At 45.5% G+C, this 243,793-nt stretch overlaps 5 protein-coding genes, 1 long non-coding RNA gene and 1 other non-coding gene across 9 annotated transcripts; 2 read left to right on the forward strand and 5 right to left on the reverse strand.

Annotated features, from left to right (window-relative positions):
- Positions 1–14,018: 14,018 nt before the first annotated feature.
- ift27 (intraflagellar transport 27 homolog (Chlamydomonas)) lies at positions 14,019–39,984 on the reverse strand. Its single transcript, XM_072271603.1, has 7 exons — positions 39,691–39,984; positions 30,404–30,483; positions 25,397–25,456; positions 24,024–24,083; positions 16,443–16,560; positions 15,686–15,795; positions 14,019–14,651 (listed from the first exon to the last, which is right to left on the reverse strand). The coding sequence occupies exons 1-7, from the start codon at positions 39,722–39,724 to the stop codon at positions 14,553–14,555; spliced, it is 561 nt and encodes a 186-aa protein (XP_072127704.1). The 5' UTR covers positions 39,725–39,984; the 3' UTR covers positions 14,019–14,552.
- A 137-nt stretch (positions 39,985–40,121) lies between these two features.
- LOC140204802 (uncharacterized) lies at positions 40,122–53,877 on the forward strand. The gene is made up of 3 exons (XR_011887710.1): positions 40,122–40,282; positions 43,366–43,449; positions 53,444–53,877. It is a non-coding gene; the product is annotated as an uncharacterized lncRNA (long non-coding RNA).
- On the reverse strand, positions 47,769–56,665 carry rpl3 (ribosomal protein L3). The gene is made up of 10 exons (XM_072271608.1): positions 56,572–56,665; positions 55,839–56,031; positions 53,228–53,396; positions 52,837–52,972; positions 51,169–51,355; positions 50,725–50,885; positions 50,167–50,268; positions 49,981–50,076; positions 49,262–49,381; positions 47,769–47,876 (listed from the first exon to the last, which is right to left on the reverse strand). The coding sequence occupies exons 1-10, from the start codon at positions 56,572–56,574 to the stop codon at positions 47,832–47,834; spliced, it is 1,212 nt and encodes a 403-aa protein (XP_072127709.1). The 5' UTR covers positions 56,575–56,665; the 3' UTR covers positions 47,769–47,831.
- Positions 50,951–51,045, reverse strand: LOC140205644 (small nucleolar RNA U83B). Its single transcript, XR_011887912.1, has one exon. It is a non-coding gene; the product is annotated as a small nucleolar RNA U83B (small nucleolar RNA).
- Positions 56,666–107,869: 51,204 nt separating the features above from the next.
- LOC140204797 (synaptogyrin-1-like) lies at positions 107,870–163,939 on the forward strand. 2 transcript variants are annotated; one of them, XM_072271604.1, is made up of 4 exons: positions 107,870–108,018; positions 149,634–149,871; positions 149,987–150,135; positions 159,036–163,939. In XM_072271604.1, exons 1-4 carry the CDS (start codon positions 107,917–107,919, stop codon positions 159,249–159,251), a joined length of 705 nt encoding a protein of 234 aa, XP_072127705.1. In that variant the 5' UTR covers positions 107,870–107,916; the 3' UTR covers positions 159,252–163,939. The 2 variants fall into 2 exon arrangements, with proteins under 2 accessions (XP_072127705.1, XP_072127706.1); XM_072271605.1 differs by having other exon boundaries at positions 157,109–159,129.
- A 2,988-nt stretch (positions 163,940–166,927) lies between these two features.
- On the reverse strand, positions 166,928–198,703 carry eif3d (eukaryotic translation initiation factor 3, subunit D). 2 transcript variants are annotated; one of them, XM_072271606.1, is made up of 15 exons: positions 198,594–198,703; positions 193,658–193,794; positions 190,767–190,812; positions 189,496–189,632; positions 188,893–188,981; positions 187,562–187,634; positions 186,064–186,179; positions 185,388–185,520; positions 183,821–183,968; positions 182,859–182,989; positions 177,239–177,324; positions 175,931–176,060; positions 172,402–172,544; positions 168,149–168,341; positions 166,928–167,156 (listed from the first exon to the last, which is right to left on the reverse strand). In XM_072271606.1, exons 2-15 carry the CDS (start codon positions 193,778–193,780, stop codon positions 167,049–167,051), a joined length of 1,656 nt encoding a protein of 551 aa, XP_072127707.1. In that variant the 5' UTR covers positions 193,781–193,794; positions 198,594–198,703; the 3' UTR covers positions 166,928–167,048. The 2 variants fall into 2 exon arrangements, with proteins under 2 accessions (XP_072127707.1, XP_072127708.1); XM_072271607.1 differs by having other exon boundaries at positions 193,658–193,791; positions 198,594–198,699.
- Positions 198,704–204,535: 5,832 nt separating this feature from the next.
- Positions 204,536–243,543, reverse strand: LOC140205401 (protein FAM83F-like). Its single transcript, XM_072272993.1, has 5 exons — positions 243,076–243,543; positions 223,120–223,287; positions 219,813–219,934; positions 212,665–213,368; positions 204,536–208,375 (listed from the first exon to the last, which is right to left on the reverse strand). The coding sequence occupies exons 1-5, from the start codon at positions 243,523–243,525 to the stop codon at positions 208,293–208,295; spliced, it is 1,527 nt and encodes a 508-aa protein (XP_072129094.1). The 5' UTR covers positions 243,526–243,543; the 3' UTR covers positions 204,536–208,292.
- Between the last annotated feature and the right edge of the window lie 250 nt (positions 243,544–243,793).

The following is a 243,793-nucleotide window of genomic DNA, read 5'->3' on the forward strand; positions in this document are numbered from 1 at the left end:
GAAGTGCAACCAATATTGTGCTGTAGGATATGTGGCAGCCAATTTTCACACAGGATGCTTCCACAAACAGCTCACTTGATAATGGGTTGGATGCTTTCATCAGCTCCTTGTGGGAGTGGGCCAAATTGAGCCAATCACAAAATGCCTGGTATGTGCACCAATGAAGATCCTTCCCCTCGGTAACAGGAGAGAGCTGCCATCTTTCATTGGGCAGACATGGTTGGTATTGAACCCCATGTGAGTAGCCACCAGTCCACTCTCCTCGGAGAGGTTGAGCCCCTCTGCTCCCTGGTCCTTGGTCTGGGAAACACACTTAAGACTGTAGGACACAGGAGCAGAATTTAGGCCACTCAGCTCATCAAGTCTGCAACACACACAAAAGTTGCTGGTGAACGCAGCAGACCAGGCAGCATCTCTAGGAAGAGGTACAGTCGACGTTTCGGGCCGAGACCCTTTGTCAGGACTAACTCAAAGAAGAGCTAGTAAGAGACTGCTCCCACTATTAATTGTAACTGATTTATTTTCCCTCTCAGCATAGAAAGTGGAACCAATTGAACAAGTCTTTCAAAGGGTCAGTGCGGGCACGATGTGCTGGATGGCACCCTTCTGCTGCTGCATCATCTGCCACCTGTAACACAGCCTGGTTACGAGCTGGGACCTGCCAACTGTAGCTCGATTGTTTGCACTCTGAGTCAGTAGGCTGTGGGAGAAAATAAAAACAACCACAGATGCTGGAAACCTAACATTTTTTTAAAAAAAATAGAAAATGGTGGAAATTCTCAGCAGGTCGTGCTGCATCTGTGGAAGAGAAGCAGAGCTATGATTCAGGTCAGAGAGCCCTCAATGGACCCTTCATGTGAAGGGGCTTCAACGTGAGCCATTCACTGGGAAGGGTGCGAGTTCACTCGAGAGGCTTGGGCACAAAATGATACGCCTGTTGTGGCAACATGAGAGAAACGTTACTGAACTAGTATTGTACTTGAGGACTGTTGCCAGTTTCCATGGCAACAAAGCTTTGGAAGCTCTTGCTGTCCTTTGCTCTTTCGTGAGCTGTGTGGTTTGTGATGTGAAGGCAACATGAGATGGGGGGTGGGTGGGGTGGAGGCTAATGAACAAGGGGGCTGGAGCCTAGAGCTAGGCCACGGCCTGGGAGAGATGGCAAGGCCAGGCACACAGGCTGAGAAAGAGCAGTGGGTAAGGGCTTCGGGTCAGAGCCTGGCAAAGGATGGATGGGAAAAGTACGGGACATGGCAATAAAACAGTGCTATAGATTATGAAAAATGGGTTGGGACAAAAAGCACACAGAGAACGTTATGCTCAAACAAGAGAGAAATATAAAGATAAAAAGACTGTCTAGTAATATACAACAAAAAATAATAAACTGCTTGGGAAACTCTGCAGGTCATCATTTCCTGTCACTCACCTAGTGTACGGACAGACACTCCTGTGCCTAGTGTCACTCGATGGGCATATAATTAATCTTTATATAGAAGGTGCTAGGGCATATTCTGGAATTAGGGTATATAGCTAATATTAATTCCTCCAGCAACCTATCTTCAGATTTGAATGAGGATTGCAGATTGAATTTAAAACAAAGCCCAGAACAATTAGCTTCAGATGCCTGCGTATGTATAAATGCAGTCAAGAGTCAGTGGGGATTAATGTTCATTTTGGGTGTCTGGAGTCTGGGTGCGAAGGGGGCTGGTGTTTGAAAATTACATGTAATTCAAAGGAAGCATTGTAGACATATTGTAACTATAGAATCGCCCTGCTGTTACCTTTTATCTTTAGCATATAAAAATCGTCAATGTAAGATTGAGTTGAGCAGGCCTCTTCTTCCAAGAGCATCTTGAATTACGATGCCTGCTGCTTGTTTTTGTTGAATAAACACTTGCATATCCACTAGCTCTGATGAATTTGTTCACATCACAACTTAAAGTATCGTATGTATTTATGTTTATTGTGTTTTTATTATTATTGTGTTTTTTTTGGGTTGCATCAGTAACAATTATTTCATTTCCCTTTACACTTGTGTACTGGAAATAACATTAACCGATCTTGAATCTTGAGGAAACATCTGTGGGGAAGGGAGAAGGACGGTGTGGTGAGAAGGAATTGTTGATGCTTTGTGTCGGGTGTCTGCCTCAGGATTGGGGGGGGGGAGATAGATGGCATAAAAAGGATATGGGGGGTGGATTTGAGACTAGGGGCAGGTAGCTGATTGGAGGAGTGAAGCACGATGGGCAAAAGGAACAAGGTGGGTGAGGGGGGAGGAGTGAGGAATGGAGTTGGGAGTCAGAAGCAGCTGGGTTAAGAGGCATCCATCATTATGGACCCCCATCGCCCAGGATGTGCTCTTTTCTTATTACTACCATTAGCGGGAAGGTACGGGAGCCTGAAGACACACACTCAATGTTTTAGGAACAGCTTCTTCCCCTCTGTTGGCAGCTTTCTGAACCGACAATGAACCCATGAACGCCATCTCAATGTTTTTGCTCTTTTTGCACACGCACACACACACACATACACTGATCCCCGCACTGAACTCCAGCTCGCTGTTCCGCGAGCTCTACTCGTCTCCGAACTGAACAGAGGTTGTGGCCTGCAACTAACTCACTTTCGTTAACTTCAGTTCCGAGTGCTATTTGCTCACTGTTACTGTTTGCATGATTGATATTTTTTTCTCCACTCTGCGCGTGGGTGGTCATGATCTTCTTTTGTTTTAATGGGTTCGACTGGGTTCCTTTGCTTTTTGAGGCATCGCCTTTGAAGATGTCCTCAATGCCTGGAAGGCTAGGACCTATGACGGATTTGTCCGATTCTGTGCATCGGCTCCACACCGGGCCAGTTAGAATGCTCTCCAAGGTAGATCACGTTGTAGTTATATTAGCAGTACAGGGTTAGCAAGGGGTTCGTATCCCAAATCGTTCGTGAGTCAGGAATGAACGAAACCTGTGCATGGGGGAGAACCGCAGAAACCACGGTGACGGGAGAGCAGCCGCCAGCCAGCCTCCAGGATTCAGCGAGCGAGTCTGCTCATGCTCCCGGTTCTGCTCTGCTCCAGCCAGCCTTCAATTTTTGCAGCTTGCTCCTTCGTATGAGTGTAAGTCAGGCGTTCGTACCTCAGCAAGGCTCTAGAAGTAGCATTATCAAAATCATTAGTGCTGGAACCTGCAGCAAAATAAAGAGTTACTGGAGGGGCTCAAGGGGTCAGGCGGGAAATGGCCGGTCGATGTGTCCGGTCCATCCTGAAATCCGGAGGAGGCGGCCAGTATAACGAGGGGGTAGAAACTCCGCAGATCAGGAAGCATCCGTGGAGGGAAATGGACTGCCGATATTTTGGAATCTGGACTGATAAAGGAGAGATATAGTAAAGCCCGCCTCTTAATAATGACAATCTTCCCTCTACTCTGATAAGAAATAATTTGTAAATTTTGGGGGACTCGTAAGAGGTGGGCTTTACTTTATTTCCCTTTTATCTGTCCGGATGAAGGGTCTCCTTCTGAAATGTCTTGTCCTATGACGTGGGCAATCATGGTCTTTCCATGACCTTGACCGTTCTGGGCAATTTTTTTCTACAGAAGTGGTTTGCCATCGCTGCCTTCTGGGCAGTACCTTTACAAGATGGGTGACCCCAGCCATTATCAATACTCTTCAGAGACAGTCTGCCTGGCGGTAGTGATCACATAACCAGGACTTGTGATATGCACGGGCTGCTCATACGACCGTCCACCACCTGCTCCCTTGGCTTCATGTGACCCTGGTCGGGAAGCTAAGCAGGTTCCACACCTTGCCCAAGGGTGACCTCAGGCCAGCGGAGGGAAGGAGCGTCTTACACCTCCTTTGGTGGAGGCGTATCTCCACTCTTTTGGGAGACTATTCTAATGACCACAGAGGGCGGGGGGTGGGGGAGAACGAACAAGTATGATCATTGTCATAAAGTGCGGCATTTCAGTGGGTCATCGCAGAAGCTCCTCGCAGATTGGAGGGCTGTTTGTAAAAATAACTCCCGTCAAATACATTCTTGAGAGAAACCGGGACACGGTGGGGCGAAGCCAAGGAGCTTGGAGAAAGACACAAATCTGATTGAAATATTTGTGCCAAATGTTTATCAATTAATTGTCCCGTTGACCTTCCAGGCTGGTTCAGTCAGTGTGGAAATCGAGCCGCGTTTTATCCACGCCCACTGCTGAATTTCCCCCTTTCTACCTTCGCCTAAAGAATTCGCCTTTCTGCGTGCGGAGTCGAGACGAGGGACTCCGTTCTCTTGGTGGAAGGCAACGCAAATAGTCTTGCGCTGCAATTAATTTGCGAGTCCCAAGAGCACATCATGAAGTGGCAAGTAAGCTGTCAATCGAGTTCAGGCGCCACAGCCAGCGGACCCCTGCTACATCCGAGTGAGGGACCCGGGGAAGAAGCAGTTTTCGTGTGACCACGTAGAGGGAGTTTTATTTTGCTTCGCCTGCCCCTGTACACGACCTGGAAGTGTTTGATGAACTTGTGTAAAGAGGGTATTCTGTATTTAACCCGTGAAGCCCCTGATGTGGGACAGGTAGAGTGATTTTATACCTGTACCCGCCCAGTGAGTGTTTCATGCGAAAGCTCCTGCATCATGTAGAAACGTGAAACAGCAAATAATGTCGGCAAATAATAATGTCGAAGTCTGTGTTTAGCGCAGCGTGTGTGTGTGTGTGTGTTTGTGTGTGTGTGTGTGTGTTGTGTGTGTGTGTATACATTAAACACAGACTTCGACATTATTTGCTGTTTCATGTTTCTACATGCTTATATATATATATATATATATATATATATATATATATGACCATAAAACATAGGGGCAGAATTAGGCTAATCGGCCCATCCAGTCTGTTCCACCATTCCATCATAACAGATTTATTATCCCTCTCAACCCCCATTCTCCTGCCTTCCCCCCGTAACCTTTGACGTCCCTACTAATCAAGAACCTATCAATCTCCTCTTTAAATATACCCAATGACCTGGCCTCCCACAGCCGTCCGCGGCAATAAATTTCACCACCCTCTGGCTGAACAAATTCCTCCTCATCTCTGTTCTAAAGGGACGTCCCTCTATTCTGGGGCTATGCTCTCTAGTCCTAGACTCCCCCACTGTAAGAAACATCCTCCCCACGTCCACTCAATCTTACCTTTCAATATTGATTAAAACATTACCCTTGCGGTCACCCGCAACTGAAACCCACTCTTTGCTGCCATCTAGGGGCAGCTTAGTTTAAAAGCAATTCATGATTAGAATCCGTGATTTGCACGCTCCCCTGAAATAACTTTTAACACCGAACCTAATAAGCACATTAGTGGGGCACAACCCAACAGAATACTGCAACCCCACGGGCAACCAGACTTCATGTTCCATAGGAATCTGTTTCATAGGAATCTAAGGCAATTTAACATGTAATATGTGGAAGGAGAACTAACAACCAGATATCACCTCCCCCCAGCATGTGAAGGAGGGCTTGCCGATTTAACCATCCCTGTTTCCAAAACTACGGTAGCAGGAAGAGGATCGCTCAGTGTCTGAGCATACTCACTCACAGCTAAGGGAAATCAAAATTGCAGAGATTGGTACAAACCTGAACTTGACGTACAGGATTGACCGTGATCTTGCTGAACTGATCTTGGTGAGGGACTGAATGTCCTAGTTTTGTTTCTATTTCTTGCTAATTCCATCGCCACACCTACTGAATGTCCCAGCAAGTTTTAGCAATGTAGGAAATGCAATTATAACATAGCAGCTTGTTCAAATCTACAACGCTTCGAGTATGTAAGCAGTCCCCAGGTTAAGAATGCCTGACTTAGTGGGCACTCCTACTTATTATGAGGGGTATAGATAGGGTAAATGCAAGCAGGCTGTTTCCACTGAGGTTGGGTGGGACTACACCCAGAGGTCATGGCTTAGGGGCAAAAGGTGAAAAGTTTAAGGTGAACATGAGGGGAAACCTCTTCACTCGGAGGGTCGTGAGAGTGTGAAATGAGCTGCCAGCACAATGGCCAGTGGTATTGTGGGGATGGAACTGGACTCTCCGACGGTGGTGTCTGAAAAGAGGATGCTGTCCAAGTTGCATGCCATCTTGGTCAATGTCTCCCATCCACTACATAATGTACTGGGTGGGCACAGGAGTACATTCAGCCAGAGACTCATTCCACCGAGATGCAACACAGAGCGTCATAGGAAGTCATTCCTGCCTGTGGCCATCAAACTTTACAACTCCTCCCTTGGAGGGTCAGACAACCTGAGCCAATAGGCTGGTCCTGGACTTATTTCCTGGCATAATTTACATATTACTATTTAACTATTTATGGTTTTATTACTATTTAATTATTTATGGTGCAACTGTAATGAAAACCAATTTCCCCTGGGATCAATAAAGTATGACAATAACTACTACATGGATGGTAGGGGTATGGAAGGCTATGATCCCGGTGCAAGTGGATGGGAGTTGGTAGTTTAAATGGTTCAGCACGGACTAGATGGGCCAAATGGCTGTTTGTGTGTTGTATTTTTATGTGACTCTATATGTAGGAGCTCCTATAATATTATTAGATTTAAAGCTCCAAGGTATATAACATACGTTCATTTCTACAACGGCAGAAATGCTTTTCCCTTTCTCTCACTTACAGTAATCGTTCTTCCTTAACATTCTTAAGAGCTGTTGATGGCATCCGTTACAGATATGTTTACCATATCCAGTCATTTTGGACATGGTCAAATTCACCTTATGGATAGCTGTAAAAACAGAACCCATTCATAACCCAGGAAGGGCCTCGATATGGGGAGCAGTTTTGGGCCCTTCATCTAAGAAAGGATGTGCTGACTTTGGAAAGAGTTCACAAAAATGATTCCAGAACTGAAAGGCTTGTCATATGAGAGTGTTTGATGGCTCTGGGCCTCTCCTCACTGAATTCAGAAGAATGAGGGGGGTGGGGGGACCTCATTGAAACCTATCGGATGTTGAAAGGACTTGATAGAGTGGATGTGGAGAGGATGTTTCCTCTCGTGGGGGAGCCTAAAACCAGAGGACACAATCTCAGAATAGAGGGGCATCCTTTTAGAACAGAGATGAGGAGGAATTTCTTTAGCCAGAGAGTGGTGAATCTGTGGAATTCTTTGCCACAGGCAGCAGTAGAAGCCCGGTCATTGGGTACATTTAAGCTAGAGGTTGATAGATTCTTGATTAGTCAGGGCATGAAGGGATATGGGGAGAAGACAGGAGATTGGGGCTGAGAGGGAAAATGGATCAGCCATGATGAAATGGCAGAGCAGATTCAATGGGCCAAATGGCCTAATTCTGCTCCTATATCTTATGGTCTTACAACTTCTTTTGATTTTAAGATCAGCAGTTTAGGATTCTCCCAAACATGACAGAATCCCTCCATATGCCTCCAAGTCGAAACCAATATGAGCGTTAAAGATCTTTATAGCTCCCTTGTCTTCTAAGAACTTTATTCCCTGCAGAGGTAGTCTTCCCCATCATTTCCAACATTTTCAGCTTTTAATTGAGAAGTCTAACATCTAAATTTTCTTTTGTTCTTTTTCCTTTGTTGTGAGGAGAAAAACGTTCTCTAGTTGGAACAAAAATCTGCAGATTTTGAAAACTTAGAACAAAACTAAGAATGCTGGAAGTGCTAAGCAGATCAGGCAGTATCACTGCTGTCTGTCTTGGTGGGTGTGGTCTTTCATTGATTGTATTGTGTTTGTTGTATTTACTGTGATTGCCCACAAGAAAATGAATCTCAGTGTTGTCGATAGTGACATATATGTACTTTGATAATAAATTTACTTTGAACTTTGGGGACAGAAATAGGGGCAATACTTTGGATCAAAATTCTTCATCAGAACCAGCAAAGTGAGAAGCTATTTTTAACTGAATTGAGGGGGAGGTGTCGAGAATGTCTGTGATAGGATGCAGAGCAACATTGTCAAGGTAACAAATAGTTGAAAACTGGCAGATAGAATAAGGCAAAGCAAGTTGAATCTAAGACACTGCTGCATCTGTGGGACAAAGCTGGGTTTCTCTATAAATTGGGTTGTGACACGCCAAGCAGAAAGATGAGGCTCCTCAAGCTTATGCTGGGTATCGCCACAGCAACATAGTTGGTGAAGGACAGAGAGGTCAGAAGTGAGATGGGGGATGAAGAAGTAAAGTTACAGATGACCAGGAGCTCAGGATCACTCTTATGGACTAAACAAGTTGTTGGACAGAGCATTGGCCCAATCTCCAATACAGATGAGACTACACTGTGAACGCCAAATCCAATATATGAAAGTGAAGGCAGTAAAAGTGCTGCTTCACCTGGAAGGGATGCTTTGGTCCCTGTATGGTGAGAAGAGAGGAGGCAAAGCACAGCCATTGCAACTGCCACAGTTGCAAGAGGAAGTGCAGTGAGGAATAACTGGTGGACCATGGAGGCCTGGTGGAGGTGCTGGAAATTTAGACAATCTACTGAATGTGAATGGTTGAAGGGGTGGTGAGGACAAGGAGAATTCTAGTCCTTTTTCTATCTGGGAGGAGAGGGGAAAGAATAGATGTGCAGAAAATAGGGAAGAGGCAACTGAAAAGCATGATAAATATGGTAAAGGGAAAGTTAGTTTTAAAAAAAAGGGAGACGTCCCAAAGGCACTGATTTGGAAAGTCTTGTCAACTGAGCAGATAGGACTGAGAAAGTAGGAGAATGGAATGAAGTCCTCACTGGAAACAGAATAAGAGGAGATGTAGAGATACCTGTGAGCACTCACAATGTGTTGACTAATAAGTTTTTTCCACATCAGTGCCTTTTAGATGCCTTACTTTTTCCTTAACTGTGGTATACACAATAACTAACAAGTACTTGACAACATCTCCTCTATTTCACTCTCACCCTCTGTCCTGCCAGAACAAGGTTAGGACTTCCCTTGCCCCCACTAGTCTCAACATTCAATAGTGGGGAAGGAAGCATTCATTTCAAGAGGACTAAGGTATAAAAGCAAGGATGTTTCGCGGAGGCTTTGTAAGGCGTTAGTCAGACCACACTTGGAGTATTGCGAACAGTTTTAGGGCCCTTGTCTAAGAAAGAATGTGTTGGCATGAGAATGATGCAGGGAATGAAAGGGTTAACGTATGGAGAGCATTTAATGGCTCTGGGCCTGTACTCGCTGGAGTTTGGAAGAATGAGAAGAGATCCCATTGAAACCTAACGAATATTGAAAGGCCTAGAATAGAGTCGATGTTTCTGATGGTGGGGGAGTCTAGGACCAGAGGGCACAGCCTCAGAATTGAGGCACGCCCACTTAGAACAGAGATGAGGAGGAATTTCTTTAGCCAGAGAGTGGTGAATCAGCTGAATTCATTGCCAAGTCATTGAGAATATTTAAAGCGGAGGTTGATAGATTATCAAAAGTAATGGGGAGAAGGCAGGAGAATGGGGCTGAGAGGGATAGTATATTAGCCATGATGGAATGGCAGAGTACATGTGATGGGCCGAATAGCTTAATTCTGCTCCTAAGTCTTATGGTCTAAAACCTACTGCCATTCCTCATCTTCAAGAAGGTTCTTAAATAAAGTTCAAAGTAAAGTTATTTTCAAAGTATGTACTGTATATGTCACCGTGCACTACCAAGTTTGATTTTGAAATACAATGGATTGTGATTAATTGGGCTGTTGGTTAATTGGGACAACTCTTAAAAAACAAAAGACAATTGAAAAAATAGCTGGGATTCCCTTTGTTTATTAGGGACACAATGCTGCTTAATTGGGACAGGAGATTGTTGTCGAACAGCTTCTAACTAGCGTTAGACGCATGCACTCATGCAGCTCTTAGACACTACCCAGTGTGTAGAGCAAATGGTTTTTAAATAGCGTTAGACGTACATATTACTATTCAAAATGCAGTTATTTTTGTCACCAAAGGTAGGGGAGAAATAAACAGTAAGACAATTCAGAACTGTTCTGCTCACTGCAGCTTCAAGCATTTCAGGCCTGGAGAAGCTTAAAATGAATGGGAGTGAAGACGTAGCAACTTCACTACTTCAACAAGTTAGGAACTATGGAATATCTGAAGGTATCGACAATCATTTTGAATGTTACAATGAAAATGAAGATTAGGAGGATGCAATCATCAATATAATTATATAAAGGCAGTCCATTTCCTGCACTAGATGTCTGCACTGATTTTGTTCATTTACACTCAATCAAAAGAACGCAACAGATGAATTTCTGTTGATAATTATCAGGAATTAATACACAGCTTTATAGTACTGTAATAGTATTGATTGTGTTCTAATTTGTTCTGTATTTCACTTACATACATAATTTGTTACTCGGTTAGAAGGTAGTTTGTCTTTTTATACCTTTCTTTCCATGAAACATCAGCTAATTGGAGCAGCCGCATAATTGGGCCAGAATATACTGATTCCAATGTGCCCCAATTAACCGGAATCCACGGTACCTTCCCTCTGACCAGGCCTCCAACTGCCTGTCCTAATCACTGTCAGCATTTATCTGATAGGGTTCTTGTGATTGCTTTGGCAGATAAGAGAGCAGGAACTCAGGAGTAAAACAAGCAGGCTTAATGGCCAAGTGACCTACATATTTTTCCATGAATCTGTACACAAATTGGGTTCTTTAGCAAAAAATAAACTGCTGGAGGAACTCAGCAGGTCATGCGGCATCCGTAAGGAAAATTGTCGATGTTTCAGATTAAAATCCTGCAATCAGTGCTGGATTCTTTGATTTGACATCAGTGATAAAAAAAAGTCTTGTTTAAACTAGCTAGCTAATCCATTACACAATATTACTTTCAATATGTACATCATCATGAACAGTGAGATATCCTGATACCAGAGGTTCGTAATTAAATTCCCCTAAAAGTGATAATCATTCAGCTAATGCAGAGAACAGTATGTTCCAATTGAGTATAAAAGCTGGGAAGTGGGAAGTCACGTTACAGCTCTATGAAACTTCAGGTAGACTACATTTGGATAATGTGTAGTTCTGGTTGCCACACAAGAAGAAGAACGTGGAGGCTTTGGAGAGGGTGTAGAAGAGATTTACCAGAATGTCACTCAAATTGGAAGGTATTAACTAATAGAAAAGTTTGGACAACTTGGATTATTTTTTCTTGAGCATAACGAGCTGAGGGGTGACCTGATAGAAATACATAAAATGACAGTACTCTGCAAAAGTCTTAGGCACATTTATATAGCAAGGGTGCCTAAGATCTTTGCACGGTACTGTTCTAATTTTATGTATTACACTGCACTGCTGCCATGAAAAAAAAATTTCATGATATATGTGAATAACGATAAACCTGATTCTGATACAGGTCTCTATTGTGGACTGAGAGTGGGAAGGGGGCAGGGAGAGGGGAATCATGGTTGGGAAAAGGGGAAGGGAGGGGGGGGGGGAGTGGGAAGCACCAGAGAGACATTCTGTAATGATCAATAAACCAGTTGTTTGGAATAAAATGACCTTGCCTAATGTCTCAGGGCTGGGTGTGTCTGCACTCACACCACCCCCTGCCACTGACTCTCCTTCTGCCACCTGTCCCTCACCCCTCCTACGGCGCTCCACCCTCACCATTCCCAACATCCTTTGCTCCCGCCAGATTTACTAACTCACTCTTCGCTTCACATTGACAAATACAGTATTATGCAAAAGTCTTAGACAACATAGCTATATAATAAGTGCCTAAACCTTTAGCACAGTACTGTAGGTGAGGCATAGACAAGATGGACAAATAGAGTAATTTTACCCCAGGGTGAGAATATCAAGTGCTAGAGGTCAAGGGTTAATACTAAAAGTTTCTGAGAGAGGCAAAGTTTAAAGTAGTTTTGTGAAGCAAGATCTTTTTCTTACACAGAATACTAGGTGCCTGGAACATGCTACCAGGGGAGGTGGCAGAGGCAGATATAACGCCAATGCTTGGGCCATAAGATACAAGAGGGGAATTAGGTCATTTGGCCCATCAAGTCTGCTCTGCCATTTCAACAGGGCTGATCCATTTTCCCTCTCATCCCTAATCTCCTGCCTTCTCCCCATATCCGTTGATGTCCTGACTAATCAAGAATCTATCTTTCTCTGCCTTAAATATACTCAGATGACTTGACCTACACAGCTGCCTATGGCAACAAATTCTACAGATTCATCACTCTCTGGCTAAAGAGATTCGTCCTTATCGCTTTCAAAAAGGACACCGTTCTATTCCAAGACTGTGTCCTCTGATCTTAGACTCCACCACCACAGGAAACATCCTCTCCACAACCACTCTATCGAGGCCTCTCAACACTCAATAGGTTGCAATGAGGTCATTCTTCTGGATTCCAGTGAGTTCAAGAGGTATTAGGCAGACACATCAACAAGCAAGGAGTAGAGGCATTAATGTGAAAGCAGATGGGATTAGCTGGATTAACGTCATGGTCAGTACAGACATGGTGGGCCAAAGGGCCTGTTTTTGAACTGTACCGTTCTATATTCAACAAAAGCACCACACTTTCTTCTAAACTAAAGAGCATATACTGTAGACCCAAGTTGACTTATTCTTTTCTCATAGGACAAACACACACCTTCATCATGTCTAGAATCAATCTGGAAAACCTTCATTGCATTCCCTCAATAGTTAGTTAATCCTTTCGTAGGTAGGGAGACCAGGCCTGTACATGATATTCCAGATGCAGCCTCACCAGTGTCCTACATAATCACAGCAAGATATCTTTAGTGTTAACTCTCACAGCACCATTGCCATTCTTCCCCAGATTCACCTAACATTCAATAAACCACAGTTGATGAGCATGTGAGACAAAAATAGGTACAGGGAAGTAAGTGGGGGATTGGGGCTGAGAACCAGCATAGATGTGACAACAAAGACCTCTTCCCTCAAAATAAAATGAGAAATAAATACAGAAAATGTGGAAACACTCGGCAGATCGGGAGAGAGAAAAGGGGGTTCACATCTGAGGTTTTAAACCATAGGATATGAAAAAATTGGTAGTATTTAAGGTAAAATATCCTACAACATTACCTTGAGGAAGAGTCAAAGAAAGATATTTCCTTCAACCCACACGAAACAACTTCAATGGCTACGAATCAAAATGTCCTCAGATTGGAACAAGCTTTCTCATTCCTAAAAGCAAATCATTTCAAAAAAAGTTTTATCCAGTCAAATATTGCAAAACCAATTATTCTTTTAAAAAATGCATCACAAAAGTAACCTTGGACCAGGGATTTTAAACCAATAGCATGGCTCTGTCTCATGAAGGCAGATCTTTCCAGTCAGGGTAATGGAAAGCAGAAAGCATTGTCTGCTAACCAGAATGTTTGCATTGGGCAATGGAATGCTGGGTGGAAAAACAGACACACGTATCTTAATCCCAACTTCACTGCGTGAACTGATGCAGTTTTCAGTGGCCTTTCCTGATCCTTTATATATAGCAACTGGTCTTGACACAGTGGCTCTTGGTGCTTCTTTCAGGCATCGCCTGATTGGCCTGTTGTATACAGGCATGTGTGAGTGTGAAAGCGAGAGACATAAACAGGCAGACAGATGTGTAGAGTAAGAGAGATGGAGTTCACATCAGGAACAGGATGCACTACAGGTGCACATTCCTTTATCCGAAATTCCAAAATCCAAAAAGCTCCGAAAACCAAAGTTTTATTTTCACCAACAGTTGACGTCACTCCGGTGTGACACGACAGCACTAGCAGAGGCCGCCAGACATCAGTTGTGGCTCAGCGCTCGTACTGGTTACACGTGCATTTGCTGTTCGCTGATATTTTGTGTTCACTGTTGACTTTGTGTTTAATTTCACTGTGAAAGTGTCAAAAAGAGCTGCAGATACCCCTATGGGTAACAATGAGAAAAAGAGAAGGAAGCATCTATCATTATCAATAACGCAGAAAGTGGGAGTTATTGCAGAAGCTTGATCATAGTGTGTCTGTGCGGCGTCTTACTGAAAAAAAAGTGTCAGAAGTACCACTATATATGATTTAAATAAACAGAAAGACAAGTTACTGAAGCTTTATAGTGACAGTGACGTTCTACATTTATTCCAATAAGTCATTTACCATGTGCTTGATTCGGTTCATTTGAAGCTGTGTATTTTTGTTTCATTGAATGTTTTTGTTAGAAATAAATTTTTTTCTTGTCATTATTCCCTAAACAATACAGTATAAGAACTATTTACATAGCATTTTCATTGTATTAGGTATTATAAGTAATCTAGAGATGATTTAAAGTATACAGGAGGATGTGCATAGGTTTGGTGCACCGCTGGGTCCTAAAGTCCACCGCACTGAGCCAGGTTAAATAAGGGACTTGAGCATACGTGTTTTTGGTATGGTGGTCTGAAATCCGACAAATTCTGAATGCTGAAATGCACCCGGCCCCAAGGGTTTCGGATAGGGGATTGTGGACCTGTACAGTGAAACAGGGTGTGAGAGATAGGGGGGTGGGTAAGAGCCAGACAGGGTGCCATTTTGCAGGGGAGTCAGTTGATCAGGAAGCAGTCATTCTACTGGGCAGACAGAGACAGCAACAAGGACTGCCTCACACAATAGATCGGATGTGTTCCAGCTTCTCCTCGTACATACGATGGAATGCTTTGGCCAGGCTCAAGAATGGAGCGTTGCAGTTCTCCATCTCTTTCTGGGAAAAAAAAGAGTGAAAGATGCTCAAAGGCAAAATGCAACTTCAAAAATCACCCCCAACCCTTCCGTTTACACCAACGTGTAACATTCCCAGCTAATCTCTGGAAAGAGCTTTAAGGGTACTTGCTGTCACTCGCCTTTCTCTCCTTGAAAACATCATTATTTTGTCTTCACTTTGTGCACCCTTCCACACAGTTAAGCAGTTTCTCCTCCAGCTCATGCACGGGAGCATCAGCAGCAGCTGCACGCTCATGCGGTAAAGCAGAGTAAAGTTGCCGGCTGGGTTAAGGTAATGAGTACAAACACTCACTGAGAACGACTGCAGCTCCCTTAACAGCCTGGACAGAACAGTTCAGCTCACTAGCTGGAAACTAATGCAGCTGCCCTCCCTAACCAATCCAAATTACCTTGTTCAACAGCATTCAAATGAGAGCTTTTCAACTAGTCTGCTCTCATCTCACTCAACATATGTCAATCCTTGCTCTGAATTCCCACTTTCACTTCCTACATCAGAAGCCAAGGACTCAAGTCACTCATCAGAATCAAAAGTTTAGGTTAATATCTCCAGCCTGGAACTGATAAAAGCTAATTATCCATTAGAAAATCCAAATAACCCATTAAACCAAGAGTTAACATAAAAGATGTTCTGAAGACAAGATTATCTCCTGTGTTCTGAATCATAATTATCCCCAAATCAATATTATTTAAATCAACATCATTAAAGTTAATTATTCCTTCAATACCTCACTGCTGCTTGTTGGAACTTGCAATATGCAAAATAGCTACCACCTTTTCTAAATTACAGTACTGTCCACACCTCACAAGTAACTAGTTGCTACTAAAGTTATTTACAAGAGATAATGAAAGATGACCCAAGGCCTCGTTATAAGTCTCAGCCTGACCTGTAGGATGGCCATGTGGTGAGATGTAGCTCGTTGGTTGGCGTGCTCCAACCCAGGTCCCAGCAAATAACTCCCTGGGGAGAAAGGGGACAGAAGAGGGAAACAGAGTGGCATTGTTCCCTGTACTTACTGCAGAGGTCTCAAAGTATTCCAGACCCTGGCTGGCTGCCCATTCCTGCGCCTGTGCATACTCCACCATTCGCCTGCTTGCTAAATCCATCTTGTTGCCCACAAGCACTCCTGTAAATCAATAAAACAATCAACGTGACTATGGTACCAGATTTACAGCGAAACACTTCCCCTTAATTACACACAAATTCCTACGTTCCCAGAGCTCTTATCAGTATGAACTTGGAAATTTTGAAAATATTGTAGTATTTGACTTGTAAATCGTGCACAAGTACAAGTTGTGGGGAGATTTGGCATAGTGATAACCGTCTCTGGATCAGTAATCCAGAGACCCAGTTATACGCTGGGGACATGAGTTCAAATCCTACCATGGCAGATGGCGAATTTGAATTCAATAAAAAAAATCTGATTACCCTGAAACCATGTTGATTATCGTAAAAACCCACCTTTAGGAGAGGAATTCTGTTGTCCTTACCTGGTCTGGCTGATATGTAACTCCAGACCCACAGCAATGTGATTGACTCTTAAAAAAAAAATAGGGATGGGCAATAAATGCCAGCATAGCTGGCGACGTCCACATCATATAAGTGAATAAATTTTTTTAACGTACATCATATTTTTAAGGTAACTTTTTTTTTTATTCTTTCTTACTTCTCTTCTAATATTTGTATATCTGCACACTTGTAATGCTACTGTGAGACTGTAATTTCCTTTTGGATCAATAAAGTACTTACCTGTCTCGCTATAAAGGCACTGACCTGGTAGCTGGCCGTTGGGAGCCTGAGCCCGGGCCCTTTCCAGCCACTTTGTACAGCTGTTGAAGGATGCTGCATTGGTGATGTCACACACGAGGCAGATGACCCCTGCAAACTCCCACTGATTAAATTAAGCAAATACAGAGCAACTTAAAATTCACATTCTTTCTTCATTAATGGATTTAAACACTGCAACTCTCTATTATTTATGGACAGCACAGTGGCACAGTTAATAGAAGCACTGCCTCACAGCACCACAGACCTGGGTTCAATCCCAACCCCTGGTGCAGTCTATACAGAGATTATCTCTCCCTTTGACCCTGTGCTTTCCACCCACATCCAGTGTGTATCACCCCTGCTGTGCGGGTGAGTGGTAGAATCTCAGAGGAGTTGATGAGATTACTGGGGAGGAAGCAAGGATGTAATGTATAAAAGCAAGGGTGTAACACTGAGGCTTTATAAAGCTCTGGCGAGGCCTCATTTAGAGTATTGTGAGCAGTTTTGGGCCCCTTATCTAAGAAAGGATGTGCTGACATTGGAGAGGGTTTATAGGAGGTTTACAAAAATTACTCTGGGATTGAAGGGCTTGTCATATGAGGAGCGTTTAAGGGCTATGAGCTTGTACTCATTGGAATTCAGAGGAACGAGGGGTGACCTCATTGACACCTATTGGATGTTGAAAGGCCTTGATAGAATGGATGTGGAGAGAATGTTTCCTATGGTGGGGCAGTCTAAGACCAGAGGACACAGCCTCAGAATAGAGGGGCATCCTTTTAGAACAGAGATGAGGAAGAATTTTTTTTCACCAGAGAGTAGTGAATCTATGGAATTCATTGCCACAGGCAGCTGTGGAGGCCATGTCATTGGCTATATTTAAGGGAGTTGATAGATTATTGATTAGTCAGGGCACAAAGGGATACAGAAAGATGATAGGAAATTGGGGCCGAGAGGGAAAATGGATCAGAAATAGCAGAACAGATTACATGGGCCAAATGGCCTAATTCTGCTCCTGTATCTTATGGTATTATCAAAGATAGCATCATTAGATGGAGTTAGTATAAGTGGGTGCTTGGTAGTCAGTATAGTTGATGTGCTGTCTCTGTCTCTCTGTGAGTACAATGATAGCACTGTGGAAGTGTTTAAATGTGAATGACTGCGGTGATTAAAGGTCACTGTCCACTGCCTTCATGAGGATAATATGCCCATATCCAGTGAACAAGTAAAACAAGAATATCTATCAAATTACACACAGTGGCCACTTTATTAGATATCCCTGTACATCAGCCAACCATGTGGCAGCAAATCAATGCAGACGTGGTCAAGAAGTTCATTTGTTGTTCAGACCAAACATCAGAATGGGGAAGAAATGTCATCTAAGTGACTTTGACTGTGGAATGATTGTTGGTGCCAGACAGGGTGGTTTGAGTATCTCAGAAACTGCTGATTACTTATTACGGCTTCTCTCCCCTTTCTTTTCAGTCCTGATGAAGAGTCTCAGCCCAAAACATAAATTGTTTATTCCCTGCCATAGATGCTTTTAACTGCTCATGCATTTTTTTTTTGCATTTCTCTTTACTGGCATTTGGTGCAAAAATGAATTCTGATGTCATGGCTCCACTTTATTGCAGCTCCCTGACTTTGCTATTTTGGTGCAGACTAGTTTTTGTTTAAAGTGATTTTTATGAGAATTCAGCAGCTTTGCTTATTGATTCCCTCATCACCATGGAGGTGTTGTGCTGTTGTTTTGTCTGGATTGTTTAGATCTCAAGTTGAGCGCTCTGCTGGGGTTTCCCTGGGGTCGCCATACTGTCTTTTCTTCTGGAAGTTGCCTATCTGATGTGAATACTGCACTGAAATGGAGCCTACGGCTATCCAGTGCAGACTGCAGTTTTATACACCATATGACCATAAGATAGAGGAGCAGATAAGGCCATTTGGTCCATTGAGTCTGCTCTGTCATTTCATCATGACTGATCCAATTTTCCCCCAAGCCTAAATCTCCTGCCTTCTCCCCATATCTGTTCATGCCCTGACCAATCAAGAATCTATTAACCTCTGCCTTAAATATACATAAAGACTTGGCCTTCACAGCTGCCTGTGGCAAAGAAATCCACAAATACACCACCCTCTGCCGAAAGGAATTTATCCACATCTCCATTCTAAAAGGATACTCCTCTATTCTGAGGCTCTGGTCTTAGACTCTCCCACCACAGGAAACATCCTCTCCACATCCACTCCATCATGGCCTTTCCCCATTTGATAGGTTTCAATGAGGTCACCACTCATTCTTCTGAATTCTAGTGAATACAGGCCCAGAACAATCAGATGCTCTTCATGTGACAAGCCATTCAATCCGGGAATCATTTTCATGAACCTCCTTTGAACCCTCTCTAGTTTCAGCATATCCTTTCTAAGATAAAGGACCCACAACCACTCAAAATACTCCAAATGAGGCCTCACTAGTGCTTTATAAAGTATCGACATTGCCTCCTTGCTTTTATATTCTAGTTGTCTTGAAATGAATGCTAATATTGTATTTGCATTCCTCACCACAGACTCAACCTGCAAATTAACCTTTTGGGGATCCTGCACAAGGACTCCCAAGTCCCCTTGCACCTCAGATTTTGCACTTTCTCTCCATTTAGAAAATAGTCAACCCTTTCATTTCTTCTATCAAAGTGCATGACCATTCATTTCTCGACATTGTATTCCATCTGCCACTTCTTTGCCGATTCTCCTAATCTGTTTTAAGGCCCTCAAAACTGCCTGCCCCCACCCCCCCAGCTATCTTCTGTAAACTTTGCAACAAAGCCATCAATTCCATCACGCAAATCATTGATATATAATGTAAGAAGAATCGGTCTCAACACAGGCCCCTATGGAACACCACTAGTCACCGGCAGCCAGTTTAGCAAAGGCTCCCTATATTCCCACTCTTTGCCTCCTGCCAATCAGCTACTGCTTTATCCATGCTAGAATCTTTCCTCTAATATAGTGGGCTCATTTTTTTTTAAACCAACAAAGCAACGCCATCCCCTGTCCAGAATAGCCGATCCCCTAGTGGGCTAAACCTTGAGCATCTCTAAAAAGCCATTCTGTAAACACTCTAGAAATTCTCCCTTCTGGAATCCTGCACCAGCCTGATTTTCCCCAGCTACCTGCATATTGAAGTCCCTCATGACTAATGTAACATTGCCCTTTGGGCAGCATCCTCTACCTCCTGTTGTGATTTGTAGGCCACATCCCCACACACTACTGTTTGGGGATCTGTATACAATTCCCATCAGGTTCTTTTTACCCTTGCATTTCCTCGGGTCTATCCACAACAATTAAACACCTTCCAACCCTATGTCACCTCTTTTTAAATATTTGATTTCAATGTTTATCAACAGAGTGATGCAGCCCTGTGCCTTTCTGCCTATCCTACCGATACAATGTATTGCCTTGGACATTAAGCTCCCAGCTACAATCTTCTTTCAGCCATGACTCCATGATGCCTACAACATCATACTTACCAATCTACAACCGTGCTGCAAGTTCATCTACCTTATTCCATTTACTGTGCACATTCAGATACAACACCTACAGTCCTGTATTCACCCTTTTTGATTTTGGTGCACCATGCTCAACCTTTTGATTCCAGACTTGGTCTGAGGTCTTACCAACATCTGCCTCCACAACCTCTCCACTAATTGTTCCAGCAGTCTGGTACCCATCCCCCTGCAACTCTAGTTTAAACCCCACCATGCAGCATTAACAAACTTCCCGCCAGGAAACTAGTTCCCCTCCAGTTCAGGTGCAAACCATCCTTTCTGTACAGGTCCCACCTTCCCTGGAAGACAGACCAATGATCCAAAAATCTTATGACCCCCCCCCCCCCCCACACCATCTTCTTAGCCAAATATTAAACTGTATAATCTTCCTAGTACTAGCCTCACTAGCACGAGGCATAGGTAGCAATCCCAAAAATCACAACCCTGGAGGGTTAACTTAGCACCCAACTCCCTGAACTCCCTACGCAAAATCTCGTCACGCATCCTAACCATATCATTGGTATCTACATGGACCACGACTTCTGCCTGTTCACCCTCCCACTTAAGAATGCTGAGGACTCAATCCAAGATATCCTGGACCCTAGCATCTGGGAAGTAACATACCATCCAGGAATCTCATTCTCACCCACAGAACCTCCTGTCTGTTCCCTAACAGATCCCCTACCATCACAGCATGCTTCTTCCTCCTCCTTCCCATCAGTCACATAGGCAGCGGTCATGCCAGAGACCCGGCCACTGTGACTTTCCACTGTTAGCTCATCTCCCCTGACAGTATCCAAAGTGGTATACTTACTGTTGAGAGGGATGGCCAGAGGGGTACTCTGCATTGACTCCTTAACCTCTTTTCCCATCCTGTCACCCAGTTTCCTATGTCCTGCACCTTGGGTATAACTACCTCTCTATATGTCCTATCACCCCTTCAGCCTCCCAAATGATCCAGAGTTCAGTTCCAGCTCCAAATCCTTAATGCCATTTGCTAGAAGCTGCAGCTGGATGCATCTCTCAGTTATAGTGGTCAGGGACACTGGAGGTCTCCCTGCCTTCCCACATCCTGCAAGAGGAGCACTGCACTACCCTGTCATAGCTACCTAGCTGAACAGATATAAAGAGAAGAGAAAAAAAACTTGAGACTTGCTTTCTCTGAGCAAAGCCTGTCTCTGCTGAAGCCTGAAGATCACCACTCTGAATACATCCACTCCGATGATGGCCACTGTGCTTGCCCCAGCCTTCTCATAATTTGCTCTTACTAATTAATCCCAAACGCCAAATAGCCACTGGTCAAAGCTCTATAACGCTGCTGCGAACTGCTCCAGCTTTTTATCCTCGAGCAGTGGACCTGATTGAAGTCCCCTCCTCTCCAAACTTCTGATGTCCAGACTGACCACTGGTCAAAGTTCTATTACGCTGCCACGAACTGCTCCTGCTTTTTATCCTCAGGCATCATAATTATACCGCATGGAAACAGGCCTCCTTGGCCCAACTGGTCCAAACCAATATGTCCTATCCAAGTCAGTCCCATTTGCCAATGTTTGACTCATAACCCTTATAAATCTTTCCAGTCTATCTGCCCAGTGTCTTTTAAAATGTCATTCTTATACCTGACTCAACCACTTCTTCCGGCAGCTGATTGCATCTAGATACCATCCTTTGTGTCAAAAAAAAAAATTGCCCCTCAAGTTCCTCCTATATGTTTCTTCAGCACCATAAGACATGGTCACCACTGACATGGTCGGCCGAAGGCCTGATACTAAGCAGTATAACTCTATGACTCTATCTGATTTGGAGTCATCAAGTTATACCACATGGAAACCGGCCCTTCGGCCGACCATGTCTAATGGTCTTGAAGAAAGATCTAGGAGGAACTTGAGGGGCGACATTTCCAGCTTAAAGGATGATATCCATGAGGAATCAGCTGCCAGAAGAAGTGGTTGAGGCAAGTATAATAACAACATGTAAAAGACACTAGACAGGTACAGACACTGGAAAGTTTTATAAGGTTATGGTGAAAAATGGGATTAACTTGGATGGGACATCCTGGTTTGCATGGACCAGTGGGCCGAAGAGCCTGTTTTCATGTGGTATAACCTTTTTGACTGTAAAACTGCACTCTGCCATGGATAGCCTTAGGCTCCATTTCAGTGCAATACTCAAATCAGATAAGTCAACTTCCAGAACAAAAGACAACACAGTGACCCCAGGGAGACCAATTCAGCAGAGCTCTCAACCAGAGATCTAAACAATGCAGATAAAACATCACAATACCTCCACATGATGATGACGGAATCAAGAAAGCAAGTTTGCTGAATTCTTGTAAAAATCGCTTTAGAGACTAGACTGCACCAAAATAGCAAAGTCAAAAGAAACACAATAAAGTGGAGTCTTCACATCAGAAATTCATTTTGCACCCAATGCCAATAAAGAGAAATGCAAAAAAAAAAGCATGAGCAAGTAAAAGCATCTAAAGAGGGGAATAAACAGTCGCTGTTTCGGCCTAGGACCCTTCATCAGGACTGGAAAGGAAGGGGGCAGTAGCCAGATTAAGTAGGTGGGGGGGGAGGGGAAGGAGTACAAACTGGCAAGTGATAGGTGATATACACAAAATGCTAGAACTCAGCAGGTCAGGCAGTATCTCTGAAAACAAATAAACAGTTGATGTTTCGGATTAAGACCCTTCTTCAGGATCTCGGCCCAAAATATCCAACTGTTTATTCATTTCCATAGATGGTGCCTGACCTGCTGAGCTCCCCCAACGGTTTGTGTGTGTGTTGCTCTGGATCTCCGGCATCGGCAGAACCTCTTGTGTGTAAGCGATAGGTGAGAGCAGGTGAGGGGGAGTTGGGTGGGTAGGGATGAAGTAAGAAGCAGGGAGGTGATAGGTGGGTGGGGGGAAAGGCTGAAGAAAAAGGAATCTAATAGAAGACAGTGGACCTCGAAAGAAAGGAAGGGAGGAGGGGAACTGGAAAGTAGTAATGGGCAGGTGTGGAGAAAAGGTGAGAGGGTAATGAGAATGATGAATGGAAAAACAGAGGAGGGTCGGGGGTCGTAATTAAAAGTTAGAAAAATCAATGCTCATGCAATCACGTTAGAGACTATGCAAACGGAGTATAAGGAATTGCTTCTCCAACCTGAGTATGAAAAGATGCCATGAACAGATATGTCAGAATGGAAATGAGAAGTCAAGCTGAAATCAGTAGCTACCGGGAGATTCCTTCCTCTTCAGCCCTTTACCTCTTCCACCTACCACCTCTCCTTTCCCACCCATCCATCCATCTTCCCCCTCACCTGGTCTCACCTATTACCTCTTCCACCTATCCCTTCTCCTCTCCCACCCACCCACCTTCCCCTCATCTGGTCTCACCCATCATCTGCCAGCTTGTACTCCTCCCCTCCCCCATCTTCTTATTCAGGTTTCTGCCCCTTCCTTTCCAGTCCTGATGAAACATTGATTGTTTATTCATTCCGATAGATACTGCCTGACTTGCTGAATCCCTCCAGCATTTTGTGAGTGTTGCTCAAGATTTCCATCCTCGGAAGAATCCCGTGACTACGTCAGGCAGTTAAGAATCAACCCATTTACACTGGACAATCAAAGACGTATGAGCCGGGAAAAACGTTGGCACTTGCACTCATTCAATTGCCAGTTACCTGGCACAGCCAAAGTAGCATATAACGAGGAGAGTCAGCCCAGAAATTTAAAAAAAACTACAGATGATGGAAATCTGACATAAAAACAGAATCCTGGGAACATTCAGCAGGTCAGGCAGCACCAATGGAATGAAAAACAGAGTGAACATTTCAGGTTGAAGACTCCTCTTCATTTTCTTTTTCCCCACAGATGCTGCTTGATCTACTGAGTGTTTCCTGCATTTTGTGTAGTTATCTAAATTAAAGCTCTGATCCATAGTCAATGTACTGCTTCAGAGTGAAGTTGGAAGTAGCCTAATGGTAAATGACCCCGCCTCCTGCCCTATCTGGCACAAGTAGCACAAATGCTCCGTTGAGAGTTAAATCCACTAATTGATCACCATACTTGATTTTCCACCATGTCGTAGAAGATCTCTTTCCCTGAAGAGTCAAATAGGAAAAGCTCCTGGGAACAGAAATACAAGAATAAAATAAATCAACATCCAATCACAGATAGCCACACTAAATAGAAGTAAATTATTTTTTAAACTGCATATATGCTGGACATATTTTTAAAGATTAGCTTTATTTATCGCATGTACAGTACTCTGCAAAAGTCAGGTGTATATATATATATATCTAGGGTACCTAAGACTTTTGCACAGTACTGCAGCAATTTTATGTGTTGCACTGTACTGCTACCACAAAAAAAAACAAATTTAATGACATACATGAGTGATAATCAACCCGATTCTGATCTGGGTCTCTATTGTGGACTGAGAGTGGAAAGGGGTCAAGGAGTGAGGAATCATGGTTGGAAAAAGGGGGAGGGAGAGGGGAGGGGATGGAAAGCATCACAGAGACATTCTGTAATGATCAGTAAACCAATTATTTGGAATCAAACAACTTTGTCTGTTGTCTCAGGGCTGGATGTGTCCGCCCCAGCACTCTTCCTCTACCTCCTGTTCCACACCCCTCCCGGGGCGCTCCACCCTCGTCATTTCCAACGTCCTTTGCTCCCGCCAGGCTTACTAGCTCACTCCCTGCTCCACTGTATCTAAGACTTTTGCACAGTACTGTACATTGAAACGTACAGTGAAATGCAGTGTTTGTGTCAACAACCAACAGAGTTCAAGTATCCTGCTGGGGGCAAACCGCAAGTGTCATCATGCTTCTGGAACCCACAAAGCATGCCCACACAATTTACAAACCCCAACCCATACATCCTTGGAATGTGGGAGGAAATTTACAAGGACACGGGGAGAATGTACTCCTTACAGACAGTGATGGGAATTAAACCCCAATTGTCATCAGTGGTGCAGTGAAACATTACACTAACCGCCACACCACCCTGCCACCCTTAAAGCAAAATCTAAAAAGGAGTTTGTACATTCTCCCCATGGGTTTCCTCCCACAGTCCAAAGACGTACTGGTTGGTAGGTTAACTGATCTTTGTAAATTGTCCCATGATTAAGCTAGGCAGTGCGGCTCGAAAGACCAGAAGAGCCTATTCCGTGTTGTGTATGTGTCTGTGTGTCTGTGTATGTATGATAGCTAGATAGACAGATAGAATGAAACAAAAGATAATCACAGTAGAACAGGCAGCATCTGTGGAACGAGAAACAGAGTTTCAGAAGGGTCGCAAACCCAAAACATTGATTGTTTCTCTTTCCACAAATGGCCTGACTTCCTAAGTTTTGCCACATTTTCTGTTCTTGTACTCAACAAAAGCAGTTGTACATTTCAGATAGAATGGTCGCCTGTTTCTTAAATACTCACCACACTGTCTGAAGTTTCTGGGATAGAGACTGGATTTACAAAGACATCCACTCCAGTTGTCTAAACAGAAAAAGGGCTGTTAGCACATCCACACTTCAATTTCTGTGCCATTCTGTAACCTCACTAACTAGACCTCAATAATTCAATCACTTTTACAAAATTCAAACCCAAATAAATTACTAGAAGGTGTATCCACAATCAGAATGACGATGACTTAGTCAACTAGAGGTCAGGAGTAAGGATCTAGAGACCAGAGTTCAAGTCCCTTCACGGCAACTGTGGAACTTAAATTCCATTAATAATCTGCAATTTAAAAAGCGAATTAATCTTGGTCATGGCATTGCCTGGAAGGAGTTTGTTCATTCTCCCTTTGACCACTTGGTTTTTCCCCTGGGTGCTCAAGTTTCCTCCCACAGTCCAAAAACGTACCGGTTGGTAGGTTAATTGGTCATTGTTATTATCCTGTGATTAGGCAAGGGTTAAAAATCGGGGGATTGCTGAGCAGCGCAGCTCAAAGGGCCAGAACAGCCTATTCCATTAGATAGATAAGATAGATTAGATAACCACAAATGTCATAATGCATGTCAGAAAATCTCCCATCATCACCCAATCTGGCCAACAATGCCTCTCCAAAACAGCCAATGTACTTGACTCTTAAATGGTCTGGGAAGTCACTTAGTTTAGTCTTGTCAACGACAGCAAGAAGAATAAATACATGAATAAAAGAAGTATGAAACCAAGAGAAGTCAGCAATGGAATCCAGTAGTTATACTGAAATATTGCATCCCAACAGTATGCTCTTTCTCTAGACTGTAACCTGGATACATCATCCATGCTGTGTACTGGCAGCTGAGTAAGGATCAACGAGGGAGTTGTTGTCGCATCTCACCAACTTTTGGAAAAGTTACAAAGTTCCTAGAAGACCTGTACAATATAATTTTCCCATATCTTCAATGGCCTTATTGGTAAAAATCTATAAATCTCAATCATAAAGTTCCAAATTGACAGGGAAAGTATCCACAACCCATTGACAGGGAAAATCTAAGACTTCCGCTACTTTGTGGATGAAAATATTCACCTGATTTCCTCCTAAAAGCCTGGTTTGATTTTAAGACTTGTAACACGGAGCAGCAGTCAACCAAAACGCAACAGAAGCCTGCTCGTGCATGCAGTGAGTTAATGGCTGATGTTCTGACATAACTCCATTTTCCACCAAAATTTTTTTAACAGTCTAAAACATACGGATTGCGAGTTTAAGTTACCAGTGAGCTCCTGATGCCCTTTTTGAGGTGAAGAATTCTAAACAGTTACCATTCATTGGAAGAAGGTGGCGCCAGCGAACAACACAACAGTTTACGAAACTACTTCTTTTACTTCTTCTTCTTTCAAATATGATTCTGCTTCTATCAGAACCTGTGATTTACATTTTGATGGTGTGTTTGAGCCCTTTGTGCAATTTGGCACTTTGTCTCTGAGGGAGTTCAGCGAGGTTTTGAGCAGAGTGTGCAGCCTCCAGGCCAAGATGGGACGTGATTAAAGTATAAAGCAAGATTGATTCTGCCGGAGTCTTGGGTCTTGGGCAAGGTTTAATCAAGCAACACACACAAAATGCTGGAGAAACCCAACAGGCCAACATTTTGCGTGTGTTGCTTGGACTTCCAGCGTCTGCAGATTTTCTCATGTTCAAGGTTTAATCAATGTGGTTCGTGGATTGGACTCTATAGTTCATGTTATGATGTGTTTCTGGTTTCTGGTTACTCCTTCGTTATTGCTATTTTGTGTAATTTTGATCGAGACAGATTGGCTCTGCAGCTTACAGTCAATGAACAACACCGCGCTAAACTGAACTGAACTACACTGATGTTTTATCTTCTGTGTTTTTCAGTTAGTTTTTGCTGTTTGCATGATTTATTCTTATTTTTAAACACGTTGGGTGTTTGATATTTTCTTTGAACAGGTTCCATGATGTTTCTTTGTTTTGTGACTGTCTGTGGGAAGATGAATCTCAGGGTTGTATATTGCATACATCAGATAGTAAATGTACTTTGAATCTTGAACTCTGAACTCTCTGTGAAGGAATTTCAAATGTCAATGCTAACATGACCAATCCCTCATCATGAGTCTATCCTCCCTAGTTTTAGGAAACATCTTTCTGGCATACTCTAAAGTCCTCTCAGAAATCTCAGCACATACTATCCTCCTTCTGAAGTTTAAAGGATCCTGCTCAATCCCTCCTTGCAACCCAACATAATGCAACCTGCCCGCACAAAGTAATATTGGTTCCTGTCAAGATGGTTCCACCCAAAGTGAAACTACCTCAGAGCTGGGTTCACTCATTTTTGTTTCATTAAAACTTAAATTTGGGGAATCATCTGGAAAATCAGTAACTTTAAATAATTTATAAACACAAGAAAGACTGCAGATGCTGTAAATCCAAAGCAACACACACACTAAAATGCTGGAGGAACTCAGCAGTTTAGGCAGCATCTATGGAAATGAATAAACAGTCAACGTTTTGGGCCAAGACCCTTCTTCAGGACTGGAAAGGGCAGTGAACTTCTTTGAGGACACCGAGCAAAAGTGAATGGTAAAAACTCAGCACTAACGAGGATACACCCTGACGCTCCTCATTACAAGACTGATACAAATGAACACAAGCCTTCCCTTAATTTCCGTTTTGAGACTTTTGGCTTCTTTCAACCAGTAAGAATAGCCTAGAGTTTTGGCCTTCACCGCTCCACCCCATCTCCAGTCAACAAGTAATGGTATAAGTTTTCCTATGCCAGTTTGACTCTAGATTCCTCTTGTCTGACTCAGCCTGCTTTATGATAGATGAACATTGCTTTTTCACAGAACACAAAATCAGCCTTCCTGTGGACTCAGTCCAATACATCACTGGCACATCCCTCCCTACCACCCGTAGATAGTATCTGCATCACCAAAGATTCCACTATTCAGGCCTTGCCTCCTTCTCACAGCTGCCATCAGGCAGCGGGTTCTGAAGCCAGAATCTCCACACCACAAGGTTCAAGAACAGCTACTTCAATCAACTGGCACAACCCTAATCACTACAGTTTAGCAACACTATGACAACTTTGCACTAAAGTGGACTTGTGTATTTTTTTGTTATAGTTATGTTTATTTATTTTTGTTTATACAGCGGAGAACAGACCCTTGGTGCCCAGCAACGCACCTACACTAGCTTAATCACAGGACAATCTACAGTGATCAATTAACTTACTAACCAGTATATCTTTGGACTGTGGGAGGAAACCGGAGTACCCAGAGGTAACCCACACGGTTCATGGGGAGAACATACAAACGCCATACAGACAGTGCCGGAATTGAACTCCGACCTCTGGAACACCCTGAGCTGTAATAGCATCACACTAACTGCTGTGCTACCAATGTGTTCTTTCATGTAAAAATTGTTTAATTTATGTTTTTCTTATGAATGCTACTTGTATCATGCTACTGCACTTATGCATACATGTACTTGAGCCTCTGACAATAAACTTGACTTTGACTTGTTATTGCACCACCTCCATGCTTTGATTAAAACCTCTCTCAGCAAATGGGGAGGGTAACAGCTTCTCCAGGCAAGTTTCTACCATCTTGTAGCTCCACTCAGCATCTTTCTGAGACAACAGGCTAGATGTGCTTCTTGCGCAGGGGGAGCAATTAAGCCACCTTGCAAATGTCCTCATTGCCTAAAAAATTAGATTCTTGCAATTTCACAATTAACAATGTCCTAAAGCTGCTCAGGTCTTTACCCTGAAAAGCAAAAATCTGCAGACTATGAAAACCCAAAATATAAACAGAATATGGTGTACTCAGTAGGTGAGGCACTCTGTGGAGGGAATTTTCCCCACAGGTGCTGCGTGACCCACTGAGTATTTTTTTTTGGTATTTTCTGTTTCTCATTTTAAATATTTATCAATACCATCTTAAAACCACACCCAACCAAGCTTTGGGCAACATGCACTAAACAAGTGTTGGTGTCAAGTTTCTTTCCAAGTTCATTCCTATCTTGCACCAAGCCCTGTTTACCCATCAGACCAATGGAAATTACTAGAATCCTGTTATAAAATCCCTCTGTTATCAACTTTACAGGACTGAGGTACCCACACATCTCCACTTCTGCCAATATGCACATTCCCAATTTTTATGGCTCCACCTTTAGCCATCTTCAGCCTAAATTCTAAAATGTCTACCCAAAAACTATGCCTCTCACTTTTTCCTTAAGCTCCCAAATACCCTGACAAAACCTCTGCCTGCTTGTTCCAGTATTTTTCTCAATGTCAAATGGCCCAGAAGTCCCTTCACTTTATTACAAGGCACTATTGATTTTAAAAAGAGTTATTCTCAGCATCACTGGCAATACTGTATCTCCCAGTTAAGTCAAGTTTATTGTCAATTCACTATGCATATGTATACCGCCAAATGAAATGTTTCTATAGACAAGGGTTTAAAGCACAGTAGTACATATATATATATACACACACACAATAACTTAGGAAAGCAGGAATTACAAATCCACATAGATTATGCATAGATAAACAAAGTAAAGTGCATAAATTAAATATAGTAGGGTACAGTACAAATTATCCAGTGACACTTCAAATGCGATGTGGCAGGGAGTTGAGAAGCCTAACGGCCTGAGGGAAGAAAACGTTTCCCATCGTGACCGTACTTGTCTTTATGCATCGGAGTCTCCTTCCTGATGGTAAAATGTCAAAGAGGATGCTGGATGGATGGATACCTGTTTGATTATTGTCTCCTACCTTAGTTACTTCCAGGACACAAAAGGGGTCATCGGAGACAGAATTGAATAGTATTGAGGTACAGGGCCAGCCATGATCAAACTGAATGGGAGAGCAGACTTGAAGGGCTGAATATCCTGGTCTTGCTTCTACTTTTCTTGATTTTCTATCTTACTACTGCTATAAATTCACAAACATTATGTCTGGACATTTTTAAGACTGAAGCACAGATCAACTGACCTACCATGGTATAATTTTTCAGAAAATGGGCACTTTCACTGCGAAATACTTGCACCAATGCACTCTTCCCAACAGTGGAGTCACCTAAAAGACAGAGTTAAATGACAACATTAAAATCACCATCGGCACACAGTTTTAGTGAAATTTGGCATAAAAACAGAAAATTCTGGAAATATGCAGCAAGTCATACAGCATCCATGGAGAAAAAGTGTTAACAACTCATGGCCGGAATCTGTCATCAGTACCCTTGACAAAAGGTCCTGGATCGGAACCATTAACTATTGATTGATGCTGCCTGACCTGAATGCTTCCAGGATTTACATCACGTGTAGTTCTTTGTTAACGAGATTGCAGAAACTACAACCTGGATTAACAGGTGAGCTCAACAAATTGGGATTATCTGTGGGAGATGGGAAGTAATTGTTGGCATTTTGGGTGGAAATCCAGACTTTTTTTTTAAGTTATTTTTACTTAAATATGATCAAAGTGTGACTGGACTAGTAATCCTGAAATTTCTGCAAACATCCCTTTGCCGGCACCATCAAGGACCAAGGTGCCGGAGAAAGGTCAGCAATAGCCAGAGAGTGGTGATCTATGGAATTCGTTGCCACGGGCGGCTGTGAAGGCCAAGCCATTCGGTATATTTAAGGCAGAGGTTGATAGGTTCTAGATCAGTCAGGGAACGAAGGGATACGGGAGACGGCAGGAGATTGAGGCTGAGAGGGAAAATGGATCAGCCATGATGAAATGGTGGAGCAGTCTTGATGGGCCAAACGGCCTAATTCAGCTCCTATATCTTATGGTCTAATATCATGAAGGATCCCACACACCTTGCTCATGGACTGTCTTTCCCACTCTCATCAGGGAAGAAGCTGCACAGAATCAACAGCAGGACCACTAGACTCAAAAAGCAGTTACATCCCCCAAGAAGTCAGGCTCATCAACACCTCTGCCCATTAAAGCTCAAACAAAATTTATTATCAAAGTACATAAACAACCCTGAGATTCCTTACCACCACTACAAACACAACTCCTCGTGTCACTTTACATACACACATACAATCAACGTATATAAGAGTTACTTGTACATTGGGTTCTATAGAATTGCTTTTATATTTACATTTGTGTTCTTTATGCTTATTGTATTTTTTATGCTGAATCAGATCCAGAGTAACAATATTTTGTTCTCCTTTATCCTTGAGTGCTGAAGAACGACAATAAGCAATCTTGAATCTTGAAATCTGAATGAGCTGGACCTTCCTCTCAGCAGTTTCCTACATGCACCATCACTACACAACAATCTGCTACAGGATCTTAGCTTCTGTCAATTACAAAATAATCCTCTCACAAAGGAGGACAGGTAACAGCTATGAACAGCTGAGAAAATCTCTGACAACTGGTACAGCTATATTCCAAGGCAAATCCAGCTGATAACAATTTTGAATGCTTCTTGACATTTAGAAAGTCAAAACCTATAAATAAAATTAAATGTTGCACATATATTTTAAAATAAATCCAATAAAAGATAATAAAGATAACTTCTGTAACAATTGGCAGTTTAACACAGGGAAAGCTCTTGAAGCAATGATCAGGAACAGAATTAGGAGTCACTCGGGCAAGCAATTAAGAGAAAGCCAGAATGGATGTGTTAAAGGCAAACTATACCTAACCAAATTTACAGAGATTACTGAAGTGAAGAGAATTGAGGCATTATCTTTGACATAATATATACAGACTTCCAAAAGGCTTTGGCTGAAGTGCCTCATAATATCAAGAATAAACATTATATAATAATAGGGGCTATAGCAGCATGGATAGAAAATTGGCTAACCAAAAATAACAATGGAAAGTAATGATGGAAAATTTTCTGACTGAAGATCACAGGATATAGGAGCAGAATTAGGCCATTTGGCCCATCGAGACTGCTCCACCATTTCATCATGCCGGATCCATTTCCCTCTCAGCCCCAATCTCCTGCCTTCTCCCACTATCCCTTCATGCCCTGACTAATCAAGAATCTATCAACCTCTGCCGTAAATATACCCAATGTCTTGGCCTCCACAGCCACCTGTGGCAACCAATTCCACAAATTCACCACTCTTTGGCTAAAGAAATTCCTCCTCATCTCCATTCTGAATGGACGTCCCTCGATTCTGAGGCTGTGTCCTATAGTCTTAGACTCCCCCACCAAAGGAAACATCCTCTTCACATCCACTCAATCAAGGCCTTTCAATGCTTGATAGGTTTCAATGAGATTTCCTCCTCATTCTTCTGAATTCCAGTGAGTACAGCCCCTGGGCCATCAAATGCTCTGAATGTGATATGTCTTTCAATCCCAGAATCATTTTTGTGAACTTCCATTGAGCCCTATCCAATGCCAGCACATCCTTTTTTAGATAAGGGGCCCAAAACTGTTCACAATACTCCAAGTGAAGCCTCACCAGTGCCTTATAAAGTCTCAACATTACACCCTTGCTTTGATATTCTAGTCCTCTCGAAATGAATGCTAACATTACATTTGGCTTCCTCAGACATCCCACCCTGCAAAAACTCATTTCAGGGAGGTAGCACCCTGCCCCCAGCCCCCCTTGACTTCCAAGGGTGTATGTAATACTTTGTTTAGTGATTTTGTCTAATCTGTAAACCAAGTTGGGTATATGCAGAAAATGATATTAAAATATGTACTTACATTATAATATATTATCATGTTTATCCTATTACAACTTATGCAAGTCTACAGGGAGTTTGGCCTCATCACGTTGGACATCAATAGCATAGCTCCTTGGCAGCTAGCCAGCTAGTTTAAATCCGGGGTCCCCAACCTCTTTTGCACCGCAGACCGGTTAAATATTGACAATATTCTTGCAGACCGGCTGACCCCAGGTGGGGGGGGGGGTCATATTGTTTCCTCGCGGCCCTGTAGTAGTTGGGGACCACTCTTAGCATGAAGAGAGACCAATCAGGATGTTCGCTCTCCCTCTCAAAAAAAAATCAATTTCCGGGATATTGTATATAATTTCCGGGCGTCAGGGAACCACTTTCGATATGCGGGAGACTCCCAGAACTTCCGGGAGAGGTGGGATGTCTGTTTCCTCACCACAGGCTCAACCTGCAAATTAACCTTTAGGGAATCCTGCATGAGGACTCCCAAGTCCCTTTGCACCTCAGATTTTTTAATTTTCTCTCCACTTAGAAAAATAATCTACGCTTTTATTTCAAAGTTCAAAGTATATTTATATTAATGTAGGTATACATTATACAACCTTGAAATTTGTCTCCTTTCAGGCAGCCACAAAACAAGGTAACTCCAAATGAACCCATTAAAAAAAGCTATGTACCCAATGGACAGAAAGGGAAAAAAAATTGTGCAAACAATGAAAGTAAGCAAAAAGCATTTAGAACTGAAGTTTTACAAAAGACATGAAGCCAGGCATCACTGCAGCCGAAGTAGGCCACAGCCTCATTTCAGCGCATTGCTGAGTAAACATCACGGAGTAGAAAGCAGAACAGGCCCGTCCCTCACCTCTGGTCCTGACATCCTGACCTGGTGCTTAAATCATCCAAATATCGGGGCGTTCCTCACTCTCAGACAGCTCTAGGGCCTGGACCCTGCTGCCACGATTCAGCTCCTACCCAACCTTTCCAATTCGATCAGACATCAGGACTTCCCTCACTCCCATCTCCCTTTGCCTTTGTCATGCCTCGCCTTTGCCTCTCTTATTTAATAAGGTGTTTCGTTGATTTTCATTGTTTTGTATTTTGCCACTGGTAAGTAGTTGCTAGGCATCAGCAATGCCATCTTAAACACTTCCCGACACTGTATTCGATCTGCCACTTTGCCCATTCTTCTAACCTGTCCAAGCCCTTCGGTAGCCTCAGAAGGGAAGTGTGCAGCTGGAATTTCCCAGGTTTGTTACTAAGACTGCTTTTTTAAAAAAAACATATTAATTATTTGGACTTCGCTGTACAAGACACAGCTTCCAACTCTGCAGATGATACACAGCTTTGAGATATAGCAATATGTAATAAACTTCAAAAATATAAACACACGAGTGGTGAACACAGCAAGTAGGTAGCAAACAGAAGTTTATGCTGAGAAATGCAAAAGGTTGCATTTTGAGATGATGAATTAGAACAATACAAATTTGAGTAGAAATCTAAAAGAAAAAGAAAGATCTGGAGGCCCATGTAAACAGTTGGTTGAAAATAGTGAAGCAGATTGAAAAAGTGGTTGAATGAAGCACAAGGATCCTGGGAATTATAATTAGAGACAAAAGCAAAGAAGTGCGATGAATCTATATAATACACTACACCTAAAGTATTACATCAATTTCCAGGCCCTACATTTAGCAAATATTTAAAAGCTTTAAACAGAATGTAAAAGAGACTTACTAAAACTATTCCAGGATGAGGGTCTTGTTAATATGCATAGACAGGCGAAGCTGTGATGTTTTTCCTTAGAATGAGATATCTAATTTTTTAAAAAAGATAAACAAATCCCAGTGGCAGAAGGGTCAAAAACTAGGTTACAAAGTAAAGAAGGAGACTGACAGGAAACAAAACTCAATGTGAAGTAAAACTCTTTATGAATGAATATTTAGGGCCAGGATTGCTCTAACAAGCATAGTAGAGGAGGCAGATTCAATTGCAGGGTTCAAAAGCAGTTTGGAGAAGTAGCAAGGCTATGGAAGAAGACAGGGGAAGTGGGAACATCAGGATTTCTCTAAAGTGTGAAAATCGTTAAAAATCCTATTTTTTTAAATATGTATTGCTATAGCCCTTTTGATTTTGTGGGTTTATTCTTGATGATAAGACACTATTTTTCTTATTTTAAATATTATATTCTCTCATTCTACGCAGAACCATCACAGCTCTCCAGACTATACATACGAGGGGTGATTGATAAGTTTGTGGCCCAGGGTAGAAGGAGTCAATATTAGAAAACCTCGCACATTTATTTTTCAACGTAGCCCCCTCCTACATTTACACACTTAGTCCAGCGGTCGTGGAGCATATGGATCCCTTCTTTGTAGAAGTCGGCATCTTGGACCTCCAGAAAGTGGTCCACAGCAGGGGTGATTGATAAGCTCGTGGACTAAGGTAGAAGGAGATGACTGATACAGCTCTCGTTACGTGCACGTGCCGTTCAATTCTTTGAGTGATCATACAGAAAGTTTGAAGTTAATAACTCATCTTCTACCTTAGGTAGAAGGCCACAAACTTATCAATCACCCCTTGTATTACTAAGGAAGGAACATCGACTCAGACCATGAGAGGCTTACGTCGGGCATTTTCATGCCTTACAAGGCACAGATTGGAAGTCTGTGTGGGGCGCCACTTCTCGCACAGACACTAGAGCAATATGTGGTTAAGTGCCTTGCTCAAGGACACAAACACGGTGGCACAGCTGAGGCTCGAACCAGCGACCTTCAGATCACTAGATGAATGCCTTAACCACTCGGCCACGTGCCCAACACAAAGTCGTTCATATCTGGAATCAGTTTGGTAGGCAAAAAAAAAGACAGCAAATACAGGGCTGATGTGATAATATTCAAGCAAGGTAAAGGCAGACAAAAGCATTCAATGGTCAAAAAAACATTCACATCACATGCTCTGTCCAAAACCTTAACCATTTTGCCAAGAAAGGTTCAAGGTTAAAATTCACATACAAATAAGCATTGAGATAATTAAAGCAACACACATTAAAGTTGCTGGTGAACGCAGCAGGCCAGGCAGCATCTCTAGGAAGAGGTACAGTCGACGTTTCAGGCCGAGACCCTTCGTCAGGACTAACTGAAGGAAGAGTGAGTAAGAGATTTGAAAGTTGGAGGGGGAGGGGGAGATCCAAAATGATAGGAGAAGACAGGAGAGGGAGGGATGGAGCCAAGAGCTGGACAGGTGATTGGATAGCGAGTCTGAGTCAAAATGTGGTCGAAAAGTTGAAGAGCCGAAGAAATTACAGATGGGGAGCAGTGACAGATGGTTTCACTGAACTCCCGTCGAAGAGAGGATCTAAACTTCTTCGGTGTAGGCATCACCAGAAGAGGCTTCGCAGTAGTGAATTTAAAAACGCAAACAACAGGAATTCTGCAGATGCTGGAAATTCAAGCAACACACATCAAAGTTGCTGGTGAACGCAGCAGGCCAGGCAGCAGCTCTAGGAAGAGGTACAGTCGACGTTTCAGGCCGAGACCCTTCGTCAGGACTAACTGAAGGAAGAGTGAGTAAGAGATTTGAATTATGCAACTTATATCTACTAATCAGAGAATGAAAATAAATAGTGCAATAATCTATTTGCGAATTTCCACTAATCACTCCATCATCCAAGAAAACCCATATCATCCAAGCCATCCCTTTTCTCACTGCCACCTTCAAGTACAGAAGCCTGAAGATACACACTCAACATTTTACAAACAGCTTCTACCATCAGATTTCTGAATGGACATTGAATCCAAATACACTATTCTTTTTTATCAATACTTGATTTATATATATTTCTTAGTGTAATTTATAGTTGTTTTAATATGTATTGCATTGTACTGCTGCCACAAAACAGTGTAAAAGGAACAATCCTGAGAGGTAGCTGCACTGCCAGAGGTGTAGTACTAAGGAAACACATGGGCTGGAGGGAACCCACTGTAAACGGAGAATCTACAATAAAAGCAGAAGAAATTGCAAATTCTCAGCAGGTCAGGCAGCGTCTGTGGGAAGACAATTAACATTACAGGTTGAAGATCCTTTATCAGTGATAGGAAGGAGACAAGAGAAGTTGCACTGATGGAAATGCTATCAATGGAACAAAAAGCTACTCTGGCTTCTGTTCCAGAATCCTCTCTGATGTGGCATGGTCCCACTGCAACCAATGGTTCCATCTTATATCAGAGAATGTACACAGTATACAACCCGAAATTCTTATTCTCCGCAGACATCTACAAAACAGAAGAAAAAGCACGTATTCAGCATGGAATAACAGCCAATGGGAGTTTGGAGTGGAAAAGTAAAGGTGACTTCACCCAGGTCGAGCAGAGAGCAAAAAAACAAAGTTTTGTAGCTGATTTTTCAGAGTTTGAGCAGGAGCTTGTATATAACTGTCATCAGGGCTATGTTAGTCATGGTGGATTTTCAATATGCAGATAGATTTGGAAAATCAAGTTGATGCTGGATCCCAAGACAGAGAATTAGTGGAATGCCTCTAAGATAGCTTTTTGGAGCAGCTTGTGACTGAGCCCACATGGGAACCAGCAATTCTGGACTGGATACAATTAGGCAGCCTAAGGTAAAGGAACCCTTGGTCACAATAATGATTCCATTTACCCTGCAGTTTGAGAGGGAGAAGCTAAAGTTAGATGTATCAGTACTACAGTGGAGAAAAGGGAATTACAGAGGCATGAGAGAGGAGGAGTTATATACTTGAGGAGGAGTTGTAGAAAGGATCTCCTGTGGACATGAGTTGAGAGTAAAAGAGGACAAGAGTAGAGAGTTTAAACGCAAACAGGAATTCTGCAGATGCTGGAAATTCAAGCAACACACATCAAAGTTGCTGGTGAACGCAGTAGGCCAGGCAGCATCTCTAGGAAGAGGTGCAGTCGATGTTTCAGGCCGAGACCCTTCGTCAGGACTAACTGAAGGAAGAGTGAGTAAGGGATTTGAAAGTTGGAGGGGGAGGGGGAGATCCAAAATGATAGGAGAAGACAGGAGGGGGAGGGATGGAGCCAAGAGCTGGATGGGTGATAGGCAAAAGGGATACGAGAGGATCATGGGACAGGAGGTCCGGGAAGAAAGACAAGTGGGGGGGGGGGGACCCAGAGGATGGGCAAGGGGTATATTCAGAGGGACAGAGGGAGAAAAAGGAGAGTGAGAAAGAATGTGTGTATAAAAATAAGTAACAGATGGGCTACGAGGTCCCCCCCTCTCTCTGCATTCCGCAGGGAATGCTCCCTACGCAACTCCCTTGTCCATTCGTCCCCCCCATCACTCCCCACTGATCTCCCTCCTGGCACTTATCCATGTAAGCGGAACAAGTGCTACACGTGCCCTTACACTTCCTCCCTTATCCCCATTCAGGGCCCCAAACAGTCCTTCCAGGTGAGGCAACACTTCACCTGTGAGTCGGCTGGGGTGATATACTGCGTCCGGTGCTCCCGATGTGGCCTCTTATATATTGGCGAGACCCGACGCAGACTGGGAGACCGCTTTGCTGAACATCTACGCTCTGTCCGCCAGAGAAAGCAGGATCTCCCAGTGGCCACACATTTTAATTCCACATCCCATTCCCATTCTGACATGTCTATCCACAGCCTCCTCTACTGTAAAGATGAAGCCACACTCAGGTTGGAAGAACAACACCTTATATTCCGTCTGGGTAGCCTCCAACCTGATGGCATGAACATCGACTTCTCTAACTTCCGCTAATGCCCCACCTCCCCCTCGTACCCCATCTGTTACTTATTTTTATACACACATTCTTTCTCTCTCTCTCCTTTTTCTCCCTCTGTCCCTCTGACTATACCCCTTGCCCATCCTCTGGGTTTTCCCCCCTCCCCCTTTTCCTTCTCCCTAGGCCTCCTGTCCCATGATCCTCTCGTATCCCTTTTGCCAATCACCTGTCCAGCTCTTGGCTCCATCCCTCCCCCTCCTGTCTTCTCCTATCATTTTGGATCTCCCCCTCCCTCTCCCCCTTTCAAATCTCTTACTAGCTCTTCCTTCAGTTAGTCCTGACGAAGGGTCTCGGCCTGAATCGTCGACTGTACCTCTTCCTAGAGATGCTGCCTGGCCTGCTGCGTTCACCAGCAACTTTTAAGAGTAGAGAGTTGAAGGGCAAAAGTTTAGGGGTAACATGAGGGGGAAATTCTTTACTCAGAGAGTGGTAGCTGTGTGGAACGAGCTTCCAGCAGAAGTGGTTGAGGCAGGTTCGATATTGTCATTTAAAGTTAAATTGGATAGATATATGGACAGGAAAGGAATGGAGGGTTATGGGCTGAGAGCAGGTCAGTGGGACGAGGTGAGAGTAAGAGTTCGGCACGGACTAGAAGGGCCGAGATGGCCTGTTTCCGTGCTGTAATTGTTATATGGTAAAAATCCCAAAGAATGAACGACAGGAAAACGTTAGAACCCCAGAGTATCACTAAAGCATTCGATGGGCCTGCCACTATCACGTCTGCCAGACCCTGCTGTGTGTGGCTTCAGGAGGTGGTCAGCTGTGAGGCACCTGGGTGTGTCTTGGTAAGGCTGGAGGCGCCACACAAAGGCAGCTCCTCCTCCTCCTGCCAGGTTTTTTTTTACTCGACTTACCAGCCAGAAGGCATTTGGCCCTCAGTTTCACCATGGTTGGTTCTGGAAACGGACTATTGGTCTGGCTCCTGATCCTCCATGGAATTTAAACCGGAGGTGGGCTTAAGAAGGAGATTTTTGAAGAAGAAAAGCTGCCTTAAAATTAGTGACTAACAGCTCATTAATCCGTTGATTAGTTCAATACAAGACTAATTCAGTAAATTCGTGTTACTACTGATCGGTAACCCGCTCTCCACACCCTCACACCGCTTCAGGCCTTCAGTGCGGCCTCCTTGGTTACCGCTCCCCAGCAACGCATCTCACGGTCGCTAGACCGCCGTCTTCCTCCTTTCATTGGCCATCGGCCTGTCGATCAAATTCTTTGCCACGTAAGTGGCTTACTGCTGCCAATCGCACAATTCCCACCTCTTTTCCTTCCTCTGGTCCCAGACGGAAGGACTATACAGATGCCTGAAATGATGGCAATAATTAGATTTTTTAAAGGAAGTTTAATTTTCATGTAATTATATTTTAAAATCAGATAAAAAGTTCTAGAAAGGATGTAAGAATAAGCCTGGAAATTATCGGTTGATGAGCCTGATGTCAGTAGAGGGTAAGTTATTGGAAGGTATTCTAAGGGACAGTATATGTAAGTATTTGGATAGACACAGTCTGATTGCATGCGACCTTGATTTCAACATTTAAGAGAAGTTTGGATAGGTACATGGATGGTAGGGGTATGGTCCCGGTGCAGGTCGATGGCAGTAGGCAGTTTAAATAGTTCGGCAGGGACTAGATGGGCCAAATGGCCTGTGTCTGAACCGTATTTTTCTATGACTAGCGATTGTCAGTGTGGCTGTGTGTGTCTGTGGTAGATCGTGTCTAAACAATCTTAATTTTTCGAGGAAGTTACCGGAAAAGTTATGGAGAAAAGGCAGTGAACGTTGTCTACGTGGACTTTAGTAAGGCTTTCGACAAAGTCATGCATAGGAGGCTACTCCAGAACATAGAACATAGAAAACCTACAGCACAATATAGGCCATTCGGCCCACAGAGTTGTGCCGAACATGTCCGTACCTTAGAAATTACTAGGCTTACCTATAGCCCTCTATTTTACTAAGCTTCATGTACCTATCTAAAAGTCTCTTAAAAGACCCTATCGTATCCACCACTGTTGCCGGCAGCTCATTCCATGCACTCACCACTCTCTGAGTAAAAAAACTTACCCCTGACATCTCCTCTGTACCTACTCCCCAGCACCTTAAACCTGTGTGCTCTTGTGGCAACCATTTCAGCCCTGGGAAAAAGCCTCTGACTATCCGCACGATCAATGCCTCTCATCATCTTATACACCTCTATCAGGTCACCTCTCATCCTCCGTCGCTCCAATGGGAAAAGGCCGAGTTCACTCGACCTATTCTCATAAGGCATGCTCCCCAATCCAGGCCTTGTAAATCTCCTCTGCACCCTTTCTATGACTTCCACATCCTTCCTGTAGTTAGGCGACCAGAACTGAGGACAGTACTCCATGTGTGGTCTAACATTACCTTTCAGCTCCTAAATTCAATTCCACGATTGATGAAGGCCAATACACTGTACGCCTTCTTAACCACAAAGTCAACCTACACAGCTGCTTTGAGTGTCCTACGGACTCAGACCCCAAGATCCTTCTGATCCTCCACACTGCCAAGAGTCTTACCATTAATACTACATTCTGCCATCATATTTGACCTACCAAAATGAACAACCTCACTCTTATCTGGGTTGAACTCCATCTGCCACTTCTCAGCCCAGTTTTGCATCCTATCAATGTCCTGCTGTAACTTCTGACAGCCCCCCACACTATCCACAACACCTCCAACCTTTGTGTCATCAGCAAACTTACTAACCCATCCCTCCACTTCCTCGTCCAGGTCATTTATAAAAATCACGAAGATTCGGTCGCTTGACATTCAGAATGAAGCAGTTAATTAGATTCAGCATTGGCTTAATAGGAAAAGCCAGAGAGTGGTAGTAGATGGTTGTCTTTCAGACTGGGGGCCTGTGTCTAATGGTGTGCTGCAGGGATTGTTGCTGGATCTGGTGTTGTTTGTCATCTATATTAGTAATTTAGATGATAATGTTGAAAACAAGATCAGCAAATTTGAGGATGATACCAAGATTGAGGGTGAAGTGGTCAGCATGTAGCAGGATCTGAACCAGCTAAAAAAAAATGGTAGATGGAATTTAATACAGTGGGATGTTGCACTTTGGGAGGGCAAACCAGTGTAAGAAAAATAACAGAGAACGTTAGGTCACAGAGGAGTGCAATGGAACAAAAGGATACTTTATTAGGAGTTTGAAGAGATTTGGCACGTCGACAAATACACTCAAAAACTTATATGGTTGTACCGTGGAGAGCATCCTGAAAGGCTGCAACACTGTCTGGTATGGAGGGGCTACTGCACAGGACCAAAAGAAGCTGCAGAAGATTGTAAATCTAGTCAGCTCCACCTTGGGCACTAGCCTACAAAGTACCCAGGACATTTTTCAGGAGCTGCCTCAGAAAGGCAGCGTCCACTATTAAGGACCTCCAGCACCCAGGGCATGCCCTTTTCTCACTGTTACCATCAGGTAGGAGGTACAGAAGCCTGAAGGCACACACTCAACGATTCAGGAACAGCTTCTTCCCCTCTGCCATCTGATTCCTAAATGGACATTGAAGCTTTGGACACTACCTCACTTTTTAATATACAGTATTTCTGTTTTTGCACATTAAAAAAAATCTATTCAATATACGTATACTGTAATTGATTTACTTATTTATTATGTTTTATTTTATCTATTATTTTTTCTTTCTCTCTGCTAGATTATGTACTGCATTGAACTGCTGCTGCTAAGTTAACAAATTTCACGTCACATGCCGGTGATAATAAACCTGATTCTGATTATTGAGCAGTTTTCTTGACCAAGCTGCGCACATCTTAAATTCAAAGTAAATTTATTGCCAAAGTACACGTATACAACCCTGAAATTCATTTTCTTGTGGGCATACTCAATAAATAATAACCAGAACAGAATCAGTGAAAGACTGCACCAACTTGGGCATTCAAGCAGAACAGTCTGCAAAAGATGACAAACTGTGCACATACAAAAACTAATTAATAAATAAGTAATAAATATCAAGAACATGAGATGAAGAGTTCTTGAAAGTGAATCCATAGGTTGTTGAGACATTTCAACAATGAGGCGAGTGAAGTTATCCCAACTGGTTCAAGAGCCTGATGGTTGAGGAGTAATAACTGTTCCTGAACCTGGTGATGTGAGTCCTGAGGCTCCTGTACCACCTTCAGCAGCACATCACACAAACCAATCTTCCATCCTTGGACTCACTTTACACCGCATGCTGTCGGACCAGTGCTGCCAGGATAATCAAGGACACGACCCACCGAGCCAACAGACTTTTTGTCCCTCTTCCCTCCTGGAGAAGGCTCAGGAGTTTGAAGACTCGTACGGCCAGATTTGGGAACAGCTTCTTTCCAACTGTGATAAGACTGCTGAACAGATCCTGACCGGATCTGGACTGTACCCCCCAAATATCCGGACCTGCCTCTCGGTTTTTTTGCACTACCTTACTTAACACTTTTCTATTTATGATTTATAATTTAATTTTTTAATATTTACTAATTTTTACTATTTTTAATATTTGTAATCCAGGGAGCGGGAAGAGCAGAATCAAATATCGCTGTGGTGATTGTACGTTCTAGTATCAATTATTTGGCGACAATAAAGTAAAATAAGGTAAAGTAAAGAGAAGAGAGCATGACCTGGGTGGTGGGGGTCCCCGATGATGGATGCTGCTTTCCTGCGACAATGTTTTGGGTAGATGTGCTCAATGGCGGGGAGGGCTTTGCCTGTCCCGCATCCACTGCCTTTTGTAGGATCTTCCGTTCTAGGACATTGGTGGCTCCATATCAGGCTATGATCCAGCTAGTCAATATACACTCCACTACACAGCTGTGTAAGTTTGTTAAAGTTTTAGATGTCATGCTGAATCTTTGCAAACTCCTAAGGAAGTAGAGGCACTGTTGTGCATATTTCATAATTGTACTTATTATTGACCTACAGTGTGGAGTAGGCCCTTTTGGCCCTTCGAGCCGCGTCGTCCACTGTTCTGGACCCAGGACAAGTCATCCAAAATAATAACACCAAGGAATTTAAAGTTGCTGACCCTCTCCACCTCTGATGAGGACTGGCTGAAGGACCTCAGGTTTCCTCTTCTTGAAGTCAATAATCAGCTCCTTGGTTTTGCTGACATTGAGTGGGAGGTTGTTATGGCACCACTCAGCCCGATTTTCAGTCTTCCTCCTACATGCTGATTCACACCACCTTTGATTTGGCCAGTGGTATTGTCAGCAAACTTAAATATGCCATTGAAACTATCATAAATGTAAAGCAAGTAGAGCGGGCTTGATCTCCATTTTTATAGATCCATTTGGGACACCTAATCTCTCAAAGCATTTTTTTTGGATTTCTTCTCCATCCTCATTAAGTCTAACTCAAAGTAAATTTATTATCAGAGTACACATATATTACCAAGCACTACCTCCAGAACCAGTCTCTTGCAGGTAGTTACAGTGAAAAACAAATAGAATTTTCAAAAAATTATACATAAACAAAGACTGACATCTAGGGGGGCAAAACGGTGTAGTGGTTAGCTTTAGCAGCAGCTGTCAGACCAGGGTTCAATTCCCACCATCTCCTTTAATAAGTTTGTATGTTCTTCATGTGACCATGTGGGTTTCCTTTCACATTCCAAATAGATGTACTGGTTAGGGTTAATAAACTGTGAGCATGCCATGTTGACACTGGAATCAGAAGGGGATGCCCCAAGAACATCAAGACTTAGTTTCACTGAATGTTTCGATGTACTTGTGACAAAATAGTGCTAATCTCAAGCAACTAATGTGAAAGGCAAATTGCAAGTAGAAAATACTGAAAACATCAAGTTGTAGAGCCCTCGAAATTGTGTTTGTAGTTCGTAGAATCAGTTTGTAGTGGGTTTCAGTAAATTATTACACCTCAGCATTCAGGCTTTTGAACTAGAGATAACTTCACTTGCCCAGTCACTGAACTGTTCCCACAAGCTATACTCTTCAACTCCCTTTCAATATTTAGAGCTAATTTATATTATTGTGTTCTTTTGCATTTGGAGTTTGTCATCCTTTGCACTTCAGTTGTTGGCCCATCCGGTTGGGTGCAGCCTTTCAATCATTTTGTGCTTCTTGGATTTACTGTGTACGTGCGTAAGGAAACAAATCTCAGGATTGTCTTGAACATTCTATTATAAATTTACCTTGAAATTATCCGTGTCCATGCAGGAGCCCAATGGTTGTTGGAGTTCTTGAATCTGGTGTGGGACCTAAGGTGGGGTCATGGCCTATATTGGACAGGGTGATGGGCACTGTTTTCTTGTGGTAGCACACCATACAATGTATTCAAATCGTAAAGATCCACAAACCTGACTGTCCAGGCCCAGGTAAGCCTATTCTCAGCCTGCTCCTGCCCCACTGAACTCATGTCCTCGTACATCGACTTCATTCTATCCCCCTTGGTTCAATCCCTTCCGAGATCTGCAACACTTCTCCAGCAATTGGGTGTTCAAATGCATTCAATGGTGGGGAGGGCTTTTCCTGTGATAGACTAGGCTGTGGTCACCACTTCCTGAGGTTGTGTTTCTATAACAGCCTGTGTCCAAAGCAGTGAGGACACTCTCCACTGTGCATGGATAGAAGTTTTCAAAGTTTTTGGTGACATTTCTATTAAGTTCAAGTTCAAAGTAAAATTTATTGTCAAGAGTACAACCCTGAGATTCTTCTTCCTGTGGGCATACTCTGCAGACATATAGGATAATAACTGTAAACAGGATCAATGAACAGCACTGTGCAAATGAAAATATAAATAACAAGGTTTCAAAGGTAACTTTTGATGGCAGACAAATGCATATAATATACATCCTGAATTTTTTTTTCGCAACCATCCACAAAATCAGGAGTGCTCCCAAAGAATGAATGAGTTAAATCTTAGAACCCCAAAGCTTCCCCTCCCATGCGTAAGCAGCAGTATGATCCCCCTCCCTGACCAGCAAAAAAAAAGCATCAGTACCCACCAGCAAGCATCCAGAAAAGCAACTGACTTGCAGTACCCCAAAGACTACCTATTTACCTGGTATTTGACATACCACAGGCTCTCTCCTGTGGGAAAGGTGCCTCCATTTCACAGCAAGAGGGGAGACATAATTTGCTGTTTTACGATCCATTACTTTGCTTTTTCTGAGCTGTACTCAGGTCTCTGGGAACATAGCTAGCTCGTTGCGTTCAATCTTCCATCTGCCAACACACCGGATTCCTGCAGACACCTACCTTTGGTCCACCCATCTCCAGAGCCACAAAATCTCAGACCTCCCCTCCCCACCCGAAGGAGAGCAAAGCTCTTAGGCCGCATCCTTGTCATGTCAAATAACAGCCAGTCATGAAACCCTGAGAGCAGGTCCCATTCCTGCAAAGAACCCAAGTCAGTGTGTAATCCCCTTTTGTTCAAGAGCATTGACAGTTGAGGGATAGTAACTGTTATTGAACCTGGTGGTGAGTCTCGAGTCACCTGTACTTTCTACCTGGAGGGCAGCAGCAACTGTACAGCCTGGGTGATGTGGATCTTTGATAATTGATGCTGCTTTTCTACAGCAATGTTTCACGCAGATGTGCTCAATGGCTGGGAGTTTTACCCATGATATACTGGGCCTTTTGCAGGATTTTCCACTCTATGGTATTGGTGTTCCCATACCAGGCCAAAATGCAGCCAGTCACTTTCCACCACATATCAATATTAGTCTGCTAAGTGACTATGCTTATGCTGGAGATCATACAGGTTATTTTGATGTTGGCCTACAGACAAAACAAAGGGAACTGGATCTTTTGACCTTTGGACTAAAACTTGATAGATTGTTGTTGTTCGTCCATCCATCGTACGTCAATAAGGACCTCGACACCATTATTGGTGGTGTCGAGACTAGCGCGTGACTTGGATTTAAGTGAGGGAGAGTTGCGCAGCGTCAGCCTCACTCTCTCTTCCCAATTCCCATCTGGATCCAGTGGCAAGACAGAGTCGAGACGGCTGGAGATGGGACTAGGCGCAGTGGATGACCAGGATGTCTTCTGGGTCTTGTCCTGCTCTACACGTTCCACAACGCTTGCAGAGATCGCCTTCTTGACCGTTGGACCTTCCATTGGTCTCGTCCGCTCAATCCGCCGGAGTCTGTCTTCACATGCTGGGATAGACAACTCCCTATCTCACCGAGGGAGGGTTTGAGACCCGTCAGCTACCCTCACCTGGTTTAGCCAGCTTGTCTGAGCCGTTGCCCGGGGTGTGGCCGCTGTCGCATGCAAACAGCTACAGGGAGCCACAGATGAAAGCTGAGTGCCAGGTGGAGACCAAAGGTGGACTAACCGCCTTGAAAAGGACGCGACATCAAAAGATAGAAGGGTTCAAGATCACAAAAGCTGTTAAGCATTTGTAAACACCAGTCCTCCCTGATGTAGCTCTCAATCCAAAACTACACCAACTAATGTAAATGTGTCAATTATACTAGATCCAATTCTATGTAGAATTGTACAATATACAACATAGCTAATGTTTTTTTTAAAGCTAGGCATCATCTCCATCAGACATTAAAACAGGTGTTAATGGATTCGCAAATTTGACGGCAATTTTAAGGAAAATTCCAGTCAAAAATCAAAGTGTTAGGTTTGGGTTTGATAAGAAAACTACAAGAAAATGCTTCACAGTAATCTTGCTAGTAGTTCACATCTAGTAATTGTTGACCCACATTTTTGATTGGTATTGTTATCCCTATAGCTAAATCCAATTATGCTACAAACCCAGATGGCAAAGCAACAGGGAGAATATAGTTCTAGATGACACCATGCTAAGCCAAGAATGGGACAACTGCTATAATTACCCCAAAAGGAATGCTATACACTTTGGGAACTGTGGTGAATTAATAGCAAAGGAAATGGAAAAGCAGTTTGGAAACAAATAACTGAACACATAAAGACCAAAAATTTAATATAATTTGCTTTTTAAAAGCAGTATTTATTGACCAATTAGAATCATTGGCTCAAAATTTATCCACTTTCTTCCTTTGCAATCCGATCCTTCTTCAGTGGTCCCTGAAAGGAGAAAGACAATAGTGATCAGCAAATCACAAGACCTAGTCAGAACAAAGCCAATCAATCCTGAGAACAGTAATTCAACAGGGTAAAACAAATCTAATGACCCAAGTATCATGTGCTGTGGACAAAGGGAAACCTGTGAATTTACATTTATTTGAGATACAACGCAGAATAGGCCCTTCGAGCCACACCACCCAGCAATCGCCCAATTTAATCCCAGCCTAATCATGGGACAATTTACAATGACCAATTAACCTACCAACCAGGACTACAGGAAAAAGAATCTTATAGACAGTGGCAGAAAGAGAACCCGGGCCACCCATAAAGCATGGTAACTGCTACGCTACTGGACCAGTCTCCAGAAGACATTTAACATGCTATGCTAAGCTTACTGGAGGATGCAATACAGATAGAAGATCAGTCAGCTAACAGGAAAGAGTAGATATAAATGGATTTTTTGCTGGTTAGTAAGATGTATGAGTTGGTGCACTTTACCTGAGGTACCAAAGGAGCAGCTACAAGAATACAGTGGACAGATCTGTTCAATGGAGCTTAATGTTAAAATTGGCAGGAAAAATATAAAAGCATTTGGATGGAGATGGCAGAATCGAGAGCAAGGGGATCAATATCAGGCATACACTTTACCAAAGAGTACAGATGTAACAGCAGATGTCATTGCTCAAGCAATGGAGTGGAATACACAAGCACAATGTGCATAAACTACATTGATGAGGCCGTGCACCGTACCAACTGCATCCTTAAATAAGGCAAATGCATTAGAATGCAGTTCAAAGGTTCACAAACTAATATCTGGAGGGATTATCATAAATGGACAGGCAAAGTTCATGTCTGCTGGAGTGGGGAAATGGAGGGCTATGGTTCAAGAGCAGGTTAAGACTACTTAGAATTCAGTACTGACTATATGGGCCAAAGGACCTATTCTTGTGCTGTAGTGCTCTATGACCATCCTAGATGGGTTTGGAGATCTGATCTGAAAGGAATCCCCTGTGGGAGGATACCAAATTATGGATAGACGTTTGCCACCTAAGCAATTTGGGCCCAACAAAACTTTCTGCACACGTCATGATTCATTGAAACTCCAAGGAAAAGCAGAATCTTTAAAGTAAATTCTTGATACACAATGAAAAGTTGCTAGGATACGTAGGAATATGAAGTTCACTCTAACCAGATTAGTACTATCTCAAAACGAAGTATATAGCAAGTTTGAGGAGTAAGCAGCCTAATGAAAAATCACCTTCCCGTTAACAGCCCAAGCACATTCAGCAGATGAAAGATCACACAGGCTTTTTGCTCTCTGCCCCGTTTGCAATTCAGTAAAGACTGGTTATAAAAAAAAACAAACAATTCTAAGAGCCACTCACCATGAATGCCTTCTTCTCTTCAATAGTCTGGAAGCGACCGTGACCAAACTTGGAAGAGGTGTCGATGAATTTCAGGTCTATCTTCTCCAAAGCACGACGGCTTGTTTGAACCAACAGTGACTGCAGAATTCAGAGTGAACAGTAAGCAATCTGCAGAAGGAACTGCTGGCCAAACTTGAACAGATCGATCCCAATCAAACAGTCAACATATTCACAAACTTGAAATACAGATATTAAGACTACACTTCCACTAATTAAGTGGGCTTTATAATCCTAGCAATTCTACTGTCCAAGAATACAAGTCTTCCACACTGACTGCAACCAGTCAAGATAATCATGTTCCAACAATGCCAATGCACCCAAATCCCATGAATAAACCTGCTATTAATCTCTTCTGCCTCACCCTAACTAAAGGAAGCTCCATTAATGGCAGACTTCAGAGCAAACTATCATAACTCAGCAGGATTAGCATACCATAGAAATAAACTACCTACCCTGCATTGGAGGTATCCAATCATGACCAAAGTCCAAACATTTAACCCAGTATTCTTTATGATTCTCATCTGGCAGTCCAGTACAATAACTAGTCCTAAAACTTTCAGACCGACTTACAAGTCACACGTTTATTTAACAGCCTGGCTCCAGGGATTCCTTCCAAATTGCCCACCTGTAAAAATAGTGGAAACCAACAAGATACAATAAAACAAAGAGGCAGTCACCTTGCGCAGAGTGAGCACACGCTTCTTGGTACCAACTACACAGCCTTTCACCATCAGGAAGTCATTGGTCACCTCACCATAGTGGGGAAATCCTCCCTGTTGGAACAATGAGAGTAACCGTTAGAACCTAAGGCTTAAGTTGACGGCCCACATAAGTGGAATGCCACTGACATTCTGTTCACTCACCAGAGGATTGATGCTCTTGTCTGTCAGATCATATTCAGTAGAAGCATTGTTCTTTACTAATTTGCCATCCTTTTTCTGGAAGCCCGCTCCAATCCGGTAGATCTGCAAAGGGGTTATTTCTATTAGACTGCAGCTCTAAAGGGATTTGGCACAATAGGAATGCCAAGATACTAATCTGCACTGAGCTGTAGACAGTATCATGCCAGCTGTACTAACCCAAGGTGCAGAAATCAAAACCTAGTCACAGGAGATAATACTACTTCATCAATTGCCACCTGAAAGGATTTCACCAGTTATATAAAAAAATTCAGTTGTCTGCATATAGATTAAAATCAACAATCTGGTCTTTTTTTAAAAAATGGACATTTGAGAAATTCACTTAGGTGAGCAAGCAATGTCAGATCACATTGTAGCAAAAAACGAACTGCTTCAGAAATGTCAGCATCTGAAATCCTCCCCACAGTTTAGCCAGTTTCAAAGCTCAATGACTGAGCAAAGACATTTGCTTTAGAGCATCCTCTTAACACTAAATCCTGCCATTTCGATCACAATACTTGCCTTCTTGTTGATCTCAGTGCGGTGGTGGTAACCCTTCTGACCAGCACGAGCAACAGAGAAAGCCACACGGGCAGGATGCCAGGCTCCAATACAGGCAACCTTGCGTAGACCTTTGTGAGTTTTCCTCGGCAGTTTCTTTGTGTGCCATCGGCTTGTCACACCTTGGGAAAAGAAAGGACAATCATTAAAGATGTGCAGTCTATAAGATACAACTCTTCATCTCATGGGAGATCTCAGAAGGAAGGCAGCATGGAATGGTTCCTCATCAGAATCAGGTGCCATTACCAACACTTATTCCATGTTATCATCATAGTATACTCCCAATGAAGACAGAGCATTGTATTATACTGAAGACCAATTCCGTACTTGATAAAGCCTTGGATAAGTTAACTTCCTGGCGACTTAAGAATTAAGCATCTTAAATTAAGTGAGTATGCTGCCTACCCTTGAAGCCATGGCCCTTGGTTACACCAATGACGTCGATCATCTCATCTTGACCAAATATGGAATTGATAGAAACCTGCTGTTCCAGCTTCTCTCTTGCCCAGTCAACTTTATCAGCAATTGTTCCACCATTCAACTGGATCTCCATCATGTGGGATTTCTTCTGGCGCAAAGGAAGCAAGCGCATCTGTAGAAAGTAGAAATCAAAGATTAGAGCTGAGCTCTGAAGGACAACAGTACACCAATTACCCATTTCTTATATCATCCTCCTCAAACCTCCAGTGGCAGTCTACACTTGCCCTACATTTCCAAATGAGATAGGTTACACCGGCCTACACCTGCTTAGAGCAATTCCATATTCAGCACTAATCTGACCTGCAACCTATTCTCTCCACATTCCCAGCAGGGGTTCCCAACCCTTTTATGCTATGGACAACTACGATATCACCCACATTTCTCAAATATTCATTTATTATTTCTTTTTGTATTTGCAGTTCGTTGGTTTTTATCTGCACATTGGCTGTTGTCCATCCTGTTGGGTGCAGTCTTTAACCTATTCTATTGTGTTTCTTGTATTTATTGTGATTGCCTATCAGAAAATCTCAGCATTATATATGGTAACATATATGTACTCAGATAATTTGAACTTCCATTACCCTCCAAGCTACCCCGATTGTAAATTAAAATGCTATTAAATTCTTCCAGTAATACTCAAATATCACTAATGCAGCTGAAGATTGAGATTATGAAAAGTTCTTGATTTGAAAAGTTAAATATAATGATACTGTTATCCACCTATGAGTCCACATGTTCAACCACCTTAAATGCATGGCAACAGGTAACAAAAGCCCATGTGCACAACCCCAATTACTATTTCTCCATTGTTTCCAAATATTCCACAGCCCAAAGTTGGACAGAAGTTCTCATATACACATCTATAGCCAAATATCCCATCAGCAGTCAACTGACAACACAGCATTAAAATGAAGTGAACCAAACTGTACATTCCTAGACTGTTTCAAGGCTTCACACATAAAAAATGTTGGTGAACGCAGCAGGCCAAGCAGCATCTATAGTTAGAGGTACAGTTGACGTTTCGGGCCGAGACCCTTCGTCAGCCCTGCTGCGTTCACCTGCATTTTTTGTGTGTTGCTTGAACTTACAGCATCTGCAGATTTCCTCATGTTTGTTGTTTCAAGGCTTTGCAGTTTGATGTTTAATATGTGAGTTCTGCTCAATTTTTGTCATGTACCTAATTTGTTTTTGCATGATATTCGTTTTTTTTTTGTTTTGTGACTGTCTGCAGAAAAGAATCTCATGGTAATCTGCATACACACTTTGATAATGCGTACTTTGAATCTTTGGCCAACTATCACATGTAAGTATTATGAAGTTGTCACCACCTATAACCCTTAAAGACCCCATGACCAGGCCTTACAATCACAGAACAGTGAACAAAAAGCTGGGGTGGTGCCCCATCTAAAATGTAGAAATGAAAAGCAATAAAAATCCACTATTGTGAAGATTTCACTGACTTTTTAGGCTATGTATGGCATCGTACAAATACAATCGCTTCATGAAAAGCAATTACAGAGACAGTACAAGCCAAAAGCAAGATGTTTTATACTAGATACCAGATAGTTAATTAGGTCAAGTCCCAAAGCTTACCTGTGTGTGAGCAATGATGCGAATTACTTGACAGTACTTCTTCATGCTGTTCAAATCCTTCTCCAGCTGTTTCTTGCCATCCTCATCTTGCCATTTCTTGCAATACTTTGTGAAAGCCTTCTTTTTAGATTTGTACCTTCATGAAGAGACAAAAGAACATTGGCGCGACCCCTCATCACACGTAGTGCGAGCGGAAGGAATCAGCACCACCAAGAAGGTGCGGCTCATTGTTGGTTTCAAAGGACATTTTCCTCCCAACAAGCAGAGCCAGAGCTCATCGAACTGTGTTTCCACAGTCGAGCGGAGCTGCTGATAATCAAATGCAAATTTTAGCACCATTCCGCTTAGAATAATTTACAGAAGTGACGCTAGAATTGTTTGGCATAGTTACCAGTTCTTGTAGAAACGCCTCTTGCATTCATCACTCATGTGCTCCGCAAATATAGTTTTAAAAGTACGAAGACCACGTGGAGTTTCAACATAGCCGACAAGGCCAATGATTACCATCGGAGGAGTTTCAATCACTGTAACTGCCTCTACCACCTCCTTCTTGTTCACCTCTGCAAGAAATTATCAGAAATATTAACAACTTGTATTTTTCCCCTAGCAATATCACATCTGGTTGACCCAGTCATGGGAACAGCTCTGATTCAGCTGGAAGAATAGACAACCCCACCCGTCAAACGACACAATGCCTCTACCACTGCAGCTAAGCCACATGGTGCTGGCGAAGAACAAAGAAAAAAAAGTTACCAATGGCAAAATCATACAAGCCCATTTTTACCACACTGGTCAGGAAACTCGACATTCAGCAAAAGCCACTACTAGTGACTGTTTTATGTCCGCCCGTCGAGTTTATCATCATGTGTAGTTACACAAGCCATCACTTTAAGCCAAGGGTTCCCAATCTGGGATCTGCTGACCCCTTGTTTAATGATAACAGTCATGGCATTAAAAAGGTTGGGAACCCCTGCTCTAATCCAGTTGTACAAACAGTGCCATTTTCAACCACATATTTTAAGTGTTATTAATAAATTATAATAAATGTACTTTGTAATTCATTGTTCACGCCAACAAATTATATCTGCCTCTTACCCTCATCATTCAGATTAACACAACTGGGAAGTTACACAATTTGAAGTTCAACAGGTCCATAAATCAAGTGAACTAATGTGAAGTAGCAGCTTTATAACAATTGTTGCACAGAGCAGACTAGAATAAGCCCATTGTATGACCAAGTCTTACCTCACTGCCCAAGACCCTAAACTATACGTCGGTGCATGAATGAACAGCACCTCATAATGCTGTTCATTAGACCTCAAAATTAAAAGTTCAAAGTAAATGTTATCAAAGTACCATATACAACTGTGAGATTCATTTAAAAGAAGATTTAAAAAGTAATTTTTAAACCATTTTCTGCAGCCCACAGAAAGTCACTGAAGATCAGCTGTGCCAGTTTCAATTACATTCTAAGTAGACACTGGCTGTGGATATGTACCTAGCATGTCCTTCAATGCCTACCTTCCAAGTTCAATTGTTGATGTGCACTCGCTCAGTACACATGGGTCAACTGTATTCAGTGGAAAACACATCAAAGTTGCTGGTGAACGCAGCAGGCCAGGCAGCATCTCTACGAAGAGGTGCTGCCTGGCCTGCTGCGTTCACCAGCAACTTTTATGTGTGTTGCTTGAATTTCCAGCATCTGCAGAATTCCTGTTGTTTCAGTGGAAAACGATGGCTTGAGTGGGAATCTGGCTGCCACTGTTTTTGATCAACTTATCTTTACTGTAATCTGGGGTATACTTCCGTAGGAAATCAGCATCCATCATCAGCGATACCCACCACCCAGGTCGTGCTCTCTTCCCACTGCTGCCATCCAGTACAGCCTCAGGATTCTCACCACCAGGCTCAAGTCGAGCCTCGGGATTCACACCACCAGGCTCAAGAACAGTTACTACCCAACCATCATGCTCTTTCTTGAACAAAAGGGGATAAATATCACTCACCTGCCCCATCATTGAGATGCTTCCCACAAAGGCCTCTACAACTTCATCTCATGTTCTCATTATTTATTGCCATATTTATATTTGCATTTGCACAGTTTGTTGTATTTGGCACACTGATTGACCTTGCATTGATCCTGTTAGTTACTACTCTATGAATTTGTTGAGTATGCCCACAAGACGATGAATCTCAGGGTTGTATACGGTGATATACATGTACTTTGATAATGAAATTTACTTTGTACTCACAAGGATACAAGTAACAGACAGTATAGGAGATGGGACAAGCGTAAAGGTCTGGAACTCAATGCACTCCTGGGCGGTGGAAACAAATTGGAGCTTTTCAACTGGGAATGGTGCAGGAAGGCAAGAGAAAACCATTTACTTTCCAAATAGAATATAGGGTAATGTGACCAGATTCAATTCCTTGAAGAGCCAGGTCAACAAGCAACATGTCTACATCTTGTCAGTTTCAAGAAAACAGGCCCTTCAGCCCAACTCTTCCATGCTGACTAAGGAGATACTCGCAAAATTTCCACAACCAAACTATTGTAGGAACTCAGCAGGTCAGGTGGCATCCATGGAAACCAATGAACAGTCAATATTTGGGACCGGACCCCTTCTTCAAGACTGTCTGGCTGCACTTGGCCCACTGCTGTAAAATTTTAAGCACACAGCAAACAACGATTGCATGCAACCTGCTTGGTATTGATTCTTCCATAGACTAAGAGTGCAATATGGTACAAGCAGGCACTAAAATGCAGGCATAGAGCTTACTCAGATAGTAAGAATCAAAAGCAATGGGTCCTCACAGCATGAATGCTTACAAGACATCGTGGGGGAAATTTAGGTCACTGGTTTAAGACATGAGACTTGGAACATTATTAGAAGAGGCCAAAGAGATAACACATAGCAGGGGAGGAACAAAGATGCGCATGGCCTACTGCTGAGTTCCCTCTGTTCTTAAACCACACACGTGAATATTAAACCATTACTCACTGGATCCAGGCCTGTCGACATCTCGCACGATGTGGGTCATGCCGGCTTTGTACCCCAGGAAGGCCGTCAAATGGACAGGCTTGCTAGGGTCATCCTTGGGGAAGCTCTTCACCTTCCCCCTGTGCCTGCTGCTCCTTTTGCGGGGCAGGAAGCCCAGGGAGCCATGCCTGGGAGCCGAGAACTTACGGTGAGACTGAAAGATGGGCAAAGACAAAAAGAAAAGTTAACTAGATACGTGTTGCTGCATACAAAACTACACCCCTTGGAGGTGCAGAACTATCTCAATACAGGAGTTGGTGAACAATCAACCAACTCGACAGACTGAAATCCCCGATATTCCGCCCTCCCCGCCTACTACAGAACCGCCTTTGCAGACCCAGTTTATACGAGTCCATTTTAGAGTAGACCAATTCACCCTTCAACTAGTTTTAACACGAGAAATATCAGCTCCGAACAAGAATGGGATGCGCGTAACAGCCCTGTATTCAAACCGCAGAGGATGAACAAAGAGGATGGCTCCGATTTTAATCGGATTTGCTGTCAGCGAGTGATCGCCATTTTGTACCCCTCACAAGAGGGTAAAGCTGTCATCGAGCACCTTTAACTTTAAAACATCCGATCAATATAACGTTAATATGTTTAATAAAGGCGGCTGAAATAATTTGGCAGCAGCAGAAAAGCGCTAGGTACGCGGATGGCAGTGATTCACATCAGCTTATTTTACACAACTCACCATTCCTCAACCAGGCCTGGCAGAAAGAGAAAACTGCGCCCCGCGTTCGCCCTTTTATACCGGGGCGTGACGTCACTTCCGTGAACTACTCCGCCTGCGTCATATTATACTTATTCGCGCTTAAAACTTTAAACTTGGAATTATTTCCAATATATTAAAGTATTTTTCCATACTTTAGTATTTATCCCGCATTCCCTACAATGTTCTTTGCCTCCTACGTGCAAAGGGATGGTTGTAATTTTTGGATATATTTTTCACCTCTGCAAACGTTTTTGAAGGAAAAAATACTGCTTTTTTTTGACAGAGCAAAGTTCTCATAGTCAGCAACGCGGAACAATAACAGCTCTGTAAAGCTCCTTGCAACTGGAGTTCTCAACCTTTTTTATGCCATCGACCCCGACTATTAGCCGAGGGGTCCGTGGACCCCAGGTTGGAAACCCCTGCCTTGCCTGCAAACACTATTATGATTTATTTCACATCCACTGTTTAATGTCTTATCTGAAGGATGGCAACTCCAATTAAAAAAATAGCATTCTCCCAGTAGCAGCGCATTTTGCCTAGACTCGTGACGCTGGAGTCAGAAGCAACGCACACAAAATGCTGGAGGAACACAGCAGGTTAGGCAGAATCAATGGAAATGAATAAACTGATGTGGTTTACTGGACTAATGAAAGATTTTGGCCCGAAACTTGGACTGTTTATTCATTTCCATTTGTCTGGATCAGGGGTTTCCAACCTGGGGTGCAGACTCCTTGCCTAATGCTATTAGTCCATGGCATAAAAAGGTTAGGAACCCCTGGCCTAGACTATTGTGCTCAACTCCAATAAGCTATGAATCTACTACACTCTGATTCACGAGTGAGGGTACTGTCTACTGACCCTACCAGATAGTAGTTCTGTTGTCTATGTTTAATTGTAGAAAAATAATTCCTTAATGTTCCCTTATCATTGAAATTACACTATAATTTTTGGGTGGCTCTTTACCATTGCATATTTAATGTTTCAGTAATATTTGAAGATTAATTGGCTGCTGTATTTGAGTATGTGGGCACGTAAGACATTCGACTAGTGACCTGAAGGTCATGAGTTGGAGCCCCAGCTGAGGCGGCATATTGTGTCCTTGAGTAAGGCACTTAATCACATATTGCTCTGCGACGACACTGGTGCCAAGCTGTATGGGTCCTAATGCCTTTCCCTTGGACAACATCAGTGTCGTGGAGAGGGGAGACTTGCAGCATGGGCAACTGCCTGTCTTCCATACAACCTTGCTCAGGCCTGTGCCCTGGGAACGTAAGCACTGTTGTAACAAGTTTATTGTTGCCTTCCTGTCAGCTTGAACTGGTCTGGCCATTGTCCTCTAACCTCTCCCATTAACAAGGCATTTCCACCCACAGAACTGCTCCTCGCTGGATTTTAATTTTGTTTTGTTTTTCTCACCATTCTCTGTAAACTCCAGCAACCGCTGTGCATGAAAATCCCAGATCAGATTCTGAAATACTCAAACCACCCCATCTGGCACCACAAACATGATAAAATATGCAGATGCTGGAAACCCAAGCAACACTCTCAAATTGCTGGAGGAATTCAGCAGGCCAGGCAGCATCTATGGAAAAGAGTACAGTCGACATTTCTCCTCAGTCCTGAAGAAGCATCTTAGCCCGAAACATCGACTGTTTATTCATTTCCATGGATACTGCCAGGCCTGCTGATTTCCTCCAGCATTTTGTGTGTGCCGTCTGGCACCAACAGTTATTCCATAGTCAAAGTCACTGAGATCACATTTCAACCACAATCTGATATTTGGTCTTAACAACATATGATCCTCTTGACCATGTCTGCATGCTTTTATGATTGATTAATTAGATATTTTCTTTAATGAGCAGGTGTACAGGTGTACCTAATAAAGTGGCCACTGCATATATTTTGTCCTTCCTTCATGAAGGTGATACTCTTTTATTTTTTTGCATATGGAATGTTGGAATTGCTGAGGTGAAGCATTTATTTCTTTTGGCTTCGTGTTTGCAGCAGATAACACACCCATTCTCCTTCATGGTTGGAAAATGCTGATCTTAAAGTTAATGATAAAGATGAGCTTTATTTGTCATGTGTTCACTGAAAGACACAGTAAAAAGCATCATTTCCATCAAATCAGATCAGCCAGTATTGCACTGGGGGCGACTGCAAGTGTCGCCAGGCTTCTGGTACCAAAATAGCATGCCTGCAACTCACTAACCCTAACTGCTACGTCTTAGGGATGTGGGAGGGAAACCAGAGCACCCAGAGGAAATCCACGCAGTCACGGGGGGAACATATCAACTTCTTGCAGGCAGCGGCGGGAATTGAACCTCGACTTGGTGGGGTCCATTAACACACACAAATCGCTGGGGGAACTCAGCAGGCCAGGCAGCATCTATGGAAAAGAGAAAACGGTCGACGTTTTGGGCCGAGACCCTTCGGCAGGACTGGAGGTAAAAAAGGATGAGGAGTAGATTTGAAAATTGGGGGAGGGGAGAGAGAAACACCAGGCGATAGGTGAAACCAGGAGGGGGAGGGATGAAGTAAAGAGCTGGGGATGGGTGAAAGAGACAGAAGGCCATGGAAGAAAGAAAACGGGGGAGGAGCACCAGAGGGAGGCGGTGGGCAGGCAAGGAGATGAGGTGAGAGAGGGAAAAGGGGATGGGGAATGGTCAAGGAGAGGGGGGTGGGGGTGGGGAGTCATTACCAGAAGTTCAAGGAATCAATGTTCATGCCATCAGGTTGGAGGCTACCCAGACAGACTATAAGGTGTTGTTCCTCCAGCCTGATGTGGCCTCATTGCAACAGTAGAGGAGGCCATGGACTGACATGTCAGAATGGGAATGGGAAGTGGAATTAAAATGGATTAAAATGGTTGTGTGTGTGTGTGTGTGTGTGTGTTGCTTGGATTTCCAGCAGCTGCAGATCTTCTCTTGTTTGTGAGATGATAGGTGAAGCCAGGTAGGTGGGAAAGGTCAAGGGCTGGAGAAGAAGGGATCTGATAGGAAAGGAGAGTGGACAATAGCTGAAAGGGAAGAAGGAGGGGCACCAGGGGGAGGTGATGGGCAGGAGGAGAGAAGAGGTAAAAGGTCACAGTCGGGGGTGGAAAAAGAGGGATTTGTTTTTACTGGAAGGAGAAATCGATGTTCATGACAGAAAGTTGGAAGCTACTCAGACAGAATATAAGGTGTTGTTCCTCCACCCTGAGAGTTACCTCATCATGGCAAAAGAGGCCATGGACTGACGTTGAAGAAATGGGGATAGGAATTAAAATGGTTGGCTACCAGGAAGTTCCTCTTTTGGCAAATGGAGCGGAGGTGTTCAAAAAGGCTGTCCTCCAATTTACGTTGGGTTTCACCAATGTAGACAAGGCCGCACCGGAAGCTCTGGTTACAATAGACAAACCCAACAGATTTGCAGGTGAAGTATTGACTCACCTGGAAGGACTGTTTGCGGTCTCGAATGGAGGTGTGGGAGAAGGTAGGTAGGCACGTGTAGCATTTTAGCGGCTTGCAGGGGTACACGCCAGGAGGGAGATTAGTAGGGAGAAGCAAATGGACAGGGGAATCATTGAGGGAGCGATCCCTGTGGAAAGCAGAGAGTGGGGGGGGCGCGAGGGAGGTAAAGGTGTGTTTGGTGGTAGGGTCCCTTTGGAGATGGCGGAAGATGTGATGGTGTGTTGGGTATGATGTGTTGGATGCAAAGGCTCATACGGTGGTAGATGAGGACAAGAGGAACTCTGTCATTGTTAAGGCGGCAGGAAGATGGGGTGAGCATAGATGTTCAGGAAAGGGAGGAGATGTCGGTGAGGGCAGCATCAATAGTTAAGGAAGAGAAACCCCATTCTGTGAAGAAATAGAACATCTCTGATGTCCTGCAATGGAATCCTCAGTCTGGGAACAGATGCAGAGGAAATGAAGGAACTGAGAAAAAGGAATAACCTTTTTACAGGAGACAGGGTGTAAAGAGGTATGGTCAAGATAGCCATGGGAATCGGTAGGTTTATAAAATATGTCCGTAGGCAGTTTGTCTACAGGGATGGAGGCAGAGAGATCACAAAAGGGGAAGGAGGTTTTAGAAATGGACCAAGTGAATTTAAGGGCAGGGTGGAAGCAGAAGGCAAAGTTCATGAAATGTTTGAGCTCAACACGGGTGCATGAAGCAGCACCAATGCAGTCGTCAATGTAGCGCAGGAAGAGTTGGATTGGGAGCATTATCCTGGATGGCTTGCAACATGGACTGTCCTATGTGGCCAACAAAAAGGCAGGCAGAGCTGGGGCCCACGTGGGTGCACACAACTACCACTTGAGTCTGGAGAAGTGGGAGGAGCCACAGGAGAAATTGCTGCGGGTGAGGACCGGTTCTGCCAGACAGAGACAGGTGGTGGTGATGGGGAACTGGTCGGGCATTTCCTTGAGAAATGAAGCGGAGAGCTTTGAGGCCTTCTGGACGGGACTGGACATCCACGGTAAAAATGAGGAGGACAGGATCAGGGAATTGAAGGTTGTTGAGGAGATTGAGAGGATGAGAAGTGTCATGAATGTCGGTGGGAGGGACTGAACCAAGAAGGATAGAATAGAGCTGAGGTATGAGGACACAAGTTCTGTGGGACAGGAGCAGGCAGAGACAATGCACCTACCTGGACAGTGAGGTTTGTGGATCTTGGGTAGGAGTTAAAAATGAGCAGTGCATGGTAAAGGAACTATGAGTTTTGGTGGCAGTAGATAGGATGTCTCCAGAGTTGATGAGGTGCTGGAGACAATTACCTGATGGTGCAGAGTGGGGTCCTTTTCGAGGGGCAAGTAAGAGGAGGTGTCTGAGAGTTGCCATCTGACCTCAGCAAGGTAGATGGTCAGTCCGCCACACTACGACAGCAGGTTTGATGGTAAGGTTGGGGTTGGTGCGGAGTGAGTGGCGGGCAGTGAATTCAGAGGGAGTAAGGTTCAAGGAGGAGAGAGGAATGGTGAAGTCGAGAAGGATGACGTCTCATCAGCAATTAGAAACGACGAGGTCTCGAGCAGGCAGAGAACCAGAATGCGGTATCCTAGAAGAGAAGGAGGTTTGGAGACGGGAAGAGGGGTTATCAGTGCGGGGTGGGGATTTCTTGCAAATGAAGTGAGCTTGGAGACGGAGGCAACGGAAGAAGAGTTTGACATCGTGGTAGGTGTGGAACACACTGAGGTGCAAGTGAAAGGGAAGAAAGTTAAGGCCCTTTCTGAGGACACAACGCTCCACCTTAGAAAGGGGAAAGTCAGAAGGAATAGTGAAAACACGGCAGGGATTAGAGCTGCACACAATACTCCAAATGAGGCCTCACCAACATCTTACACAATTTCCGCACAACATCCCAACTCAGTACATTGATTTATGAGGGCCAATGTGCCAAAAGCATTCTTTATGAGCCTCACCACCTGTAACAAGGAATCATGGATCTGTAATCTCAGATCCCTCTGTTCGACCACACTCCTCAGTGCCCCACCATTCATGGTGTAAGACCTACTTTGGTTGATCCTCCCAAAGTGCAAGACCTCGCAGTTGTCTGCAGTAAATTTTGCCTGCTATTTTTCAATTCATTTCTCCAATTGATCCAGATCCCGCTGCAATTGATAGTCCTCCTTGCTGTCCGCTACACCTCCAATCTCGGTGCCATCTGCAGATTTGCTCATCCAGTTTACCACACCATCATCCAGATCATTGATACGGATAGTAAACATCAACGGACCCAGCACCGATCCCTGCGGCAAACCACTAGCTACAGGCCTCCAGTCAGAGAGGCAACCATCTACCTCCAATCTCTGGCTTCTTCCACAAAGCCATCCCAAATGCTGAGCGACTGAGCCTTCTTGAACAATTTCCCATGAGGGACCTTGTCAAAGGCCTTGCTAAGGTCAATGTAGACAACATCTACTGACTTGCCTTCATCAACTTCCCTGGTAACTTCCTTGAAAAACATGGTGTGTGTGTGTTTGTGCACGCGTGTTTTCTGACTGACTACTTTCTCCCTGTTGGTTACATGTTGCTTGAGTTAATGTACAAATGCCTTATACTGAAGTAAATTAAAAAACTGGACAAACCAGCTCTGCCACTGCCTGGTCTGAATGACTGGTTTCACTAGCCCCTTGAGAACATGACACTATCCAATTAGATCAGTATTCTAATCCTAACTACCTGCCTCGGTTCTGTAACCCTTAATCCTTCTGTGTAACAAAGCTCAATCAATCTCAGCACTGAAATTTTAGCTTCAACAACCAGGATTCCAGTTTTGCACCATACGTTTTGTAAAGAGATGCTCGCAGCAATCTTCTCTAAGCAGCCTAGCTCAAATTTTAAGGTGGTTTTTCACACTTCCATTTGAGGTAGGCCATTCAGCCTGTCAAATCTATGCCTGTTCTTCAGACTGTGTATCAAAGAGGACAACCTGGGCATTCCCAAACCACAAGCTATGGATGAACAGGGAGATCCATTCTTTACTGAAGTCTGCAAATATGGCATTCAAATTAAGTGAATTACAAAATGTTAAGATATGATGGAAGCCAAGAGACAATTCCAGTCCAGGATCGAATCTCAGACCAGCCGCCATTTCAATCAGAGAAAGCAGAAGAAAAGAAAAACTCAAGGTTAATTTTTTTTCTCCTTTCCGTCTTTACATTTGCTCAGATACAACAGTGGAGATGCCAGGCAGAATAGTTGAATGCTCCTCTTGCGGGATGTGGGAAGGCAGGGCGATCTCCAGTGTTCCTGACGGCTACAATTGTGAGAAGTGCATCCAACTGCAGCTTCTTACAATCCATATTAAGGATTTGGAGCTGGAGCTGGATGAACTCTGGATCATTCGGGAGGCTGAAGGGGTGAAAGATAGGACATATAGAGCGGTAGTTACACCTAAGATGCAGGACACAGGAAACTGAGTGACAGGAAAGGGAAGGGGTTTAAGAAGTCAGTGCAGAGTACCCCTGTGGCCATCCCCCTCAACAATGGGCATATCACTTTGGCTACCGTTGGCAGGGATGACCTAACAGGAAAGTCACAGTGATTGGGTCTCTGGCACTGAGTCTGCCTCTGTGACTCAGGGGGGAAGGGGGAAGAAGAGGCATGCTGTTGAGGAGGAATTCATTAGTTAGGGGATCAGACAGGAGGTTCTGAGAGCGAGAACGACATCCCTGGATGCTATGTTGCCTCCTGGGTGCCCGGGTCCAGGATATCAAGTCCTCAGTATTCAGAGGATGAACAGTCGGAAGTTGTGGTCCATGTAGGTACCAGTGACATGGACAGGATGACTGACAAGATTCTGCAAGGGAGTTCAGGGAGTTAGGTGCTAAGTTAAAAGGCAGGACCTCCAGGGTTGTGATCTCAGGATTGCTACCCGTTGCGCTAGTGAGGCCAGAACTAGGAACTAGGAAGATCATACAGTTTAACATATGGCTGAGGAGTTGGTGTAGGAGGGAGGGCATAAGATTTTTGGATCACTGGGCTCTCTTCCAGGGAAGGTGGGACTTGTACAGAAGGGGTGGTTTGCACCTGAACTGGAGGGCTACTAACATCCTGGCGGGAAGGTTTGTTAATGCTGCACGGTGGGGTTTAAACTAGAATTGCAGGGGGGTGGGATCCAGAGTGCCAGAACAGTTCGTGGAGAGGTTGTGGAGGCAAATGTTGGTAAGACCTCAGACAAAGTTAGAATCAAAATGTTGAGATTGGTGCGACTAGCGTCCTCAGCTGCATATACTTCAATGCAAGAAGTATCATAGGAAAGGCGGATGATAGTGCTGAAGATGAGGTAGCTGGCTTACAAACAGATGCAATGTGTAGTGAGGAGAGGCTGTTGATAGGGCAAAATTGCAGTCAACAGGATGAGCTGCAATGTAAAATGCAGACAAAGTCAAAAAGGAAGAGTACAAAATTGAAGGTGTTAAATTTGAATGCGCACAGTATATAAAATGAGGTAGATGAACTTGCAACACAGTTGCAGATTGGCAGGAATGATGTTATAGGCATCACTGAATCATGGCTGAAAGAAGATTGTAGCTGGGAGCCTAATGTCCAAAGATACACATTCTATCGAAAGGATAGGCAGGAAGGCAGAGAGGATGGCGTTGCTCTGTTGGTAAAGAATGAAATCAAATCATTAGAAGGAGGTGGCATAGAGTCAGAAGGTGTTTAATCATTGTAGATAGAGCTAAAGAATGCAAGTGTACAAAGACCCTGATGGGAGTTGTATACAGATCCCCAAACAGTAGTGTGTGGGAAAGTGGTCTACAAATTACAACAGGAGATAGAAAATGCTGCCCAAAGGGCAATGTTACATTAGTCATGAGGGACTTCAATATGCAGGTAGACTGGGAAAATTCGGCTGGTGCTGGATTTCAGGAGGGAGAGTTTCAAGAGTGCCTATGAAATGGCTTTTTAGAGCAGCTTTGAGCCCACTCGAGGATCATCTATTCTGGATAGGGTGCTGTGCAATGAACCAAAATTGATTAGAGAGCTTAAGGTAAAAGAACCCTTCGGGGCAAGTGATCACAATACAATCAAATTCGCCATTAAATTTGAGAAGGAGAAGCTAAAGTCAGATGTATCAGTATTATAGTGGAGTAAAGGGAACTACAGGGGCATGAGAGAGGATTTGGCCAGAATTGATTGGAAAGGAACACTGGCAGAGATGATGGTAGAACACCAACGGCTGGAATTTCTGGAAGCAATTCAGAAGGCATAGGATATGTACATCCCAAAGAGGGAGAAGTATTCTAAAGGAATGATGACAAAACTACAGCTAACAAGAAAGGTCAAAGCCACCATAAAAGCCAAAGAGAGGGCATATAATAGAGCAAAGATTAGTGGGAAATTAGAGGTTTGGGAAGCTTTTAAAAGTCAACAGAAGGCAACTAAAAAAGTATTTAAGAAGGTAAAGATGGAATATGAAAATAAGCTAGCCAATAATATTAAAGAGGATACCAAAAGTTTCTTCAGATACATAAAGCATAAAAGAGAGGTGAGAATGGATATCAGAGTAGTGGAAAACAATGCTGGAGAGGTAATAATGGGGGACAAGGAAATGGCGGACAAACTGAACAGGTATTTTTCACTGTGGAAGACTCTAGCAGTATGGTGGAAGTTCCAGGTGTCAGGGGTCATTAAGTGTGTGAAGTTATCATTACTGAAGAGGAGTTTATTGTGAAACTGAAAGGTCTGAAGGTAGATAAGTCACCTGGACTAGATGGTGTACACACCAGGGTTCTGAAAGAGGTGGCTGAAGAGATCGTGAGGGCATTAATAATGATTTTTTGAGAATCACTAGATTCTGGAATGGTTCTGGAGGACTGAAAGTTGCCAATGTCACTCCACTCTTCAAGAAGGGAAGGATCTGATCCCTTCAGATCCTTTCCTTGCTCTGTCTCTCCATGAGGAGTCTGCTGTTCCTCCACACCTGGGTTAAGTCGCTACCAGCGACCACCATGACAGAGCGAGTCTGCTGTTCCTCCGCACTTGCAACCATCGCAACACTTCCCTTTAACGTTGAAATTGAACCCGCATCCAAACTTTCCATTGGCAGCTCGTTCCACATTCTCACCGCCCTCTGAGCGAAGTTCCCCCTTTAACATTTCACCTTTCACCTTTAACCCATGACTTCTAGTTCCGGTCTCATTCAAGCTCAGTGGAAAAAAAAAGCCTGCTTGTATTTACCCTCTCTGTACCCCTTGTTATGTTTTGTAACTCTAAAACATAAAAACTTATTGAAAGAAAAACAAGGGAGCCAGGCGATAAGTTGTGAACTACTTTACTTGAAGTGAAACATGCGGGTATCACATGATGACGTGATGACGTATGCCATTCACGTACTTTGTACATACAGTATAACCCATAATGAATTATGTAAGCAACCAAGAATGCTTAATCAAACTATATATTTACAATATTATTCAAATACTACTGATATATTAAATACACAACACTCCTCCCTACTCAACTATAAACTAACTCAATATAGAATGCATCTCAACTTATATACAAATATACTCTGCATACTATATAATACAACTACTAGATAAACATCCATACCATAGTAAATCTTAAATTGTCCACTCAGGCCTAAAGATTTAATCGCTGTGGAGGATTTCTTACTCTTGTGGGATAACATCATTCCTGACTGGGAGGTCATACTGCTTGGCAGATGAGGATTGTGGCCGTGAAACAACTTCAGGTTCCAGGACCTCCTCCACGGTCATTGTAGGAGATGATTGTAGGACTTCAGGAAGTGGTTCTGACGGCTCTGGACATCTTTCTTCTGGATGTGTTGGCATCCCGCACAATGCAGGGCAAGTTTCAATGGACAATATGGATCATGACGTGTGAGTACAGTGTCTGACATCTCCACTTCCTTTATGTTTTTGAAAACCACCTCACACTTCTTTGTCCTTTGTCATTTCTTCCCAACTTGTAGTAATGAGTTCAAGGGGTGGAGCACAGTAGCCAATTTTGGTAGGAACCTGTTATAGTAATTGACAAATCCTAAAAAAGGATCGCAACTGTGACATGTCCTTTTGCCTTAAGGCATCCACCACTACTTGAATTTTCTTAGCACACTTGTGTAATCTTTGTGCATCAATCTGAGCCCATAATCTTCTAATCTTTTTAACGTTATCTTGAGGTTTTGGAGATGTTATCCTTGTCATCCATAGTAGTAACAATGATGTCATCCAGGTAACAATGAGTGCCTGGACAGTCTTGCAGTCATGGCTGCCTGAGTGCAGGAGCAGAGCTACTCTAAGATTGAGCTGATTGCAGCGAGAAAGCCCTTTGTGAATGTTTATGGTGAGAAACACTTTGTTCCCTTCTACCATCTCCATCTGTAGGCAGACCTCAGGTAAGCCCACTTTGCTGAAGTGCTTCCCTCCAGAAAGGTTTGCAAATATATCCTCCAGCCTAGGTATTGATCCACTTTCAGTACTGGGTTGATGGTGACCTTAAAATGACCAGAGATTCTGACAGACCTATTCTTCTTGGGTACTGGCACCACTGGCGTTGTCCATGGACTCCACTGAACTTTGGAAAGAATTCCTTCAGACTCGATGTGATCTAGCTCACTGGCTACTTTATCACGGATGATGTAAAGAACCGGACGTGCTTTGCAAAACTTGGGTATGGCATTTTCATTTAACCCTATTTTACCCTTGTTATGTTGAAGTTTTCCAAAGCCATCCTTGAACACTGCTGTGGTATCAACCAGCACCTTCCTTAATTCGCTTTCAGTTGACTTTATTGCAGAAGATGTGGCATGCAGGTGGTGGATGGATCTCCAATCAAGTGTAGTGTCTCAGCCAGTCACGGCCCCATAATGCTGGCCCTTCTGTCTTTACCACATACAAGCACAATGTGACTTGTTGGTTGTTGTATTTCACTGCTATAAATGTGATTCCCACAGGAGTTATCTTTTCTCCAGCATAAGTTCTTAGTTGGATATCTGCAGGCTTCAGTTCAGTATCTTTGAAATGCTGTCTTAGTGGAATGACTGAAATAGCCCAGCCAGTGTCCAATTCCATCTTAATTAATTTGCTATTCCCTTCTGATGTAAATCATATTGCTTGTCTGTCGTTAGTTTTCACATTGTATATCTCAAGGCTACTCAGTCGTGTGTCTCTCTCATCATTATCAGATTTTTCATCAACAGCATGCAGATTAGTGCTCTTTGTAAAACTGCAGCTTGACTTTTAGCTTTTTCTCTTCCCTGTGCAATTCACTGATTTTTGTCTGCCCGACATGCACTTTGTATATGTCCTACTTTGTAGCATTTTCTGTGTGTTTCACCTTTAAATCTACATTGGTCTGGTGTGTGTGAGCCCCTGCCACAACGGTAACACAATTTGTTCATCCAGGCTGGTTTCTGGTTAGACATTACAATTTCACACTCACTTCCTTTCCTGACTGCAACTCAAGTGCGTCTCTGTCTGCTGTTGCCATCGATGCAGCTATTTCAACTGCTCCTTTAAATGTATGTTGTGCTTCAGTTTGAAGCTGTTTTTGAATGTTTTCTTTTAAGATTCCACAAACTAAACAATCTCTTAGTGCTTCATTAAGCCCATCATCGAACAGGCAATGCTCAGATATCTTTTTCAATTCAGCCACATATACCGAAATGGACTCCCCTTTCCACTTACTGAAACCTAAAGTGTTCTGGTTTCAGTTCCAAATTTCCTGAATTACCCAGAGAAATCAGTGGTAGCAGCACACTGCATTTGAAATGGCTATAGCATTGACTTCGACAGCACAAAGCTACTGTGCTTTTGGGACCATCTGGTGAAAGAAGTCATGGAATTAAAACTAGATGAAAAGAATCTTAACGAAGACAAAGGTCTCGATCTAAGTACAAACCAGAATTCAGTTATAAACAAGGTGAGAGAGCAGAAACCTGATTGGATGAGGACTATCCAATCAGGAGGGACAGACTATGGGGGTATAAATACCACAGGACTAGACATGCCCAGGCATCATCCCTGAAGAAGATGACAGAATTTGTCATTGAAACGTCGGTTATAATCAATACCTGTACCTGGCTGGAAGCCCAAGAAGAGTTTATTCATTCCTCCATTACTTTCACAATATCAGCAAAGCTCATTTCAGCTAGTTTGGTTGGAGCAGTTAAATATGTAAGTAAATTGTATGCCTTTAAGCACAATGTACTCAGCAAAATTAGCACTTGTTTCTCATTGGCTATTTCATTTGCATTAAAATACTGCTCAATTTGCTCAGTGTAGGTGAGGCAGCTACTGAGCAATTGATTGTGTCAATATTTCCAATATAGCTAGCCATTTCTGCTCTCTTTTAATGATTATTATCACCTAGCACTCACCATTTATGACCCATGTATTCTTCCATTTCCTGCCTTTTTTAACTCGATCGTTTTTCCTTTTGGAAGAAAACATACTAATCCAAAGGAAAAAAAAGTGCTGCGCCTTTTAAAAAAATTGACCATTTCTCACCGAGCTTTTTTTTTAACTCAGTCATCTCACTGCACTTCAACAGGTAGGTAGTTGTCTTGGGTTTGTTTAAAATTTCCACATCACCACTGTTATGTTTTGTAACTCCAAAGCATAAAAACTAATTGAGAGCAAAACAAGGGAGCTGGGATACAAGCCATGTACTTTGTTTTTACTTTAAGCAAGGGAGTACACATACCACGCGATGGTGTGATGACGTACGCCATTCGTGCACTTTCACATACAACCATAATGCATTATTAAAACGGTAGCTGTTTGCATGTGACAGCGGCCACACCCCGGGCAACGACTTCGACAAGCTGGCTAAACCAGGTGAGGGTAGCCGACGGGTCTCAAACCCTCGGTGAGATAGGGAGTTGTCTATCCCAGCATGTGAAGACAGACTCCGGGGGATTGAGCGGACGAGACCGATGGAAGGTCCAACGGTCAAGAAGGCGGTCTCTGCAAGCGTTGTGGAACGTGTAGAGCAGGATAAGACCCAGAAGACGTCCTGGTCATCCACTGCGCCTAGTCCCATCTCCAGCCCTCTCGACTCTGTCTTGCCACTGGATCCAGATGGGAATTGCGAAGAGAGAGTGAGGCTGACGCTGCGCAACTCTCCCTCACTTAAATCCAAAGCAAGCGCTAGTCTCAACACCATCACAATGGTGTTGAGGTCCTCATCGACGTCGACGATGGACGAACAACAATTTAAACAACAAAGAATACTTAATCAAACCATATATTTACAATATTATTCAAATATTACTGAGATATTAAATATACAACCTCTCATAATTTACCCCTCATTCTCCTATGCTCCAGGGAATAATGTCCTAACCTAGTCAACCTTTCTCTATAACTCGGGTGTGCAAGACTTGCAACATGCTTGTAAATTTTCTCTGTAGTCTTTCAGTCTTCTTGACATCTTTCCTATAGGTAGATGATCAAAACTAGACTGAATGCTCCAAATTAGGCCACACCAATGTCTTCTTGATAATGTTCTCTCTCCCGTTCCAGTGACCCTTCCAAGCGCAACCTCGCCTTCCAGAGAGACCCAAGAGACAGCAGATGCTGGGATCTGAAGCAATTAGCAAAATGCTGGAGGAACTCGGCTCATCAGCAAGTGCAGATGTAGGGTCTCGACCCAAAATGTCGACCGTCCATTTCCCTCTCCCAGCATATTATTTGCTGCTGTAATCTACGGTATCCAGAACTGAATCAGCCCTGGCAAACTGTCAGATTTGAGGCCTCGGTAATTTCACCCCCTTCAATGACAGCCTCTTCCCCTCGGGCTCTGAGGAGTGATGCGGGCTGATACAGCAGGCACATAAATTAATATGTGTGTACATCACTGGAACAGCATAATCAGTGAAGCGGCTCAGATTAATGGTTGCGTCTACAGATTTCAATTTAACTCCCCGCTGCTCTCTGGGTCTCTCTTGGTGCTCACAGCCAGCTCTCCTCTGATGTTGCCGAATGCAAAAATATTAAATCAACCATAGCAAACATAAAAGCTCAGTGTTCTTGGAACTTTTATATAGATTCATTTATCCTTCAGAGTACAGTATTTATTCATATCGCAACAATTTTTTGTTAAACATTATTTAGGAGAATTCAACAATGCTACTGCATGAATGTAAAATAGAATATTGATAAAAATAACTGGCTTTCACAAAAGGATTTTTATGACTTCAGAATATCCCATCTAACTGAAGTATAGGCACTTTTGTGTTATGGCAGTCGCAGCAGCCAATTTGCTCTTGTAATGAGCAAACTTACTTCCTTTGTCATTTATGAATTTATTTTCTAAATTGATGAGGAAGACGGTAACTGTTCTTTATATAAAACAACAATCTGCTGGAAGAACTAAGTGGGTCAAACAGCATCTACAGGGGGAGAGAAATTGTCAGTGTTTTAGGTCAAAATCTTGGTGACGATAGGGTGTACTGGAGTGAGATATATCAGCTAGTTGTGTGGTGTTGTAGCAACAACCTTCACAGTTCTAAGTTCTAATTAAAGTTTACTATCGGGGTACATACATGTCGCCACATACAACCCTGAGATTCTTTTTACTGCAGGCATACTCAACTAATCTATAGAACAGTAACTGAAAACAGGATTAATGAACAACAGACTGTGAAAATGCAAATAACAAGAATATGAAATAACAAGATAAAGTCCTTAAAGTGAGACCATTGGTTGTGGGAACACCAGAAGTAGAATGAGTGTTGTTATCCTCTTTTGTTCAAGAGCCTGATGGGGTTGAGGGGTAGGAACTGTTCTTGAACCTGGTGGTGTGGTTCCTGAGGCTCCTGTACCTTCCACCTGATGGCAGCAGAGAGAAAAGAGCATGGCCTGGGTGGTGAGGATTTTGCACTCAACATTAGCGAGACCAATGAGCCGATCGTGGACTTCAGACAGAGTAAGACGAGGGAACACAAATAAATCCTCATAAAGGGATCAGAGGTGGAAAAAGTGAGCAATTTCAAGTTCCTGGGTGTCAATATCTCTGAGGACCTACCCTGGTTGCAACATATCGATGCAACTATGAAGAAGGCAAGGCAGCAGCTATATTTCATTAGGAGATTGAGGAGATTTGGTTTGTCACCTGAAACACTCAAAAACTTCTACAGATGTACTGTGGAGACCATTCTAACTGGCTGCATCACTGTCTGGTATGGAGGGGCGGTGTGTGGCTACTGCACTGGATTGAAGTAAGCTGCAGAAAATTGTAAAATTAGTCAGCTCCATCATGGGTACTAGCCTCTGTAGTATCCATGACATCTTCAAGGAGCAGTGCCTCAGGAAGGCGACGTCCATCATTAAGCACCCCCACCACCCAATACATGTCCTCTTCTCATTGCTACCATCAGGAAGGAGGTACTGAAGCCTGAAGACACACACTCAACGATTCAGGAACAGCTTTTTCCCCTCTGCCATCCGATTTCTGAATGGACATTGAACCCATAAACACTACCTCACTACTTTTTTAAAATTTCTGTTTTTTCGTTACTTCTATAATTTAACTATTTAATATACATATTTAATGTAATTCATTTTTTTCCTATATTTATCGTGTATTGCATAGTACTGCTGTTGGAAAGTTAACAAATTTCACCACATATGCCGGTGATATTAAACCTGATTCTGATCTGACGCTGCTTGAGCCTCTCAGTTCTCGGGGCAGATTCTTTGTTGCTCCAGATTCCAGCACCTGCAGTCTCTTGTGTGCTCTTTATATAGTACTGTTGGATCTTCTATGTCCATCCGAGAGGGCAGATGGTGTTCTTGTTCAACACCTCCCATGCTAACATCTCCTCCTGTCCGGCAATCAACAACGGTGCATCTGAAAAATGCTCCCTTAAGCCCACTGCTCTATTCTCACTACACCCATTAATTTATGGCTATGCACAGCTCAAACACCATCTGTAAATTCACCAATTACATAACTGCAGATGGCAAATCTCAGATGCTCTCAAGTCAGCATACAGAGTGAGATAAATCAGCTGGCTGAGTGGTGTCACAACAACCTTGTACTCACCGTCAATAAGACCAAGGAGTTGATTGTAGACTTCAGGAAGGGGAAGTCAGGAGCACACACACCAGTTGTCGTTGTGGGGTTTGTAGTGGAGAGGGTGAGCAGCTTCATGTTCCTGGATGTCAACATCTCAGAGGATCTATTCTGGGCCCAACGTATTGACTGTTCCCATCATGCAACTTCCCATACTAGTTCTTCTGAGGTCACTTCCTTTTTCCTTAGCCATGGCTTCCCCGCCACCATAATCATTAAGGCTCTCAACTGGGCTTGTCTTGCTTACTACACAAACTCTCGCCTCCCCCTTCTGAGCAAGGACGGAGTTATAGACTCACAGAGCACTACAGCACAGAAACAGATCCTTGGGCCCATCTGGTTTGTGCTGCCCCATCTCATCGACTTGCACCTGGATCATAGACTTTTATAATCCCTCCTTTATACTTATCCAAACTTATCTTAAATGTGTAATCAAATCCACTTCCGCCATTTCTATTGGCAGATCGTTCCACACTCACGCTACCCTCTGAATGAAGTATCCTCTCACCCTTAAACTGTGGCCTCTAGTTCTCATCTGACCTAAGCCCGCTTGCATTTTCCCCAATATATACCTCTCAATAAGTCTTAACCTATTCACCTTTTCCCCATAACTCAGGTCCTCAAGCCCCAGCAACGTGCTTGTAAATTTTCTCTGCGCTCTTTCAATCTTGTTGACATCTTTCCTGTAGGTAGTTGAGCAGAACTGCACACAATATTCCAAATTCGGTCTCATCAACGTCTGATGCAATTTCAACATAACTCCTGTACTCAGTACTTTGATTTATGAAGGCCAATGTGCCAAAAGCTCTCTTTACAATGCTATCTAACTGTGACATCACTTTCAAAGAACCTAAGCTGTGTTTTTTTAAATATCTCTAGGTCATCTTTAAACCACCAGGATATATACTTGGCAGCATTTCAAAATGTTCTTTAATCAATACAGCCATTATTATCCTTGAAGTTACCCTAACCGTTCTTCCTTAAAAAGCTTTAGTGTTTAGCACAATGATATTACAGCTTGGGGCTTCGGAGTTTGGAGTTCATACCACTGTCATCTGTAGGGAGTCTGTACATCCTCCCCATGAACTGCTTGGGTTTTCTCCAGGTGTTATGTTTTGGAACATAAAATTAATTAGAAGCAAAAAACACAGATCTGGGAACATGAATCTAACTTCATGTTCACTTTAAGCAAAGCCCGCATGAATGATGTGGTGCCTTGATGACGTATGCCATTCACATACTTTTACATATAACCCACAATGTATTATGTAAACAACAAAGAGTGCTTAATTAAACAATATATTTCAGAATATTACTGAAATATTAAATACACAACACAGGCTGCTCCGGTTTCCTCCTGCAGTCCAAAGACGTATGGGTTAGTAGGTCAATTAGCCATTGTAAATTGTCCTGTGATTAGGCTAGGGTTAAAATTGGGGGTTGTTGGGTGGCACGGCTTGAAGTTCTGGAAAGACCTATTCCACGTTGTATCTCAATAAATAAATAAATAGATGAACAAACAAACCAAGGAATGAATGACCAAATGAATAAATAAATAAATAAAGAGTTTCATCAGGAATATTTATTATCTAATCTTGTTTTGTCCGGGAGTCAGATCTCATCAACACAATGCTAAAAGCTGTTCAGCTGAGTTCCCCTTTGTTCTCTCCTCCCACCCCACTGGATCAATGGTAAGGAAGGCAAACACAAAGTTGGTATTCATTTCGAGAATCTGTGGAATTAATTGCAACAGACGGCTGTGGAGGCAAAATCATTTTAAAGTGGAGGTTGATAGGTTCTTGATTAGTAAGGGTGACAAAGGCTAAGGGGAGAAGGCAGGGGAATGGGGTTGAGAGAGAAAATAAAACAGCCATGATAGAGTAGCAGAGCAGACTCAATGGGCCGAATGGTCTAAATCAGCTCCAATGTCTTATGGTCGTATGGATAATTTTCACCACCTTCACAACCAGGCAATCTCTTCCCTCCCTTTTCCTCAGCTTTTGGCTCTTCCAGGAACCATTTCCTACTCAAGTCCCTGGTTCGTTCTTCAATCCCCGCTGATACCCGCTTTGCTTCCATGACACCTTTCCATACAGCCCCAGGAGGTGCAACGTGTTGCCTTTCACCTCATTTCCCATCATCACAGGACCCACACCACCCCCTCCAACCCACTCAACCTCACGCGCCCTACACAGGTGAAGCAGCAGTTCATTTGCTCTTCCTTGAAACTATTGTGTTGGACCCTCTGCCAATCCTGTGGTCACTTCCACACAGTAAAGTCAAAACCTGATTCAGCGACTTCCTTGCAGAATACTCCCATAAGCCATAAGCCTCTACTTAGAACACAGAACATAGAGCAGTTCAGCACAGTACAGACCTTTTGACCTGCAGTGCTACAGTATATGAAATCACTGCACAATCAATGTCATCTTTCCCTCCTGCACAGCCCATAACTCTCCATTTTTTTATCCATGTGCCTATTTAAGAACTTCTTCAATGTCCTTATTGAATCAATTTTTACCACTACCCCAGCAGTGTGTTCCAGGCACCCACCACTCTCTGTGGAAAAGAAACCTACGTTGGACATCTCCCCTAAACTTTCCTCTATACTCCATAAACAGCTATCTTCTTATATTGGCCATTGCCACCCTGGGAAATGGTGCTGGCTGTCCACACTATCTATGCCTTGCCTAATCCTATACACTTCGATCAAGTTGCATCTTATCCTCCGTAGCTTCAAAGAGAAAGCTCTGGATTGTTTAACCTTTCCTCTTAAGACATGTTGTCCAATCCAGACAATAGCCTGGACCTGGAGAATCTCTGATCGGCCTGCACATTATCACCTGCCATCAGAGATTCCCATCAGACAAGCCACTGCTGTCATCAGGTAGATGGTACCAGAGCCTCAGGCCTCTTCACCTTTTTTATGCCATGGTTCACTGGCTTATCAGATTCCACCTTCCACCTTTGTCATTTGCACCTATCACCTCCCAGCTTTTTACATCATTCCTTCTTTCCCCTTCCCTCACCTGCCTATCGTTCCCCTCTCACCTGCCAGCTGTCGTAGGAAAGCAGCATCTCTCATCAGAGATCCCCCACCAACCAGGCTGTGCTCTTTTCTCGCTGCTGCCAGCAGAGAGAAGGAACAGAGTGGATGTGGCAAAGTTGTTTCCCATGATGGGAGAGTCTAGTACGAGAGGGCATGACTTAAGGATTGAAGGGCGCCCAATCAGAACAGAGATGCAAAGAAATTTTTTTAGCCAGAGGGTGGTGAATCTATGGAATTTGTTGCCACGGGCAGCAGTGGAGGCCAAGTCATTGGGTGTATTTAAGGCAGAGATTGATAGGTATCTGAGTAGCCAGGGCATCAAAGGTTATGGTGATAAGGCGGGGGAGTGGGACTAAATGGGAGAATGGATCAGCTCATGATAAAATGGCAGAGCAGACTCGATGGGCCGAATGGCCGACTTCTGCTCCCTTGTCTTATGTCTTGTCTTATGCATTGTTTGATCAAGCACTCTTGTCCATTTAAATAATTAATTATGGGTTATATGTAAAAATACATCAATTGCATCACATCATGTGATACATGCGCACCTTGCTTAAAGTAAGCCCCTAGTTAGACTCACATTTGAGATTCCTGTGTTCTCTTTTGAATGAGTTTAATAACGTAGTTACAAAACATAGCAGCATGGGTTTCCTCTGGGTGTCCCAGTTTCCTCCTACATTCCAAAGTCGTACGGGTTAGTAGGTTAATTGATCGTGTGGTGGTAATTGTGCGGCAGGGGCTCACTGGGCCGGAAGAGCCTGTTACTGTGCTGCTCGTTCATTTGTTATGTGCGTGGGTGATCGTGGTCTTTCCATGACCATGATTGGTCTTGGCAAATTTTTTCTACAGAAGTGGTTTGCCATTGCCTTTTTCTGGGCAGTGTTTTTACAAGATGAGTGACTTCAGATATTATCAATACTCTTCGGTGGTTGTCTGCCTGGTGTCGGTGTTCGCATAACCAGGACTTGTGATACGCACCACCTGCTCATACGACCATCAACCACCTGCTCCCAAGGGTTCGCATGACCCTGATCGGGGGGCTAAGCAAGTCCTACATCTTGCCCAAAGGTGACCTGTAGGTTAGCAGAGGGAAGCAGTGCCTTACACCTCCTTTGGTAGAGACTATCTCCACCCCGCCACCCAAACTGGGCTGTATCACAAAATTTTAAAAGAATTTGAAAATTAAATATTCTCTTTCCTAGTTCTAATGAAGGGTCCTCAACCTGAATTGTTAACGCTGTTTCTCCTGCCTGACCTACCGAGTGTTTTCAACCGCTGTTAAAGTTCAGTTTGTTGTCAAACACACAAGTGCCTCAATGCATATATACAATGGGAAAACTTGCTTTCATCAGGTAGACAACATTCACAGGAGAAACATCAATTAAACAAGCTCTATTGTGGTCGACTGCAGATTTCTGTGGCACTCATGGAGTCAGAGTCTGGGTATAAAAAAGGTTGGGAACCCCTGGCCTAGATGGTGAGGGTCTTTGATGGTGAATTCTTTCTTCATGAGCCAAAGCCTCTTGTAGATACTGCTAATGGTGAGGAGAAATGATATAGATTGTGCTGAGTCTATTACCTTCTGTAGCCTTCTATGTTACTGTGTATTCAAATCGCCATACCAGACCTGGATGCAACCAGTGAGGATACTCTCAACAGTCCTTGTCAAATGCAGCAGAAGAAAGCAGCAATTGGATTTGGAATGAAAGGAAAGACAACAACCGGGCTGCAAGATGAAGACAGTGGGGTATGGAACTGAGGGGGTGTATCTGGGACGCCAGGTAGCACCATTGAGCCCTCTGGAGACGTCGTGGGCTTATCAATGAAACGTCAAAGAAGGAGGGTGCCCACCTGATGACCCCGATGGCGTACCTACCCTCCCTCCTTGTCACCTCTCCAAACCCACTGCCAACATCGAGAGTGCCAACTTACCATAGGGATTGAAACATCAAGTCCTAGTAGCTCTACTAGTAGAAGTTTGTTAGTGTTCAGTAACAAGCTGACCCTCCTTCACCTCCTAAGAAAGTAAAGACGCTGGCACGCCTTCCTTGTGATTGTTTCATAGACCATAAAACAGTAAAGATGCATACATCAGGATGCTCTTTATTGATTACAGCTCAGCATTTAACACCAGCCCCTCAAAACTAATCAGAAAACTCTAAGACCTGGGCCTCAATACCTCCTTGTGCAACCGGATCCTGGATTTCCTCACTTGTAGACCCCAGTCAGTTCAGATTGGCAACAACATCTCCGTCAGCACAGGAGCACCACAGGGCTGTGTGCTTAGCCCCGTAATCTACTCACTTCACACCGGTGACTGTGTGACTAAGTACAGCTCCAACACCAGATACAAGTTTGCTGATGACACCACTGTTGTGGGCCGTATCAAAGGGGGTGATGAATCAGCACACAGGAGGGAGATTGAAAACTTGGCCGAGTGGTGTAATCACAACAACCTCTCACTCAATAAGACCAAGAAATTGATTGTAGACTTCAGGAGAGGGAATCCAGAGGTCCATGAGCCAATTATCATCAGAGGGTCAGTAGCTTTAAATTCCTGGATGTTACTATCTCAGAAGACTTGTCCTGGACCCATCATATAAATATAATACTTTATACTTTATTGCCACCAAACAATTGATACTAGAACGTACAATCATCACAGCAATATTTGATTCTGCTCTTCCCGCTCCCTGGATTACAAATCAATAGTAAATATTAAAAATTTAAATTATAAATCATAAATAGAAAATAGAAAAATGGAAAGTAAGGTGGTGCAAAAAAACTGAGAGGCAGGTCTGGATATTTGGAGGGTACGGCCCAGATCCGGGTCAGGATCCGTTCAGCAATCATATCACAGTTGGAAAGAAGCTGTTCCCAAATCTGGCTGTACAAGTCTTCAAGCTCCTGAGCCTTCTCCTGGAGGGAAGAGGGACGAAAAGTGTGTTGGCTGGGTGGGTCGTGTCCTTGATTATCCTGGCAGCACTGCTCCGACAGCGTGCGGTGTAAAGTGAGTCCAAGGACGGAAGATTGGTTTGTGTGATGTGCTGCGCCGTGTTCACGATCTTCTGCAGCTTCTTCCGGTCTTGGACAGGACAACTTCCATACCAGGTTGTGATGCACCCCAGAAGAATGCTTTCTACGGTGCATCGATAAAAATTAGTGAGGGTTTTAGGGGACAGGCCAAATTTCTTTAGTTTTCTCAGGAAGTAAAGGCGCTGGTGGACCTTCTCGGCAGAAAGCAATTGTGAAGAAAGCACAACAGCACCTCTACTTCCTCAGAAGTCTGCAGAGGTTTGGCATGTCATCGAAAACCTTGGCAAACTTCTATAGATGTGTGGTGGAAAGTGTGCTGACTGGCTGCATTAAGGCCTGATGTGGGAACACCAATGCCTTTGAGTGGAAAATCCTACAAAAGGTCATGGATTCAGCCCAGTATATCATGGGTAAAATCCTCCCAACTATTGAGCACATCTACGTGAAGCGTTGCCATAGAAAAGCAGCATCCATCATCAAAGATCCTCACCACCCAGATCATGCTCTTTTCTTGCTGCTGCCATCAGGTAGAAGGTACAAGACCCTCAGAACTCACACCACCAGGTTCAAGAACAAGAACAGGTACTAGCCTTCAACCGTCAAGCTCTTGAACAAAAGGGGATAGCTACAGTCATTTAAGGATTCTTATATTGTTATTTCATGCTTGTTATTTATTGCTATTTAATTATATCTGCATTTGCACAGTTTGTTTACAGTTAACAGTCCCTGATGTTTACAGTTTTACAGTTACCATTCTGTAGATTTGCTAAGTATACCTGCAGAAAAAGAATCTCAGGGTTGTATCTGGTGATATATAAGTACTCTGATAATAAATTTTACTTTGAACACTGAATAATGAACTTTGAAAACATAGGAGCAGAATTAGTCTACCCTGCCATTTCGTAATTATACCTTTCAACCCTGTTCTCCTGCCTTCTCCCCGTAACCTTTGACACTCTTACTAAACAAGAACCTAACAACCTCCACTCTAAGCATGCCCAATGACTTGGCCTCCACAGCTGTTTGTGGCAATGAACTTTCCAGCAACACACCAAAATGCTGGAGGAACTCAGCAGGCCAGAGAGTATCTATGGAAATGAATAAAGAGTCTAGGACAAACAACAGGAATTCTGCAGATGCTGGAAATTCAAGCAACACACATCAAAGTTGCTGGTGAACGCAGCAGGCCAGGCAGCATCTCTAGGAAGAGGTACAGTCAATGTTTCAGGCTCACTCTTCCTTCAGTTTGTCCTGACGAAGGGTCTCGGCCTGAAACGTCGACTGTACTTCTATCTAGAGATGCTGCCTGGCCTGCTGCATTCACCAGCAACTTTGATGTGTGTTGCAAAGAGTCGAGGTGTGGGGCCGAAACCCTTCTTCAGGACTGGAATGGAAGAGAGAAGGTGCCGGAATAAAAAACGTGTAGGAAGGAGAAGGGGGATAGCTGGAAGGTGATAGGTAAAACCAGGTAGGTGGGAAAGGTAAAGGGCTGGTGCAGAAGGAATCTGATAGGAGAGAAGAATGGACCATAGGAGAAAGGGAAGGAGGAGAGGCACCGGGGGAGGTGATACGTAGGTGCGAAGAGGGAAGAGGCCAGAGTGGGGAATAGAAGAAGAGAGAAAGGGGAGGGAAAAACAATTACTGGATGTAGAAATCGATTTTCATGCCATCAGCTTGGAGGCTACCCAGAAAGAATATAAGGTGTTGCTCCTCTGCCCTGAGAGTGGCCTCATCATGGCAAAAGGGGACGCTATGGACAGACATGTTGGAAAGGGAATGAGAATAGAAATTAAAATGGTTGGCCACTGGGAAATTCGCTTTCCACAGACTCACCATCCTCTGGCTAAAGAAATCCTCCTCATCTCTGTTCTAAAGAGAAGTCCTTCTATGCGGAGGCTGTGCCCTCTGGTCCCAGACTCCCCCACTAGCAACATCCTCTCCACGTCAACCCCTAGTCCTTTCAATTTTCAATAGGTGTCATTTTCTTTTGCTTTTTACAGGGATATCACACCTCCAGAACTCATTACAGCTTTGGTCCGAACATAGACCAAACAGCTGTATTTCTTGCAGGTTAACTCTTGTACCTTATTTTTGCTCCTTTAGTCAATCTCTTAGCCGTTTTATTGAATCTTAAGCTGCTTCCAATCCCCAGGCTTGCTATTTTTTATTGGCAGCCTTTGCACATGCTACTGCCTATAACATCTTCTGTTAGCTGTGGCTGCATCCCTTTTATTTTTCTACAGATGCTGGAGATCTAGAGTGACACACGCAAAACACTGCAGGAGCTCACCAGGTCTGTGGAGAGGAATAAACAGCTTTTGCCGAGACCCTTCATCAGGACTGGAAAGGAGGGGGGAAGAAGCCAGAATAAGAAGGTAGGGAGAGGGAAAGGAGTTACAAGCTAGAAGGTGATAAGTGAAGCCATGTGAGGGGGAAGATAGGTGGGTGGAGATGTGGGGGGGGGGGGCGGAATGAAGTGAGAAGCTGGGAGGTGATAGGTGTGGAAAAGGTAAAGGGCTGAAGAAGAAAGAATCTGACAGGAGAGGAGAGTGGGAGAAAGGGAAGGAGGAGGGTTACCAAGGGGAGGTGAGAAGAAGAGAAGAGGTAAGAGGGGGGCCAGAGTGGGGAATGGAAGAAGATTGGGGGGGGGGGGGTGAATTACGAGAAATTCCAAACTGTCATCAGATTTCTGAATGGACATTGACCTATGAACACTACCTCACTACTTTTTTGTTCCCTTTTTCCACTGCTTATTTAACTATATATACTTTTTACTGTAATCTACAGTTTAATTATGTATTGCATTGTACTGCTGCATAACAACATATTTCACGACATATGCCAATGATATTAAACCTGATTCCGATCCTGAAATTGATGTTCACTCAGATTTCGTCTGATTCAGGTATTTTTTTTTTGTGGCTTTTTACAGGGACATCGCAGCCCCAGAACTCATAACAGCTTTGGTTCCAAAATTAGACCAAGCAGCTGAATTTCTTGAAGGTTCGCTCTCACTGATGTTCACTTTTTCTGCTGCACTTTTGAGCCAGAAAGGAATGTATAAGCTGCCATGACTCTGACGTTCATTCCTTATACGTTAGCCCTTGATATTCAATGGCACGCTCCAATCTATCAGCCGGTTTGTTTCTACTTTTGAGGTTCAAAGGTTCAAGGGTTCACTTATTATCAAAAATACAACTCTGAAATTCTTCTTCTCCAGATAGCCATGAAACCAAGAAGGAAAAGAACGGCACCATCTTCATCAACCCACCCCACCAAATCCTTCTTCCCCGCACAAAAAAACTAACTAAAACGGACAGGCACATTAACCCCCAAATCCCCCGCCCCTGAACACAAAAAACAAACAAGAAAGATTGGAGGACAACACAGAATATGAAAAAATCTATAAGACCAACAAAAAGAAAGTCTATAGTTCAAATCCATATCCAGAATGCAGAAAATCCTGGGTAACAATTTCTGGACACAGCAGCAGGTGTTTCCCTCTCCTTAGCAGAGTGATCCCACCAGTGATCAAAACACAGTCTCCCCTCTCCATAGCAGAGCGATCCCACCAGTGATCAAAACACAGTCTCCCCTCTCCATAGCAGAGCAATCCCACCAGTGATCAAAACACAGTCTCCTCTCTCCATAGCAGAGTGATCCCACCAGCGATCAAAAGGCGGTCTCCCCTCTCCATGGCAGAGCGATCCCACCATCGATCAAAACGCAGTCTCCCCTCTCCATAGCAGAGCAATCCCACCAGTGATCAAAACGCAGTCTCCCCTCTCCATAGCAGAGCAATCCCACCAGTGATCAAAACACAGTCTCCCCTCTCCATAGCAGAGCAATCCCACCAGTGATCAAAACGCAGTCTCCTCTCTCTATAGCAGAGTGATCCCACCAGTGATCAAAACACAGTCTCCCCTCTCCATAGCAGAGCCATCCCACCAGTGATCAAAAGGCGGTCTCCCCTCTCCATAGCGGAGCGATCCCACCATCGATCAAAACGCAGTCTCCCCTCTCCATACCAGAGCAATCCCACCAGTGATCAAAACGCAGTCTCCCCTCTCCATAGCAGAGCAATCCCACCAGTGATCAAAACACAGTCTCCCCTCTCCATAGCAGAGCCATCCCACCAGCGATCAAAAGGCGGTCTCTCCTCTCCATAGCAGAGCGATCCCACCATCGATCAAAACACAGTCTCCCCTCTCCATAGCAGAGCGATCCCGCCAACGATCACTTTCTGCATTCACCTCGATGTTTCGATCTCCCTTGTACTTTAATCGGTGAACAATAGAAGATTTAATCAGTGAAACGGAGTTGGACATCGGTTCATGCCCCATCCCGCAGCCTCCTCGTCACGAGGTTCGATCACGCTGCCTCTATCTCCCGGAATCCTCTCAGAGACTGCAGAGCGCTGAAACACCCAAACGATCTCCAAAGTGCAAAGCACAGGCCCCAACAATTCCAGAATCACATTCAAGATGAAAAACAAATGTAAAAGACATAATATAAGTGAAATATATGATTTCATGATCTATCCAGAAGATGTCGACCGAAAGAGCATTGTACTCAGGCGCATCTTGACTGAAAGTTCTTTTCAGGTTTCAAAGGTACATTTAATGTTGGAGAAATGTGTACAATATACATCCTGAAATGCTTTTTCTTCACAAACATCCACGAAAACAGAGGAGTGCCCCCAAAGAATGAATGACAGTTAAATGTTAGAACCCAAAAGTAACCCCCCAGCTCCCCCTCCACCCCACGTGTAAGCGGCAGCAAGCAACAATCCCCCTCCCCCACTGGCAAAAAAGGCATCGGCACCCACCACCGAGCAAGGCAACGGCAAAGACACAGACTTGCAGTACCCCGAAGACTACATTGTCCAACCGGCATTCGACATACCACAGGCTCTCTCTCTCTTTAATAAGGGAGAAAGTGATGTTTCTGTTTCACAGAGAGAGGGGAGACATAGCAAACAACTCGCTGGTTTACGCGTAAAAGGTCTGTTACGTCACTTTTCCCGACCGCTGTGCCTAAAGATCTCGTGTCTCTGGGCGCACAGCTAGGGATTTTCCGTTTTTCCCATGGCACTCCGATCTCCTGTAGAGGCACCGACCTCCAATCCCCCCCCCCCCCCGTCTCCAGAGCCATGAGATCCTGGGCCTCCGAAGGTGAGCGGAGCTCTTAGGCTGAGCCCTTGGCGTGCCGAGAAACGTCCAGTTGTGAAACCGCGTGGGCGGGTCCCATTCCCACAAAGAACCGTAGTCAGTCTGTTACTCCAGGTCGAGGTCTTCAAAAGAACCCTGAAAGGGAAAAATAGAGATATTAAAGATGGAAATAGAGCTTTGTCCGAAGATGCAAGCAAAGGAGTCGCCGTTAGGCGCCATTGTCTCTCCTAAGCTCCACCTCCTTTTCAGATTTAAGACCTAGTTTTAGATAGAACTATTTCATTTTCCATCTGAATGAAGAATTCTTTTCTGTTATAGTCACTCTTTGATAGAGATTCAAAGATTCAAAGTACATTTATTATCAAAGTATGTACGCAGTATACAAACAACCCTGAGATTCATCTTCCCACAGACAGCCACGAAACAAAGTAAACCTTGGAACCCGTTCAAAGAAAAAAAAATCAAACCCCCAATGCACAAAGAAAAAAAAGAAAAAATTGCGCAAACAGCAAAAAAAACACAAGAATATAAAACATCAAACCACAAAGTTATCAGAAGAGTCCAGCTCAGTTCAGCCTAGCCCAGTGCTGAGTCTTCATTATCTGCAGGCCACAGAGGACACGGAACATTAAGGAGACAGAACCGTAACCACTAATGGACACATTGCATATACATACTGTGAACACTAGGAAACATACTAACCAGTTACATGTATGTAGGTAGCTATATAAAATACAAGCAGGCAATTAATAGTTAAGCTGAAAAGATAATAATAATGCAGTGTAATCCAACAATGGGGACAACACTCTGAAGTTTTCATTAATTTCATCTCATCACAGATAAAATATGAGAAATGGAAAGAGTTTTAGGAGATTTAGAATTTCGAAGATTTAAAGATTCAAAGTACAGTTATTATCAAAGTACGCATACAGTACACAACCCTGAGATTTGTCGTCCCACAGACAGCCACAAAACAAAGAAACACCATGGAACCCGTTCAAAGAAAAACATCAAACACCTAACGTGCAAAAGAAAATGAACAATTTGCACAAAAGGCAAAAACAAAAGCGAAAAACACACAAGATATAAAACATTCAAACCACGGTGTCATTGAAACCATCAAGGAATGTTCAGTTTAGTTCAGTTCGGCTTAATTTAGCGCTGCATCGTTCGTTAACTGCAGGCGGCAGAGCCAGTCCGCCCCGATCAAAATCGCGCGAACCAGCAATAAGAAAAGAGTAACCAGAAACTAAGAACACATCATAATGTGAACTGCATAGTCCATGTGTCACGAGCCCTGCAGGCCTCTGCGGCTTGCCATAGAGCTTCAGGCTTCTGAGTTTTTCAAGCTTCTGTATTTACTAATTGTTATAGTCGTTAAGCCCTGCTGCTTTCGGTTTAATCTTGTCCAGTTAATTGTGATCGGCACGTGTTTCCCGGATTTCATGGTTACTTAAAGGGAACTCTTGTGCACTGGTTGCAGAGTCTGTCTGTGTTTGTGGAAAATGATTTGTCCCTCAGTGTCGCCTGGTTTTATCTCCAAAGCTCTGCTAGGATTCCTGTGTCTAACTTCCTGTTTCCATCTCTTCGTGGGGATGCTTCCATTCCTCCGCACCTGGGTTGAGTCGGTGTCAGCGACTGCCGTTGACAGAGAGAGTCTGTCTTTCCTCTGCGCTTGGGTCCAGTCCAGCGAGTGCGCACCGTGACGTCTGTGCGTCTATTGAGAACGCGATGCGCCAGTTTCTAGACTGAAGAGTATTTAAAAATCTTACATTGACATCAAATTGAAACTTAAGCACCGAAAACAGGTGCGGCAATAGTCCAACAATCCCTTCATTCAATATAATCAGCCAGTAGACATTCAGCTTTTTGTAGCTGAAAGGGTGTTGAACTAGAATTGTCTGTTGTAAAATTACATCTTGCTCTTCCCTCATTTTGTAGGATCATAGCAATTTGTATAGTTTTATCTCTGCAACTATCCACTCTGTGTTTCTGCATTCTTTACAGTTATTCTGAAATAGTTTCCTTCACTTTTTAAATCCATTCTCTAATATTAGATTTGACCCTCTTCTCCTGCCCCTTGTGGAGACGAGAGCTTTGTTCACTGCATGGAATCTTCTAATCCTAACACCGCCCCCCCCACCTTTGTTCTTTGTACCGCTGAATCCCAAATGAGAGCCTGTCTCCAAATTTATGTATCAGGAGAACAAGAGAAACTTGTGTTTCTTATAGAACATTTCACATCACCAAGTCCCATGCTACCAGGTTCAGGAACAGTTAATACCCTTCAAGCATCAGGCTTCTGAACCAGGGTGGATAACTTCACTCACCTCAACTCTGAACTGATTTCACAACCTACAGACACACATTCAAGGCCTCTTTTACACATGTTCCTGATATGATTTGTTTACATATTTATTTTTTTTATTATTATTTGTTATTTTTGTATCTGCACATTTTTTCTTCTTTTGCAAATTGGTTATTTGTCAGTGTTTGTCTGTAGTTTTTCATTGATTCTATTGTATTTCTTTGTTCCACTGTGAATGCCTGTGAGAAAATGAATCTCAAGGTAGCATAAATTGACAAATACAGTATTATGCAAAATTCTTATAACCTCCACAGAGCCCTGATCTCAACATCATCGAGGCTGTCTGGGACCCCCTGGAAAGAGGGAAACAAGTGAGACATCCAAAGTCTGCCGAAGAACTGTGGCAAGTTCTCCAAGATGCTTGGAACAACCTACCAGCTAACTTTCTTATAAAACTGCACGACAATGTACGCAAGAGAATTGATGCAGATTTAAAGGTGATCACATCAAATATTGATTTGATTAGTCCTGATGAAGTTAGTCTCGGCCTGAAGTTTCGACAGTTTGTTCCTGCCTGGCCTACAGAGTTCCTCCAGCATTTTGTGTGTGTTGTATTGATTTGATTTCATTTTTTTTTCACTGTTTACTGTTCTTTATAGTAAATTTTTGATACTTTAGAAACTTTTCATTTCATTATTTTCGAAAGCACCTTCACTTTACAGAATTTTTTTTCACATATGCACAAGGCTTTTGCACAGTACTGGGTAATAAATTTACTTTGAACATCCCAAAGGGCCTCATGGGTTTTGTGATAACTGTTGTAAAGTTGGCATCACAATGGAAAAATTCTAACAAAGACCAGCGTGATGATGGGCAGTTAATCCGATTAAACAATGCTGAGTGAGGGGAAAAAAATAATAATCCCAGGAAATCTCTCCCTCTCAACTATTTTGTTCAAAATAATTGCGAGAGTAATCAGGTCTAGTTTTATATATTTTATCCACTTCAGCATTCCCTCTGTGCTATATTGGAAATATCACTTTTGATGCACATAGCAGGTAAGTTAAAAGGTCAGCACATCATTGTGGGCCAATGAGCCTGTATTGTGATGTGCTGTTCTATGTTCTAGTGTACGTTCATGTACGCTTGTGCATGAGGCTCCCCATTGTTCATGGTCAACCATGGATGTTGCTTCTCAGCTGTCGACATGATATGCAAGCCAGGGCAGTACGATTTGGAGATCAAGCTGTTGCCCATGCAGCAGGCTCCCCCTCTCCACACAGCCGATGAATCCAAAGGAACGGCAGAGACCGATGCGATTTGGCACCAGCATGTCTCAGGAGTTGCCAGTCAATGTTGAACTCAATGTAGGACTCCCTTTGGGACTCCAGCTCTGGATTTTTCCTCAGGGTTTACTCCCAAAGACTTTGCCATCAGTGGGTATAGCCAAAAGGCAGTGGAGGTTGAGATCAGAGTTCTCCTAGATGAGCTGCCAACAACGGCTGATGAGCCCTATCTACCCAAAGTAACTGGTTTTAAGGTGCCAGTAACCTACCTTTGCCCCTCCTCCTATCAGTAGACATGGTTCTGCTGGGCTTAGTACCTCCAAGAGGACCGCAACCTTGCTATTGGGTTTGGAGGCTTGTGAGCCTCAATGACCCGGAGAGCTGTGTTGGCTGGAGTCAAGGCTTTATGCTTTGGCTCTTGGGTGGGTCACCCATGTCAAACAGGTCAAAGGGTAGAGGCCAGACTGAGAGTGGTCCATCGGTCCTCCAGGTCTGGGAGTCCAGCTCGGGGCAAACTATCAAATTGTTACTGAACCAGCAACAGAGAATCCTTCTCCATCTGAGTACGACGATGTTCCTGGGCCTCCACCCGGAACCTGCATCACTGACAGCAGAGAAAACCGAGAAGAAGCTCGTGATATGGTGAAGGAAGACCTGAACTCCACCAGAAATGGAGGACCTTCAGCACTGTCCTAAACGCCAGCAGCGTAACAGGCAGTAAGTTAAGTGGGCTTGGTAGCAAAGCCATATGTGAAGGTCAGGAGCTGGATCTGGTTGTCAGAGGCAATTTGAGATACTAAATGGCATCCGTTAGTCTTACGAGACCATGGATCTGCGACTGGAAAGTCTTCACTCTCCAGGGCGCAGGCCTGGGCAAGGTTGTATGGGAGACCAGCAGTTGCCCATGCTGCAAGTCTCCCCTCTCCACGACACCAATGTTGTCTAAGGGAAGGGCATTAGGACCCATACAGCTTGGCACCGGTGTCGTCACAGAGCAATGTGTGGTTAAGTGCCTTGCTCAAGGACATAACACGTTCCCTCGGCTGGGGCTCGAACTCACGACCTTCAGGTAGCTAGTCCAATGCCTTAACCACTTGGCCACGTGCCCACACACCTGCCATTAGGAGCATTTAATAAGTAGTGGAAGCCTGCCCCCATTACCACCCCCAGCTATAGCAATCTTAGGGAACCACTTTGCACAGCAATGAACTATTTTTAGAAAAAAACCCATAGAAACCATAGAAAAACTACAGCACAGAAACAGGCCTTTTGGCCCTTCTTGGCTGTGCCGAACCACTTTCTGCCTATCCCACTGACCTGCACACGGACCATATCCCTCCATACACCTCCCATCCATGTATCTGTCCAATTTATTCTTAAATGTTAAAAAAGAACCCGCATTTACCACCTCGTCTGGCAGCTCATTCCATATTCCCATCACTCTCTGTGTGAAGAAGCCCCCCCCTAATGTTCCCTTTAAGCTTTTCCCCCCTCACCCTTAACCCATGTCCTCTGGTTTTTTCTCCCCTTGCCTCAGTGGAAAAAGCCTGCTTGCTCTAATCACTTTCTTCCTTGTATAACTATGTGTAATTTGTGTTGTTAGTTGGTATTTTTCTTGTGAATATTGTGTATCTGATGCTATGTGCCTGTGATACTGCTGCATGTAAGTTTTCCATTGTACCTGTGCATGCAGGTGCACCCAGTGGACACTGCATGTAATAAAGAGGCCACTGAGTGTATGTTTATGGTCTTTTGCCGCTGTAGCCCATCTACTTCGAGTTTCAACAAGTTGTGCATACAGAGGTGCACTTCTGCACACTACTGTTGTGACTCATGGTTGTTTGAGTTACTGACACCTTCCTGTCAGCTCAAACCAGTCTGGCTATTTTCCTCCGACCTCTTTCGTTAACAGGGTGTTTTTGCCACTCACTGTATTTTATTTTGTTTTTCACACCACTCCAGAGATTGTTGTGCATGAAAATGCCAGGAGACCAGCAGTTTCCGAGATACTCACGCCACCCCATCTGGCACCAACAATCATTCTATAGTCAAAGTCACTTAGATCACATTTCGTCCCCGTTCTGACGTTTGGCCTGAGCATCAACTGAACCTCTTGACCATGTCCTCAATATCTTAGCTGGAGAGGTTTAGAGCAAGGAGGTGGGGACAAGGCTCCCACTTCTGACTCTACCATCCGAAGTTTCTCGGGAGAAAAGTTGTGCAACCCAAAACGTCAACTCCTGTTGAGTTCCTCCGGCATTTTGTGGATGTTACATGTGAATATCAGCCAGGGGACCAGGCCCAGTCATGCTGCCTCCATAGTCAAATACCTGGTAACTGTGACGAGAGGCCTGGGCAAGGATGGTGAGGACCCAAGTGCTGGAGTATCCGAGACTAGAATCGAGGCCTGATTTTGAGACTGAGACGAGAACAGGGTTCTTGGCTAGATACTAGATGAGAACCTGACGTGACTAGATGAGAATCCAAATGAGACAGAAATCCTAAACGCAATCACGGACTGAACCAGAGTTGAGCTGGTGATTGAGCACCGAACCTGAGTTCAAGTGCTCTCTAAATATCCAAATTGTGGGGGCAAAACACGGCAAAATGTTAGCAGAGCGGGCCAATATCTTTAAAGGGACCACGTCAGCTATCCATACTCCAGAGAATGGGAGTATCTAAACCCCATAACAGGTAACCAATTACAGTTAGACTCATGTGAGAAGGGATATATCTGCCTGAAGCTGTAAGACCTGTGCCACAGTGAGTTGGTTATCCAGCATCTCCCATCTTCTCCGCTCTCAATTCGATGAAGCATGAGAATGTCTGGTAAGTCAATTTGCCACTATAAATTATTCCTAGTGCGTAGGTGAACTGCTAAATCTAGGGGTAGTTGATGGGAGTGCGATGAAATTAAACTGTGATTGGGAAGGTCAGTACTGTCAATTTGTTTGGTTATGACCGAAGTGCAGAGAGGGAGCAGGTTGAAGCAGGTTGATAGTTTACAGACTTCAATGCAAACAGGATTTTAAGGGAAAATAAAATGGTAAACCCTAGGCCAGACAGGGCTGTTAATGAAAATTCTCAAATGGAAAACTGGATGCCAACACCGCAGCTGAAAGGAATATCTAAGTATAAAATGAATACCATCAGACTTCAGTGTCAGTTGACTTGACAGCCCACTTCCTCAGGCAAGGCCAAATGCAAGCAAGCAGTGTAACGTTGCTGTGCTACAATGAAAAGAAGGGTATTAAATACCACCATAATTAAATAATAATTAGCTGACACATGCATATTCACAAGCGCAATTGCCAAATCTGCTGCACAGCCGAATCCGTGGCTGTGACAGGTACAGGCCAAATCAAAGCGGCAGTCCCCAGAGTGTAGGGGATTTACTTGGCTCTGCGCTGAACTGTGGGTCTGTGGACGGACTCTCTTTGTGGACTTCAGTTCAGAATGCTATTTGCTTGCTTTTACTGTTTGCATGATTTGTTTGTTTTTTTTCCTCTCTGCACATTGGATTCTTGATGGTCTTTTTTTAAATGGGTTCTATTGGGTTGCTTTGTTTTGTGCTGCCTGTAATGAGACAAAACTCAAGGTTTGTATAATGTCTACATACTTTGATAATTAATGTACTTAGAAGTTTGAACTTTGAGTAGGTTTACTAAATGTTACCCAATGAGCCGAAGGGCCTTTTTCATGCTGTTTGAACATTAAATTCTATGGCACTATGTCTTTAAAAAATAAGATTAGTTTTAGTTTTCTCTGTAGGGGGTACTGGTCAGTGAGGGAGAATGATCAATTAGGGACAGCATCAGAACAAATGGATTTTGATAAGGTCTTTAGCTAAATAATGGCTCCGTCTCAGTCCAGACTTGGGCATGCATGCATTAGCAATCGACTCAATTTCCACTTGAAGCAGAATTATTATGTCTTCATTCATCTTTGGAGGTTGTAAGGTCAAATTCATGTAGTTGGAGATCACAGCATCACCGCAGGAGCTGTCCGACAGACAGCTTATGAGATACCTTTGTACACCTGCTCGTTAATGCAAATATCTATCCAGCCAATCATGTGGCCCCAACTCAATGGATAAGAGCATGCAGACATGGTCAAGAGGTTCAGTTGTTGTCTAGACCAAACATCAGAATGGGGAAGAAAAGTGATCTAAGTAACTTTGACTGTGGAATTGTTGTTGGTGCCAGATAGGGTGGTTTGAGTATTTCCAAAACTGCTAACCTCTTGGGATTTTCACGCCCAACAGTCGCTAGAGTTTACAGAGAATGGTGCATAAGGCAAAAAAAAGAAAAACTCCAGCGAGCAGCAGTAATGTGGGTGAAAAGGCCTTGTTAATGAGAGAGGTCAGAGGAGAATGGCCAGACTGGAAGGGGACAGTAACTCAAATAACCACACGTAACCACAGTGGTGGTGCAGAAGACTATCTCTGAATGTACAACACGTTGGGTCTTAAAAAGGATGGGCGCCAGTGGCAGAAGACCACGAACACACACTCAGCGGCCACTTTATTAGGCAGAACCTGTACCTAATAAAGTGGCCATTGTGTGCAATGACAGCATCAGAGCAAATGGATTTTGACAAGGTACTTAGCCAAGTAACAGTTACAACTCAATCCAGACTTGGGCATGCATGCATTACCAATTCCCACTTGAAGTTTAATTATTATATCTGCATTTATCTTTGGAGGTTGGAAGGTCACATTCACTTAGAGCTCACACCTACACGGCAGGATCTGTCCAATATGTTTCAGCACCAACAGACACGCTGTTCAGTTTGGGATATTCTTGACTTTCACTTGACTGCTGAAAAAGTGAAGCACTTGTTGTTTTATTCATGAGGAAACCCAATAAGATTCAATTATAGATTGAATAAAAATGCAACGAGCGGCGGAAGATTAAAGAAACACCTCCACCATCAGGAAGAGGCTGGGAATTAATCTGCAGGTCCCTAAAATACTCTGAATGGTTCGTATCAAAGTTACACACACACGATGCTGGAGGAACTCAGCAGGTCAGGCAGCTTCTATGGAAATGGACAAACAGTGGACGTTTCAGGCCCAGACCCTTCTTCAGGACTGAGAAGGAAGGGGGAAGACGCCAGAATAAAAAGGCGGAGGGAAGGGAAGAGGAGTAGCTAGAAGGTGACAGGTGAAGCCAGGCGGGTGGGTAAAGTCAAGGGCTGGAGAGGAAGGAGTCTGACAGGAGGGGAGAGTGGACAGTAGGAGAAAGGGAAGAGAGGCGTGATAGGCAAGTGAGAAGTAAGAGGCCAGAACGTGGAGTAGAATAAGAGGGGAGGGGGAAGAATTTTTTTTAACTGGAAGGAGAAATTGATACTCATACCATCAGGTTGGAGGCTACCCAGATGGAATATAAGGTGATGCTGCTCCACCCCAAGGGTGGCCTCATCTCGGCAGAGAGGAGGCCGAGGACCGACATGTCATTTCACATCTTCTGCACTTCATTCCCTGTAGAGATAAAGTCCATCCGTATCCCAGTCCTAACTCTCCAAACTCCATCGTCCAGTGCCCCTCCTGAAGATCATTTTTATGCCATTTGTTTAGTCAACTGCAGAGCAGACTCAAGAGCTGGGCGTCCCACACTGGCTCACTCTGAGCCACAGCTCCAATGGCAGCGGGTTCGTTCCCCATGTGAGTCCTGCAGTAGGTGGCTGCAAGCTCCTACGTGTCTGTGGAGGGCAGCATATCCAAGCTTTCTCATGTCTTGCCTGATAGTGACTATTTTGCATTTACTTTTATCCTAGCAGAGTTCACTGTGTTTTGAGACACATGATTTATGTTTAAATATATCATTTATTGATATCAATATTCCCACATCTGGGAGAAAAGGCTTTAAGGTTTACTGTAACCAATCAGAATTCGAATATACAAACATATAAGGGTGCAGGGGACCATAACACATAAGAGCAGATTGGGCCATTCAGCCCATCAACTCTGCTCTATCATTCCACCGTGACTGATGCCTTATCCCTCTCAACCCCATTCATGCTGCCTTCTCCCTGTAACCTTTGACGCCCTTACTAATCAAGAACCTATCAACCTCCACTTTAAATATACCCAATGACTTGGCCTCCACAGCCGACTGTGGCAATGAATTCCACAGGCTCACCACATTGTGGCTAAGGAAATTCTTCCTCTTCTCTGTTCTGAGGGCACGTACTTCTATTCTGAGGCTGTCAATACTTGGTAGGTTTCAATGAGATTTCACCCCCTCACTCTTCTAAACTCCAGCGAATACAGGCTCAGAGCCATCAAGTGCTCCTCATACATTAAACAGTTGATGGCCTTCAAGAGTAGAGCAGAAGCCTGGACTGCAGATGTCCTGCATCCTCTAGTGGGTCCTCCTGACCACTGTTCCCACCTCCCTTATTTGGTTCCATGCTCCACCTTTCTCTCCTATCAGATTCCATCACCTGCAGACCTTTGTTGCCTCCCAGCCTCTAAAGGTATTTGCACTCCTCCCGCCCTTGGCTGACTCTATCTGCCAATCAACCTCTCCTCACCTGAGTCCACCTATCACTTGCCAGCTCTTGACCCACCCCACTCCCTCATATCTTTCTATTAGCTATCCCCACTCTACACCTTCACACAAGATGAAGGATCGCGACCTGAAATGTCAACTATCCATTTCTTCCGCACGTGCTGCCTGACCGCCTGAGCTCCTCCGGCTGTATAACTCCAGATTCCACCATCTACATTGTCTTGTGTCTTGATAGGCGGCATCAGTACAGGCTGAATGTAAGAGGAGACTAGAATATAAAAGCAAGAATGTAATGCTGAAAGTTTACAAGGCTTTGGTCAGACCACTTTTGTGGAGAACTGTGAGCAGTTTTGGGCCCCATTTCGAAGAAAGAATGCGCCGGCATTGGAGAGGGTCCGGAGAAGGTTTACAAGAATGAACCTGGGAAACAAAAGGTTACCATTAGAGGAGCACTTGATGGCTGTAGGCCCGAACTCGCTGAAGTTTAGAAGAATGAGTTGGGGATCTCGTTGAAACCGACTAAATATTGACAGCCTCAGAATAGAAGTACATCCCTTCAGAACAGAAACGGGGAGGAATTTCTTTAGCCAGAGGGTGGTGAATCTGTGTAATTCATTGCCACAAACGGCTGTGGAGGCCAAGTCATTGGGTATATTTAAAATGGAGATTGATAGTTTCTTGATTAGTAAGGACGTCAAAGGTTACAGGAAGAAGGCAGGAGAATGTGGTTGAGAGGGATAATAAATCAGCCATGTGGTAGTGGCAGAGTAGACTCGAGGGGCTGAATGGCCTGATTCTGCTCCCATGTCTTATGGTGCAATATGTAAATTGGAACTAGGAGAAACAGGGCGGTGTTGATAGACATTTGTGAAAGAGAGAAGAGATTACTGGGCAATAAGTGGAGGGCTGAGTTGTGATGAAGGGTCTTGGTCCAAAATGGCGACCACTCATTCCCCTCCACAGAGGCTGCCTGGTTTGCTGAGTTCCTCCAGCATTTTGTGTGTTTTGCTGGAGGGATGGGATTGTTATGAGAGTTGGAACAGATCAATGCTGGAAGGGAAGAGAAACAGGATTTCTGCTTCCAATTGAAGACCTTCCACCGGAATTTTGGAAAGTGATAAAACAAGGTAGTTTTAAGTTCCAGAGCAGGTATTGGAGGGCTGGTTTAAGACAAGAGGGATGTCTCAGATAGGGTGAGGCTGGTGATTCTGCTGTTTATGAAACCCTCTGGTTGGTAGATTGAAGATGGGTTGTTAGAGATGGGAAACAAAGAGACATGCAAGTTCTGTGAAACGCAGGGCAGAGCTGGTGCTGAAAGCTGAAACCATTTGGAGAATGGTGGAAATCAGGCACTGTCCATGCCGAAAGACAAGCTGAGTTAATTTTACAGCTGGATAAGCTTACAGTGGAACTGGCCAGACTGGATACAAACAGAACAGAAAAAAAAAGTTATCTGAAATTGTTCAATTTGATACCGAATCCCAAAGGCTGCAAAATATCCACACTGAAGATGAGATACTGTCCCTCAAGTTTATTTTTGGCCTGATTAAAACAGAGCAGGCTACAGATGATAGGTCATCCTGGGAGAGGGACAGAGAATTGAATTGACAGGTCATGTCTGTAGACAAAACAGAGGTGCTGTGAAAAGCAGTCTCCTAATCTGTATGTGGTCTGCTTCTCTTTCCACAGATGTTGTCAACCAGCTGAGTATTTCCAATCTAGTTCAGATTTCTTACATCTGCAATATTTTTGATCTGGTACCCTCTGTTGGCCAGAAAGAACTACAGTCTACAAATCAGTGAATTCGTATGAATCAAGGGCAGTGGAAGCAGATAGACCGATTGTCTTTTGTTCTTGCCATGAGGTTGAAGGAATGAAGGCTGCCATTTTGTGAAGCTGCTCTGCATCCTCCATTTTGTAAACTGGTTTTGCTTGGCTGAGTCAGTGTTTTAAAGTAGAGACAATGATGCTCCAGGTAATCTGCTGGATTAGAGGTAATTTCCAAATAAGAAGTTGTTTGTGAGATGTTCTTTGGTCTGATATAGCATTGAAGGTTTGTGAATGGTAGGGTCCGTGTCTGCCATGAGTGATTCAAGCTGGTAACTGATTTCAAACAAAGAGCCATAAATTACCAGTTGCCACTTGTGGAAGAAGGGCAACAAATGGATGCTGACTTGGACCAGAGCCAATAAGAAAGTGATATAGGTCATCAGATGACCCACCCACAGCCAATGAGATTCAAATGTGACATTTGAAGTAGTAAGGAAAGAATATAAAAACAGAGGCTTTGGATGCAAAGCAGCGACAACTCTTCAGAGGCCAACCATCACGGAAGTGGAGTACCCCACGGACACGTGGAGATTAGATAGGGACCACGAGGAACATACGGTCAGTGTAGACTCCTTTTCAGGGTATTACCTCTTCTATTCTTTGACAGCTTATGGAGGGTCAGGAAACCTTAGCAGGTGTGCAAATAGGTATTCATGTGCTCTTCTGTTGAGACAATAAAGATACTTGTCAGTAACTACAGATGATCTTTGTGCCTGAATGATCATTATTACTAGGGGATAAGTCTTTGCAACACTCCCCTCATTTTTGTCCCCTCTCCCCCTCTGTAAAGCCACTAAGATTTATGGGTTCCTCCAATTCTGCCTTCTGGATCATACCTGAATTTAGTCAGTCCGCTATTGCCTCTAACTGCCCCAGATCCAGGACCAGAGCTCTGGAATTCCCTCTCCAAACCCCACACTCTCCTTCTCCTTTGAGGAAATACCACAACATCTGGTTCTCTGACCAAACTTCTCATCATCCTTTATACAAACTATCTCCTCTTCATTTTTCAATCCAGCTGAAAGGTCTCAACAGGAAGAGCCATTGTCCATTTCCCTCCACAGATGCTGCCTGACTTGCAGAGGTCTTCCAGCTCTTTGTGTTTTTTTTTTTGCTCGGTCTTTCATTGATCCTGTTATTGTCACAATCCAGTCCGTGAAGTCCACATTCTGGTTCATGGTCCAGTCCATGGATTCCGTATTCCGGCTACTCCTTTTTTCCCTTGTTCCATTGGGCGCCTTAATTGAGGCACCTGATTTCTCATTTCAGGCTGGCAACATAAATAGCTCTGGGGTCCAGTAATTCATTGCTGGACCGTCCTCGTCAGTAACCTCGTCAGAATCCCCATCAAGTTAACCCGCCGGAGTGAGATTAGAGCCACTGTCTGTAGTTCCTGGGCTGTGTCGAGGGCTTGCCACTACTTGGAGCCTTTTCTTGTCAAGATAAAGAACAGTCTATCGTTGTGTGATTTTGTCTCTCCGTGTTCTCTCCTCCGCTGGGTAGGAATGGCCATTTGCCGCTACCCTGAGGTGTTCTGTGTCCTGTGTCTAAGTCAAGTCTGAGCCTAGTCCAACTCGAGAGCCAAGTTCCAAGTCCAAACAAGAGTCAAGTTCCAAGTCCAAACAAGAGTCAAGTTCCAAGTCCAATCAAGAGTCAAGTTCCAAGTCCAAACAAGAGTCAAGTTCCAAGTCCAATCAAGAGTCAAGTTCCAAGTCCAATCAAGAGTCAAGTTCCAAGTCCAAGCCAAGTCCAAGTTCAGTCCAAGCCAAGACCTAGTTCTAGTCAAGAGCCAAGTCTAGACCCAAGTACTGAGTCCCTGCCAAGACCCGAGTCCCGAGTCATGACCTGAATTCCCTGTCAAGTTCGTGTCCCAAGTCCAAGTCCAGGTTTTCCGGTTTGTCACTCTTCGTCTACCTTCATGTTATCATTTTGTTCTCGCTCCTTGGCTTCCCTAGCATTCTTAATAAGCATAGTCCAGTTCCTAGTACTTCAGTGTCTGTGTCTTGCATTTGGGTCTGCTTCCAACACCCACTTATGACAGTTATAGCTATTATTCTATGGATTTATTGAGTACAGACATGAGGAAATTAATCTCAGGGTTGTATGTGGTGACATATATGTACTTTGATAATACATTTACTTTGAATTTTATGTGGCAAACTCAAATGTTTTGTAAAAATACTCCTGTACCTTTGGGTGTTTTTTTTGTTATTTTAAAGATGCTATGTAACTGCAAGGTTTCTCTTCTGCTGCACCAGAAATAAGAATTATTTATCTCGGCTTTAAGAATGGTTTTGAAATGTGATCTAGAAAGCAGGATTTCTGCAGCAAATTCCTCTCCCTTTTCATGACATTTGAAAGCTCTTTACAAGCAATTAAGTACGTTTAGAGCTTGGTCACTCAGGTAATGCAAGAAATACAGCAACCATTTTCTCCACAGTAATCTGGATACAGCGGTGCAGTATCCAGGTTTTCTTACCTTTTAATAATATAGAAGGCCATTCAGCCCATCAAAACCTGCACCAGTTCTCAGAGCATTCCCTTTATTCCACTCATTTCATTGTAACCTCTCTCACATTCCCATCAACTCCTGCCTAAATTTCCTATCAGCAACCTTCACTGGGGATTATTTTCCCAATCGTCAATTAACCTATTGACCAGCTGGATGTGGGAATGCCCAGGAGCTGCCCACACCATCATAGGGAGAACATGCGAACGTCACCATCCAAACGTTTGGATATGGCCCAAGTGTGGGGAGGGGGGAGGGGGGAGAGGGGGAGAGAGGGAGAGAGAGGGGGAGGGCAGAGGGGGGAAGAGGGGGGAGAGGGGGAGGGGAGAGGGGGAGGGGAGAGGGGGAAGAGGGGGAGGGGGAGGAGGAGAGGGGGAGGGGGTGAGAGGGGGGAGAGAGAGAGGGTGGGAGAGGGAGAGGGGGGAGGGGGAGAGAGAGGGAGAGAGGGGGAGGGGGAGAGAAAGAGGGGGGAGAGAGGGAGAGACTGAAGTAAGTCAAGAGTTCACTGACTTTAATGAGAACTGTTGCAGAATTTAAAGGAAAAGAAAAACAATAAACGTTAGGCCAACAGGGCTGTTAACTAAAGCACTCAGACTGAAAGTTAATGCCAAAACTGCAGCTGAAAGCAATACTAAACGAATACTGCCCCTCTCCAACATCAGTCAAAACGGTAGTCCTCTTTCCCGGACAAGGATGAGGGTACAAGCAGGGAGAGCAAGTGTTGCTGTGCTTCTGGTCAAGTTTTGATAAGACTACAATGAAAAGAAAGGAGTTAAATATCACCATAATGAGGCAGTATTTAGCTGGAATGTGCATACTCATGAGCACAGTTGCCAAGCCTGTTACGCTGCCCGCCTGCGGGGGACGCATAGCCCCCCAGCAGTGTCTGCGGTTGTGACATCCATGCAGCCGGACACTCCACACAATCATGTAGAGGTCAGGATTACTGAAGCTCGAAGGCAACAGAACTACCTGCTGCAATAATGCACGATCACAAAATATACGAGTAGAATTAGGTAATTTGGCCCATCGAGCGTGCTTCATCAATCGATAGTGGCTGATTTATTTTTCCCTCCAGAAGATAAAAGCAGAACACGCTCAACAAACACTTCATATCACTCAACACTCCCATGAAACATTAACTTCTTCTCACCCACCAATGTTGCCTGATCTATTGAGTATTTCCAGCATTAATAACGTTTTGTATTGGACTCTGGTGAGGCCCCAGCTGGAGTATTGCACACAGTTCTGGTCACCCCAGGGAGGATGTTGAGGCTTTGGAGAGGGTGCAGAAGAGGTTCACCAGAATGCTGCCTGGTTTAAAGGTCTTGTGCTATCATAAGGGGCTGGACAAATTTGGGTTGTTTCCTCTGGAGCAGCGGAGGCTGAGGGGAGATCTGTTAGAGGTTTATAAGATTATGAGAGGCACAGATGGAGTGGACAGGGTGTATCTGTTTCCCAGGGTAGAAATATCTAAACACAAAATACTCTGCAGATGCTGGGGTCAAAGCAACTCTCACAACACACTGGAGGAACTCAGCAGGTCGGGCAGCATCAGTGGAAAAGATCGGTCAACGTTTCGGGCCAGAACCCTTCGTCAGGACTGAAGAGGGAAGGGGCAGAGGTCCTATAAAGAAGGTGGGGGGAGGGTGGGAAGGAGAAGGCTGGTAGGTTCCAGGTGAAAAACCAGTAAGGGGAAAGATGAAAGGGTGGTGGAGGGGAAGCTGGGAGGGGATAGGCAGGAAAGGTGAAGAAGGAACAGGGGAAAACACAATGGGTAGTAGAAGGAGGCGGAACTGTGAGGGAGGTGATAGGCAGCTGGGGGAGGGGGCAGAGTGAAACTGGGATAGAGGAAAGGGAGGGGGAGGGAATTACCGGAAGTTGGAGAATTCTATGTTCATACTGAAATATTAGAAATATGTAATACCAAAGGGTATGCTTTGAAAGTGAGAGGGGGATGTGAGGGGTAAGTTGTTTACTCAGAGAGTGGTGGATGCCTGGAATGTGCTGCCTGGTATGGTGATGGAGGCAAATACATTAGAGGTTTTAAGAGACGTTTAGATAGGCACATGAATGTGAGGAAGATGGAGGGGTATGGACATTGTGTAGGGAAGAGGGATTAGCTTTTGGAGATTTTTGATTTGCTTTTTAGCAGGTTCGGCACAACACTGTAGGGTCTGTTCCTGTGCTGTACTGTTCTATGTTCTATGGTTCTATTAGTATTTTATGAAATATTGAATAATAAATACATTTACTCCCAGGGCAAAACATAACAAGTACCAAAGATATCTAGAAAGTCCAAAGAAAATTGACGAGGCTGCTGCACTGCCGGGGTTTGACGAATTGAGTTATCGGGAAAGGTTTAATAGCTTGGGACTTAATTCCCTAGAGCACAGGAGAATGGGGAGAGACCCTAGTGAGGAATGCAAAATTAATGATGGGTCTCAGCCTTCTCCCCTCGGGCTGGGTGAGACTAGTCTTAGAGATCATAGGTTGAGGTGGAAGGTGAAATATTTACTTATTTATTTATTTTTATTGAGATACAGCACAGATAAGGCCCTTCTGGCTCTTCGAGCCATGTTGCCCAGCTACCCCCCCAATTTAAACCTAGCCTAACACGGAACAACTTACAAAGACCAAGAAATCTTCCAACCGGTACATCTTTGGACGGTGAAAGGAAACCGGAGCACCCGGAGGAAACCCACGCGGTCACAGGGAGAACATACAAACTCCTTACAGGCAGCAGTGGGAATTGAACCCGGGATGCCTGTACTGTAAAGCGTCGTGCTAACCACTACGCTACGTGCCGTAGGAGATCCTGAGGGGGAGCCTCTTCATTTGGAGTTGTGGTGTGAGTGTGAAATGTGCTGTCAGTGAAAGTGGTAGGCGCACGTTCCAGTGTAACATTTAAGAGAAGTTCGGTTAGGTGCATGGAAGAAAGAGATACATAGGGCTATGATCCAGGTGCTCCTAGATGGGACTAGGTAGAGAACAGGTTGGCATGGATTAGAAGGGCAGAGAGGTCTGTTCCCATGCTACAGTAGCACAGTAGATGGAGGAAGAGGCCGACAAATATGGGGCATTTAAATGCCTCTTGGATAGGCACATCCTCCAAGAGGACCACTACCCTGTTGTAGGGTTTGGAGGCTTGCATGCCTCAATGACCCGGAGAGCTGTGTTGGCTGGAGTCAGGGTTTTACGCTTTGGCTCTTGGTAGGGTCACCCAAGCCAAACAGGTCAGAGAAGTAGAGGACAGACTAAGAGTGGTCCACCAGTCCTCCGGGTTCAGGGATTCAGCTCAGCTGTCTAGTAAAGCAAAACTGTTACGGAAACAGCAATGAAGAATCCTTCTACATCTGAGTGCGACGGTATTCCTGAGTCTCCACCCGGGACTTGTGTGCCTGAGAGGAGTGAAAACCAAGAGGAAGCTACCGACATGATGAAGGAAGCCCTGAACATCACCGAGATGGAGGATCTTCATTGAGTACTTAATGACTCTTAACAACAGAATATTGCACTCATCTACAAGATAGATATCACTGAACTGGAAAGATTGCAGAGGAGGTTGTTGCCAGGACTCAAGGGACTGAGGTATGGAGTGAGATTGTGCAGGCTCCAATTTATTTTGATTAGAATGTGGAAGAAGAAGAGGTGATCTTATAAAATCATGAGGGACATAGGTAGGATGAAGGAGTACTGTTTTTTTCACAGGGTTGGGCATCAAGGACAAGGAGGCAAAGCTCAAAGGCGAGAGGCAAAAGATTTAATCAGAACCTGAGGGGCAATCCTTTCACCCAGAGGTATAATGTCAGTATATTGAACGAGCTACCTGAGGAAATGTTGAGGCAGGTACATAAGAGCATAAGATTTAGGCCATTCGGCTCATCGAGTCAGGTCTGCCAATCCATCATGGCTGATATGCTATCCCTCACAACTCCATTCTCCTGCCTTCTCCCCGTAACCTTTGACAAGAACCTATGAACCTTCACTTCAAATGTACCCAGTGACCTGGCCTCCGCAGCTGTCTGTGACAATGAATTCCACGGATTCGCCACCCCCTGGCTAAAGAAGTTCCTCCCCTCATTTAAAAGGAACTTGGACAGGGAGATGGATAGGAAATGCTGACAGGGATAGGGGCCAAATTTGGGCCAAGAGGACTAGGTTAAATGGGAATCTTTGTCAGCATGGATCAATCGGGCTGCAGGGCCTGTTTCTGTGTTGTATGACTCAACGTGCCTTTTCAAGAATAGCATAATGATGCTTTTTAAATCCAGACAAAAAGGAGGACACAATCCCTGTTTAACGTCAGATCTGAAAGCCGTCACAGCATCACAGCACGTTTTAACTGCTGTCCCAGGATTCCGCCAGGGCTTCCTCCAGCCCTCCTGAGCAGGAGCTGAACCAACAGCCTCCCATCTCAGAACCCAAAGACCTACCGTCTGAGCCACATTTGAGAACAGCTGAGTGCGTGCTTTGAGTATAGCTACAAGGTCACATTGCACTGCAGCAGAAATGACACATTACCTCACAGTTCCTTTCTCTCTGTGTTGTGACAGTGGTGCCCTTTAAGCAGGCTTCCATTAACAAATGTATATTTTAACGGACCATTACACTAATTGGGCCATAGATGTGTCCCAGCTTTACGGATTACACTAAAGGGGAGCTCTGTAAATTGGAGCTGTCTGTAGGTGTTCAAACCATTATAATTTGGTTCTTGCACTGTATTCTAAGGCATGTACATTTGGCCCAAACAGTTCATGTTAGCACTTCTATGCCACATGAACCTCCTCCTTTCCTTCTTCATTTAAATCCAACAGTGTGATCTCAGTTTCGTTCTCTCTCGTGGGTTTGTCCAATTTCCCCTTAAGTGCATCCAGACTATTTGTTGTGACGTGTACAAAGTCACTGGAGAGGCGTTGAAGCTAATGGATAGAGAAGTGTTTTATTCAACAAAAACGAGCAGTAGGCATCATATTGAGACACTCTTGGAAGAAGAGGCCTGCTCGGCCCAATATTACATGACATTTTTATATGCTAAAGATGAAAGGTAGCGACAGGATAATACTACAGTTATACTGTATCTACAGTGCTTCCTTTGATTTACATATGGTTGTCAAACACCACCCTCTTTGCACCCACACTCCAGACACCCAAAATAAATGTTAATTACCGCAGACCCTGGGCCGCATTCATGCATATGCAGGCTTCTGCAGTCAAACAGAAGGTTATTGTTCAGACCGAGACCCTGACCCTGACGAAGGGTCTCGGCCCGAAACATCGTCTGTATCTCTTCCTATAGATGCTGCCTGGCCTGTGGCATTCCACCAGCATTTTGTGTGCGTCGCTTGAATATCCAGCATCTGCAGATTTCTTCGTGTTTGCGTCATTGTTCAGAGTTGCATTTTAAATTCAATCTACAATCCATGTTCAGTTCTGAAGACTGGCTACTGTTAGAATTAGTATTTGCTATATTCCATAACTCCAGAATACACCCGAACAGTACATCCTCTTGCAGGCTATTCACCCTAAGAGCCCTCTGAAGCCATCAGTTCCATATCCTTACCATTCTTTTAATCAATTTTTTGAACATCATATCTCCTTTTTTTTGACCTTGCACCATTATACACCTGCCTTGTGCCTCTCCGCCAACCTTCCTATTTCTTTTCAATGTTGACCCTGACTTTAGGATACAAAAAGTTCATCGTTTTAGGGAAAGCGATTATTGAAATCAATGTAATCTTCTCGGGCTGGACAGGTTTCTGCTAATTAACTGCCCACTTGTTAGCAACCTACAAAATGCACTGCTGTAGCTTGCCAAAGCTTTTTCTTTTAACCAATCTTTCCCAAGCCTTTGACCTTATCATCTAACAGGCCAAGTATAGCAGACACATGGGAACAATTCGGTCTGTTTTGCCTCCAAGTCATGCTTTTCCCAGCTTGACTCCCTCATTGGCACTGCATTGAAATCGTGGAGCTCCCGACCGGCGGCTTCTGTGCTGTTGCAGATTTGCAGATGCTACTTTATGTTTAAAGAGAAATATTTCATCAGTTAAAACCTCACCTGGCTAAAACAGTCACATGTGGCCACAATGCTGTTTGCTTGATCATAGAGAAGGCACAATGTTACAGACAGAAACTTGAAGCCGCTACATTTAAAATACACATACACACATACACACACGTTCTCTCTCTCTCTCTCTTTCTCCCTCTCTTTCTTTCTCCCCCCTCTCTATTCCCACATTCACTCTCTCCTTACTCTTTCACCCATTCTCTCTTTCCCACCCCTTCTCTCTCTCACTCTCCTTTCCCCTCACTCTCCTTCACTCACTTTCTCTCTCTCACTCTCCCCACTGTCTGTCTCTCTTCCACTCTCTTACTCACTTTCTAACTCTCTCTCCTGTCTCTCTCTCATTTACTTTCACGTTCCCTCTCTCCCTCACTCTCTTTCAAAGGTATATTGAATTGCTTTCCCTGTCTAACCTGAGAAATGGCAAGATCAGGCAGTTACGTTGCCTCCTACTTCTATTGGGACAATTCTGGCTCGATCCGGGTAATGCGCCTGTCTGTCCCAATTGACATTTGGATCCCAGGTACCTGGGGTTCCTCAATGTACAGTTGCAAATCCTCTGAGCCCTTAATCAGCACAACCTTACCTTCGGTTCCACGCCAGAGACGGGAGTGCAGAGATCTGGGCTGAGTCTCCCAAAGCAGTTACAAAGAAGCCCCACTCAAAAAATGCTCGAGTAACTTAGCAGGTCGGACAGGGGAATAACCAGTCAACATTTCTGGGCAAGACCCTTCATCAAGAGGTGAAAGGAAGACAGAAGAAGCCATTCTAGCCCAAAATGTTGACTCTTTATTCATCTCAATAGATGCTGCTGGACTTGCTGAGTTCCTCCAGCATTTTGCATGTCTTACTCCAGATTTCCAGCATCTGCAGAATCTCTTGTGCTAACAGAGGAGAGCAGCACCTTTGGATGTGCTGCTTTTGACAGGAGTGATTTAATCGAAGACCTGCATGCTCTTCGAAAGAATCCAACAGAATTTTTTTTTGGGGGGGAGATCAGTAAAGAGGGTTTTTGAACCTCAGAAACACAGGAGATTCTGCAGGTGCTGGAAATCCAGAGCAACACACACAAGACGCTGGAAGAACTCAGCAGGTCAGGCAGCGTCTATGGAAATAAATAAAAGTCAACATTTCATCCCAAGACTCTTCATCAGGACTGGAAAGGAAGGGGAAAGAAGGTAGTGGTGGGTGGTGGGGAAGGAGGACAAGCTGGAAGGTGATAAGTGAAGCCAGGTGAGTGGGAAAGGGAAAGGGCTGGAGATGAAGGAATCTGACAGGAGAGGAGAGTGGACAGGGGACATAACAGCAACTGAGGAGAAGAGAAGGTGTAAGGGGGGGGGCAGAGTGGGGAATTAAAGAAGAGGGAAGAGGAAAGAGGAAAGTTAGCAGAGGGAAAGGGAAGGGGAAGGGGAATCATTACTGGAATTTGGAGATAGTGATGTTCACGTCAACAGTTTGGAGGCTACGCAGATAGAATATGAGGTGTTGCTCCTCCAACCTGAGAGTGGCCTCATTATGGCAGTAGAGGAGGTCATGGAGCAACATGTTGGAATGGGAATGGGGATTGGAATCAAAATAGATGCCATTGAACCTCAGCGCATTTTCCAATATCCAACATCACCAGAAAGGAACTCCGCCCCCACGTTTAACTTACCCTTCCATCTCCTCCCCAGCTGATTTAATCCCCACCTTCCCCTCAAAGTTAATTTCTACTCCTCTCCCTCTGAGCAAGTGGGATCTTGCCCTATGCAAATTTCTGCCAGGTTTCAAATTCAAAATTCAAGTTTAATTATCATTCAAACGTAAATGCAGCCAAATGAAACAGCGTTCCGCTGGGGTCAGAATGCAAAGCATACACAGCACATTCAAAATAGTGAGCAAAAAGAAATAGTCATGCAAAAAAGAACGTACATATTCTGCAACAGTGGCTGCAGTTTAGAAAGCACTTCATTCGCTGTAAAGCACTTTGGGACATCAGGAAAATTACTTCAGGAATGTAAATCTGTCATCACCACAGGCTTGTGAGAATTAGAACAAGACTGAAAATTTATATTGATCCATTTCTTTTCTCTGGGTTTCAGCCACTCAGAGTAATACCAATTATCAACTTATACTCAATATTTCTTTTAATTAATGAATATAATGGACTACTTATTTGTTGTATATTTATTATTTATCAATTTACTTAATAATATATTTAAATATAATTTATTAATAAAAATAAACGCACTTATTATTGTTTAATTTAAATTGCAAACGTTTTTAGGTACATTGGTTAACATGCTCTGAAATGTTAAATAGTGACTTAACACAAATAAATTTTATTCCACGTTCTTATCTAGTTTGCTTAGTGATATTCTGAAATATTCACTCTATTTACTAAAGCTTTGCACGTATTAAAATATTATTCATCTCGATATTTCTTGTTTGTGTGTTCTTCCCAATTTATTAAGCATAGATTGTAGTTTTACACTTACATTATTTAACATGAATTTTTAATATTAGATTATTTAGTATGTAGAACGATATTGTTATCAGATTTCTTAACGTACAATATCAAAATATACCCATAAAATTATTTTGCATTCATTTTTATTTTGAAAACTCGGTATTACCTCATATTCCATATAGGATCACCTCATATTTTGTCCTTTTAAAACGCAACAATATTATCATGCATAATTACTGCTACAAGGACATTTAACAGGTACAATAATTTAAAAAAAATATATTTGCAGGATGCTTTAACAGCGGGATTACATTTTTAATATTTAATACATTATGCATATCAAATATGCGATCGCAAGGTAAGGTTGTTAGCCTTTATTTCGTGCTCCTGCATTGACATGGTCTTTCGAATTCCGCTCGCGAATCGCCTTTTCTCCCCCACCCTCCTCCCTCTCTGCTCGTGCACTCCGGCTTGGTCCAGGCGGCTTCCGTGCCTGGGAGTGCGCGCTCCCGCCGGCGCCGGGCGCGTTCCCGTCGCTCCAGCGCTGGGAGAAGGCAGAGGCTGGAGAAAGATGGAGACCGGAGCAGCCTATGGAGCTGGCAAGGCTGGGGGCGCCTTTGACCCCGTCACATTCCTCAGGCAGCCTCAGACCATACTCCGGGCTGTCAGCTGGGTGAGTGGGGGTTCAAGCTGCCGGCAAGGGTGGGGAGGAGGTTCAGTGAAGGTGGGCAGAGGGGGAAGGTTGGATTAAATCAGTTAAGGAGGGTGGGTGATGGGGATTTAAATTAGCCTGAGATGTGTGAGTTAAACCAGACAGTGGCAAGGGTTTAAATTAGACTTCTTGTAGGAGAAGGGGTTAATGCTGGTGAGGGTTGTGAACATAGTTTGTACTGGTTAGGTTGTGAGACGCGGGGGTTAATGATAATTAGAATTGTCAGTGTGACTGTGGGAGGGGCATTAAATACTGACTAGACTATGGGGGAAGTTAACCCTGGTTAGACTGTGGGGGGGGGGGTTAATGCCAGCTAGACTGTGGGAGAGGAGGTGTTAATGCTGGTTAGACTATGGGGAGGGAGTGTTAAGGCTGGTTAGATTATGGGACAGGGTGTTAACAGCATTTAGTCTGTGGGAGATGTGGGGTTAACGCTGGTTGACTACAGGAGATGTGGGGTTAACGCCGGTCAGAGTGCAGGTAATGTGGGGTTAATGCCGGTCAGAGTGCAGGTAATGTGGGGTTAATGCGGGTCAGAGTGCAGGTAATGTGGGGTTAATGCGGGTCAGAGTGCAGGTGATATGGGGTTAACGCCGGTCAGAGTGCAGGTGATATGGGGTTAGTGCCTGCCAAACTGCGGGAAATGTGGGGTTAATGCCAGCCAGACTGCGGGGGATGTGGGGTTAATGCCGGCCAGACTGCGGGAGATGTGGGGTTAACCCCGGCCAGACTGCGGGGGAGGGGGTGTTAACCCCGGCCAGACTGCGGGGGAGTGGTTGTTAACCCCAGCCAGACTGTGGGGGAGGGGGTTAACACCGGCCAGACTGCAGGGGAGGGGATGTTAACGCTGGCCAGACTGCGGGGGAGGGGGGTGTTAACGCAGGCCAGACTGTGGGAGATGTGCGGTTAAACGCGGGCCAGACTGCGGGAAATGTGCGGTTAAACGCGGGCCAGACTGCGGGAGATGTGGGGTTAACGTGGGCCAGACTGCGGGGAGGGGGTGAACGACGGCCAGACTGCGGGGGAGGGGAATGTTAACGCTGGCCAGACTGCAGGAGATGTGGGGTTAACGTGGGCCAGACTGCTGGAGATGTGCGGTTAACGTGGGCCAGACTGCAGGAGATGTGGGGTTAATGACGGCCAGACTGCAGGAGAGGGGGTGAATGACGGCCAGACTGCGGGGGAGGGGAATGTTAACGCTGGCCAGACTGCGGGAGATGTGGGGTTAACGCGGGCCAGACTGCAGGAGATGTGGGGTGAACGACGGCCAGACTGGGGGGGAGGGGGTGTTAACGCCGACCAGACTGCGGGGGAGGGGGGTGTTAACGCCGGCCAGACTGCGGGAGATGTGGGGTTAACGCCGGCCAGACTGCGGGAGATGTGGGGTTAACGCCGGCCAGACTACGGGGATGTAGGGTTAACGACGGCCAGACTACGGGGATGTGGGGTTAACGACGGCCAGACTGCGGGGGAGTGGGTGTTAACACCGGCCAGACTGCGGGAGATGTGGGGTTAACAACGGCCAGACTGTGGGAGATGTGGGGCTAACGCCGGCCAGACAGCGGGAGATGTGGGGTTAATGCGGGCCAGACTAGGGGATGTGGGGTTAACGACGGCCAGACTGCGGGGGAGTGGGTGTTAACACCGGCCAGACTGCGGGAGATGTGGGGTTAACAACGGCCAGACTGTGGGAGATGTGGGGCTAACGCCGGCCAGCCAGCGGGAGATGTGGGGTTAACGCGGGCCAGACTACGGGGATGTGGGGTTAATGACGGCCAGACTGGGGGGGGAGGGGGTGAATGGCCAGACTGGGGGGGGAGGGGGGTGTTAGGCCAGACTGCGGGAGATGTGGGGTTAACAGCCAGACTGCGGGAGATGTGGGGTTAATGCGGGTCAGACTACGAGAGATGTGGGGTTAACAACGGCCAGACTACGGGGATGTGGGGTTAACGTGGGCCAGACTGCGGGAGATGTGAGGTGTTAACACCGGCCAGACTGCGGGGGGAGGGGGTGTTAACGCCGGCCAGGCTGTGGGAGATGTGGGGTTAACGACGGCCAGACTGCGGGAGATGTGGGGTTAACGTGGGCCAGACTGCGGGAGATGTGAGGTTAATGATGGCTAGACTGCGGGAGAGAGAGTGTTAACCCCAGCCAGACTGGGGGAGATGTGGGGTTAACGTGGGCCAGACTGCGGGAGATGTGGGGTTAATGCCGGCCAGACTGCAGGAGATGGAGTGGGTTAACGCCAGTTGCATTGTGGGAGATGGGGGCGGGGGTTAATGCTGGTTAGACTGTGGTGGTGAGGTGGTTAATGCTGCTTTAGATCTCTTGGGTTTATCACATTAGGGTGAAGAGTGGGTTAATGTAGGCCTGGAGAGCAGAGTGGTTTAAGGCAGTATGGAGTGTGTTTAACAGTGGTTTCACACAGTGTGGAGTGTGTTTAACAGTGGCTGAGGGAGAAGTTTCGATGTAGGCCAGGATTGGGGTTGAGAGTTGTTGGGTTGACGTGGCTGGAAGAGGAGGGTGGTGATGGCGGGGTAAGAAAGTGAAAAGGGGGCTGATCTGGGCTGGAATGCCAATTGAGGAGTGGAGGTTAATGTAGACCAAGAGCCAGGGGAGAGGGTTAAACAATGCAGGGAGAAGTGGTTAAACACGGCCTCACGGAGCACAGTTAATTGAGCTTGACTTGTAGGGGGGAGAAGTTCGGGAAGAGCAGCCACCATAACTCAGGTGGCCCAGAGTGGGGAAGCCGCAGCAATATGGGAGCTGGTTCAGGCTGATTGCGCGTGAGTCCTGGCATGGCGAGATAGTGAGAGGATGAGCAAAATCACCCCTCACTGAAGCAAGGTAAGGTGCTAGTGTGACATAAGAGTTGTTCAAAGCACCCTGATAGTTCAATGTGTGTTAATTAAGAACCAATACGTGCCTCGTGCCTTTCCCCATGTGTGCTAATGCATGTTACACCAGTTAGAATCTGCTGGATTGCAATTATCTCAGGTTGGTTGGCCTTGCCTTGCTGATCTTGACTACATTAATAATAACTTATTTATAGAGAACCCTTCATACTGAATCACCAGCATATGTCGTGAAATTTGTTAACTTTACGGCAGCAGTACTCTGAAATACATGATAAATAAATATGGGGGGGGGGAAAACTGAGTTACAGTAAATATATATCTATTAGTTAAATTAAAATAGGTAGAGCAAAAACAGAAATTAAAAAGTAGTGAGGTAGATAGTAATGGGGTCAATGTCCATTTAGAAATTGGATGGCAGAGGGGACGAAGCTGTTCCTGAGTCACTGAGTGTGTGCCTTCAGGCTTCTGTACCTCCTCCCTGACCGTAGCAACGTGAAGAGGGCTTGTCCTAGGTGGTGGGGGTCCTTAATGATGGACGCCGCCTTGCTAAGGCACAGCTTCACGAAGATGTCTTGGATACTAGGGAGGGGCTGGTGCCCCGGGGTAGAGCTGTCGGCAACTGATTTCAATCCTGTGCAATACCCACCCCCCCCAACACCATACCAAATGGTGATGCAGCCAGTCAGAATGCTGTCCATGGTACACACTACTATAGTTCAAAGTTCTCTTATAGTGCAAACATGAAAATAAAGGATGAAAAAACGTTAGTCAGAATCAGGTTTAATATCACCGGTATGTGTCAAGTCAAGTTTATTGTCATTTAGCTAGATACATGTATATAACATTTATAGCCATATAATATATGTAACATATATAACCATATCATGTAAATAGCTATATAATGTATTTAGAAACGAAATGTTTCTCCTCACCAGGGTGTGAAGCACGGTAGTACACATAACTCACATTACACAGGATAACTTATGAAAGTAAGGATAAAATCTACAGATGAGTCACACATAAATAACAAGCTAAGGTGCATAAAGTAAATATTAGTCCTGATGAAGGGTCTTGGCCCGAAACGTCAGCTGTTGGCTCTTTTCCATAGATGCTTCCTGGCCTGCTGACTTCCTCCAGCAAATTGTGTGCCTAAATTAAATATTGTAAGGTGCAGAACAGAATAACCAGCGCCACTTCGAGTACGATGCGGCAGGGATGTCAGAAGCCCAGTGGCCTGAGGGAAGAAATAAACACAAAATAATCTGCAGATGCTGGGGTCAAAGCAACACTCACAACACACTGGAGGAACTCGGCAGGTTGGGCCGCATCCGTGGAAAAGATCGGTCGACGTTTCGGGCCGGAACCCTTCGTCTGGCCGGAAACGTCGACCGATCTTTTCCATGGATGCTGCCCAACCTGCCGAGTTCCTCCAGCGTGTTGTGAGTGTTGCCTGAGGGAAGAAACTTCCTCATCCTGACCGTTCTTGTCTTAATGCATCGGAATCTCCTTCCTGATGGTGGAAAGTCAAAGAGGATGCTGGATGGATGGGTGGGGTCCTTAGTGTCGTGAAATTTGTTAACTTTGCAGCAGCGGTACGATGCAATACATGATAATATAGAAGAAATATCAATTATAGTAAGTATATATATAATAAATAATTAAATTAAATAAGTAGGAATAAAAAAGTAGTGAGGTAGTGTTCATGGGTTCAATGTCCATTTAGAAATTGGGTGGCAGAGGGGAAGAATCTGTTCCTGAATCGCTGAGTGTGTGTCTTCAGGCTCCTGTACCTCCTCCCTGATGGTAACAGTGAGCAGAGGGCATGTTCTGGGTGATGGGGGTCCTTAATGTTAGACGCTGCCTTTTTGAGGCATCGCTCCGTGAAGGTGTCTTGGATACTACGGAGGCGAGTTCCCATGATGGAGCTGACTAACTCTACATCTCTCCGCTGTGCAGTTGCCCCGCCCCATACCAGACGGTGGATGCAGTCAGTTAGAAAGTTCTCTCCACGGCACATCTGTAGAAATTTGCAACTTAAAAGCAAGGTTAAATCAATAGGTTTTGAGCTGGTGTTTAAAAGTGTCAAATGAGTCAGTATCAGGGTATTGAATTCCACACTTTAGGAACATTGTTCAAAAAAGCTGACGTGCCAATTATCTTTTGAGGGAGATTGTTTGACCGGCGGAAGAAGACCTGGGAGTTTGAGCAGGATTACAAAAAGATTATAAAATATAATTGAGTTCAGTGGGTGTTTTTGTTTTCAATCATCCCCTCTGTTATTTAGAATCCTGTGGGATCTCTGGAATATTGGTAGTATTTGATACCTCCAGCATGTGGGAAGGGGACTGAATCCTAAATTAGTTAATTTTGGTCATTGATATTTATTATAGCCCATGATGGAGGTTTGCCAGCAGTTAACAAAAATACATTCATTTTTTTTAGAATTGAAATTGAGCAGGCAAGAAATTATTTTATTGAGATACAGCGCGGGATAGGTGGGATGCCCAGCGATCCCTGATTTATCCCGAGCCTAATCACGGGACAATTTATTTGTTTTTGTTTTACGATGATCAGTTAGCCTACCCAGTGCGTCTTTGGACTGTGGGAGGATACCAGCGCACCCGGGGAAAACCCACGCATTCCACGGGGAGAAAGTACAAACTCCTTACAGAGGACGTCAGAACTGAACTCTGAATCCCAATGCCACGTGCTGTGATAGTGCCTCGCTAATTGCTACGCTCCTTTAAGTGTCCAATATCCAAATACATATTGTTGGATTTTGTTTTTAAACTTCCATTAAAAGTTCAAAGTTCAAATTGCACTTATTATCAAAGTGTGTATGCTTCATATACCACCTCAAGATTCATCTCCTTAAACAAAGAAACCCAATAGAACCCATTAAAGCACAAGAAGGCTGTCAAACACCCAATGTGGTGTTTAAAAAAAAACAAATTGTCCAAACTATAACAATAAGCAAATAGCATTCAGAACTCAAGTTCACGAAAGTGAGTCCACAGCTGATTAGTTGCAGACCACAGCCTCAGTTCAGTGCAGAGATGCGTAAACCCTGTGCAACAGCGAGCTGAAACATCAGTGTGTGTCTCACCTTGGATTTTTTTTAAAGCGGAGTTATAATAATAAAACATGGAAATATGGAATTGATGCTACGAATGGATCATGATCTTACTGGATGGTGGAATTGGCTCAAGGAGATTAAATGGCCTATTCCTGACCCTAATTCGCACATTTGTACAAATCACAGTATTTCTTGGAGGATAGGAGATGACTTGATAGGGGTGAACAAAATGATAGACCGAGTGAACAGCCAAAGACATCTTCCCAGGGTGGAAAGGACAAGGGACCATAATTATAAGGTGATTGGAGGAATGTATTGGGGGATGACAGAGTTAAGTTCTTTACACAGGGAGTGGTGGGTCTGTGGGCCGCCATGCCAAGAGTGGTAGTAGAAACAAATACGTTGGGGGCATTTAAGAATTTCTTAGATAGGCATGTGGATGATAGAAAAATGGAGGGCTATGTAGGAGAGAATGGTTAGATTGATCTTAGGATAGGTTAAAAGGTCGACACCCACATTGTGGGCTGCAGGGCCTGTACTGTGTTGTAATGTTTGATGTAGCAGCTGAACTGAGGAAAGAATTCCCAAAATAAGTACCTCCCCAACTAAATGAAAACATTATTGCCTTTGAGAAAATCCCTAGTCCCCAGGGCTCGCTAAACTACATTCATCAGATTCACGTTCTAATCATTCCTTGGATTGAGAGGAGTTCCTTCTTCCTCATGAAGGAGGAGCCCAGTGCGTGGCTGGGGATGTGATGTGGTCAGCGAGACAGATCTCTGGTCAGCAGTGCAGGATATGGGTTAGTAGGCACACACTCTGACCTGTGGCAGAAGGTAAATAGAGTGTGCATGTTGAATGGGGAGATGAGTCATTTTAATGGGGAGCTGCTATAGTGATTTGGACATAATTTCATGTCCTTGTCTCGGAAGCATGGGTATTGGTTTTTTATATACCAAGATACAGTGAAAAGCTTGTCTCGTATACTGTGCCATTTGCCCATAACTGATTTATTCTCCCTCTCAACACCATTCTCCTGCCTTCTCCCTGTAACCTTTGACACCCTTACATCTGTATACAATCATTTTAAATATGTCCAATGTCTTGGCTTCCATAGCCATCTGTGGCAATGAGTGCCACATATTTACCACCCCTTGACTAAAGAAATACCTCTCATCTCTGTTATAAAGGTATGTCTTTCTATTCTGCGACTTTGCCCTCTGGTCCTAGACTCTCCCTCTGTTGGCAACGTTTTATCCATGTCTCTTTTGTTTCTTTTTCTCTCTGCACACTGGGTGTTTGTCGGTCTTTTTTAATGGGTTCTTTTAGGTTTCTTGTTTTGTGACTGCCTGTAAGGAGACGTATCTCAAGGTTGTATAATGTATACCTACTTTCATAATAAATGTACTTTGAACTTCAAACTTTGAGTAGGATTACTGAATGGGACCTGGTGAGTCAAATGGCCTAATTCTGCTCCTGTGTCTTATGAATAGGAGGACAATAAGATGAGATTCATGTAAATGGATCTTTAAGGGTTAGTGTAGACCAAAGAGCTTGTTTCTGAACTTATGACCCTATGATCAAATCTTCTACAAAGTTTTTTATATTCTGTATATTTATCTGTTTTTTCTCATAGATTTTTTGTGCGGGACAGTGTGGTTGGGGGGGTCAATGTTCTTGTTCTATTTTGTGTGGGGGGGTGGGGAAGTTTGAGGAGATTGATAATCATGTTGCCATTCTTTTGTGTGTGTGTATGTGTCGGGGGTGGGGGGGGAGATATTGGGCTTTGATGTTTCTCTATGAACAACCTCCATGGCTTTTTTTTTGTTTCGTGACTATCTGGAGAAGACGAATCTCAGAGTTGTATACTGCATACGTACTTTGATAATAAGTGAAACTTTGCACCCTTGAAGCTTTGAAGTGGGTATTGGGTGAGGAGGAGCGCAACACATTCACAGCAGAGATCACGGTACAGGCTGAGCTCTGAGGAGAACTGGAGAAATGGGAAGTAGAATTCCAGTTAAACATTGGTTTAGTTCCAGAAATGCAAATCATATGGCCATATTCCAGGAATATGTAGAGGAAACATATTGATATTCCCTTCAAAATTAAAGGGATAAATGTGTTACAAGTGAATAAATTGTAAGTAGGTTGTGATTGATGCAATGTGATGCGTAATCTTTTATTTTTGCAATGAGTTTAAAAGCCACTTATACTCAGTGGCCACTTTATTAGATATCCACTTCAAGGTTAGACATCTGTGCTTTCAGAGATGCTCTTCTGAACACCACTGTTGTAACGCATGGTTATTTAAATTGCTGTCAGCTTGAACCAGTCTAGCCATTCTCCTCTGACCTCTCTCATTAACAGTTTTCACCCACAGCACTGACACTCACTGTATGTATTTCTGTTTTTTGCACCATTCTCTGTAAACCCTAGAGTAGGGGTTCCCAACCTTTTTTATGCCATGGACCCCTATCATTAACCAAGGGGTCCATGGACCCCAAGTTGGGAACCCCTGCTCTAGAGACTGTTGTCTCTGTTTAGAGAATAAAGTAGCCACTGAGTGTATATTTATATAAAAAAAGGGAATTCTAACATTGTTTCCTGGATCTGAATTATTGTACTTCAGATTCAGTCATTCAGTCAGGAGATGTGAATGTTAGTTGAGTCTTGGTTGGTTATAGTTTAGAGTGAATTTCTTCTTCCATTGTCTTTGTCAAAGGAACAAATGGAAGATATAAAGTTATCACACAGTAGGGAGGATGACAGAGAAGATGCAGATCTTTATCTTTATGGCTCAAGGATGATAGTTTTAGCCCTGTGGAGAGAATGGATAAAACTGCTGTCCAAAGAGCAGAGAAGGTCAGTAGATTTACTACTGATGCACAAAATGTTTTGATGGAGTAAGTAAAATGATTCGGAGTCAGGTTTAATATCACCGGCGTATGTCATGTGGCAGCAGTACATTGTAATACATAATAAGAACAGTAAATTGCAGTAAGAAGTATATATAAGACATAACTTAAGTAGTGCAAAAATAGAAGGAAAAATACTGTGGAAGTGTCCATGGGTTCATTGTCCATTCAGAAATCTGATGGCGAAGCAGAAGAAGCCGATCCTAAAACTTTGAGTGTGTGTCTTCAGACTCCTATACCTCTTCCTTGCTGGTAGCAATGAGAAGAGGGCATGTCCTGGGTGACGGGGGTCCTTAAAGGTATGCCAAAATGGCAATGTTGCGATAGTCAGGGGGAACTTCAATATGCAGGTAGATTGGGAAAATCAGGTTGGTGCTGGGTTCCGGGACGAGAGCTTCTAGAGTGCCTAAGAGATGGCTTTTTACAACAGCTTGTGGTTGAGCCCACTAAGGGATTGGGTGTTGTGCAATGAATCAGAATTGATTAGAGAGCTTAAGGTAAAATAACCCTTAGGGAGAAAGTGATCATGCTATGATTAAATTTACCCTGAAATCTGGGAAGGAGAAGCTAATGTCAGATGTGTCATTATTACAGTGGAGTAAGGGGAATTAGAGGCATGAGTTGGCCAGAATTGATTGGAAAAGAACACTGACAGGGATGATGGCAGAGCAGCAATGGCTGGAATTTCTGGAAGCAATTCAGAAGGCACAGAGTGTATACATCCCAAAAAGGGAAAGGTATTCTGAACAAAAGATGACACAACTGTGGCTAACAGGAGAAATCAAAGCCAGCATAAAAACCAAAGAGAGGGTATATAATAGAGCAAAAATTAATGGAAAGTTGAAGGATTGGGAAGCTTTTTAAAAACCCAACAGACGGAAATTTTTTAAAAAGCCATTAAGAAGGTAAAGTTTCTTCAGGTACATAAAGTGTTAAAGAGAGGTAAGAGTGGATATCAGACTGCTGGAAAACGATGCTGGAGAGGTAGAAATGGAAGACAACGAAATGGCAGATGAACTGAATAAGTATTTTGCGTCAGTCTTCACTGTGGAAGGCACTAGTAATATGGTGGAAGTTCCAAGTGTCAGGGGTCATGAAGTATGTGAAGTTACCATAATTCGAGAGAAGGTTCTTGGGAAACTGAAAGGTCTGAAGGTAGATTAGTCACCTGGACCTGATGGTGTACACCCCAGGGTTCTGACAGAGGTGGCTCAAGAGAAAATGGAGGCATTAATGATTTTTCAAGAATCCCTAGATTCTGGAATAGTCCCAGAAGACTGAAAATTGCAAATGTCACTCCACTCTTCAAGAAGGGAGAGAGGCAGAAGAAAGGAAACTAGGCCAGTTAGTCTGACCTCAGTGGTTGGGACGATGTTGGAGTCAATTATCAAGGATGAGGTCCTGGTACTTGGAAGAACATGATAAAATAGGCCATAGTCAGCATGGTTTGTTCAAGGGAAAATCTTGCGTGACAAATCAATTGGAATTCTTTGGAGAAGTAACAAGCAGGGTAGACAAAGGAGAATCAGTTGATGTTGTGTACTTGGATTTTCAGAAGGCCTTTGACAAGGTGCCACACATGAGGCTGCTGAACAAGCTACAAGCCCACTGTATAAGGGGAAAGACTCTAGCATGGATAAAGCAGTGGCTGATTGGCAGGAGGCAAAGAGTGGGAATAAAGGGAGTTTTTTCTGGTTTGCTGCCAGTGATTAATGGTGTTCCAGAGGGCGACTGATTCTTTTTATGTTATATGTTAATGATTTGGATGATGGAATAGATGGCTTTGTTGTAAAGTTTGAAGACGATATGAAGATAGGTGGAGGGGCAGGTAGTTTTGAGTAAGTAGAGAGGCTACAGAAGGACTTAGATTAAGAGAATGGGCAGTGAAATGGCAGATGAAATACAGAGTTGGGAAGTGTGTGGTCCTGCACTTTGGTAGAAGAAATGAAAAGGTTGACTATTTCTAAATGAAAAGAAAATGCAAAAAACTGAGGCACAAAGGGACTTGGGAGTCCTTGTGCAGGATTCCCTAAAGGTTAATTTGCAGGTTGACTCTATAGTGAAGAAGGGAAATGCAATGTTAGCATTCATTTCAGGATGACTAGAATATAAAAGCAAGGATGTAATGTGGAGATTTTATAAAACACTGGTGAGGCCTCGCTTGAAGCATTGTGAGCAGTTTTGGGCCCCTTATCTTAGAAAGGATCTGCTGACATTGGAGAGGGTTCAAAGGAGGTTCACGAAAACGATTCTAGGATTGAACAGCTTGTCAAATGAAGAGCGTTTGATGACTCTGGGCCTATATTGACTAAAGTTCAGAAAAATGAAGAGTGACATCATTGAAACCTAATTGAATGGTGAAAGGCCTTGATAGAGTGAATGTGGAGAGGATGTTCCCAATGGTGGGAGAGTCTATGACCGGAGGACACCATCTCAGAATAGACAGTCGGCCTTTTAGAACGGATCTTTTAGCCAGAGAGTGGTGAATCTGAAATTCGTTGCCACGGTGGCTGTGAAGGCCAAGTCTTGATATATATTTAAGGCACAGGTTGATAGCTTCTTGATTGGTCAGGGCATGAATGGATACAGGGGGAAGGCAGGAGATTGGGTCGGAGAGGGAAATTGGATCAGTGATGATGTAGAGTCTGCTCCACATGGTGACTCGATGGGCCAAATGGCCTAATTCTGATCCTATACCTTATAGTCCTGTGATCTTAAAGATGGATGCTTCCTTCTTGAGGCGTCACCTTTTGAAGGTGTCCTGGATGCTGGGGAGGCTAGTGCCCGGGCTGGAGCTGGCTGAGTTTACAACTTTCTGCGGCTTTTTCCGATTCTGTGCAGTGGTCACTCCATATCAGACAGTAATGCATCCAGTTAGAATGCTCTTTGTGGTACATCTGTAGAAATTTGCGAGTGTCTTTGCTGACACACCAAATCTCCTCAAACTCTTAATATAATATTGCCACTGTCTTGCCTTGTTTGTAACTGCATCAATATGTTGGACCTAGGATAGATCCTCAGAGACGTTGAAACCCAGGACTTGAAACTACTCACCCTTTCCGTTTCTGATCCCTCAATAAGGACTGATATTCATTCCCTTGAATTCCCGTTCCTGAAGTCCACAGCTGACGTTGAATGCAAGGTTGTTGTTGTGACACCACTCAACCAGCTGTATGTCTCCTTGTCACCATCTGAAATTCTGCCAACAATAGCTTAGCTGCCAGAGGGTTGTTGACCAGCGGGAACGGAGCTGTAATGATTGGCAGCCAGTGATGACATTTGGAATCAATCTTTTTACAGAGCAAGTTATGACCAGGACGACCTGCTTGAGTAATAAGTGGACGCTGATTCAGTAGAAACTTTCAAAAGGGAATTGGAATTGTGAAGATTAAGTATGGGAAAAGAATGAGGTAGTGGGAATGAGTGAAACAGCATGAGGAATGTGGCTGAATGGCCTCCTGTGCTGCTAAATCATCCTATGAAATTCAGAGGGGGTTCTGGAATTAAGCCAGCTCTTCCCCTCACAATGTCCATGTGTCCTTAATCAATTGCTGCACATGGCTGCAAAGGCCAAGTCATTGAGAATGTTTAAAGTGGAGTTTGATAGGTTCTTGATTAGTAAGGGTGTCGAAGGTTACGGGGAAAAGGCAGGAAACTGGGATTGAGAGGGGTAATAAATCGGGTGATTTTTTGCAGTTGACATAATTTGCTTTTCTCTGCAGTGGGGGGGGAGTTTGATGATGCTTTCACCATTGCGTGATGTTTTTCATATGTGGGGGGTGGGGGTTGATGATCATGTTGCCGTTCGGCACGATTTTGTTAGTTTTCTTTTGTGCAGGGGGATTTGGTGTTTCCTTTGAATGATTCCATGGTTTCCTTTGTATCGTGGCCCTCTGGAGAAATTGAATCTCAGAGTTGTGTACTGCATACATACTTATGATAATAAGTGAACCTTTGGACCTTTGACTGGCAGAGCAATTTGATGGGCCAAATGGCCAATTCTGCTCCTATGCCTTATGGTTTAATTAAACTTTAACTCGGTTCACTAACCTTTGAGTGGGTTTACTGTAGAACCACCTGAGTGACTGAATGAATTCTCAACAACACAAATTAGACGATAAGACCATAAGACAAAGAAGCAGAAGTAGGCCATTCGGCCCATCGAGTCTGATCCGCCATTTTATCATGAGCTGATCCATTTTCTCCTATTTAGTCCCATTCCCCTGCCTTCTCACCATAACCTTTGATGCCCTGGCTACTCAGATACCTATCAATCTCTGCCTTAAATACACCCAATGACTTGGCCTCCACTGCTGCCCATGGCAACAAATTCCGTAGATTCACCACCCTCTGACTAAAAAAATTTCTTCGCATTTCTGTTCTGAAAGGGCGCCCTTCAATCCTTAAGTCATGCCCTCTCGTACTAGACTCCCCCATCATGGGAAGCAACTTTGCCACATCCACTCTGTCCATGCCTTTTAACATTCAAAATGTTTCTATGAGGTCTCCCCTCATTCTTCTAAACTCCAAGGAATACAGTCCAAGAGCGGACAAACGTTCCTCATATGTTAACCCTCTCATTCCCGGAATCATTCTAGTGAATCTTCTCTGTACCCTCTCCAACGTCAGCACATCCTTTCCTAAATAAAGAGACCAAAACTGCCCACAGTACTCCAAGTGAGGTCTCACCAGCGCCTTATAGATCCTCAACATCACATCCCTGCTCCTATACTCCATTCCTCTAGAAATGAATGCCAACATTGCATTCGCCTTCTTCACTACTGACTCAACCTGGAGGTTAACTTTAAGGGTATCCTGTACGAGGACTCCCAAGTCCCGTTGCGTCTCAGAACTTTGAATTCTTTCCCCATTTAGATAATAGTCTGCCCGTTTATTTTTTCTGCCAAAGTGCATAACCATACACTTTCCAACATTGTACTTCATTTGCCACTTCTCTGCCCATTCTTCCAATCTATCCAAGTCTCTCTGCAGACTCTCTGTTTCCTCGGCACTACCGGCCCCTCCACCTATCTTGTGCCAGTACTGATAGTTATTTGGGAGTGACTGCTGACAGAGGGAAATGCTCTGCAAAGATTGAGTGGTAAATGATCAACATCGTCAGGTTGGCTCCTTCGACCCAACACCCAAGATAGTTGGAACATCAACTGAACCCTTCCCATAAATGACCTCCCCTCCTTCCTCCTATAAACAGAGGCCCCCTTGAGATAGCCAAGAATGGAAAGTCTATACCCAGGCTCAAGAAAACAAATGCATAACTGTGGAGTTCCTGTCCTTCTGTCCTTTCATTGAAGAGGGGGATATCTCGAAAAACGAAACGTCAAGCATATAATTGAATGGTGCAACTACTGACCAATTAAGGCACCAATCAGAATTGGGTTTGAATGAGCCGATTCGAGCAAAATTCCAGACCACAATGTATGAAGTTCACCACACTGCCAATCAGCAATGGGATTTCCTCCCCACATCACAACTGAGTTTCCGAAATGACGTCTATTCAGCTGATAAAAAAATTTTAAAGACCATAACCAAATTGATGAGTACAGATAGGCTTTTTCCGCTGAGGTTGGGTGGGACGACAACTAGAGGTCATGGCTTAGGGGTGAAAGGTGAGAAGTTTAAGGGGAACATGAGGAAACATCTTCACTCAGAGGGCCGTGAGAGTGTGAAATGAACTGCCAGCACAAGTGGTGCACGCGAGCTTGATTTCAAAGTTTGGAAAGGTACATGGATAGTAGGGCTTGGTGGGTTATGGTCCCGGTGCAGGTCAATGGAAGGAGGCAGTTTAAATGGTTTCAGCATGGACTAGATGGGCCAAAGGACCTGTTTCTGTGCTGTACTGTTCTGTGACTCTGTGACCAAGCATTCAGAGGACACACCACAATCAACAGCGCAGTGACGATGTCTCCTCGCACGGTGATGAAATGTTTGCAATTAAATTGCCAAGATCAGAGAACAGCTCAACCCAGAATCAGGTTTATAATCACTAATGTCGTGAGATTTGTTGTTTTGCAGCAGCAGTACAGTAAATTTTATTTATTATATTGTATAATACATAAAATACTATAAATTATAGGAAGAATACGTATAAAAATGATAAATAGTGCAAACAGAGAGAAAAAATGGTGAGGTAGTGTTCATGGATTCATTGTCCATTCAGAAATCTGATGGCAGGGGAGAAGAAGCTGTACCTAAAAAGTCCCTTGCAAAGGGAGAATTTCAGCTGTCAACACACCAATAACACATTAAGGAGTTCCCTCCTGTCTATGAGAAACAGCAGCATGGCAGTGGTTCGTGGTTGAAGCCAGTGTTGATTGGATTGTCCAAAACAGGAGTCGTCTTCATGACCTATTGATCTTATTTTAAACCTGCTATTGGTCTGCTCTTGGCTAAATAGACTCAAGTTCTTTGCCCTGTCCGTGACCATACAAGAAGAGATTGCCAGCCTCATTTCTACACATCCTCTCGATCCCTTCCTCCACGCATCTACTCAACTGTTTCTCAATTGCACCATTGATCAATATCTCTGTGTAACCGTCCCATCAGTCAGTCCCCTCAACTGCAAAAGCTGGAAATGTGAGACAAAAGTGAAAAGTGCTAGACAAACTTAGCAGATCAGGCAGCATCTGTGGAAAGAGAAACAGAGACACACACAAAACACTGAGGGGACCCAGCATGTTGTGTTTGTTGCTCAAGATTTCCAGCATCTTTAGAATTTATTGTATCTCTAATAACGTTTCAGTTCCAAGACTCAGTGGGTGGAAATATTCTTCTATAACTCTAGGTCCAAGTGCTTTGTCACCTTTTCCTTTATGTAATTTAGCTCCCATTTCCAAAAGACAATTCAGTCCAATTTCTTTATCCTGAGTTTTAGGCTGCTTGGAATCAACCGGGTCCTCTGCTTTGTCCATGTGTTTATGAGAAAGCAGACTCCCATTGCTCAGCTTGTGGTAGGTCCCATGCAGCCAATACTCCCCACAGGCTGGGTCCTGGAAACATTTTGATCTTAAAATTCTCGTCCTTGATAAAAACAGCAAATTGAGTCTGCTCCACCATTCCATCGTGGCTGATTTATTATCTCTCTCAACCCTATTCTCTTGTCTTCTCCCTGTAACCTTTGATGCTCTTACTAATCAAGAAACTTATCAACCTATCAAACTATCAGCACAATGACTTGGTTTCCACAGCCTTTGTGGCAATGAATTCCACAGATTCACCACCCTCTGACTAAAGAAATTCCTCTTGCCCTCTAGCTAAAGAAATTCCTCCTCATCTCTGTTCCAAAGAGATGCCCTTCTGTTCTAAGGCTGACCCTTGGTCCTAGACTCCCCCACTATTGGAAGCGTCCTTTCCATATCCACTCTATCCAGGCTTTTTGATATTCAATAGTTTTCAATTAGATCCCCCCTCATTCTTCTAAACTCCAAGTACAGGCTCAAGCCATCAAATTCTCCTGATATGTTAAACCTTTCATTTATCTTTGCCATCGTACTCTTCAGTTCCAGGGAATAAAGTTCTAGTTCACACAACCTCTCCTTAAACTCAGGCCCTAAGTCTAGGCAGCATCTTGGTAAATCTTCTCTGCACTCTTTCCGGGAAAGGGATGAGAGATTGGGAGATTGGTCAGAATGAAAGGACGGTAAGGGGTTGACTTGTAGAAGTTTGGGAAGGGAGCAGGAATCAGCCTGGGGTATCCAAAGTGACCTTCACTGGAAATTAATGATGGTGAAGGAGCTGAGATGTTATTGAGCAGGAATTCAGAACTAGAGTGCAGAGATGTCGAACTACTGTGGAAAAAGGAAGCAATGGCAATAAATTCCACAGATTTCTACTATGTCGCATTCCCACCTCCTCAACTCAACGCTGCCTTCTATTTCCTGTCATAGTTACCATTCTTTAGATCTGCTGAATATGCCCACAGAAAAATGAATCGCAGGAAAATATTCACCCCCTAATCCTTTGTTCATATAAATAAGTATTACATCCAGGGATTTTGATCAATTTCACTGAGAATTTTTATTTGTGGTTCATGTGCTCCTTTTTTTCTCAGTAGAGCCAAACAACAGGGAAAATTGTAAAGCATGAAAAACTAAAACTTCAAAACCTGAACTGTCAGAAGTTCGAAAGTCTTCATCCCTTTTGCTCAGTACTTGGTTGAACCACCTCTTGCAGCTATTACCACTAGTAGTCTTTTTGGATAAGTCTCCATTAGCTTTGCACGACGTGATGGAGCAAGATTTGTCCATTCTTCCTTGCAAAATGGTTCAAGCTGTGCCAGGTTAGTTGGGGAGCAGCAGTGGACGGCAGTCTCGAGGTCTTGCCAGAGATGTTCAAGTCAAGTCGCTTTTTATTGTCATTTCAACCATAAACTGCTGGTACAATCCACAGTAAAAATTAAACAACGTTCCTCCATGACCATGGTGCTACATGAAACAACACAAAGCTACACTAGACTACAGGCCTACACAGGACTACATAGAGTGCACAAAACAGTGCAGGGCAGTACAATAAATAATAAACAAGATAATAGGCACAGTAAATTACAATATAATAATAAATGATGTAGATGTCAGTCTAGACTCTGGGTATTAAGGAGTTTGATGGCTTGGGAGAAGAAACTGTTGCCCAGTCCAGTCGTGAGAGCCCGAATGCTTCGGTACTTTTTGCCAGATGGCAGGAGGGAGAAGAGTTTGTATGAGGGGTACGTGGGGTCCTTCACAATGCTGTTGGCTTTACAGGTGCAGCGTGTAGTGTAAATGTCTGTAATGGCAGGAGGAGAGACCCCGATGATGATCTCAACTGACCTCACTATCCACTGCTGGGTCTTGCGATCCGAGACGGTGCAATTCCCGAACCAGGCTTAATGGGATTAAGGTCAGGACTCTGACTGGGCCACTCAAGGATATCAATTTTCTTCATTTGAGTCCACACCATGGTTGCTTTGGCAGTGTGCTTTGGGTTGTTGTCCTGCTGAAAGATGAACTTCCTCCCCAGTTTTAAGTCTTGTGGCAGAGGCTAGCAGGTTTTTATACAGCATCTCTCTGTATTTAGCAGCATTCATCTTCCCATCAATCCTGACCAGATTTCCAGTCCCTGCAGCTGAAAAGCACCTCCATAGCATGATGCTATCTCCACCATACTTTACAGTAGGGATGGTGTTATTTGGCTGATGCGCAGGTACCGCTTAGTGCTGAGGCCAAAACGTTCCACTTTAGTCTCATCTGACCACAAGACCTTCTTCCACATCTTCACAGTATCTTCTAAGTGACACTTTGTGAAGTCTTTACAGGCAAAGATGTGTTTTTTTTTAAGCCAGGGCTGCTTCCTTGCCACTCTTTCATAAATACCATTTTTGTGCAAGGTCTTGGAGATTGTGGAGCCATGAACATCATCTCCAGTTGCAGCCACTGACTTCTGCAATTACTCAGAGTGACTGTTGGTGTTTAGAAGGATGGCCTGACCTAGGCAGTGTGGCTGTGGTTTCATATTTTTTCCACTTTTTCCACGATGGACTGCACAGAGTTCTGATGTATGTTCAGTGCCATTGAGATGGTCTTGTACCCTTCCCCAGATTTTCCCTCTCTCTTATCTTTTCCCTGAGTTGCCTTGAATGCTCTTTTGGCTTAATTTTCGTTTGATTTGTAGAAATTCTACCATATTGGACCTTACAGAGGGAGAGCGTATTTATTCAGGCGGTCCTCCAATTTTCTATCTCAACAAATTGGATGAGTTGATAAGGTAATATACAGTATTGCACCTGAGGAAGGTTAGCGTAGTAATTACAAAGGGAATGAATACCTTTTCAGCCTCACAATTTTGTTTTTGAATTTTTTGTAAATTGTTGACAGGTTTTGGAATATTTCTTTTGATTTGACATGATACACAATGTTTTGTAGATTAGCTCAAAAATCCTACTTCAATATATTTAAAATTTTGAAAACTGAGAACCCAGTAAGACAATTTCTGCATTCATAACTATTAGGAACTAATATACAGTTTTATAGTACTTTAGTAATATTGATAGTGTTCTAATTTGTTTTGCATTTCATTTAAATATGTAAGTTGTTACTTAGTTCAGCGGAAGTTTATCTTTTTTATACCTTTTTGACTATTTCCATGAAATATCAGCTAATTGGGACAGCTGCTTAACTGGGCCAAAATGTACTGGTCCCAATTAATAGGCTTTCCAGCGGATGTGTCCCAATTAACAAGAATCCACTGTATTACAATAGGTGACAAAGGTTTAAACAAAGAGATCAGCATTTCTGAATAAAGACCGCAACAAGATTTAGGGAAGGAATTGAAGAGCTCAGGTCTCAGAACACCAGGGGTGAGCATTCTGGGGTGATCTGGCGACCAGAATTGGTGGTGCACAGATCATGGATACTGGTCCTGTACTGTTAATTCAATAACCCTACTAAGACTGTACTCTTTGGATTTTAGAATAATAATGAGGAGATCTCATTGAAACTCTTCTTACAAGACTCAACAGCTGGATGTAGGGAGGATATTTTCTCTGGTGAGGGATTCTACAACCAAGAGTCACAGTCTCAGTATGAAGGGGAGGTCATTTAGATTCAGGTAAGGGCAATTGAAAACCTTGAGTGCACAGATACAGGGATAAGAGGGCAGAAAAAAGACCTGAAAGGTAGCTCATTTACACAGTGAAGTGAGTACCTGGAATGATCTACCAGAGGAAGTGGTTGAGAAGAATTGCAACATGTAAATGGCTTCTGGATTGGTGCTTCGAGGGGAAAGGGTTGGAGGTTGTTGGGTCAAATGCAGGCAACTAGGACTAACAAGGAGGAGGATGTGGTTGGCATGGAACAGTTGGGCCGTAGGACCTGTGTCTGTGCTCTATGATTAAAGAAGAATACAGATACGAAAAAATTTGAAAAAGAGGAATTTGAAAGGCTGAGAATTTTTAAAATGAACGCTCCCTGTGGAATTTACTTTTATTGAGATACAGCATGGAATAGGCTTCCAGCCCTTTGAGCTGCACCGCCCAGCAATCGCCCCATTTAATCCTAGCCTAATCACGGGACAGTTTACAACGACCAATGACCCTACCAACCGGTACATCTTTGGACTGTGGGAGGAAACCGGAGCACCCAGTAGGAAGCAAGCAGAACATACAAACTCCTTACGGACAGCAGCAGGAATTGAACCCAGGTTGCTGGTACTGTAAAGCATCGTGCTAACCGCTACGCTACTGTGCCATACCATAAGAGAGCGGTCTTAATGGTCTTCCTTATCTTGGTGGGGTTAAGAAAAAATGGAGAATGTGGATTACAATTGTCTTCACTGGAAAATCCTGATAATTTCTTAGAAATTCACTGTCAATTTCCAGTTCTTTTTTTTTTCTCTCTCATAGTTGTTTCACTGTTCTTATTGTGATTTCTGTCTCGTGCACAAATCACTATCATTTTCTTATCAGTGTTGATGGGTACCATTGCTCAGTAATCTTGCCAAGTGGCACCAGTCTTGGAACCTCTACAGGGGCAGCAATATTTTCTGAGTTAAAGCAGTCTCCATACTCCAGGTCGCTTATTGTTTAATTAAAAGTCGTTTAAACCAATTTATGGGATGGATTGGCGTTGGTTGCATGTTTCTAAATAAAAAGGTGATAAAGTTGAGTTCCCACTCTGGTGTTAGAGATAGAGTCTTTCAGGCGAGATGTTATTCCGGGATAAATGGGACTGACATGGAAGAGTGTCTTGGTGGCATAGATCAGTTTGGCTGAAGAGCCTGTTTTGTGACTGACTCTGTCTCCCTTGGTGAAAATAAAATATTTTTTATTTACTCTTTCATGAGATATGTACAGCAATGATTTATTTATTATCTTCCTAATTGCTCCTGAACTCAATGGGGAGGGCATTCACACTATGGGCACCCACCAGTACACTTTAGAAAGCAAGAAAATAATTGCTATTTCTGGAGCACAGTCCCAATTCCCAGAGCACTTTGCATCCAATAAGTATTTTTTTTCCAAAGTGCAGTCACTGTTTAGTAGGTTAATGTTTACCACAAACAATCCCAAATAATTCATCAGGTCTTTCTCAGTTAATGTCTCCAGGAAACTGTCTTTCACTTCAGAGCGCAGCATTTTGATTGCTGCATTGCACAGTAAAAGCTTTGCTAAATGGCATCCGCAGGGGTTGCTGGTTAGCCGAGAGTTAGGAATGTTTTTGCATAGTCAGTAATGCCCTTCTGTCTCAGGAGGGGGGAAGTCCACAACGCCACCTGTGGATGGTGTTGGTGGAGGTGCTGAGCTTGCAGACATTTTCACATGTACAGCGGCAGCACTTTGCAGCAACTTTCATATGCCTAGAACCAAGCTGCTTTTTCTTCAGAAAATTGCTGGAGATGGTATTGCTTCCTGAGCGGAATAACCGGAAGTCTTCTCCCAGAAATGGACAAATAATTCCAGGTCTTTTCCATGGGGGCATAGATAGCATAGATCGTAAGAAACTTTTCCCTTATTATCTGTTTTATGACGTAATCTCTGTATACTTAAGGTAATGGGATAGAGGTTTAGAGGGAGCATAGGCCACTGACAGGAACTCGCCAGAGTCCTCTGTCTTGGGCCAGACTTTCAAGTTACTCCCAGGGGTAGCCCAACTTTGAAGATTCTTTCTCTTGCAGGGATGAGGTCTTTGGAGCTTCTGTAGCACTGGGTTTCTACAGGATAGGATTCCCCAACGGGCTTGAGATGGTCCATGGCAGAGTTAAAAGGGGTTTGAAGAAAATATTGTAATTGGAATCTGGAGCCCACTGCCTGGGTTGATGGTGGAGGCAGATATCTCACATCATCCAGATAAGCACTTGAGTCATCGAGGCACAGAAGATGGAGGGTCAAGTGCTGGGAAGTAGTTACACGTCACAGAAACAGGTTCTGTGGCCGCACTTGTCCATGCCGAACAAGATGTCTGCCTGGGCTAGCCCCATTTGCACACGTTTAGCCAATATCCCTCTAAACCAGGGGTTCCCAACCTGGGGTCCACAAATCCATTGCTGAAAGGTAGGATGTACATTTAGCACAGAGGTGAGAAGAAATTCCTTTAGCCAGAGGGTGGTGAATCTGTGGAATTTATTGCCACAGATGGCTGTGAAGGCCAAGTCATTGAGTGTACTTAAAGCAGAAGTCGACAGGTTCTTGGCTATTCAGGGCGTCGAAGGTTATGGGGAGAAGGCAGGAGAATGGGACGGAGAGGGATAATGAATCAGCCATGATGGAATGGCGGAGCAGACTTGATAGGTCAAGTGGCCAAGTTCTGCTCCTAGGCCTTGTGGTCCTTGTGGTCATGATTTGATGTACCTTAATGAGGTCATTCCTCAGCCACCTCCTCACCAGAGGCAAAATGTCCTAGGATTAGTATTGGTGGGCACTCTGTGGTTGGCATGGGCATGGTGGGCACTCTGTGGTTGGCATGTGCATGGTGGGCACTGTGTGGTTGGCATGGGCATGGTGGGCTGAAAGGCCTGTGTCTGTGCAGTCTGGGTCTATGACCAAAGCCATAGTCAATCAGTGTACTCTTACCAAAACACTATCTTATTACAGTCTGTTATTCCGCATTGGTTGTGGAGAAAAATACCAAGTGGTAGACTTGGATGATGAACAGTACCCATACCCAGAGCTCTTGTTTAATGCGTAGAGTGCACGGATCGTTGTGGCAGCTGGGAAATTTGAATTAAATCTGCCTGAAATAAAAAGGTAATACTATTAATAATGACCATAAAGTTAATAAATTCTCATTTGGAAAAATCAGTCTGGTTCCATCAGAAGTAAAAATCTGGTAACCTCATTGGGGCCTATTTGTGAGTCCAGACCTTCCAATGTGCTTGAGTGTTGTCTGCCATCTGAAATGGCCCAGCTAGCCACCAGGGTCAAAAGGAAATTAATAAATAGGGATTAATGCTTATCAAACCAGCGATATGGAGCTGAGTTTACGGTCAGATCAGCCCTGATCTTATTGAATGGCGGGGAAGGCTTGATAGCCTACTCCTGCTCTTGTTTCTTATGTTCTTATGACAGCTGACACTATGTTAAGATCGTCGATGTTTTCATTGAGTGTGGTCAGCTGAACACCTTGTGGAATGTTAGGTGGTGTCAGGTATGCTATAGGCGAAATTACATTTGTATTGCTAGGTTGTGGGAGATCCTCTCCAGTATATCGCCTTAGCCCACACTCCCTTCCCTGATGCAGACCCATCACTGCCAGTATCCTGCCTTAGAGTTAAAGCAACTCCAGCCATCTCTTACCCCCTCTTTTCTTCTCACCTGCCTATCATCTCCCCCTCGTCTTTCCCTTTCTCCCATGGTCCACTCTCCTCTCCTATCAGATTCCTTCATCTCCAGTCCCTTACTTTTCACACCCAGCTGGCTTCACCATCACCTCCTACCTTGTCCTTTGAATCAGAATCAGGTTTAATATTGCTGGCATATGTCGTGAAATTTGTTCTTTTGCAGCAGCAATACAATGCAATACATAATAATAAAAGTATAAATTACAATAGGAAAATATATTAAAAAATTAAATTAAAGAAGTGCAAAAAAAAGGAAAAATACTGGGGTAGTGTTTGTGGGTTCATTGTCCATTCAGAAATCTGATGGTGGAAGCTGTTCCTGAAATGCTGAGTGTGCGTCTTCAGGCTCCTGTACCTCCTCCTTGATGGTAGTAATGAGAAGAGGGCAAGTCCTGGGTGATGGAGGGTTCTTAATCTTGGATGATCTTCTCTTCTTAGCCCCTATCTCCTGCCTTCTCCCCGTATTCCTTCATCCCCTGACCAATTAAGAATGTATCAACCTCTGCCTTGAATATACCCATTGACTTGGCCTCCACAGCTGCTTGTGGCAACGAATTCCACAGATCCACCACTCTCTCGCTGAAGAAATTCCTCATCTCCGTTCTAAAAGGATGCCCCTGTATTCTGAGGCTAAGTTCTCTAGTCCTAGACTCCCACCATAGGAAATATCTTCTCCAGATACACCCTGTCGAGGCCTTTCATCATTCGATAGGTTCCAATTTGGTCACCCTTCATTCTTCTGAATTCTAGTCGATATAGGCTCAGAGCCATCGAACACTCTTCATATGACAAGCTGTTCAATCCTGGAATCATTTTTAAGAACCTCCTTTGAACCCTCTCCAGTGTCAGCACATCCCTTCTATGATAAGGGGCTCAAAAATGCTCTCCATGCTCCAAGTAAGGCCTCACCAGTGCTTTATAAAACCTCTTGATATGCTAGTCCTCTCGAAATGAATGCTAACATCACACTTGCCTTCCTCACTACGAACTCAATCTGCAAATTAAACTGTGGGGATCCTGCACAAGGACTCCCAAGTCCCTTTGCGCCTCAGATTTTTGAATTCTCCCTCCATTTAGAAAATAGTCAACCTGTTCATTTCTTTTATCACTTCCCGACATCTGTCACTTCTTTGCCCAGATTACATCTGGGCAAATGTGAAATTTGTTGTTTTGCGGCAGCAATACATAATAATAAAACTATAAATTACAATAGGAAATATATATATATGAGGTAAATTAAATTAAATAAGCAGTGAAAAAAATAGAGGAAAAATAGTGAGTTAGTGCTCATGGGCTCATTGTCCATTCAGAAATCTAGTGGTGGAAGGAAGAAACTATTCCTGAAGTGTTGAGTGTGTCTCTTCAGGCTCCGGTACCACCTCCTTGATGGTAGCAATGAGAAGAGGGCATGTCCTGGGTGATGCGGGCCCTTATTGATGGATACCACCTTTTTGAGGTATTGCCTTTTGAAAATGCCCTGGATGCTGTGGAGGCCAGCACCCACGATGGAGCTGACCGAATTTACAACTTTTTGCTGCTCTTTCCGAACCTGTGGAGTGGCGGGTCCATGCCAGGTAGTAACACAACCAGTTAGAATGCTCTCTATCTGCAGAAATTTGAGAGTGTCTTTGGTGACATACCAAATCTCCTCAAGCTGCTGATGAGTAACTGCATCAAAATGTTGGGCCCAGGATAGATCCTCAGAGATGTTGACACCCAGGAACTTGAATCTGCTCACCCTTTCCACTGCTGATCCCTCAATGAGGACTGGTGTGTGTTCCCTCGATTTCCCCTTCCTGAAGTCCACAATCAATTCCTTGGTCTCACTGACTTTAAGTGCAGAGTTGTTTGTTGCGACACCACTCAACCAGCTGATCTACTTCGCTCCACTACGCCTCCTCGTCACCATCTGAATTTCTCTCAACAATAGTTGTGTCGTTGGCAAATTTATAGATGGTGTTTGAGCTGTGCCTAGCCACGCAATTGTTCCCTTCTTCAAACATTCACGCTCCTTCTCCTCCCCCCACCTTTCTACTTTTGCATCTCCCCCCTTCCTTTCCAATCCTGAGGAAGGCCCTCGGGCCGAAATGTTGACTGTTTTCCTCTCCATAGATGCCGCCTGACCTGCTGAGTTCCTCAAGTATCTTGTGTGTGTTGCTCACGGCAACCTGATGTTTTAAAACAAAAATTCTCTTATCTACTTCCACCTCGGTATCAAAGAGGAGTTGTTATTCAGATCAAAATGGCAGTAATTTTCTCTGCCTTCCTTTGATGACGACAGACACTGGAGTTGTAAGAGTGCTTCTGGAGTAAGGATTGATCCCTGGTGACGGGGAGTGATTTGTACAAATACAAGCCGTTACTTATAGGATGTCTTACAATTACATAGGATCCTCCGTAGCAGGGTTCTATATTAAACTAGGTTTGGAGGAAGGTTGTATATGGATTTGAGTATCTGCATATTCAGGCATCCTGTATTTGATTTAATCAACATTGAAGGACAGCTTCATCTCTGTTCAAGGGGAAAACAATTGGATCTGCCCAGAGTTATTTCTCACAATGAGATTTCAGAAGAGAATGTCCGCAGTGATTAGTGCCTGGTTTCCGAGCTGAATAGCACTGGGGTCATTTATTGGCCTTTCATCCAATCCAACTTGCAGGAGGTGACGTACGGAAGGGCATCCAATCGGAGGCTGACCTGTGATGGTGTCAGAGTACGGCTTGTTTAACCACTTGTACTTGAACCATTTCTGTTTGTTGTAGACTGCATGGGAATAGGTTTAATCTTTTGCCTGTCAGTGACGTACAGCACAAATTCCAATGACAAACAAGAGAAATTCTGCAGATGCTGGAAATCCGAGCAACACACACAAAATGCTGGGGGAATTCAGCAGGCCAGGCAGCATCTATGGATAAAAGCACAGTCGACATTTCGGGTCGAAATCCTTCGGCAAATTCCAATCCATCAGTTAGGGGCCATTGTTCATCACAGAATGTTATGGGCCACAGAAAAACAGGGACCCTTTGTGGCTTATCCATCGATAAATGCTGGCACCACTTTGACACACAAGGGTGTGTGTGTGTATGTCTTTGGTGCACGATTAAATGTTGACTGGAGGTCACATTTCTGTTTCTCCAGCGGGCTTGTTGATCTTGTCTGTCTGTGTATCAGTGTCTCTGAATACGAGAGTAGCTGCAGCATGAAACAACGCCATTCGGTCTTCCAAATTTGTACTGGCTCTCTATAAGAGGGGGGGAACGTCGACTCAGACCATGAGAGGCCTGCGTCAGGCACTTTCATGCCTTACAAGGCGCAGATTGGAAGTCTGTGTGGGGCGCCACTCCTCGCACAGACACTAGAGCAATGTGTGGTTAAGTACCTTGCTCAAGGGCACAAACACGCCGCCACAGCTGAGGCTCGAACTAGCAACCTTCAGATCACTAGATGAACGCCTTAACCACTTGGCCATGTGCCCAACACAAGTAACTCTATGAGAACATAAGACAAAGGATCAGAATTAGACCACTGGGCCCATCGAGTCTGCTCCGACATTCCATCATGACTGATTTATTAAACCTCTTGACCCCATTTTCCCGCTTTCTCCTCATAATCTTCGATGCCCTTACTAATCAAGAACTTATCCTCCTCCGCTTTAAGTGCACCCAAAGACTTGGCCTCCACAGCCGTCTGTGGCAACAAATTCCACAGATTCACCATCATCTGGCTAAAGAAATTCCTCATCTCTGTTTTAAAGGGGTGTCCTTGTATTCTGAGGCTGTGCACTCTGGTCCTAGACACTCCCAGTACGGGAAGCATCCTTTCCATATCCACTCTATCTAAACCTTTCAATATTCGACAGGTTTAGATGAGATCCCCGCTCATTCTTCCAAATTCCAGCGAATACAGGCCCAAAGTGATCAAAAGCTCCTCATATATTAACCCTTTCATTCCCAAGATAATTCTTCTGGACCTTCTCCAATGCCAGCACATCCTTCCTTAAATAAGGGGCCCAAACTGCTCAGAGTCCTCCAAGTGAAGTCTGACCACATAGGAGTAATCCAATTTGTCACACTCCCCTCCCTCACCCCATAGCCCCTTCTCTCAAATATCCAGCTCGCTTTGAAACGTAATCAAATCTGCCTTGCCCTCTGCCGCAGATGTACCTTCACTACAATCCCAGCAGTTCAGATAAGTGGTTGTAATGGCATGGTTGCACAGTGGTTAGCACAACGCTTTACAGTACCGGTGACCCCGGTTCTATTCCCGCCACTGCCTGTAAGGAGTTTGTACGTTCTCCCTTGTGAGTGCGTGGGTTTCCTCCACAGTCCAAAGAGGTACCGGTTAGTAAGTTAATTGGTATTGTAAATTGTCCTGTGATTAAGATAGGATTAAATCGGGGGATTGCTGGGTGATGTGGCTGGATGGGCCTATTCTATGCTGTATCTCAATAAATAAATAAATCACTTTTGATTGTTTTGCCAGTTATCTTTCTAGTGGCCCCCGTTCCTGCCCCCCTCTACCAATGGTAATAACAATACTCTGTGATTTAAATTCCATTCTCTCAGCTCCCCTTGCATCTGCCCCTGTACCAGTGTGAGCTTCTGCAGTCTATACCCCATGCCTGGAAACATTCTGGCAAATCACTGCTACATCCTCTCAAGTGTGGTACTCAGAACAGGCCAGCTGCGGCTGAGTCAGTGCTTTACAAAGGTTCACCACGACTTGCTTGCTCTTGTACTCTGCGCCTCGTTTTATCAAATCATGTCTGCTCTGTGTAATTTTCCCAACGTGCCTTGCTGCTTACGGCAACAGCATCTGTGTTCCTGGCTCTCTCGCTCTTCTCCCCTCTCCCCTCTTTCACTCTCTCCTCCTCCCCAGCGTGCGTGCATGCACCTGTTTGCGTGTATTTATTTCCGTTAAGGTCACTGGAGGATTAGCATCCTCGATGGAAAGAAACTCAGGGAAGCAGGGTGGAGCTTAATGTAGAATGCGAGAGAAAATAGGGAGTGAGTGGGAATGCTGTTCAGGGTTCACTCATTCATCTGGAAGAAGGTTCACCATTCTCAAGCAAAATTATAGCTTATTTCGTCTGCCTTCCACTTTAAAAAGAAGAATCCCTCATCCCTTTGTAACTCTGACCTGTTACTATTCGTGATTTTAGATCTCATTCTTTGCAGTTCCCTGCTCTTGACACCTGACTAATGAAATGGAAAGAGGGAAATCAGAAAATAACCGAAGCGTCTCACAGCTTGAAAGGGTCAGAGAAATAATTAGAAAGAAGACCGTGGCTGACAGGAACTGGCTTGGGGAAGACAGGAAACTGAGTGAGCAGAGCACAATTCTCACGCAAGTTAGCAGAGCCACAATTCCCAAGCAGATGGGCAAGACTTGGGGGGGGGGGCGCGGGGGAGATGTTCTGGCAGCATTCCAGTCAAATCCTGTAAGGTGCACAGTGTGTAAAGAGCAGTGCTACTTCCAAGCCAGTTCCCTGGATGTCAGCACAGCCTCCAGACCCTGCTGTTGCCCCAATCCCTGCCAAAATCAGAGAATTGAGCTCACTATGCAGGCAAAGCTGTGGGATTAAAGTCCAAGGAAATCTTCACCAAACTACATAGCTTCCACTTACCTAGTGACCCTAACATAACAAAACATCCCAAAGTGCTTTACAAGAGACTAAGCTACATTAAGAATATTGAAACATTTCTATTTTCCCTTTCAAGTCAATAGACAATAGGTGCAGGAGTAGGCCATTCGGCCCTTTGAGCCAGCACTACCATTCACTGTGATCATGGCTGATCATCCACAATCAGTACCCTGTTCCTGCCTTCTCTCCATATCCCTTCACACCGCTATCTTTAAGAGCTCTATCTAACTCTTTCTTGAAAGAATCCAGAGACCTGGCCTCCACTGCCTTCTGAGGCAGAGCATTCCACAGAACCACAACCCTCTGGGTGAAAAAGTTTTTCCTCAACTCTGTTCTAAATGGTCTACCCCTTATTCTTAAACTGTGGCCTCTGGTTCTGGACTCCCCCAACATCGGGAACATGTTTCCTGCCTCTAGCGTGTCCAATCCCTTAATAATCTTATATGTTTCAATCAGATCCCCTCTCATCCTTCTAAATTCCAGTGTATCCAAGCCCAGTCGCTCCAATTTTTCAACATATGACATTCAAGTTTGTCATTTAACTATATACGTGTATACTCTCAAATGAGATCTTTCTCCGAACTGGGGTGTAAAGCACAGTAGTACACATAACATACACAACAAAGTAAGGATAAAATCTACGGATGAATTATGCAAAAACTAAACCATAAAATAAATATTGTAGGGTACAGAACAGATTAACCAGTCACGCTTCGAATGCAATGTAGCAGAGAGTTCAGAAGCCTGGTGGTCAGAGGAAAGAAAGTTGTTTTCCATCCTGACCATTCCTGTTGTTATACATTGGAGTCTCCTGCCTGATGGTAGAAAGTCAAAGAGGATAATGCTAAGGGCCCAGCATACACAGTACTCCTGATAAATGTCCCAGGTGAATGGTAGGAGGCCCCTATAATCCCCTCAGCCATTCTCACAGTCCTTTGTGGGGGATTTCCAGTCCAGTGCTTGGCTGCTCCCATACCAGGTGGCGATTTAACTTGTCAGGACGCTCTCAATGGTGCTCCTGTAAAATGCAGTTAAGATGGGGGGGGGGGCACATTTGCCTCAACCTCCTTAGGAAGTGGAGGCACTGCTGTGCCTTCTTGTTCAGGGAGGTGATATTGGAGGACCAGGTGAGGTCATCCATGATGTGAAGCCCCAGGAGCTTGGTGCACTTGACTCTCTCTACAAAGGAGCCATGGGGGATGGTTCATCCTAAATGATTTCCTTTCATCTCACACCAATCCACTAGCCGCTCCACTTCTTCTCTGTGCTCCAGTCATGGAACACTACCGCACAGAAACATGCCCTTGCTGGCCTATTGATCTGCTTCGTCCCATTGACCTGCACTGGACCATAGCCCTCCAAACACCTCCCATCCATGTACTTACCCAGATCCTCTTAAATGTTGAAATTACACCTATATCCACCACTTCTGCTGGCAGCTCACTCCACACTCTCACCACCCTCTGAGTGAAGAAGTCCCCCCGATATTCCCCTTAAACATTTCACCTTTCACCCATGACTTTTAGTTCTAGTCTCGCCCAACATCAGTGGAAAAAAGCTACTTGCATTTACCCTGTCTATATACCCCTCGTGTTGTGGCTTTCTCTAGAACCTTCTCTTTCGATCCACTTTTATACTCAATAGTCCGGAATCTCTCTCTCTCTTTCATTGTGATATGTTTCATTAGCATACAATACAGTAAAGCTACCATCCAGGCCAGGTCCTCTTCTTGTTAACACCACTGGGAAGGAGGTACAGGAGCCTCAGGTCCGGTTCAGGGAGACAGTGCTGGAAACAAACGAAATCAGGATGCTCAAGTACAGTCTGGATAACCCCAGCCATCCTTGGCGAGGCTAATCTGTGTTAGTGCTGTCTCAGGTGTGGTTTAGTTTGGCCCTGGCTAGGTTGGATTTTAAAACTGAAGCCAGAATTGATGGAATGTAGAGGTTTTGGGAGATTATAGATCATCTTTATTTGTCACATGTACATCAAAACATGGGGTGTCAGGGAGGGGTAGCACCTCTGGTGGGGGAACATGTCGTGTCCTTTTCAAGGCGGTTAGTCCACCTTTGGTCCCCACCTGGCTCTCAGCTCTCACCTGTGGCTTCCCGTAGCAGTTTGCATGCGACAGTGGCCACACCCCGGGCAACGGCTTCGACAAGCCAGCTAAACCAGGTGAGGGTAGCCGACAGGTCTCAAACCCTCGGTGAGATAGGGAGTTGTCCATCCCAGCATGTGAAGACAGACTCCGGCGGATTGAGCGGACGAGACCAATGGAAGGTCCAACGGTCAAGAAGGCGGTCTCTGCAAGCGTCGTGGAACGTATAGAGCAGGACAAGACCCAGAAGACGTCCTGGTCATCCACTGCGCCTAGTCCCATCTCCAGCCGTCTAGACTCTTGTCTTGCTGCTGGATCCAGATGGGAATTGGGAAGAGAGAGTGAGGCAACTCTCCCTCACTTAAATCCAAATCATGCGCTAGTCTCAACACCATCATAATGGTGTCGAGGTCCTCATCGACGTCGACAATGGACGAACACATCAAAACATACAATAAAGTGTGTTGTTTATATTGAGGACTTACTGCAAGTGTCGCCATACTCCCAGCGCCAACATAGCATGCCTACAACTTAATAACCCTATAATGTTTGTCTTTGGAATGTGGGGACTGGAGGTAGGAAAAGTCAAGGTCGTGGTGGGTGCTTTAATGGAGGCGTGCAGTCTAATAGCGAGTGACCGTCTTAGTCGCTTTTCTGGCGATTGCAAGACCCTTTTGGACATTGTTAATGCGGACTGCTGCAAGAGTGATTCACCGATTCATTGGCAGAGAGCAGGGGAATTGCGTGGCCTCAGTCGCAGCGAGGACGAGGCCTCAAGCCACAGTGTCGCCTGTTTACAGCCGCCGGGGCGGGGCGGGGGGAGCGCGCGTCAGAGCCAGTGTGCTCCTCCAGGGGCGGTGTGGCGCTGTACCCAGGTTGGAGTCAGTGCTGCCCCCCAGTGTTTACTCGCCAGAAGGCAAGTCATGTTGTGGTGGACTGCAGATTTCTGTGGCATTACGTGGACTCGGGGTCTGGACTATATTTTTGCATGCTGTGTGTGACTTTTGGGACTGTGTTTTGTACCTTGGCCCCGGAATATCGCTGTCCTGTTTGGTTGTATTCATGTGTGATTGAATGAAAATCAATCTTGAATTGACTATTTTCAAGTGGCAGGGCTTTTAAGTGTCTATTACTAGAATGAGTTGCAACCTGGGTCTAAATCTTAGAGCTCCAATAGGAGTGTCTTCATCGGATGGTACAAGGAGGCTTCAAGATCAGTTAGGGATGGGCAATAGATGGTGGTCTTCCAGTGATGTCAACGTTGTGTGAGCAAGTCAAAGAGATTATTCTCATCTCAGGATCATCACTTCCCAGCATCTCGCCAATTACACGGTGCAACATTTCAAACTCTTTCATCACTCCCGTTGTGCTTGCTCCATGCCCTTTAGCAGTGCTCGGAGAACAAAGTGGCGAGTGTGCAGCCGAATTATTGTAGGTATTTTTAGATCCCGCCTGAAGTTCGCGTGGGACCAGTCCTCTGACCCTTCTGCCATGGAGTGAGAGAATGAGAGAGCAGCATTGAGGCAGCTCCCACGTGAGTTTTCATGTGACAAGCCCCTGTCCTCTGTGATAGGCACAATGCGATTCAGTATTTAGGTCTCAAATGACGGAACTCGCTCATGTGACTTTAGGAAGACACCATTAGGACAGTTCTGAGGGAGCGGCTTATTGTCAGAAGTGTGAATTATGCTGCTGTCAGAGAGCCATTTTATTGTAGCAAGTTTTTAGTCTCTTATCGTGGCTGTTCAATCAGTCTTTCAAAGAATGGATGTTTTGCTCTCGTATAAAAACAAGAAAATACTGAAAATTCTTAGGTCAGGCGGCATCTGAAGAAAGTAAAACAGAATTGGTGGTTCAGATCGAATTGGAAAAGTCGGGTTCAGGCCGAGTCGAGGTGGTGGGGTCCAGGCTTCAGAGCATGTGGAAGTGACAGAACCCAATGTTTGGACAAAGTTATGTGCCAGGCCAGACTGAAAAAGTTAGGGTGTCAGAACCCAAGGTGAGGGACGGGCCAGTTCAGCTCACTGCTCCAGGATGCTTACTTGACTCTGCGTGTCGTACTGGACTGACCGATGCAAAGACAAAATACCACAAAAACACTAACACACGTAATTCTTTTTCAAACCCTTATTCTTTACTCATAGCATGCTATGGGGGAAGTTACAGACTGATCTCCCAAAGGAGCCAGTCCAGACACTGCCCCCAAATTACACAGTTCTCCACAACTTATAACGTTAATCAGGTAGCAGGAAATCTTACCATTACAAGTTTAGATAATATTAGAATCATTTCAATTACATGCTTAGATATAATTAGATATAAAATAATCATTGGTCAGTTAGTTATAATTATTTTAAGCCAAAGCTAGCCCATCAGTTCCTCATTCGGACCCCTTCCCCTTTTCTCCAGAATATTCTAGCCCCTGCACTATACTTGCCATATTTAGCTATACCTTGAGCTGCTTCTGCAAGATCAGATAGTTCCTTATTTGAGCCTTTGCCTATCTTTAGAGAACAATGACTAGTACGTCACCGGTTGCTGGGCAAAGCTTCTGTTTGACTGTCCAAAACAGTAAGCTAAGGCGCACCCAAGGTGATTGACCATTGTTCTTAGTCTGTACCCCTATTTACCTACCCCTTTACCCCATCATGCGCTGAACTAAGGTTTTATAGACAGACACCCTTTGTGGACTTCAGAACGCTATTTGCTTGTGTTTATTGTTTGCATGATTTGTTTTTTTTTTCCTCTCTGCACGTTAAGTGTTTGACGGTCTTGTTTTAAGCAGCTTCTTTTAGCTTTCTTTGTTTCATGGTTTCCTGTTGGGAGATTCATAGAATAGTACAGCACAGTACAGGCCTTTCGGCCCACAATGTTGTGCCGACCCTCAAACCCTGCCTCCCATATAAGCCCCCACCTTAAATTCCTCCATATACCTGTCTAGTAGTCTCTTAAACTTCACGAGTTTATCTGCCTCCACCACTGACTCAGGCAGTGCATTCCATGCACCAACCACTCTCTGAGTGAAAAACCTTCCTCTAATATCTCCCTTGAACTTCCCACCCCTTACCTTAAAGTCATGTCCTCTTGTATTGAGCAGTGGTGCCCTGGGGAAGAGGCGCTGGCTATCCAATCTCAAGGTTGTATAATGTATACCTACTTTGATAATAAATGTACTTTGAAAGTTGAGGTCAAAGATCTAAACCTCTCTCCACAGGTGTTGCTAACCTGCAGAGAACTTCCAGCCCTATTGCTGAATTCCAGTATTCGTAGTCTGATATTCGACATTACTTTTGCTTGTAACTTCTCCCAATTTTTCAAGGAGCCGGTAACAGTAACTACACTTGGACAATGTCTCCCATCCACTACATAATGGACTGGTTGGGCACAGGAGTACATTCAGCCAGAGACTCATCCCACTGTGATGCAGCACAGAGCATCATAGGAAGTCACTCCTGCCTGTGGTCATCAAACTTTACAACTCCTCCCTTGGAGGGTCAGACACCCTGAGCCAATAGGCTGGTCCTGGATTTATTTCATAATTTACTGGCATAATTTACATATTACTATTTAACTATTTATGGTTCTATTACTATTTATTATTTATGGTGCAACTGTAACGAAAACCAATTTCCCCCGGGATCAATGAAGTATGACTATGACTTCATTGGCTATTGGGGCACCTAGTAGCCTTGCTTTAGTTTAATATTGATTGAGACATCAGCTCAGAAGTAGGCCATTGGTTCCAGGTGCTGGTGTTTGCGTTCCACAGGAGCCTCTTCCTTTTCTCTCTCCAACTGCTGCATCAATAAATCCTTCCCCTTCCTGTCTTCTTCGTGCAATTATTCAGCTTCCTCACGAACCCGTGATCTGGTTTTTACCTCAGCCACTCCTTCACCATTTTGGATAAAAATGCTTCTCCTCAAGCCCTTACTACATTTATTAATGACTGACTATCTTTTACTTAAGGCCCTTGGAAACAGAAGGCTTTTGATCACCATGTAAACAATGAACTGAATGGTCTCCTTTTGGACTGAGATTTTTGCATCATCTTTAGTCATGGGTGAGGTACTGTAAGGTAGCTAATGTTCATATATTCAAGAAGGATTGCAGCGATAAGACTTTGTGTTAGTAGTAAATTAGATTAGACTCACTGAACTTTGGGCTTCTAGGGAAACGATTAGAAAAAAATTATTGGAAGTAGGATGTATGACCTCTGGAAAGGCAGGAGACTAATCCTGACTCAGAAACGTGAAGGTTTTTTTTGAGGAGGTTACTGTGAAATTTGTTGGAGCAAGGCAGTAGATATTGTATATGTGGACTTTAGCAAGGATTTTTAGATCTTGCGTGGTGGGCAGCTCCAGAAAGCAAGGACACTTGCTGGCCAGAGTGTTTTGGAACACTGCCTCGTACAAGTATTACCAAGCCAGTTTTGGATTGGAGGGTAGTAGTGGAGGGTTGTTTTACCGACTGGATGTCTGTAACCAGTAAAATACTGCACGGATCAGGGCTGTGGCCTCGTTGGGTGAGAACATCTGAAACACGATGCTGGAAACCCAAAGTGACACACGCACACACAAAACGCTGAAGGAACTCAGCAGGTTAGGCAGCATCTATGGAAATGAATGTCACTCGCCCCCCGGGTCCCCTCTTCCCTCCCTTTCTCCTATAGTCCACTCTCCTCTCCTATCAGATTCCTTCTTCTCTGGCCCTTGACCTTTCCCGCCCACCTATCACCTCCTAGTTAGCCTCCTTTCCCTCCTCCCACCTTTCCTATGCTGGCATCTTCCCTCTTCCTTCTCAGTCAGCAGAGTATCTGACATCTCAGTAAGTTTGCTGACAACGTGGTTGTTGGAATTGTAGATAGTGAGGACAGTTGCCCAGGGATACAGAGGAACTTAGATTAGCTGGAAAACAGGGAAAAATGGTAGCAGATGGAATTCAGATTTCTACAGATATACAATGGAGAGCATTCTGACTGGCTGCATCTCTGTCTGGTATGGGGCGGGCGGTGGGGGCTACTGCACAGCATTGAGATGTGATGCAGAGTTGTAAAATTAGTCAGCTCCATCATGGACTCCGTAGTAGCCAAGACATCTTCAAGGAGTAATGCCTCAGAAAAGCAGCTTCCATCATTAAGGACCCCCACCACCCAGGAGATGCCCTTTTCTCATCATTACCATCAGGTAGGAGGTACAGGAGTCTGAAGGCACACACTCAGTGATTCAGGAACAGCATCTTCCCCTCTGCCATCCAATTTCTAAATGGACATTGAACCCATGAACACTACCTCACCATCTTTTTATTTCTGTTTTTGTACCACTTATTTAGTGTACCTATTTAATAAATAAATAAAAATATACTTACTGTGATTTAGTTTTTTTTCTATTTTTATCATGTTTTGCATTGTATTGCTGTTAACAATTTCACAACATATGCTGGTGATATTAAACCTGATTCTGATTAATGCAAACAAGTGTGCGGTAATGAATTTTTGGTTGTCTAATACTAGTTGAGGATATAAAGTAAACACAAGGGACCTTAGAAGCAGGGGGACCCAAGTTCAAAGCCCCTTAATGGCAATGTTATGGATAGGTTAGTGAAGAAGGAATGTGGCTTTCTGACTGTCATAAGCATGGGCATTGAGTAGAAGAGTTGGACCATGATGTTATAGCTGTATAAGACACGTGGACTATTGTGTGAAGTTCTGGTCACCGTGTTATAGGAAGGATATGGCAGCAGGAGAAAGAGTGTGGAAGACATTCACTATGACACTGCAACCAATAGAGTGGTTTAATTACAAGGAGAGATTGGTTGGGCTGGGATTGTTCTCACTGGAATGCAGGAGTCTGAGGGGTGACCTTATAGACGTTTATAAAAATAATGGAGTGTATTTATGTGGTGGGTAACAAGTCTTTACCAAGCATTGGTAAACATACCATCAGGGTGAAGGCCTACACTCAATATTTTTTGGAGCAGCTTCTTCTTCTCTGCCATCAGATCTTTAAAATGTAGGTTTATTTATCTAGGTAACAGACCCTTCCAGCCTTTTCCACTTTTCCACTTTAAAAACTTCCTGCACAGGTCTCCTGTCGTCGTCAGACACGACGGACAACCTCCCGATAACATGGAATCAGGCCCTTCAGCCCACAGACACTGTATTGACCATTAAACTGCACTAATCCCATTTCATTCTCTCCATGTTCCTATAAACCTCTCCCACTTTCCAGGCAAATTACAGTGGCAAATTAACACGCCAATCTGTGTGTCTTTGGGAAAGGGCGGAAAACCAGAGCATTCATGGAGTGAGGGGTGGTGGGGAAGAAGCTCAGAGAGAACACACAAATTCCGCACAGGTAGAATCCAGGCTCAGGATTGAACCTGGGTGTCTGGAGATGGCATGAATATCGATGTCTCCTGGTTAAAAAAAATCCCCCTTCCTCTATTCCCCACTCTGACCTTTTACCTCATCCTGCCTGACTATTACCTCTGTCCCTCTGAATATACCCCTTGCCCATCCTCTGGGCCCCCCCCCCCCCTTTCTTCCCGGACCTCCTGTCCCATGATCCTCTAGTATCACTTTTGCCAATCACCTGTCCAGCTCTTGGCTCCATCCCTCCCCCTCCTGTCTTCTCCTATCATTTTGGATCTCCCCCTCCCCCTCCAACTTTCAAATCCCTTACTCACCCTTCCTTCAGTTAGTCCTGATGAAGGGTCTCGGCCTGAAACGTCGACTGCACCTCTTCCTAGAGATGCTGCCTGGCCTGCTGCGTTCACCAGCAACTTTGATGTGTGTTGCTTGAATTTCCAGCATCTGCAGAATTCCTGTTGTTTGACTATTACTTCCCCCTGGGTCCCTTCCTCCTTCCCTTTCTCCCTTATCCTGCCTTAGAGTTAAAGCAAGTCTAGCCATCTCTTACCCCCTCTTCTTCTCACCTACCTATCATCTCCCCCTCGCCTTTCCCTTTCTCCCATGGTCCACTCTCCTCTCTGATCAGATTCCTTCTTCTCCAGCCTTGACCTTTCCCTCCCACTTGGCTTCATCTATCACCTCCCGGCTAGCCTCCTTCCTCTCCCTCCAACCTTTTTATTCCATCATCTTCCCCCTTCCTTTTCAGCCTTGAAGAAGGGTCTCAGCTCAAAACGTCGACTGTTTATTCATCTCCATAGATGCTGCCTGACTTGAGTTCTTCCAGCATTTTGTGTTTTGCTCTGAAGGGGTCTGACCTCATTTTGAACGAAGTAATCTACTTGATTTATACCTAATCCATCATCCTTTACTCTCATCCCTTTCTATGATCAGTTATTTGTCTAGACTACTTCCAATACCATCTCTCAAACCAGTACTGTCCACCTGTGGGTTCTTGTCCAAGTCTCACACATTGTGACTTGGAAATTTATCACTGGTTAGAAACATAGAAAACCTACAGCACAATACAGGCCCTTCTGCCCACAAAGCTGTGCTGAACATGTCCTTACCTTAGAAATTACCTAGGGTTACGCATAGCCCTCTATTTTTCTAAGCTCCATGTACCTGTCCAGGAGTCTCTGAAAGACCCTATCGTATCCGCCTCCACCACCGTCACCGGCAGCTCATTCCACACACTCACCACTCTCTGCGTAAAAAAACTTACCCCTGACATCTCCTCTGTACCTATTTCCAAGCACCTTAAAACTGTGTCCTCTCATGCTAGCAATTTCAGCCCTGGGACAAAGCCTCTGACTATCCACACGATCATCTTATACACCTCTATCAGGTCACCTCTCATCCTCCATCGCTCCAATGGGAAAAGGCCGAGTTCACTCAACCTATTCTCATAAGGCATGCTCCCCAATCCAGGCGATGTCCTTGTAAATCTCCTCTGCACCCTTTCTATGGTTTCCACATCCTTCCTGTAGTGAGGCGACCAGAACTGAGCACAATACTCCAAGTGGGGTCTGACCAGGGTCCCATACAGCTGCAACATTACCTCTCGGTAATTCATCATTGCTGGACCAGCTTCTTGAAAAACCCTGTGGTCGACCTTCACCAGAAGGACTGCAGTGGTTCAAAGCTGCATCATAAGATCATATAAGATATAGGAGCAGAATTAGGCCATTTGGCCCATTGAGTCTGCTCTACCATTTCATCATTTTCCCTCTCAGTCCTAATCTCCTGCCTCCTCTCTGTACCCCTTCATAACTAATTCCTGACTAATCAAGAATCTATCAAACACTGCCTTAAATATATGTAATGACCTGGCCGCCACAGCTGCCTGTGGCCACAGATTCACCACTCTCTGGCTAAAGTAATTTCTGCTCACCTCTGTTCTAAAAGGACACCACTCTATTCTGAGGCTGTGCCCTCTGGTCTTAAGATTCCCCTGATATAGGACACAACCTCTCCGCATCCACTCTATCGAAGCCTTTCAATGTTCGATAGGTTTCAGTGAGATTTCCCGTCATCCTTCACAACCAATTCAAAGATAGTTTTGCATGGATAATGAATGATGGCTTTACTAATGATTGCCAGATGCTAAGAAATTAAGGAAATAGTCCTAGATTGGACAACCTTCATGTTACACTTGATCTTAAAATTAATTTGGACCATACACTCAGTTGCCAGTCTATTGTGTACCTCCTGTGCCTAATAACGTGGCCACTCACTATATTCGTGGTTCTTCTGCTACCCATCCACTTCAAGGTTCATCTTGTTGTGCATCCAGAGATGCTCTTCTGCACACCACTTCTGCCCCCCGAAGGACCACACCTTGTCATGGCATTTGGAGGCTTGCGGGCCTCAATGACCCGGTGAGCGATGTTGGCCGGAGTCAGGGCCTCGTGCTTTGGCTCTTGGTAGGGTCACCCATTCCAAACAGGTCACAGGGTAGAGGCCAGACTAAGAGTGGTCCAGGTGTGGGGGTTCACTCAGGGCCAACAACCCTGACTGGTCAAATTTTTAAAAATTGTTACAGAAACAGCAATGAAGTATTCTTATTGCCGCCCTGAACACTAGCGCAATAACAGGCATTTGATTTGATGATACCACTGTGGTTATTTAAGTTACTGTCACTTTCCTGTCAGCTGGAACCAATCTAGCCATTCTCCTCTGACCTCGCTCATTAAAAAGGCTCTTTGCCCACAGAACTGCGGCTCACTCGACTTTTTGTTTGTTTTTCACACCATTCTCTATAAACTCTAGAGATTGTTGTGCATCTCTAAAATCCCAGGAGACAGCAGTTTCTGAGATACTCAAACCACCCTGTCTGGCCCCAGTAATCATTCCTCAGTCAAAGTCACTTCGATTACATTTCTTCCCCATTCTGATATTTGGTCTGAACAGCAGCTGAGCCTCTTGACCATGTCTGCATGCTTTTATGCATTGAGTTGCTGCCACATGATTGGCTGATTAGATATTTACATTAACGAGCAGCTGTACCTAATAACAGCAAGGATATACTGTGTGTATATCCTTGCTGTTAGCGAATATTAGCTGCCTCTACTTTCACGGCCTTGCCTAGACACGTGCCACTTCAGCTTATTTGTAGCTGAAACTTCACCCTCACCTTTGGTACCTCAACATTTTCCTGGTCATCTTGTCCAACTCTGAGTGCCTCAAAGCTCTGCTAGCTGACACCTCCTTCTCCCTCGTCCCTGCGCTCACTGCCCTTCACTGTTTTAGGGTTTGTGCCCTTGTTTTCAAATTCTTTTCTGCCCTCACCCCACCCTGAATCTCTAACCACCCCGACTCTGCAGCTCGCCTGTTGTTGGTGAGAAGTCTAATCGCCATTAACAGGCCTGTTTTAAGCTGCCTGGGCCATAGGCCTGAAATTCCCTCCCTAAGCATCTTCCCTTCCCTCTCTTATGATGCTCCTTTAGCATTGTTTCTTTCACATCTCCTTACCTATTTTAACATCGACATACCAGTTTATATTTTTTCCAGCTGTTTTTGAGGTGCCTCTAGCTGTTAGAAGGGCTTTTACATATTAACAAACACAAAACACTGGAGGAACTCAGCAGGGCAGGCAGCATCTATGAAAATGAATAAACAGTCGACATCTCGGGCCGAGGCCCTTCTTCAGGACTGAGAAGGGAGGGGGAGGGTAGCGGGCTCGCAGGAAGGTGATAGGTGAAGCCAGGCGGATGGGAAAGGTCAAAGACTGGAGAGGAAGGAATCTGATAGGAGAGTGGAGCGTAGGTGAAAGGGGATGAGGAGCGGACCCAGGGGGAAGTAATAGGGCAGGTGAGAAGAAGTGAGGGGGGGAAACAGAGGAAGGGGTGAGGGGTGAAATTTGCTCACCGGAAGGAGAAATTGATAATCATGCCATCAGGTCGGAGGGTACCCAGGTGGAATTAAGGTGTTGATCTTCCACCTTGTGGGTGGCCTCATCTTGGCACAAAAGGCGGCAATGGATCAACACGTCAGGTTGTTTGAATATATTGAAAAACTAATAGCTTTCTCGTTTTTTCTCTTCTCCCTTTCCTTGGCACTTTCTGTTGTACCTTCGCTCTTGGTGTGACCCTGCCCTGGCTTGCTGCCCCTCTATCTCACCCCCCCCCCCCCCGGTATCACTGGCACACTCACTCCATCTACCTCACTCTCTCTCACTGTCTGCCTCGTACTCTCATCACCTCTATCTCTCCCTCTTGCTCTCCACCTTGTGTGTGCATCCTCCCCAGCTTTTCTCGATTGTTGTATTTGGATCAATCGTCAACGAGGGCTACGTGAACCGACCGAGCGAGATCGAGGAGCACTGTGTCTTCAATCGCAATGCCAACGCTTGTAACTATGGCATTACCATCGGGGTGCTGGCCTTCCTTGGGTGCCTGGCTTTCCTCGCCCTCGACGCCTACTTCCCGCAGATCAGCAGCGTCAAGGACCGGAAGAAGGTGGTCTTGGGGGATATCGGATTTTCAGGTGGGTGACGGGCTGCCGGCGGGAGGGCGGGTCTCTGGGGGGGAGGGGGGTGTTGACAGGTACTGGGGCCAAGTGTTACATCTTTCATTTGTGTCTTCCCCTTCCCCTGCTGTAGGCTGCTGGTCCTTCCTGTGGTTTGTGAGTTTCTGCTTCCTCACCAACCAGTGGCAGGCCACTAACCTCGCTGAAGACAACCCGCTGAAGGAGGGGGCAGATGCTGCTCGTGCCGCCATCACCTTCTCCTTCTTCTCAATCTTCACCTGGGTAAGTACCCAACCCTGGTCGACCGGCGGCTGACAGTTAGCAAAGCCTGCAGAGTGAGGTGGCGTCCCTCCTCCCCCTCGAGGCCTGTTGGTGAAACCGACCATCCCACTGTTCCCGAAACGTCGACTGTCCCTCTTCCTAGAGATGCTGCCTGGCCTGCTGCGTTCCACCAGCAACTTTGATGTGTGTTGCTTGAATTTCCAGCATCTGCAGAATTCCTCGTGTTTGCATCCCACTGGGTCACTATGTCTTGTCTCTAGACAAGGCTGCGGGTCCTGATAGAACAGGCCACACAAAAGGGAATTCTCAAGCCCTGTTCCTGTGTATCATCATCGGAATTGTGTAATTCTGGCATATTGGGCGGGAGTGACAATTGAGCCTTATGTATCTACCCTTCTTCGTCTCAGTGGACAGGACAGTAGGATGGTGTCTCAGTAATGGGCATGTGAAATACTTTGTAGAGTTGGTTTTGCTGTGTGCTGTATTATAGCTGTCCTGGGTCCTATGCCCAATGACTTGGCCATTGAAATCTAGCAAATATTTAAAGGCCTCGTGGACGTGTAGAGAGTATTTCTTATAGTGGGGTGTCCCAGGACCAGAGGGGACAGCCTCAGATTAAAAAGATGTCCCTTTGGAACAGAGATGAGAGAAGATTTCTTTAGCCAAAGGGTACTGAATCTGTGGAATTCATTGCCACAGACAGCCGTGGCTGCCAAGCCAGTGGAGGTCGATAGGTTCTTGATTAGTCAGAGCGTCAAAGGTTGTGGAGAGAAGGCAGGAGAATGTGGTTGAGAGGGATAATAAATCAGCCTTGATGGAATGGCAGAGTAGACCCAATATGCCGAATTACATAATTCTGCTCCAGTGCATCATGGTCTTGTATCTGGCCTAGGGAGTTTTTGATGGGTGAAGTGTATAAGGGACTTTACTCTGTACTTAACTTGTGCCCTACCTGTCTAGAGAATGTTTGGTGGGATAGTATTGGAGATATATCTGTATTGAACTTGGCTTATCCCTGCTCTGGGAGTGTTGGATGGGACAGTGTAGAGAGAGCTTCGCTATGTACCTGACGTTACCAATGCCCTCTTTATAAAGCCTGTTTATGGAATTAAAGAGTCGTTGACAGATGTAATTTGGAAATAGGCCCTTTGGCCTATCGAACCCATGATGACCATCATCTACCCATTATGCTAGTACATTATTCAACTCCAATTTTATTCTGCCCACAATCTCATTAGCTCCCCACCCCTCATGAATCCTTGACTTGTCTACATTAGGGGCACAGTGGCCAATGAACCTACCTGCCTGTGAATCTCTGGGAAGCACCTGAAAGGGAAATCGTGCCAACGCCACGGAGACAGCACCTGATGTCAGGATCGAACCCAGTTCAACTGGAGCTGCAAGGTAGCAGCTCTACCAGCAGTGCCACTCTGCTGGCCCTGTGATGCACAGCCTGAATAACACAGCCATTTCTACTTTGTCCAGCAAATTGTTTGAAGTGAGATAGTCATCCTCACAGTCCTGAATAACACAGGTTTACCACTCCCTGATGAGCACTGGGAAATGGGGAAAATTCTGGGATGCCTGAGAAGGGTGCAATTGGGATGAGCTGTGCTGTCCCCTTGTTAAATATTCTGCAGATGCTCTCCAACTGCTTCCACAGGCCAGACAATAGAAGGCAGTCAGAGGGATCTGGGGTGGTCCAAGTCCAGACCCCCTGGTGGTCACTACACAATTAGGTAAGGTGGTTAAGACGGAGAATGGCACCCTTGCCCTCGCTGGTTGTGGCATTGAGTATAAGAGGAAGGAAGTCATGTTACAGTTGTACAAAACTTATTGGTTCGGCTGCACTATATTTCTGGTCACCCCATTACAGGAGGATGTGGAGTCCTTTGGAGAGGGTGCAGAAGAGCTTTACCAATATGCTGCCTGGAATAGAGGGCATTTGCTCTAAGGGGAGGTTATTAGTCGAGGCATTGAGTTCAAAAGTTGCAACTTTATAAAACTCTGGTTAGGCCACGTCCGCAGTATTGTGTACAGTTCTGGTCGCCCTACTGTAGGAAAAATTTTGAGGCTTTGGAGAGGGTGCAGAAGAGGTTCACCAGGATGCTGCCTGGTTTAGAGAGCATGTGATATAATGAGAGGCTGGATAAACTTAGGTTGTTTTCTCTGGAGCGTCAGAGGCTGAGGGGAGATCTGACATGTTTTATAAGATTATGAGAGGCATAGATAGAGTGGACAGAGAGTATCTGTTTCCCAGAGTTGAAAATGTCTAATACCAGAGGGGTAGATTCAAGGGGGGTGTGAGGGGCAAGTTTTTTACTCAGAGAGTAGCAGATCCCTGGAATGCAATCCCTGGGTGGTATTGTGGTAGAAGCAAGTACTTTAGAGGCTTTTAGGAGATTTTAGATAGGCACGTGGATGGAGGAATATGGACGTGGTGTAGGTAGGAGGGATTAGTGTTTGGGTGCTATTGATTTGCTTTTTAGCTGGTTTGGCACAAAATTGTGCTGTCCTCTTCTATGATACTAAACTTGGGTTGTTTTATCTGGAGGCTGAGGGAGACCTGATAGAAGTTTATAAAAATTATGAAGACATATATGCTAGCGGGAAGCTTTGCTCATGCAGCACAGGGGTGGGGAGGGGGTGGTGTTTAAAACTAGAGAACTAGAGTTGAGCAACACACATCAAAGTTGCTGGTGAACGCAGCAGGCCAGGCAGCATCTCTAGGAAGCGGTACAGTCGATGTTTCGGGCCGAAACCCTTCATCAGGACCTCTTCCTAGAGATGCTGCCTGGCCTGCTGTGTTCACCAGCAACTTTTATGTGTGTTGCTTGAATTTCCAGCATCTGCAGATTTCCTTGTGTTCGCGAACTAGAGTTGAAGGAGGTTGAGAACCAGAATGTCAGAACAGATAGTGGAATGGTTGTGGAGAAAGATGTTCTTAAGTCTATATACAAGGTCAGGAAACGAAAGGTTGAGCACCCTGGGACTAACGTTCTGAGCTGTGTATATTTCAATACAAGGAGCATTGTAGGAAAGGTGGATGAGCTTGGGGCATGGACCAGCACGTGGAATTATGACATTGTAGCCATTAGCGAGATTTGGTTGCAGGAAGGGTCGGTCTGGCAGCTCAGCGTTCCAGGATTCCGTTGTTTTAGACGTGATAGAGTGGGAGGGATTAAAAGGGGAGGGCTGGCATTACTAGTTGGGGAAAATGTCATGGCAAAGCTCAGTCAGGACAGGCTGAAGAGCTCGTCTAGTGGGGCTTTATCGGTAGAACTGAGGAATGAGACAGGTACGACCACGTTAATGGGATTATATTATAGACCACCCAGCAGAATTTAGAGGAACAAATTTATAGAACAGTTGCAGACTGTTGCAAGAAACCTAAGGTTGTGATAGGTGATTTTTGTGATAGGTGACTGTAAAAGGGTTGGATGGGATAGGGTTTGTCAAATGTGTTCAGGAAAGTTTCCTTAATCATTGCATAGAAGTCCCAACTAGAGAGGGTGCAATACCAGATCTCATATTAGGAAATGAGACAGGGCAGGTGACAGAAAGTTTGTGTCTAATGATGTTAATGCCATTTGTTTCAAGGTAATTATGGAAAAGAATAGGTCTGGTACTCTGGTTGAGATTCTAAATTGGAGAAAGGCCAATTTTGATGCTATCAGAAAGGACCTGGCAAGTGTGGACTGGAATAGGATGTTTTCTGGCAAAGATGTAATGTAAAGGTAACTGGGAGGCCTTCAAAAGTGAAATTTTGAGAGTACAAAGTTTGTATGTTCCTGTCATAATAAAAGGCAAGGATACCAGGTTTAGGGAACCTTGGTTTTTGACAGATACTGAGGCCCTGGTTAAGAAGAACGAGGTACAGAGCAGGTATGGTCAGGTGGGAACAATGAGGTACTTGAGTATAAGAAATGCAAGAGAACACTGAAGAAGGAAGTCAGGGGGGCTAAAAGAAGACATGAGGTTGCTGTAGCAGACAAGGTGAAGGAGACTCCTAAGGGCTTCTACAGGTAAATTAAGAGCAAAAGGATAGCAAGGGACAAAATTGGTCCTCTAGAATACCAAGAGTGCTAATCTATGCGTGGAGCCGAAAGAGATGGAAGAGATCTTAAATGGATTTTTTTGCATCTGTATTTACTCAGGAGATGGACACAATCTATAGACGTGAGGCAATGCAGCAGTGAAGTTACGGACCCTATATAGATTACTGAGAAGTTTGGATAGGTACGTGGATAGGAGGGGAATGAAGGGCTGTGGTCCTGGTGCAAGTTGATGGAACTAGGCAGTCTTGAGGCAAATTAGGGTGGACAAGGTGTTTCCTCGGATCCTGTGGGAGGCTAGTGTCAAAATTGTAGGGCCTTAGCAGAGATACTGAGGTTAGCCAATGTTGTTCCGTTGTTTAAGAAAGGCTGTAGGGATAAGGCAGGAAATTATAGGCCAGTGAGTCTGACATCAGTAATGGGAAAGGTGTATGAAGGTATTCTAAGGGATCAGATATATAAGTATTTGGATAGACATGGATGGTTGTATAGATGATTAGAGTTGGTCAGCAAACACGAGGAAATTCCAGATGCTGGAAATTCAAGCAACACACATAAAAGTTGCTGGTGAACGCAGCAGGCCAGGCAGCATCTCTAGGAAGAGGTCCTGACGAAGGGTTTCAGCCCGAAACGTCGACTGTACCTCTTCCTAGAGATGCTGCCTGGCCTGCTGCGTTCACCAGCAACTTTTATGTGTGTTGCTAGAGATGGTCAGCATGGCTTTGTTTGTGGTAAGTTACGTCTAACCAATTTTAAGAGTTTTTCAAGGAAATTACCAGGAAAGTTGATGAAGGCAGGGCAGTGGATGTTGTCTATGTGGACTTCAGCAAGGTCTTTATCAAGGTTCTGCATGGGAGGTTGGTCAAGAAGGCTCAGTCGCTGGCATTCAGGATGAGCTAGTAAATTGGATTAGACATTGGCTTTGTGGGAGAAGCCAGAGAGTGGTCATAGAGGTTTGCCTCTCTGACTGGAGGCCTGTGACTAGTGGAGTGCCACAGGGATTGGTGCTGGTCCATTGTTGTTTGTCATCTGTATTAATGATCTGGATGATAATGTGGCTAACTGGATCAGCAAATTTGCGGATAACACCAAGACTGGGGGGCGAGGATATCAGAGCTTGCGGCAGGATCTGGATCAGCTGGAAAAATGGGCTGAAAAATGGACGAGCTATGAGGAGTGCTGTGGAACAAGGGGATCTGGGAATACAGATCCATAATTCCTTGAAAGTGGTGTCACAGGTAGATAGGGTCGTATAGAAAGCTCTGGCACATTGACCTTCACATATCAATGTATTGAGTACAGGAGTGGGATGTTATGTTTAAATTGTATAAGGCAGAACGTGAGGTCTAATTTGGAGTATTGTGTGCAGTTTTGGTCACCTACCTACAGGGAAGATGTAAGTGAGATTAAAAGAATAGGGTAAATAGATAGGGTAAATGCAAGCAGGCTGAGTTTGGGTGAGACTAGAACTAGAGGTGATGGGTTAAGGATGAAAGGGGAACATGAGGGGCAGTTTCACTCTCATAGTGGTGAGAGTGTGGAACGAACTGCCGGCAAATGTGGTGGATGTGGGGTCGATTTCAATACTCAAGAGAAGCTTGGATAGATAGGTGGACAGGAGGGGTATGGAGGGCTATGGTCCCGGTGCAGGTGGATGACCAGGCAGATTAATGGTTCAGCAAAGACTTGATAGACCTGTTTCTGTGCTGTAGTTTTCCATGACTCTAGAAATAGTGAGGTGAAGATAGGTTTGTTGTTGTTCAGTCGTTAAGTTGAGTCCGACTCTCTGTGAGTCCGTGGACCTTAGGGTCCACAGGGTTTTCATGCCAAGGGGCAGAAGTAGATTGCCAGGCCTTTCTTCTGCACAGATGCTGCTGCTGCCCAGGTTGGGACCCGGCTGGGTTTTGAACTCAGGACCTTCTGCCTTGAAGTCCAGTGCTGATGCCACTACACCACCAGCCGGCCCAATAGGCAGACAATCACAGAACTTTTTCCCGGGGTAGAAATGCCAATACGGAACTTTCATTTAAAGTGAGGGCGAAAGTTTAAAGGAGATTATGGGTCATGTTTTTTGAACCAGAGTGTGACAGGAGCCTGGAACAGGTTGCTATGGGGAGTGGTGGGTGCAAATAAAAAAGTGGCATTGAAGGGGCTGTAAGATAGACACATAAATACACAGGGAATGGAGGGATGAGGATCATGTGTAGGCAGAAGGAGTTTGGTTTAATTCAGAAGGTGTGTAGCTCAGGTGGCTGATGGTTGGGTTGAGTTTTTCCCCAGTCTTGGCAATTTACTTGCAAATGTTTCGTTACCATACGAGGAGACATCGTCAGTACACCGTTGAATGTGGCGAGTCCTCCGGATGCTTGGCCTTTATATGCTTTTCAGTCAGCTGATTGGCCTTGTGGTGAACTTTGTGCTTGTGGTCGGGGTTTTGCCTGCGTTGGCTCAAGGTGCACGACGTTTGCCACTCAGCGACAAGATCTCCTCCCTGCGTTGCTATTGAATTTCCAAAATAACATGCAATCAGCTGATCAAAAAGTATATAAAGGTCACACCGCGATCGATAGCGCACTGGCGATGTCTCCTTGCACAGTGGGGAGACATTTGCAAGTAAACTGCCAGGACCAGAGATTTGGTTTAATTTGGCCTCATGGCTGGCAGAGACATTGTGGGCTGAAGGGCCTGTTCTTGCACTATACAGCTCTACGCTCACGTGTGCCCTCCCGCACTTTCACAGGAGACACAAGCCAAGGGAGTCACGGGTAAAAGGTTTAAAACCCATGCCTGGTTGTGGTGGGAGGGAGCAGCAAACGCTCGACGCTGGTGTACTGGCACTCAGCCGCCATGTCAGTGCTATGCCGTCTCCTTGATCGTAGCTGCCTGTTTCACCCGGCTCATACACCTTCCCGTTGCAGGGTTACCTGGTGCTCTTTGCGATGGAACGTTTAAAGGACGTCAGCTTCACAGAGGAATACAATAAACTGTTCCCACCGCAGCAAACCCCTGTGCTTGTTTAATTTCTCTCCCCCACCCTCCAGCTTCCTCTCACTGTCTGAAGTTCAGGGGTCTAACGGCAAGTGAGCAGAAACCTCCACTGGGGACTCTAACCTTGTGCAACACAAAGTATCCCACTACCAGCAGATCAGATTAACGTGGGTGACAGCAGACAGTATTTGTCACCGCTACTCTCTGGATTAAAGAATCAGGCTTCTTATCACTGAATTAAGTGATGTGAAATTTGTAGTTTGTGGTAAAATGACTATAAATTGCAAAAATAGAAGACAAACGAGTAATGGGGTAGTTTTCTCGGATCTGATGGTGGAAGGGAAGAAGCTGTTTCTGAACCGTTGAGTGGAGGTCTTCAGGCTCCTGTACTCCCCCAGCTCCGATGGTACTAATAAGAAGAGGGCACGGTGAATGTCCTTAATAATAGATACCACTTCCTTGATATGCCAGCTGTACCCTCTCTCTCACTTTCTCAACCCCACCTCCCTCATCTCCAGCTCCTGCCTTATTCTGGGGGCGGGGGGGGCATAGGCCTGTTTCATTATCTTCCTTCCTCATCCCCAGCCTTCTCTTTCCTTTCAGTCGGGAGTGTGGGTTCAAGACCTGCCCCTGCGCAGTTCCAGGTGAATACTGCATTGTTGGAGAGGCTTTGGGATGAAGTCTGTGCTGGTCCCTGTCAGTGGATAGAAAAGATCCCATAGGGACATTGTAAAGACAAATACAGACTAGGCCTCAGAATTGTGGTGTCAATATTTATTCTCTAGGAAGAAATCAAAAAGATAGTTATCCTTAGTCACTTGGTGTGAGAGGGAACTTGGCTTGGCACAAATTGGCTGCCTCATTATTAGATTCAGATTAATTTATTTATCACGTCATTTGCATCAAAAACCAACAGAACCTAAAGATGGCACCTCACGTCCCTGTGTCAGGAGGTGGGAGTCTGCTGTGGACTCCCATGTCCAGTGAGCAAGTAATAAAACAGGCTAAAGAATCAGTTCACATCCCTCTTTCAACCCTGAGGGACTCCAGCAACTGAAGCACAGATTGGGGGGAGGGGAGGGGTGGAAATGAATCTGGGTCTTGATTGAGAGGCTAAGATTGGAGGATCATAAATCTCGTCCAGGGTTGAAGGAGAGACGGGGATGGGGAAAGACCTGACTGAGATTTGAAAACACAGTGAGAATTTAATTAGCCGGTTACTTTGCGTGCACTGACAGCTAATTTAGAAGACAGTGGGCTACAGGCTCCTTGTCCCTGTGTTCTGAATCTGGTTTGAGGAGGCATCAGTGATTTTTGCTAGCTTAATCACCCTGATGCAGCTACCAGCCAAGCCCTTGCCAGGTTCTGTAATAGCCCTCTAGTACCTTTGTGTGATCCTGCCTACAAACGCAGAAGGATTTACTGCTTGTGTGTACCTGCACTGCATGTAATCAGGCCTGTCAGACTGTCTTAATGTGTGAACTACGCGCTCTGGCCTAACTCTCAATTATATTTTAACAATCTCAACATATTAACAACACTAACAGCAGTGTCCTCTCTCTCTTCGCTTGCTCTTCTCTTTCCTGCACCCCATCTGTCTATCTCGCTCTTCTCCCTCCCCCTCCCTCCTCCTCTCCCACCCACCCTTCCTCTCCCTCTCTGTGCCTCCTCCTTTTGCCTCCCCTTTTCTGTCTCCATCTCTTTCTGTGCATCTCTCTCCCACTGTCTCTGTCACTGTGTGTTTCTCTTTCATTCTGTGTCCCTTTCTCTTTCTTTCTTTCTCTCTCTCTCTCACACACACTTTCTGTATGTCTCCCCTCCCTTCCTCTGCCCTTCCCCTCCTCCCCCGTTGAACAGGCTGGCCAGGCATTCCTGGGGTACCAGCGGTACCGTCTCGGGGCCGACTCCGCCCTCTTCTCCCAGGACTACACCGATCCGAGCCAGGATGCCTCCGTCCCTTACGCACCGTACGTCTCCGGCGACGAGATGGAGCCGCCTGGATCCTACCAGCAGCCGCTGCCGACGGCCCCCTACAGCACCAGCTCAGACGGATACCAGTCGCAGGGCTACTGAAGCGCGTCCGCGGTGAGGGCGGAGTACGTGAGGCCCTTGCACGGGGTGGGGGCAGATACACATTTTACTGGGCAACTCTTGACGAAAGCAGGAGGACGCTCCAACACGTGTGAGCCATCAGTGTGTCTGAAGTAGTTAGGACAGGCTGTAATCTCCTTGTGTTTGAGTCGCACTTTTTAAATCTCTGACGTCCGGAGGGTGGACAGATTTCCGGTTTCCTGGCGGAACCTCGGGTCAGGTGGTGGGCAATGTTTATTAAATGAACAAAATATATATTTATTTATTCTTCTTTTATGGCTGCTGTTAGAGTAATCCCCCTCTAAAGTTCACCTTACTTTCTGTTGGGATTGGGTGTGTGTGTTTGTGGGGAGGGAATTCACTGATGCCCGATGAGGGGCGGGCGGGGGGAGGCTACAGAATGCTTGGGGGTTTCCCGGAGGTACCTGAGGCAAGTTGGGTTATTACTGCTCCTTAAGGACACGTGCAATCGTTTGGGTGGGGGCAAGGGTTGGGGGAGAAAGCAGAGTCCCTCTCAGAGGGCTTCTGCCCCCACTGCCGATAGACCCTAACCCCCTCCAAGCTGAGGACTTCGGCTGGGATGGGAACAAGGAGTCGGCCGTGTGGGTAACAATTGGAACCGGCCTTTGGGTTTTGGGCCTGAGGCACTGTCCACGCTCCCTTGGTCCGCTCAGCACAGCCCCTCATTGCGAGAAGTGGTACTGACAGGGAGGAGGTTACAGGGTCTGAGGCAAGGGACTGAGTGGACCCCCTCCATTGATAGGGAGGTACTGACAGGAGATGCTCAGTACTGCAGCACAGCTGGGAGGCTCTATTAAAGGATGTATTGTAGGTGACAGGGTCTGGGGAACCCGTTACTCAGGTGGGCTGGAACAGTCTGGTACAAGTCTGGGATGGTGGTCCTTTGCATGGGAGTTGAGAGTTACCTTCTGCAATGGGGTGGAGGTCCCTGGATGGTATTCTCTAATCCCTCGTCCCGGGGATTTGAGAGCGAAAGGGTGAGAACTCTTCCCCCAGGGCCAACTGGAACTGTTGGCAGTCGTTGCTGATGTGCAATGTGGGATGGTGTGGCTGCGGGTTCTTCTGCATCGCTCAGTGACACCCGTTGTGTCGAATAGCAGGGTCTTCAGTCCTTTGTCCTGTCCCCTCAATCTGTTAGACCGTAGACGATGTTAACCTTGGCTCCATTCAGTTCCCCCAATTTGTTTAGCCAGTGAAACTCTATCACCGTTTTGAAATATTCAGTGAGCCTGAGGAAAGCTCGTGGGAGGAGTGGAAATGATATCCGATTCCTTCCCCACTCTGTGTGAAGGCTACACACCCCACATCATCCTGAGCGGCCTGGCACTCAGTTTAACCTTGTCCCTTTTTATTCTGGCCCGGCCCAACACCGGAGGATATAGTTCTGTCTGTTTACCGTACTGCACCCTGTAATCAGTATAAGCGCCTCAACCAGACAATTGGTGGGGAAGACCAGTCTCTGAGATCACTTCTTCCATGTTGATCCCATCGTGTGCTCTGACCATTTGTGTGTTGGAGCAGGGACAAGGTTTGGAGCCAGGTTTTCGGGCAGGGCTGGCTTGCTGATCGACCCAGGCGGTACACTGATTCAGAACCACTGATTGGCAAGCGTCGACCTAGGGCAGTCAGCTCGAAATGGTCCTGTGTGGCCAAGAGGCCCATGGATCAAAGCTCTTACACCCATATCAGCTGGAGAGCAAGATCCCAGGATCCTATTTACCGCCATCCTCTTGAGGGATGGGATGGAGAATTATATACAACGAACCAATTAGTCTTAAGGCAGAAGATCAATAGCATTGGTTGTAGTAGGCTGAGGGTTGGTTAGTTGGATCTCCCCAGCACACTAAGCCTGCACTGTTAAACAAAACGCAGAAGATTGGGGCTTGATGGCAAGGTCCGAAAAAGGGGGAGCTACCTGTCTGAATATTACTGTCTTATCAAACCTCGTTCTACAGATTGCCTAGTATTCTGTGTATAGACTGGAAACAGTTGCAACTTTAAACAGATCCTTAAAAGTGTATAAATCTGTATTTCATATAGTATTTTACTGTTGTATTTAAAAAAAATACATTTTTTTGTGTTACTATGTATACGGGCTAGGCCCAGGCCTTCTGAGGTGATAGAGGTGGGTGAAGGCATCAGAATCATCTGTATGCAGGGGTTCTCAACCTTTTGTTTATGCCATGGACCAATGCCATTAAGCAAGGGGTCCATGGACTCCAGGTTGGAAACCCCTGCCTGTATGTAAAAGGTAACCAATTGAAAACCATGTTGTCTGATGTTTTGTCCACAGGGGCAGATCAGGAGCATCAGAGCTTGAGGTGGGACTAATGACCATTTCCCAGGTTGATTGGGGGGAGGTGGGGTAACACACTTGGAGGCTGTGTGTGTCAAGAGTGTTCGCTATCACTGGCCAGTGGGGAGTGTTGAGGCAGGTCCTGGAAGTGTGGAGATGGACGACCATGAAACTTCCCCCAAGGAAGACAAAAGGCACACCTGCTATGTATGTTCAGAGCCTCGTCTCTCCCGATCATTTCCACTTAAGTTATGACAGAGAACTGGAGCAATCCTCTAGCAGTGATCTGGGTACTTATCACTCTCCATCTCCTAGGCAGAAGGTTGTGGGTTTCAGCACCTCCCTAGAAAGAGCACTATAGTACCAGGGTACCACCTCTAAACCAGCACCCAGTCTCCCAAATTCAGGTACAGAGAAAAGATCGTATGGACATTACCCTGGACGAGATTCTATTCAAACATTTCTTGCTCCAAACCACTAAAACTGATTGGCCATTACCATGCTTCCACCTGTGCACTGATTGGCTGCTATCCCTACAATGACCAAACTTTGATTTGTTTGTAAAGAGCTTGTGGGACATTCCAAAAGGGACGTGGAAGGTGCTATGCATTTATAAACACAGATCCTGCAGATGCAGGAAGTCTTGAAGGAACACGCACCAAATACTGGAGGAACTCAGTAAGTCAGGGAGCATCTATGCAGGGGAATAAACAGTTGATGTTTCTGGTTGAGACCCTTCATCAGGACTGGGTGAAGCGTCTGACTCAAGTGTCGACTCTTCATTCCTCTCCATAGATGCTGCCCGACCTGCTGTGTTCCTCCGGTGTTTTGTGTGTGTTGCTCTGGAACAAGTTGATGCAACAGGCTGGGGGATCGCCCTTGCCAGCAGTTACCTCGGCCAATGGGGGGGGGTGGTTATGAGACTTATGAAAGGCAAGGGTGGTGGGTGGGAGATGTGGAACAGCAGTGGGATCTATCCGGGTGTGTGTGATTTGCCTGCGAGGTGCGAATCTTCCCATTACCTCAAACACTCATATCACCCCAGCCAATACCCGGTGCACAGATTGGAACAGTTTCCTTGTGATGCCAGACTCGCCCGCCACCAGAGAGAGCACTGCACTAGCCACTAAATTATTGCCGAACAAGTGTAGCATTCTATGTATAGACGTCATGGTGTGTATATGGAGCCCTCGTGGCTTTAAATATCGTTTTCGCTGTGTGTCCCCCTCACAGCGCAGCCTGTGTTTGTGGTACATTGAGACGATAGCAAATATTTAACTGTAAAATTGTGATTCTCAATAAAGATGTTTGAGGTAGTAAACTGTTTCCTGTTCACCTTGAATTTAAACAAATGCAGAAAATACCTTAACACACAGGTCAGGCAGTACCTGTGGGGAGAGAAAAAGCGAATGTTTTGAGTCAGAACTGGCAGAGATTAAAAGAAACATTAATCTACAGAGAAGTTTGGGGCGTTTTGGCAGGACTGGGTAGGGGCAGACTAGTTTAAATAGACTACTGAGAGCAGTTAGCAGGTGATTTATGCTTCTGTGTTCTGTTAGCAAGTGGGTTGTGGGACATCTCCCATCAGGCCGCATCAACGAAGCAAGTCTGGGCCAGATTGATAACTTGCAGTATCCATTCTGATACAGACCGGAGGAGTGAGTTGCCGAAAGTTGGCAACTTCGTTAAGTGGTCCTGCAGGCTGTGAAAGTGTCCAGGTAGAAGATACGTTATTCTCCAATGTAGGAACTGCCACCTCTCCAATTCTCCCTGGTAAAAGTGGTAGGTAATTCCTGAGGGGAAGTTCTGGCTACCAATGATTTGGGGAGTTGCAAGAGGCCAGAACTTGGAGAACACAGGCAGCACTGGTTTGTCTGACCTAATGTTCAAAGAGATGGGAGGCAGACCAGAAAAAAAGGAAAACCATTAAGTTTGAAGGTAACATGGGCACTGATAGGGGTTTCAACACCAAAGAGCAGAGGCAAGGGAGAGGTCGGAATAGCCAGGCTGTTCTCATTCAGTCACTGAACACGTTCGTGCTCTGGTCAGTTAGTGCACCCAGGCTATGCTCTTTTCTCACTGCTGTCATCAGGAAGGAGGTAAAGAAGACTCAGGACTCACCCCCACCAGGATCAGGAACAGTCATTACCATCAGGCTCTTGAATCACTCGCTCCATCACTGAAGGACTCTTCATCTCACCTGGATGTTTATTTATTATTGTATGTTTTCTTTTTGTATTTGCAGTTTGTTGTCTTTTACACCCTTGTTGCCCACTGTCTGTGCAGCCTTTCACTTATTCTATTGTGGTTATTGAGAATGCCCACAAGAAAAAATAATCTCATGGTTTCATATATGTACTTTGATAATAAATTTACTTTGAACAAATTCTAATTGAAATTGAATGGATGGGTGACCCCCCCCCCCACCCCACCCCACCCCACCCACTGTCTCTGGAACAGTGACAAACATCTCTGGCACTGCTTCCACTAGCAATAAGGGTTAGCAGCCAGAAGGTTAAGGTGACTGACTGACAAAAGCTGGGATGGCAAACGCGAGTTGTGATCTTGGGTAAGTGGAAGCAGAATCAAGATCGATGCATTTCGCGAGGAAATCGGGCAAGTCTTTGAAAAGGAGAAGAGCTGTAAGAGGAGGCTATTGGAATTAACTGGGGAGCTCATTTGAAGCGCTAGCACCAAGTTGAATGACCTTGATCTATTTCTATTTGAAGCAGAGGTAGACTGCAACCAAAGGCCTGTCCACTGGAGGGAGCCAAAAGCCACTTTACTGAATGAGGGTGTAATCCTGGCCTTTACCCTATTTCACGTAGAGTCACACATTATGGACATGGCCCGTCAGACCAACTGGTCCATACCAATCAGGCTGGTCTCATAAGCCACGTTTAACTCGTATCCCTCTACACGGCTATGCCTTGTCCATTGATGCTGCCTGACCCACTGAGCTTCTACAGCCTTTTGTAGGCGATCCTTGATAGCCTGGTTACAATTCACATCTTTGAGTCAGAAGATCATTGGTTCAAACCCCTGTGGTTGGTGGAGCCATAGGAAGGGTATTGAATAGAGGGAGATTAGTGATGAGGAGACATTTTCCGCAGTGAATTATGGTTAGGAAGGCAACAATGGTAGAAGCAGATTCAACAGTATTAACATCTCAGCCCCTCACTGCCTAGTTTGAGAATCTAAGACCTCCCTGCTGTGTAAGACTACCAACCCCACCATATATATATATATATAGCCAGTGTCCATTGAGACCACCACCTACCAAGCACAATCTGCCCAAGAATTGTCTCACCCCACCAGTCTCCAAGGGAAGATGGGACCTCTCTGGGATTGAATTTAAGAGCAGGGAGGTTACGCTGGAACTGTACAGGGTACTGGTGAGACTGTACCTGGAGTACTGCATGCAGTTCTGGTCTTACTTGAAGGGCATGCTGGCTTTGGAGCATTGCAGAGGAGGTTCACCAGGCTGATTCCAGAGATGAGGTCAGACTGCAAGGAGAGATGAAGTCGCCTAGGACCATACCCACTGGAATTCAGAAGGATGAGAGGAGATCTTATAGAAACACATAAAATTATGAAAGGGGCAGATAAGATAGAGGCAGGAAAGTCATTTCCACTGGTAGGTGAGACTAAAACTGGGGACATAGCCTCAAGATTCAGGGGATTTGGTTTAGGATGGAGATGAGGAGGAACTGCTTTTCCCAGAGAGTGGTGAATCTGTGGAATTCTCTGCCCAATGAAGCAGTGGAGGCTACCTCAGTAAATATATTTAAGACAAGGTTGGATATATTTTTTGCATAGTGGGGGAATTAAGGGTTATGGGGAAAAGGCAGGTAGGTGGAGATGAGTCTGTGGTCAGATCAGCCATGATCTTATTGAATGGCGGAGCAGGCTGGATGACCCAGACGGCCGACTCCTGCTCCTATTTCTTATGACACACCCATCCAGTTGCTGCCCGTTCCTCTCCTCCATCAACTTAGAACACAGAACAGTGCCCCACAGAGTTACACTGAACTAATCAAACTAGTAATTAAATGCCCAAATAAACTAGTCCCTTATGCTTACACAATGTCCATATCCCTCATTCCCTGTACATGCCTGTGTCTATTTATGAGCTGCAAACACCCCCCTCCTTCAGTGATACAGCACGGAGTATTCCCTTCCGGCTGCACCATCCCAGCAACCCCATAACCCCGGTTAACCCTAACCTAACCGTGGGACAATTGACTATGACAAATTAACCTACCCAGTATGTCTTTGGACCATGGGAAGAAACCAGAACACCCGGAGAAAACCCACACATTCCACAGGAAGACGTACAGAGACTCCTTACAGAACAGCATTGGAATTGAACTCCGAAACACCCCAAGCTTCAAGAGCATTGCACTAACTGCTATGCTACATATTTGTCTTCACCACATGGAAGCACCTTCCAGACACCCACCAGCCGTGTAAAACAAAAAACGCCTCCACAGATTTCCTTTGAAACCCACGCAGTCACAGGGAGAACGTACAGAACTGGAATTGAACCAGTGGAAGTGAGTGTAGTTGCTATTATGAAGAAAGTACTTGACAAGCTGAAAGATCTGAAGGCCGATAAATCATCTGAACCAGATGAACTAAATCCCAGGCTTCTGAAGGAGGTATCTGAAGTGACTGTGGAAGCATTAATGATCTTTCAAGAATCACTAGATTCTGGAATAATTCTGGAGAACTGGAAAACTGCAAATGTCACTCCACTCTTTAAGAAGGAAGGGAGACAAAAGACAAGAATTTATAGGCCAGTTGGCCTGATTTCAGTGGTTGGGAAGATGTTGGAGTCCAGTATTAGTGCTGAAGTGTTATAAAACACTGGCGCGGCCTCACTTGGGCATTTTCAGGCACCTTTTCTAAGAAAGGATGTGCTGACATTGGGGTCAAATGAACTTCAAGAGAAGGATCGCAGGAATGAAAGGGTTAGCGTATGAGGTGCGTTTAATGGTTCTGCACCTGTGGGGGGGGGTAGAGGGGGCAGAGGGAAAATCTGTGTGTGTGTGAGGAAGACTTTGTGTGAATGAGTATGTGAGGGATGGGTGGTAGAGACATGCACTAACTCTCAAGCAGATTCCTCAGGAATTCAGCCGAGGGGAGAGTTGGTAACAGAGCCTGCTGCAAGTGGAACTGCTCTGTGTGTAACGAGAGGACACAGGGCAACACTGTTGTCCCAGAACAGAGCAGAGCAGTCGGCTGCATGGCCCCACTGTCGAATAGTGGCCACCAAATTCACTAACTTCTGTTTCGTGTAGCTATACGCGCCTCAGGACACAGGAAGCAGACTGCCGGGGAAGCTATCTGAGAAGCTTTATTCCAAGTGACTGTACACAATTTTATTTTGGTCTCCCTGTCCTCAGTGGCGTAGGGGCAAATGGCGTCGGTGTGGTTCCGGTGAGGCATGGCTGCACTCCTCACTGTGCACCATCCTCCTCCTCATCATCGTCATCCTCCTCCTCGTCGTCCTCTTCCTCCTCGGAGCTGAAGGTGCCGTCGGGCAGGCTGTAGACACGGATGACTTGCTGTTGAAGGAAGAGGGGAGGGGAAAGGTGAGTCCAGCTCTGGGCTCAGCGACCACAATGCAACCAAGAAGCACCCACACCATGGAGAAGAGGTCATCAGCGCAAGGCATCTCGTCATGACTGAGTCTGGAAAACCTCCCCATCCCATCTCCTTCCAACTCAAAAATATTTCACCCCACCCTCATTACTCATACAAATTCCCACTGTTCAATAAATCCAGTCCCAGCCCTTGAACTGGGAACACAGTTCCTGTTGCTCTGGATTTTTATGACTTTTTTTTTACAAATCCTGAGAGTTCGATGGTGAGGGAACTCACTGCGAGCCAGCAGCCAAACACACAACAGATGTGGACAGAGAGACACTGCATGGAAACCAGCCCCTCAGCACAACTGAGTCCACACTAATCCCAGGTTGCTTCCCCCACATTCTCACTGACTGACCCTGATCCTGCCACTCGTCTACACGCAAGGGGCAACTTAGTGGCCAGTTAACCCACTGACCTGTACAGCTTCAGGATGTGGGAAGAAACCGGAGCACCCAGAGGGAAAACCAGTCACAGGGAGATCATTTAAGGTCCACACAGAGAGTGCCCAAGGTCGGGACTGAAACCTGGTCTCTGGTGCTATTTGCTGCCCTCTGTAGCCATCAGGTCCAAGTCCCACACAAAGTGTGATTCTCGGGTTCTATGAGACACTGCCAAACATTCAGCCCACTTTCATTACTTTAGGGGTACTGCTTTACCAGGCTATTCAGCCCAAACGCCTTCAGCCTCTCTCACTGACATCCCCTCTCCCAACAAGCCAGTGTCTTTCCAACTGCAATGGTGTAAAGCGGTTATCATGCTCACATTATTCCAAGACACAGTCATGGAAACTCCTTCAGCCCAGCTTGTCCACACCAATCAACGACCAAGTTGCCCGAGTTAATCCCATCTGCCTGCTTTGGTCCATATCCCGTAAGACCTCTCCTCCCTCCTATGCCTGATGTCTCACCTTGTTGGGGTCTTTCAGGATGAGGTACTTGCCCTCGTCCAGCTTCATGCAGATGTCAATGACGCAGCGCAGGATCCCCCAGGCGTTCTCCATGCTCAGGTTAATCTGGCTGGCGAACTCGTTGGGCTTGAACTGCTGAGTGCCCAGGATCACGTGACGCGAGGAGTCCTTGATGTGGAATCGCGACACGTACCTTCAAAAACAAAAAGCAGCACACTGGTACCAGTCATGGGCACAGCAGCAGGTTTTAGTACGATTACGGGGCTAGTTTATGAGGCTCTGAATTGTAGCAGGAAGCTAGAACAGAGAAAGACCAACCTGCAACAGAAGGGATGTTGGGATGGTGCGATAGTGCAACACTTTACGGTGTGCTAGCTGTGAGATCGGGGTTCAATTCCCGCTACTGTCTGCAAGTTTATATGCTCTCCCCGTGACCTCCTGGTTTCCTCCCACATTCCAAAGACGGACAGGTTAGGGTTTGCGAGTTGTCGGCACGCTATGTTGGTACTAGAGGTGTGGCGACACTTGTCCAGCACAATCCTTGCTGACTTGGTTTCACTCAAATGACACATTTCACTGTGTTTCGATGTAGATGTGACAAATAAAGCCACTAAAGCCAACCTGGAATTGGACCTTTCGGAAGTGTATAAAATCACAGAAGGCATTGATAGGGTGAATGCACAAAGTCTTTTCCCCAGGGAGTGAAAACCAAAAATTAGGGGGCACAGGTTTAAGGTGAGAGGGAAATGATTTGAAAGGGATCTGTGGGGCAACAGAAGGCAGTACATACAGTGACCACTTTATTACATACACCTGTTCATTAATGAAAAATCTAAACAGCCAATTACGTGGCTGAATCTCAATGCAGTTGTTGTTCAGACCAAATATCAATTGGGGAAGAAATGTGGTCTAGAATGATTGTTGGTGTCAGATGGGGTGGTTCGAGTATCTCAGAAACTGCTGATCTCCTGGGATTTTCATGCACACCAATCACTTAAGAGTTTAGAGAATGGTGCGAAAACGCCTTGTTAGTGAGGGAGGTCAGAGGAGAATGAACAGACTGGTTCAAGCTGACCGGAAGGCAACGGTAATTCAAATAACCACATATTCCAACAGCAGTGTGCAGAACATCTCTGAACGCATAATGTGTCGAACCTTGAAGAGAATGGGTTACAACAGTCGAAGCCCATGAAACATACACCCAGTGACCACCTTACGTGGTACAGGAGGTACCTGATACAGTGACCACCGAGTGTATTTCAAATGAGCCCCCAGAGGATGTAGTTGAGGCAGGTACATTCAGGAGTACATGGACAGGACAGTTCAGGGGATATACAAGCCTAACATGGGCAAATGGGACTGGCTCAGTCAGGCACCTTGGTCAACACTAACACAGGGATGGGGGGGGGTTGCGTGTTGAAGGGTCTGTTTCTGTGCTGTATTACCGTCGGTAGCTTAATGCAGATTAGGGGAGCTTTAAGGAAGGTAAGTGATAGCAAGAAGCTAGAATCCCTCAGTACTGCAACCGCCCCCCCCCCCAACCCGAAGGCAGCAGTCCTCCGGTACTGCCCCTCTGAAGGTGGCGATCCCTTGGTACTTCCCCTCTGAAGCTGGTGATCCCTCGGTACTGCCCCTCTGAAGGTGGTGATCCCTCGGTACTGCCCCTCTGAAGGTGGCGATCCCTTGGTACTGCCCCTCTGAAGGCGGTGTTCCCTCGGTACTGCCCCTCTGAAGCTGGCCATCCCTCGGTAATGCCCCTCTGAAGCTGGCGATCCCTCGGTACTGCCCCTCTGAAGGTGGCGATCCCTCGGTACTGCCCCTCTGAAGGTGGCGATCCCTCGGTACTGCCCCTCTGAAACTGGTGATCTCCCCGGTACTGCCCCTCTGAAGGCGGCGATCCCTTGGTACTGCCCCTCTGAAGCTGGCGATCCCTTGGTACTGCCCCTCTGAAGCTGGCGATCCCTCAGTACTGCCCCTCTGAAGGCAGTGTTCCCTCGGTACTGCAGAAGAACTGCTGACCTGGACTCTGCGTTGAACCCGTGGACCTGCATCCTCATCTCTGTTCTAAAGAGATGTTCTTGTATCCTGGAGCTGTGCCCTCTGGTCCTGGAGTCCCTCACTATAGGAGGTATCCTCTCCAGGTCCACTCTATGTCTTTCAATATTTGATAGGCTACAATGAGACCGCCCCCCCCCCCACACATTCTTCTAAACTCCAGTGAGTACAGGCCCACAGCCATCAAACGCTCCTCATATGTTAACTCTTTTATTCCCAGCATCATTCTCATGCACATCCTCATCCCTTCTTAGGAACCACTTATTTCCATAGAATGATACCTTCAGGAGAAATCATTCGACCACAGGGCATAATGTGGGGCCCTCTGGAAGAGAAGCCTATTCCACCTGGTCCCACAATCACTCCACATATCCCTGTAAACTATTTACCCAATTCCCTTCCCAATGATTGAATAGAATCTGCCTCCACAGGCAACACATTTCAAATCACAATAATTCACAGCAGAAGGTTCCAAACACCCCCTCTGGTTCATTTGCCAATTACTGTCAAGCTGTGTCCTAATTACTGACCTTCCTAATGCTGGAACAGTTGTTCTCATTTGTTCTATGTAAAAAAAACCTCTGGGACTTTGATCATCTTTATTAAACCTGCTCTCACGTCAGGATCTACACCCACATGAAATGCAGTTGCAGGAAAGCAGCATCCATCATCAGGGACTGCCACCACCCAGGTTATGCTCTCCCCTCACTGCTGCATTAGTTAGGTAGGGGTGTATGGGGTGTCAGGGAGGGGTAGCATCTCTGGTGGGGGAACATGTTGTGTCCTCTTCAAGGCGGTTAGTCCCACCTTTGGTCCCCACCTGGCACTCAGCTCTCACCTGTGGCTCCCCGTAGCTGTTTGCATGCGACAGCGGCCACACCCCGGGCAACGGCTTCGACAAGCCGGCTAAACCAGGTGAGGGTAGCCGACGGGTCTCAAACCCTCAGTGAGTTAGGGAGTTGTCTATCCCAGCATGTGAAGACAGACTCTGGTGGATTGAGCGGACGAGACCAATGAGAGGTCCAACGGTCAAGAAGGCGATCTCTGCAAGCGTTGTGGAACGTGTAGAGCAGAACAAGACACAGAAGACGTCCTGGTCATCCACTGCGCCTAGTCCCATCTCCAGCCGTCTCGACTCTGTCTTGCCACTGGATCCAGATGGGAATTGGGAAGAGAGAGTGAGGCAACTCTCCCTCACAAATCCAAATCACATGCTAGTCTCGACACCATCAAATGGTGTCAAGGTCCTCATTGACATTGACAATAGACGAACACACACATCAGTTAGATGGTACAGGAGCCTCAGGACTTGCACCACCAGGTTGAGGAACAGTTATTATCCTGCAACCATCAGGTTCTTGAACCAAAGGGGATAACTACACTTGCCCCATCAATGAAATGTACCCACAACCAATGGACTCACTTTCAAGAACTCTTCACCTCATGTTCTCGTTATTTATTGCTTATTTATTTTTTCCCCCCTTTTTTGTATTTGTTTGTTGTCTGGTTGAGTGCCCTAGCTGGATGGGCTTTCATTGATTCAGTTATGGTTCTTATTCTACAGATTTATTGAGTGTGCCCACAAGAAATTGGATATGGTTTTATATATGTACTTTGACAAGAAAAGTTAATTTGAATTTTGAAGGATCACTTAGCATGGAAATAGGCCCTTCAGCCCATCAAGTTTCTACAGGCCACTTAGCAGCCATCTACACTAATTCTGCATTAACCCTTTCCCCTTTTATTTTGTTCCTGTTAAGTTCAATCCCTCTCTTAGGGCCAACCAGCAGTGAACAATAAACCCACCAACCTGTGCATCTTTGGGGTGTGGGAGGAAACTGGTACACCTGAGGGAAAGTAATACAGTCACTGGGAGAGCATGCAAGCTCCAGACAGACAGGATTTAACTCGGGGCTGCTGGAGCTGTGAGGCAGCAGCTCCACCAGCTGAGCTATTCCCTCTGTTCCAAGGAGAATCACCAAGATCTCTGCTCACTTCCATAACTTGGCTCCCTTAGATCTTTGAGTGCACCTGCACTTCTATTTAGAGATCTCCACCTTCCAGCCCACGGAACCAGCACCCACCGATCCAAGCCTAATTAAAGGACAATTCACAATGACTAATTCACCTGCTAACCTGTACACCTTTGGACTGTGGGAAATTTTGTTAGAATCCCTTCCCAAGCCCACCCTTCTTACCCTAGTTTGAGATACTCTGATCCGGCCAGCAATGCACAGCAGGTCCATCGGGCGAGCTTGTAACTGTTGTTCTTCAGCTCGGTAGCAAGGACAGCTCCCCTCTGCGAGTCCAGCTTCTGTCGCCAGTCCACACCATTACAGTACTACCCAGGAGCAGAAATTTAATACAGTCAGTAGTGTCCTGTACCCCAACACAGCCCATACCTATCAAATAGCAGCCATAAAAAGAGAAAAATTGTGAGTTTTATTAAAACACTACCCAGAGATTAGATTTTTAGGCCTTTTTTTTCCCTGAAGCATAGGAGAATGAGGGTGATTTGAGTGAATCAACCCTAACATTATGAGGGGTATATATATAGGATAAATTCAAGCAGACTTTTTCCACTGAGATTGGATGCCAATGGAGCTAGAGGTCATAAGTTAAGAGTGAAAGGTGAAACCTGGGGGGGGGGGAGGTGGGAATCTTCGCTCAGAGGGTGTTAAGAGTGTGGAACAAGCTGCCAGATGAAGTGGTGGATGCAGGTTCAATTGCAACATTTAACAGAAGTTTGGAATAAGTACATGAAAGGGTTTATGTGCAGGTCGATGGGACTAGGCAGAATAATAGCTTGGCATGGACTAGATGGACTGAAGGGCCCATTTCTGTGCTATAGTGCTCTATGACTTTAGATTTGAGTTTTCGTTTGGTTTGATTTCCAGTATGCCCCAAGTTAGGAGAAGACATACAAGTTCGGACACTCTCTTTAGGAACGTACCATATGCTCTGACACTCTCCCTTAACCGATAGTATTGTCCCTCATTCACTGGTACTCAGACCAAGGCAGGTATCATGTGTAAAGTGAACATACGAAAACAACTTTAATTTCTTAAGGTTGTCATCCGGGGGGGGGGGGGGGGGGGGGAGCTTAGTAACTGAGCCTAGCAGAACTGTTTCTACTGACTAGAGAAGAGACAAAGGCGGGTTACTGGCACCCTAAAACCAGTCGCTTCCGGCAGATGGGGCTCATCGAGGAGGAGAACTCTGATTTCAAACCTCTGCTGCCTTGCAGCTATGCCCACTCATGGGGAAGGGTTCAGGAGTAAACCCAGAGGAAGAAATCTGGAGCTGGAGCCCCAAAGTCAGTCCTACGTTGAGTTCAACGCTGACTGGCGACTCCTGCGATGCTGCTGGTGCCAAACTGCACTGGTCTCCACCGTTGCTTTGGATTCATCAGCAGCATGGAGGGGCAGCCTGCTGCATGGGCAACAGCTTGCTCTCCATATCACACTGCCCTGGACAGTTAGGACGCAACATCCATGGTCAACGCCAACCAATGAAGGGCCTTAAAGCAACTTGATTTTGTGCCTTGGGGTAATTTCACCTCACCCCTCAACTCTTACCCTAGGCTCCACTCCCTTCTTAAGAGACATGCACTAAAGCTTTACAAATGACAGGCATCACTATTGAGCGACAAGAACCAGGCAGCTCAAAGTCTCTTCCTTGATTTGCAGTTGAGTGCTTCAACTAGTCTCTGTACCTGGTGCTTTTTGAGGGACAAAGGGGGAAGCAGGAAGGATCAGACAGACTTCCAGTTGTTGCGCTGTTTCCCAGCAGCACTGACTCACAACTCGAACAGCCAAGGTTCCGTTCCGAACTCCGGCACTGTCCATGTGGAGTTTGCACGTTCTCCCTTTGACCATTTAGGTTTCTTCTGGATGCTTCAGGTTCGTCCCACATCCCAATGACAGACAGGTTGGAAGGTTAACTGGCTACATAAATTTCCCCTAATGTAGGTGGGTGTGTGAGGCCAGCCTCAGGATGGAGCAGCAGCCTCAGGTTGGAGTCTCCAACCTGATGGCATGACTATCAACTGCTCCTTCTGATATTAAAAAAATCCACCCCCTTCCTCTATTCCCCACTCTGGCCTAGTATCTCATCTTACCTGCCAATCACCCTCCGTTAGGTCCCCTCCTATAGTCCATTCTCCTCTATCAGATTCCTTCATCTCCAGCCCTTGTCCTTTCCCACCCACCTTCCAGCTAGCCTCCTTCCCCTCACCCCCACTTTATTATTCTGAAGCCTTCCCCTTCCCTTCCAGTCCTGAAGAAGGGTCTCGGCCCAAAATGTCAACTGTTTATTCATTTCAATAGATGCTGCCTGACCCGCTGAGTTCCTCCAGCATTTTGTGTGCGTGACATGTGAGACAGTATAGGTTACAGAACGCTCAGTGGGGAATAGCACTGATGGGACTGCTCTGAGTGCTGGCACTGATTCAGTAGACTGAGCAATCTCCGTCTATATTGTAAGAGAACATAAAATAGCTAGAGCACATTCAGTAGCAAAGTGATGACTCCACACCCAACCCCACAAATACTCACAAAAGCCACCCATTCCTTAAGATCCCCACCCAGGTGCAGAGCTGGATGAAACACCCAACTGAAAATCAGAGATTTTGAACTGCCTGGTGGCACCTCCAACCTGATGGCACAAATATCAGTATCTTCTTTCACCGAATTTCACCCCCCACCCAATTTCCAACTCTGATCTTTTACTTCTTCTCACAGGCCTATTACTTCCCCCGGGTCCCCTCCTTCTTCCCTTCCCTTTCTCCTGTGGTCTTCTCTCCCATCCTATCAGATTCTTTTCCTCCAGCTCTTCAACTTTCCCACTCACCTGGCTTCACATATCACCTTCCAGCTAGCCTCTACCCCCCCACCAACTTTTTGATATGGCTTCTCTTCCACTTCCTTCTCGGTCCTGGGGAGGGGTCTCGGCCCAAAACATCCACTTTTACTCTTTTCCATAGATGCTCCCTGACCTGCTGAATTCATTCAACATTTTGTGTGTGTGTGTTGCTCTGGATTTCCAGCATCTACACTCTTTCTCGTGTCTGAGGCGTAACTGAAGTTGCTTTGCATTCTTCTGTGAGGAACTAGCTCTCTGGCACAGGGGGAAAAGAGCTTGCACTGGACAATCACTGGGGCTGATCCTCTCTGCTGGGTTCTGTCACGATCAGTTCCAAGATCTTTCCCTGGTTTTGCATTAGAGTGTAAAATCGTTATCTTCTCATTATTTAACTTTCCTATACTTACTTGTATTATCTACGTAATCACCTACATACGTGTAATCGTTCAGTGTATTTTTTTTTAGTAACTACTATCTCTATGTTTCTAGAAGCTTCTTAGTTTTTTTTTCCACAGGAGGTGGTGGAAGTCTCAACGTTTGCCAGTGGTGATATCTGCTGCTTGTTTAATCCTTTACTGGTGGTTTTGGTAGCTTTTATAGAAGATTATTTTTTAGTGATTATTTCATAGGTTATTTGTTATTATGGTGGCTTGATATCTCTCTAGTTTGAGCATGTTTTTTGTATACGATGACTGCAACTTTTTTGTTGTTTTTTTTCATTCTTTGATCTTATAACACTTTAATAAATGTTAATAAATAACCAACAAATTTTATGCTCATTCTGGACTTCTGAAGAATCTTTGAATGCAAAATTACCAGAATCCAACACTGGGAAACTAACTTCTTGTCTCGTTACTGCCTTACCCTCGAGTCCCACTCATTTAGAGTCTTGATGTTGACGAACGATACTTCGCCGTTGGCTCCTGTCATGACACCGTCGTGTTCACATCGCACGATCAGATCGATGTCGTCCCCCAGCTTCCACCTCCGGTACCTGCAGGAGAGTCAGAGCAACCAAGAGTGAGCTGGGGTAAGAAACAGCACCCAAAACTAAAGGACTTCCTTAATACCCAGCAGGATTACAGCTCTAGGCAGTGTAATGTAGTGGTCATAAACAGGGCAAACAATTCAGGGATCACCAGGGATCAGGAGTTCAAATCCCACCAGTGAACTCTATGTATCTTTTTTGTTTAATTATGTAAGAAAAAAAACAGAAAAAAAAGCTGGAATCAGTAAAAACAACCATGAAGCTTCAAGCTGTCATAGTTCCTGACCCGTTTCCTTATGTCCCCTTGGGAAAGGAAACGAGCTGTTCTTAGCTGCTCCTGAACCAACGTCTGAATCCAGACTCAGCCAGCCCAAGGTGGTGGATCTCCCACACTTTCCTCTGGAGGTAACATCATAAATGCTAGCTTTCTCATAGGCGTCAGAGAGGGGTCGCCTATTCAAGAATTAAATACAGGGGGATTAACTTCTCAAGCAGATGCAAAAGTTTGGAATTCCCTTTCCCAGGGAGTTATGGAGGCCAAGTCATCAAAATCAGAATCAATGTTTAAGAGAAGTTTGGATAGGTACATGGATGGTAGTGGTATAGAGGGCTATGGTCTCAGTGCAGGTTGATGGGAATAGGCAGTTTTAAATGGTTCAGCATGGACTAGATTGGCCGAAAGATCTATTCTTGTGCTGTACTCTTCTATGACTATGATATCATGGGTTCACGGACTGTTCAGAAATCTGACGGCAGAGGGGAAGAAGCTGCTCCTAAAATGTCAGCGTGGCTCTTCAGGCTCCTGTACCTCCTTCTTGATGGTAGTAATGAGAAGAGGACATATCATAGATGGTAAGGGTCCTTAGTGATGGATATCTCATTCTTGAAGCAGCGCCCTTTTGAAAGACATCCAGCGAGCAGTTCTGTGGGCAATAACGCCATGTTATTGAAAGGGGTCAGAGGAGAATGGCCAGACTGGCTCAAGCTGACAGGAAGGCGACAGCAACTCAGATAACCACACATTACAACAGTGGTGTGCAGAAGAGCATCTCTGAATGCACGACACGTCGGAAGTGGATAGGCCACAGCAGAGGACCACACTGGGTTCCACTCCTGAATCTAATAAAGTGGCCGCCCAGTGTACAGTACGTACTTTGATAATAAATTTACTTTCAACTTTGTACCTGTATCCCACTGACGCTACTTCATTCTTATCGACGTCATCCTCCACGAAAGGGTTTGGATTCGGGAATTTGTACTTCTCAGCGCCCTACAAGAACAGGGAGGAAGAAAATGTAAAAACAAAGCCGAAAACAAAATCGTGCCAGAGCCCTGGACGCTGACCAACAATTAATCAACCAGCCACAGTGGGAGCCAGCAACGCCATTTATTTAATTAAGTAAATGCAGATTGCCATGCCGCTGCAGTGGGATTTAAACTTGGGATCACTACTTCTGTCTTTATGACAGCAGGCAGATTAATTTAACTGGAGAGGCTCAGGACTGCAGGATGTGGGCATTCACAGCGACAAACAAAATGCTGGAGGGCCATACAACATCGGTGAAGGGAAACGGACAGTCCATATCTTCAGTCCAGACCCTTCATCTATGCCAGTAACCCAGCATTTAACCTGGTAGTATGGAACAACTCAATAAATTCTTTCTCAACAAGTTATTGTGACCATGTAAGAGGCAGGATAACATGCTGATATCTTGTTATTTTGAAGCAGGGATGCTGGGAATGTGAGAGAGGGTGACTCGTACCCCACCTTGCCCGTTACCTCAGACTCTGGCAATCTCAGAAGCTGACAAGAAATTATTCAGCAGCCTTGATGTTTGCGTAAAGCTTCGCTCTGGGCAAGTAGGGAGGTTTCAGCCTACAGGGAAGGGGTTCCCAGCCTGGGCTCCACAACCCTTTGATTAATGGTATTGGTCTATGGCATAAAACCATTTGGGAACCCCTGCTTTAGAGAGTCAGCCATTAGACGTGACTACCTTCTTTGGGACTCTGCATCCCATGACCCTGGGATGGGGATCAATACTTGTGGGTATACTCACCAACAGGGAAAGGTTGCTTCCGCACCCCATATCACATTTTTGCCCAAACCTGAAATTATCTGCAACAACCGGCTCTCCTTTCATTCCTCCAGAGACTTGCCGACACTGCGTGAAGTAAGACCCAGACACCTGGTAGCATCTCTGTCAGTGACTGTGGAACTGCAACAGGTTATGCGTCATTCCTAGCCTAGGACACAAGCATCTCTCCCTCCATCGACACCCCCAATACGCCAAACTAATCTTTTTACCTTGTTGCTATTTTGGGAGATTTCGATCAGGGTGGCCTGGATAACAAACGACACAGCGCTAGAATGAACTAAAACTGAGCTGAACTGACCCTTCTGGTTTTGTGTTTTATATTCCGTGTTTTCAACCTTTTTTTCTTACCTGTTATGCTTCTTTTTGGGGGCAGGGGTTTATTTATTTATTGGGATACAGCGTGGAACAGGCCCTTCCAGCCCTTTGAGCCTCGCCACCCAACAACCTCCGAATTAATCAAGGACTGTGGGAGAAAACCAGAGCACCTGGAGGAAACCCACTCAGTCACAGGGAGGACATACACAATCCTTACAGACAGCAGTGGGTTTGATGTTTTTCTTTGAACAAATTCCATGGCTTTCTTTGTTTCATGGCTGTCCGCAGGAAGACAAATCTCAGGGTTGTATACTGCATGCACACATTGATAATAACTGGACTTTGAATCTTCGAATTTTGATCAATATCCTAAAACCGGGCATCTGATTGCTTACGATTAGTTTAGAAAAAATATATTGGTATTGGCATATTACTGCTGTATGTAACAAGATACAGTGAAAAGCTTGTCTGTTCATACAGATCAAATCGTTACATAGTGCACTGAGGAGGACAATGCAGAATAAAATGTAAAAGCTACTGAAAAAGTGCGGTGCAGGTTAACGATAAAATGCAAGATCACAGTGAGGTATTTTGATGTTGAAAGTCCATCTTGTCGTACAAGGGGTGTGTTCAAGAGTCCGAAAACAGTGGGATGGAAGTCGTCCTTGAGCTTGCTGGTCCGTGTTTTCAGGTTTTTGTTATCTTTGCCCAACGGGAGACAGAATAGAGGATGTCTGGCACAAACGGGATCTTCAATTACGCTGGCTGCTTTACTGAAGCAGCCAGAAGTATAGACAGAGCCCGTAGAGGACAGGCTGGTTCCTGTGATGTGCTGAGCTGCGCCCACAACGTGCAGTTTTTTTCCTGCGGTCACACGCACAGTAGTGATATTTTACCAGTGAGAAAGATTCCCGGGAAGAAGAGCCCGAGATTGACAGCGCTGCTCTTTAGAAACATCACGACTGGGTAAACCAGTCATAAAAGCGGAGGCAATCCTTCCATTCACAGGTAATTTAATAAGGCGCTAAAACGTCAATCCGCAGGATTAGGTCAGCAAACCTTCCGAGACTGGAGGAGGTGTTGTTGTTTTTAATGTCTTCAGCCGTGCACAGCCTACACCGAATTGTTAAAACAAGTAGGTGTTTCACATTTAACCAACCTTTCCGGATGCAGCAGAATGGAATCTCATTTTAATCAAAGAAGGATACTGCAGCGAAGGAAACCATTTAACCCTTCGTACCCTACTTTGCTCAGTCAACAGAGCCCGAATTTCTTTTATTCTGAGCCTTTTAAATAACTGAATCTGCCTCCATTGCTTTTTCACACGGCGCCGTTCGCAGCACAACACACTATATGAAAAGAAATTCCGTTTTAAAGACATTTGGGCAGATACATGGAGACAAAAGGTTCAGAAGGACATGGGCCAAAAGGAACACGATCAGGTCAGCATTGTCGAGTTGGCCGAAGGGCCTGTTTCTGCACGATTACTCTACCACTCTCTGTTGAATAATGTTACCTTTGCCTTTTCCCAGAGTTTTAATGATTGATTAATCTGCACAAAGAGAAGTTTTTTTAGAACAGAAAAGCCGGGACATTGGGGCAGCTCCACTCTGTCAACCTTGGAAGTGCAGGTAAAGTGGAACAAAGTCATCACAGCTGGGGTCTTCCTTGCTGCAGTGGATGACGGTGACTTCTGTGGCTTGTTATGATTGTCACTCTCCAGGAAGTGTTGCAGAAATACCCTCCCGGCCGCGAGATTGTACCGTTGACCTCAGCTGCCCAGCCCACTGGAGCTGAATTTATATGCTAGTACAGGCATGTCCCTATCTCACTAGGGTATGAGGCCGCTGGCGACCCTCACCTAGTTTAGCCCACCTGTTGAAATGACTGTTGTTGCATGCAAACAGTCACTTGGAGCCACAAGTGAGAGCTGAGTGGCCGGTGGGGGCCAAAGGTGAGTGAGCTACCCCAGAATGGACACAAGTCCTTTCACCAGAGGTGCCATAGACGTTAAAAATGCCTCCGCAACTGGATACAAATTAGAACACCTATTAACAAATCTCCCTCCGACCTGCACCAGTGGCCACTTTATTAGGTACACCTGCTCGTTAATGCAAATATATAATTATTCCTGCAGTCCTGATCAAAAAGCTACAGAGCCTGGGCCCACTCTGCAATTGGATCCTCACCTTCCTAACCTAACTGGAAGACCACAATCTGTGCGGATTGGAAATAACATCGCTGACAATCAACACTGGCGCACCTCAGGGATGTATGCTTAACCCATTGCTCTACTCTCTCTCTACATCCATGACTGTGTGGCTCGGCACAGCCCAAATGCCATCTAAAATTTGCTGAAGATATAACCATTGCTGGCAGAATCTCAGATGGTGACGAAAGGGCGTACAGGAGCGAGATACACCAGCTAGTTGAGTGGTGTCACAGCAACAATCCTGCACTCAGCATTACTAAGACCGAAGAGCTGATTGTGGTCTTCAGAAAGGGAAGACCTCATAGAGGGATCAGAAGTGGGAAGAGTGAGCAATTTCAAGTTCATGGGTGTTAATATCTCGAGGACCTAACCTGATCCTAACATACTGATGCAGCTATAACGAAGGCAAGATAGCAGCTGTATTTATACAAATACCTGGGGATACGAATTGACAATAAACTGGACTGGTCAAAGAACACTGAGGCTGTCTACAAGAAGGGTCAGAGCCGTCCCTATTTCCTGAGGAGACTGAGGTCCTTTAACATCTGTCGGACGATGCTGAGGATGTTCTACGAGTCTGTGGTGGCCAGTGCTATCATGTCTGCTGTTGTGTGCTGGGGCAGCAGGCTGAGGGTGACAGACACCAACAGAATCAACAAACTCATTCTAAAGGCCAGTGATGTTGTGGGGATGGAACTGGACTCTCTCACGGTGGTGTCTGAAAAGAGGATGCTGTCCAAGTTGCATGCCATCTTGGACAATGTCTCCCATCCACTACATAATGTACTGGGTGGGCACAGGAGTACATTCAGCCAGAGACTCATTCCTCCGAGATGCAACACCGAGTGTCATAGGAAGTCATTCCTGCCTGTGACCATCAAACTTTACAACTCCTCCCTTGGAGGGTCAGACACCCTGAGCTGATAGGCTGGTCCTGGACTTATTTCCTGGCATAATTTACATATTACTAATTATTTATGGTTTTATTACTATTTATTTATGGTGCAACTAACGAAAACCAATTTCCCTCGTAATCAATAAAGTATGACTACGACTATTTCATTAGGAGTTTGAGAAGATTTGGTTTATCACCTAAAACACTTGAAAACATCTACAGATGTACCATGGACAGCATTCTGACTGGCTTCATCAACATCTGGTATGGGGGAGAAGGGCTACTGCACAGGATCAAAGTAAGACACAGAAAGTTCTAAAGTTAGTCGGCTCCATCATAGGCACCAGCCACCACAGTATCCAAGACATCTTCAAGGAGCAGTGCCTCAGAAATGCAGCACCATTATTAAGGATCCCCATCACCCAGGACACACCCTCTTATTGTTACCGCAGGAAAGAGGTACAGAAATCTGAAAGCACACACTCAATGACTCAGGACCAGCATCCCTTCTGCCATCCGATTTCTGAATGTGACACTACCTCACTACTTTTTTTTGCAGTACTTATGTAACTATTCAATATGTATATAATTACTGTAATGCACAGTATTTTTCTATTATTATCATGTATTACATTTTAGCGCTGATGCGAAGCTAACAAATTTCATGACATATGCCAATTCTGATAATCAATCAACTCAGCGCATACAAAGCATGCAGGCATGATCAAGAGATTTAGTTGTTGTTCAGACCGAACATCAGAATGGAGAAGAAATGTGATCTAATTGACTGACTGTCGAATGATTCATGGTGCCAGACAGGGTGGTTTGAGTATCTTACAAACTGCTGATCCCAAACGTCTCTAGTTTTGAGAATGATGCGAAAAACAAAAAACACATCCAGTGAGAGGCAGTCCTGTGGGTGAAAATGCCCTGTTAATGAGAGCGGTCAGAGGAGATTGGCCAAACAAGAAGTTAACTCAGCTAGTATAACAGCAGTGTGCACTAAAGCATGTCTGAACACACAAGACAAACCTTGAAGAGGATGGGCTACAGCAGCAGAAAACTATAAACGCACACTTAGTGGCCACTTAATGAAGTACAGCAGGTTCATAATAAAATGGCCACCAAGTGTACCATCAAATGAGAATACTGCTTTCTATCCAGTTTTCCCACATCCACCCAAAGCCCTCAATAACATTTCTGAGATAGAACGGAAACACCACTCTCTCTTACTAGCATCTTTAAGTGAGAGGCAAGAAACAAGTTTGGGGTGAGCCTTTCCTTACCATCTTCAGGCACTGCTGGGAGAAGTTGTGGTTGATGTAGGTGGCCTCCATGGCTAGGTTACGGGGCGAGTTGAAAGAATTCCCTTCATCCTGAGGGGGTTCATTCGCAGTCTCGCTGACCGTCAGTAGGTCTGAATGATTTAAAAGAGCTAATTACTCAGTGGTTTTGATTCTGAGCATCGCACCCAATTCGCCATTCAGATAACTAAGATTTTAAACTGCGGGTTAACGAGAGGCTGAGGGGACACAATACATTAAAAAACACTAAGACAAAAGATTCTGCAGATGTTGGAAATCTTGAGCAACGCACACAAAATGCTGGAAGAACTCAGCAAGTCAAGCAGCATCCATAGAGGGGAATAACTCGTCAACAATTTCAGCCAAAACCCTTTATCAGAACTGGAAACGAAGGGTGCAGAAGCCAGAATAAGAAGATTGGGGGGGGGGTGGGGGCAGGGGGAGGAGTATAAGCTGGCAGGTGAAACCAAGTGAGGGAGGGAGCAAGAAGCTGGGAGGTGACAGGTGGAAGAGGTGAAGGGTTGAAGGAGGATTCTGATAGGAGAGGAGAGCGGAGCATGGGAGAAAGAGGAGGAGGGCCACCCAGGTGGAGGTGATGGGCAGGTGAGGAGAAGAAAAGGAGTGAGAGGACAACCAGAACGGGGAATGGAAAAAGGCTGGGAGGAGGGGTAGAGAAGTGAGGGAAGGTGGAAGAAATTACCCGAAGTTAGAGAAATCAATGTTCATGTCATCAGGTTGGAGGCTACCCAAATGAAATACGAGGTGTTGCTCCTCCAACCTGAGTGTGGCCTCATCGTGACAATAGAAGAGGCCACGGACCAACATGTTGAAATGGGAATTGGAAGCCAAATTGAAAAGAATGGCCACCGGGAAATTCCGCCTGTTGTGGTGGACAGAACAAAGGGGCACAGCAGTTCTGACTGGACTGTCACACGTGTCCTTACCGAAGTCAGAGTGATCGCGTTTGTCGAAGAACAGTTTGGAACCGACTCGCTGCACGATGATATCCCAAGAATACACAGATCTGGTGGAGCACATCAGTGTGGCCAGGATGGCGTCCGTCGCAAATACGTTTCCCTGAGTCTTGGCGAGCTGGAAACAAACACAAGCACTGAACTAGGTAGCAGGCAATATATCCCTCCTTCCAATCTGGCAGCAGCAGACACACCACCTCAAAGTCCACCAGGCCACAGGATTCGCGGTCAACACCCAACAAATTTCAGGATTAACACTGGCCCGAGTTTTTGTTGTGTTTGACATTAACCTGTAACTACACACAGAAAAGGAGTGCTGGTAAACGCAAGAAAGGCTGCAGATGCTGGAGATCCACAGTAACACAGACAAAATTCTGGAGGACCTCAGCAGGTCAGGCAGCGGCTATGGAGGGGAATAAAGAGCTGATGTTTTGGGCCGAGACCCTTCATCAGGACTCACTATCTTAATCCAAAATGCTGGCTCTTTATTTCTCTTCAGGAATGCCAGTAGTCCCAAGCTCCAATCCTAATTAAGTTTCACCCATCGTGCAAGAGGTACAGAAGCCCGAAGTCCCACACCACCAGGTTCAGTTACAGTTACTTCCCTTTGTTCAGGTTTTGAACCAGTGGGCACAACCTTCATCACTAGAGTGTAGAAACATTCCAAACACTTTGATAACTCTGCACTACAAGGGGAATTACTTTTGTTCTAACTGTTCTTGTTAATAGTTGTGTATGACTGACGCTTACTTTATGCTTTTCTTGTCAAGGCTGCTTACATGAAGCTAGGTGCCTGCGAATGCTGCTGTAAGTCAGCTTTTCCTTGCATTTGTGTGTGACAATAAACTTGACTTTGAGAAAAGTTTACCCCTTCCCTTCAATGGCACTGCACAGCTGGCATTGTTGGAACGTGTGTCTGTCTGCAGACTGCTGGGAACAGCACCATCGATTTGTGGGACACGTCACTCAGGAAGTTGGGCTATACTTTTTTTTTTTTGCGTGACTACATGTGTGCTCGCTACGTTGAATGTGCTGAGTATGTTTGGCCCCAGAAGAACGCTGTTCCGTTCAGCTGTATTCATGTACGGTTGAATGATAATTAAACTGGAATGTGATCTTTAATTTGAACGTGGAGCTCTCAGGTGAAAGGAACAGGAGTTAAATAAAACTGCCAAAAAAGGGCTGTCAATAATCGGTGGGAGATGGGGTAACTTTAATACTCTCAAGACTACACCAGATGTCCTCTGAACTGTTCACTAAAGTTACAGCAATCAGTCCCCTGGGTTACGTTAAGGAGGGCAATATCTCCTGCTTCGCCCCCAGACAACTCCCATCAATAATAACGTGTGTAAAATCAATCTGTTACTTGGACTAAATCAGCCTCTAGCCACAACTGATGAGAGGAAATCATCTATCCGCCTGCAGTCTGTTCAGATTTGTGTTGTCATTCTGCACAGATCTTTGTTGCTTTGTGTGAAGATTATGAGATGCTCCTGCCCCACAGGAGTGGCAAACAACGCCTGATCAGTCTGCTAACCTTGCGAATTACAGGGTCATCAGTGGTGGTAACGGTGTGGAAAATCCTCTTGATACTTCTCAATTGCTTCTCGTTCCGCGTGGTAATTCGGTCAAAGGCCTTATCGTAGTACTCCAAGGTACCGCAGCACTCTCTGAGGGGATAAAAGACAGCACATAACATCAACACCATGAACAGATCAGCCATTCTGATGGCACAGTTGAGATATAAATTCCAAGCAGTACACTGGAATCGCTAAGGAATGACTCACTCAACAGACTTGTTTAATGTCTTATAGCACATCTGACAACACAACAGTCCCTCAACACACGTGCAAGTCAGCTGAAACTATGGGGCGAAACACTGACAGCAGACTGTACTGTGCGACCACGGAGTTTCTAATGAGACTGGAGAGAGCTGCGGAACAGTTGCATTGCAGAAATCACAATTACACTCAAAATGTCAACTGCGCAAATCTACTGCCAGCAAGGGGCATCACAACAACGAACCAGAGGAGGTCACCTATCTGCTTCATTTAATCTGGGCAAGGTTAGGTGGGCAATTCTTGTAGAGTGGGAAACGAGAGAGAAAATGGATTAGCCACGTGAAATGGCAGAGCAGACTCGATGGGCTAAGCCCAAGTCTGCTCCTACACCTTATGGTTTATGGAATCAAGGTTCATGTTAAAAACACTCACATATCACTGGGGTCAGCCACTTCCATGTATCTCATCTTCATCAGCCTTGGGAAGTCCATCTCCTCCTTCACTTCCCAGTCACTCCGCACTTCAACTGAAGAATCCCTTGGCTTCAGCTGTGTCAGTAACAAACAAGGGACACGTGAACAAGCCCAGACAACAAGTTCTGTTTATGCAGATCCTTTATAGGGCAGCACGGTTGGAGTAATGCTTTAGCGCACCAGTGACTGGATTCAATTCTGCCGCTCTAAGGAGCTTGTACACCCACCCTCCATCCCCCCCCCGACCCCCCTCCCACATTCTAAAGACGTACGGGTTGCTATTTTGCGGGCACGTTAGGTTGGTACCAAAAGCATGGCGACACCTGCAGGCTGCTGCCAGCACATGCCCAGACTGTGTTTGCTCTTGACACAAGCAAGGCTTCTCACTGCCTTCTGACGTATCAATGGACACGCTGCAGGTATCTCTTTGAAGTATCAGAAGTGTTGCAAAGTTCAAGGAATATTACCAATTACACAAGAAAAGCCTATGAGCTTCACAAGGACATTAAGCCAGGCATCTCAAGATTAAAGGAGCTTTTTTAAAGGAGGAAAGATGATTTGAGAGGATTACGGAAGAAGTTCTAGAGATTAAGGCCTATTAGTGGCGGCGCAGTTAAATTTAGAAATCAGCAAAGTTTCGGGCTTCAAAAAAATTGAAAGATCCCAAGGGTTAGAGGAATGGAGAAGATTTGCAGACGAGGTAGAACTGTGGAGGTTATTAAAGTGCTGTAACTGTCCATTACACACACAGGACTAAAGCTCTCAAACACAGAGGGCAGTGTAAGATTCCTCGTTTTTGTTCACAATAACAATGCCCACCCTATTACAAAAACCAGCAATGTTAAATCTTGGTCAGCCAGGAAATCCAGTTTTTAAACATCTCAAATGTCACCCACCCAAACATGTGGGCCAACTGGGACATCCGTTATATTTTCAATTACTCCAGCTCATCAGCTGCCTAAGTGGGCATTCATTGTCTCAAAATGGGTCTCCAGTTGCAATCCCTTCCAAGTCAAAAAGAGGATGAATCCATTCAATAAACTTACATAAGTTCCATGCCTGTAGGACCAAACCTACCCAGAGATTTGAATCGTGCCCACTTATCCTACCAGAGAAGGGACCCCGGGTAGCCGACCCATTGAAGAAGGAATAATCAACCCATCTATTGCATGTGTCCATCAGACAGATATTAAACATACTTGCAATTCATCAGAATGGACACAGGAAAATCATTTATCAATTAATGTGCAAAAAATCTCAAGTCAATATTCTGAAATAGCTTGTTAACAAGAAGCAAAACACGGCATCAGCTGTTGAATACTGAAATAGCCACAGAAACCACACACACACACACACACACACACACAGCCTTAACTGTTCATCCTCAAATTCCTTAATCTCAGACTGGACCAACACCTTTCAGCTTCTTGAAGGAAAGGCAAAGTTTGAATACTGACCTGGTTTTTCTGGTCCCACTTTTGCCGCACACCAAACTGCTTCTGAAATTTCTTCTGCAGTCTCAAACGGTCTCTAGAACGACAGCATGGATGAATGCGTAAGATAACAGGGAAGCAACTCCAATTGTCTAAACACTAAATCCAAGTGTGCAGCCATGAAGTCGACCTTCCAGGCTCACAGAATCCCAAGCAATGGCCAGCTGCTCAACTCAGGAAGACATCACACCAGAATCTTGCCAAGAACTTTCCATTACTCTAACTCAAGCACAGGAAGACTTCAGTCTGTGAAAAGTACAGGCAAGTCTGTAGGAAGGATACGTCTTCAAGGAGGCCAGTTCTACCTTTTGAGTCAGTGTCATCTAACTACAAAGAGTTGCACACATTATGTTTAAACATTCTCCGTCATAATGCTCTGTACACCAGTCAATTCCTATGTTCTCACTAAATAAATCCCCGATTCCAACAATAATTTATAAGGATGTTACCAAGGGTTGAGGAGAGTGCAGGAGAATGCGGGAAGATTTGATAAAAGTATATAAAATTATGAGTGGTATAGATTGGGTAAATGCAAGCAAACTTTCTCCGCTGAGGTTGACTGAGACTACAACTAGAGGTAGTGGGTTAAGGGTGAAAGGTGAAATGTTAAAGGGGAACATGAGGGGGAACTTCTTCACTCAGAGGGTGGTAAGAGTGTGGAACAAACTGCCAGCGGGAGCAGTGGATGTGGATTCAATTTCAACACTTAAAAAAAGCTTGGACAGGTACATGGATGGGAGGGGTACGGAGGCTATGGTCCAGGGTGCAGGTCAATGGGTCAAGGCAGATGGGTCAAAGAGCCTGTTTCAGTGCTCTGTGTCTCTAATAATGGGGATTGGGTTTCACTTAATTGGGAAAAAGTTTTTTTTATATGTTGAAAGAGAGAGAAATTGGTCATCTTGACTCGAACACGAATCCTACTTCATTCCCAGTCGCTATCTATGATATGGATGTACATGTCAGGTGGATCATGAGTATTGAATTTAGCCCTTTAATATGCCAGGTCTTTCCAAGAACAATCCTGTTTGTCTCACTCTTCCCTCATATTCCTGCAGAATCCTTCTTCATTCATTCCCCCCCCCCCCCCCCCCCAAAAACCATTATTAAACCAGTTTCCACTACCTGGTAAGGCAACTCCAAGTCCTGCCCAATCACATCATCAAGAGGAAGTTGAAGACTCCTATAGGCAAATAGGCTGCCAACTGATGCACGGAGCAATAATTGGGGGAGCAGGAGGATGAACAACAGCAGGGTGCTTGAGGGAATAAAGAACGGTTGCTGCAATGGCTGCTCACCTCTCTTTCTGCTTGGCACTCTTTGGAAGGGTTTGCATGTTGAACTGCAGCAGCTGACGCCGATCTTTCTCCCGCCTCATGTTTCTTTGCTGAAAACGTTCAAACAAGCATCAGTCCTGCACTGAGTGGATTACTGACGAACATTCGTTCTATCCCACACACACACAACCTGCGAGTTAACGATGAGCGTGGGTGACACAATGGCCCAACTGACAGAGCCGCTGCCCCAAGATGCCAGTAACCTAGGCTCGCAGATATCAGCACGTAGCGTAGCGGTGAGCACGATGCTTTACCGTACAGACGATCCAGATTCATTTCCCTCCGCTGCCTGTAAGGAGCCTGTACGCTCTCCCCGTGACGTGGGTTTCTTCCCACAATCCAAAGATGTACCGGTTGGTAGGTTATTTAAACTTTAGTAGGTTTTGAACCCATGCTCAATACTCAGATCCCCATATTAGTAGGGTGACCCAACCATTATACCTCCGCAAATTGTTTTAAAGTCTAACATTCTTGGACCTGTCCCAAGATCTCATTAACTTTCACCAATCCCAAGGACACACCCCAACTCCACCTGAAGTAGACACAGCTCCCAAGAGGCTTTACCTGAGCGAATCGCATGCGGTTCCTCTGGTACGCGGTCTTCTGGGTGCGAGCAGTATCAACGAGCTGGAAGCTGGTCTCATCCTCCTCGTGGAAGTAGGCATACTGACTGCCGCCGCCGAACTGGGAGGAATACTTGTCTGTGGGGGAGAGGAAGTGAGTGAGAGAGCGCTTTGCTAGCAATACTGCAGTATCTTTGCATGCCAGGAAGAAGCTGCATTCCTACAGTGTCATACACCAGCACTACATCCCGTGGCCTGCACAGCCAATTAAATTATTCAAAAGGGTAATCACTGATTCACAGTGAATTTCCCCACACACCTAGCCAATTTCCCCACACACACACAGCAGATTCAGATTCATTTATTCATCACATGTACATTTGAAAGATGCAATGAAATGCATTTTCTGTGTCAACAACCAACACAACCTAGGGATGTCACCACGCTGTCTGGCACCAACATAGCACGTCCAAAGTGTTCAGTAGCCCAACACAAGCAACAGCAACACCACCACCAAAAAAGAAATCAAACAAGCCCCCTTTCTCACACACACACCCGCATCCCTCCAATTCCTAGGACATGTCATCTTCAAAGTCCTTCACCCTGAACACACAGGCTCTCAGACACTGGCTGCGGACTTGCAGTTGCAGACATCAGGCCTTGACTTCTGGACTCATCAAGTTTCGTCTAAATCATGCCCAGGATTTGCCAACTGGTGGTGGGGTGGGTCAGTAACCCTTGTCCAACCCAACACCCACCCACAGGATTAAACACCTTCTACTGCAGAGCACGCTGACTCCAGCTCCAGCCCACTCCAATGCAGCTCCAACTCCTAAACTCCAACATTTACTGCCCATTACCTCCAACTCCACTCATCGCAGTTCCTAAACCCTAACCTGCCCCCAACTCCCCAGGCTGCCCCCAAAACCACCCCTACAAACCTGACGCTAACAACTAAATCTGCAAATTTAGCAACGAGGTTTTGACCCGATAATCTGTCATACTTTTGCTGAGTTGGGGAAAAATGTTGGCTCTGGATAAAGTTGCACTCATGATGGATTTAACCTTACCCAATATGTGTGCTTGCCAGAAATCCCCAGTATTGGAATTGGGACTGCGTTCGGTTTAGCAGGGGCCAAGAGGGAAAGAAGTAACATTCCTGCAGATAGACAGGCAGCAGCTACAAAATATACAACTGTATCTGTTCTACCAGAAAAGGGCAAGAAACCCTAGGTAGGGGAGAATATCGAACAAAAGCACACTGGTACTTACTGGTGTATCTCTTATCCTGATAGGTAGCTCCTGTCCAATCAGCAACCTGCAAAGATAAATAGTTACACTATCTTAAGAGTGAACAAACCAAATTAACTTCCTAACATGCAAACTGTGCTTGCTGTCTTGTATTTGTGAAGACTAAACCTCAAGTTGCAGCGTCGCCCATTTACAGCTGCCAGGAGAGAGGAGTTGGAGCTAGTGCGTTTCTCCGGGGGCGGTGTGGCGTGGTGTTTAGGCTGGAGTCGGCGCCGTCCCCGAGTGTTCGTTCGGCAAAACGCAAGCTCAAATGCAGTCCACTGCAGATTTCTGCGGCATTCACGGAGTCAGGGACTGGGCATTTTTTTGCATGGCTGTATCTTACTGATATCTTTATGTGCTTGTAGTGATATTTTTACTAAATTGGTATGTGTCTTTCTCAGAGTTTTTAAAGATTATTAAGATATAATGTACAATAGGTCCTGCAACCCCCAATTTAACCCTAGCCTAATCACGGGACAATTAACCTCCGAACAGCAAAGTGCTACAGGCTTAGAGAAAGTGGAAAATGCACACCATTGTTTAAAAAAAGGGTTACAGGATATTCCTAGTAATTTAACAATGGTGATGGATAAAGGTTTAGAAACAATAAGAGAAAAAAATTAAGACACTTACAGATGTTTAACTAAGGAGAGCCAGTGTGGCTTTGTAAAAAGCAGGTCACATTCGACCAACATAAACTAACCTTCTTAGTTGAAGTAACAGGGAAGAATTCAAGATTGCTTAATGTCATTTCCAGTACACAAGTGTTAAGGAGAACAAAATAATTGTTACTCCAGATGCAATGCAGCACTAAAAACACAATAAGATAAAGAACACAATACATATAGATACATAAAACAGATTGTACGTCAATAAAGTGACTCTAGGTACAGGAGTGTCTGTATGTAGGGTACTTCTGACAGGAAATGATAAAGTAGTGGCGGTAGTGGGGAGGTTGTGGAAGTGTGGTTTAGTGGGTGGAGGTATTGATCAGCCTCAGTGCTTGGGGAAAGCAATTGTTTTCGAGGCTGGTGGTCCTGGCGTGGATGCTACATAGCCTTCTCTCTGATGGGAGTGGGACAAACAGTCCATGAGCAGGGTGGCTGGGATCCTTCATGACGTGGCACAGCAGTGGTTAGCACAACCCTTCACAGTAAAAGTGACCCAGGTTCAATTCCCGCCACCGCCTGTGAAGAATTTGTACGTTCTCCCCGTGACCACATGGCTTTCCTCCAGATGCTCTGGTTTCCTCCCACCGTGCAAAGACATCCCAGCTGATAGGTTAATTGGTCCCGTGATTTGGCTAGGATTACCTCGGGGGTTGCTGGGCAGTGCGGTTCAAAGGGCCAGAAGGGCTGCGTCTCAATAAGTTAATGTTACTGGCCCTTTTCTGGCACCTTTCAGTATACATGTCACAGGTGACATAGAGAACACGGTTAATGTTCTCCACATGCATTGACAAAGTACCACATAAAATGCTGACCAACAAAATGCTCATGGAATGGGAGTGTGATTGCCTAGATTTAAAAAATGAGTTAAGAATGAATAGACAAATAGCAGATGGAATTTAACACAGAGATGTGTGAGGTAATCTAATGGGTTGGGACAGGAGATATCAAGTAACACAGTTCTGAAGAGTAAGCAGGAAGAGAGAGAGCAGAATGACATGCGAAGGTTGCAGAACCTACTAAATACATAATACGTAAAGCAAACAAATCTTGGGGCTATTAGTGGAAATATTCAATATAAAAGAGAGAAGTTATGCTGAACCTTTACAAAGAAATAACCAGAGTTTTAAGTTTACTTCTAATCATCATGTGAAGGTCCTTTAGGTTCTGCTGAAGAGGTTGTCCAGAATGGTTCAGATATAACATACTTTATTTAGCAAGTTTAGTGGGAGGACCTGGGGTTGGACGAAAGGGGTATTTGCTAGAGATGTACAAGCTATGACAGGTTAAGAAAAATTAAACAAGAGTAAAGCTATTTCCAATAAGTTACGATACAAAGGCTAAAGAATATGGACTAGGAGTTAGATATAGGGAAAACCTCTTCCACTCCATGACCTATAATTCCTTCTCTGCATCAGTGGTGGAAGCAAAAATAAGCAATTAATTCAAAAGGGAAATCATGTGGCACTTGAGGTGTTATTGTGCAGGGCACGAGGACAGAGTGGGGGAATGGGGACTGACTGGATTGCTCCACACAGAAGGTGCTGTAGGAACTCTGGAGGGTCGGACAGCATCCGCTGAAGGAAGGGGAGAGCTGACATTTCAGGTGAAGGTTGGTAAAGACCAAATTTCCCGGTGGCCAAACATTTTAATTCCTATCCCGATTCCCATTCTGACATATTGGTCCATGGCCTTCTCTTCTACCATGATGAGGTCACTCTCAGGTTGAAGGAGCAACACCTCATATTCTATCGGGGTCGCCTCCAACCTGATGGCAAGAACATCGATTTCTCCTCTTCTTTCATTCCCCATGTGGCCTCTTACTTTGTCTCCTCACTTGCCTATCACCCCTACCCCATACCCCCCCGCCCGATGACCGTCCTTCTTCCCTTTCTCCTATGGTTCATCCTCCTCTCCTATCAGATTCCTTCTTCTTCAGACTTTTACTGCTCCCACCCACCTGGCTTCACCTATCACCTACTAGCTATCCTCCTTCCCCTCTCCCCACCTTGTTATTCTGACATCTTTCCCCTTCCTTTCCATTCCTGATGTAGGGTCTCGGCCTGAAACGTTGACTAATTATTCATTTCCATAGATGCTGCCTGACCTGCTGAGTTCCCCCAGCATCTTGTGTGTGTACTAAAGACCTCCTTCCAAGTCACAGTGGTATCCCAAATCCTCCACAACACAGTGAAGACTCACCTTTCCCAGTCGATCACCTTTACTAAAGGGCTGGTATGGCATGTCCTTGAACTGCTCTGGCACAGCACAAGGTCCCCATCCAAAAGGATTATCCTGGATCACCGGGGTCAGGAATCGTGCCATCTTCTACGATTCTGCTACAAAAAGACGAAGTGGGGAGTAAGATAGCGGACACCAGGTCACTGACTGCAAATGATGGCACTCCTCCAATTTCCTACCATAATTGGTCCAATTAAGCAGAAATCACTGGAGAAGGGGACAGGGATGGGTCTGAGTCACATGAAGGAAAGGGAACGCAGGGCGTGATGGTGGAAGACAGTTGAGGGGAGCAGAGAGAGGAAAAGGGAGAGAGCTGTTAGAGAAGGAAGAGATTCTCAAAATCTACACTGGAGCCACATCCTGGGAATAAATGTCTCCAGGAATGACCCTTTGTCCAATTATTTTAAATTCTATCTATATTGGACATGAAATATCCAATTCTTGTAGTGTCTGGGATTGTCCTTTAGCTGGTAAGCATGCCAATATACCAAACCCCCTTCAAAGAACAATAAATGCACTCTTATCTTATCACATCACACACACACACACATTCTCTGAAGGATTTATCTCGTATCAATATAGCCATGGAGTTCTATAGTGCAGAAGCAGTCCCTTCAGCTCAACTATCCCTGCCCCACCCAAGCTAGTCTCATTAACCAGTATTTGGCTCATAAGCTGCTAAACCTTTCCAATCCATGTACCTGTCCAGTGTAGGGACAATGCAGGCCCACAGTAAGACCCTGAAAACTGGGATCCACTTTCCCTATTTCTGGAGCCATCTCTAAAGATTAGCTTTGTCACATGCACATTGGTGAAATGCATCATTTTGCCCCAACGAACGTGCTGGGGGCAGCCCGCGTGTGTTGCCATGCTTGCGGGACCAACAGAGCATGCCCACACAACTTACTAACCCTAACCTATATGTCCCGGAAGAAACCTGCACCGTCACAGGAAGAACGTACAAACTCCTTAGTCGGTGCGGGGAATTGAACCCTGATAGGTGATCACTGGAGCTGTAAAGCAATTGTGCTGAGTGTGCCGAGCCGCCAACACCTGTCTTGATGTAGACAGACACTGATGTCAGAAGAACTCATCACCGCCTTCAATGTTGGAGCAAGTCTTTGTTCGAGTGCCGGAAAGGGTATCTGAAGATCAAATCCTCAGCCTATGGGACAGCAGTGGTACCTGCCCTGAGACAGTGAGCATCCCAAGGCACTGGAAAACACCAAACTTTGCCGCATTTGTATGAGGTAACTATTTTTTAAAAACACAGAGAGAGATGGGTACCTGGACTGTGCTAGCTGGGTGTGTGGAGGAAACAGTAAGATAGTTTGATTTTGAAGGCACCTAGACAAGTACATCAACATGGTGGGAGATTCACAAACAGGCAGATGGGATCAATTTAATCTGAATTCACAGTTAGTGCAGACATTGTGTGCCACAGCGCCTCTTCCTGTGCTGTACTGTCCTAGGTTCGGTAGGAGGAAAAACAGCCAAGCCGACACCCACAGTGCTGATGCCCTGGTTCATCCCAGTTGGATACACTGGGTTTGTGCACCTAACAATCGGCTCCCGGAGCACACAGGGTCAGCGTAGGAGCTGTTTTCCAGCCAGACAGGAGAAAAAGATACCAAGCTTCCCAGAAGTGCAATATCCTCACTCAATCCTGGGAACCTCTGACGAGCCATGATCACTCAAAGTGCATTTGGGACAGTACGTTAGGACCTTAAAGTCATAGACCGGAAGCACACAGAGAAAGACCCTGCGGAAACAGCCTGTCATCTCACAAGTTAACCATCTGCCTATCCTACTGGCCACCTCAGACACACAGAGATTCTGCAGAGTCTGGAAATCTTAAGCAACACACACACGGTACTAGAGGAACACAGCAGGTCGGGCAGCATCTACAGAGGGGAGTAAACAGTCAACATTTCAGGCCGAGACACATCAGGACTGGAAAGTGTTCTGCATTCTGTCCCTTCCCAATCCCGATGAAGAGCCTTGGCCTGAAAATTTATGTCCCTCCATCAATGCTGACGCTGCGCGAGCTTCTGAGTTCCTCCAGCCATCTTAAACCATAAGAAATAGGAGCAAAATCAGGCCAAATAGCACATCGAGTCTGCTCCGCCATTTCACCATGGCTGATCCATTTCCTTCTCAGCCCCAATCTTCTGCCTTCTCCCCATATCCTTCATGCTCCGACTAATCAAGAATTTATCAACTCCTGCTTTAAATATATCCAATGACTTGACCTCCACAGCCGTCTGTGGTAATGAATCCCACAGATTCACAGATTTTGTGGACGTTATTAGCCACCTCCAGTCCCAGTGTGGAAGAGTCTGTGGTTCCGAGATGGAGTTCATTAGCCACCCCAGAACCTGCTAAACTAGGCTGGAAGTAAATCATGCTTGATCCCAAAGGCGTGTCTAAGAAGCAGTGGACTAGGTATACACAAGACTCGAGATTGAGCCAGAGAGACCCATGTGGGCACAGGAAACTGGCCCCTCAAACTCAGCGGTCAGACTCACCAAACGTCGCTAAGATTCACTTGGCACAAAGAAGAGCAGTGTGTTTTTTGTTCTAATCACATTGTTTAATGAAAAGGTTGTCCTGTTTACTTACTGTGATGTGCCTGTGATGTAACTGCGGGTTTTTTTGTTGCACTTGTGCGCACATCCACTTTTGCATACGACATCAGACTCAATCCTGACAGCGCCACCTCCCGAAACGGAGCCTCCGGTGACCTCACGCGTGACAGCCAGGCGAGCTGCTGTGGAGGCCGGAGACTAGGTTCATCCCATCCCACACACCCGCCTCTCCCTGACAGCAATATGTCCCATCATCCTGTCCAGTTTCAGGTGCTGGCTTATGGTACCATTGTGTGGCTGTTACCATAACAACACCATCTGTTACCCCATAATGTTACTATATAGTTTGGTGTGCACTGGTCTCGGCTCCAACAGACAAGAGCGATGATCACAGAGTAACACTGGTACTGGTGGACATAACTGTAAGAGTTTCCCAGGGTTTCCTCTGGCTTTCTTCCCACATTTCAAAGGTGTACAGTTAGGACTAGTACACCGCAGATACGTTACGTTGCGCGGCAACACTTGCAGGCTGCCCCCAGCACATTCTTACTGTGCTGACACAAACACATTTCACCATATGTTTCGATGTACATGTGACAAATAAAATGAATGTTAGTTTCTTTTTTTCTTTTGGCGTGTGCGTGCATCCATGATGATGGATTTTTCATGGCTTTTACAAGGCAGAGACAGAGAGAGAGAGAGAGAGAGAGACACACACACATACACACAGTGTGGTGCACCACTCCTCACACAGACATTTTCGTAGTATTTTCCCTTTATTTTACGAGGTCGAGTTGCGATCTCAACACTCAACCCGGCACGGATGGAAAGCGTAGTCGGGAGCGGCCCTGACTGGGTTCGAACCCGGGAACCTCTGCTCCCGGCGTCCGGCGCCACCAGCCGGCCTTAATCTGTTAGTTTCTAACATCAGAGCACAACACCAATGTATATAAGACCATAAGACATAGAATTAGGCCATTTGGCCCATCGAGTTTGTACTGCCCTTCCATCATGACTGATCTATTTCCCTCCCAATCTCCTGCCTTCTCACCGTAATCTTTCACACTCTGCCTTATCAAACCCTAACAAGCATCTTAACTATCGCTCTACGGCTCAGTAACACTGATGTGGATTTGTGTTAACACTGGAGAGAGTGTAATCACAACCCTAAGGTATCATCTTGTGACCCTGAGGTTCGTTAATGGTGTGCAGAGTTCTGCCTGTGTTACACTGGAGAATACTGGTGAATCTACTGGGCATCACTCTGCGACACTGAGATTCAGAATTAGATACAAATCTGTCAATGTTTTAACCCTGGGGTGAAATATTGAAGGGTTCAGGTCTGTCACATTTGTGCTGGGCTGCAGTATGGACAAATTGCCACGTTATCATTTAGCACTGATGAGCACACAGGAACAGCAGGCGGTCACCTCAACACTGGGAGAGGTACAAGTCTGTCACAGTGTAAAATATCAGGATTCGGCACAAGCTGAGTCTGCAGAAGCCAGAACTTCAGGAACAGACTGAAAAATTCTTCACCTCACCATTTGTCCAGCCTCCCTCGTAGCTTTTAATCTAATGGCAAGCCAGTCACTGTGTATCACCGAGGCAAGTTTGCTGAACACAGCTCTGTCATGAACAGTGGAATGGGGGGCTGTGGGGTCCCTCTGTACCACCAGGAAAGGAGGGATCACTCATAACACGTGAGGACGAGGGCACTCAACTCAATTTGAAATACTAACTACCAAGTCAGATGTGTACAGCATTTCCACCCCCCCACACACAATTAAAGCATTAAATCTTCATCCTACCACAGTCACACAACCAGACCCAATTAAATTTAAAAGTTGCTTGAATTTCCAGCATCTGCAGAATTCCTGTCGTTTGCCCAATTAAATTTAAGCCAGCTTTTCTTCAAAAATCTCCTCCTTGGGCACCTCCAGTTTAAATTCCATGCGGAATATTTTGGAGGATCAAGCACCAAGAGGGGAGGTTGAGGTGAGTTTCAGGGGGTGGGGGGTAAAGGGACGCTCTCCATAACGGGGAGGGGGGCGGAAATGGCCACCACAGCTTCGCAGAACTGAACCAGCAGCTGCAGCGTCCCTCCCAGCCCAGTCTCACGGAATTACTCTCGGTTAAAGGCGGCTCGACACTGAGGCCCGAGGTGGGGGTGAACCGGGAGATGTCTGCCGCCGCCGACCGGAACCTCTCCATCCATCCATCCATCCCTCAATCTGCCCTCACAGAAACAAAATCCTCGCCCTGGGTTACGGATCAGCCTCCGGGAACTCTCCCCCCGCCGCATTTACCTGGCTTTCCCGCCCGATGGCGACGGATTCTGAAACTTGAGAAGAACCGGCGGCTCCGCCACGGTGGGAGCCTGCCTCACTGCCGCAAAGCGGGTGTCGCGACACCGTCGCAACGGCGGAGTTTTCCACAACACCAACGCGAAGTCTTTTCCCCTGGTGGACCGCGCAGACTTTACCCAAGTGTTTGTTTGTCCAGAGAAATAAACAATATTTTGCTAAAACTAAACCAGACCACCTAAAACGGGACTGTCTCTAACAACTACTTTACGACAGCAGTGCCACACTACCAGAAAGCAGATCCGCTCCTTCTTACGATAATGCCGTAAACTTTGCAGCTGCAGCCTTTACCTTATTTCTGAAGTAAGGACATGTTCGGCACAGCATTGTGGGCCGAAGGGCCTGTATTTTGCTGTAGGTTTTCTATGTTTCCAGCATTAAATAAATAAGCAATAAATATAAAGAACGCGAGATGAAGAGTCCTTCAAAGTGAGTCCATAGGTTGAGGGAATATTTCAGTGATGGGACAAGTGAAGGTGAGAAAAGTTTTTTTTAGATTATGAGAACACTCAGTTCTCTTTTTATTGTCATTTAGAAATGCATAATACAGTGTTTCTCTCACAGAAAACAAGAAAGACTAACACTGACAGAACCACGTAATTATAACGTATAGTTACAGCAGTACAAAGCAATACCATAATTTGATGAAGAACAGACCATGGGCACGGTAAAAAAAAGTCTCAAAGTCCCCAAGTCGATTGACTCCCGAGTCCCCGATAGCAGGCGGCGAAAGGGAGAAACTCCCTGCCATAAACCTCCAGGCACCGACAACTTGCTGATACCTTGGAAGCAGCTGACCACAACCGACACTGAGTCCATCTGTCCGAAAACTTCGAGTTTCCGACCAGCCTCTCCGATACAGCCTCCTGAGCGCCATCCTCTGCCGAGCGCCTTGGACCTCTCCCCGGCCACTGAAACACGCAAAGCCGAGGATTTCGGGGCTTTCTGCTCTGGAGATTCCGGTTATCACACAGTAGCAGCGGCAGCGAAGCAGGCATTTCAGAAGTTTTCCAGATGTTCCTCCGTGCTCTCACGTCCGTCTCCCATCAAATCAGAATTGTGCACGGTCCCCCACTTGACAGATAACAGACATCACCACCGAAGTGGCCGCGCACGCTGCGCGTTTTACCCTTTGGCTCAAAAATCTGATGGGTGAGGGGTAATAACTGTTCCTGAACCTACTGGTGGTGGTCCTGAGACTCCTGTACCTTCTTCCTGATGACAGCAGAGAGAAGAGAGTGTGGTCTGGGCATTGGGGGTCCCTGATGATGGATGCTGCTTCATGCAGATGTACTCAAGGGTGGGGAGGGCTTTTCCCGTGGTGGACCATCTTGGCAGATGTGACAATAATGAACCAATACCAAGGCTTGGTGGGTAGAATAGGCTACTGCTGTATGAATGTTCAAAGCTCAAAATAAATTTGTTATCGAAGTTCATATACGACAGCTTATGCAGCACATTTTCTTGTGGGAAGTCACAGTAAATCCAAGAAACACAATAGAATTAGTGGAAGACTGCACCCAACAGGACAGGAAGAAGAAACAACGTGCAAAACAAAGGGAGTCTGTGCAAATACAAACAGGAAAAGAAAAAAAGAAATAATAATAAATGAATAAGCAATAAATATCGAGAATATTGTCCTTGAAAGTGAGTCCATAGGTTGAGGGATCATTTCAGTGAAGTTATCCCCTCTGGTTCAAGTGGGCAGAACAATAATAACTGCTCCTGAACCTGGTGGTGCGAGTCCTGAGGCGCCTGTACCTCCTACCTGACGGCAGCAGAGAGAAGAGTGCGTGGCCTGGGTGGTGTGGGGGGGGGGGGGGTCACTGACGATGCTGCTTTCCTGCGACAGTGCTCCGTGTAGATGTGCCCAGTGGACACTAAGGTACCACTGTGACTGCCCTCGCCCATCTCTGCATTTAGTGAGACTGCACCGTCCGGTTCGGGCCTCTTGCACATCACAGATCTTGGACTGGGAGGTGTCTGGACAAAACAGACGGTGTATTTGGCATCCACGCCCCACTGTGAAATCGACTCCCTCTTCTGTCAGCACGCAGTGCACTGCCATTAAACTTCACCCCTCTGACACAACCTCCTGAACTGCAGACCTCTCTCACTCAGGAGGAGCATCAAGGGCCTGTGGAAGACATCCTTCAAGTTGCTTTCCCTGTTAAACAGCACAGTACAGACCCTTCAGCCCACAATATTGTGCCAACCATCAGCTTTGACCCTCAGCCTGGAGGCCATGTAGCATCCACACCAGGGCCACCAGACTCAAAAACAGTTACTTCCCCCAAGCAGTAAGACTGATCAACAGCTCCACCCACGAACCCACCCCCATCACACCCCCACCACCATTACTTTATTGTCATCTTATGTACAGACACTCCTGTGCCCAGCGTTTACTTTATGGACATATAACCAGTCTATGGGGGATAGACAGAGTTGACGTGGATAGGCTTTTTCCATTGAGAGTGGGGGAGATTCAAACAAGAGGACATGTTGAGAGTTAAAGGGCAAAAGTCTAGGGGTAATATGAGGGGGAACTTCTTTACTCAGAGAGTGGTAGCTGTGTGGAACGAGCTTCCAGCAGAAGTGGTTGAGGCAGGTTCGATGTTGTAGTTTAAAGTTAAATTGGATAGATATATGGACAGAAAAGGAATGGAGGGTTATGGGCTGAGTGCAGGTCGGTGGGACTAGGTGAGAGTAAGAGTTCGACACGGACTAGAAGGGCCGAGATGACCTGTTTCCATGCTGTAATTGTTATATGGTTATATGTATGTAAGCTATCTTACATATTTATATTTATCATTTTTTATTATTGATGTATTCTTGATATTACTGTGTTCTTTTGTGCTACATTGGATCCGGGAGTAACAATTATTGCATTCTCCTTTATACTCGTGTACTGGAAATGACAGTTAACAATTTTGAACCTTACCCTGGTCCATGACTAATCTAACACTTCCCTCCAGCACAACCTTACACTTCTCGTTCATCCTTGTGTCTACCCATGAGGCTCTTAAATGTCCCCGTTGTATCTGCCTCTACCACCACCCCTAGCAGCTGATAGCATGCACCCATCACCCGTACCTAGCTGTGGCAATCCTCAGATACCTTCTTCTAATCGCCTTCAAATTATGCCCTCTCATATTAGGTATTTCCGTTCTGGGAAAGAGGCACTGGCTATCCACTTTGTCTATGCCTTTTATCATCTTATATGCCTCTATCAAGTCGCCTCTTATCCTTCTTCACTCCAAAGAGGAGAGGAGAAGATGGTGGCGCGACGCAGTTCGCAGCGGCCACTCCGGTGGTGATGTCTGTTATCTGTCAAGTAGGGTGCCGTGCACAATCCTGATTTGATGGAGACAGACGTGAGAGCACAGAGGACATCTGGTGAAACTTCTGAAATGCCTGCTTCGCTGCCGCTGCTACTGTGTGGTCCAGAATCTCCGGAGGGGAATGCCCCGAGTCCTCGGCTCTGCTTGTTGCTCGGCGGCCGGGGCGGGGTCGAGGGGCTCGGCAGAGGATGGTGCTCGGAGAGGCTGTGTCGGAGGGGCTGGTCGGAAGCTCGAAGTTTTCGGACGGACCCAGAGTCCGCTGCGGTCGGGTGCTTCCAATGGTGCTGCATCGGCAAGTTTGCGGCGCTTGGAGGTTCGTGGCAGGGAGAGTTTCTCCCTTCTACCATCTGCGTGAGATGATGAGGCTATCGGGACTTTGAGACTTTTTTTTTACTGTGCCCATGGTCTGCTCTTTATCAAATTACGGTATTGCTTTGCACTGTTGTAACTGTATGTTATAATTATGTGGTTTTGTCAGTTTTAGTCTTGGTTTGTCCTGTGTTTCTTGTGATATCATTCTGGAGGAACATTGTATCATTTTTTAATGTATTCATTTCTAAATGACAATAAACGAGGACTGAGTGTCCTCATAATCTAATCTAAGAGAAAAGCTCCACCTTTACAGATGTGAATATCTATAGCCCAATTTATACTTCTGCGTCAAATGTACACCGTAGGTACCGCGTACCCTACGCCGTAGGGTGACGCGCACCTCCCCAAAAATGTAACTCACGTGTCGCAGCAACACAGACTGCAACAACTGTGATTGGTCTGATGCGAAATAAATGGTTGGAGACGGTGAACCGAATCGTCAAATCTACCTGCCGACATCCGAAAATATTTGAAATATTTGAATCCTCGTCCATGTCTCTCACGAAGAAACTCAACACAGTGGCATAGAAACCCCACTGCCAACTGGTGTTTTGGCGGTGAATTGCGCAGCGACGCAGACACAGCTACGCATGCTCGCTACGGCGTAGGGCTGCGCAAAAGTATAAATCAGGCCTACGGCGTAGCCCGTATGCGGAGGTATAAACTATTTGTAACTTTAAAGAACTTCATTGAAGTTATTCCAATTTCTTGGACATTAGAGGTGGTTTTTTATTACAGAGAGAGTGGCGGGTGCATGGAACGTGCTTCCAGAGGTGGTGCTGGAGGTAGGTACATTCGGGAGATTTAAGAGACTCCAGGAGAGGCGTGTGGGTAAATGACAAATAGAGATTTTATGTGGGAGGGAAAGGTCAGATTGATCTCGTGGCATAACATTGTGGTCAGAATCTGAATCAGAATTGGGTTTAATATCACCGGCATATGCGGTGAAATTTGTTAACTTTGTAGCAGCAGTACAATGCACTACATGACAGAAAAAAATTAAGTGGATTATGATGAGTATATTTATGTGTATTAAACAGTTAAATTAAAAATAGGGTGAAAACAGAATTTTTTTTTAAAGCGAGGTAGCGTTCGTGGGTTCAATGTCCATTCAGAAATCGTATGGCAGAGGGGAAGAAGCTGTTCCTGAGTCATTGAGTGTGTGTCTTCAGGATTCTGTACCTCCTTTCTGATGGTAACAATGAGAAGAGGGCATGTCCTGGGTGATGGGGGTCCTTAATAATAAAGGCATCGCTCCTTGAAGATGTCCTGGATACTACAGAGGCTAGTGCCCATGATGGAGATGATTCTACAACTTTCTGTAGCTTCTTATGATCCTGTGCAATAGCCCCTCTCCCCCCACCCCCCCATACCAGACAGTGATGCAGCCTGTCTGAATGCTCACCAAAGTATATCTGTAGAAGTTTTCAAGTGTTTTAGGTAACAAACCAAATCTCTTCAAACTCCCAATGAAACACAGCTGCAATCTTGCCTCAGACAGCAGGAATTCTGCAGATGCTGGAAATTCAAGCAACACACATCAAAGTTGCTGGTGAACGAAGGGTCTCGGCCTGAAACGTCGACTGCACCACTTCCTAGAGATGCTGCCTGGCCTGCTGCGTTCACCAGCAGCTTCTATGTGTGTTGCAATCTTACCTCCTTTATAGCTGCATCGATGTTTTGGGACCAGGTTAGAGCCTCAGAGATATTGACACTCAGGAACTTGAAGTTCCTGTTTTATGCCATACTTGCATCTTTACCGAGATACTTTTGGAAGTACTTTTCCCTATTTATCGAGATGCAGCGTGGCATTGGTCTTTTGAGCACACTGCCCAGTGATCCCCCAATTTAACCCTGGCCTAATCACGGGACAATTTACAATGACCAATTAACCCCCCAACAGGTATGTCTGAGGGAGGGAACTGGAGCACCCGGAGGAAAACAGGGAGAAAGTACAAACTCCTTACATTCAGTGGCGGGAATTGAACCCGGGTCACCTGCACTGTAAACTGGTGTGCTAACCACTATGCTACCTTGCCATCCTCCTTCCAATGCAATCCAAAATGTACTCCCCAAAACAGCCACTGTTAATCATTTGGGTCAAATGTCCTTAAAATAAAGTTTATTAAAACAAAATTACAGAAATGTGCAAAAGTTTATACCAAATGTTTCCTGTAAAGTCATTTCTTTATGTAACATACATACAATCATTCACATTGTTATTTCAAGGATGAACAAGTCTCACGTACGTTCCTCTTGCAATAATCCTAGGACGGTTTTAAACAGTTTCATCCTGTATGAGAGCAAATTCTGAGCCCCATTTAGAAAAAGACCAGAAGTTATAAATGATAAATCCCATTACTGGAGTCACTTAGGATGTTGAAACCTTTGAATTCAGAACAGCGTGAAAACCTGAGAGCAAGTCTTGGCTTAAAAGCAAGTGTAACATGTCTGGGTCCCAATTCCCAGGGGTGCTGGCTCTGTGTGCACCCCAGATCCCATGGGTGCTGGTTGCGTCTGTATCCCAGCCCCCATGGGTGCCGTCTCAGTCTGTATTCTCACTGCGTTCCTCCTGAACCAGAGGGGATAATCAAACTTTCCTCGGGCTTCCAGCCAGGTACAGGTATCGATTATAACCGGTGTTTCGACGAGAAACTCTGCCATCTTCAGGATGAGAGGGTTTGTCATCAAAACATTTGTTATAATCGATATTTGCACCTGGCTGGAAACCTGAGAAGAGTTTATTCATCATATACATCGGGAAAGCACTAGATCCTTCTTTAGAGGGGATAACTTTACTCACCCCATCACCCAACTGTTCCCACAGCCTCTAGATTCACTTTCAAGGACTCTTCATCTCATATTCTTGATATTTATTGCTTATTTATAATTATCATTCCTTTCTTTTTGTATTTGCACAGTTTGCACATCGGTTGTTTGTCCACAGTTGGGTGCGATCTTTCATTGATTCTATTGTGGTTCCTGTATTTACTGTGAATGCCCGCAAGAAAATGAACCCCAGGGTTGTATATGGTGACATTTATGTACTTTGATAATAAACTTACTTTAAACTTTGTACCTGGGTCTGGGGTGCCAGCCTAGATTCTTAGGGAACTCAAGATTTAGAAGCAGAAGGCACTAATTAAACTAACCGTTCAAAGGTCCATTTATCATCAAAGTATCCAACTCTGGAATTCGTCTTCTCCAGATAGCCACCGAACCAAGAAAGAAAAGAACGGTTTCTTTCGTTCATCAACCCCCCCCGCCAAAATTCCTCCTCCCTGAATAAAAAAAACATAAATGGAACAGCCACATCAACCCCACCCCCCTGCACACGCAAATAAAAAGAGAAAGTTTGGGCGAAAAACTCAGAATAGAAAAAACTGTAAGACTGGAAAAAAAGGTCTGCAGTCCAAGTCCATATCCAAAACGCAGGAAACCTGGGTAACATAACCGTGGTCGCCATGGTAGTGTAGCGGTTAGCGCGACGCTATTACAGCTCGGGACGTCGGAGTTCAGAGTTCAATTCCGGCGTCCTCTGTACGGCCTCCCCGCAGGGTTTCCCAGAGTGCTTTGGTTTCTTCCGACAGGCATACCGAGTAGGTTAACTGGTCATTGTAAATTGTCCCCGTGATTAGGTTAGGGTGAAATTGGGGGCTTCGGGGATGGCTGGGGTGGTGCCCTCAAAGGGCCGGAAGGTTCTACTCTGCGCTGTTTCGCTAAATGAACAGGGGCAGGCCAGTCAGACTCTTGTCTTTTCTCCCATGCTCTAAGATCACGGCTGTTCTCCGTCCCAACACATCCATCCTCCACAAGCCATCCCGGATGGTTCAGGCTTTCCCCGAGTCCCGGCTCCACTGGCCACTGGCTTCTCTCCTCCCAGCTCAGGCCAGAGCTGGTTCTGTGTTCGGTCCCAGCGGTAGCATTTCTGTGCAGCAGCCGGGAGGAGAGGCGTCAGCAGGCGCCCCGGTAGACTCTGGGGGGGGGAGGGGGAGGGGAGGGTGGTGTCGAATCGGCTGCGGTCTGGCCCGCTGAGTTCCTCCAGCTGATTGCTTGTCGCTTCACATTTCCGAACCTTGGTAAAGAGCGGGAAAACATTCTGGCGGGAATGGTCAAAGCTTGAAGGTCGACTCCACGCCCGATGGCCAAAGCCTGAGGCCTGTCCTGTTGTGAGGAGGACTGTCCGCATGCGTGGGTGGATCGTTGCGAGGGAGGAACGGAGCCTGTTTTGCTGCTGTTCTGTTCTGTTGCTCATTGTGTTCTGTGTTGTTTGTTCGAGTGCTGTGGGCAGGCAGTGTTGGTGCCCGGGCCTGTGGCGACACCTGCGGGCTGCCCATCCCACCCCACCACTTCTCGCGTTGTTCTGGTTTTAATGGAAATGACGCATTTGACTGTTTCTGCAGACGAGTTGTGAATCAATCTGAATCCGAATCTGTTCAGTGCTCAATCTCTCACACACACCTTCCGGTTTACGATGCCGCTACTTACTGGTTTAAGTGACGACGTCCTTGCGGCCATTGGAACGAAGAAAGCGACTAAATATTTTGCCGGTCACACTTTTTTCTGGTAAACAATTGCTGCAAGCTGTAGCCTGTGGCTTGCCCGTCGGAGTTGAGCCGTGCGATGCGGCATTTTGCTGGTATGTCTGGAGCGAACTAGGAGGAAATTGGATGCAACGAGGCAAGGCGAGGCGAGATCCGAGGTCTGAACGATTTAAGAGCCGTATCAAAGTGGCAGAGCCTGGGTCCGAGAGTGAGGAATGTCCCACGGTTTGGACGATTTAAGCACTGGGCGGGCTGGATTGAAATGGTCCGGGTGACGGGGTCGGTGAGAGAGGGACCAGATCAGCTCACTACTCCGCGGGATGTGCTGGGCTGTTGCTCTGGACTTTTGAATTTGCTGCAGTGATGCTTGGCATTGTGAACTTCAGTCCTGACGAAGGGACTTGGCCTGAAACGTCGACTGTACCTCTTCCTAGAGATGCTGCCTGGCCTGCTGCGTTCACCAGTAACTTTGATGTGTGTTCTGAATGCTGTTTGCTTGGTTTTACTGGTTGCACAATTTGTTTTTTTCCCTCTCTCTCTCAGCACATTGGGTGCTCTTTTGCTTCTAATGGTTTCTGTTGGGGTTCTATGTTTTGTGACTGCCTATAAGGAGACGAACCTCGAGATTGCATAAAGTACACATACTTAGATAGTAAAAAGTCCTTCGAACTTTTGAAAATACATAGGAGGCAAGCACTGGTGATCTTGTCAACATGTTGACTCAATGCTGCTGACACCAGACCCCTCGATGACAGTGGTCTCCCTTTTTCACTCTGTGACGTGAACTTATCCAAAACACTTATTTAACCACAACACCACCACCCCTCCTGTGCACCACAAAGTATGATTTTTAAATTTAAAAAAATACACTTTATTCGTGAACAAAGGAATATGAATATGCAGTTCTTCACTTGGCCACAATGGGGTGCTGTTGTCCACCAAGTTGCCGGCTGTACGACCCAGGACAGTCGGACATTCAGGTCCAAGTGATCGAGACGGGACACAGGACCAGAAAAAGAAATCAAACAGGTACACCAGGCTATAAAATCAAATCTATTGTGGTGAACCCTCCCTGATTTTTTTCCCTTCCACACCTTGCAGAGCCCAAGCGATCCAGATTCATTCCCAAACTCCAGCACTCCATCTGTGTGGAGTTCCCAAATTCTCCCTGTGATCATCCTGAGTGTTCCGATTTCTTCCCACACCCCAAAGACGGGCCGATTGGCAGATTAGTTGCCCCGAATGTGCAGGTGAGTATTAGAATTGGGGGAGAGTTGGTGGGAATGTGGGAAAAAGAAAATGAGATCAGTGTAAGATGATGTCCAGCACACACTCGAGGGGCCGAACAGCCTGTTTCCCTGCAACACGACTCTGCCGTCGACTTCTCACGAAACCAGGCACTTCTCCTTTTTACTCTTTGTGGTGATGATGCTGACTTGGCGTTCCTGGAACGGAGAGCTCGACTTTCCTGTAAAATCCGAAAGACACAGGCTTGAGCTGCGGCAACAACTAGAACTTGCATTTATATAGCGCCTTCTACGATTCAAAAGGGATTCCCCACCCTGCCCCGGCTCTTCCTGGAAGCAATGATCAAAACAAAACTGTCCCAAAACAAAATCAATGCAGCCACACCGGTCAAGCAGTGTCAGGGGAGTTGGGGTGGGGGGGCGGTGTTGAGGAATTGTGAATGTTTCTTCACAAAACCCTGCATCGGGACTCAAACCATCTGTAGTTCCTTTCCCCCCACTGCTCGACCCACTGAGATCCTTCAGCAGGTTCTTTGTAGGTGTATCGGCCACGATCGAATGGCAGCACACTGTTCCCTCTAAGCTGCGCGGCCACGCAGTAGCTGAAATGCCCCCGCGCACATAGCCTTGTTGCCGCGGAGCTGGAATTATCTATTATACAATGTTCAATTAAAGTGCCACGCAACTTCCTGGCCCTGTAAAAACTCCCTGCTCAGCGTAATGGTTGGTCCGCGCAGCTGTTAACAAAAAAATCAGAGGGAACGTTGAAGGCAGAGTCGATGGGCTGAATGGCCTAATTCTGCTCCTTTGTTTTATGGTCCCTGTGTCAGTAAAAGACTGTTTCTGAATTAAAAACAGAAAACGCAGGAACTAGCCAGTCAGTCTGAAAATAACAGTCAGGTTCAGGGTACCAACTAAGCTCGCCCCTTTTGCCCGTGTTTGGCCCAAATCTCTCTAAGCCATGGGTTCCAGCTTTTTTTATGCCATGGATCCCTCCTATTAAGCAAGGGGTGCATGGACTCCAGATTGGGAAACTGCTCTAAACCTTTCCTGTCCATGTATCTGTCCCAGTGTCTTCTAAGTGTTATTGTAGCAGTTTCAAACACTTCCCCGGCAGCTCATTTTACCTACACACCACCCTCCGCATGAAGAAATCGCCCCTCGGGTTGCTTTTAAATCTTTCCCCGTCTCGACTGAAACCGGCGCCACAAAAAATTCTGCAGGTGCTGGAAATCCTGAGCGACACACACACACACACACACACACACACACACACACACACACACACACACACACAGACACACACACACACAGACACACACACACACACACACACACACACACACACACACACACACAATGCTTGAGGAACTCAGCAAATCTGGCAGCGTCCGTGTTTCAGGCCGTGTCTTGGATGCTACCTGACTTGATGAGCTCTTCCAGCATTCATTGTGTGCTAAACCTATGCCCTCTGCTTTTCCACTCCTTTCCCTTGGGAAATAGATGTTAACTCAGGTTCTCTCCCTGCCTGACCTGCCGAGAATTCCCAAAACTTGCATGTCTTGTTATACACATCAAAGTTGCTGGTGAACGCAGCAGGCCAGGCAGCATCTCTAGGAAGAGGTACAGTCGACGTTTCGGGCCGAGACCCTTCGTCAGGACTAACTGAAGGAAGAGCTAGTAAGAGATTTGAAAGTGGGAGGGGGAGGGGGAGATCCAAAATGATAGGAGAAGACAGGAGGGGGAGGGATGGAGCCAAGAGCTGGACAGTTGATTGGCAAAAGGGATATGAGAGGGTCATGGGACAGGAGGCCCAGGGAGAAAGAAAAGGGGGAGGGGGGGAAGCCCAGAGGATGGGCAAGGGGTACAGTGAGAGGGACAGAGGGAGAAAAAGGAGAGAGAGAAAAAGAATGTGTGTATATAAATAAATAAATACCGAATGGGGTACGAGGGGAAGGTGGGGCATTAACGGAAGTTAGAGAAGTCAATGTTCATGCCATCAGGTTGGAAGCTACCCAGACGGAATACAAGGTGTTGTTCCTCCAACCTGAGTGTGGCTTCATCTTTACCGTAGAGGAGGCCGTGGGTAGACATAAAGGGACTTTTGGGGCAGCTGGTCCAGTTGGAGGGGAAGGTTTGAGCAGATTGAGGGAGAGGCAGAGGGGTGGGAAGAGGAGGATTTCAGAGTCGACTAGATGAAGGCACACCTGCCAATGAGGGAGGGTACTGTGGAGGTCAGAATTTTAGGCGCACAAAGATCTTAGTGTGTTACAGGGCTGGAGGTTCAGACACAGGCAGAGCCTAGATCACAGAACTAATGACCTTGATACTACTTTTTTCACGTTTGCCTTCTTGTGCCATTGGTTGTTTGCTAGTCTTTGTTTATGCATATTTTTCTGTAGATTATATTGTATTTCTTTTTTATTGTGAATGCCTGCAAGAAAATGAACCTCAGGGTTGTATATGGTAACATATATATACTTTGATAGTAAATTTGACATACACTCAGTGGCCACTTTATTGGGTACACCTGTATGCCTGCTTGTTAATGCAAATATCTAATCAGCCAATCAGGTGGCAGCAACTCAGTGCGTAAAAGCAGGCAGACATGGTCAAGAGGTTCTTGAACCAGACGGGATAACTTCACTCAACTTAACTTGTCCCATCATTGAAATGTTTCCACAGCCCATGGACTCATTTTCAAGGACTCTTCATCTCATGTTCTCGATATTTATTGCTTATTTATTTATTATTATTTCTTTCATTTTGTATTTGCACAATGTGTTGTCTTTTGCACACTGGCTGAACGCCCAAGTCGGAGCAGTCTTCCGTTGATTCTATTGTGGTTATTATTCAATTATGGTTTTATTGTGAATGCCCACAAGAAAAAGAATCTCAGGCTTGTATATGATGACATATATGTGCTTTGATAATAAATTTACTTTGAACGCAGTGAAAAGTTTGTCTCAGTTTCAAGGACTCTTCATCTCATGTTCTCTATATTTACTGCTTATTAATTTATTATTATTATTTCTTCTTCTTGGATTTGCACAATTAGCTGTCTTCTGCGCTCTGATTGAATGCCCTTTCATTGATTCCATTATGGTTACTATTCTATAGATTTATTGAGCATGCCCACAAGAAAATGAATATGGTATTGTAAAAGTACTTGATAATAAATTTCCCTTGAACTTTCCTACCCCAGTGCACTGCGTAACGATTTGATCTGAATAGCATGCAAGACAAACTTTTCACTGCATCCCAATACTTGTTTACAATAACAAGACTATTGATAGTAGTTCTGAATGAGAGTATTTGGCAGCTACTCTACTCTCTCTACACTCGTGACTGTGTGGCTAAGCACAGCTCAAATGCCGTCTATAAATTCGCCAATGACACCTCTGTTGTTGGCAGGATCTCAGATGGTGCCAAGGAGACATGCAGGAGAGGGATAGATCAGCTGAATCCGTGGTGCCACAAAAACCAACTGTGCCCTCAATGCCAGTGAGACCAAGGAACTTATCGTGGACTTCAGGAAGGGGAAGTTGGGAGAACGCGTGCCAGTTCTCATCAAGCGGTCAGCAGCGGAAAGGATGAGCAGCCTCAAGTTCCTGGGTGTCAACATCCCCAAGGATCTGTCCCGAAGAAGGCGTGCCAGTGTGATGAGGTTTGCTGTGTCACCAATAACTCTCACAAATTTCTACAGATCTGCAGTGTAAGATATTCTGACCCCTGCTGCGTCACCACCGGGTATGGGGGCTCCAGTGTGCAGGACCGAAAGGGGATGCAGGTGGTTGTGGCCTCAGCCAGCTCCATCACAGGCACATGGAGGACAGCTTCAAAAAGCAGTGCCCCAAGAAGGCAGCACCCATCATTAAGGGCCATCACCATCTGGGACATCTTACCATTACCACAGTCAGGGTGGAGATACAGGAGCCTGAAAACCCACACTCAAAGTTTCAGAAACTATTTCTTCCCTCTGTTGATGGATTACTTAACGGTCCATGAACTCATGAGCTTGTTCCTCCTTTGCTCCATCTATTTGTCTATTTTGGGTGGTGTGGTGAAGATATCCCTCCTTCCCTCCGCTAGCCTGCAGGTCACACTTGGGCAAGGTGTGGCACCTGCTTAGCTCCCCGATCAGTCACGTGAAGCCATGGGGACAGGTGGTGGATGGTCGTGTGAACAGCTGGTGCGTATCACAAGTCCTGGTTACGCGACCACTGACGCCAGGCAGTCCATCTCTGAAGAGTATTGATAATGGCTGGGGTCACCCGTCTTGTGAAGTCACTGCCCAGAAGGCGACAATGGCAAACCACTTCTGCAGAAAATTTACCCAGAACAATCATGGTCACAAGACCATGATCGCCCACGTAATATGACATGGCACATATTTATTATCGTAATATAGTATTTTATGTTTGCTGCCACAAAACAACAAATTTTCTCATAAAAACTGGCAATAATAACCCAATTCCAAATGCAATGTTATTTCCAAGGGTGCATTTACCTGCATTGACTTTGTCCTGGACTTCAAGCTCCCCTTTCTTCCTCTTTCCCTTGGTGCTCTTTCTGAGGGGTAGGTCGCCCGCCCCTTCTGACCCGGCAGAGCTGCTGGGGGCCAACTCTAAGATGTCCCTGCTGCCCAGATGGCTGGATCGGTCTTTTTTGGAAATCGCCCTCCCAAAGTCGGGGATCTTGAACTTGCTCCCGCCCACTTTGCCGCCATTGGGCATTTTGTGAGGCGGGACCAGGTCCTCCAGAGGCTCCGGTTGGTCAAGGCCCCTGACGTCGTTCTTGAGCAGCCAATCGCGGACAGCTTGGTGGCTCTTGCCATCGTCCTCCTTCTTGCTTTCGAGCAGGGTCCCCCTGCGGTCTCTGCGGGCCAAGGTCCGGTCCCGCTCCGGGAGCTTATCGTCCACTGGCGGCGACAGCTTGTTGTCCGAGGCCGCCCGGCGCATCCCCTCCATCGCCAGCAAGTACTTGGGGTTCTGGAATTTGCGATGGAGTTCGGTGGAGCGGGGAGGGATGAGGTCGGCCTCGGTGCCCTTGGCCCGCAGCTGGAAGTCCGGACTGATCTTGAGCTCTTCGTGCAGGTTCACGGCGTCCGAGTTGGCGTACAGCTCTCGGAACTCGTTGTCGAACGCCTCCAGGATCTGCCCGGTGAAGAGGGTGGTCATACTGCGGTGCAGCCGGGCGCAGCTCCAGGTGAAACTGCCGGAGGGAAAAGAGACGGAGGAGGTAGTGAGTAGAGAGAGAGGGAAAAGGGTTAGGGAGTGGGGTCCTGGGCCGCACTGGGGAGCAGGCATCTCTCCCAACTCCTGACCTTGGGCAGATACAGACACACTGACAAACATCTCAGCACAGATATAACTTACATGACATGTATAAAAACACACGCTCTGGGCCTGTATTTGCTGGAGTTCAGAAGAATGAGGAGGTATCTCATTGAAACCTATCAAACATTGAAAGGCCTAGACAGAGTGGACTTGGAGAGGATGTTTCCTATAGTGGGGCTGGGAGTCTAGGACCACAGGGCACATCCTCAGGATAGAAGGGCATCTCTTTGTAACAGAAATGAGGAGGAATTTCTTTAGCCAGAGGGTGTTAATCTGTGGAATTCATTGCCGCGGACGGCTGAGGAGGCCAAATCACTGGGTTGATAGGTTCTTGATTAGTAAAGGCATCAAAGGTACAGGGAGAAGGCAGGAGAATGGGTTTGAGAGGAATTTTTAAAAAATCAGCCACCATGGAACGGCAGAGCAGACTTGATGGGCTGTATGGTCTAATTCTGCTTATGGTCAGAGAACACAAAGCACACATGTACACCCTGTCTGAACGGCCTGCCACGACCCCTCCCTACCCACACTCTCTAACTTGCGGGCACACTCTTGTCCTGCACTGCTCGTTTCTCATCCTTTCCTGCTGCTGTTTCACAGGTTTATACAACTGCTTTCTTTATCAGAATAGTACCAGTAACATTATACCGATTTTACCGTCTTACGGAAACGGGTGCTTCACACTTTCTGAGAACCCGCCGACCTTCAGGCCAGCTCAGGGGCTTGTGCTGATATTACTTTCTGACCATCTCCTGCTGGCGTTCAGGGCAGCAATGAAGGTCCTCCATCTCTGTCTGTCCATACCGCCGTGGAAGGATTCTTCATTGCTGTCTCCGTAACAGTTTTGTTTGACAAGTCAGGATTGTTAGCCCTGAGCTGAAGCCCAGAACCTGGAGGTCTGATGGACCACTCCTAGTCTGGCCTCTATCCTTTGACCTGTTTGGCATGGGTGACCCTACCAAGACCCAAAGCGTAAATCCCTGACTCCAGCCAACATCGCTCTCCGGGTCATTGAGGCACACAGGCCTTCAAACCCTACAAAAAGGTCGTAATTCTGTTGGAGGTTCTAGATTGTAACTATATATACTGTGTGTGACTATACATGCAGTGTTTTGCACTTTAACCCCAGAGGAACAATGTTTCATTTAGCTGTACAGTATATATGTGTATTGTTGAATGACAATAAACTTGTAAATATGCACAATTCATACTCAAAGCAAATACAGGCGTACAGCATGATGTGTACAAAAATTCGCATTTGTACACATCTTCCATCAGCACAGGTGCTCAATAAGGTGTGTGCTTAAGGCTAATTTATACTTGTGTGTACTAGCTTACGCCGTAGCCTACACAAGTGGGTTACGCCGTTGTGAGCATTTATACTTGTGGGTTGGTGTGTCTGCATCGCTCTGCAATTCACCGCCAAAACGCTAGTTGGCGGTGGGGTTTCTATGCCACTGTGTTGAGTTTTAGCTTCAGGTGGAAGGCAACAGGCTGTAGCAGCTAGCTACAAACTGGCATCAAGTACAGGGTCCTCCATAATTTTGGAGGTCTGTAAAGCTTTATGGAAAGCATTGCAGCCAGAGTTCCTTCCCTGCTCTTCAGTCGCCCAATGGCAAGCTATTGCAGCGTAGGAGGAAATGCGATGCTACCAAGCAGACCAATCGCAGCTGTTGCGGTCTGCGACGCCGCGACATGTAGTTACATTTTGGGAGAGGTGCATGTTAGGCTACAGCATAGGGTTCAGCGTAGAGTACAGCGTAAGGTTCACAGCTACGCCGTACCTACAGCATACATTTAACGCACAAGTATAAATCAGCCTTTAGTCCTCTGCTCTACTCACTTTACACTTGACGACTGTGTGGCTAAGCACAGCTCCAACGCCATATTGCTGACGACACCACTGTCCTTGGCCGAATCAAAGCTGGCGACGAATCAGCATATTGGAGGGAGATTGAAAATCTCACCGAATGGTGCCAGAGCAACAAACTCTCACTCAATGTCAGCAAGACCAAGGAGCTGATTATTCAGAAAGAGGCAACCGGAGGTCCAAGACCCAGTCCTCTTTGGGGGATCAGAGGTGGAGAGAATCAACAACTTTAAATTCCTCAGTGTTACAGTTTCAGGGGATCTATCCTGGGCCCAGCACATCAGTGCAATTATGAAGAAAACACAGTAGTGCCAAAACTTCCTTAGAAGTTTGCGAAGATTTGGCATGATATCCAAAACTTTGATGAACTTCTATAGATGTGTGGTGGAGAGTATATTAACTGGCTGCATCACAGCCTGGTATGGAAACACCAATGCCCTTGAACGGAAAATCCTACAAAAAGTAATGGATACAGCCCAGTCTATCGAGGGTAAAGCCGTCCCCATCACTGGGCACATCTACACGGAGATTTGTCATTGAAAACCAGCAACCAGGATCAAGAACCACCACCACCCAAGACATCATCAAAGTTGCTGGTGAACGCAGCAGGCCAGGCAGCATCTCTAGGAAGAGGTACAGTCGACGTTTCAGGCAGAGACCCTTCATCAGGACTTTGATGTGTGTTACTTGAATTTCCAGCATCTGCGGAATTCCTCGTGTTTGTGACCACCCAAGGCATGCTCTTTTCTCGCTGCTGCCATCAGGAAGACGGTACAGGAGCCTCAGGACACACACCACCAGGTTCGGGAACAGTTGTTACCCCGTAACCATCAGATCCTTGAACCAGTGGGGTAGCTTCACTCGCTCCATCACTGAACTAATCCCACAAACACGTGGACTCCCTCTTAATGACTCTTCATCTCATGTTCCTTGCATTTATTGCTTATTTATTATTCTTTTGTATTTGCACAAAATACAAAAAGTCTGTTGCCTTTTGCACACCGGACGCTTGTCTGTTTTGTTGGGCGTGGTCTTACATTGGTTTTATTGTGCTTCTTGGATCTACTGAATGAGTGAGTGAGTCCCTCCACCAGTCAAGGTTGACCATGTATCTTGCAGCCTAGCTGCCTAGATACGCAGGCCTGGGCAGTACGATATGGAGAGCAGGCTGCTGCCCATGAAGCAGACTGCCCCCTGTCTACGTATCTGATGAACCCAAAGGAACAGCGGAGACCGATACAGTTCGGCACCAGCGGCGTCGCAGGAGTTGCCAATTAGCGTTGAACTCAACGTAGGACTGCCTTAGGGACTCCAGCTCCATATATTTCCCTTGGGGTTCAATCCCGAAGCCTTCCCCATGAATGAGTGTAGCCGCAAGGCAGCCGAGGTTTGAGATCGGAGTTTTTCTTCTCCTAGATCAGCTGACGAGCCCCGTCTGCCTGAAGCGACTGGTTTCTAAGGTGCCAGGAACCTGCCTTTGCCCATTCTCCTGTCAGCAGAAACGGTTCTGCCGGGCTTGGTAGCTAAGCCGCACGTGAAGGCCAGGAGTTGGACTTGGTTGTCAGAGGCTGGTTGAGAGGCACGCCATTGAGAGCATCTAATAGGTAGTGGGAGCTTATCCCCACTACCACCCTGCCACTCCCCCACCCCCTGGCAACCATAGGAACATAAGTTATAGGAGCAGAAGTAGGCTATTCGGCCCATCGAATATGCTCTGGCATTCAATCATGGGCTGATCCAATTCTGCCAGTCACCCCTACACCCCTGCCTTCTCCCCATACCCTTTGATACCCTGGCTAATCAAGAACCTATCTATCTCTACCTTAAATACATCCAATAACTTGGCCTTCACAGCCGCTCGTGGAACCTCTCAGTCTTTCAAATACTTATTTTTCATTGTCCTAGGTATAACTGATGATGTAGCCGCCACCATCCAATGGGAGTAGACAACGCCAGAGATTCGGCATCCTCTGAGATAACATGTCCAAATAGCCAGTTTCACAGAATGCTAATATGCAGACACTCAGACAGACAGACGCAGTGAGAAAACACTGACGCAGACAGCTGCCCACACAAAAACCATACAGGTGGTTTTGCTATGGAAGATGACTAGCTTCCATTGTGGTGAGCATTCTGACTGGTTGCCTCACCATCTGGGACGGTGAGGGGCGCGACTGCAGAGAATCGGAAAAAAAGCCAAGTTGCAAACTCAGTCAGCTCCATCATGGCCACAAGCCTCCCCAGCATCCAGGACATCTTCAAGGAGCGATGCCTCAAAAAGGCGGCGGCCATCATTAAGGACCCCCACCACCCACGCCATGCCCTCTGCTTCCGTCAGGGAGGAGCCGGGAGACACACAACACTTCAAGAACAATCTCTTCCCCTTCACTATCAGATCTCGAAAAGGACAATGAACCCATGCACACTACCTCTCACAGTATTGCAATGTGCTGCTGCCGCAAAACCACAGATTTCACAACCTATGCTGATGATAATTAAACCTGATTCCAGTTCCTGGGAGCGAGGTGTGCTGTGAGGACCACAGACCCTCCCACAGGTGGGGCAGGAGGTGAGCAAAGGGGTGGGCCATTTGAGGGGCGGTCCGCTTCCGCCCCCACTGTTCCCATGTGCTGCCGATGTCCGCAGCAACATTGCCAACACTCCTCCTGCACTCTGAGCGATCGTGGGCCAGGGATTCCCGGGAGTCCATGAGGAGGATGCAGTTTGGTTTTCAAGGAGTCATTGGGAACACCTCTGCCTGACGTCACTAACCCTCACACACAAAACGGGGAAGTGTGGAACCGATCCAGTTTTCTTGCCTGGGTAAGGCTGGCATTCATCCAATATGGATATCTCTCTGCAAAACCAGCTTCTCTCTTCAGTCCTGGCAACGAACCACCAGGCCTTTGTTGGCCTGACTGCCCTTCACCCAGGCTGTAATGATTCTCGTGGACGGTGCTAAGCCCGGCTGTGAAAGGAACAAGGTTGGCAACCCTGTCCTGTAAAAACCCAGAGCTACAGAAACACCAACAGAGGCTCCTCGGACCCCAGGGGAGGAGAGATCTTCACCTTGAAGAAGGGTTCACAACCTGCTTTGTGCCTTGGAGTCATATCATTGACTGAGAGGTCTGTAAACCCCAGGGTGGGAACCCCTGGCATAGAAGATGTACGGTGGGCTACACCTGGGGATAATTTGAGAGACTGGCCCAGGAAAGAGGACTCCGGTGAGCTGCAATCGGCTGCCGATGCCCCAGTAGAGGTGATGGCCTAACTAACTAACGATGCCCTGCTTTTAAATAAGATGGTGCTTTTTCACATGTATTGTGACAAAACTACTGTTGGCAGGATTTTGGATGGTGACGAGGAGGCGTACAGGAGGGAGACAGATCAGCTGGTTGAGTGGTGTCACAACAACAACCTTGCAGTAAGACCAAAGAACTGATTGTGGACTTCAGAAAGGGTAAGATGAGGCAACATACACCAGTCCTCATCGAAGGATCAGGAGTGGAAAGAGTGAGCAATTTCAAAGTTCCTGGGTGTCAACTTCTCTGAGGATCTAACCTGGGCCCAGCGTATTGATGCTGTCACAAAGAAGGCGCAACAGTGGCTATATTTCATTAGGAGTTTGAGGAGATTTAGTATGTCACCAAAGCCACTCGCAAATATGGAGAGCATTCTAACTAGCTGCATCACCGTCTGGTATGGGGGTTAAGGGGGGTGCGCTACTGCACAGGATCGAAATAAGCTGCAGAAAGTTGTGAACTCAATCAGCTCCATCATGGTCACCAGCCTCCCCTGCATCCTGGATATCTTCAAGGAGCGATGCTTCAGAAAGGCAGCGTCCGTCATTCAGGACCCCCATCACACAAGGCATGCCCTCTTCTCATTGCTACCATCAGGACGGAGGTACAGGAACCTGAAGACACACGCTCAGTGATTCAGGAACAGCTTCTTCCCCTCTGCCGACTGATTCCTGAATGGACATTGAACCCATGAACACTACCTCACTACTATCCTTTTCGCTTTTTTCACTATTGATCTAATTAAATTTTTATACACACGCACACACACACACACAGGTTTATTACACATTACAACAAATATGCTAGTGATATTAAACCTGATTCTGCCGTACATCAACTCATACTGTGAAATGCGTCATTTGCGTCGAAGCAGTGGGGACTGTGCTGGGGGCAGCTCACGAGTGTTGCCATGCTTCCAGTGTCAACATAGTTTGCCAACAACTTACTAACCCTAACCATATGTACTCGGATGGTCGGAAGAATCTGGAGCACACTCGTTACAAACTTCTTCTGGGCAGTGACGGGAAATGAGCCCGGATAATAGCCTCCCTTTATTCAGTCTGGTCTTGCCACATAATACTGAGGACAGGCAGGGTGGCGGAGGGAAGGGTCTAGGGTAGGGTTGAGACCCAGCCTTTTCTTTTACCTGTAAGACCCGGAAAGGGCTTTATTGCCGTCCACAATCATAAACTTCTGATTTAATGTGCCCAACACGTGTCCCGCCGCCAAGTAGAGGCCAGTGCCAGTAATGGAACGAACTCGTATGTTCTGCGGTGGGAGACAAGACATCAGGGTGACTGCAGGGTCCTACCGCCCACCACTGCCCCACTCTTTCCTCACACTCACTGGGACTGAGGTCCACGGGCCTGGCAGACTCTCCTCCCTCCCAGCAGCTTTGCCTGAGGTACTCTTTCAGTGAAGGTATTTGCCCGTGGAAGACTTCAAAATGGCAGCAATGTTTGTGCATTGTGGTTATTTTGTTATTTCCATGTGGACCAGGATACAGAGCAAAGCCTCCATTTTGCTTTGCACTCAGACAGGGCATTGTATGCAGAAGCAGTTAAAAGAGAAAACGGCTTAGAACTGAGATTCAAGGGACTTGCCAGGCGACGAAAGATGTCCGCGGCCATCGGGCTGTCCCACAATGGCGGTCCCCCCAGGACTGGATGTCCGCGTGAGCTGAGCTGGTCAGTCAGTGCGCCCGGAGCTCGCAACCCTATCGTTGGCTAGTCCGGAGGGGCCAGTACCACAGATCAAAGCCCAAAAGTTGATCAGAGGGCCAATAGCTGAAGCGTGGAGGCCCAGGGGCCGGGCCGTGTTTGTTGGGAGTGGGAGGACTGTCTGTATGTGTTGGGGGGGGTATGGGGAGGACTGTGTGTGTGTTGGGGGGTGCGGAGGACTGTCCGTGTGTGTTTGGGGGGGGTGCGGAGGACTGTCCGTGTGTGTTTGGGGGGCGCGGGGAGGACTGTCTGTGTGATGGAGGGTGGGGTGATTAAATTTTAAAGTCTGTCATGAGCTTTGTAGCCCATCAGGCCGGTGCTTATGCCAGTTTCCGTGGCGTGAGGCGACTGAGAGTACAAGACTCTCCCCCAGATAGGACGCCAATCTATAGTGAGGTTAACCCCCAGCATTTTTTGCCGGTACCCATACTCAGCTGGGTAGACTGGAGCGTTGTGTGGTTAAGTGCCTTGCTCAAGGACACACACGCTGCCCCGGCCAAAGCTCGAACCCATGACCTTTAGATCGCTAGTCCAACGCCCAATGTCTCCCATCCACTACATAATGTACTGGGTGGGCACAGGAGTACATTCAGCCAGAGACTCATTCCACCGAGATGCAACACAGAACATCATAGGAAGTCATTTCTGCCTGTGGCCATCAAACTTTACAACTCCTCCCTTGGAGGGTCAGACACCCTGAGCCAATAGGCTGGTCCTGGACTTATTTCCTGGCATAATTTACATATTACTATTTAATTATTTATGGTTTTATTTTGCTATATTTATACTCTATTCTTGGTTGGTGCAACTGTAACGGAACCCAATTTCCCTCCGGATCAATAAAATATAACTATGACTTTGACTATAACCACTTGGCCTTGTGCCACACGATGAGGGGGTTGAGGAGGGTAGAAAGGGGCCTGTGTTGCTACTGTTTTGTTGAGGTTGTGCACTGCATTGTTCTGCTGAACACTGGACGTGTTACTTACATTGGCACCAGAATGTGTGGCAACACTTATGGGAGGCCCTGGCACACCCTAGTTGTGTTGGTTGTCAACGCAAATGAGACATTTCATTGTACTTGTGGTACATTAATCTAAATCTGAACTTGGACAAAGTTCAAAGTGAATTATATTTCCAAAAAACTCTACATATATCTCATCATGTACAACCCTGAGATTCATTTATAATAAATGTAATGAAAGGATCTGTTAAAACCATTTTGCTGTGGGGCTTTCTTGGAGAGTGAATTTATTAAAATCATCGGCATCATGTGACGTGGGCGATCGTGGTCTTGTGACTGTGATTGTTCTTGGAAGATTTTTCTACGGAAGTGGTTTGCCATCGCCTTCTTCTAGGCAGTGTCTTCACAAGATGGGTGACCCCAGCCATTACCAATACTCTTCAGAGATTGTCTGCTTGGTGTCAGTGGTGGCATAACCAGGACTTGTGATATGCACCAGCTGCTCCCATGGCTTTATGTGACCCTGATCGGGGGGCTGAGCAGGTGCTCCACCTTGCCCGAGGGTGACCTGCAGGTTAGCGGCTGGAAGGAGCACCTTACATCTCCTTTGACAGAGACGTATCTCCACCCTGCCTCTCATTATAAGCTTTTTTTGTGTGTGCCATACTCTGCCAGAGCCTCGGTGACCACTTTTCAAGTGGCTGTCTTGGAGGAAAGATTCTGTGAGTGGTCCCCCCATGTCCTTCTCACAGCGCAGTTTGTTTTTCTTTTATGGGGCCGAGTTGCGAGCTCGACACTCAACCTGGGACGGATAGAAAGCGTGCCTGGATTCGAACTCGGGTACCTTCGCTCCGGAGTCCGGCGGCGCTGATGTCACTCCGCCACCACTGTCATAAATCTCATTTCTAAGGCATTCTCTTCCGACTATGTTGATGTAATTCGATATGATCTGATCTGTTTTGATGGCATGAGTAGCTTTTCACTGTGCCTTGGTACGTGTGATCATTATATGCCGATATCAATCACAATGTCCGTGCTGCTGGTGTTGGATGAGGTCATGGGGATGAGGATGGAGATCACAGACCATATCCCAGAGATTCACCTAATGTCTCTGCCTGACCCATTTCTTGTCTTCACCAGTACCCTGCTGTTCCTCCCTTAGCAGAGCAGACTCAATGGGCCAAATGGCCTACTGCTCCTGTATCTTATGGTCTTATGGTTCCTTCAATAAATGGATTGTTAGGCTGGGTGGGGTGGGGGCGGGTGGTGTTAGGCGATCGGGAGTGTCGGGGGGATGCAGTCTCCTGACTGAGAGTAGGAGACCCAGGAGCTGGGGGGGAGGGTTCACAATGTGTGTTGGGGAGAGGTGGCAGCGGTGGGAAGTGGTGAGAGAAGTGATCAAGGGAGGGGATGTCTGGGGTGGAGAAGGTGAGGTGTCGGTGGCAGAGAACCTTCAGGAGAGAGAATCCCGAGGGGCAGTGTCGGGGGAAGGGAGTGAAACGTCCTGCTCACTCCGTGCCTCATCACTCCCCTAATCACTCTCCCTCTTGACCCTCCTCCCTCGCATTCCCCTCATCCCCCACCCTCTCAATCACTCTCCTTGCTCACCTCCCTCCCCATCATTCCCTTTCTCACCCTCCGCCACTCCCCCCTAAACTCTCCCTCCCCTCAAGCCTTCCTTGCTCCTCCTTCACTCTCCCCCCACCCATCTCCATACACCACCCTCCCCATCAAATCCCCGCCCCCCCCCCCCCCCATTTGCCACTCACTCGAATCTTCAGCTCATTCAGCTCTAACCGGCGGCACATCTCCAGGAAGTACTTCAGGTTACCCTGGTCCAGCACGACGTAGACCGCCACCTTGCGCCGGTAACTGGCCTCCAGCAGGTCCACGAATATGTTCCGGTCCGTGAAGTCGTCCATCACCACCGCAAGCACCTGTTCCAAGAGGAAACAGCATCAGCTCACAGCGGCCCAGACTGAAGAGAAAGTCCCAACCCCTTCCAAACATTTCCAAACCTCCCCCACCCCTCCTACCATCCACCCACTTCATACACATCAGTGGTGCTGAGGTGGAGATGATTGAGAGCTTAAAGTTCCTTGGTGTAAACATCGCCAACAATTTTGCCCCGATCCAACCGCATAGACACAACAACCAAGAAAGCTCAACTGTACCCCTACTTTCTCAGAAGGCTGTGCAAATTCGGCATGTCCCCGTTAACCCTTATCACGTACCGCGTGATGGGTTAAAGAACCAGCAGAAATGGAAAACTCCTTGAAGTCTGGTGTTGCTGTTAACTAATGCTATTTTATTGGTAACTATGCAGTACAATAATAAAATTCAGATATATCAAACAGGGTTAGCAATGATTATATATATGTGTGTGTAAATATAAAAGCCAAGCTTCTTCAAGCCTGGGGGTAAATGGATACAGTCTTACGATGATGAGTAAAGTTCCGTTCAGTTCGTGGTATTGAGTTGAGTAGTGATGGAGAGAGAGAGGTGTTGTGGTTGTTCGAGTAAGCCGATGCCGTCGATTCTTCCTGTTGTCCTCCGAAACTTCCAAGTTAGCCAAACTTGACCAACCTAAGAGCACCATCTTCAAATGATAGTCTACCAACCCAGGCAAGGGTTGGACACACTGATAACTTCCCACCGGTCACACCTTTTCCACACTGCAAGAGCCACTGATCGATCCTCTAAAAACCCACCTTTCTGTGGGCACAACAAAGCTCACCCAGTGTCCAAAATCATGTGTCTGTCTGTCTACCAGCTGACCTTCTATTTATCTCACCACGCTGAACACCAGCCGTCCATCAGGTAGCTCCTCCCTTCTCTCTCTGTAGGAACTCAGAAGCTGGCAGTGTCCTTGCAGAAATTCCAAGCAAGCTGTGAGCAGCTTTTGCCTCTCTCTCTCTCTTAATAACAGGGTGTCTGTGCTGTACAGCTCTCTCCCTCTTTTTAAGAGCATAGTTCATAAGGGATAATTCAGGATCCCGTCACACCCTTGACCAATTTTCATCGAAGCACCTTGAAAAGCATCCCCTGCAGCTGCATCATGGGATGGTACAGCCCCGAGCTGTAATAGCTTCGCGCTACACTACCGCGGCAGTTCCCCGACCGCTTGAGGCCGCAAGGAACTGCAGAGAGTGGTGGATAAGGCCCAGCATGTCATGGAAACCAGATGCCCCTCGGCTGACTCCGTCCACATTTCCCACTTCCTCAGGAAAGCAGCCAACTCACTCCCACTCCAGTCATTCCCCCTTCTCCCCTCTCTTAGAACATAGAACAATACAACACAGTGTGGGGTCACCAGCCCGTGATATTGACCTTTTAGGCCACTTTTAGATCCACCTAACCCCTCCCTCCTACATGTCCCTCCGTTTTTCTATCATTCACGTTCAATGATTCAATGGTTCCATTTAATATCAGAGACTGTATACAATATACAAGCTGAAATTCTTACTCTTCACAGACATCCACAAAACAGAAGAAAAACCCCAAAGAGTGAATGCCAGAAAAATGTTAGAGGCCCAAAGTGCCTATCTAAGACAGTGGTCCCCAGCCACCGGGCCGCGAGGAAACGATATGATTTGGCGATGTGAACCGATATGAGTCAGCTGCACCTTTCCTCATTCCCTGTCACGCCCACTGTTGAACTCGAACGCACGCAAGGTCGGCAAGAATATTGTCAATATTAAACCGGTTCACGGTGCGCAGAGGGTTGGGGACCCCTGATCTAAGAGACTCTTAAATGTCCCTAAAGTATCTGCCTCTGTCACTGGTAAGGCATTCCACACATGCCAACTCTTTGTGTAAAAATTTTATCTCAGATACACCCCCCCCAAACTTTCCTCCAATCACTTTGAAATGATCCTCCCCCCGCCCCCGATTTACACCCTGGGAAAATACCTCGGGCTATCCACTCATCTTATTCACCTCTGTTAAGTCACGACTCATCTTGCTTTGCTCCAAAGAAGAAAAGCCCTGGCTTGCACCATCTGTAATCATAAGACATGCTCCCTAATTCAGGCAGCATCCTGGTAGATCTCCTCTGCACTCTCTTATTGGGCAGAAGTTCAACAGCTTGAACTCATAAACTCAAAAGACATGGAGGAAAGGGGAGGGGGGGAAGCAGAGGAAGGAAGGAAGGAGATGAGTAGTTATTTCTGTCACTGTGTAGTGCACGATAGAGGCTTGGATCTAAAGGCTGTAGAGGCTCAGATCTAAACAAGAGCAATATTTTGGGCTGAATTATCACACTTGACTGTGAAACCGTTGATATTTTAATTTTTTGTTTAAATTTTAGTTTTAGCGATATAGCGTGGAGTGGGCCCTTCTGGCCCTCGAGCCACGCTGCCCCAACACACCCGACCAACCAAATTTATATATATATAGGCATCTGTTAGTCTCGTGAGACCCTGGATTTGTGTGCCTTGGAAGGTTTCCAGGGCGCAGGCCTGGGCAAGGTTGTATGGAAGACCGGCAGTTGCCCATACTGCAAGTCTCCCCTCTCCATGCCACCGCTGTTGTCCAAGGGAAGGGCATTAGGACCCATACAGCTTGGCACCAGTGTCATCGCAGAGCAATGTGTGGTTAAGTGCCTTGCTCAAGGACACAACACGCTGCCTCAGCCAAGGCTCGAACTAGCGACCCTCAGATCACTAGATGAATCACTTGGCCAAACCAATTAACCCTAGCCTAATCACGGGACAATATACTGTGACCAATTGACCTTTGGACTGCGGGAGGAAACCGGGGAAAAGCCACACATTCCACGAGGAAGAGACTTCTTACAGAGAGACTGTTAGAGCTCAGGGTGTTGCGCAGATTGGAACTGAACTCCAAACTCAGGAGCAGCCCGAGCTGTAATACAGTGTCACACTAACCACTATGCTACTGTGGTGCTGCCTCAGGAGGGTGGTATCCACCACTAAGGACCCCCACCACCACCACCCAGGACATGGCCTCTGTTTCATTACTACCATCAGGGAGGAGGTACAGGATCTGGGATTGAGAGGGTGAACAGCTTTAAGTTCCTCGGCATCCACATCACTGAGGACCTCTCGTGGTCTGTACACACCAGCTTGTGTGGTGAAAAAAGCACAACAGCGCCTCTTTCACCTCAGATGGTTGGAGAAGTCTGGTATGGGCCTAAGAACTTTCTGCAGGGGCACAATTGAGAGCATCCTGACTGGCTGCATCACTGCCTGGTGTGGGAACTGTACTTCCCCCAACCGCAGGACTCTGCAGAGAGTGGTGTGGACAGCCCAGCGCATCTGTACATGTGAACTTCCCACTATTCAGGACATTTACAAAGGCAGGTGTGTAAAAAGGGCCCGAAGGATCACTGGGGACCCGAGTCACCCCAACCACAAACTGTTCCAGCTGCTATCATTGGGAAACGGTACAGCAGCATTAAAACCAGGACCAACAGGCTCCCGGACAGCTCCTTCCACCAGGCCATCAGATTGATTAACTCACGCTGATTTGGGTGTTTTTCTACGTTACATTGACTGTTCTAATTATTATAAATTACTATGATTGCATATTGCACACTAAGATGGAGGTGTAACGTAAAGATTTTTACTCCTCATGTATGTGAAGGATATAAGAAATAAAATCAATACAATTCAATTCAGGAGCCTGCAGATTCACACTCAACATTTTAGGAACAGCTTCTTCCTGGGCTTCCAACCAGGTACAAGTATCAATTTTAACCAATATTTCGATGGCAAACTCTACCATTTTCATCAGGAATGATGCCTAGGCATGGCTAGTCTGGTGGCATTTATATGCCCCATTGTCCATCCCTCCTGATTGGTTAGTCATCCAATCAGGTTTCCGCCATCCCACCTTGCTTACAATCAAATTCCTGTTCTTACTGAGAGCGAGACCTTTGTCTTTGTTAAAGTTCTTTTTCTCTAGTTTTATTTCAATGGCTTCCTTCACCAGGCGCTCCCAAAAACCTTTGGCACGGTGCAGTAGTTTTGTGCTGAAGAATTCAATCCTATGACCATTGGGAGTGCTGAAATCACAGCTTATGCGGGTCAAAGATGACCAGGGTCTCAGGACGGCTGGTGTTTACAGGATTCCCTATGAATGCACAGCAGCATGTATCGTCCATATGGGGCACACAGTGGAAACCCGCATCAAGGAACACTCTAGGTGTATCCGTTTGGGTTACCCGGAGCAGAACATTGCATTCGCAATGGACATTGGATTGACTTCAATGGCACAAAACTACTGCGCTGTGCCAATGGGTTTTTGGGAGCGCCTGGCGAAGGAAGCCATTGAAATAAAACTAGAAGAAAAGAATTTCAACAAGGACAAAGGTCTCGCCCTAAGTAAGAACAGTAAACAAGGTGCAACAGCAGAAACCTGATTGGATGAGGACTAATCAATCAGGAAGGATGGACGACCGGACTAGCCATGCCTTGGCATCATCCCTGATGAAGATGGCAGAGTTTGTCATCGAAACGCCGGTTAAAATAAATACCTGTACCTGGCTGGAAGCCCAAGAAAGCACTAGCTTCTTCTCCTCTGCTATCGGCTTTCCAAATGGTTCACGAACCCACAGATACTACCTTTCTAATTCTCTGTTGCACTGTCTATTTATTTATTGTAACTTATACTAATCTTTACGTCTTGCACTGCACTGCTGTCGCAAAGCAACATTTCTCAACGCACGTTCGTGATAATGAACCTGATTCTGATATTGTAGACCAGCACACACAATAAAATTCCATCATCCGCAGAACATACCAGTGCAGTTCTACACTGCCATCCTCGCGAGCACCCGCACATCAGCCATTACTGTCGGACTTGGTGCAGCGTTCTCTCACAGTATAAGAAAACTGCAGCATTCTTTTTGCCACTTGTGCAATTTTCGGGTGTTGGGTGTTTGACTTTTTCTTGAATGGGTTCCACGGTACTTCTTGGTTTAGCGGCTGCCTGCAGGAGGGTGGATCTCAGAGTTGTATTCTGTGTGCACAATTTGATAATGAATGCACTTTGAATCCTTGAACTGTCAGGTCAGCAGAAAGGGTCTGCGGTCTTCTATCACTGCAGTACTTGTACATGTCCAGGACAAAGAAGTTGTCAGGAAAAAAAAAATCTTTGTGGACCCGACCCATCCTGCAAACTCCCTTTTCCAGAAGCTCCCTTCTGGAAAGCACTGTAGGGCTATTAAAACAAAAACTTTGTGTCAACTTAAAAGATTTTCCCCCCAGGCAATTCATCTGATCGACCATAATAGTTAATTTCCCCACACCCCACTATCTATTACCTCAGTCACCACACTGTACAGTAAATACTTTAAACAGCTTCCTATAATCCTATTTATAAGAAGCATGCTGGTATTTATATATTTATGCACATTTTATTCCATATCCATACTTTAATTTCTAGGTATTTTAAGTATAATTCTTAATTCTTTATAATTGTTGAATTTTGATTTTTGTTGCATGTCATACCAGCACACCACAGCAAATTCCTAACACATATAAATGTACTTGGCAAACAGTGTTGATCCTTGCCCCTTGATAAAATATTGGAAGAACTCTACAAGTCAGGCAGCATCTATGGAAGGGAATAAATAGCCAAAACCTCAACTATTTATTCTCCTCCACAGATGCTATCTGACTTGTTGAGTTCCTCCAGCATTTGTGTGTATTGCTCCAAACTTCCAGCAGAATCTCTCGTGTTTCTGGTTTTGCAGACCTGTTCAGCTCCCACTTGTGGGGCCGCTTCCAACGTTCGAGAGTTTTCTGCAGGGCAGTTTGCAGTGTAGTGGATATACCGAGAAGCTCTGCAGTTCACAAAGGGTTAAAGTGCAGCTGGGTGGATGTGGTGGGGACCAGGAGCTCAAGCGTGATAAGCATTCTCCGCTCCTCACCTCAGTTTCCCCTCTTGCTGCTCACACTCCTTCAGATAATCTGTACTTCAAATATCTGACTCAACATGGCTTTAAATGTACCTCCCACGGGAATGTGACAACCTCCTTCCCTGCCAACAGGGAGGTGCTTCCTCCACTACCTCTCCTACAGGGACTGCAGGACAACTTTAATCCACAGAAGTTCTCATCTTAGTTTGTTAGTTCCAAGAAGGCTGAGAGGGGATCTTATTGAAACATATAAGATTATTAAGAGATTGGACACGTTGGAGGCAGGAAGCATGTTCCCGCTGATGGGTGAGTCCAGAACCAGAGGTCACAGTTTAAGAATAAAGGGTAGGCCATTTAGAACGGAGTTGAGGAAAAACTTTTTCACCCAGAGAGTGGTGGATGTATGGAATGCTCTGCCCCAGAAGGCTGTGGAGGCCAAGTCTCTGGATGCTTTCAAGAAAGAGATGGATAGAGCTCTTAAAGATAGCGGAATCAAAGGTTATAGGGATAAGGCAGGAACTGGGTACTGATTGTGGATGATCAGCCATGATCACAGTGAATGGCGGTACTGGCTCAAAGGGCCAAATGGCCTACTGCACCTGTTGTCTATTATAAGAACAAAAAACAACTACAAAAAGTGGTGGGCACAGCCCAGTCCATCACAGGAGAAGCCCTTCCCGCCATTGAGCACATCTACAAGGAGCACTGCTACAAGAAAGCAGCGTCCATCATCAAGGACCAGGCCATGTTTTTTTTCTCACTACTTCCACAGGGCAGGAAATACCTTAGGTCCCACACCACCAGAATTAGCAACAGTTACTACCCTACAACAATCAGGCTCCTGAATCATCATGGATAATTTCACTCACCACAACTCTGAACTGATTCTACGGCCTATAGATTCACTTTCACGGATCCTGTATAACTCATGCTCCAGGTATTATCTTTAATTTATTTTCTACTATAGATTGATTGCCAGTCTTTCACAGTCTCGTGTCGCTTTTCATAGGTTCTATTGTACCTCTTTATTTTCTGTAAATGCCTGCAAGAAATTCCCACCGCTGCCTGTAAGGAGTTTATATGTTCTCCCTGCGTCCGTGTGGGTTTCCTCGCACAGTCTAAAAGACGTACCGGTCGGTAGGTTAATTGGTCATTGTAAATTGTCCCGTGATTAGGCTAGGGTTAAATCGGGGGTTGCTGGGCAGTGTGGTTCAAAGGGCCGGAAGGGCCTATTCTGTGCCGTATCTCAATAAATAAATAAATCAATAGTAGTTTATGGTAACATACATACTCTAATAATAAATTTTACTTTGAACTTTGAACAATCAGGCAGTGATGGGTCATAAGTGATATTCCCACCACTGAAGTGCTAGCCAAAGCACATCTTCAACGAGAGGGAGGGTCTAACCACCTACCCCTGCTTTCAGTCACTGAGTCCCCGCCATTTTTACCCCAAGGCCGTGGGGGTGGGGGGGGGCGCGTCACAGTTCCTCATGGAATGGTTATAAAGATGCACACGGTTACCAGAGGCCCAGTATTCTGTGGAGAGTCACTCACTTCCTGGTACCAAAGACTTCCTACCATCTATTGGGCTCAGGGCATCAGAGTTTGGAGCTTGATTCTGGCGTCATCTTTTAAGGAGTTCGTCCATCCTCCTGCATGGGTTTTCCCTGGGAACTTCGGTTTCCTCCCACAGTCCAAGGACCTGTTGGGTAGGCTAATTGGTCATTGTAAGTTGTCCTGTGATTAGGTTAGGGTGAGGTTGGGATCGCTGAGGTGGCGCGACCCGAAGGGCCAGAATCGCTGTATCGCTACTCAGATAAATAAAATCTACAAGGCACAGATCAAGACTCCACGTCCTGGATGAACGTAATGTGAGTAACTCTCAAGAAGCTGAGCCCCATGCTGGATAAAACAGCCCATCTGATTAGCAGTCCATCTGTCACCCCAAACGTCCGTTCGTTCTGAAGTTGCGTCCAGGATTTGCAGTGAGTACTATCCAAAAAGGGGCTTGCTTGCCAAGCATACTCCTGATGACATCTCCCATCGCCGTGATCTCTACCCTTAGCCACCCCCAGCCCCTCCCATGGGGTCCCCTGATGTCATACGTTTTCATTTTTTCAAGGGTCGATTGAAGCAAAGGACTGAATTAATGAATGGTTGGTGCAAACACAAGGGGTACAACACTCTGCTACAACGACACACACACACATACACACACACACACACACACACACACACACACGTACACACACACATACATACACACACACACACACACACACACACATACATACACACACACACACACACACACACACACGTACACACACACATACATACACACACACACACACGTACACACACATACATACACACACACACACGTACACACACACACACACACACACACACACACGTACACACACACATACATACACACACACACACACACGTACACACACATACATACACACACACACATACATACATACACACACACACACGTACACACACATACATACACACACACACAAGTACACACACACATACATACATACACACACACACATACATACACACACACATACACACACACACACACACACGTACACACACATACATACACACACACACACGTACACACACACATACATACACACACACACACACGTACACACACACATACATACATACACACACACATACATACACATACACACACACACACACGTACACACACATACATACACACACACACACACACACGTACACACACACATACATACACACACACACACACACATACATACACACACACACACGTACACACACACATACATACATACACACACATACATACACATACACACACACACACACGTACACACACATACATACACACACACACACACACACACACATACATACACACACACACACACACACACACACACACACACACACACACACACACAGAATGTGAGAAGAGCTCAGCAGGCCAGGCAGCATCTATGGAGAAGAGTAAACAGCCGACACTTCAGGCCGAGACCCTTCATCAGGACCGGAAAGGAAGGGGACAGAAGCCAGGATAAGGAGATGGGGAGAAGGAAAGGAGTACAAGCTGGCAGGTGAGAGGAAACGTGGGTGAGTGGAGGGGCGGGATGAAGTATGAAGCAGGGAAGAGATAGGTGAAAGAGGTAAAGGGCTGAAGATGGTTCCCTACATGAGAAGAAGCATCGACTGTTTATTCCCCTCCGTAAATGTTGCCTAACTTGCTGAGTTCCTCCCATATTTTGTGTGCGTTGCTCAAGATTTCCAGCATTCCACAGAATTCCTTCTGCTTATGACTCTGCTGCAGAAAGGATTTTACACCTATTGAAAGGAGCTGCCATGCCAGTGACCTGGACTTTGGCACAGAGAGCTCAGTGTCAAGTAGAACTGCAAACAATAAACCCAGACGCGATAACAGGAGCAACACACACAAAACACTGGAGGAACTCAGCAGGTCAGGCAGCAACTATGGAAATGAATCGATAGTCAACGTTTTGAGCCAATCACCTCCCAGCTAGCCCTCCCCCCGGCCCTTTTATTCTGGCATCTTCCCCCTCCCTTCTTCAGGACTGAGAAGGAAGGGGGAACATGCCAGAATAAAAAGGAGGGGGGAGAGGCTAGCTGGAAGGTGGTAGGTGAAGCCAGCTGGGTGGGAAATGTTAAAGCCTGGAGAAGAGGGAATCTGATAGGAGAGGAGAGTGGACCATTGAATAAAGGAAAGGAGGAGGGGACCCTCCAATCCAGGCAACATCCTTGTAAATATCTTCTGCACCCTTTCTATAGTTTCCACATCCTTCCTGTAGTGAGGTGACCAGAACTGAGTACAGTACCCCAAGATCTGACCAGGGTCCTATATAGCTGTAACATTCCCTCTTGGCTCTTAAACTCAATCCCACGGGTGGTGAGGGCCAATGTACCATGTGCCTTCTTAACCACAGAGTCAAAATATCCTGACGCTGAAAGGTCTGAAATGTTGACTGCTCGCTCACTTGTTGATTTCGTCCAGCATTTTGTGCGTGTGTGTTGCTGAAGATTTCCAGCATCTGCAGAATCTCTTGTGTTCACAATATACCCATGACTGGATTGTGACCCAATAAACCGTCATTTGCACAGTTAGTCTTCTTTCGCACGCTGGTTGTTGGTCAATCTTTGGGTGTAGTTTGATTCTATTGTATTTCCTTGTTCTACTGTGAATGCCCTTCAAGAAAACGAATCTCAGGGTGACCTACAAAAACTTTGTTAATAAATTTATTTCGAATACTAGAAGAAGCCAAGTGCAGAGCTGCAGAAATGAGACCCAAGGCACTAGTCACCTGTTGCCATTAGCACTCTAGGTAAAGAGGTCTGTCTCAAGCTGGCAGGGGTGGAGGGTGCATGAGTGTTGAGGAAGGGAGGGAAGGGAGAGTTGAGAGTCCAGTTATGGGGAGTGAGGAGTGAGTGGTGTTTGTATGTTGGTGATAGGATGTCAGTCAGGGTTTAGTGTTGTATGGGGGGACGGGGGGGGGGGATCTCCTTTGTTTTGCCATGATACCCCCTCACTGCTGCCGCATGGGTCCCCTTAGCTCTCGGGGTGTCTTGCAACTGTGCATGCTTCCTGTGTCACGGTGCATCTTCCTCAAGCTCTGACCATTGATCAGCCTTACGCTCCTGATCGATGGCCACCCGGGGCAGAGGGGGTGGATCACTTGGGGGAAACCTGCTGGTTGGCCGAGCCAAGAAGGCAGTGCACAGGCCCAGGCAGTGGGAAGCCCACCTGCCCTAATGCCCGTCCGGGGTTAGGTCGCTGCTCAGGTGGCCTTGGAGAAGAAGGGTGCAGCCTCGATGGGCACAGTGGGGGAGTTCCATGAATGGTGGCCCTCGTCGGGTCTTGAATGATTTGTTGATAACAGTAATCATACTTTAATTTGAAATTGTTAATGGTTTGGTGAACACCTGACAGTGTGGGTGTGTATTTTTGTGAGTGAACAAACTGTTTGCAAAAAATAAAGAGCTTGGGAGGGGGTACCTCAATAGGAGATATTCCGAACCATGTTTCACAAAGGAATTGAGAAAGGCACCCTCCCTGCAGTACACAGAGCTTGGCATCACACAGATCGAGTTCCAGGGCTGAATACTTAAGGGGTAGTCCCATCAACCACCCCTTGTCCCCAACCCTGGTCCAATTCCTCCGCACCTACAACTGTGACATATCGCACGCTCTCCACCGCTGCCTACACTTCCCACTGCCTCCGTAACGCGGCCAACTTAATCAGACCCCACCCACCCCAGGCGTTTTCTTTTCCCCCTCAAAAATGACAGCCAAGTCTGAAAGTGCACACAACCAGGCTCAAGGACAGCTTCTATCCGGCTGTCGTAAGATGATCCCTACTGTGGTATATGGACTCTTGACCTTACTATCTACCTTGTCATGGCCTTGCACATTGCCTGTATGCACTCCATTTTCCCTTTGGCTGTAATGATTCCGGGATTGAAGGGCTTATCATATGAGGAGTGTTTTATGGCTCTGGGCCTGCACTCACTGGAGTTCAGAAGAATGAAGGAAATTCCATTCAAACCCATCGGGTGTTGAAAGACCTCAGTGGAGTGGATTTTGAGAGGATGTTTCCTATGGTGGAGGAGACAAAGACCAGAGGACACAACCTCAGAATAGATGGATGTCCATTTAGAATGGAGGTGAGGAGGAATTTTAGCCAAGAATGTGGTGAATCTGTGGAATTCGTTGCCACAGGTGGCTGTGGAGGCCAAGTCAATGGATATATTTAAGGCAGAAGTTGATTAGTCAAGGCATGAAGGGTTATGGGGAGAGGGCAGCAGATTGGGGCTGAGGGGAAAATGGATCAGCCATGAGGAAATAACGGAGCAGACCTGATGGGCCAAATGGCCTAATTCTGCTCCTATGTCTTATGGTCTTGTGGCAAACTGTTCCTCCATCTGTTTTTGTTTTCCCTAATACTACCTCAGTGCAGTGATGTGACAAAATAACCTGTATGGAAGACATCAAAACAAAGTTTTTCAAGATGCTTCGGTGCATGTTTACTTTTCTATATCACCACAATAGGTTTCAGCAGACGCAATCTCAATAGCTCTTCACATGGCCTTAGATCATCTAAACAATACTGTGGGGGGATCCAGGAGAGCCCCTATTAACTGTTTGAAGAGAGACAGAGAGAGACATTTATCATTGATGGTTTGTTTGGAAAGGAGAGAGAGACGAAGATTAATGGTTGGACTGTCACTTTAAGGCATTGGAAGTAACTTCGGATTTTTACTGAGTTGGGTTTGGAGACAGCACCAAGCAGCTCGAAAGTTGCTATGGTGACTGAAGGCAGATTGTTGACGTTACTTTCAAGGATTTGTTGCCTGCTTGCAAACAAAGGAAGGAGGGACTCTTTGAATGACAGGTGATGCTCAGCCTGGTGAAATAAATGGGAGATCAGATGATACAGACCTCAGGACACATGATCTGGACACTGAATGAGCATTGCTGTGCCCGCAGAGAAAGTGGGTTTTGGAGGATCGATCAGGCGGATCGATCCAAATTGCTGTTCCATCGGCAGAGAAAGGGTTGACTGGTGGGGAGTTGTCTATGTGTCCACCCTTGCCTGGGTGATAGTAAAGGATTTCGGAGGACAACGAGAAGATCGATGGCATCAGCTCACCTGAAGACTCAACTCACTCTCTCTCTCTCTCTCTCTCTCTCTCTCCCTCTCTCTCTCTCCCTCCCTCTCTCTCTCTGTCTCTCTCTGTCTCTCTCTCTCTCTCTCCATCACTACTCAACTAAATACCACGAACTGAACTGAACTGAACTTTACTCAACATGGTAAGGCTGTATCTTTTTACCCCTAGACTTAAAGAAGCTTGGTTTTTCATACATTTATATTCCACACTTACTTTATATATAATCATTGTTAACCTGTGTGATTTATCTACATTTATATTACTGTGTTGCGTAGTTACTAATAAATATTAGTAGTTTATAGCAATATGAATCTCCAAAGTGGTTTCTATTTCTACTGGTTTCTTTATCCCCATCACGGGGTACGTGACAATACAAACACCTATGTCAGTATGCTGTTTGTTGACTATAGCTCAGCATTTAACAACACCATTCCCACTTCAATAAGCTACAGAACCTGTGTATCTCCCTCTGTAATTGGATCCTCGACTTCCTAACCATAAAACCACAATCTATGCGGACTGGTGATAATATCTCCCCCTCGCTGACAATCAACACCAGTGCACCTCAGGGATGTGTGGCTCGAATGCCATCTGTAAATTTGCTGATGATGCAACCACTGTTGGCAGAGTCTCCGATGGAGATGAAAGGGCGTACAGGAGCAAGATATACCAGTTAGTTGAGTGGTGTTGCAGCAATAACCTTACACTCAGCGTCAGTAAGACCTGCGGACTTCAGCGGACTTCAGAAAGAGTAAGACAAACCAGTCCTCATAGAGGTATTAGAAGTGGAGAGAGTGAGCAATATTATGTTCCTGGGTGTCAAGTTCTCTGAGGATCTAACCTGGTCCCAACATAACGATGCAGCTATAAAGAAGGCAAGATGGCGGCCATATTTCATTAGGAATTTGAGGAGGTCTGGTTTGTCACCTGAGACACTCGAAAAATTCTACAGATGTACTGCAGAGAGCATTCTGACTGGCTGCATCACTGTCTGGTATGGGGGGAGGGCTGGGTTGCTACCGCACTGGATCAAAAGAAACAAAAGAAAGTTGTAAAATTAAGTCAGCTCCATCTCGGGTGCTAGCCTCTGTAGTATCGAAGACATCTTCAGGGAGCGGTGCCTCGGAAAAGCAACATCCATCATTAAGAACCCCCACCAACCAGGTCGTGCCCTCTTCTCAATGTTACTGTCAGGGAGGAGGTATAGGAGTCTGAAGGCACACACTCAGCGATTCAGGAACAGCTTCTTCCCCTCTGCCAGCCGATTCCTAAATGGACATTGAACCCATGAGCACTACCTCACCTTTTTAAAAAATAGTTTCTGTTTTTTGCACTATTTTTAATTTAACTATTTAATATACACATATATACTTACTGTAATTGACTTACTTATTTTTCCTCTCTATTATGGCGTGTTGCAATGTACTGCTGCCACAAAACAACAAAGTTCACAACATATGCCGGTGATATCAAATCTGATTCGGGGCAGGTGGGGCTAGTCAGCCTTGGACGGCAGCCGGCCTAGGAGAAGGAAAACTCTGATTTTAAACCTCCACTGCCTTGTGGCCATACCCACTCATGGGAAAGGCTTTGGGAGTAAACCCCAAGGAAGAAATCCAGAGCCGGGGTCCCTAAGGCAGTTTGATGGTGTTTACAACTTCACTCTGGCAACCTCTGCGACGACACTGGTGCCAAGCTGTATCGGCGCTTGCCCTTCCCTTGGACTACATCAGTCATGTGGAGAGGGGGAGCCCGCTACATGGGCAACAGCCGGTTCTTCAAATCTTCCCGCCCAGGCTTGCGCCCAGGAGAGGATACAGTCCACCAGAGGCGCAAACCCATGATCCCCCGGGATCGATGGCCGCCCACTACTAAACCCGATTCTGGTTCTGTCTATTTATTATTTATTTTACGTTATTCAGGCATACAACACGGTAAAGGGCCTTTCTTGCTCGACGAGCCTGTGCCGCTAAATTGAGCCCATGTGACCAATTAACCTACTACCCCGTAAGTCTCTGAAATGTGGGAGGAAACCGGAGCACCTGGAGGAAACCCATACCGTCACGGGAAGAACGTACAGATTCTTTATAGACGGGGGTGCGACTGGATCGCTGGTGCTGTAATATCGTCATGGTAACTGCTAAACTACCATGCCACTTCAATGATGTACCAATTCAACACTTTGACAGCTCTCAGTTCCCGGACTCAGATGCTGGAAACCTTGAGCCGCACACACAAAACACTGTCCCAAAATGTCGACTGTTTAGTTCCCTCCATAGATGGCTGCCTGACCTGCTGAGCTGCCCCCAGCACTTTGTTGTGTTCGGTTCCCTGGCCCGGATCGCCTCAGTTTCAATATAGACGCCCAGGCCCTGTTCATTTCTCCTCAATCATCAGGAAGGCCTCAGGGCTCTCCCTTACTTTCTGGAAAACAGTCCCGACCAGTTCCCCACCGCCACCCCTACCCTCCTCTGCCCGGCGGAACTGGTGCTTAACCCTTCAACAACTTCTCTTTCCGATCCTCCCGCTTTCTCCAAACCAGAGGTGTACTCACAGGCAACCTCGAGGCCCAGTTATGCTTGCCGTTTCGTTGGCTATGTAGAGCAGTCCTCGTCCCAAACCTACCCCAGCACCACATCCCCACTTTTTCTCCATTTCGTTGACGACTGCATTGGTGCTGCATTCTGCACCCATGCAGAGCTCGTCAATTTCAGCCGCTTCATTATGCAAGCAATAAACGCAAGCAAGTAGCGTTCTGAACTGATGTCCACAAACAGGTTTCATCCACAGACCTTTAGTTCAACGCCGAGCTGAACAGACCTTCCTTCGCCTTAGGCCCTGACACCCTGATCTTTTCAAACTAACCTGGCGCCTAAATCATCCAAGCATTGGGTTCAGTCACTTCGACACACTCTGGAGAGCCCCACCTCCTCGATTTGGCCTGTACCCAACATTTCCAATTCAGCCCAGTGCTTAAAACAATCGCTGTCAGCTCAGTCCGACCAAGTCCATAGGGCTAGGAGAATGGGGATAACTTCCTAATTCTTCATCATTAGGCCCAGCTGGTCCATAGCCGCAATCAGTGCCACTGCCTCAAGGCTTCCAGAACCAAGGGTTCGATCCTGACCTCGGGTGCTGTCTGTATGAAGTTTTCACGTTCTCTCTCTAATGGCACAGGTTTCCCCAGGTGCTCCAATTTCCTCTCGGGTATGTGCGGCTTCGTGGATTAATGGATTCCTCTTGTGAGGACGGAAGGGAGGCAGGTGGGGTTGTGATGGAGATTGGAGTTACAAAAGAAGTACTGTATAATGGAGAATGGATGGGGTTGCTCTGAGAGCCATCATTAGAAGAAGGTTATTTATTGATAAGATAAGGCATTTCTCTGAGAGAACACATGAACAGACCCTTCAGCTCACAGTGTTGTACCAAACCGTTTCAATGCCAAACTAAACTAGTCCTTTCTGCCTGCCCAAGTCCATATCCCTCTATTTTCTGCATATTAATATGCCCATTTAAAGGTTCAAAGGTTCATTTTATTATCAAAGTATTACGCAGAATACAACTCTGAGATTCGCCTTCTCCAGATAGCCATAAAATACAGGAAAAACCATAGAAGTTGTTGAAAGAAAGACATCAATCTTCCCCCCTGCCTGAAGGAAAAAGAAACAAAACTCATGAACTCTAAGCCCTCCTAGATACAGGAGCCTGAAGGTACACCCTTCACAATTTAGAAACAGTTTCTTCCCCTCTTGCATCAGATTTCTGAAGGAACATTGAACCCATGAACACTACCTCACGGACGAGAGAAAACCTGCTGATGCTGGAAATCCCAGCAATGCACACAAAATGCTGGAGGAACTCAGCAGACCAGGCAGCATCTATGGAAAAGAGTAAATAGTGGAAATTTCAGGCCGAGACCCTTCATCAGGACTCCTTATATTCCGTTTGGGTGGCCTCCAACCTGATGGCATGAAGATCGATTTCTCAAACTTCTGGTAATGGCCCCCCCCCCCCGCTTCACCATTCCCATTTCCCGCTCTCACCTTATCTCCTTATCTGTCCATCACCTCCCTCTGGTGCTCCTCCCCCTTTTCTTCCAGTGCCTTCTGTCCTCTCCTATCAGATTCCCCATTTCCAGCCCTCTATCTCTTTCACCAATCAACTACCCAGCTCTTCACTTCACCCCTCCCCCCGTTCCCGTTTCACCTTTCACCTTGTGGTTCTTCCTCCCCTCCCCCTACTTTCTTACTCTGACTCCTCATCTTTTTTCCACACCCGATGAAGGGTCTCGGCCCGAAACGTCGACTGTTTACTCTTTTCCACAGATGCTGCCTGGCCTGCTGAGTTCCTCGGGCATTTTCTGTGTTACACCGCCTCTCTGCTTTTTTTCTCTCTTCTTATAGTGCTTAGTTAGTTTAACTTTTTAAACATATATGGGAGGGAATGTCGACTCAGACCATGCGAGGCCTGCGTCGGGCATTTTCATGCCTTACAAGGCGCGGATTGGAAGTCTGTGTGGGGCGCCACTCCTCGCACAGACACTAGAGCAATGTGTGATTAAGTGCCTTGCTCAAGGGCACAAACACGCTGCCACAGCTGAGGCTCGAACTAGCAACCTTCAGATCACTAAACGAACGCCTCAACGACTTGGCCACATGCCCAACTATATATATATACTTACTGTAATTTAGAGCTTTTATTTTTATGTATTGCAATGTACTGCTGCTATATAACAGCAGCTTTCACAATATTTGCCAGTAAACCTGATTTTGATTCTGAATTGAGGGCTCGAGGGAACAGACACAGAAAAGGAGTTGGATGCATGGGATAGATGTTGAGTAGTGGAGCAGGCTTGATCGGCTTACTGTTCTTGCTATTTTCTTCTTTATGCATTGTTGTTCTCACGCCTTGGGCGGCATTTCTGCTGTTTCCTCAGCATTTTGTCTGTTTTTTCAGGAGGCCGAGTCTGACGCTCCCAGCACGAATGGAAAGCGTGCAAGGGGTTGGCCAGATTCGAACACGGGACTATTTGCCTCAAAGTCCAGTGCTGATTCCTCATCACCACCGGCCGGCTTCTTTACCAGCTTTCAGTTCTAAAGGGCTGCCTGACCTGAGGCCCAGGCCTTTGAAAGTAGATGTGACCCAAACCCGACAAGTCGAAATAGTCAGGGGTGACGTGAGCCTCTGACTTCAGGGAAATTCTCATGAAATTGTTATCTCAATTCCACAGACAAAACAAATTCCAAGAGGCTAGGGATCAATCAGGATGTTTCAGTGCAGAAAGTTTAAGATCTCACCTGACAGAGATCACGAGAGCACCGGCTGCCATAGCGATTTTAGTCGGTACTTGCATAGGTATGTAAACATACTTGTGATTTGTATAAAGTTTCAACAGCAAGTATTTATATATCTAGAGAAAACAGCCCATTTCATTTAGCACAAGGAAATGCTCTATATATTAATTCTGGACACCTTTTTTCTTAATCCTATTTATTCTTAGGATGTAGCATGATGGGGAGTTTTATTACCCAGGCCCTGGTAACCCTGAGAAGATGTCAGGCTACATTCATAAACTCGCTTTGCTGTAACTGGGGTTCACTGGGCCAGTGCACAGTAACAAGTCATAGATTGGCCGAGAAGATGTTAAGATGACACATTTCCTTCCCGAAAGAGCCAGTTTATGAAACTCCTACAAGATTCCTGGCAGCTAGATTATTTCGAATGCAAAACAAATTCACAAACTGGTTTGGTGGGATTTTTTTATATATATATCAGTTTCACTGGATTATTCTGCAGAACTCTGTTACTCCAAACCAGAAATCTACACCACACCAACTACGAACCACTGTGGGAGATCTGAAAACGTTGAATTAGGTTTTAAAAAAAAAGTTGGGAATGAAACTTCTATTAAAGGTGGAAAGGTGGAGACAGACATACAAACAAGTATGGATGACGGAGGGAGGCCTGAGATTTAGGCCTTGAGGCAGAAGCTGTGCCTTGTAATTGTGCAGGAGGTTGCAAGGTCTTGCTGAACTTACAAAACTGTGATAAAGAACTTGTGAAACCACTGTAAGCACAACATATTGAAAATGAAACCTCGGTGCCTTAAGAAACCTAATCAGTTACAGCATGACCATGACATCCCACATAGGAAGATGGCTTTGCATCGGGAAGCTGCCTTATCGTAGGCGAGATCACAAACTTCCTTGCGTTTCCAGTCTACTCTCAGCAGTGGTTCAGCCTTAACTCAGAATTGGAAGAGAACAGATTCAAAAATATGTAAAACCCAGGCTGATTCATCCCAGTGTTATTAGTGATGGAGTGCAAAATGGTTGGAGGAACAGTACCGAGGGAGCATCGCACTGTCAGAGGCATGGTACCGAGGGAGCGTCGCACTGCCGGAGGGACGGTACCGAGGGAGCGTCGCACTGCCGGAGGGACGGTACCGAGGGAGCGTCGCACTGCCGGAGGGACGGTACCGAGGGAGTGTCACACTGTCGGAGGGACGGTACTGAGGGAGTGTCTCACTGTCGGAGGGACAGTACTGAGGGAGTGCCACACTGTCGGAGGGACAGTACTGAGGGAGTGTCACACTGTCGGAGGGACAGTACTGAGGGAGCGTCGCACTGCCGGAGGGACGGTACTGAGGGAGTGTCTCACTGTCGGAGGGACAGTACTGAGGGAGTGTCACACTGTCAGAGGGACAGTACTGAGGGAGTGTCTCACTGTCAGAGGGACGGTACTGAGGGAGCGCTGCACTGTCAGGGGGTTGGTAATAAGGGAGTGCTGCACTGCGAGGTGACAGAGAGAACATCACACTTGGAAGCACCACCTTCCAGACAGGACATTAAATCAAAGCCCCTGTGGGTGGATGTAAAGATGTCTGGGTCACCCATTGAATGAGGAGCTGACCACCTATAGGCCAAAGCTGACTGCCCAACCCCACCAGATACCACGCGGACATCATCATCATGTGGTTATCGTGGGTCTTCCTTCACAGCTCCCAATTACAACTGGACTTCAACAAGAGCTCTTGACTGTCAGAGATCAGCCCAAGGCACTACTAAATGCAAGTTCCTCCGGAGGGAGCCCCTCGTTCCTCACTCACCTTGCTCGACTCTTGGATCATCTTCCGCACAATTTCCTTGATGAAAGGCTCATTGTTCTTGGGGGGATGCATGTAGACGGTGGCCCTAGTGATCCCTCGATAGGCCACATACTCTGTCCAGCCCAAGTCCAGCTCGGGAATGGGAATGTCACTCTTTTCTGGCCAGTAGGTGAGGGAGCCTTCACCCTCTGCTCCCTTACCTTGTGTAGAGTCTGTTTTGTCCACGTTATACTTTTCCCAATGCTTGGAAATTTTCTTTACTTCCTTAGAAGATAAAAACTCCTTCATGCCTTGTTTCTTGATAATTTTGCCGAAATCTGCTGCCCTGGATTGCAGCAGTTCCCCCAAAGCCAGGCGCTGTGATTCACAGTAAAAGAATTGTGGATTCTTGTCATTAATGCTAACATTAACATGATTATCATCCAAACATATCAACTGGGAGTCAGCCATATCGCCTGCTGCCTCTCTCTGGCTCTCTCTCTCTCTCTCTCTCTCTCTCTCTCAGCTTCTCACCTTGCTGACGTGAGAAAACAGGTTTGGCAAAAAAAACTTCAGAACTTCCTCCTGATGCCAGGTGACAAGCCCTGCAGCCAATCAGCAGGTGCAGATCGTCGGAGCGGCCAATCACGTTGTCCTGTAGGCAGGGTCTTTTTCCAGGTGTGTTGTAGTTCAAGAACGAAACCAAACTTCTGACGTAAAATATGGCAGATGCGGGGAA

The sequence above is a fragment of the Mobula birostris genome, chromosome 11 (assembly GCF_030028105.1).
Source record: "Mobula birostris isolate sMobBir1 chromosome 11, sMobBir1.hap1, whole genome shotgun sequence".
Classification (NCBI taxonomy): domain Eukaryota; kingdom Metazoa; phylum Chordata; class Chondrichthyes; order Myliobatiformes; family Myliobatidae; genus Mobula; species Mobula birostris.

Coding starts and splice junctions, on each gene's coding strand:
- ift27 (XM_072271603.1), bottom strand. CDS start 39,724: ATGGTGAAACTGAGGGCCAAATGCCTTCTGGCTG. Junction 25,457..30,403: donor TTCTGAAAAATTATACCATG/GTAGGTCAGTTG, acceptor TTTTCTGTTTAG/ACAACTGGAGTGGATGTCTT. Junction 24,084..25,396: donor CAGAAACTTCAGACAGTGTG/GTGAGTATTTAA, acceptor TTCTGTTCCCAG/GAGCTTTTCCTATTTGACTC.
- rpl3 (XM_072271608.1), bottom strand. Junction 49,382..49,980: donor GTGTGCTCACTCTGCGCAAG/GTGACTGCCTCT, acceptor TGAATTCTGCAG/TCACTGTTGGTTCAAACAAG. Junction 47,877..49,261: donor AAGAGAAGAAGGCATTCATG/GTGAGTGGCTCT, acceptor TTCTCCTTTCAG/GGACCACTGAAGAAGGATCG.
- LOC140204797 (XM_072271604.1), top strand. CDS start 107,917: ATGGAGACCGGAGCAGCCTATGGAGCTGGCAAGGCTGGGGGCGCCTTT. Junction 108,019..149,633: donor TACTCCGGGCTGTCAGCTGG/GTGAGTGGGGGT, acceptor CATCCTCCCCAG/CTTTTCTCGATTGTTGTATT. Junction 149,872..149,986: donor GGGGGATATCGGATTTTCAG/GTGGGTGACGGG, acceptor CCCCTGCTGTAG/GCTGCTGGTCCTTCCTGTGG.
- eif3d (XM_072271606.1), bottom strand. CDS start 193,780: ATGGCACGATTCCTGACCCCGGTGATCCAGGATAATCCTTTTGGATGG. Junction 188,982..189,495: donor ACCGCATGCGATTCGCTCAG/GTAAAGCCTCTT, acceptor GAACGTTTTCAG/CAAAGAAACATGAGGCGGGA. Junction 172,545..175,930: donor TAAATGAGTGGGACTCGAGG/GTAAGGCAGTAA, acceptor GCTCCTGGGTAG/TACTGTAATGGTGTGGACTG.
- LOC140205401 (XM_072272993.1), bottom strand. CDS start 243,525: ATGGCTGACTCCCAGTTGATATGTTTGGATGATAATCATGTTAATGTT. Junction 219,935..223,119: donor TGAATGAGCTGAAGATTCGA/GTGAGTGGCAAA, acceptor CTCCCACCGCAG/AACATACGAGTTCGTTCCAT. Junction 213,369..219,812: donor GCCCTTTCCGGGTCTTACAG/GTAAAAGAAAAG, acceptor TCCCTCCGGCAG/TTTCACCTGGAGCTGCGCCC.